At 37.8% G+C, this 243,793-nt stretch overlaps 4 protein-coding genes and 2 long non-coding RNA genes across 29 annotated transcripts; 2 read left to right on the forward strand and 4 right to left on the reverse strand.

Moving 5' to 3' along the window:
• Window positions 1-72,922: 72,922 nt before the first annotated feature.
• On the reverse strand, window positions 72,923-74,251 carry LOC125272503. The gene is made up of 3 exons (XR_007185860.1): window positions 74,197-74,251; window positions 73,282-73,396; window positions 72,923-73,191 (listed from the first exon to the last, which is right to left on the reverse strand). It is a non-coding gene; the product is annotated as an uncharacterized LOC125272503 (long non-coding RNA).
• Window positions 74,252-74,674: 423 nt separating this feature from the next.
• Window positions 74,675-75,347, reverse strand: LOC125272506. Its single transcript, XR_007185861.1, has 2 exons — window positions 75,074-75,347; window positions 74,675-74,800 (listed from the first exon to the last, which is right to left on the reverse strand). It is a non-coding gene; the product is annotated as an uncharacterized LOC125272506 (long non-coding RNA).
• A 28,149-nt stretch (window positions 75,348-103,496) lies between these two features.
• On the forward strand, window positions 103,497-114,235 carry cdc27 (cell division cycle 27). 2 transcript variants are annotated; one of them, XM_048197386.1, is made up of 19 exons: window positions 103,497-103,679; window positions 104,821-104,896; window positions 105,192-105,339; window positions 107,084-107,209; window positions 107,721-107,818; window positions 107,948-108,120; window positions 108,294-108,505; window positions 109,486-109,597; window positions 110,145-110,260; window positions 110,340-110,439; window positions 110,547-110,751; window positions 110,887-111,059; window positions 111,980-112,132; window positions 112,226-112,434; window positions 112,572-112,689; window positions 113,053-113,181; window positions 113,259-113,333; window positions 113,440-113,605; window positions 113,677-114,235. In XM_048197386.1, exons 1-19 carry the CDS (start codon window positions 103,653-103,655, stop codon window positions 113,763-113,765), a joined length of 2,505 nt encoding a protein of 834 aa, XP_048053343.1. In that variant the 5' UTR covers window positions 103,497-103,652; the 3' UTR covers window positions 113,766-114,235. The 2 variants fall into 2 exon arrangements, with proteins under 2 accessions (XP_048053343.1, XP_048053354.1); XM_048197397.1 differs by having other exon boundaries at window positions 113,680-114,235.
• A 2,319-nt stretch (window positions 114,236-116,554) lies between these two features.
• On the forward strand, window positions 116,555-190,190 carry kansl1b (KAT8 regulatory NSL complex subunit 1b). 4 transcript variants are annotated; one of them, XM_048197414.1, is made up of 15 exons: window positions 116,555-116,663; window positions 139,187-140,435; window positions 173,979-174,120; window positions 175,360-175,455; window positions 175,924-176,036; window positions 176,143-176,338; window positions 179,760-179,919; window positions 183,512-183,694; window positions 185,204-185,371; window positions 185,491-185,630; window positions 185,716-185,834; window positions 185,921-185,978; window positions 186,655-186,767; window positions 187,063-187,318; window positions 187,864-190,190. In XM_048197414.1, exons 2-15 carry the CDS (start codon window positions 139,276-139,278, stop codon window positions 188,095-188,097), a joined length of 3,138 nt encoding a protein of 1,045 aa, XP_048053371.1. In that variant the 5' UTR covers window positions 116,555-116,663; window positions 139,187-139,275; the 3' UTR covers window positions 188,098-190,190. The 4 variants fall into 4 exon arrangements, with proteins under 4 accessions (XP_048053371.1, XP_048053380.1, XP_048053387.1 ...); XM_048197423.1 differs by lacking the exon at window positions 116,555-116,663 and adding an exon at window positions 118,380-118,936 and having other exon boundaries at window positions 187,882-190,190; XM_048197409.1 differs by lacking the exon at window positions 116,555-116,663 and adding an exon at window positions 118,381-118,936.
• Window positions 190,191-191,966: 1,776 nt separating this feature from the next.
• On the reverse strand, window positions 191,967-229,924 carry maptb (microtubule-associated protein tau b). Of its 20 annotated transcripts, none has more exons than XM_048197465.1 (14): window positions 229,802-229,924; window positions 229,626-229,701; window positions 228,500-228,597; window positions 213,540-213,716; window positions 212,087-212,200; window positions 206,623-207,888; window positions 204,781-204,815; window positions 204,313-204,483; window positions 203,952-204,015; window positions 203,388-203,438; window positions 202,661-202,893; window positions 200,019-200,100; window positions 199,637-199,743; window positions 191,967-195,004 (listed from the first exon to the last, which is right to left on the reverse strand). In XM_048197465.1, exons 4-14 carry the CDS (start codon window positions 213,697-213,699, stop codon window positions 194,789-194,791), a joined length of 2,499 nt encoding a protein of 832 aa, XP_048053422.1. In that variant the 5' UTR covers window positions 213,700-213,716; window positions 228,500-228,597; window positions 229,626-229,701; window positions 229,802-229,924; the 3' UTR covers window positions 191,967-194,788. The 20 variants fall into 20 exon arrangements, with proteins under 20 accessions (XP_048053422.1, XP_048053482.1, XP_048053414.1 ...); XM_048197525.1 differs by adding an exon at window positions 195,811-195,949 and having other exon boundaries at window positions 229,626-229,914; XM_048197457.1 differs by adding an exon at window positions 228,761-228,834 and having other exon boundaries at window positions 229,626-229,912.
• An 8,131-nt stretch (window positions 229,925-238,055) lies between these two features.
• myl4 (myosin, light chain 4, alkali; atrial, embryonic) lies at window positions 238,056-242,161 on the reverse strand. The gene is made up of 7 exons (XM_048197615.1): window positions 241,943-242,161; window positions 240,925-240,952; window positions 240,690-240,839; window positions 240,429-240,602; window positions 240,168-240,245; window positions 238,638-238,675; window positions 238,056-238,528 (listed from the first exon to the last, which is right to left on the reverse strand). Exons 1-6 carry the CDS (start codon window positions 242,045-242,047, stop codon window positions 238,647-238,649), a joined length of 564 nt encoding a protein of 187 aa, XP_048053572.1. The 5' UTR covers window positions 242,048-242,161; the 3' UTR covers window positions 238,056-238,528; window positions 238,638-238,646.
• Between the last annotated feature and the right edge of the window lie 1,632 nt (window positions 242,162-243,793).

Raw genomic sequence — 243,793 nt, forward strand, 5'->3', positions numbered from 1 at the left:
GCACAATCAGAACTCGTTACGTATTTCTGAAGGAGGGACTTCATAGAACAAGGAAGTCATCAGCCCGTTTTTATGACAGTGGAAACAGCGGTATACAGATAAGTAAATTATGTGAAAAATACTGTGTTTTTTTACACGCGAAACATGAACACATGTTATGTTGCACATTATAAACACAATTAAAGCTTCAAAAAACCACGAAAAACGGGACCTTTAATATAATAAGAAGTTTTAAGTAAGTTTAAAAAACAGCCTATGTTATTGTTTTTTTTTTATTGCATGCTGACAAAAAAAAAAAACATAAAAATAAATAAATAATTAAACTGAATCTTTTATGCCTAATTTTAAATCCCACTAATTATGCTGCAATTATTTATATATATATATATATATATATATATATATATATATATATATATATATATATATATATATATATATATATATATTTATTTATTTTTGTTATTTAAGAAGTTTTTTTTTTTTTAATCAGTACATTCTTATTCCAGGCAGTAACACTAACAGAGGGGGTAAAACAGAGTTCATACATCATTTCTGTATTTTCCTAATTAAAAATAAATAGTGTGAGTAGTTTTAGCTTTCAACTAAAACACAGTTAAGGCACTAAAGCTTTACAACACATTTAATTAAATCATGTCCTTTGGTCATGATTAGGTAAGTGGAGAATGTCTGAATGTCTCACACAGAACGTCGCTAATGCCTGTCATATTATCTCGCTTATTTCCATAGCATCTGTCAGAAGTGTTTTTATAACTTTGCTGACCTCAATATTTCAATAATGTAAAAAGATCTGTAAAGGATCCTTAAAATATGGTTTGGTAACCCTTTTTGATTAAGCAGGCAAAATAGATTGGTGCAGATATGACATCAACATGTACTCCAAAACGCAGAAATGAGTTAGCATTTTAGCACTTCCGGTTCCAAGTCAATGGACCCCGAAATCAATGGGGTTTTTAAATGGGCTTTGGTTGAATGGCTGAAATAAGGTCTGTGGTGAACACAAGCTCAAGACACTTTCATGTTGTATCTGTGTGTACCTGTGTAAGTGCTCTGTGAAGAGATCTTCACAGACGTCTATTTACAACATGTTTTTGAAGCGTTGATCATTGCAGGCAATCACAGACATTTCTGTTGAGCGTGTGAACACACTGGCCAATCAGAGGTGCTTAGGAATCCTCTCAACAGCGCTCAAAATGCTAGGGGGAAATGCTTCTATCGTCACATTTTTAAAATTTCAGTACTGACTTGGTACTGAAGATGGTACTTTTGACAACACTATACAAAACAATACAAACAGCTCACTGCTGAGGCCCAGTATGCAAAAGAAACACCACAAAACTTTCTCATACATGTTCTTGATCTCAGACAGAAAATACTGTTCGCTTGAGTATGGCTAAAAATATGACCCAGTTGAAAAGTTTAAGCATGGAAGTAATACAAATAAAAGAAACAATTCAACAGCCTTCACCTGTTCCTCAGTGTTTTGTGGTTAGTAACAAGGCTCCAGCGATGGTGACGACTCACAAAATTACCAGCCAATAGAATTTCTGGAGTAAAGTGCTGCCAAACCAAACTTGGTGAATAAGTAACACAACATATGAACAACATCAGTATCCATTGCAGCCCCACCATCCTAAACTACAACAGAATGCAGTTCTGCAACAACAGATAACATCACAGCCTTGCAGTCTGTAACCATGTTCAATGCCATTACAACAGCCCCTGCAGTATCCAGTGTCAACACAGTATGCCAATAAGCCATCATGATATGCCCCCACACACCGCCACCACAGTACCCTCAGCAGTTTCAACAGCCACGTGTTTCAAGGACAAGACAGTGCTTCCATTACCAGCAAAGTGGACCAGAGGAACTATGTTATTAACTATGTTATTGTTGTGGTAGCAGTGAGCACTTTTCAGCATGCTGCATAACTACTAGGCACCAAATTCCAAAATAGAACTCCTTTAAATGGGAATAAATTGCCTCCATGGGACAGGTAGTGACCCAAACTGCCAAAATGTCCCACCAACATACAAATCAGTACTTTGAAACTGCAGAGCAATAGTTTGAGTTGCTTCTGCTTGATAGCATCCTAACAGCTCCATGTCAAGTTAACAAATACTCAACCAAGTATCCATTTGATGAACAGTGGAGAAACAAGTACATACCTGAGTTGAAACTGAAGGCAACAGAAGCTCCAGACAGCCTGCAGCTTGTGGCAGCAAATGGGACCAATATTCCCTATGTTGGATGGGTAAAGATAACTTTCAAACTAGCTTCCCCTGTTGACAGTGTAAAAGAGCCGTCATTCCTGTTTTTTTCTTAAAAGATCAAAGGATATCCAAGACAATCATTTTGCTACAATGTGATCGAACAAGTGATGAGGCAGAGAAGTTACTGAAAACAGTGAAGTGTGTATATGGCGTTCCCAGATTGCAATTTTGCGTCACCCATATTCGGCCTACATCTGCCAATGCGTGGAATGATGATCTGGGCCACGTGTGGCATGGAATGATGGCACATGGGCGGACCGCCCTGTTTGCCATATCTGAGCCACAAGTAGGCCATATCAATGTCACATGTCAGCCAAGAACAAAGAAATAAACAAGGGGCCACATTCACAAAACATCTTAAGGCTAAAAGTAGCTCCTAACTTGCTGATTTAGGAGAAACTCTTAAAATGTATGGGCATGTCAGTCCGAATTTTAGGACTCCTAAATTTTTGTTCTAAGAGTATTTCACAAAGCATTTTAGCACAAAAACTAGCTCCTAAATCGGTGAAACCTTAGGAGTAGACAAGAGGACTCCTAAGTCACTAAGACCAAATCACAAACAATCATAATCAACCAAAAGACACTGTACAGTATCAATAGAGCCTTAGGTGCTGAACCTTTTCTTCATAAATGCAATACATATTTGGATTTATAGATTTGAATCTACGATAAGATGGCAAAAATAAATCTTTAATAAATAAATAAATAATGTCCGATTACCTGTGGCGGTTGTTTTCACAAGTTCACACTTACAAATGAAAAAATATAATAAGGGTATTTGGTGTGCTGTCCAAGGGGATCAAAGACTCCAAGCTTGGAATTTAGCCTAAACCCAGAGTTCCGAGAGTGAGGAACAGGGTGGTGGAGGGATGTAGAAAACTGTCGAGGTAACTATAGGTGAGTCGCCTGTCATCTGTGTATATATACCTCAACTCTAACTGATTAGATGGACTGTTTGAATCCGCTTATCCCAAACTTTGTTTATAAAACATAATTTGTCGCTTGAATTCTGCAATCTCTCAAGCAGCTTTGTGAATAGGTTTTAAGAGAAAACTCTTAGCTAAGAACTTTTATTGCTATTTAAGAGAACTTAGTGGTAAGATAAAATGTTTTGTGAATACAGCCCCAGAACTGGACCTTATCTGAGCCACAAAATCGTTATATATTATTTATAGAATCATCTTAGCATTAACAAGCCTCTTAACAAACAGAATCACTGAAGGAAAGACTTTATTTCTGTTATCCATGTACAGAAGTTCAACGCTCATGTTTGTTTCATTTGAAGTCACCATAATGGTGATCAGTGTTTCGATTAGTTGGGCTTATAACTCTTAGAATATGTTTGTTTTCTCTGGCTGCTGTGACAGTGTGTTTGTCAAACACATTTGCAGTATCAAAGAAAGTTTAAATAAGATCAGATGATGATTTTTAGCTATTGATGGTTTTATAATCATCGTGAAATAACAGTAAACTACAATAACAAACGGATATGAGCAATCAGCATATGAATCTCAACAATGGTGAAAACAAAATATTCAGACAATCAGATCAACTCTGGACATCACAAAAAGCTACTAAAAGACAGAACAAAAACCACAGCAAAAAATAAAAACAAATAGTTGGAATTAAAGAAAATAATAGGACAATTTAGCTGAATAATTTATTCATGTTGTGATGCATGCTGGGAGTTTTGTACTATTGTTCCCAGCATGCATTGCAGCATGACACTTTTCGATTTTCACCTTTGTTGAGATTCATGTGCTGTCAGTTCATGTGCTGGCGGTCGGTTTTGTTCGGTTGCGAGATCTCAATCGGTTTTATTTTGCTATGAGATTTCAATGATGATCACTTTTGTTCCTTTAGGAGATCTCAATAGCAGTCAGTTTCTTTCCTTTACAAGATCTCAATGATGGTCGGTTTTGTTCCTTTACGAGATTTTAGTGGCAGTCGGATTTGTTCGGTTACGAGATTTCAATGACTGTCAGTTTTCAATGGCGGCTGGATTTCTTCTGTTATGAGATTTCAAAGACAGTCAGTTTTGTTTCATTACAAGATCTAAATGATAGTCAGTTTTGTTCCTTTATGAGATTTCAATGACAGTCAGTTTTGTTCCTTTTCGAGATTTCAGTGAAGGCCTGTTTTGTTCCATTATGACATTTTATGATGGTCGATTTTCAGTGTCAGTTGGTTTAATTTTGTTACAATATTTCAATGACAGTTCATTTACGGTTCATTTTCATTACGAGATTTAGTTGGTTTTGTTCAGTTACGAGATCTCAATGACAGTCAGTTTGGTTCCGTTATGAGATTTCAATGACGGTTGAATCAAACTGTCAGTTTTGTTTAATTACGAGATTTCAATGGTGATCAGTTCTCAATGACAGTCAGTTTGGTTCCGTTATGAGATTTCAATGACGGTTGAATCAAACTGTCAGTTTTGTTTAATTACGAGATTTCAATGGTGATCAGTTTTGTTCAGTTACGAGATTTCAGCGACGGTTGGATTTGTTCCTTTACGAGATTTCAATGACAGTCAGTTTTCATTGTCAGTCAGTCAAATTTTCATTTGTTCATTTACAAGATCTCAATACGGTATGTTTTGTTCCGTTACGAGACTTCAATGACGGTTGGTTTGGTCCCACTTTATATTAAGTGGCCTTAACTACTATGTACTTAAATCAAAAAATAAGTACAATGTACTTATTGGGTTCATATTGAATTGCAAAACAAATTTGCAGCTATTGAGGTGGAGTATGGGTAAGGTTAGGGAAAGCTTTGGTGGTATGGGTAGGTTTAAGGGTAGGGGTAAGGTGTAAGGGATGGGTCAACAGTGTAATTATAAATGTAAATACAGAAATTAATTACAGATGTAATTACATGCAGGTGTTTTTAAAATATAAGTACAATGTAAAAACATGTATGTACACAATAAGTGCATTGTATCAAATGAGCAATTTAAATGTAAGTACATAGTAGTTAAGGCCACTTAATATAAAGTGGGTCCGTTGGTTTTTGCTACTGTAGGTTAATGAGATTTCAACTTCAGCAACGTTCTGTTTTGTTCTATTATGAGATTTCAATATGATGGTCAGTTTTGTTCCTTTATGAGATTTCAATGACGCTCGGTTTGAAACGGTTCAATGGTTTACATTATGAGATCTCAACAATGGTTGTTTTTTTCTCATTACAAGTTTTTAAAGATGGTCAGTTTTGAGAAAGGATCCTCGTCCACATTGGCGTTTCCACAGCGTTTCAGAAACAATCTCCATCTATACCACACTGGGCATGCGCGTACAAGTGTAAACAGTTGCCTCTTATGTATGTAGGCAGCTGCAGTATTTTTTTTACTAGATTTCAAAGACAGTCGGTTTTGTTTCATTACAAGATTTCAATGATGGTCGGTTTTATTCGGTTACACCATTTAAATGTTGTCTGTTTTATTCGGTTATGAGATTTCAGTGATGGATGGTTTTGTTCAGTTACAAGATATCAATGCGGTATGTTTCTTTTATGAAATTTTAATGACAGTTGGTTTTGTTCCATTAAGAGATTTCAATGATGGTCGGTTTTGTTCTGACCGAGATCCCGTAGAACATCACATCGTTCTGATGTTTTATTCCATTCCATTCCATTCCATTTTATTCCATTGTAATATTTCAATGACAGTCAGTTTTGTTTTGTTACGAGAGTTCAATGATGGTCGGTTTTGTTTCTTTACTAGATCTCAATGACAGTCAGTTTTGTTCCTTTACAAGATCTCAGTTGTTGACAGATAGTTTTGTTCTTTTATGAGATTTTAATGATGGTTGGTTTTATTCCTTTACGAGATTTCATAGACAGTCGTTTTGCTTCCATTACGAAATTTCAATGATGGCCATCTTTTTTTCATTATAAGATTTTAATGACAGGCAATTTTATTTCTTTGTGAGATTTCAAAGACAGTCGGTTATGTTCTGTTGAGAAATTTCAATGAAGATCAGTTTTGAGATTTCATTGACAGTTGGTTTTATTATGTGATAAGATCTCAATAATGGATGTTTTTATCTTTACAAAATCTCAAAATCTCTTTTTTTTTATTACAAGATCTCAATGATGGCCAGTTTTGTTTGGTTACAAGATCTTAATGTGGGTCAGTTATGTTCGATTACGAGATGTTGTCAGTTTTTTTTAGCATGCCCACCTCCCATCCTGGAAATCCACGTTTGAGTCCATTCAGAGCTCGGCGGTTAGGACCGGGTGAGGTTATGGGAGTAAAGTTTAAGGGGGTGAGTGTATTTAAAACCAGCTAGTAGAGAGCTGTATGGGTAAACCTCAGTCCCTGACCTCAAGAGGTACACTAGCAAAGGATGTTAGAGACTGTGGTCTTTAGCCTCCTTGTTAGTGTGCCGGTGACCTGGGTTCAAGTCCCACTCGGAGGGGGTGTGAGTAGAACCCAGAGGGTTTATACTTATTAGCGATGGGTCGTTCGCGAACGAGCCGGCTCTAAGAGCCGGCTCTTTTACATGAACGTCGGGAGCCAGCTCACATATCTGAAGAGCCGACTCTATTTTTAAAAATAAAGCCTATAGAAATTCAATCATTATGTAATGAATGATTTTAATTTTATTTAAAACAATAGACTAATAATTCAAAGAACACAAAAAAAATATATATATTATATAAGCCTAGGCGCACACACTAGTGATGGGCATTCCGGCTCTTTTGTGAGCCGGCTCGTTTGAAGAGCCGGCTCGTTTCGTGAGCCGGCTCTTTAAATAATAAACTATGATTTTGACTATGATAGGTGTGAAAACAGTTCTAATTGAATTATTAAATGAAATCAAACTCGCAATGTCTCACAATTTCACAAATTGTTTTCACACCTATCATAGTCCAAGTCATAGTTAAAACATTTATTATTTAAAGAGCCGGCTCTTTTCAGTGAGCTGAGTCAAATGAGCCGGCTCACAAAAAAGAGCCGGAATGCCCATCACTAATACTTATAACAGAGCAAATGTTAATCTCTCAAAAATATTTCTTAAAAATATTTTTGTAAAATGTGTTGTGAAAATTAAATGTGAATATATATCTCCATGAAATTTTGTTCAGATACCAAATATTTTGACAAACAAATACATATACACTTCTGGTGATGCAAGGATTAGTGTTTTATTATTATTATTAGGGGTCAAGCCCCAAAGAAAGCTCATGTTTATGCTCATAACTTATGACGTGTAAGTCAGTCAATTAGTTCAATTGTTTCAAAGCTTTGAAAAGCTGTGTTTCTCCCATCACAAGTGTAATGTATAAAAAACTTTGTTTTAACCAACATATGTAAGTCCTATCAACAATTCACCCTTTGCTGGGAGTTGGATTGACAAGTGATCTGACCATCATAATGCTCAATGTGGTGTTTTGTCTGACAAATTAACCAAACTGTAGAGTTAGTAGATTGATGTTGGTGGACTTGTAACTAAAACCAGCTAGTGAGAGTGCAGGTAAACTTGAGCTAAAAACTGTGTTCTTTGGTGTTCTTGTTAGTAGGCCTGCCTCCCATGTCAGCAACCCGGGTTCGAGTCCCGCTTAGAGCAGTTCAGTCTGCACAAGTTACAAACATACATTTAAAACATGGTGTGTATTGAAATCTTTCTGTGGTTAGAAATATTTTGTAACAATATACACTTCTGTTCAAAACTTTGGGGTCATTTTTTTCTTTCTTTTTTGAAAGCAAAATTAATCATTTTATTCATTAAGGACGTCTTAAACTGATAACAAGATAACAACAAACTTGTGGAGTGGAAAAAAATAAAGAAAACTTATCTCGTTATTTCGACATAACTTGTTATTTCGAGATATTAAGTCGTTGTTTCAACATAATATCTTGTTATTTTGACATAATAACTCGTTATTTTGACAATATCTCGTTATTTCAACATATTAAGTCATTTTTTTCGGCATAATATCTCGTTATTTCGACATAAGTCGTTATTTCAACATTAACTCGTTATTTCAACATACTAAATAGTTATTTCGACATAACACGTTATTTCAACATAATATCTCATTTTGACATAAGTCATTATTTCGACATATTAAGTCCTAATTTCGACATAACTCTTTATTATATAGTTTAATAAAAGACATATAAAATGTAATGTTTTCAGTGGTGCAGCAGTAATGAGTTAGCTTGCAGTCCTGGTTTTTACCGCAATCACCACGGGTTCGAATCCCCCTTTTGCCATGCTCGCTCTTCTCTATTTTCCCATCACATATCACAACAGAAAGGCATTTATTTTCAATAAAAATGAAAATAATGTTCTAAAAGTGGAAATAAACTGCTGAGTTTTAATAATATTAAAAGTATTTATTTGGTAGGGTTAGGGGAAGGTGTTGGGTGGGTTTTTATTCTCCCAATAAGGCAGCATCCATTTCATAATTTTAGTAAATATAATCATTTACAGTGCAAATAGCTATAGATGCTATTTACACTAAGGGAGAATAGTGATACATTCTATTTACAGTAAGTGACTATAGCAAGCATTTTCTCTTTCGATATTAGCCATTGTAGTTATGCTGACCTGCTGTTACAAGTTGCTGCTCCAAAATCCCAGAGGTTTATCATAGGAATTTGAATTCATGCCAAATATGATCATTTACAGTGCAAATAGCTGTAGATGCTATTTACACTAAATGAAAATAGCAATACATTCTATTTACACTAAGTGACAATAACAGCATTTCCTTAACAATATGCTATTTACACAAGATGCTATACATTGTATTGGCAGATACTATTTGCACCTCAGTATTTTTGTACATTAACAGGATGCAATAATATCATGTGTAAATATGTAAATGATTATATTTATTAAAATAATTAAATGGATGCTGCCTTATTGCGAGAATAAAAACCCACCCAGCACCTTCCCCTAACACTACCCAATAAATACTTCTAATATTATTAAACACTCGTTAGGCAGTTTACTTCCACTTCAAAAACATCATTTTCATTTTATTGAAAATGTATTTGATCGGAAAATAGACAAGAGCGAGCTAGGCAAAAAGCGGATTCGAACCCGCGGTAAAAGCCAGGATTGCGAGCATGCTTGTTACTGCCACTGAAAACATTGAATTCTGTGTGTCTTTTTGTAATCTTAAGTGTTGGCAGAGCTAGTGTAAATAGCATTTGCCAAAAAGGGATGCTATTTGCACTTAGTGTAAATAGACATTCCATTAAAGCAGTGGTCTGAAACTCAATTCCTGGAGGGCCACAGCTCTGCACAGTTTTGCTCCAAACCTAATCAAACACACCTGATCCAGCTAATCAAGGTCTTCAGGATTACTAGAAACTTCCAAACAGGTGTGAGTTGGAGCTGGTTGGAGCTAAACTGTGCAGAGCTGTGGCCCTTCAGGAATTGAGTTTGAGACCACTGCATTAAAGGCTTGTGAAATGTTAACAAATAAACCAAATCTTATCTATAAACTATGAAGCTGACTGAAAGAACAATACTGGCAATTAGCCCAAAACTATATAGCTATGTAATTGCTAAATAAGTTAATTATTTTTAGAACTTTTAGAACATTATTTTATTGAAAATAAATGCCTTTCTGATGTGATATGTGATGGGAAAATAGAGAAGAGCAAGTTTGGCAAAAGGCTGATTTGAACCCGTGGCAATCATGACAAAAGGCAGGATTGCGAGCCAACTCACTACTACTGCACCACTGAAGACATTAAATTTCACAAGTTACGCAGGAGATAAACACATAACACACATTCAAAACAACATCAAGATCGGACAGGGAGTAAAGGGAGTGAGTCCATAATAAAGGGAGTGCTGATGATGAAGACCAGGTGCAGGTGATGTGTGCTGATGGGGAGATGACGAAGGAAGTGAGTGCAGGTGTGGAAACAGGAGGATCATGGGAAATGGAGTTCAGGAGAGGAGGGAACTGTGACAGTAAGTTGTAAGAACTAAATAAAGTACTATATCATTTGTGATGTGAAACTAACTACCTGCATGGTATGTGATGTAATGTACGGATTATTTTTGCCCCAGGTTTACACCCCTTATTTTCTGGGGTTTATTTTAACCCTTTATTCAGTACAGTTTATGATGACTGTATTGGGGTGTTGGGCGGTATGTGATGTGCAGAACTATTTTACACCAGGGTTACACCCCTTATATTCTGGGGTTTATGTTAACCCTTATACAGTACAGCTTATTGCGACTGTACTGGGGCGTTAGGACCCACTCGGGCCACAGGTTGATCAGATCCGCTGGCCTCTCTAACACCTCTTCTCGCAGCTACCCAGTTGATTGTCCTCCATTTGTTTTTCTTCTCAAGTCACGTTTGATCTCGCAGGTCTCCATAAGATCTCATGTCACTGTGAAATTGTTCCTGAATCAACAGGTGTGTGGTCTCGCAGTCCGGTTGAATCATCTAGTGTGTGCGTTCAGAGGATTATAATGCTAAAAATCGGTTGAAACCAAGTGAAAACACTCTGTGTAAGATTAGACCACTAGATTACCTCTTCATCAAGTTGTTAACATCACCTGAAAACATTTTCCCTTGCTATTTTTGCCACAGCTAACACAATTTCAGCAGCAAGAGAACAACTAACACTAAAGGTACGTTTACATGACAGTGATGTTCTAAAAACTAAAAAAATGTTTCTTTGTACTGATGACACTGTTATCAAAACTATCCCCATTCACAAAGATCCGTGCAAATGACTAAAAGTGAAGTTATTAAACGTAATTTCGGGAGGAGTATGCCCATCTAATCTTCCATTTAATACCAATGTATAAAACCAGTGTCTTACCTCTTCCTGTTGTTAGTTCTTTCGGCATCCCTCCTCTTCCCCTTCTCATCCTTTTTATACAATTCTGCCTGTTGTAGAGGGGCAATCGGAGCTCGAGTAGAATATCCTCTCAGAGCCACATCTGTTTACCACTTACGCTTATTATTATATATTACGCAAGATTATATGGGCACACAAACTCGTGAAACACTGTATTACGCATGCCAGACAAGTAGTTTTTTAACAGAGCATTCACCTCCTGCATGCCTATCCACTTTATTTTGTACAGTTTACTGCACTTCCACTCTGAAGTCTTGTACATTCACAGTAAACACCTTATTTTTGCATTGAAAAATAAGATGGATAGACTAAACACATAATACGCATGTACATGCCATCATCATTTTCGCAGATTCACATTTTTGCTGTTTACAAAGAGCCCATTAATCAAGAGTCAAACTGTACAACTAAAGCAAACATTGATCATAATGATGGTAAGTTCAAACTAAACATTTTCAACCAAACATCATCATCTAACTCTGTTAATTCTTACAGGTCTGGAATGGTATGATGGTGAGTAATTAATGTCAGTATTTTCATTTTTGGGTGAACCCTTTAACTAAATATATAAAACATATACAGTGTTGAAATTCACAAAATATAAAAGGTAAAATTACTTATAAATTGCTGTGTACGTACTGCTTATATCAGTGTTCTCATACTCAATTCCTGGAGAGCCACAGCTCTGCACTGTTTTGTTCCAAACCTAATCAAACACACCTGATCCAGCTAATCAAGGTCTTCAGGATTACTAGAAACTTCCAAGCAGGTGTGAGTTGGAGCTGGTTGGAGCTAAACTCTGCAGGGCTGTGGCCCTCCAGGAACTGAGTTTGAGGCTTGCTTGAGGCAAAATTACCATCTAAACCTCTGTTAATTCTCAGTAAGAACTTCTGTAGATATCTGACAGAAATAAAGTCAGTCTTGTTAGTAATTAACGTCTTCTTTTATCTTGAGTTGATTTAATCTAAAGTTGTGGCTCAAGTCAGTTGTAATGTCTTCAATCATTAGTTCCATTAATGGTAAACGTTTGGCACCCTATACTGCCATGGATTTCACAGTTTTTTTCCCTTTTTTGGGGTGGGTGGGGGTGGGTGGGGGGGGGGGGGGGGGGGTTATTCCAACCAAAATTCAACATCTGCTTAAAGTTGGACAATGACATAAAACAAATATTGGGTTAAGATGTCCAATCTTAAATCCAGATGTCTGATCGATGTTGGAGTCTACATCCTGTGCCTGCTGGATAAAGGTGGAGATGGAGTGATGCTGAAAGAATATTCTCACTGGAGTGATGTAAGCAGTTATGATTGACAGGTGATGAACATGCACAACCCAACTTCTGTTTACAGCTAAATTTGTTAAAATGTTGTGATCATGTTTTGATTTACAGTTATTAAAGAAAGCTTTCTGAGAGAATCTCTTTATATTTGTTGTAAGAGTGTCTGTTGTTGAGTGTGTGTAATAGTGTTTGAGCAGCTGCAGTATCTGTCAATGTATCCCAAGATAGCAACTTTATGCTGCTGGCCCATGTGGCGTGGAATGATGGCACTTGGGCCACTCTAGTTTGCCAGATCTGGGCCACAAGCAGGCCATAGCAATGCCACATATCAGCCAAGAGCAAATAAATCAACCAGAACTGGACCTTATCTGAGCCACAAAACCATTATATATTATTTATAGAATCATCTCAGCATTAACAAGCCTGTTAACAAGCAGAATCACTTAAGGAAAGAAGAAAATGGAAAAAGAGACAAACAGAAACACAAGAGCAACAACTGACTTCAGCCACAGCCTTAGATGAAATGAACTTAAGATAAAAGAATACATTAAATCTCTCAAGATCTGATTAAACAACTCCACAAACAGCATTACCAGCTTAACTTATTACTAATCACAGACTTTATTTATGTTAGAAATATACAGAAGTTCTTATTGAGAATGAACAAGGGTTTAAATGTATATTTATTTTGTTTTTTTTGTTTTTGTTGTTTGTTTTTGTTTTTATTTAAAGTCACCATAATGGTGATTAGTGCTTCCATTAGTTGGGGTCTTAACTCTTATTATAAGTTTGTCTTCTCTGCTTTTTGTACCAGTGTGTTTGTCAAATACATTTTCAGTAGCAAAGAAAGACAAAGTAAGATCAGATGATGATAGTTGGCTGAGTGGACTAATCCAACTAATGGAAACACCAATTACCATTATGGTGACTTCAAATGAAACAAACATGAGCATTAAACTTCTGTTAATTCTCAATAAGAACTAGATGAATGACAGAAATAAAGTCAATCTGGTAAGTAATATGTGAAGCTGTAATGCTGATTGTGGAGTTGTTTAATCCTCCTCTGCTGAGATCTGGATAGATTTAATGTCTTTTATTTTTAATCTTATTTTAATATTTGGTTGATTGCACATTCCCAAATTTCTATATATCCCAATTATTGTTAATATGTAATCCATAATTTCCAGGAGCTCATTGCCTCTACCTTCAATTAAACCTGCTAACAGTGACTGTAAATTCAATTGCCTAAATGATTACAATAGCCACGTTTCCACTGCTGGGCCAAAGGCGGCCGTGCTAGTGCGTGCCAGGGCCAGTCGCGTTTCCACTGTCACTTCCGGGGCTTGATCGTGCCTCTTCGGTGCTTCCTCGGTGACAAAGGCACGGGTTTTTCAGCCCGCCGAAAACCTTGGTCCAAAGCGGGCCAGCTGGGGCTTGAGGCGCGGTCGAGGTGAAAGGCGGAGCTAATCGTAGTCAGGTGATGGTCTACACGCTGAAATGGGTTGGGTTGTGTGGAAACGCAATTTGATTTTGGCCTCGGTGCCTAAGGTCTGTGGCCATAGGCTCAGCCCAGCATGCTGTTAGCCCTGGCTCGCACTGGCCCAACAGTGGAAAAGCGGCTATTGTTAGCTAACTGCATGATTATATGTACATTTCTGAAACCACATACACTGGACAGTCACCTCCGATGCCAGATTCTCTAAATTGTAATGTTGACATGCATTCTCTGTAAAGCTGCTTTGAAACGATATCGTGAAAAGCGCTATACAAATAAATGTGAATTGAACTGAAATTGAATTTCATCTAAGGCTGTGGCTGAAGTCAGTTGTAGCTCTTGTGTTTCTGTTTGTCTCTTTTTTCTGTTCTCTTCTTTCCTTCAGTGATTCTGCTTGTTAACAGGCTTGTTAATGCTAAGATGATTCTATAAATAATATAAAGATTTTGCAGCAGAGTTAAGGTTCAGTTCTGATTTATTTATTTGCTCTTTGCTGACATGTGGCATTGCTATGGCCTTCTTGTGGCTCAGATATGGCAAACAGGAGCGGCCCGCCCAAGTGCCACTATTCCACACTACATGTGGCCCAGATCATCATACCACGCATGGCAGATGTGGGCCAGATTTGGGCCAGCACAAAGTTGCTATCTGGGTTTGTACAAGATTAAGTATGCCTTGCAAGAAAAATAAAATACAGACCTTCATTAATCTTGTAATTGCTGAGAATCCGAGTGAATACTTGGTAAAAAATGATGAAAGACCCTGAGAACATACCAAAACGCACAATTATGCAGATACAGTGTCAAGTTAAAGTGCCATATTCGGAGCAGGACAGTGTTCTCCTGTTTGAACCACATGTAAACCCACAGTGTCCAGATGGTCTTAAACCCCTGGAAACCCTACTAACTCTTAAAACTGTGTTTGGAACAATGCAGTGAATAAACTCAACAGTTCCATCTGCAAAATTGGAGAGGTGGACAGAGGGTATGTGTGAGTCCTATGAGATTGCCAGAGAGCATGCGAAAAAGAGTACTGAGAGAAACAAAAGCATTATGAACCAAAAAGTAAGGTGTACTAACTTGACAGAAACTTGACTCCAAGAGTCCAGGGAAATGTCAAAATTACTGGGAGGACGAAGTCCACATTGTCATCCGCCAGGCTGCTGAGGAGGACATTCCAATCTATGAAGTGAAACCAGAGCAGGGCAAAGGCAGAGCAAGAGTGTTGCATCGTAATCATCTTCTCCCCTGTGATCACTTACCTCTGGTTACCACACTGACTCAAAACGCCACACCAAAAACGAAAACACCAACAAAAACACATAGCTTCACCTGCTGAGACATGGGAGGAACATGTGAATGACAGTGAAAGTGATGACAGGTACTTTGTCCAAGTGGAGCCCTACCAGTTTAGGACATAGCAAAATAGTCATTAACAGATAGAAGTGGAAACCACGCCACAACTCTTGTCTCACAACCTACTTGTGAGAAATCGACAGATCGGTCAGAGACTTGAAATGAATGCTTGAGTCAACAGCATAGCCTCACTTTCCTGCTGAAGAACAAGACTTACCTGATCAACAGTTCCCTGTGCAGAGAAATCCTGTAGAGGAACCATCTGGAACTTGACAATAACGACCAACAAATAGGTTCACATATGATAACTTTGGAACTGCATGCTACAGAAATTACAAGAAATGAGTTTAGCCCACACCCTATATACATATAGACACCAAATATAAATTATGGGGTACTAATGACTGATAACTACCCTCAGTCCTCATTTATCTGTTATCCAGCAAGTTAAAGAAACCCAATGAACTTTCACTTGACCAGGTCTCAGATGCATTGCAGGACTGTAATGACACAAACTGCCGTCAGATGTCCGGACGACATTTTATTTTGTGGGGGAGAGTGTGATATACTCAAGGGATGGCCGGGTGCGTATGCGTTGCTTACCTGGGGAACACATGGCACCAGGATGCACTATGGGAAGAAGGCAAGCCAGCGGAGGCAGTGTGATGCTTTGGGCAATGTTCTGCTGGGAAACCTTGGCTCCTGCCATCCATGTGGATGTTACTTTGACACGTACCTCCTACCTAAGCATTGTTGCAGACCATGTACACCCTTCCATGGAAACGTATTTCCTGGTGGCTGTGGCCTCTTTCAGCAGGATAATGTGCCCTGCCACAAAGCAAAAAATGGTTAAGGAATGGTTTGAGGAGCACAACAACGAGTTTGAGGTGTTGACTTGGCCTCCAAATTACCCAGATCTCAATCCAATCGGGCATCTGTGGGATGTGCTGAACAAACAAGTCCGATCCATGGAGGTCCCACCTCGCAACTTTCAGGACTTAAAGGATCTGCTGCTAACATCCTGGTGCCAGATACCACAGCACACCTTCACAATATTAGGAAGGTGGTCATAATGTTATGCCTGATCAATGTAGTATAGTATAGTATAGTATAGTATAGTATAGTAAATGCAGAGGCTCAAGGGAGATTAACAGAATATTTCTAGCAGAAATGCTTCAAAATGTACTTAATGAATTCACTCGGCATTTACAAATAAATCAGTGAAATACTCCTTCACTTATTTGAGTTGTTATACTAAATGCATGTGTTCATTTTTCTGATCCAAGCACAATATGCCCTGAAATAGATAGTCGGTATGAAAATTAGGCCTGTCAGTAGAGTCAAAGCTATCATTATTAATTTAGCATTTAAAGAAATCTAACAGCTTGGCTTTAAAGAGTCTGTCAGAGACTGAAAGCTGAGTTCCCAAATCTGTCAGTGCAAGTTTAGCCACAAAACTGTTTGAGGCTTAAATCCATATTTTCCATCAAAGACCCCGTTGTCACCCAGTTATGATGTCTTTTCCAGAGTCAAAGAATGTTTATGCATGGACAGCAGCCTCACAGAAGAGCAGAATTAGGCAGTTTTCTTGGATGAAAGGAAGTGACTGTGACTAAAAGCCATCTGGATGATGCTGTGTGGCGTGAAAGCTGAGGGGTCCTTTCTGTTTGTGTCTGTGCAATTGGCCACTCACACACAGATGCAGGAATTCTAAGAAGAGAGAAATCTAAACGGCATGCATTGGTGGCTGATAGAGATAATATCTCTATAATATAATAATGCTGCTCCGAAATATTACTATTAAAAATACATTGTGATTTCATGCTTAAAAGAGAATTTGGTCAATAATCACTTTATAAACGATTATATATTCAAATGTTAAATAGCCATAAACCATTAGACATATGCTGTGTTTTAAAGCCTTACATAGTCAAGGCTCTACGTATCAATAGAGGAAATAGGAAAAAAGTGTTAAAAAAGTTATAAAAGAGATGGAATATTGTTCATGCTTTTCTTGTATGGCGCAAGGTAAACACTTGGTTCCTGAGACCATACGGTTTGTATATTCATCAGAGTTTAGGTTTTAAATTGTCAATGTGTGAACTCTTGAAGAAGATTAAAAGTGACTCAGAGGAGATCAAAGTCATTGAAGTGCATTCGCTAATTTACAAACCTCATTGTGCAAGATGTTTGAATGTTTATATATGCACTGTGTCTGTGTTTCAATGAGATTATTGGACTTGACTTTGTGTCAGTACAAAGTCAGATCAAGGCCTCTATCACTACAAATCCAAATGAATGTACCTAATTTACATTCAATTCAATAATGTCATCTCTCATAAACTTGTGGAATCAGATTCATTTAATGACATCAAAATACTGTAGCATAGTATTAATGAAATTAAAATAGTACTGTTTCTTTTCAAAATAAATTTTTTATGAAAGATACAGATTGTCCTAACTACCCTTTAGGTCATTTTTCAAGCACCTTATTACCACCTATATTTACGTTTTAAAGTCATGCGCCCTCTAGCTGGCGTAAAAAATAATGACAGTGCCGTGTTACGTCTGTCGTCATGAAATGACATATGACTGTCGTTACCAATCAAAATGCATGTTCATTTAAATGCAATGTGTGGACTTTTTACACCATTAGTCCTATTTCAAATTAGCAAAACAATTTTTTTTTTACTAACGACTAAACACACCCCACCCCTAAACCTACTCTTAGTGATTTGTAGTGCATATACACTTTATGAGCACATGCGTTCCCTGGGATCGAACCCACGATCGCATGATCACATGATTGCATATTGTTATGTATTGCAATGCTCTGCCAGTTGAGCTATGCTAAGTGTCCTTTTGTCAATAGGGGCGCAACTTTAGTAAACGCTCCTATGAGTCGTATTTTAGGGAAGTGACAAACGACCTATATAGGCGTATTGGTTGGAGGACATGTTGGAAAAATAATTATTGTGATGTCATAGTTTTGGCCAGTAAGTGGCAACTTCATGAGTGAGTCTCTTGAATCATTAATTTAACCAATTTCTTCAAAAACACAGATTCATTCACTAACAAAACAGGTGAATGTCGTCATGAGTGAGTCATTGAAACATTCACACAACTGTTTCATGATATAATAAGTATTTACGTCATTGTCAGCTTGAGCATTTACCTATCCAAATAAAGATCACAAAGAAATGTTCTGATCTCAGAGCCTTACATGCTTTCCCAAATGTTAACCAAGGAATAAATTCTACTTCCTGTAATGGAACAATGCATTGAGCATCAGACTGCTTTTCTGAACTTTTGCCAGCCTCCTTATTCATTCGCAATCCCTTTACTTTTGTGCAGAATTTAAAGGTCCTATGGGGTAATTTTGGGCCAATTTGTCCAGGCCTCGATCTTCTTGCCAAAACTATTTATATTAGTAACTACTCCCCTTAGTACAAAAAAAGAGGAGCACATGTGAAACAAAGAACTATGTAGAGGGAATGGAACAGAGAGAAAAAAAAAAGATTTTAGTATCTCAGTGACCCTCAGCCATTATGAAAAAGAAAGATAAAAGCATTAATTTCCGTCTCAACAGAGAAACTAAACCTATACTATTCATGTAATGGCAAACTGTCCTTTGATCTGGCCGCCAAGGTCATTTCGTGGTTCCTTGCATTATGCTTGTTAATCACAGAGAGCCGTAGGCTATCTGAGCTTCGACTTGCTTCACGTTTTCTTGGAAAGGCAACATTTGAAGCCTGTAGAAATTGGCATATGGATCCACAGAACCACTGCGGTGATAATCACAAGGGTCTTTCTGTCCATTCCTCAACCTGATGATTTTATGGACAAAACTGTCTCAATCAGCCCTTAACTGTAACTTAAAAGGTCCATGAAGACAGCCTTCAGACACTGTAATCATGTTTCACATTGCAAAGATCAATACTTTAACCAGTCAGAGATGTGACTGTTTTAGCACCTGCGGGCAGGTTTGATACCCCAAGCCACTTAAAAATCTGCATTACATTATAACTCACATATAACTGACAAAATTATCACTAGTAGATTAATATCACCTTACCTCAAATCGAATTTACTGTCTTCCAGAAGACAACTGGATTGCCAGAAGAAAAAAAGGCCAGTAGTGCTTCAAAAAAAAAAAACTTTTTTAAACCAAGAATAAATAATTCTAATAACAATGTTCATGTACAGAAATATATCCACCACCTTTAGTCATACACTATTGTATTGTACTTAAACCTACATTCTGAGCCTGCCTGCATGCATAAACAAATATTAATGTCTCTATGTGACTCATTCAGCTCAGCCGACTTTCTTGGTAATTGCCAATATCGTGATATGTGCACATTATTGTGCACATATATTGGCACAGGATTATTCTCCTTATAGTGGACTTCAATGGCCTCCAAACGGTTGAAGGTCAAAATTACAGTTTCAGTGCAACTTCAAAGGGCTTTAAACGATACCAGACGAGGAATAAGGGTCTTATCTAGCGAAACAATTGGTCATTTTCTAAAATTAAATACAACTGTATATGCTTTATAATCACAAATGATCGGCTTGCACGTGCTACCGCTTTCCATATTCTTAAAAAAGCTTACGCTGTATGTCCTACGCCTTCCCTATTCTACTTACGGAAAAAATGGAACTGGCGCCGCGTTCGTTCCGTAAGTTGAATAATAACACATGGAAGTAAAGACACAAGTAGTGTTAAGACTGATTAGCTCGCAGAGTCCATTCTTGAGTGTTGTGACAATCGTGCAGATCAATGGGCTTTCACTGTAAAAGGCAGGATCGTGGTGTGGATTGGAAAGGAAGGTGCGTGAACACAGTGGATTGGGGATGGAAACTGGTGGACAACCGGCTCCTGCCAGTTATGACCTGTAAGACTGCTGCCCCAGAAAACCTCCTGCAGATGATCCACTGTAATTGCACAACTGCCTTCTGAACACAACAGTGCCATTGCAGGGCATATGGACTACCATGCATGCCTGCTTGTGGACCATGTCAAATTGGGAATTGTGAGAATATAACACTATAATCAACCTCTATGGGAGGAAGAGTGTGACGACTAATGGTAAATCTAGTGAAGGTCACAGTGCAAAAAAGATAAAAAAAAAAAAAAACGAAACAACTGAAGAAAATAGAAAAAGATATGTATAAATAAGAAAAGTATTAAAAAATATAAAAAACAAAAGGCATACAAAAAAACACATAATAAAAAATATTTTAAAAATATAAAGAAATAAAACAAAAAAATAAAAGGGGTTAGTGGTACTGAGACTTCACGTGGCAGCCCTGTTTTGACTAATTTTACAGTACCACACAGTTCTAATGAATTTATTCTTTATTGGAATCAAAAGAATGGTTATGAACCACAGAAAGCACCAACACTAGGCAAAACGATATGAGAAAGGAGAAATATGCAATTACTTAAGGGAGATTGTACTTACTTTTTGCATAAATATGCTTGTAACCAATTGCTTTAATATATAATTGTACTTGTAATCACTTATCTATCATGCAAATATGCTAATTAGAATATTACATGGCCAAAACATGTATCAGGCACCAGTATTCCTGGTCTAGGAGGAATACAAAGGAGTAATGGTCATTTTAAAGACCTGACATTCGCCATTTTGAAAATGGGGCCTTTCTTGGAGTCAAACTTTTATTATGTTTTTAAGTACATCTGATACTACTGTAAACCACTGAGAAAACTTTTGTTAGAATTTTTTTTGGGGTCAAGCCATATTTGCAGCTGATTTAGTACTCAAATGTTTCAAGTTAAGAACAATTAAAATGCATGAGTAGTACAAAGTAAAAATCTGCCAGTTCTGCTTACTTAAACTTTGAGTTTCTTAAATTAAAAGTTTTGAGGCAACTGATTGCCTCCATTTTTTGTGTGTTTTGCCAAATTATTCAGGTTTACACTGAGTTTAAGAATTCAGTTTAGAGGACTTGAAATTTGTGTTCCAAATTTCATAATTTCTACTTAGTCATTTTAAGTTTACTTTGCTTTTTTTCTTTTTTGAAATACATTCTGCTTACTCTTTGTTTGTAAATTTTACTTAAACATTGTAGCACTGAATTAAGCTATATGCTTTTTAAGCGTGTGGTTTATTTAGAAACCTTTGAAGTAAACAACACAATAGATAATTTCTTGTTACACTTTGTAAGACAACATGTCTGCAGTATAGGTATAGGTACCCAAATGGACACCAAGACCTTAATACCTGATACACAAAACACATCAACAGTAATCAGTGGATAGTTTTTGAGTAGAAAATAAACTCCAGATGTCGCAAAACAGCAAGTTACTAAACCTAACAAAAAAGCAACAAGAGAACAAGTGAAAAATGCAACCTTAATTATTTGTGCCCCATAGCATGATGGGAACACCAGTATCAGAAAGTTTAGTAGGCTTTACTTCTTTGATACTACACCGAGAAAACAGACTCTCGCACAAAGAGTCATCCAGAGTTTTACATCATCAATCCGTGACACGTTCAGTGACTGTGAGCTACATTACATGTGGGATAGAAATGGAGGCTAGCAAACAAAAACAATCTCTAGCATTACTTTTTATTTCAAAATTCTGACTTTTCTGACTGGAGCAAGTGGTGGTTTGTTGCTGTCGCACTAATTGCATCAGGTTCGGCGCTCCTCATCATAGGAAAAGCCACATACAGGACTCTGCCTCAAAACTTGTCAGAGGTAAAATTAGATTGCAATGGTCATTAATTGGCTGTTGGTCAGTGAATGTCAATCTAGCGATCAAAGTCTTCAGATTTTGGCCTAGGATCAGAGGAATCTTTTAGGATTGACAAAATTTGTCTCAGACGGCCAGATTGTAGCCAAGTGTGCACCCGGCTTTAGATCAAATGTAGGGCGTTTACATGCAACATTTTATAAATGAGACCCCTGAACTCGCTACTGCGAGAAAAAAGTCAGAATTTTGAAATAAAAAGTTGCCTTTTTATTCCATGACAGAAACAAGCTTCCATAAAAAAGTAGTATGTAGACCATTTTAAAACCAAGTTTTATATTTAAAGGTCCCGTTTTTCTTGGTTTTTTGAAGCTTTGATTGTGTTTATAGTGTGCAATATAACATGTGTTCATGTTTCGCGTGTAAAAAAACACAGTATTTTTCACATAATTTACTTATCTGTATACCGCTGTTTCCACTGTCATAAAAACGGGCTGATGACTTCCTTGTTCTATGAAGTCCCTCCTTCAGAAATACGTAACGAGTTCTGATTGTGCCAGCGGTTCCTGTGTTGTGATTCGACAGCATCTTAGCGAACCTTGCCCGGAAAGGTCACGCCTCTTACCATAACGTGGAGATGCACGCGCTCAGTGTTATTGTAAACATGTCTTTAATTTTACCCTATCAATTTGAGCCGGAATCAGACCCGGTGATTGGACTGCGGGATGAAAATAACAGCGTTTCGACGACATGGCGACAAACACACTCTACAAACGCAACTCTTGTGTATTCCTGTGGGCGGAGGTTAGTCAAAAAACTGTTTTAGTGACGTCATTAAAGAAGGAAGTAGAGGGATGTAGTCCAAACTGGCCGTTCGATGTAGGCGACTTCTGTTAAATAAAATATCTCGCTTGGCATTGAACTTTGAGCTTTAACATTTTACAGATTTTATTTATACTCTAACAACAACATTACACACTAACTAAAGTTTGAAACATGGGATCACGAAGAACGGGACCTTTAAATATAATCAGCTCTAATATGATGAGGATCAAAAATCTCATTAAACATTATATAATGATACTTTTCAAGCTTTTAAAATGGCCTTGTGGTTTGGCATCCCAAACAGAACATGAATGTTAAAGCTCTGAAAAATTGTTAAAAGGACTTTCAAAAGCATGACTATGCTTTGTGAACTTGATTTCTTTCATTCTTGCTGTTGTATAATAATTGTCATTTTTCTGCCGGACTCTCCACAGCATTCTACAATCACCTTTGCAGCTGTTGCCTGGAGATATCTTATCTCCAAGAGATCATCACTTTAAAGCATAATCCTCAGTTGGCTGACACCCTCTTGACACTCAGTGCAACCACCCATTGTATCTGAATGACAGCTTCCTGCATGTCGAATCTGATCATTTCTCACACGCCCACACGTGTGTACTCACACACGCTCACACGCTGCTACTGATGGCTTTGTAAGGTCCCAGACCACCGACAATGATTTTTAAAAAAAATACAAAATGGAAAAGGTGAGAAACTTGTTGTTTAGACTATTTCTTTTTTTTTTTTTTTAAAGAAAGGTCAGTCCCTTCATCGTATAGCTTTTTAAGATTTTTCATAGACAGCAATCTCTCTGAGGATGAAAAAGAGACTGTAGAATGAAATGCATTTAGTGAAAACAACCGCCAACATAATTTACATTTGAAAGCCAGCATTTGAGAGAGAGTAAAGGTAATTTACTCCCCCTCCACCCTTTCATCATTGGCCAAACGAGAAAAATATTCTCTGTTAGTACAATAACATAAAAAAAAGCTATGAACTTTGTGTCACACACAATCTGACAGATGGAGGCAGCAGGCAGACAGGCCCTGAAGATCTCCCTCAACAGCATAATCCTGATACATCAAAGCCTGTATGTATGCTGGAATATATATTTGATGCTTTTATTCAGTCTGGCTTTAAGATTAAACCTTGTAATTTTGCTTTTAACATGAAAAACCACAGGTGAATCTGTACAAGCTATGACAAATTGAAAGGGGCAGACAAATGCTGGCGAACTTAAAAGTTTTACAATAGAATTTTGAATAAGTACTACTGTATAGAATATAGAGAAGCTGCTCAGGATGAAATATTTTGCTAAGCAACAGGTATAACCAATGATTAAAATCAGATTAAAACAAAGACATGCTTGGTAGGATTACATAATTGTTCATGACCACCAGATCTGCACTTATCTAATAGGTTATTTACATGGTCATAGGTGTGAAAAGCAGTCTGTTCTATGAATATATTACAATATCATTTTTGAGATCAGCAAAAAGTATTCCTTTAAGTACACTTTAGAGGTTATTCATTTGTTGAAATCAACAAATCAACATTATTTTTTCTGCTTGTTGATATACCTCGAAACATTTAGGTAATTTGATGCTTAACAAAGGAATAATTTAACAATTTTAAACTGTGAAACACAACATGTTGAGGCCCTTTTGGTTGATTAAAGACAAGGACAATGGGTCAAATTGTTCCTAGATTATTTATATATATATATATATATATATATATATATATATATATATATATATATATATATATATATATAATCTAGGAACAATCAGGATGAAAATATTTATATATATATATGTTGTATATAACATATAACATGTTGTGTTGCACAGTTTTGAACAGTTTAAAATTGTTAAATTATTCCTTTGTTAAGCATCAAATTACCTAAATGTTTATATATATATATATATATATATATATATAGGGCTGCACGATTTATCGCGATTAAACCACTCGCTTGTTCAGAGCTGTAGGGGAGAGTGGGGTAAGATGAGCCATTTTTTACTTCTGTGGTCCTCAAGATAAGGAAAAATGAGGCAGAAGTACAATGAAAGTATTTAAAGTAATTTCAGGATGTTTCCTATCATTTTAAATTATCAAAATACATCTATGACAAAGGGTTCTAAAAAAATGGCTTTTTATAAAAAAGTGTTCCTCTGGCTCAATTTACCCCAGGTTAGGGAATCTGAATCAAACCCATCTGAAATTTTAAAGACAATGTACCTATTTTAAAAACTAATTGGTAACACTTTATAATAACTGCACACTATGAAGCATTAGTTAATAGTTATTTCATCACTTATAAAGCATTAATAGACATTAGTAAGTAGTTTATAAATACAGCTATAATTGCTTTATTCTTGATTTATAAGCATATCTATAATGTTTAATAATTGTATTTTCATACTTTATTAATAATCAATTTATCATTTCTAAATTAAGTATTACATTATTTACAAACCAGTTATTTAGGAGTTGTCAGTAGTTCATTTAGTAAGTGTAAGTAAATGATTAATAAACTATTTAAACATTCATTTATACATCTTATTATTTAGACACATAGTAATAGTTACTTAGTGTGTTAGTAAATGTTTTATTAACACATATTCCTACTGCAATTCATGATTTATTCAGGTAGTTATAAAACATTTAGAAGTAGTGAGCTCATCTAAAGTGAGGACTATTTATGCTTTGTAAAGCTTTTATAAATGAGATTTAAAGGTTCAGTGATCTTCTGATCTTCTGCACTGCTGTTCTCTAATGTTTTAAAGTTAGTACCGGATAGTTTTGACACTAGGAATATGTTAATAAAGCATTTATTAACACACTGAGTAACTAATACTATATGTCTAAATAATAAGATGCATAAATGTACATTTAAATATTTTATTAATCATTTACTTACACTTCCTAAATGATCTTATGAACCACTGACAACTCCTAAATTACTGGTTTGTGAATAATGTAATACATAATTTAGAAATGATAAATTGATCATTAATAAAGTATGAAAATACAATTATTAAACTCATTATAGATATGCTTATAAATCAAGAACAAAGCATTTATAGCTGTATTTATAAATGCTTACTAATGTCTATTAATGTTTTATAAATGATGAATTAACTATTTACTAATGCTTAACTAATGCTTCACAGCGTGAGATTCTAAAGTGTTACCAACTAATTTAATAATCAAATTTCCTTTTATTCTTTATAAAAATATTTTACAAATATTAATTTTTTTAAAGCTAAATTAAACAACATAAAACCAACCAAATTAAGTTGAAATTTCAGTATCTTTAATTGTTTGCATTTCTGAAACAATATGTTGAACATCAAAGTTGTAACCTTCCCACAAACAGACTAAACAGAGAGAGTTTGTTGAGTAAAATTAAATAAAAAATAAATAAGAATGAATAAATGTCACTGAAGCTAATAAACATTTTAGTCAATAGGTTCTTGACGTGGTAGTTTTTTTTCATTTGGCTCACTTTGCCCCATAGCTGCCATTTTAGTAAAAGCTAGCTAGCTTACCAATTCAGAATAATATTTAGCTAAATGACTTGCATGGTTTTATACGTTGCTAAATCACAAATATGCATCATAAATAGTTTTAGACCTGGACAAATTTGCTTTGATAAAATAACCATTACATCTGTAATTTTACTTTGACAAGCCAAAAATAGTTTTTAAAGTAAAAAAGCAACTTCAGTCCTCCCATGTGCTTCTCCTTTTCACAGTCTGGCAGAAATGATGGGTGGTTCTAAAATATATGGTGCTTTGCCACAGAAGAACACGCTTGTACCGCTGTAGCTGAATAAACAGAAGATTGAAACGCTTAAACATGACTAATAAACACACAACTGCCTTATTCTGTATTAGAAGCCACACCATCTCACAGAAGGACGCTCAACTGTTGTTATGAAGTGAGTTTGGAGTAAAAACATCTTATTAAATGTTGTCTTTTGTTGGACAACATGTTAATAAATGCTTCTCATGTCTGGAAACGCATGTTGCTTTTTCAAATGTACATTATAAGTGACTCAAACTCGCAGTGCTTTTAGATGGATTAGCATTTGGAGCCATACTTCATTGACAAGCTGCCTTTGCGATTTGAGCACATTCATTCTGAAATTGTAGTGTGTGTGTTAAGCATTACTAGGAAAAATGCTAAATTACTTTTACTTACTGCTTTGGTTCCCATTAACTTCCATTGTTTCCATCAGTTGGGAAAAATTGGAAGTTAGAACTGGAAATCTTTGGTTGCCAACATTCTTTAAAATCTTCTTTTGTGTTCAGCAGAATAAAGAAATTCATACATGTTTGGAAAAACTTTGGGGGTGAGTAAATAATGACAGAATTTTCATTTTTGATTGAACTATCTCTTTACAGAGACCAAAAAAAGACGTGTGAGAATTGAGCTCTGTTTAGCTCACCCTCACTACATTTCTAAGAGGCTATTTGTAAAATTGATTGCACCTTTGCAAGCAATATGGGACTCCATCTGCTCTCACACAGTTTGATCAGCATTCTTTATTGACACTCTTCTCCTGTCTCTTATTTTTTCACTTGGTCTCATCTTGTTCTAGTTGGTGGGAAAACAGCAGTGATATGGTACAAGTTGAGTTCTGAACAAACTGAGCTTGGATCTCTGAACAAATCACCTAATGAAAATTAGAGGAGGATATAGCAAGTAATGAAAAGGATGATTCAAGTTCACTGTCTTCTCCACCGTCTCCAAGACTGTTGGGCTGACACAACAAACATCTATAACCTTGAATGACCTTCATGAAGACTTTAAATGCCTGTTCACACCTAATTCAGTGAGACTAAAGGAGACAAAAATATAATATATACTGTATGTATCCAAATATTGGAGACGCATAATATATTGGCCATTATGTCAATATCGGCCAATTCAATAAAAATTTGATAACCGTTTTTACTGTGCCAAGTTCAAATGTACAAAACTATCTATTCTACTACACTACTGGCACACTAAAGCAAAAGAGATTCATTACTGAATGGAAGTGGTCACTATTAAATAGTATAAATGTTCAGTAACCCATAAGCTTCTAGGCTGAGCTTGTTCTGTTTCTTCCACAAAAGTAGTGGATTTATGGATGCTTTAGAGAGATACTCACAGTACAACAGCGAAGGGAAGTGATGCAGTCATCATTATCCAGCAATGAGCCAACACAGATGACCTTTTAAATATGTGCAGGAGGAGATTAATTCATATGTCAAAGGAAAAAGCAAAGGAGGGTTTCCAAACCCCAGGCTAGATTACATAGACATCTGTGAAGGTGAAAATCTCATGTTGTGTTGAACTTCTTATTCAATGTAAAATGTTTGAATATTAACTTGAAACAAAATCAATTGCTAAAATTTGCTGATAGTGCTACATATTTTCATATCAGTAACAGACTGTACTGTAGTCATGGATTTCCACAAGGGTCATGCACCATTTAGCATTAAAAAAAAAAGAAAAGAAATTCCTCTTAAATTCCACTTCATTTCTGGAAAAAACCCCTGAAAAATACAATGAACCCTCTGTCATCGTTTACTCACCTTGTTCCTTTATATCTTCTGTGCACTGCAAAAAATATTTTATTTTCCCTTAAATTAAGCAGATATTTGTATTATTTTAAGCATTCATTTAATATATATATATATATATATATATATATATATATATATATATATATATATATATATATATATATATATATATATATATATATATATATATTCTCATTATAATTTTTGAAAAGATACATATTGAAATTAGTATTTTGTTACCCTTTATTGAAAAAAAAAATCATTTAATTTTTTAGTAAATTAAGTTTTATTTTATGGACAATGATGGAACACATTTCCACATTTTCAAAACGTAAACAGAAAACAACAGAATTATCTAGCTCATTTTATTAGTTTTGAGTCTAACACAATTACTCTGTTGTGTGACGGTTTTGAATTCATTTCAATTGCAATTCAATAAATCCTTTATGTCTTTTCATTCAGTTTCCAATTTAACATCCTGTGTGACCAATTCAGTTTAAGCTGATGAACTGAAAAGAAGCCAGTTCTTACATTCTGAATTTTACCCAAACCTTACTTTCACAGATCAAACATATAATTTAAAAATTTTCCACATCTGTGCTTTCTGGATAATCGCCACCTCTAAATTTCACATTCTGCGAAGAGACTCTCATACACTGGTCATCAGCTATGGTTTAAACTCTTGGAGCATGAAACCTAAATTCCCTTCAAACAAGCCTTATTCCAACATAAACACACATTATCACACTCACATACACATGTCTTCTCAAAACCACACTGTAATAGTGTTCTGCTCCCTCCATGAATGAAGACCATGTTCTGTTCCATCTGACCCTTTCAGGCTTTCTGTTGTTCCCTCTGAACTGTGCCCTAGGACGTGAAGGAAGACCACCGAACAGCGAGGCAATGACTCAATGGACACAACAGTATATCTTCTACATGACTGAGCATATTGTTTTGTGTTTATATTACCTGTCCATCTCAGTACCTACTGTGTCATTGCTTCTGCTCCTTCTTTTCTGAGATGTTCCTTATTGAAAAGTCAGTCCTTTTGAATTTTCTGGGATTTCTGCACCATTCAAATTGTGCTCTTTTGGTGTAAAAAGTGCTTTCAGTGTGTGAAATGTTTTAAAGGTATTACACATATTTTCAAAACTTTGCCTCTTTTTTTCAAAACTTTACACACAAATCCAATAATTGCACACACAAAATGCAAAATGCCTTACATCTCTTGCAAAATGAAGCACTGCATTCAAAATATCACAAACACATACGATGCAAACACCTTTGCCATAATATGCTATTTTTGGATATATACACACAGTTATTCAAAACCTAAAGCTCTTCTTTCATGAGCTCCTATGTACATTTCTGTACAAGACTGAAAGTAATTGCCAGAGAGATGTTGAAAAATTCACGGTAAACATGAAAGCAAGATTGAAACCAAACTATTTTTATTTTTATTTTTTTTTTACTGTAAGCATTTGTGGTTGTGAATACAATATTACACAGTATGAAAGAAAAGAAATCAACCATGTGTACTTGGACATAAACAATGAAGTGTTTGAAAAAGGAAATCAAGATACTTTCTGTTGGATGGTTTTTTTTATTTTTATTTTTATTTTTTTTTTGTTAAATAGAGAATTGTGCATTGTGTTTTGGAAAAAGTGTTTTATGAAATTGAAAACTGAGTTGAAGGCTGAGAATTAGTGTATGGTTTTGCAGATTTGGTGTGTGGTTCTGCTGTTTGAGTGTCAGGTTTCAGAAATCGTGTGACAAGGATTTTGTGTGTAAGCAGTTGAAAAAAAAACTGTTTAAAAGTAGTCCATATTGTCACGATCACCAGTTGCCCTTGAAAGCCACCAGGGGGCACTCCATCACAGACTATTGTAATTCTCTTACAGACTTCATCTCCCATAGTCCATTGCCTGAGTTCATCTTCTGTGATGGTTTTCAGCTGAGTCTCATTTATCTCATTACCTCTGCCTATATTAAGCCTGGTTACTCAATCACTCATTGCAAAGTCTTGTTTGTGTCTTTACTGCAGTTCTGAGCATTTGTATCCTGGGTTTCCCATGGTTTTGTTTTTCTGCTTGTTTGTTTGGTCTCTCTGTTTGCTTCTGCCTTGAACTCTATTGTTTGGGTGGTTTATTTGTGTATGACCTTCGTCTGTTTTTGGATGTCAATTGTAGATTACCCTTTCAGTAAAAACTGTGTTTAGATCCTCAACTTTCGTGTCTCAGAGCAATACATGACACATATGACTCATGTGTTATATAAAATGCTTTGAAGCCATATGAAAGCTTTGTGTAAGATTAAAATTTAGTCTTAAATTTAAAAGACTTAAAAGCATAGATCACCCAAAAATGAAAATTCTGAAATTTACTCACCCTCAAGATGTTCCAAACCTGTATGAATTTCTTTCTTCTGAAAAAAAAAAGAAGATATTTTGAAGAATGTCAGTAAACAAACAGTAGATGGGTCCCACTTCCATATTATGGAAGTGGAGGGCCCGTGAGTATAAGAGGGTGCCTGCAAGACGCAACATCAACTCGTTTTGTCTGAAGGAGGTGTGTAGGAATACCCGATGCATGGCAACGAGACACAGTATTGTTCCCCTTCTCAGGAATCCAGGGTTACATATGTAACCTGAGACGTCCCCTTTCGAAGTGGTACTTCAACAATGCATCGACAATGACTCTATGGGGAACAAATACATTCTATGCCATGCTGAGGGGATGCCTGCCTCGCTAAGCTGTGAGTATGCACAAACATAGTGGGTATAGCACAGGGATGTCCAAACTCGGACCTGGAGGGCCACTGTCCTGCAGAGTTTAGCTCCAACTTGCCTCAACACACCTGCCTAATATGCCTAGTAGACCTTGATTAGCTGGTTCTGGTGTGTTTAACTGGGGTTGCATCTAAACTCTGCAGGACAGTGGCCCTTCAGAAGCAGGATTGGACACCCCTGGTATAGCATAAATTGACTCTACAGATTATTTAGCCAGAGTCAGAGCACATCAACCCCTAGTGCTCAAATACGACTCATAGACTGCTTAGTGGAGCAACTACATAAGCCCGATATCTCTAATAGCAAGAGAAGGTAACCAGGCTTCTATGCCCTCCAGCCAGGGAAGTCCCGGCCGATACAACCTTCCTCCCTTCCTCGCAGAGCAGACAAGAACCTTAAAGGCCTCAAGAGCAAAAGCTCTGATAAAAGTGCTAGTTTTGTCCATACTTTGGACAAAGCCCTTAGGGAGTAGCTTACCAAAGGTAGCATTTTAACTACAACCTTTGATCTACCACTACTTCCAAGGGGAGAATAAACCCTTCAGCTTATCAGAAGGGATGCAAATACGAGAGGGTAAATGCCAATTCTTGCCAATTTTTGCCAATTCTTACCTTAACTATTGCTGCCCATCCAAGGGGGAGCCTAAATTCTTGCTCCTACTCAGGAAAGGAGGAACAATGAGAGCAGAGTGTCTTCAGTCTTATCATCCAGACTCTCGACCCCAAGGAACCACAGGGGAGCTTAGGTTCTACTTCAAGACCTCAATACAACTGGGGGAGAACAGCTGAACCCTGCCTTGAATAAAACCTATTAAAGCTAGCGCTTCATATGATATTACATGACAGATAACACGATGGGGATGCCCACAGGCAAACTTCCTCTACTTATTAGTACTGTTGAACCATGGTCATAGACTAGTATCCATCCAAAGCAAAGCGATATCCCTGATTCAAGACCCAACAATAGTTGTGATGGGAGGTACTGTAAATGAAACAGAGGGAGTTTAAAAGGATAGTTCGCCCAAAAATGAAAATTCTGTCACCATTTACTAACTCTCAAGTTGTTCCAAACCTGTATGAGTTTTTTTTTCTTCTGTAGAACTAAAAGGAAGATATTTTGAAGAATGTTGGTAACCAGACAGTTGACAGTAGCCATTGACTTCCATAATAATAATAAAAAAATGCTCCATGCAAACTCTAGATTCTATCCTTTGAGAAAGAATCAAGCAAGAAAAAAAGCTCTTACCGTGAATGCATCACAATAGGCGCATTCAGCTCTCGAGAGAGTCGAACGCACTCCAACAGATTCTCGGCTTACACATGCATACAAACAAAGTGGCTTCTGTAGACAAAAAAGTTGATGATGTGTCTTGCAGGCGCCCTCTTATACTCACGGGTACTCCACTTGTGACGTCATGGACTTCCATCAGCCAATAAATTTGCCATGTTTGTTATACATATTCAGGCACTGGTCATGCTGAGGCCGCTTCTCATAGCATCATTGTCGACGCAGTGTTAAAGTTCCACTTTGAAAGGGAATCCTTCATATTAACAGTACATTGGGCCATATTTTACTTTTCTTAGAGTGTAGATGTTTTTGTGTAAGTCAGTCTCTGAATGAAATCAAAAGCTCTGCTTTTTCCTTGTAAGTTGACCTGCACTCAACAGAGGGCTTTGATAGCATAAATCCTTTCACTCATCTCTAAAAAGGAGAAATTTGTATTACAGGCTTGTGACAAAACAAGACAATTTACACTGTTGCCTCCTTTAAGCGATTAAAGCATGCAGCTGTGTCCTTTTTTCGTGTTTCCACCTGGGTCTGTTCACAGAGGGGAGAAAATGTATTTTTAATGACTGACTCACTCCTGTATGTCATACAGGTCAAGGATACTGCAGGTATTCACAGCAGCAGTTGCTTCATGCTACATTGTTGCTTAAGTGAGTTCAACAGTTTTTACTTGAAGACGTTAATCACAAAAATTCTCAACACTGGTTAAAACTCACAAAGTTAACAACAACATGAAAAACAGAAAATGTAACTTCAATTCCAGCTTTATTGTCCCCCTCCAAAAAGCTATTTTCTTGTGTCAGGAGGCCGATAGCTTAGCTGTATGAAACTATGGTCACCGTGATTTTGCCAAGAAAGGCATGTTCCTGGATCAACATATTTTGTTGATCTTGGAACAACATTCCTATCCGAAAATTTAGTCCTGACCTTTTCCCAACCCCTAAACCTAACCCTACCCATAACTTATCCCTAAAATCAGAGGGAAATGATAGTTGAATAACACTGTTGTGGAAGGACCTAACCCAGGTTGTAAGCCTAAACTTGACATAAATGGTAAACTTGTCCCTCAAATCTGATTGATTGGTTGATTGGAATGTTGTTCCAGGATCAACAAAGATGTTGATCCAGGAACATGTTTTACTTGGTGAAATCACGTTCAGCATGAAACTATAACTAATCTATGCTGCAGGATCAAGTTGGCAAGCTTAGTTCCGCAAGCATTACTGTAGATGTGGAATTCAGTTTCATATTTAAACCCCTCAGATTTTGCTTGGCAGCAGTTTTTGCAAGCTTTTTATTAGTATAGACATGTCATTGCCACTTTGTCGAAATTCACCATTATTGCTCATTTGTTCAAGCTATTATTTTAGCAGTACCCTAAATATATAAGCTGAATATATTCTTGCATCTGGGGAAAAAAATTAAACCTTTTGCCTCCTGAATTTACAGTTATCACAATACGCTTATCTCAAATAATTGTGATTAGATCAAATAACCATGATTAGATGATTAATCAATGATCATGACAGAAATAATTACAGGCAGTGTTTATTGAGTTATTAAGTCTTGTGCCAATTCAATCATTAACTGCAATTATTTGTCTGACAATTCATTGTCAGCACTAAATTCAAGATCATGACATGCATAGCTTGAATGCATTTTGAATAACTGTCCTATAACTGGTCCATGTTAGATTATAAAACTACTGTCACAGTTTGTATTTATGTTATCACTGCTTCAGGGTTTAGAGTTATTGGGAGCATTTTTTATTTTCCCAAGTTGTTTTCCATCAAAATCCACATTAGCTACACATTCAACAACACTTGCCTCTAAGACACTGAATATAGATATCTGACAGCTAAAGGTCACTACAGTGTCTGCACTACACCAATATTAAAGCCACAGGATAGGACTAGAATAAAATATTTTGAAATGTTATGAAATATGTCAAACATCAAACACTACAAAGTCATTGTTTGAACTATCTGGGACAATTTTTTTCCCTGAGTTCTGGTTAACGTCACTCCGTAGCATCTTTCCAACTCAGCTTGAGTATTTCACAAAGACTGACAAATATATTATAACATTTCATTCCAGACAGGCAGACACTCTTTTCTGTAGGTTATATCATTACACCAGTAGGTGGCGACAAGAGATTCGCTTTATGAGTGAGTTGCTTCAATCATTCACTCAATCGATTCGTTCAAAAAAACTGTTTATTAAGGAACAAAACAGTTGCTATCACTACTATATTTTTGGGGTGAGTCATTGAATCATTCGCTCAAACTCTTTGTTCAAAACACTGATTCATTTATTCATTTGAATAAAAACAAGTCTATTTACACTTGAGTGAGTCACTGAATTCAGTTAATTCAAAAAGCTCCTACTGTGTGCTACTCGGAGACCTGTCCCATTTGGCACAGGGCCTTAGAGATGCACACTATGGCATGCCAACCATTGAGAGATAAATATTTGTTGCTGCAGATATCTACTGATTTAGTGAATAGGGTCACGATCTTCCTTCTTGACTGAAATAAACATTACATCACTTTGTGCAGTTCTGTCTTTTGCCCTTGATTAAGGTACTTAACACCAGGCTGCTCAAGGGGAAGACTGTCCCTGCAATTAACGTACCATAAGTCACTTTAAATGAAAAGCATCTGCTAAGTGACAAGAACTAACTTCCACTGTTTGTGAGTCCGGTTTAGGGTGGGTGACATTTAGAAAAAGGTTAAATACATTTGAGAATTTATTTTATTATTTTATCTCTGTCCGTGCAACTATCCCAATAAAGCAGCGATTACAGTTGCAGAATCTGCAAAGTGTGTCAGGGTTCTGCCCTGACAGCCCTGTCTGTTTTGTCTTTGTTTAATGTCTCCATGTTTATGTTATGTCTGAGCACATGGCTTTGTCTGTGTTTGTGTCTGCCATGTGCTCCTCTGTTCCCTCCTCCTTGTTTGTCACCACGCCCTCTGTTCTAGTCATTGTTCAGTCCTTGTTTGTTATTAGTGTTTTCACCTGTTCCCTGCTCCCTTTCTTGTTGAGTCCTCGTTTGTCTAAGTGTTGTCACCTGTTCCTCATGTTCTTTGCCTCCTTTATATTGTGCACTCTTTCCCTCATGTCTTTGCCAGTTCGTTAAACTTCGTGCCTGTATTCTAGTCTTTTGTTCACCTAAGCTCATTAGCGTTTTGTGTTGGAGAATTCTCGTATCCCTTCTTTGCCATTGTTGTCTTCCCTGTTCCAGACCATCTAACCACCTGTCTCGTCTAGTCCTCGTAGTGTCTCTGGTCTCCCCCTGTCCTGTCCTACAGACTGAGGATCCCTGTGGCTGCTCCTTCTCCCCGACAAGCAGCAAGACCGGTTCAGTGCCTGATCGTGTCTGATGGTTCTAACTGCTTAAGCTGTTTGATCCTGTCTGGCTCCCACTACATCTTTGGGCCTCATACTGCACACCTGCCAATGCTCACCGGCCTGCTTACTACCTGGGCTGTTCTCAGTGGCCGTTCCCTCAGCGTGCTCGTCTTTGTGTCGCACTCCCTTCCTATTGTATGGACTGTGTTCACCTCCACACCCTCTATATTCCCAGTTTGTCAATAAACCTGTAAAACTCATCCTGCGTTTGAGTCCTCCCTCACAGATCCCTGACAGAACGAACTGGCCAGTATAAGACTCAGCAGGATGAGCATCAGAGTCCGACCACCTGCTAACGCCCGGGAGAGAGTGGCTCGTCATCAAGGTTTGACTCGTCTTCGCCAACAAGGTTGGGAGATAGGATGCTTCGCCCAGACATTCTGGACTATGTCTAGGGGGCTAGATTACAATGACGCGGCTCTCAAAGACATCTTTAACGCCTGCTTAGATGATCCCCTACCTGCGTGGGAGATGGATTCTCTCAGAGTTCTAGATTTCTGGGGTTTCATCAACTATCTTCGTCATCGCAGCCCACGGAGAGTGTCTAGTCGTTTAGTATCTGCCTGCAGCAATTCTCCTGCCCTTCCTCGTCTGTCACGTCAAGTCTTTGATCCTCCTCTGACTTCTACCAAGAAGCTAAGGTTCAGAAAGAGGGTGACTGAGTCCACCACATCCACCTCAGAGACACTTCCAATAACCTCTGAGCCAGTCAAGTCTACCACAGTCTTTCCTCAAGCAATCAAGTCTGTTCCAGTCATTTCTGAGTTAACTAGATCCGATTCTACCATTCCTGAATCAGTCACATCCGCTTCTGTTATTCGTTATTCAGGAGCCAGTCAAGACAAGCACCGTCATCTCTCAATACATCAGCAATCAAGTCTGTTCCAGTTCTGAGTTAACAGTATCTCCCCAATCTCACATCCGCTTCCGTTAGGAGCCAGTCAACCCCTATTCAATACATCAGAGTTCCAACTCCCCAATCTGTAATATTCAAGTGTAATGTCTACTTCTGCTGCCCAAGAGCCAGAGAAGTCTACCACTGCCATCTATCAGTCAAGATTTGTTTCTGTCATTTCTGATCCTGCTGTACCCGCTTTTGTCATTGCTGAGTCTATGGGGTTAACTACTATGCCGTCTGTGTTGGCCGAGTCAGTTACAGATACTACAGAGGCGGTCAAGCACATAACATTGACCCCTCAAGAGCTGAGGAGCGGAGAGGCCATAGTTATTCAGTCTAATACCCTTCCTTCTAAAGCCCCAAACACAGCAGTTTCTGAAGCATCTAGTCCAGTGGAATCAATTTCAAGACCGCTTGGCATTCTTGTCACACCGGAGGTGGGTGTTCTAGCCAGACATGACCTGTCCAGGAACTTCCCTTGTGTGACTCCAGAGCCAGTCAAATCAACTGTCTTTTCTCAGGGTACTAAATCAGCCACTCCTGAATCTGCCGAACTAACCACTGATTTCCCTGTATCTGCCAAGAGTTTTTCTGTTTTTCCTGAGCCTGTCAAATCAAGTGTTGTCCCTCAGTCAATTAAGCCTGCTCTTACTGAGTTTGCTGAGTCAGCTTCATTCACTGCTGAGTCTACAGAGGTCACTGCTGTTTCGCCTGAGGTAGCCAAGTTAACTGCAGATACTACAGAGGCGATCAGGCACACACCATCGACCCGTCGCAAACGGAAGAGAAAGACCCATGCAAGGCAGTCTACTATCCCCCAATCTCAAGCCTCAAGTCCAGTGGTCCGAGAATACCCAAGTCTGAGTGCCCAGAACCGTGAGGTCCTGGAGGACCCTATTATGATGGTCTCAGGATCCGGTGGTCCCTGAGGTATCAGGTCCAGTGACTTTTTCTAAGCCACCTGTCAGTCAATTCATGCCCTCCAAGACCGTTTCTACCAGTGCAGTCATGTTAACAGAGGTCCCTTGTCAGTCAATGTCTGCTATTATGTCCAAGGAAGCCATTCCCAAATTGCCTGTAGTCATTGCTGCAGAGGCCTTTTCTGAATGTCTTACAAGTCTCATGTCCATAGTAAAGATTCCTGTTGTGTCCACAGTAAAGATTCCTGTTGTGTCCACAGTAAAGATTCCTGTTGTGTCCACAGTAAAGATTCCTGTTGTGTCCACAGTAAAGATTCCTGTTGTGTCCACAGTAAAGATTCCTGTTGTGTCCACAGTAAAGATTCCTGTTGTGTCCACAGTAAAGATTCCTGTTGTGTCCACAGTAAAGATTCCTGTTGTGTCCACAGTAAAGATTCCTGTTGTGTCCACAGTAAAGATTCCTGTTGTGTCCACAGTAAAGATTCCTGTTGTGTCCACAGTAAAGATTCCTGTTGTGTCCACAGTAAAGATTCCTGTTGTGTCCACAGTAAAGATTCCTGTTGTGTCCACAGTAAAGATTCCTGTTGTGTCCACAGTAAAGATTCCTGTTGTGTCCACAGTAAAGATTCCTGTTGTGTCCACAGTAAAGATTCCTGTTGTGTCCACAGTAAAGATTCCTGTTGTGTCCACAGTAAAGATTCCTGTTGTGTCCACAGTAAAGATTCCTGTTGTGTCCACAGTAAAGATTCCTGTTGTGTCCACAGTAAAGATTCCTGTTGTGTCCACAGTAAAGATTCCTGTTGTGTCCACAGTAAAGATTCCTGTTGTGTCCACAGTAAAGATTCCTGTTGTGTCCACAGTAAAGATTCCTGTTGTGTCCACAGTAAAGATTCCTGTTGTGTCCACAGTAAAGATTCCTGTTGTGTCCACAGTAAAGATTCCTGTTGTGTCCACAGTAAAGATTCCTGTTGTGTCCACAGTAAAGATTCCTGTTGTGTCCACAGTAAAGATTCCTGTTGTGTCCACAGTAAAGATTCCTGTTGTGTCCACAGTAAAGATTCCTGTTGTGTCCACAGTAAAGATTCCTGTTGTGTCCACAGTAAAGATTCCTGTTGTGTCCAGAAAGATTCCTGTTGTGTCCAGTAAAGATTCCTGTTGTGTCCAGTAAAGATTCCTGTTGTGTCCACAGTAAAGATTCCTGTTGTGTCCAGAGAGGATTCTGTTCCACAAAGGATGAAATTCCAGGAGTAATTCCTGAGTCTGCTCCTGAGAGAGCAGTTCCTGAGCCCGAGCTCCAGAAAGAGAGCCCCAGAGCCCGAGCTCCAGATGAGAGCAGTTCCTGAGCCCGCTCCAGAGAGAGCGTTCACCGAGCCCGCTCCAGAGAGAGCGTTCACCGAGCCCGCTCCAGAGAGAGCGTTCACCGAGCCCGCTCCAGAGAGAGCGTTCACCGAGCCCGCTCCAGAGAGAGCGTTCACCGAGCCCGCTCCAGAGAGAGCGTTCACCGAGCCCGCTCCAGAGAGAGCGTTCACCGAGCCCGCTCCAGAGAGAGCGTTCACCGAGCCCGCTCCAGAGAGAGCGTTCACCGAGCCCGCTCCAGAGAGAGCGTTCACCGAGCCCGCTCCAGAGAGAGCGTTCACCGAGCCCGCTCCAGCTCCAGAGAGAGCGTTCACCGAGCCCGCTCCAGCTCCAGAGAGAGCGATCACCGAGCCCGCTCCAGCTCCAGAGAGAGCGATCACCGAGCCCGCTCCAGCTCCAGAGAGAGCGATCACAGTGCCCGTTACAGCTCCAGAGAGAGCGATCACAGTGCCCGTTACAGCTCCAGAGAGAGCGGTCACAGAGATTTCTCTAGCTCCTGAGCTTGATCCAATTTTGGCTCCTGCCCCTGAGGATAATTTTAAGTCTAGTTCTAAGGGTACCCTAAGGTCTGTTTCCAAACCCATTTCCAAGACGCTCACCTTCCCTGTCACTTCAGCCATTGCCCCTGATCCTGCCAGTGTCTCCAAGCCCAGTTGGAGGTCCAGACCAGTGAGACCAGTCCCTGTTTCCAAGAGTGCTCCCAGTCAAGTTTTCACCCCTCCCTCCCCTCCCTCTGTATTTGCTGGTTGTTATGGCTCTCCTAAGCCAGCACCACCCTGGTCAGCCAAGAACTTTATGCCCAGTTCCGTTCCCACCCGCCCCTTTCCACCCTCTGTGTTCCCTGGCCAGTTAGGATCCTCCAGTTTTGTTCCCCACCCACTCTCCCAGTTGGTACCTCCTTGGACCCCTTCGCCCTGTGTGGACGCCTGGAGGCGTCCATTGGAGGGGGGTACTGTCAGGGTTCTGCCCTGACAGCCCTGTCTGTTTTGTCTTTGTTTAATGTCTCCATGTTTATGTTATGTCTGAGCACATGGCTTTGTCTGTGTTTGTGTCTGCCATGTGCTCCTCTGTTCCCTCCTCCTTGTTTGTCACCACGCCCTCTGTTCTAGTCATTGTTCAGTCCTTGTTTGTTATTCGTGTTTTCACCTGTTCCCTGCTCCCTTTCTTGTTGAGTCCTCGTTTGTCTAAGTGTTGTCACCTGTTCCTCATGTTCTTTGCCTCCTTTATATTGTGCACTCTTTCCCTCATGTCTTTGCCAGTTCGTTAAACTTCGTGCCTGTATTCTAGTCTTTTGTTCACCTAAGCTCATAGTGTTTCGTGTAGAAAATTCTCGTATCCCTTTTTGCCATTGTTGTCTTCCCTGTTCCAGACCATCTAACCACCTGTCTCGTCTAGTCCTCGTAGTGTCTCTGGTCTCCCCCTGTCCTGTCCTACAGACTGAGGATCCCTGTGGCTGCTCCTTCTCCCCGACAAGCAGCAAGACCGGTTCAGTGCCTGATCGTGTCTGATGGTTCTAACTGCTTAAGCTGTTTGATCCTGTCTGGCTCCCACTACATCTTTGGGCCTCATACTGCACACCTGCCAATGCTCACCGGCCTGCTTACTACCTGGGCTGTTCTCAGTGGCCGTTCCCTCAGCGTGCTCGTCTTTGTGTCGCACTCCCTTCCTATTGTATGGACTGTGTTCACCTCCACACCCTCTATATTCCCAGTTTGTCAATAAACCTGTAAAACTCATCCTGCGTTTGAGTCCTCCCTCACAGATCCCTGACAAAGTGTTAATCATTTTAACAAAATAAAATGGATCATAGAAATTGCTTATTTGTTTCAAGTACTGCCCTGAATAAGCTATTTCATATGGAGCCCCGCACATGACATGCACACGATTTACTATTTCGTTCCCTCGTTTTAGTAAATCGAGGGAACGAATTAGTAAAGCGTGCGTATGATTTTTCCTACTATGTTTTTTCCTGCATGTCATGTCCGGGGCTCCATAATTTCACACAACAAAATAATACCTGAATTTATAAAAATTACCCCATTCAAAATTTTACATCCGCTTGATTATTATTAAGTGTGTCGATACCTGGATGATCTACAACTGTTTTTATGTTTTATGATGGTTGTTCCCTTGTTTGTTGTGAGCACTGTTCTTCTGGAAAATCCTCCAGGTTCTGCACATTCTTTGCTTTTCCAGCATTGTTAGCATATTTGAAGCCTTTCCAGCAGTGACCATATGATTTTGAAATCTTTTCACACTGAGGACAATTGAGGAACCGACAACTACAAAAGCTTCACTGATGCTCAACAAGACAACACAATGTATTAGGAGCTGGGGGAGGATATAAAATCATTCTGTTTGCCTACTTATTGTCATCATCATTATTATTATTATTATTATTATAATTAGTAGTAGTAGTAGTAGTAGTATGAAAATGTATAATAATAGTAAAGTCATTCAAATTTTACAGAACACAAATTGGAAGTTTAATCATTTGCTTCTTCAAAGTCATACCTTTTGTGTAGATTTCACCTCGAGACATTCTATTAGCCAAAATGTTGACATTTTGTTTTGATTTAGAAATAGAAAAGAATTTTAGAACTGATCATAGAACTGATTTTGAGACTTTGTCAAACCTTTGGATCAAAAGGTTTTTTTTTTTTTATACACACACACACACACACACATATACGCACTGCAATATATATACAATTTGTTACATTCACCCTTGTAAAAATATCTCATTCCCCATTTCCACCAATAATAAAGGTTGAAATGCAAATACAGGCTAAATTATGGGCAATTATGGCTGGCATATGTTAAATGTGAGTTCTGAGAAATCCAGAGGAGGCGGGGCAGTTTGGGATGCCAGGCTCTGAGGCCGTCAAGGGCGATTATTGGGTGCTGGGAGAAATGCTGTCCGTTCCAATTAAGTGGAGCTGCTGTCAACAGGGGTGAGAGACTACTGGAGAAAATAAGACCCAGGGAGACAGCTGTGAGATGTGGAGGGTGGAAGAAAGATGCCCAATATGTTGAAAAAGGGGCTTTCACGACAGAATGTGATGGGAGCTGAGGTCCAATGTAGAGATCCTGGATAGACTTCTCAGATTTAATTAGTGTCCGTATCAACAACTGATGGGGGCTATGTTACTGTGGCCAGGCTTTCAATCAACAGACCAACCATGAAATCAACTTGTTGTTCACATTTGTGTCTCTAATTTGCTTCTCTGTGACAGTTTCTATGAGTTCCTTCTTTGTGAACTTTTTGTACTGCAACTCACAGGTCACATGTCCAGGTGCAGTATTATTACCACACCGATGATGACAAAATGAGGTATTTGTAGGTCACTTAGGAAACAGTTTGCTTGCTTGTTTGTTTGTTTGTTTGTTTGTTGTTTTGGAATTCATTTATCCAATTACTTAAAAAAAAATGTTTGGCATGGAAGCTTGTTTCTGCCATGGAATAAAAAAATTAAAAAGGTAATTGCAACTTTTTATCTCACAATTCTGAATTTTTTCTTGCAATTTCAAATTTATATCTCATTCTTCTGATGTTATCTCGCAACTGAATTTCCTCAGAATTGTGACTTATAAAGTCTGAATTGTAAGATATAAACTCACAATTCTGACTATTTTTCTCAGGCCCCGTTTACACTAGTGCGTTTTTGTTTTAAAACAGCATTTTAAAATGAAAACGATCCTTGTCTACACTGGCGTTTCCACAGCATTTCAGAAACAATCTCCTACACTACATGGCTGAAAACGCATGTCACATGACTGTTCATGCACACTGGGCATGCGCGTAGAAGTGTAAACAGTTGCCTCTTGCGCATGTAGGCAGCTGCAGTATTAAAAAATGTGGTTTAACCGCACAATGGCTGCAAATGACAACAAAGCCAGCAAAGATTGCAGTTCAGTCTCCATGTTATTGTTTACATAGTTATCAAGGATACACTGTAAACCCAGATAAGTAGAATCTACTTAAAAAAACTGAGGTAACTCGTTGCCTTAAAATTTTTAAGTAATGAAGCATTAGTTGAATAAGTGAAGTGGACTATGTTCAATGTACTTAAGCCCATAATGGAATGGAATAGAACATTTAAGTTGAATTTACTTTAAAAATTTGAGGAAACTGGTTGCCCTAAAAAAATTAAGTAATGTTAACTTAATAATTCGAGTTCATTTAACTTAAAATGTTTTGTAATATTAATTACTTTGTAGTTATTACACCTAGTATATTTAAGTTCAATGTTTAGTAGCTTGTTTTCTAATGTTCAGAGTTGATCTGTTTATCAGATGTTGCTTGTCACCGTTGTTGAGATTCATACGCTGATTCTTGATGTCTGTGTGTGCCTAAAATATTTTTTTTTTGTGATAAGGACAACTTAAAAAAAAAAAAAAAAAAAAAAAATGCATTGTAAAAGTTGATCTTGTGCTGTAGAATCACAGTGCTGCTGTAATCAATAATGTAAATCTAACTCAGAGATTGGGCTCTAAATGAGTTCAGTGATTCAGATCAAATAATGATTATGTGAAAACATAATCAACACCACCTGATCATCTTTTAACTTTGCTTGTCTGGTTGGTTTTAATGCAGTTAAACCTGCCCAAATAAAATCTAATATTAAAAAGTCAAGGGTCAAGAGCTCATCTAAAACAAACCCTGACCTCGATGATGGTAACTTAAAAATTGTGATTTTCTCCTTTAGTGAAAAACTATAAAAAGGTAAATGTTTGGAAAAAATGTCTGTAGAACAGCCAAAACAAATGTTCCAACTACTTATCAACAGCTCCTTGAATTCACACACACCACGACAAAATGGCGTCATTACCTGCCGCAAACCAGTGTGTAGGAGGCATGGTCAGGAGAAAAACTTCATAATTTAAGTGCATTTAACTTACATTTATTAACACATTCAAATACACGCACAAATTAGTAGAATATACTTATATTTTTTAAGTAATGCAACCAAACTTAAATATTTTAAGTATATTGTAATTATATTTTTAAGTAAATATAAAATCCGGGCTAAGAGCGTACGCAGAGCGAACGTAGGCAGCCACGCCATCGTTTTCAAAAGTTTCCGTTTTAATCAGTTTATACTGAAATGCAACCCTGCAGCGCTTTCAAACTAAAACGGGGTCTACAGCGTTTTCGGAAGTCCGCCGTAGTGTACACAACAGGCATAACCGTAGCAAAACTAATGCGTTTTAAAAACGAAAATGCACTAGTGTAAACGGGGCCTCAGAATTGTGATATAAACTCAAAATTTCAAATTGTAAGATAAACTTGCAATTTAATTGACCTTTTATCTCAAAATTCTGACTTTTTTCTCAGAATTGTGAGTTATGAAGTGTGAATTGTGAGACATAAACTTAATTGCAAGAAAAAGTCAAAATTGTGAGTTGTAAACTCAAAATTGCAAGAAAAAAAGTCAAAATTGGGAGATATAAGCTTGCATTTAAAAAAGGTAATTGTGACCTTTATCTCACAATTCTGACTTTTTCTAGCAATTTTGAGTTTGTCCCCTGGTTTCACAGACAAGGCTTAAGCTAGTCCTAGACTAAAATGCATGTTTGAGCTGTTTTAACTGAAAGCAACTTGTACTGTCAGTGCCACTGTTTTGTCTTAAGATACACACCAGCAATGTTTTTTTGTTGTGTCTGTGAAACTGGGTTTTATCAACTTTTATCAACAAAGTTCAATGCAAAGTGCTGCATTCATTTACATGGTTGTAAATGGCTTGATGGCATTAGCTTGTTCTCATATTTTCTGAGAAATGCACATTATGGAAAACATTATGGAAAGTGATTTCTGACATCTCATAACATTAACACTAGTTAGATAAATGCTCAAACATTAAACATCACACACAGCCCTTATATCTAATCTTATCTACATACATACAGTACATTCAGGTAATGTGATACTATATATTATTGCCCAGCCTGCTCTTTATTTAAAGTTAGATATATAAGTATGTCCAACATTACTAACGCCTGGGATACACAGCACGATTTTAGCAATCCTAAAGATCTTTACTTTATGGATCTATTAAACTTGGGCACCGCATGACATGCATGTAGACGGTACGATTATGACACCTGTTGACTCGTAGGCTACGATGCAAGTTTCTATAGAAGAATAAAACTTCATCAGCATGCGCCAGTGCTAAACAAAAAGACCACACTTTGGCAGTTGTAGTTTGTATGTTTGCTGAAAAAAGGAAGCAGTGAAAGAAGAAGGGAAACGAGCTTGACGTAAACAGTTTTATGTTTTAGCGCCATGTCGCGTTGATTTCATGTCGCATTTTCATTGGCTGGTCAGCAGACGTAGGTCGTAGCAGCAAACACACTGTGAGATGATCATGCTGATTATCTGACACTGTCAGAAAATGATCGTAGATTATCTTTGGTCTCAAGACCGGGAAAACGTCCATCTTTGAACCTCTCTCACTGTACGACATAGGACCACCGATTAAGAGCCACGATCACAGAAATCGCCACGATTGTTTCACGATGCAATCTTTCGTCTGGGACAGCTAAAAATCGTGCAGTGTATCCCGGGCTTAAAGTACACATGACATCAAAATTGACCTTATTTATTTTGTTAGCTCAAATTGCTAGTTTTGTGGTGAACAATTCATCAGTGCAAAAAAATTGTTTGGCTTCGTAATATTTAATCTCAATCTGAAAATGCTCCTCCCCTCTGCAACGGTGCCCCTTCCCTAATGACATCAGTTTGACGGCTTGGGTTGAAATCGCTTAAACCATCATGAAGATTGTCATGATCTCTGTTTTACTTTCTGTCTCATGTGCCATAGGTGTAGTATTTCACCTTGGTTTGCTCCTTGATTGGTTCCACAGGTGTTTCATGTTCCCCTTGTTAACCTCATGTGTATTTAGCCCTTGTGTTTCCCCTGTCCTTTAGTCAGTCATTGTTTTGGCCTGTTGCTGTATGGTTTGGATTTCCCTTGTGGTTTTCAGATCTCTGGTTTCTTATTGTTCTCTGACTGTTTGCCCGCCCTTTCATTTTGTTTGTCCATTAAATGGATTTGCATTTGGATTCTCGCCTGTCATCTTTATTCACCCAATGTAACAAAGACAGTATGAACATTAACATCATAATTTTCTGTAAAGCTGCTTTGAATTGTGAAAAGTGCTATACAAATAAATTAGACTTGACCTCAAAAACACATGAAAAGCAACAGGGAAAAAAATAACTGATCATTTTGATTAGAGGAGAAAAGTCATTCTGTCATCAGAAGACAACAATTTGCTGGGAAGAGGGTGATTGGGAGTGAACCACTATTTTGTTTTGTCATTATAGGTGTATTTAAACTATTGAAAAAAGCATTGTATTCATTTAGCCTATATTGCTATTGTTGGTTAAATTGTTTTTTAATTTATAAACATAAAAAATCAGAGTATATCGTAGTAGAAAAGCTGCACTGAGATAAATTACTCATGCTTATAAATCCTTCAAGTTTACTTGCCAAGAATAGCTAATGTAGCCACTGCTAAAGTACTTTTTAAAGATGTAATATTGCTAAAATATGATAGACATGAATGTGGAGTTCCACGAAAACTGTGTAAAGGGAGTTAAGCAAGATGTGAGCATAACTGAGCCCAGCCACATCTTGTCAACTCAGTATGTGTTAAATCAACAAGGGAGGTTTTTCTGCTGTCATTACATTACCAGTCACAATTTAAACTGTCAATCACAGTTAAATTTGCCAAACCGCTGAGATATAGCACAGCCATGCGGTTAAGTTAACAGCGTTATATTGTGAACATTTGAAGTGCTATGTTTCCATGAATCCATCCATTCTCCAAACTGCTTGTCTTATATATTGTAGGTTTGCAATGATGATGGAGCCAATGCCAGCAACACCCTGGATGAATGAATGGTCAGCTGATCTGGTTACATAATTGTTTTTTCTTTTTTTCTCTCTCTCCAGTGGGTGTTTTTTTCTTATAAATTACTCTTATATGATCTTTTTTTTCTGTTATGCCAATAGCAGAGCATAAGATTGGTCCGACTTTAACACTTTGCAGTAAACTTAAGTTAAACATGTTTCTTCAGAACTGTCTTCAGATCCCCATTATTTTATACAAAGTGATCATCAGTCTTTCTTTAAAAAAAATCTATTAAAATAACAATGTATATTGTAACAAAAAAATATTATAAAATTGTTTAACATCACCAAAAAAACAAAAAAAAACTTTTTCCACACTTTGTTCATAGTGAACATTATGAATTACATTTGAAAACATGGGAAACATTAAAAGGAAAAGTAACTAAAACACCAAACAACCCATAACAATAGTGAAATAAAATAAAATATATAAAGCAAAAAAAAAATATTTTTGAAAGAATATTCTTGTTGGCAAGCATATTGCAAGCAACAGATGTTGTATATTAAAATGTTTCTTCATAAAGATCTATGGAAATTACAAAGCCAAATGGCCCACACTCTCTTGAAATATACTGTACGTAATACTATAGACTGCAAGTCACCATTATTGTATTTTTTAAAACATGTAGTTCACCTTGGAGCTGGTTGGATTCATGGCTTAGAACTCTCTATTGAAGAAGTTTTTGAAATCTCTATGGGGAAAATGCATGAAAAGCATATCTCTAAAATCAAGGCCAATGAAAAACTATATGCTTTCACTGTTGTGCTCTACAAGCTGAAAAACCAAAAATACATTGTGCTCCGTACAGTTTGCCTGACTTGGCCTCGACATGTGGGTGTTTTGTATTTTTATATGTGTGTTTGTGTCTTTTGTGCAGTTTACAACAGTGCAGCAAATGCATTGTGCTAACTGTAACTGCACATTCAGCACAGCATCTGTGGAAATGACATTTGTCACAGCATGTGCACCGCACAGTGCTCTCTATTTGTCTAATCTTCAGGCTCCTGCAAAGAAACGTATTACAAATGGAACTTAGGCTCAATTCAGTGCCTATAATGTTTCTATCTGCCAATATGCAATCTGCTCAAATGTCATTTCAGACAGACTTTTAGTCATATTTTCTTGGCTTTCTGCTTAATTTGCTGGACATCTAAAAGCTTAATGCCTCCAAACGCTCATATACAGGTCTACTCCCTGAATGACAAATGTACACGGCCAGCATGGTGTGTCAACCAAGGGACACTTCTGAATAAAGTCGATTCAAGGCTCTTGTGAAAGTGCCAGAAGCTTTCAAATGAAGAACAGCATAAGCTGGATGTGGGGACATAACCAGCAGAGATAAAGAGGCACTCTTACCCATTTTCCACTGAGTAACTGGTGTTTCTGGCGCCGTTCCACACCTCTCCACTGAAGGAAAGATGATTCTGTGCAGGAAAAATTGGCTCAGCAAAAGCCCCTTAAATGACTCATGGCTCTGACACAAGCACCAGTAACATTTTGGAAGAAAACAAATGCTATTTTCTTTCTTTTTTGCCTTTCAATAAATACAAATACATATACAGAGACGATTGCTTAGATTAACAACAGTGAAAAATGTGAAGCATGTACAAACCCGATTCCAAAAAAGTTGGGACACTGTACAAATTGTGAATAAAAAAGGAATGCAATAATTTACAAATCTCATAAACTTATATTTTATTCACAATAGAGTATAGATAACATATCAAATGTTGAAAGTGAGACATTTTGAAATGTCATGCCAAATATTGGCTTATTTTGGATTTCATGAGAGCTACACATTCCAAAAAAGTTGGGACAGGTAGCAATAAGAGGCCGGAAAAGTTAAATGTATAAGGAACAGCTGGAGGACCAATTTGCAACTTATTAGGTCAATTGGCAACATGATTAGGTATAAAAAGAGCCTCTCAGAGTGGCAGTGTCTCTCAGAAGTCAAGATGGGCAGAGGATCACCAATTCCCCCAATGCTCTGGGCCGCATTAATGCACGGGCTTACCTGGGCTTAAGCCCAGGGCCCCGGGCTGAGGGAGGGCCCCGGTGATGCCGGAAAAAATATAACCGCATTTTATAATGTGATGACTGTCCCTTTAACATCGCTTTGATTTGAATACATGTGCTGTTCTGCGCGTGAAGTTCAATACGACGCGCCGCGTCTAGCAGCAAGCAACTAAGTAGGCCCTATCAGTATCTGGACAACGCGGACAGACCCAGTGGCGCTGCTTGTGTGCGTACACAACGCGTTTTTGCTTTGAAAAACGCGAGACGCGGGCAGTGGAATGGGGGAAACCGCAAGGTCTCGAGACGCTTTTTAAAACTTTTTTTTAACTTAGCTGAACTGATTCATGGCTTTAGAACGCCATGTCATGCATCAAGACGCGAGCGCAACGGTTCTGCACGTCCTTCTAGCGCATGTTTACATAGAAAAACAAAGAAAAAGTAGCGCAGAAAAGCGCGTTCTGTGTGAACAGCCCCAAAGAAGACAATGTGTTCGAATTTTAAAGACGTGGTGCGGCGCTATGCTTATCGACCGATGTGCGACCCTTCACTCACTGAACCCTGTCGTTAGTAGTCCAATAAAAATACAAATCATAGCCTACAAAAATACAGTTTCTGAAAACGTTCAATGAGGTAAAATGTTGAAATGTTGAAATTAACAATGAACAATACTTTTATTAACCTTACCATCTGTAATCTGAATCTTATTATAAAGTCTTACCATTTCATATAAATCCATGAAAACATAAATCCATAAAACAGTCATGCTTAAAGATGACCATCTTTAAATATCTACACAAAGGCCACATTGACATTAGACACACATTGTATGTATGAATACATTATTTGCTTCCATTTTAGAACACTGATTATTATTTAAATAAGTTTTATTGTATTACAGTGATGATAAAAGAGAACTGAAATCAAATGCATTTCTGATTTGTTTATATATGTCTGCTGCATGACGATACAGTTTGCTTTCTCATGACACTAGTTTTAATTATGCAACTTTGCTGCATAACTAATCGATAAAAGCAACCAGCTATAAACTAATGCAAATACTAATGGTAGGCTACTAATGGTAACAATCATGACATTAAACATTTGGGTCGAACTTGCGTGTGTTTTTGTCTTGTGTTTTAAAGATTAAAGTGCAGGATAAAAAAGTAATTTTTGCCTTAAAGAATGAATTGATTCTGAACTGCCGAAATGAGTCTTCAGCAATTTCAGTCTCACTTTCTATTACAAACCTACATAACAATGTACAAATTTGCGTAATGGCAGCCGGTTGCTCGCGAACAACATCTATTTTGACCCGCCTTCAAAAAGCTGAGACTGGAAGACTGAGACTTCAAAAAGCTGAGACTGGAAGAGTTTGGTTTGTGTTGTTGACATGTTGACATGACATCTGGTGTAAAAGCAAATCCACTTTGCATGCACTTCCAAAAGACAAGGACTTACGCTGGAATTGAAATGGTAAAACTGGCGCCTTTGTTACTGTTCGAATCTGCGTCTCATTTCAGAGGCTGCGTCCTCCGGAGCTCACATTTGAAGGCTGCATACATCATTAAGGATGTCTTATTTAAGAAAATTAACCATAATAAAATTGATGCTTATTCCTCGTGAGGTGCAAAATGCTGTTTTTTCTTTCTTTCAACGGTTGTTTTTCTTAAATGAGCTGGTGTCAATGACGTATACAGCCTTCAAATGCGACCTCTGGAGGATGCAGCCTTCGAAATGAGTAGCCTGTACAAATAGTTCAGACAATGTGCCAATATGTAGGCTAGTTAATGCAGTGATATTTATATTTTATAACAGACCTAATGCAGTGATATTTATATTTTATAACAGACCTATAGATTCTGATGTTTTGGTAATGGCATTTATTCATGCAAAATAAAAGGCTGATAACGTGCACTTTGTGATTAAGAAGATTGAGTGAATGTAGGCAGGGGTTAAATTGGGATTTGTTATGTGGGGGGGCTCTGTGGTTTCAGGCTTTCGAGGGGTGCATGTGTATGCAAAGACTACAAAATCGTTTCATTTGACAAACTGTAAAATATAACAAGTTGAGAGAGCCCTCTGCTATGAACAATAAAATGCTGATCAAAATCATTCTATAGATGCTGGTATTGTGAAAGCTACATCTGATGACAATACAATTTTTCTGTAGGCCTGTGCCTTCTCCTTTGTGTCAGTATCAAATATAAGAGTGATGCTACCATTAAAGGACAGAATATAAATACAAAATACAGTGCTCGACATTAAGCCTGGTTTTGTGCTTGTCCTTTGGACAATTAAATTGGTCATTTACTTGTCAGAGTAAAAAAGTAGCTTGTCTGGAAAAAAAAATATTTACTATTATTCAAATCTTTTATTTCATATTCTTACATTTGATAAATTAAAATAGTAAGACACTATAGGGCTGTTACCAAATTAAATAATTTACACTGAAAAAGTACAACTGCGTTCATTAATGTTATGAGATTCTTTAAATATTTTTGAATAAACAAATAAATGTTGGTGGGAAATTTATACTTTTAAACATGAAATTAAGCCGCCAGTAGATGGCGGCAAGTGACCGTCTTAATGAGTGAGCCACTGATTCATTTATTCAAATTATTCACATTCAAAAAGAATGAAGCAGTTGTTTATGAATGGGCGATTGAATCTTCACTCAACCGATTCGTTCAAAACGCTGAATCATTCAAAACGGCTGAGCGCAGCTGCGAGATGCGCTGCTTTCTGCTTTGTTTGGAAGGAACTATTTTCGCTGCTACAATAGAACAAAAAACAGCCATATTGCATCTAAAACGTAAGTGATTAATATTAACTACTTGTTTATTGAACTGTTGTATGAAATTAGTGTCAATTCCAATCGAGGTGATATTCAGGAATTCAGCACTTTCGGTCGTGTGATGCTTATCTTTATCATATGTCGTAAATAGCAAGCTAAATTTGAATTGAATTGAATTTTTATTGCAACATGATAACTGAGTGTGAGCAGAGCTCATTTGTTTTGAATTCTCCTCAAGAGGTTACGTGATCCTCAACAGCGCAATATCACCGCCAGTACATCCTATCAGTCGCCACTTAAGCTAGATTAATCATTCTCGCGTTTTGGTTGTTATTGATATTTTAATCAAGCTACTTATCTGGTCAGGCAAGTAAAATTCTCTTTCATTTCAAAAAATCCCGGACAAGCGTATGTCGAGCCCTCGTAAGCCTATGTGCCGGGGCTCAGCCCAATTTAACCCCTGAATATAGGTAATAGTGCTGGTGGATGAAGGGCCCCCTCAAGAGGTAAAGCCCAGGGGCCCCTTGTAGTCTTAATGCGGCCCTGCCAATGCTGTGGCGAAAAATAAGCAATATCAGAAAGGAGTTTCTCAGAGACAAATTGCAAAGAGTTTGAAGTTATCATCATCTACAGTGCATAATATCATCCAAAGATTCAGAGAATCTGGAACAATCTCTGTGCGTAAGGGTCAAGGCCGGAAAACCATACAGGATGCCCGTGATCTTCGGGCCCTTAGACGCCACTGCATCACATACAGGAATGCTACTGTAATGGAAATCACAACATGGGCTCAGGAATACTTCCAGAAAACATAATAATAATTAATAATAATAATTTATAATTTATAATAATTAATAATTCCTTACATTTATATAGCGCTTTTCTGGGCACTCAAAGCGCTTTACATATCGAAGGGGGAATCTCCTCAACCACCACCAATGTGCAGCATCCACCTGGATGATGCGACGGCAGCCATATTGCGCCAGAACGCCCACCACACACCAGCTTATTGGTGGAGAGGAGACAGAGTGATGAAGCCAATCAGTATATATGGGGATGATTAGGAGGCCATGATGGACAGAGGCCAATGGGCAAATTGGGCCAGGATGTCGGGGTTACACCCCTACTCTTTTCGAAGGACATCCTGGGATTTTTAACGACCACAGAGAGTCAGGACCTCGGTTTAACGTCTCATCCGAAGGATTGTCGGTGAACACAATCCACCGTGCCATTCGCCGTTGCCGGCTAAAACTCTATAGGTCAAAAAAGAAGCCATATCTAAATATGATCCAGAAGCGCAGGCGTTTTCTCTGGGCCAAGGCTCATTTAAAATGGACTGTGGCAAAGTGGAAAACTGTTCTGTGGTCAGACGAATCAAAATTTGAAGTTCTTTTTGGAAAACTGGGACGCCATGTCATCCAGACTAAAGAGGACAAGGACAACCCAAGTTGTCTTCAGCGCTCAGTTCAGAAGCCTGCATCTCTGATGGTATGGGGTTGCATGAGTGCGTGTGGCATGGGCAGCTTACACATCTGGAAAGGCACCATCAATGCTGAAAGGTATATCCAAGTTCTAGAACAACATATGCTCCCATCCAGACGTCGTCTCTTTCAGGGAAGACCTTGCATTTTCCAACATGACAATGCCAGACCACATACTACATCAATTACAACATCATGGCTGCGTAGAAGAAGGATCCGGGTACTGAAATGGCCAGCCTGCAGTCCAGATCTTTCACCCATAGAAAACATTTGGCGCATCATAAAGAGGAAGATGCGACAAAGAAGACCGAAGACAGTTGAGCAACTAGAAGCATGTATTAGACAAAAATGGGACAACGTTCCTATTCCTAAACTTGAGCAACTTGTCTCCTCAGTCCCCAGACGTTTGCAGACTGTTATAAAAAGAAGAGGGGAAGCCACACAGTGGTAAACATGGCCTTGTCCCAACTTTTTTGAGATGTGTTGATGCCATGAAATTTAAAATCATCTTATTTTTCCCTTAAAACGATACATTTTCTCAGTTTAAACATTTGATATGTCATCTATGTTGTATTCTGAATAAAATATTGAAATTTGAAACTTCCACATCATTGCATTCTGTTTTTATTCACAATTTGTACAATGTCCCAAATTTTTTGGAATCGGGTTTGTACACTACTGTTCAAAAGTTTAGGGTCAGACTCAGTACGATTTTTTTCAGTAAATTGCTAATATCAGCAATATCAGCTAGGGCACAATAAATTGATCAAATGTGACAGTAAAGACATTTATAATGTTACAACAGATTTCTATTTCAAATATGTGCTGTTCTATTCATCAAAGAATCCTAATATTTCCACAAAAATATCAAGCAGCAGACTGTTTTCAATATTGATATTAATAAGAAATGTTACTTATGCAGCAAAGCATCATATTAGAATGATTTCTGAAGGATCACGTGACACTGAAGATGAGCAATGATGCTGAAAATTCAGCTATTATAAAACAATTATTATAAATTGTAATAATATTTTATAATATTAAAAATACATAAACATGCAGCCTTGGTGAGTATGAGACTTCTTCCAAAATTCAAGTTCACGTTTATTTATAAAGCACATTTAAAAACAACGTGTGTTGTACCAAAGTGCTGTACAATTTTACACAAAAGATAAGATAATAAAACTAATACAAAAGATAAAATATATATATAAAGCATGCAAGATAGACCATAAACCACTCAAAACACCCTATATAAATCAGGCAACATCATAAGCTAAAGAAAATAAATGAGTCTTTAGGCTAGATTTAAAAGTGTCCAATGTGGGGGAAGATCTCACACCAACTGGAAGCGCATTCCACAAACTAGGAGTCACAACTGCAAAAGCTCGGTCACCCTTAGTCTTTAAGCAGGGCAGAGTAACCAAGAGAAGGAATATACTGCATGAGCGGAGAGATCTTGGAGCAGAGTAAGGATGAAGAAGATCGGAAATGTACTGTGGTGCTAACACATGCAAAGCTTTATACACATACAGCAGAACCCTGAAGTCAACTCTGTATCTGACTGGTAACCAATGTAAGGTGGAGAGAACAGGAGTGATGTGTTCTCTCTTCCTAGTTCTCGTCAGAAGTCTAGCTGCCGCATTCTGAACCAATTGCAAACGGTGTGTGGAGGATTGAGGTAGACCTATATATATTGAATTGCAGTAGTCAAGCGGGGATGTAACAAGTGCATGGATCACTACTTCTACTTCTTTCTTTGAGAGGAACTGTTTTAATTTGGCGATGGACCTGAAATGAAAGAAGCTTCCTTTAACAACAGAATTTATCTGCTTATCGAATAATAAGTCAGAATCAAAGATAACGGCAAGGTTCTTAACTCTATTTTGCAATGTTAAAGACAGGGAACCCAACTGGTTTTCCATATTAGCGACACACAAAGGTGATCCAAAAGCAATGGCCTCAGTTTTGTCCCCATTTAACTTTAGGAATTTTTCAGACAACCACATTTTATCTTCCTCCAGACAGGAGATAAAATTTAAAATGGAATTTCCTTTGCTGGACTTGACAGGAAGGTACAATTGTGTATCGTCAGCATGAAACCTAATATTTCTGAAAGATAGAATTCATACATAATTCATTTCTGTGGAATATAAGTCTTTTGTAACATTATAAATGTCTTTACTGTCACTTTGTCCTAACTTAATTTCATTGTGATCAATCCATTTAAATATATCTAATGTTGAAGTGTACTTAATCCGTTTGAGTTGGTATTACATGAATTCATTTTGTTGCATTAACTGAATCTGGGCGGTGCTTGTTAGTTCCCAGCATGCATTGCATATGGCTGGATCAAGAGAGAAAATGTTGAAATTAGATTTTATTTTATGTGTTTTGCAGTAAGATGAAAATGGGGGATGCTTGTTTAATACTGTCCAGTGTTCACTTATATTGGAATTATTAAAATGTTTTAAATTTCACTGGGTTACCATTGAAGAGGAGCATTTGCTAATAGGACAGGCATATATATTAAATTGCTGCTTTTCGCTGAAAGTTAGCATTTAATGTTAGTGCACTATTGTTAGCTAATAGGCTGTTGACTACCTAGTACAGTCTAATGATTCAGTCACATTACACATAAAGTTGATTTGAATAAATGAACATATGGGATTGATGGATGAATGAATGATTTGGATGAATGAATCATGTCAGGGAACCTCACAAAAATTCACTTTGAGACTACTTAATTGGGTCACTTAAAAATGACTTAACATCATCATGTTTAAGTTACATGAACAAATTATATTTGTGTAACTTAATTGATTCATTGGGGACCGATGTACACTATTAAATCATGTGAATTCAACACACTTTTGTTTTCAGTGTTTTTTTGTTTGTTTGTTTGTTTGTTTTTTATGTGTACATTTACGATGTTTTATAATGATTTTTGCTCCTTTTTTTTTTTTTGGAGCTTGACAGCCGCTGCTCTCTATCCACTTACATTATATGAAAGAAAGCAGCTCAAAAATTCTTCCATAGGAAAGAAAGTGACTTCAGTTTGGAATGACACAAGGGTAAAATAATAAAAGAATTTTCCTTTTTGTGTGAATTAATCAAATTGAAGGAGTATCACTCTTTCTCTAAGGATCAGTGCGGTGTTGAAATTCCATTTAAGTGCACCCAACTGGAATGATGAATTCAATTAATTTAATGATGCATTATAATGTGAACTCTAAGATGAGGCTAAAAAGTAATTTTCTTCTCAGAAAATCTCCTGACTTAACTTAAACATGGTAAAAACATTGAGCTAGCACTGCTGCCCCAGCTATTCACCTACCTACCTAACCTACTTCTGTCTCGTGTCCAGTATTTATTATACCCACCTCAACACCCTTGAACTGATAACCTATTTTAAAAGCTAAACACATTTTCAGTTCAGGCCTGAAGGGCGACAGATAACCACGTGTTTGAGGTTTCACCACTTTCACCTCTAACTTGAATATAAAATCGAATGATTCCTGCACGCTCTTTGACCTATTTTTTCCACTAACTGGGCCACTGTTAGGCTCTTTATGACTCCAACCAAAAACAGTATAATGTACATGATTAGTCTTTCACTGAAACTCCCTGTTTCCTTGTGTTAAAAATCAGCCTATAAGTAGACCTGACCTTCTTTGTCATTATTTTACCAACATAATATGTAAAACTGGGTGCTGTTTGACAGGAAAGAGGGTGTATATGTCACTGCATTCTTTGTCATTAACTTTTTATGGTACTTTTTCCAGCAAACTGAGGATCCCATGAGGAATCATTGTCTTGTATCCAAATTTTAACCTTTATCATACCATAAAAATGTCAAAGATGATCTGAAACAAGTAAGAGATTCTCTCGTGTCCTACTTATTCGTGAAGGAGAACAAAAAAGAAGAGACACTTTCACTTTTCTTAAAACTGTCATAGTAACTTCAGCACAATAATGAAATAACATGAGGGAAATTCACTGTTTAGATTGTTTTAGCCACAGATTCAATAAGAGAATTGTGTAAAGCATGTAAAGACACAAAAAATGTGGCCAAAAAATATTTGTAACATTGAATATTTTGAATAAAGTGCATTTTATAATGAGTCTAATTTGGAAACGAGGCTGATGAAAAGAATGACAATGATTTTATTTAAATATGCAGCACTATTTAAAGGGGAGGTTGATTATGATTTCACTTTTTTAACTTTAGTTAGTGTGTAATGTTGCTGTTAGAGCATAAACAACATCTGCAAAGTTAGGATGCTCAAATTTCAAAATAAATTTTCTAGATATTTTCTTTTAAAGAATTCTCTGTTTAAATGGCTGGTAGGGACTACAACAAGCTTCTTCCCGGGTTGGTGACATCACTAACCCTAAAATTTACATAAACCCTATGCCCGAGAACACGCAACAAAAGGGGTGAGGCCATGTTATTGCAATTTGCAATACAGTATGTAACACAAATGCAATAGCATGTCTTAAATGCAAGATGATATCATAAGTTATAACCGAAATTAAACTAAACTATACCTGTTCTGTCTTCATGCAGCATATATTCTCTGGCTCTGTAGGCATCTTATAACAGTTCTCACACAAGCGATTTAAAGATTATCATGATGGATTATGCTAATCAATGACTTTAAGATATCCCACATCAGCTACATAAATTAAGCAACTAACCATTCAGAAGCGTCCTGTTGCATTCTACATGTTGTCACTTCTTCTTGCATCTCTCCATCATTGTCTGACTCCGGTTTGAACATAAAAAGCTGAACATTTTCTGACATTTTCAGCGTGAGGTAATCGGAGCTGCTAAGTGCTAACACAAGCTCTTAAACCCCGCCCTCTTCTTGAGAGCAGCAGCTCTGCATTTAAAGGGACACACACAAAAACTGAGTGTTTTTGCTCACCCTCAAAAAGTGACAAATTTAACATGCTTTATATGACCCCTTTAAACAAAAATGATCAGAAAACTGCACGCAATAGTGCCGCAGTTGTTTAGTCTGTGTATATAGTCTCCAGTTCTGGACCATGAGTCATTTTATTCCACTACAGTGGAAAAAAATATGTATTATATAAGTCTTCACTTGAAATATGAGCAATTTATTCTTTATATGGTTAAGTTATCCCAATTTCCACAAAGATTTTCCTCATTGTATACTCATGCAGTAGATTACAACCAGGCCAAGCATTTCCAATCTTCACTTATTTTTAATGGAAGTTTATATGCTCAATGCTGCCAGTTTTACTACATTTCTGTGGTAAAGAAGGCCAAGATTAGCATCTGCCACCACGGAGACTCATTTACTGGCTTTCATGTGTGCACCAGTGCTAACATGCACTGATGCAATTTCATTTTAACCTAAAAGGAAGATGCCACTTGTGATATAGTAAAGTTGATATTCATTTGAGCTTTAGTAATCGCTCTCTCAAGGTTTGAGATTCAAGCTTCATTTATGTGATAAACGAGGGATTAAATTACCAAACATGTAAACGTTTGACACACACACAAACTTGTATCAGCCAAGGGTTTATATAACTGTAGACTGTAGAATTGATTTTTGTATCAAGTGCTTTGTACATGTTAAATGGAAATAAGTCCCCTATTATGATTTTTCAGATATCACCTTTTATGTAGTGTATTTTTTTATAGCTGCTTGTGAATGTAAAAGCTCTGCAAAGTCAAAGTGTATGACAAAAGGAGTTATTTAAAGAGCTTGTGTTTTTGATCTTGGATGCATGTAAACCAAATATTCAAAAATATCAGACTGCTAGATGTCAGCGATTGACCAATCAGAAAAATTTACTTAAAGGCCTCGAGATATTGAGATGTGTTTACATTATTGCACTACAGAAAGCATCCTGACCAGCAGTTTTACTGTATGAGGGCTAAACCACAGGAGAACAAAAGGACCCACAGAAGGCGGTATATTCAATTTAACATATCACAAGCAGGGGTTTCTTTAGTCGTGGTTTACCACCAGTTTCTGGAACCACTAAAATGGATATTTCCCTCCTTAGAGATTTTGCCCACAAGTGTCAGAGATGTTAAATATTATATGGATTTTTGGTCGCAGTCCCAGTTTATAAGGAAAATAGGAAACAGAGCGCTGCACTCCAAATTTTCAGAATGATGTCTGTTCTTGAGACAATGTTGCATATGGAAAAGATTTCAACAGTAAATGAAAAATAGAATTCCCTTTAATTGACAGCAGGAAGCAGTGCTATTTTCATATACTGACACTGTTTTTCCATGTGGTTACGGTGGTGTGTTCACACAGAAATCTGCATGCTATTTTTCCCCCCTGTGTGGTTCAAGAGCTTTCTTTATGATCTTTAAATGTGAACTCAGATGTTTAAATGTGATTCATGCACTTTATGTTCATTCTGCTGGCTTGACGCCCAAATTGAAGTGACATAAGTGCGTTGTGGGTGTGATGCTCAAGTTAGAGAATGGACTGTTGTAACACTCAGTCCCAGCACTGTAATTGTTTGATGCTTAGTGCTATACAAAACACTTGCAGATTGTAAAATCAATTTTATTATATATATATATATATATATATATATATATATATATATATATATATATATATATATATATATATATATATATATACAGTACAGTCCAAAAGTTTGGAACCACTAAGATTTTTAATGTTTTTAAAAGAAGTTTTGTCTGCTCACCAAGGCTACATTTATTTAATTAAAAATACAGTAAAAAACAGTAATATTGTGAAATATTATTAAATTTAAAATAACTGTGTACTATTTAAATATATTTGACAAAGTAATTTATTCCTGTGATGCAAAGCTGAATTTTCAGCATAATTACTCCAGTCTTCAGTGTCACATGATCCTTCAGAAATCATTCAAATATGATGATTTGCTGGTCAATAAACATTTATGATTATTTTCAATGTTGAAAACAGTTATGTACTTTTTTTTTCAGGATTCCTTGATGAGTAGAAAGTTCAAAAGAACAGCATTTATCTGAAATACAAAGCTTCTGTAGCATTATACACTACCGTTCAAAAGTTTGGGGTCAGTAAGAATTTTTATTTTTATGAGAGAAAATGAAAGAAATTAATACTTTTATTCAGCAAGGATGCATTAAATCAATCAAAAGTGGCAGTAAAGACATTTATAATGTTACAAAATATTAGATTTCAGATAAACACTGTTCTTTTGAACTTTCTATTCATCAAATAATCCTGAAAAAAAATATTGTACACAAATATTTTGTACAATTGTACACATTAAATGTTTCTTGAGCATCAAATCATCATATTAGAATGATTTCTGAAGGATCATGTGACACTGAAGACTGGAGTAATGATGCTGAAAATTCAGCTTTGCATCACAGGAATAAATTACTTTGTCAAATATATTCAAATAGAAAACAGTTATTTTAAATTGTAATAATATTTCACAATATTACTGTTTTTACTGTCTTTTTAATTAAATAAATGTAGCCTTGGTGAGCAGACGAAACTTCTTTTAAAAACATTAAAAATCTTAGTGGTTCCAAACTTTTGGACTGTACTGTATATATATAGTGCAGATAACAAGGTGAATAAGTATGTTGTTTCAATTTTTACTTTTTTACAAATTTTTATGTTACACTGAATGACAATAGAACATTATTTCACCCACATTTTGACATTTTAATCTCCCAAAACTTTTTTGAAACCTTAAAAGTAGAAGTTTTACTTGCATTTAATGTGATTTCTATGTATATAAAATCACTTTCGTAAATTTCTATTGATGCGGACATCTAGATGTCTTTGACCCACAAGTACATTTGCCTAGTTATCATAATGTCATGTATATTATCTATACATTTCTATTAGACTTTTGTAAATGTGTCCTGAATTGATGAATTTTCCAGGTGAATCCTTAATTTCACTAATGTATTCAGGGAAATGTAAAGGATTAGATCAACCAATGACACAACCAGTTCTCTAAAGCAGCTAAAAGATGCATGTCATGAATCTTCAACTGGAAAGCATATATAGACAGAGTACAACACAAGAGTTTCAATTTCTGATAATGGAAGAACAACAAGAAAAAAACAGGGTCAACAGCTGGGAAGAAGAAGAGGAGTAAGGATGTGTGGTAGAAGGGTAGGGAGGCATTTCTGCTGAAATGAGGCCCCACTATTGTGAACTATGTTCTCAATCATGACCTTACAATGGCTTATGCGGGTCTAAAGCTGCGCACACACTTAACGATTGTTAGGCCGATTATGAATGTAAATTGATACGATGACTGATCGTGCTCAAACGCGTCCAGTCAGAGCCAGTTGCGTTCAGTCTGCGATTACAGTCGGTGTTCAAATTCCACGTGTAAGTATATAAATCAGCTCCCGTCGAAGGAAACAATCTGTATGTGTGTTGAGTTCAGTCTTAGAATGTTTCAGCTAATCGTTAGGTGTGTCCCCGGCTTAAAGGAGCAGCCGAACGTTTGGAGAAAAACGTATTCTAATATGGTATGCATGCTATAATCTTAATATTACAGTGGCATTTTTACACATACAGTAGCATATTACACTTGCTTTACACTTTCAGTATAGTAGGCTAAATGAACTTTATACAGATACATACTATATCACACACATACACATGAATACATATATATACAGTGTATGTATATATAGTGTTGTCTTTTTTATTAATCACAAGGACATTTAGTAATTTGTTCACTGTCATAAAAAACAAAGCCATAGTTTATATCTGAAATATTCATCACTGTTATATTGACAACATGGCTAAGCATTTTGACTATCTTGTTCGAGAACAATGACACAAGGACTTCTGACAGCACTGTATGTTCATTGACATAAATATTTGCTTTTGAGAGATGAACTAAGGATTCTGAACAAGTTACAGGCTTTTGCTGGAAATCCAATAGGTTGTGGTTGTAAAAATTATTTCAAGAAATTAACATACAGTTGTGCAAATTTTAAGGATGATATGAGAACTGTGCCAAAACAACTGAGAAAAACTATAAATCTTCAAGAGTGTAATTAGATTACTGTGCTCATTACTCTCTCTAAAAAGTATTGCATTACTTATTACTAGTTACTTTCTTAATCCCATATAAACCTCGGCTAGTTGAAAAACACAAGGATAGACATAAAACTGCCCTTTTAATTCCTTCAAATAATATAAAATTGCATAAATTATTCTTGAACTGACTAAAGTATTTAAAGGGAAAAGGTTACATTAAAAACATACATTTTAACATTATAGCCATTAAATTTTGATGTTAAATCCACAATTTTTTATATAGAAATTGATAGTCTACACAGTATTTAATGCAGTTACATCAGAAGTAACTGTAATTAAAATACAGAAAAATTAAGAGTAATTCCTATACATATACTGATGAATACTAATGAGATCACTTTCATTTTTAATTTGTTCTATATAAATGTACATGTAAATCCACAAAAAAATATGACAGACAGACAGACAGACAGACAGACAGATAGATAGATAGATAGATCAAAGCACTTGATATTGGTCATTAAAGAGCATAATATACTTGGATGCACAGAAGATGCACAGTTCCCTGCACAGATGCAAAGTTTGATATATAAATTAGACTTTGTTTTCATTATTGTTATCAGCTTTTATTGTCAGGGAGGAGTGTATTGATGTGCAAGGTATTATGTTGTGCATGTTAACACAATGCTGGATGAGTGGTGAATTAATAAACCTGCAATTCTGCATTCAGAACTGGGACACGTCATTGTACTAAACCATCCAAGTGTGCAGTATTTGCTCTTTAGATGTTTGTTCGTTGTTCCCGGTGATTTAGTAAAGAAGCGCTCTGCTATCTCATGCTCAACATAATTACCATAATTATGTGGTATCCATGTTTTTAACAGAACAATCCTATTACTTTTAGTCCCCATGGCAACTGCTAAGTGGTTTGCCCAAGACCAGCTTAAGAGCTTCTAGAGTGGCAATTTGGGATTTACTTTAACTGTTACAGTATAAACACAATGCTGGCAGGGGACCAGTATTACATTACAGGCGCCCCAGGTTGCTTATAAGATCAATTTTTTAACGGCAGCTGCTTGGATGCCAAATTGGAAAGGTTTTGAGGAGCAGATTCATGACTTACCTGTACCCCTTTTGAAAGTTTGCCTTGATGAAAGGACAAGACTTATGAATAAATGTTTTTTAAGCTCTTCGAGTGTCTTCAATCATTATTTTGTAAATAACTATAATATTTTTACTGTGATGTTATGTCATATTGATTATGATAGTTTTGTTGAGATATGCTGCCCTAAACCAGTCCGAGGATACAGTATTTGCTTTGTCCATAATTGCTTCCTCTTTTCTATAATTCCTTCCATAGGGAATAGTGAATAAGTTAATGAGTAAGGAATGTCAGACACAGCAGCGTTGTCATAAACAAATCAGCTCCTGCACCACTTTTTATAGCTGCTTTTCCCCACAGCACAGTTTTACATTGGAATTGAAAGTGATAAGATAGCCTAAAAATCATTGTGTACCGTGAAATTAATTTTTTTGGTTCACAAAGAGCGCAAATGAAAACACGTTTAATTTGTTTAAAAGCTTTACATATTAATGCATGTATTATTTTTATTTAAAAGCAAAGTATAATATTAACTGTCAATTAATATAACAATTATATAAATATATGAATTATACACAATTATAATTAATATAATATAAATATAGCCTAATAAAAAGTTAGCAACAAAAGATGAGCAATTATCTCTAAATTTCTTTCGCTCTAAACTGCTGTAATTTGGAGTGAGAGATACAGGGGGAGTGGCTTTATTGCATCAGATATGTGTCACTTTACTCACAGCTGATATTCACAGTTTGGGTTTGCAATCTCTAACCCAGAATAAAACCTGCTCCGGAGCAGGTTAGCCGTGTAGCATAAGTTACCATTGCGATGAACACTGCTAAAAACCAATCCACCTTCTTGAGCCCGAAAAACCAGAGTTTGCTCAAACTAATCTCAAACCTACCTGGGGTGCGTTTCCTGTATAACTCGTTGCTTCACTACCATAGTACCATGCATCATTGAACAAATCAAATAGCTAGTCACGAATGTTTCCCGAAACCTTATTGTCGCAAACCTGTCGCTCAACCACGTTGGTGACTGATCACGTAGGTGGTGGAGTAATAACTTCTTTAAAGTCCCCCTGAAATCAAAATGTAAGTTTTTTAGCTTTTAGTATGAATATGTTAGCCTTAAGTTTATGAATAAGCTGGTGTGTTCCAAAACAATGACAAAATTCGCATTTAGGAGATATAAGCATTCAAAAATCACGGATTTTCATGACATCACATCGCATTCCAGCTTCTCATCAAATCTTCTGTCCAATCAAATGCTCTCTTAGAATCTAAAGTCCCGCCCCCTCCTACACTATCAACAGACACTGAAGCTGCGGCTGAAATTGGTCATTTGCTAGTTTCTACATGGTAAATGGCACGTAGTGCACTATATAGAGAATAGGGAACGATTCAGACAGTGTAAATATGCTTTCCACTGACGTGAATGAAGTCTGTTTTCGCGTTAGTGTCACATGAACCGCCTCAGTGCGAGCAGTCTGCTCTGACTCAGGGACACGAGAGCACAGAGCGGATCGTATGCCCGAGTCGGCTCAGATCACGAAAGGTACCAGACCCATTTAAATTCTGCACAGAATGCTATATTTTAAAGTGATATAGAAGAGATCAGGAGGATAAACGGTTAGATATTAAAAGGAAACAGAGGTTTTACTAAGTTTAATGGCTCTGGCCGAGCTGTGATATAAATAAAACACTATTGGCTATTTTAAAAAAGGGCCGGGGCTGTTCGATATATCGCCCTGTCTTCCTGTTTCAGTTGAAATTACGTCAACATACTGAATAATGCTGACACTTCAGCGGGCCTTTAAATTAATCCGTTTGATATCGAATTAAAGGTGCTACAGAGGATCTTTTCGTCGACTGAGAAACCAAAGACTTACTGAGTTTTTTAAATGAGCGCATGCGTAAGAACAACCCCCTCCTTCACAGCTCATTTCGAGGGGTCGCCTCCCAAAACTCGTGCACAAGTATTGGAACACGAGTGTTTACCACCGGCATTCGCTGTGTCGTGTTAGTGGATTCATTATGTCGGACTCACCGAAGGTAACTCATAATCTGCAGTTCCTGTCTCCTAACAAAAACATTGCATGCGGCGCCTGTGGAGTGTGGAAAGTTACTGGAGCGCGCAGCCGCGCACGTCTCTCACAAGGAACGTAATGGCAGTGATTGACAAGCCAGAGGGCCAATCGTTTACGCGATGATCGTGTAAACGATTGGCTGATGTTTTTAAGGCTCTACCTCGTGCACAGATGATGTATATTAATATTATTCCTTTCAGTGCACCTAATAAATAGTCTTTTATCAGTTAGTAAAGACGGTTTCAAGTAATATGGCAAAAATGTATAAAACAAAACATGTATAAAAACCTTTAATGCTAGATTTTTTGCTGTAAAATACGGACATGGAATCTCAGTTTTTTTGCTTTATTTCCAGATTCAATCATAGGCTCGTTCTTACGTAGCCTATCAGATCACATACGCACATGCGCACTCTTCAAAAACGGTGCTTAAAATCTCTGGACAAACTAAAATATGTAAATTACATTTGTATATATTCTAAATAAAAGTTATAAATTGTGTTTAATGTCAACTTGCTTATTTTGCTCAAGAATCAAGATAAGGGTTTATTAAGTCCACATGTCATAAAAACAAGAAACCATTCTTCTAACCACAGCTCGTTCAAACCACACAAGTTTGCGATGCAGTTTGCGAATGTTCGTCTGAACTATGGTTTCGGGAAACACCAAATCGTTTAACTATGTTAGTAACGACAAAAACAGCAATGTCAGTTGGCTAACGATGCTTTTGGGAAACGCACCCCAGGGTAGCAACTGAAACCGGCTTTGTGCAACAGGCCACAGTAAGTTTGATTTAATCAAAAACATACAGCACCACCAATGTAGTGCAAATCATGAACAACTGACTCTTATGAAGAAGTTATTTTTAGTGAATCAAAAACATACAGCGCCACCAGTGTATTCTCATACATGAACAAGTGACTCTTATATGAAGTGGTTCTTTTTAGTGAATCAAAAACATACAGCAACAATGTAGTCAGAACTATGAGTAAATTCTCTTGAGTTGGTCCTTGTAATGAATTATTCAAAAAGAAATGTTTGGAATCAGTCAGAAAAATCCTTCACTGAAACTCACTGAATCCATCAGAGCAGTTACTGAATAAACATCAACAAATCAGAATTGAATCAAAAGCTCAAAAATCTAACCTCTGAAATGTGTACCCAGGAGAAGTAATAACATGTAGTCTACATGTAGTCTAATATATCCGGCATGGCTTATTACTGTTATACTGCAGTATAACAATCCCTCCCAAGTGAAAAAAAGTACCCTTCCATAATGTACTAATAGTGCGCACTAATTTTGTACTAAAAATAATTCTTTAGTACTTCTTAAGATAATCTTAAGAATATCTAAGTGTCATCATCTGTGCTATTTTGAGACACCATGAATATGAACTAAAATGTGGAAAAGCACTTTAAGTACATTATGGAAGTGTACTTTTTTTTCATCTGGGCTAGGATAATATTAAAGACCATACAAAAATACAGAAAGAGAAAAATTAAGGTGGGCTGGATTTAAAGATAAATTATTAACACTATCTCTAGTAGATTTAGAGCACTGCAGTGATGCTATAGTCCAATTAACTGCACAAAGAACTGAAAAATAACTTTCCTTAAAGAGTAAATGAAAGTAACAACTTGCAAATATCCTTAAACCTTGAGTGAATACTACAGTTTACTGTGCGACAGAAACTCAGCTCTCCATGTCTAATGAAGACCTGGAGCAATGCCAGAGAGGCTAACTTGGTCCAGCGCTGGCTCTCAATACATTATTTCTCACTTCATTTATCCTGCCTGCTTATGTGCTTAAAATGTCAACACATAGGTTCTGGTCAATTTCTCTTCTGTTTCACCACAGTTAGTCTTCTCGTTAAAAATTTCTGTCCATTTCTCAGGATGTACAGTTAGGAGCCCATCTGTGAGGTGTGAATGGAAAAGCTGTCAGCAAGATGTGTTGAACAGCTAAAAGCTGCGAAAATGTTGACGCAGGCCATATTTGTGCCCATGTCCAGAAATAAACCTGCTACCTGTTTTGGAGTGACAACTCAGGTATTTAAGCATTAGGCCACCACAACTCCCTCAGCTGTACAGCTGTTCTTCATCATTGCAACAAGGTCAAATGCTTCTAATTTATGTTCAATGTTTCTAATTCTTAATAATGTTAATATGTTAATATCATGTTAATAATTCAATTATGGTAGGCACAATTTAGCTTATATAAATCTCCTAATAACCGATACTTTTCCTGTCTAGTGGCATTAAATCCTACAGACAACATTATGCCAGTAGGTGGCAACAAATGTCACAGCTTTTACAGCTGATTCATTCATACACATTGATTCATCCAGTACAACTGAATCATTCACTCAACCAATTGCAGACTCAGAACAATTATTTCTGCTTTGCTTTTGTTTGAAATATTTTTGATAGCGAAGCAAAACATGCAAAGTATACTGTATCTAAAATGCTACTCAATATTAACTTCTTGTTCATTGTGTAAAAGCAGTATCCCACTCACCCAATACTATCCCTGCTGAATCAACATGGCTGTTTGTTTGTTTATATACAAAAAATTTGGCCTACACTGAGGATGTATTGACAGCATAAAAACTTAAAAGTATTCACGTATGTACATGAACTTCAAAATCGTTACAAATAGTTTATACAAACCCGATTCTAAAAAAGTTGGGACACTGTACAAATTGTGAATAAAAACAGAATGCAATGATGTGGAAGTTTCAAATTTCAATATTTTATTCAGAATACAACATAGATGACATATCAAATGTTTAAACTGAGAAAATGTATCATTTTAAGGGAAAAATAAGTTGATTTTAAATTTCATGGCATCAACACATCTCAAAAAAGTTGGGACAAGGCCATGTTTTCCACTGTGTGGCATCCCCTCTTCTTTTTATAACAGTCTGCAAACGTCTAGTGACTGAGGAGACAAGTTGCTCAAGTTTAGGAATAGGAATGTTGTCCCATTCTTGTCTAATACAGGCTTCTAGTTGCTCAACTGTCTTAGGTCTTCTTTGTCGCATCTTCCTCTTTATGATGCACCAAATGTTTTCTATGGGTGAAAGATCTGGACTGCAGGCTGGCCATTTCAGTACCCGGATCCTTCTTCTACGCAGCCATGATGTTGTAATTGATGCAGTATGTGGTCTGGCATTGTCATGTTGAAAAATGCAAGGTCTTCCCTGAAAGAGACGACGTCTGGATGGGAGCATATGTTGTTCTAGAACTTGGATATACCTTTCAGCATTGATGGTGCCTTTCCAGATGTGTAAGCTGCCCATGCCACTCGCACTCATGCAACCCCATACCATCAGAGATGCAGGCTTCTGAACTGAGCGCTGATAACAACTTGGGTTGTCCTTGTCCTCTTTAGTCCGGATGACATGGTGTCCCAGTTTTCCAAAAAGAACTTCAAATTTTGATTCGTCTGACCACAGAACAGTTTTCCACTTTGTCATGGTCCATTTTAAATGAGCCTTGGCCAAGAGAAAATGCCTGCGCTTCTGGATCATGTTTAGATATGGCTTCTTTTTTGACCTATAGAGTTTTAGCCGACAACAGCGAATGGCACGGTGGATTGTGTTCACTGACAATGTTTTCTGGAAGTATTCCTGAGTCCATGTTGTGATTTCCATTACAGTAGCATTCCTGTATGTGATGCAGTGGCGTCTAAGGGCCCGAAGATCACGGGCATCCAGTATGGTTTTCCGGCCTTGACCCTTACGCACAGAGATTGTTCCAGATTCTCTGAATCTTTGGATGATATTAAGCACTGTAGATGATGATAACTTCAAACTCTTTGCAATTTTTCTTTCTGATATTGCTCCACTATTTTTGCCGCAGCATTGGGGGAATTGGTGATCCTCTGCCCAACTTGACTTCTGAGAGACACTGCCACTCTGAGAGGCTCTTTTTATACCCAATCATGTTGCCAATTGACCTAATAAGTTGCAAATTGGTCCTCCAGCTGTTCCTTATATGTACATTTAACTTTTCCAGCCTCTTATTGCTACCTGTCCCAACTTTTTTGGAATGTGTAGCTCTCATGAAATCCAAAATGAGCCAATATTTGGCATGACATTTCAAAATGTTTCACTTTCATCATTTGATATGTTATCTATATTCTATTGTGAATAAAATACAAGTTTATGAGATTTGTAAATTATTGCATTCCTTTTTTATTCACAATTTGTACAGTGTCCCAACTTTTTTGGAATCGGGTTTGTACTATGAATATATTTGTAATATATGTTACTATATATTTTTTATATTATTTATATATGTTATTTATTTTCATTTTCACTACAATCAAGGCAAAAATGCAGATATTAACGTGAACAGGAAAATGAACATGACAAAGGAAATGATAAAGTATTTTTATGGGAACACAATAAATAGTGACATTATAAATTAAAATTTAGTTTATATTTCTTATTTTTTCTTTACCATTTTCATTTACAAAGTTAACCTGTATACAAATTCTGTATTGTCTGAATGCAAGCTTTCTGCAAAAGTCTGGTTTCACATGAAAGTCAGTATGGTGCAGTGTACTGTGTTAAAGGGTTAGTTCACCCAGTTTATAATTTCCTTTGTCATGTTCATTTTCCTGTTCACGTTAATATCTGCAGTTTTGCCTTGATTGTAGTGAAAATGAAAATAAATAACATATATAAATAATATAAAAAAATATATAGTAACATATATTACTACAGTGGTTCAACCTTAATATTATGAAGCGATGAGAATACTTTTTGCGTGCAAAAGCAAAACAAAAATAATGACTTTTTTCAACAAATTCATCTGTCCACTGTCATACTGCTACGATATTTTCATTGCAAATCTTCAGTGTTTATGTCAGAACGCAGATTCATTACTGGCCGGCTCCTAATTGGAAGGAACTTTCTGCATTGATTTTTCACTGGTTTTTTATGCATATTTTGAATTACTCATTTATTTGTGATGTGTCTTAGGCTTGAAGCAAATGTCTGTATAAACATGATGGAAAAGGAACTGGTCATTTTCTGCCAGGACATTATCTGTTTGTTTGTTTGTTTGTTTGTTTGTTTGTTTGTTTGTTTGTTTGTTTGTTTGTTTGTTTGTTTGTTTGTTTTGTTTGTTTGTTTTGTTGTTTTCTACAGATTTTGTTCTTTCAGTGACCTATTGAGAGTATACTAGCAGGTTACCACAACCCCCTTATTCCTGTAGATTTTTATATTTAGTGCTTAAACAAGCAGTAGGAAATTGTGAAAGACAAAGACAATTGTGATGGAATACCAATTCCTAGAGAAGAAGCTCCTTATATTGAGAACCAGGTTGTTAACATCCCAACCCCCTTGCTGACTTGTCGTACCTTTATATGCAAGGCCAGTGCCACGTGGCATGCAGCGGTTAAATGTTATTTTTAAGAGGTGTGTATATCACTACCTCTCAGCACATGCATGCAGACAAACAAAAAAATGTCGATGAGAATGGCAAAGTTCAAATCAATACAAATCCATTTTGAAGCAAAAAAAAAAAAAAAAAAAGTAGAGAAACACATCACAGCTGACATAAATAGATTCAGATTGCTGTTTTTTTAAAACATGCAAGTGTGATCAAGTTTGTTCAGTTGAGGATACTTCTCTCCTCTTCTCCACTCAACAAGTATTGAATTCATGAATATGATCCATAGTTTTAAATTATTACTTGGGTTTATGTATAATCATGCTTAGTCACAAAAACATTAAAGCCACCCCATGACTTCACTTTTTCCTTTTAACATTGTGAAGGGCTCACATACTGTCCATTCACAATGACTACTTTTGGCTTCCGTAAACTTAAAAAAAACTAAAATAAAATAAACAAACATAAGAGATGCACTACAACTCTAAACTCATTTGTTTATTTCTACCCAGACAGATGCTGCAACACCCCAAAACCTCATCATCTGCATAGACAGACTTCCACTCAGTTACATCAAAATAATGATATAAAGACATGATTGAAGATTGTGTGCATGTTTTTGTGACATATCAGGACACAAATGTGTATAATGACATGGGTATGATGTAGGTATTACAAAAAGAGGAGACTTGTGAGGACATTCCCCATGTCCCCACTTTTCAAAAGGCTTATAAATCATACAGAATGAGTTTTTTTGAGAAAGTAAAAATGTGCACAGTTTCCTGTGATGGTTAGGTTTAGGGTTAGGGGTAGTGTAGGGGGATAGAAAATATGGTTTGTACAGTATAAAAACCATTACGTATATGGAATGTCCCCACAATTCACAAAAACAAACATATGTGTGTGTGTGTGTGCATTTTTGTGATTTATGAGGACACAAATTTGCATACTGACATGGGTATTGTACTGGTATTATGTTGTATACTGACATGGGTATTACACTGGTATGAAATGCATGCATTTGTCATTTGTCTTTTTTTTTTTCTTTATTCATATTCAATGTAAATTACAGTCAGTTTTAGTACTGTCATTTATATATACACTCTCAGAAAAAAGGTACAGAAAAGACCAAAAAAAGGTACAAATGCTCGTCGCTGGGGCAGTACCCCCAAGGGGAACAAACTTGTACCATATTAATGGGTACAAAGAAGTACCCCTACAGTTTGTGCCTTTTAGGTACAAATGGCTCATCGCTGGGGTGGTACCCCCGAGGTACAGCAATGGTACCCTTTTATATTGTACCTTTTGAGAGACAATTTGGTACCTTAGCAATACATTTGTACCTTAATCCACTGGTACAAAAATGTACCCCATTAGATGGTACCAATTTGTTCTCGTTAGGGGTACCACCCCAGCGACGATGCCATTGTACCTATAAAGTGGCAAAAATGTCCTTGATAAATAGAAAAGAATGAGAGCAAAAGAAAGCAATGTTTTGTTTTCCCACAATCAATGATTTAAAAGAAGTTAAACTGTACAAATTAAAATACTGGAAAGAGAATAATGACCGCACACCACAATCTTCGTTTGCAATAAACTTTAATAAACAAAGTTTTTCACATTTAAACAACTTTAATAGAGAATCACTTTATGAATGCATTACTTACTGCAGTGTAAGAACATAACATAATATAACATAACGCTTTATATTGACTAAAAGCTACTGTGAGTGTTCATTGTATGCTTAAAGGATTAGTTAACCCCAAAAAGAAAATTTCCTAATAATTTACTCACCCAATGCCATCCAAGATATCCATGTCTTTCTTTCCTCAGTGGGAGAGAAATTTTGTTTTTTGAGGAAAACATTTCTGGATTTTTCTTCTAACAATGGAGTTCATTGGTTACCATCGTTTTTAAGTCCAAATCAATGCAGTTTCAAAAGTCTTTGAAGTGTTTAAACGGGCTGTACGCGATCACAGCTGAAGAAGAGGTTGTTTTCTAGCGAAACAATGTCATTTTTAAAAAGAAGAGAATGTGGTGTTTCAATATTAGATGCTCCAGTCTTAGAAAGAAAAGACCAAACTAATCTGTGGTGGACAGGACAAGTTTCACACCTAGAATATATTGTCCACAGCACATCAGGCCCTCATCCACAGGAATGGTTACTCTGTCAATCCTCGTAATGATGTACTGTCATGTTGTGCTCTTCAAACTTCCAATGTAGATCGGCTGTGGTCTGGTCTTTGATGCGGTCTCAAAACTGCTGCAGAGGGATGTAATAGTGGCTCCACGCTAAGAGATAAGGGAAAAAATAAATACATTTTAGGAGTTTATAATGCATCAAGACATCATTACAAAAATAACGGTCCATGTAAAACTTACCGGTACAAAATTAAATTGAAAGAAATGAAATTTCAGATTTAACATTGCATCGACTTCCAGGCAACGGTGGCAGAAGATATGCAAGAACAACCATCATTGTGTAGCACTTTTTAATCTGAAAATTAATGAAAACAGATTAGAGATGCAACAAATGTTTAAGTGTAGGATTAAGAGTAGGGCTGCACGATTAATCGCATGCGATTGTCACGCGCATTTCGTCAGTAAAGCCGGTTCCCTGATTACCGCTAAATCGCCATCACCTGCTTTCAAATGGAGCGGCATTTAATAGACAGAGTCGTAGTTCACTGACAAGCCACACAATATCGCGTTCATTATCGAAGGCGATTCATCTGCGATATGAACACGATATTGCGTGGCTTGTCAGTGATCTACGGTTCTGTCTATTAAATGCCGCTTCATTTGAAAGCAGGTGATGGCGATTTAGCGGTAATCAGGGAACCGGTTTTACTGACGAAATGCGCGTGACAATCGCATGCAATTAATCGTGCAGCCCTAATTAAGAGCAGCCTATGGGCCTAGGGTTGTTGTGATAACCACAATATTACAATACTGACAAGCCAGCCACAGAGGATGGCAACCATGAAGTTTATTTTATTTATTTTTTTAAGACTAAACTGTCCACATTTTACATTCAATGCATGTGTTTTTAAGGTTAAATAAGTTAGTAAGGGTGAAGAGGTTTTTTTTTTTTCATTAAGACTTGAATGTGTACCATTACCATTATTATGTATTTACAGCAGCTCCATAGATTTGCACTAAAGAAACCTAAACAGTCAGAGATCAACATGTGCAATTACCTGCATCTGTCCTCCTTCACGTCAAGTCATATTAATGAATATTTGTTATGATAAATTAAACAAGAGATGTCCGTGTAAGTAAAGACTTCACACTTACATAGTATCTGCTTGGTCTTCCATCCCCTCTAAAAGAGAAAATTACTCCTTTCCAGGCTAGAATCAGCTTTCAACTCCTCAGTCTTTCCATCTGTTATTTATCCAAAAGAGGAAACATTTTCAAAGTATATCAGTATCAGCAAATATATCAACTTTTGCATTGTCTATTAAAATATCTTAAAGGGATATTACACCAAAAAATGAAAATGTTATTGTTACTCCCCCTCATGTTCCAAACCTGCATGAGTTTCTTTCTTCTGCTGAACATAAAAGATATTTTTAAAGAATGCTGGTAACCAGACAGTTGACGGTAGCCTGTGACTTACATAGTTGGGAAAAAAATATATAAAAATACTCAGTCAATGGATAGCATTAAGTGTCCTGTTACCAACATTCTTCAGAACGTCTTCTTGTGTGTTCAACAGAAGAAACTCACACAGGTTTGTAACAGTATGAGGGTGAGTAGAATTATTTTTTTATAACTTTATGTAAAAGAAGAAAATAAGTAAAGACTGAAATGCAATGAGACCTACACACACAGCATATCCGAGCAGCATTAGTACTCAAGCCATTGTGGGAGTCCCCTTAGATGTTCATCTTCACTGCTGTTTAAATCAAAGAACAAAAAATTTAAGAACAAAGTATTGATCTCAACAAAATACATTCATTTCTAATATCTATCAAACAGTCAGATGATGTTGTAAGCTGCATGTTAATAAGTTATATCATGAGAAATTTAGAGGCCAGCAGACAACAACCAAGGCATAAGATAGATTGACAGACAGAACATAGATTGCAAATTATATTGCCTAAAAAAGTCATCTGAAATATCCTAACATTAAAAATACATTTACTATACAAAAAACAAAATACGTTACCTGGATTTGACGGCACTCCTCCTGTGCTTGACGTGAAATCGGTCAAACCTTCATCTCTGTCAACATCAAATCAAATTCTTGACAACGTCCTTGAAGAAAATTCATACCGTAGAAAGTAATGCGATGAGAACAGACAACATTTCACTCGGTCAACCGCAAAACACATCACAGGAGCACTGTGAACGTACCTGATGCAGCAAAGCAAACGCTCCACGTTAAATCCTGCACTTATAATGCACTCTTTTAGTTGTTTATAATGATCTGGTGTCAGGCCCGGTACTAGGCTTGCTGGACTGGGGGGGCAATCACAAATTTTGGTAGGGCAGCATTTTCTAGGCTAATATTCATAGCTAACTTTTTGTTTTTTTGATTCATCAAGAATCGTCTTGTGGCTAACAAATTATAGGCTATAGCCTAATTTGTACTGGCTATGTAGGCCATGTGAATTATTTATGGACATAATAAGGGGCGGAGCCAGACATTGTAAACATTCGGGGCTTAACCGAAATCTATATTTGTCCATTGACATTTTAATTTACTGACATGAAAGGAGCGTTTTTTGTAGTATTTTTGGTTAAAGTTCATAAAATGTACATTATATACCATCATTTAGGGGGGTCCGGGGGCATGCCCCCCCGGTAAGAAAATTTTTGTGTATTTAAAGGTTAAATGCATCAGTCTTGTGCACTTTGGAAGCTCAAAACTGAGAGCTTCAACCCATGTACAGAGTGCAAATGGAACAAAGAAACAGCATTGACTTGTACCTGGTCATGAAAGAGGGCTCAAACATCTTTTTAGTTGTGATATAGAGTCTCAGTCTACATTGTATTTTCGGATGCACACTTCTCTTTAAAACACGCAGCACAGAAACCTCAAGCCTGAAAGATTCAGGGCTTTTGGAAAAACATTTGGGGTTCCAGCCCCCTTAGCCCACCCCTAGCGCCGCCCCTGGATATAATGTTCAAATTATTCATTGTTAACGAAATTACTGAGGAAATGTTCGCTGACAGCTATCTCAGCATGCAGAAAATATGTTGTCTATGAAATATGTAGGCTGATGCAGATGTGATCCTCATTGTGATATTTTTTTTTAGGCTACTTGCTTGAAGATTAGGTGTACACTTGTTTTCGACTTGTTTTCTGATTAATGTTCGTTACTTCCCAGTTCGCATGTTTTTGGATTTTAAGTCCATTTTTGTGAGATTAAATATCATTATAAGCATAATATTCACTTTTTTTTCTGTGATTAAAGTGGCCGATCCTTATTCAATAGATAAGACGTTTTTAATGTTTATGTAGGCTTATTCATTTTTATTGTTGGCTGCACATTTTTGGGGGGGCACAAGGAAATTCTGGGGGGCAATGCCCCCCCTAGCCCCCCCTAGACCCGGCCCTGTCTGGTGTGCTGGACAGCTTGTCGTGCGCTCTGCCTGGCTAACGCTACACTGCTCGACGCACGTCGCCACTCTCCAACTAATTAACAACATATTTGTTAGCTAACTATTTCTATGATCGTTTTTTTTCAGCACTACGCATTTTAACAAGTATTATCTACCGTAACTTACGGAACGGTCCAAAGCATCGCGATTCCCCTCAAACCAGGCCGGAGTGAAAAGAGCGCGATCCGCCGCAGTTTGAAAAGACGAGAGGCGTGACGTGATTGGCCGACAAAAAACAGCCGTTAACATTTCGTGTAATAAATTGAAATATATATAATGTATATTTATTTTTATAAATGATTATTCATTATTTATAGAGCTTTTTATGTGCTACCATATGAAATATATGTATTGTTTTTATTTTCATAAACACAAACTGCCCGTCCAGGAGATAACACATTTATTGTGTCAATCTGTCCAAGGCATACCACATTTACAAATTATGACAAAGGCTCTATAAGTAGCTGCTACCCCAGAGGATTGTGTACCCTGTAACTTGAAAAGTACTTCTTAGTACCCCACAGGAAGTGTACCCTTTGACTTGAATAAGGTACTTTTTTGTACCCTACAGGATGTGTACCCAAAAGGTACTTCTAAGTACCCTATGGGAACACGATAGGACCTTTAATGGTACATTTGTGAATGTTGTACCTTAACTATTACTTTATATGACAATGTACCTTTTCAAAGGGTACATATATGTACCTTTCACCATGCATATTTCATTGTGTACCCCTTTTCTTTGGAAAAGTACTTTTTCTATATCAGCGGCTGGAATGAAACTGCTCTCCTCACAGCTTTTCGCCATGGATTGCGTGAAGCAGTCCAGCAATTGATTGTGGTATATGAAGATTCCCTGGGATTAGAAAGTTTGATCCAAAAAACCATCCGGGTCTCCCAACGACTCGCTGCTTGCAGCCACACTGCTCCCGCTGTAAATCCTCCGCCCGTCTCACCATCTGTCGCGCCTCCAGCACCTGAACCCATGCAAGTTGATACATACCATCTCACCACCTCAGAACGACAACGCCGCATCAACTCAAGGTTGTGCTTGTATTGTGGGGGAGACGGACATCAACTACCCACCTGTCCAGTTCGACCTCCTCGTCCAGCGGTGAGTACCATCCAATTACCTCCTCAAACAGCACGCTTAACTAAAACCTGGGTGAACCTAAGACATTGTCAATCTTCTGTTTCAGTACAAGCCCTCCTCGACTCCGGGTCGGCGGGGAACTTCATCAGCCAACAAACCCTCAATCTCCTGAATGCCAAACGTCAACGCAACCCCGTCGACCTGAAAATAACGACCATACAGGGAAAACCGCTGGGCCGAGGTCATGTCCGTTACTTCTCCCCCACACTCATCCTTCGCGTCGGTCACTTGCATGTGGAGGACATCACATTTATGGTGCTGGAGGAGTCAACCGCTGACATTATCCTGGGACGCCCATGGTTAAACCAACACCAACCTCACATCCATTGGCCAACTGGTGAAATCCTCAAGTGGGGTAAGAACTGCCATGAACATTGCATAACCTTACCTGTAAAAGTTCTTCAATCATCCTCTTCATCCAGAATTTCATCTTTACCGATTCAATCTACCTCAGTTGAAAGTCCAGAAACCCAAGTCCAAGTAACCATTCCTTCAGCTTATCGGGCGTTCCAGGATGTCTTCAGTAAGCGGTTGGCGACTCAACTTCCACCTCATCGGCCATGGGACTGCGCCATCGACCTCCTGCCTGGGGCTACGTTACCTAAGGGAAGAGTATACCCCTTGTCCATCCCGGAACAGAAGGCCATGGAGGAGTACGTCCAAGAAGCTCTTCAGCAGGAGTTCATACGACCATCGACTTCCCCTGCCGCGTCGAGTTTCTTCTTCGTGGCCAAAAAGGACGGAGGCTTGCGGCCGTGTATCGACTATCGCCATCTCAATTCACAGACAGTTAAGTTCAGCTATCCCCTTCCTCTGGTCCCAGCTGCCCTGGAACAACTACGTGGAGCCACCATTTTCTCAAAACTGGATTTGAGGAGCGCATACAACCTGATTCGCATACGGAAGGGGGACGAGTGGAAGACGGCGTTCATCACCCCATCCGGACACTACGAATACCAGGTGATGCCGTATGGGCTGTCCAATAGTCCATCTGTTTTCCAGAATTACATGAATGAAGTTTTCCGGGATTATCTGAACAAGTTCGTCATCGTATACATCGACGACATTCTCATCTATTCTCATCGCTATGAAGACCATGTGAACCATGTCAAACTCGTCCTCCAGAAGCTCCGTGAACACCAACTCTACCTAAAACTGGAAAAATGCGAATTCCACACCTCCTCAGTCCAGTTCCTAGGTTATGTCATCGATTCCAATGGTGTGAAGATGGACCAGGGGAAGGTGGAAGCCATCACTCAATGGAAACAACCCACCACCATCAAGGAGCTTCAAAGATTCCTGGGCTTTGCTAATTTCTACCGCCGTTTCATCAACAACTACAGCATGCTCAGTTCACCACTCACCTCACTTCTCCGTAACCGGCCCAAGTTTCTGTCCTGGAACCCCGCGGCCACGGACGCCTTCCACCAGATGAAACTCGCCTTCAAGTCCGCTCCGATCCTGGTCCATCCCGATCCAAACCGACAGTTCATCGTCGAGGTAGATGCCTCTTCCACCGGGGTCGGAGCGGTACTGTCCCAGCGGCAGGGGAATCCTCCACGACTCCATCCATGCGCCTTCTATTCCAAGAAGCTATCCCCGGCGGAGCAGAATTACGACATTGGCAATCGTGAGCTCCTGGCGATCAAGCTCGCATTGGAGGAGTGGCGACATTGGCTGGAGGGAGCCAAGGAACCCTTTGAAGTCATCACTGACAACCGCAACCTCGAATATCTACGAGACGCAAAAAGGCTCAACCATCGCCAAGCCCGATGGGCTTTATTTTTCACCAGATTCAACTTCAAAGTTACCTACCGTCCAGGAGATCAAAACAACCGTGCTGATGCTCTATCTCGTCTTCACCAAGCCGATCCCGATCCGGAAACCCCAGAACCTATCCTCCCTCCAGCCATGATCGTAAGCCCTATCCAGGGGGCCATCAACCAAAAGATCCAACAAGAGAACCTTCTCCAACCTGCTCCGCCGGGAGGTCCAGAGGGTAGATTGTACGTTCCACCTCATCACCGGATCACCCTCTTGGACTTAGCTCACTCATCTCCGGGCTCTGGACACCCAGGCAGGAGAAGGACCCTCTCGCTCCTTCAACAACGTTATTGGTGGCCATCCATGCCTCAGGACATCTCCCGGTACATCAGGGGCTGCTCAGTCTGTGCCATCGCGGATACCCCTAGGAGATTGCCTGAAGGAAAGCTTGTGCCTCTGCCCATCCCAGAACGACCCTGGACCCACATTGGAATAGACTTTATGACTGATCTTCCTTCCTCTCAAGGATTCACCTGTATACTCGTTGTGGTGGATAGATTCTCGAAATCCTGTAAGCTCATTCCTCTCAAAGGACTACCTACGGCCTTCGAAACGGCAGAGGCACTCTTTCACAACGTCTTCCGCCACTTCGGTCTACCCGAAGACATCGTTTCTGACCGCGGACCACAGTTCATCTCCCGGGTCTGGACCGCATTCTTCCGCCTCCTAGGGGTATCCGTCAGCCTCTCGTCAGGATACCACCCTCAGACCAACGGCCAGACTGAGCAGAAGATCCAGGAAATCGGGAGGTTCCTGAGAGTCTACTGCCACCGTAACCAGGACTGTTGGAGCCAGTATCTGCCCTGGGCCGAATACGCCCAGAATTCCCTCCAGCAGTCCACTACAGGGCTCACCCCGTTCCAGTGTGTCTTAGGATACCAACCTCCCTTGTTTCCATGGTCAGGTGAGCCCTCGGAGATCCCAGCGGTAGATCACTGGTTCCGACAGAGCGAGAGGGTCTGGGACTCAGCTCACGTGCACCTCCAGCAGGCAGTCCGGAGGCACAAGGAGCAAGCTGACGCCCGCCGACGACCCACTCCTCAATATCAACCAGGACAACAAGTTTGGCTCTCCACTCGGGACATCCGCCTCCGGCTGCCTTGCCGTAAGCTGAGTCCCCGGTACATCGGACCATTCACCATCGAGAGGCAGCTGAATGAAGTGACCTACCGTCTCCAACTCCCAGCACAGTACCGCATCTCACCATCCTTCCATGTTTCACTTCTCAAACCCTTCACTGACCCTTTGTCTCCTCCTTCCACAGAGCCTGGTGATGATGCCGTACCTCCTCCTCCTGCCATCGATGAAGACACCAACATCTACCGGGTGAGAGCTATCCTTGACTCGCGGCGACGTGGGTCCCAACTGGAATACCTAGTGGACTGGGAGAACTACGGCCCAGAGGAGCGATGCTGGGTCAACCGCCAGGATATCCTTGACCCCAGTCTACTTACCGAGTTCCACCAGGAACATCCCAACCGTCCCGCTCCTCGAAGCCGTGGTAGACCCCGTCGCCGCCGTCATTCCCAGCTGTCAGGAGCCGCCCGTGGAGGAGGGGGTACTGTCACGGCCACACAACCTGCACCTTCAGACACGGACACTTACGCCACGCCCACTCGTTCACAATCACCGGAATACTGAACACCTGCGCATCATCACCAGAGCCCCATATAAGCACACCAGTTCCACTCACTCATTGTCTGGTCTTGCACCGATCCCTACACGTATCCTAATCTTCTCTTACCTGAACATTGTACCTGCTATTGGCTCCATCATCTTCATCCCCGGTCCTGAGTCCTCCGTCTTCATCTGTGTCTCCGTCGTCATCTGCCAAGGAAAGTTATCATTGTGATTCCCTTTGTCCGTTCTACGTGTCAAGATTCTCTACCTGTGTCATCACCTGTGTCTGAAACCTCTGTTAATAAACACTGTTGCACTTACCTCTTCTGTGTCCTTGTCTGTGTCTGACAGTCTCATTGTTCCTTCAGCATGGCAGCATGAGTATTTTGTTCCCCATAGCGCTGCGTCCCTTAGAGGGCACTATGGGGAACGAAATACTCATGACGCCATGCTGAAGGGATGAGTGCCTTAATGGTTGACGTAAGTCAAAGACTCATAGGAGTCCCCATCCTAAGGTGCACACCAGCCAGCGTTGCCAATTACTTCCAGTTGAAAGTAGCTAAAACTGGTTGATAAATGTCACTAGATGATATCATACTGTAAATATATATCAATGGGCAAGTCACTGAATCTAAATAAGGTTTGTCCTACCGCCTCAGCATGTCAGCTCTTTAAATTGAGAGGAGACTTAAATACATTCCACGCCCAGGACAGCTTCCAAGGAGGTTCACAGATACCCCTTTTCCACCAAGGCAGTTTGAGTGCTGGTTCGGAGCCAGAGCCTAGTTTCAAATCAGTTCTTTGTCTTTCGACATACAAAGCACCAGCTCCGAACCAGGAAAAGTGGTTCGTAAGTAGCACCAAAACATTGCTGGGCTAGAAGTAAGGACAGCTTGCGTCAGGGGCTAGGGGCGGGGTTACCGTGACCAACAAGAAACTTGTGACCGCCATTTTTGAAATAGCAGCCAATCGAGCTAATAGCAGCTCAATTGTAATCTCCGTCTATATACAAATTACAGCGAGCCGTGTTTGGATGCAGATGTAGGTTCGCAAAGCCATGAGCATCAACAGTAGTGAAACATCCGCGATTGTTATTAGAAGGCTTGTTCGAGATGCTTCGGAGCAGCGCGGACCGATTCGGCGGGTGCCGCGGATCCGCGGGAGCGTTTGTACAGCATACGATTCCTTGTGCTTTTGGATCGTTCTCGCGGAGCTTTGATGTCATGCGCCGATCGCTATGCGAGATGCCGATGCATCTCGAACAAGCTTGGTGTGTTTGTGTTTGGCACTGCAGCGCTAGCTTTGATGTAAAATATGAGACGTATACAGTGACGTAAGACCTGGCTCTGTGCTGGCTCTCAAGCCCGTGGAAAGGCAAACCGGTTCTTAGAAGGCTCGTCAGTTGAACCAACTCCGAACTGGCACTAGCACTAGCTCTGAACTAGCACCCGGTTCATGCTGGTGGAAAGAGCCTACAACAGGGAATTGCTATCCTGGCGGAGCTCTGGGGAGTGGAGGCTTCAGCAAGTTAACTCTCTAGCGAGAGGGAACTAGCAACTCTCGCGGTAGCCAAGAAAGCTCTCAGAGAGCCTAACCACTTAGCCTATGGCTGAGCTCATGAGACGAAAGCCTCAGCACCACACTACAGTGAAAAACTTATGTGGGTCCTGTATGAGATAACCCATCAGGGGGCCTGTGTGGGTTTTCTGTGGGCAAACGCACAGTGGGTTGCCCAGAGTAGACCCTCATGGGGGACCAAATGGGCAAAACTGCTATGGGCCCCGCAAAGGCTAACCCACTGGGGGCCCGTGTGGGTTTGCCCTTGCCCACACTGTCCCACAGAAAACCCACACTTACCCGCAGTGGGCCCACACTTGCATGTTTGCTGGGAAGGAGGCTTCTAAAGCCTAACAACTCAGACCAGAGATGGGCACTCGAGTTAGAGACTTAGAGACTTGTATTTTAACAGACTTCAGACTTCGGACTCGGACTCGACCTGAAATGACTTCAGACTTGACTCGACTCTGCACAAAAGACTCGGAATATTTTAAAAATGACTCAAGTCTTTTACCCTGAACTACCGATATAATAAATAAATTGTGTTGTGTTTAAATGGTTTTATAATATCTGCGTCACATATATTTCCTTACGTGTCATGGTAGATTGGACTCTTGCCATAGAATTTGATTACGTATGTCCGTGCGCATAAACTCCGAAATGACATAATAAGAGTCCCATGCAACATGACGGGAGCCACCGTGCCATATGTTATTTCGTTTGGGTTTATTATAACGTCAGAACAGCTAGACGCACAGAATGTGGGAAAACAATTAAAGACACCGGAACAACATCATCAAATTTTATGAGACATCGTATCCACAAAAGTTAGTCACATTAACTCACATATTTAACTATTATACTGTGGTGTAGCTGCATGGCTCATTTGAATTGCCAGCCTGTTAAAATATGAACAAAAAAAATCTAGACTTTAAACCTAGCACTACGTTTTATCAACCTTCGTATTATTTGCAGCTTTTCTATTTCTTAATGTGTGTCCATAAGAGAGAGAGATAGAAAGAGATGTTAATCCATTTATTACTTAAAGTTCATATTTTAACGTATCACAATTAGCATGTGTAGAGTTTTATATTGACATTCTTAAACATTCCGAAGTTTGATATTTTCTGATAATGACTGTCGTCAATAACAACAAAGCTGTATAACAAACAGCTGTATAACAAACCGTGACTCACTGGAGCCATCTTGTGTCCATTTAGCGACTGTATTGAAAATGACTACTCGTGTTGCCAGGACGACTGTTTTGTACATTGTAATGGATTATAAAGCAAAAAAACTGGATGTACATTATACCTTACATCATAGAACCTTAATTTCAAATAAAACAGATTATAGAAAGATCATATAATTTTTCTATATAATACAACTAGGATAAACTAGAATTTGATTATGAGAATTTTTTTTTTTTATGACTCGAGACTCGACTCGGACTCGTGACAAATGACTCCAGACTTGACTCAGACCCCAGTGATAAAGACTTCAGACTTGACTTGGACTCCAGATAAAAGACTTGTGAACATCTCTGACTCAGACCCACTATTCAGGTGGAGCTCTATAGCGAGCAGAGGCCTCAGAAGAATGACTCTTTATAACAAGATGAGGCCTAACAACGCTCCAGTACTGTAAAGGCAGCAGCCAAGGAGGCTCACAGAGAGCCTAGCAACCTGACATCCCTGTTGATAAAAACAGCATATGCTGGTTAGGTATGTTGTGAAGCATGGCAGCTGGTTTATGCTGGTTCTTAGTTGGTCATGGGCTAGTTTAAGCTGGTCCTGAGCTGGATCTAGTTGCTTAGGACCAGCACTTGACCAGCTTAAACAAGCTCATGACCAACTGAGGACCAACTAAGGACCAGCTTGAAACAGCTCATGACCATGAAACAGCTCATGCTTCAAAACATACCTAACCAGCATATGCTGTTTTTTCAACAGAGATACTGCCCAGCTGAGCTCTGAGGATGGAGACCTCAGCATAATGACTCTATAAAGCGAGAAGAGGCCTAACTACATCCTATGCTCAGGACAGCTTACCAAGGAGACTTACAGAAAGCTTAGCATCTCAAGAGAAGTGCATCCATCCATTATAAAAGTAATCCATACAGCTCCAGGGAGTTAATAGACGGGTAAAAGTTTTTCCGGTTACAGTGATAGATAGCCTCGTTCAGAACCAGCTCGGGAATCAAGGTCGTTTTACGAATTAAATGTCATGAAAATGTTTGAACGTTCTTTGAACGTTCAGCCCAAACTAACTCAGCTCTCCGTGCCCACCTCTGTCTGTCAGTGGATCACCAGCTTCCTGACAGACAGGCAGCAGCTAGTGAGGCTGGGAAAATTCTCATCCAGCACCCTCACCATCAGCACCGGTGCCCCTCAGGGCTGTGTCCTCTCCCCACTGCTCTTCTCCCTCTACACCAATGACTGCACCTCCAAAGACCCCTCTGTCAAGCTCCTGAAGTTTGCAGATGACACCACACTGATCGGCCTCATCCGGGATGGTGACGGGTCTGCTTACAGACTGGAGGTTGAACAGCTGGCTGTCTGGTGCAGTCTTAACAACCTGGAGCTCAACACGCTCAAGACAGTGGAGATGACCGTGGACTTCAGGAGAAACCCCCCTGCTCTGGAGCAGTGGAGTCATTCAGGTTCCTGGGCACCACCATCTCCCAGGACCTGAAGTGGGACAACCACATCGAGTCCATTGTGAAAAAGGCCCAGCAGAGGTTGTACTTCCTTCGCCAGCTGAGGAAGTTCAACCTACTACAGGAGCTGCTGAAACAGTTCTACTCTGTCATCATCGAATCCATCCTCTGCACTTCAATTACCGTCTGGTTCAGCTCAGCTACCAAATCTGACCTCAGAAGACTACAGAGGGTAGTCCGGTCTGCTGAGCGAATCATTGGTACAACCCTCCCCACTCTCCAAGAACTGTACTTAGCCAGAGTGAGGAAAAGGGCAAAGAAGATCACTCTGGACCCCTCACATCCAGCACACTCCCTCTTTGAACTGTTGCCATCTGGTCGACGCTACAGAGCCCTGAACACCAGAACGACCAGACACAGGAACAGTTTCTTCCCTCAAGCAATCCATCTCATGAACACTTGACAAACACGGAACACACAACACTATTACACATTATTTACTTAAAACACTTATTTATATCTCAGTTTGCACACATAACTGTACATACAATTGTCTATATTATATATTGTTTTTTGCTTTTTTTGCACTTTGTCTATCTTGTAAATTTGTATATTATTATTTTATTCTTTTTATTATGTGTCTTTTCTTGTCGCTGTCACTCTGTTGCACTGTGGCGCTTCTGTCACTAAAACAAATTCCTAGTATGTGTAAGCAACATACCTGGCAATAAAGCTCTTTCTGATTCTGATTCTGATTCTTGGTGAATTATTGGTGAGACTACAGAGCTCTCATTTAGAGCTAAATTTAATAAATAATTTGAAGTGATGGCGGTTAGACTGGTTATATTCTTCATGTCTGTTTGGCGTGGCTGTGCATTATCACGCTCCATGTGCTGTAAAGACAGTGCCTGCGTCTAAACGTGCACACTATCCATCCTAAATAGTAGTCTATGTGACATTAGTAATATTCAGTACTATTTAGGATGGATATGCACATTGGGATGTAGGCTATAGAGTGTTTTTAGCGACGTGCTGGGGAATTGATCAGCTGGCAGCTCCCTTATCAATCAAGCCTGATCCTCTGATTCATAAAACAAGACCGCTCGCACCCTGATATTTCTGGATATAAACACTTCAGTCATCTCTCATTCACATTTTCCCGTCGTCATCATCTTAAAGTGTGTATTATGCACAGTATTGTGCTGTTGCAACATTAATGCAAAGACTGATAGTTGTGTACAGTGTGGTGTTGGAAATTAATTATGTCTTAGTTTAATCATTTTTATCGATCAGGATTAGTTATAACATGCTTGAATGTGGGATGTAATGCCATATGATATTAACATGCTATATATTTTTAAAACGTATTAAACGACAATAGGCTATCTCACGACTTTATATCCCCCACTGAAGTATATATTGGGAGTTAATTTTTTTTAATGAATAAATTATATAATGATGTTCGTCGTACGTAATACGATCGGGGAAATTGCTAAATGCGTAGCTGCGTAGCCGTAGCCTAAACTGTATGACAGCTGGTAACATAAATCCACCTGCCGGTAAATTCGAGCAACGGCCTGAGTGGCCGTATAAGCTACAAACAAGTAGAAAATAATTTCTTTGTAGATTATACAACAGCAACTTGGAAAACAGAAAAGGTAAGAAGCGATATTTGAGAAAAGAGCATATCAATCTAATATCCGTAGACACATAGCGGAACTAACTTTACCCGGCATCATGTGATTTCCGATTCTTGTGAAAAAGGTCTATAAAGGCCTTCTGAAGCAAAGCGATGCATTTTTATGAGAAAAATATCCATATTTATAACTTTATAAACTGTAATCACTGGCTTCCGGTAATGGCCGTCAGCGCATTCACAAAAGGGTTGACATCCAGTGGAAGGATGACCTCTGACCCGAAGTATGACGAAGGCGTAGCGTAAGCTCAGATAAGAAATGATGAACACAGAAGCACAGAGGATAGAGCAAAACAAAATGATGGCCTATACTGGAAGCTAGTGATTAGAATCTCAGGTACCATTCACTCCCATTATAAAGCTTGGAAGAGCCAGGATATTTTTTAATATAACTCTGATTGTGTTTGGATGAAAGAAGAAAGTCATACAATTAGGATGGCTTGAGGGTGAGTATGGGATCATTTTCATTTCTGGGTGAACTATTCCTTTAAATTGTGTATTATGTGTAATATTTTGTGTATGTGATTGCATTTTTTTATCTTCTTGTATGTTTGTTTATTTAAATGTGATGTGAATCATTGTTTTCAGTGCAAAAGAAAGACAGTTTGCATTTTCGACAGTTTTGAACTGAATAATAGCCTACATCAGTGGTTCCCAAATCTGTCCTGATGGACCCCCAGCACTGCACATTTTGTATGTCGCCCTTATCTGACACACCTACTTCAGGTCTTGCAGTCTCTACTAATGAGCTTATGAGTTGAATCAGGTGTGTTAGATGAGAGAGACATACAAAATGTGCAGTGCTGGGGGTCCTCCAGGACGGGTTTGGGAATCACTGGCCTACATGATATCTGAAAACAGGGAAAGAGGGAAAACAGAAGTCAACATCAACACATCATAAACATATACATTATATTGCCAAAAGTATTGGGACACCCCTCCAAATCATTGAATTCAGGTGTTCCAATCATTTCCATGACCACAGGTGTATAAAATCAAGCTCCTAGGCATGCAGACTGCTTCTACAAATATTTGTGAAAGAATGGGTCGCTCTCAGGAGCTCAGTGAATTCAAGCGTGGTACCATGATAGGTTGCCACCTGTGCAATTCGTGAAATTTTCCTCACTACTAAATATTCCACGGTCAGCTGTTAGTGGTATCATAAAAAGTGTAAGCAATTGGGAACGACAGCAACTCAGCCATGAAGTGGTAGGCCACGTAAAATCACAGAGCGAGGTCAGCACAGTGCGCAGAAGTTGCCAACTATCTGCAGAGTCAATAGCTACAGACCTCCAAACTTCATGTGGCCTTCAGATGAGCTCAAGAACAGTGCGTAGAGAGCTTCATGGAATGGGTTTCCATGGCCGAGCAGCTGCATCCAAGCCTTACATCACCAAGTGCAATGCAAAGCGCCGGATGCAGTGGTGTAAAGCAGGCCGCCACTGGACTCTAGAGCAGTGGAGACGTGTTCTCTGGAGTGACGAATCACGCTTCTTTGTCTGGCAATCTGATGGATGAGTCTGGGTTTGGCGGTTGCCAGGAGAACGGTACTTGCCTGACTGCACTGTGCCAAGTGTAAAGTTTGGTGGAGGGGGATTATGGTGTGGGATTGTTTTTCAGGGGTTGGGCTTGGCCCCTTAGTTCCAGTGAAAGGAGCTCTTAATGCTTCAGCATACCAAGACATTTTGGACAATTTCATGCTCCCAACTTTGTGGGAACAGTTTGGGGATGGCCCCTTCCTGTTCCAAAATGACTACGCACCAGTGCCCAAAGCAAGGTCCATAAATACATGGATGAGCGAGTTTGGTGTGGAGGAACTTGACTGGCCCGCACAGAGTCCTGACCTCAACCCGATAGCACACCTTTGGGATGAATTAGAGCGGAGACTGTGAGCCAGGCCTTCTCACCAACATCACTGCCTGACCTCATAAATGTGCTTCTAGAAGAATGGTCAGAAATTCCTATAAACACACTCCTAAACCTTGTGTAAAGCCTTCCCAGATCAGGTGATGCTGTTATAGCTGCAAAGGGTGGGCCAACTCCATATTAAACCCTACGGATTAAGAATGAGATGTCATTAAAGTTCATGTGCACGTAAAGGCGGGCGTCCCAAAACTTTTGGCAATATAGTGTATTTTTCATCTACTTCAGAAATCATAATTTCAAATCAATATGTAAATGTGAAATGTTTTAGTCGCTTCCTGTCTGTCATTTTAAAGGAGTCCCCTGGGAAGAAAATCACAAATGAGATTTCTTAACTCAGTAGTTTTTCCTAGACAGTCCTGAGATTAAATGGAGATCAAATATAGGTTTCTGCTTAAGTCTTTTTACTCAAAAATAGAACTCAAATATTTCTCATTAAATTCTTCTAAAATCAAATTATCTGAGCTATGCTATTCATTCATTTAATAGTTCTATACTCTTACTGTATGTCAAAAAATTGTCACTAAGTGGACCCACAAAAGGGTCCTCAGACAATTTCCAAAAGGGGGCACTGCTTAGTAAGATTGGTTATATTTTGTTTCTTTCTTTGATTTGGCACAGTCTCGTTCTTTTCTCTTTCCCCCGTTCTTTTGTGAATTATTTTTGCTTGGTTAACGAATGTATATATTTTGTAAATTTATGTCAATAATTATATTCTGGGTTAATTTGTCCTGGTCTAACTGTAACAAACAAACACGTTGCTGACTTCAAAATGGTGTGTGATTGTTTTCCAGTACGAGTTCAGTTTTTTAATGTTGCACCCTTGTTTTCCCTAGATATTTTAAAAAAGGGTTTGTAACAATGACTTAAAGATATTCACATTATTATCATTATTATAAAAATTGTATTTATAAAATAAAATAATTTAATTTAATTTAATAAATAATTAAAATAATAATAATTAAAATAATAATAAAATAATTTAAAAAATTGTGTCAGATGAGACAAAAAGGTTAAAAACCACTGTCCTAAGATGAAATTTATACTTCAATAAAACATAAAACATATCTGAAGTGATATGGCATATCATGTTGTACATCACTATCTGTCAACAAGCAAACAAATGACAATGATATTGGTCAGGATAAAATCAATTCCAGTCCATGAGCATACATCTATATAACCACATCTAAGCAAACAGCATTAGAACAAATACACACACATTGCTGGATGACACAAACAGATACTGACAGACGCAATCAGATGCAGGTATGCTCTCAAATCTGGTGGAATGGGGTGGTATAGTCACTCTGACTATACTCATGTTTCAATGAACTGGGCAAATTGGGTTAGAACCTTCCATTTTAAATATATATATTTGGTTTCCTTGTGAAATTAAAGTTCAGATACAGTATGATGTTGCTTCTTATATGCCCCCAGGGGACAAATAAATAGGCAGAGTGATCACATTCTTCGACCTCTGGGATCGAATTCATCCAGTCTGTGCTAATAGTGCCCATGAGTTTTTGACCTGCTGTCTCCCAGGCAATTGTGTTTCGGGAGTAAAAGGTTGTGACCCCAATCCCATCATGTGGACATAGACATTGTTTGACCTTTGAGAATAAGTTTGCATTCATGGGGAAAAGCCTCAAAGACCTTTTAGAGCAAGAAAACTAAACTGTCCAACTAAATACATCCTCAGTCTCTTCCTCAAGTATTCCAAGCTTCACTCAGAAAAGATATTAAATCATGAATGCGCCCTCAAGCAACTACAACTCAACAGGCTCTACAAATTTGCACCAATCTAACATCACTAGGGCAATGAAACCTTCCAATTAATGTAAGTATTAATTAAGTATTTGACACAATGTTTTAAAATGCTCCCTGTTTGCATGTGATTTCCCTGTGGATATGATCATCATTTTATATAATAATTTCAATCATAATTTTAAATATAAATTCTATAAGAATCCTTCAAGTATCAAAAAAAATGACAAACTGAACTGCAGGAACTGAAATATCAGAATTAATAGAGTATATCCAATAACCACATGTGGAGGTACAGTACATAATTGTATGTGAACATCAAGTGAATTATAGTAACTGTTCCCACATTTATTGTTTTGCATCTGTAAAACAAAAACAAAGATGATTTCTTTCATAATGCTAAGCAAGGAGGTGGAAAACGAAGACGGGATGTTTAAGTGAGATAAAACAGAGAGAAAACAAGATGGCTTGCGTTCTATTTAAAGGGACGTCTCATGCCAATAGCACATTGCCTTAATGAACAACAAGGTGTCAAAACAGCTTATATGCTTCTCAGTGTTTTTCTCTGGATTTGTTGAGCTCCCACCATGAGTTCAACAAAGCCAGCCCCCTCTAACAAAGAAACAGCCTGAAAATTGACCCTGGAGCTTCAATGTCATGCCAAGCAATTTCAGACAGAACATGGTGCTAATGAGTAAACATCACATCACTTTTTAAAAACATAATCATAAGGTCAAAGATCAACACAGTGGAAGCAAGTGTTTGTTAACTACTTTTGTAATTCGATGAATTCGAATGAGTTAAACAAGATATTCAAAGAAAACATGTAGGGTGGGACTTGTTTTTGTCCATTAATAATTTATTGGATTCTTGGATGGTTGTGGTTTGATATTGCTTTGATGTCAGTGACAGGTTGTCTGTACAAGAAGAGAAGTTATTTTGATTAAAGATTAATAATAATAATAATAATAATGTTCACAGATTTCATTATGAATTTAATAACCCTTAAAAAAAAAGAAATTAGGCCAAACATCTAGCTACTATAATATGGTATTTTCCCACACCACTTTTCATCAACAATGCTCCTGTGCTCATGTCCGATTCACAAATAAATCACTTTTATCAGCCGGCTGTTTTCAGTGAATAAAAGACATGCAGCGTGACCAGTGTGGTCTGATTCACAAACAAATTACTGTTATGAGCCAATTCTTTTTAGAGAATCAAAAGCATAGTGTGACTAGAAACTTGACCCAATGACTCTTATAAACTGGTTCTCTTAAGCGGATCAAAAACATGCCGTGACCTCTGCAGCTCGATTCACAAACAAATGACTTTTATGAAATGATTTTATTTGGTAAAAGAAAAACACAGCGTGACCAGTGCACCACAATTCTCAAACAAATCGCTCAATTTTTTATATAGGCTATATATCATTAAAAAAAAAAGAATGAAAAGAAAAGAAACTACCAGTGCCAACTGGCCTTAACACCAGGTTCAAACAATACACTCTTTTTGAATATTTAAATGAACAGAAGGAAAAAGAATAAAAAATATACGAATTATCCTCAGTCTAAGGTCATAATTTTAATGGTCCTCTGACAGCTTAATCAACTACTCTGAATAGTTGGAATCAGAGGACTTGCTAAATGAATAAAACACAAATAGTATTGATAGATAAAGACATAAATTAGTGTTTTGACACCCAAAGGTTTCTAAGCACTATTTGAGCATCTTCACTGCTAGTAACTTACCTGGCAACTTAATAAATTACAATAAATGACAAGATGTTTATTAGATCAATTGCATCTGTTGATTGTTTTCAAACAGAGATGTGCTGACTAGTGGATTCAGAGCAAGCAGATGCCCTAGAACAGATTATTTTATTCTCTGTATTAGAATTTGGCATTGATTTCCCAGTTGTAATCATGAATTGTATAATGGAACAAGTTCTCTTAGGTTGATATGATTCCAAAGTGCCACTGAATAAGAGCCACTCGTGGTCCCACCTCCACACGTCATGGTTGGCTGGCTAAATAAAACTGCTGTTTAAGTTCCCTTGCATAATGAGTAGTCCATATTAATTAAGCCTTAAGTTGTTAAAAGTTTTTCAAATGTTCAACCGTTCTAAAAGAAAAAAGAATATTATAATGTCCATGCATGCTCAATTCTATATTCAGTAAAAAAAAAAAAAAATAAATTTAAAAAAAGGAAATAAGTAATTTAGTGGATGCTTTAATCCTTTGATTATAATCCTATTTATGTTTTATATAAATTTTACTACTGACTTACCCAGGTTGCAAATTTGATCTTTTTCTCTTTTTTTTAAGATATAGATATTTACATGTTTCACTAAGACAAAATAAGTACAATTTACCCCGATCATCCACTTCACAAGGTTTACATCCACTGGCTCTTAAAGGGTTAGTTCACCCAAAAATGAAATTTCTGTCATTTATTACTCACCTTCATGTTGTTCTACACCCGTAAGACCTTCGTTCATCTTCAGAACACAAATTAAGATATTTTTGATGAAATCCGATGGCTCAGTGAGACCTCCATTGACAACAAGTTAATTTACACTTTCAGATGCCCAGAAAGTTACTAAAGACATTTAATTAAATAAAAATGAATTACATCATTAAAATATTTAAAACAGTTCGTGTGACTACAGTGGTTCAACCTTAATATTATAAAGCGACGAGAATACTTTATGTGCACCAAAAAAACAAAAACAAAATAGCGACTTTTCAACAATACCTAGTGATGGCCGATTTCAAAACACTGCTTTGAATCTTTTGTTTCGAATCAGCGGTTCTGATCGCCAAAGTCACATGATTTCTGCAGTTTGGCAGTTTGACACGTGATCCAAACTGCCGATGTTGTTGAAAAGTTGCTATTTTGTTTTTGTTTTTTGGTGCACATAAAGTATTCTTGTCACTTTATAATATTAAGGTTGAACCACTGTAGTCACATGAACTGTTTTAAATACCTTTCTGGGCATTGAAAGTGTAAATTAACTTGTTGGCGATAGAGGCCTCACTGAGCCATCGGATTTTATCAAAAATACAAACCCGATTCTAAAAAAGTTGGGACACTGTACAAATTGTGAATAAAAAAGGAATGCAATCATTTACAAATCTCATAAACTTATATTTTATTCACAATAGAGTACAGATAACATATCAAATGTTGAAAGTGAGACATTTTGAAATGTCATGCCAAATATTGGCTCATTTTGGATTTCATGAGAGCTACACGTTCCAAAAAAGTTGGGACAGGTAGCAATAAGAGGCCGGAAAAGATAAATGGCAGCTGGAGGACCAATTTGCAACTTATTAGGTCAATTGGCAACATGATTGGGTATAAAAAGAGCCTCTCAGAGTGGCAGTGTCTCTCAGAAGTCAAGATGGGCAGAGGATCACCAATTCCCCCAATGCTGCGGCAAAAATAGTGGAGCAATATCAGAAAGGAGTTTTTCAGAGAAAAATTGTAAAGAGTTTGAAGTTATCATCATCTACAGTGCATAATATCATCCAAAGATTCAGAGAATCTGGAACAATCTCTGTGCGTAAGGGTCAAGGCCGGAAAACCATACTGGATGCCCGTGATCTTCGGGCCCTTAGACGCCACTGCATCACATACAGGAATGCTACTGTAATGGAAATCACAACATGGGCTCAGGAATACTTCCAGAAAACATTGTCGGTGAACACAATCCACCGTGCCATTCGCCGTTGTTGGCTAAAACTCTATAGGTCAAAATAGAAGCCATATCTAAACATGATCCAGAAGCGCAGGCGTTTTCTCTGGGCCAAGGCTCATTTAAAATGGACCGTGACAAAGTGGAAAACTGTTCTGTGGTCAGACGAATCAAAATTTGAAGTTCTTTTTGGAAAACTGGGACACCATGTCATCTGGACTAAAGAGGACAAGGACAACCCAAGTTGTCTTCAGCGCTCAGTTCAGAAGCCTGCATCTCTGATGGTATGGGGTTGCATGAGTGCGTGTGGCATGGGCAGCTTACACATCTGGAAAGGCACCATCAATGCTGAAAGGTATATTCAAGTTCTAGAACAACATATGCTCCCATCCATATGTCGTCTCTTTCAGGGAAGACCTTGTATTTTCCAACATGACAATGCCAGACCACATACTGCATCAATTACAACATCATGGCTGCGTAGAAGAAGGATCCGGGTACTGAAATGGCCAGCCTGCAGTCCAGATCTTTCACCCATAGAAAACATTTAGTGCATCATAAAGAGGAAGATGCGACAAAGAAGACCAAAGACAGTTGAGCAACTAGAAGCCTGTATTAGACAAGAATGGGACAACATTCCTATTCCTAAACTTGAGCAACTTGTCTCCTCAGTCCCCAGGCGTTTGCAGACTGTTATAAAAAGAAGAGGGGATGCCACACAGTGGTAAACATGGCCTTGTCCCAACTTTTTTGAGATGTGTTGATGCCATGAAATTTAAAATCAACTTATCTTTCCCTTAAAATGATACATTTTCTCAGTTTAAACATTTGATATGTCATCTATGTTGTATTCTGAATAAAATATTGATATTTGAAACTTCATTGCATTCTGTTTTTATTCACAATTTGTACAGTGTCCCAACGTTTTTGGAAACGGGTTTGTATCTTAATTTGTGTTTTGATGATGATCGAAGGTCTTACGGGTGTGGAACGACATGAGGGTGAGTAATAAATGACATTATTTTCATTTTGGGTGAACTATCCTTTTAAAGCATACTCTTCAGGAGATATGCAAACTTATAAGGATATTTGTATAAGTATAACAAAAACAAACATCATCACATACACAATCTAAAATATCATTAAAACAACTTGTGTTATGCATCTAATTATATTTTGACTCACTATAGGCCAAACATTAGCTATGCATTCTGGAATTAGCAGTTTTTTAAAATTATGTATTCTTTGGCATATGATTAGCTTGAGCAATATTAAAATCCACTCACTTTGTCAACAGAAGCTATTGCAGATATATGTCGCAGGGGGCAGCATGGAGCAAACCTGACAGCTTGGACCTCAATCATACAGGGCAGCTGAACGAGAAAGCCTGGCGTGGGAAGAAATGGACCTGCTGGTTTTATTATGCTCTGAAATAGCCCACACTCAACAGCATATGGATTTGAGATTAGTATCTTTTTCCCATGAATGGATGACAAGCCCAAAGAAAACCAAAGAAAGCAAAAAAAAGTAAAACCACATTTACAGAATTTACCACATAACAACATCTTGTAAATTCGGTGGGGTGTTTTCTGACAGTAATTGAGGTCTGCAGTATCTCAAGATGATTATATCTGATGCCAAATGTGTCTTTTCTTACAGCTGGTTTTGTTAGTTAATTGATTTTCTTTTGTTTGATGTCTTGGAGCATAAACAAATGCCAGTGGGACCAAATTTAGGCCATTATTCTCTACATCTAAAAATGAAAATATCATCTGCAACATCTGATAAAAAAAGGCTTCTCATGGGAAGCGCAAGTCGATGGTAATGCAACATCAAACATCTTTGAACAATAACAATGTTTTTATATGATTCTCTCAGCCCATACACAGGCCCAAACAGAATCTGCAGAGTTTTTTGTACACTAATTTTGGAGCTCTGCAGAATGGATTTAAACCTGGTAAAATGGGTGTAATGGAGCTGAAAGTACTACACACATTTTGGCATCTGAAAGTGTTATCAAATTAGCCAAAATAGCTAATAAATGAATAAAAAAGATAAGAGGGATATAAAGCCTGCCCTTATATAGCCTATATAAGCCCACAAAAAATCAGCAGGTTAAATGGCTTTGTGTCAGCAACTACAAAATTTACCTTCTACAAAAAAATAAATAAATAAATATTGCCACCAATGAACTTTGTTTAGTGCCCTGTTGTTTTTGTGAAATTGACTTGTTGGTTAAGAATCTTATATACCCTCATTGAGCCACTGTCAACCACCATATCATTACAAATTCGGTTAAGAAAATTTAATTAGTTCTAAGAGAAAGCAGATTCACATAAACAAAAACAAAGTGTTCCAATGAACTTATCCCAATCCTTAATGAAAATCAGTGAGCCATTCTCCCTCTCTCCCAAAAGTCCACATGCCCTCAAGGCTATTCTCAAGAACTATGTTTAAGACATAAAGCTGGAATCACTAACATGTTCCATTACACTTACAAGTCCAATTTCAGAATGAATGACTCATCAGACTGAGCAGAACATGGTTCTGCAGTGCCACCAAGTGAAATGTAAAGTAGCATGTAAATGGATCCTGAAGAACTGCCACTGTGCCTAAGACTGGAGGGAGGAAACTAATTCTGGATCATCAGATCAATAATTGCCATTTTATTTATTTTTATCTTATTTTATTATTAAATACTGTGTATATAAGGTAAGCACCATGCAAGTACCAGGTTAGACCCCCTTTTGCCTTCAGAACTGCCTTAATTCTTCTGTGAGTGCTGGAAACTTTCCTCAGAGATTTTGGTCCATATTGACATGAAGCAGCACACGGTTGCTGCAGATTTGTTGGCTACATCCATGATGTGAATCTCTCGTTCCATCACATCCCAAAGGTGCTCTATTGGATTGAGATTGTGGAGGCCATTTGAGTACAGTGAACTCAATGTCATGTTCAAAAAAAACAGTTTGAGATGATTTGAGCTTTGTGACATGGTGCGTTATCCTGCTGGAAGTAGACATCAGAAGATGGGTACACTGTGGTCATAAAGGGATGGAAATGGTCAACAACAATACTCAGGTAGGCAGTGGCGTTTAAACAATGCTCAGTTGGGTGCCAAGAAAATATCATCTGAACCGCTTACGCCATTTTGTTTCATTTTGTTTACGCCAAATTCTGCCCCTGAATGTTGCAGCAGAAATCGAGTTTTTCTGGTCTTCTGTCTAATTTTAGTAAGCCCGTGCAAATATAGCCTCAGTTTCCTGTTCTTAGTTGACGGGAGTGGCACCTGGTGTGGTCTTCTGCTGCTGTTGCTCATCTGCTTCAAGGTTCAACGTGTTTTGAGTCCAGAGATGCTCTTCTGCAGTCCTCAGTTGTAACTAGTGGCTATTTGAGATACTGTTGTGTTCCTATCAGCTCGCACTAGTCTGGCCATTCTCCTCTGACCTCTGGCATCAACAAGGCATTTTCACCCACAGAACTGCTGATACTAAACTGGATATTTTCTCTTTTTTGGACCATTCTCTGTAAACACTACAGATGGTTGTGCATGAAAATCCCAGTAGATCAGCAGTTTCTGAGATACTCAGAACAGCCCGTCTGGTAACAACAGCCATGCCACATTTAAACTTAAATCACCTTTCTTCCTCATTCTGATGCTCAGTTTGAACTTCAGCAGATCGTCTTGACCATGTTTACATTCGTAAGTGCATTGATTTGCTGCCATGTGATTTGCTGATTAGGTGTTTGCATTAACGTGCAGATAAACATAAAGTGGCCAGTGTATATATATTTTTAATATTATATTTACAACTTTTGCAATTGATACAGTCAAGAAAGTCAAGGGTTTCAAAGTTTAGGGGAATAAATACAGATATTTGATGTGTGTGAAGCTAGTTACTTTTTATTCTAAGTTAATTTTATGTTTTTATAGTATGTTTAATAGTTCTCAGGAAAAAAAAACTTTACCATATTCATGAAAAGTGCAGTAAACTGCAATACACTTTGAAGGCCAACTTGATTGTGACTCAGACACGGCACAGAATTGCATCGGTTCTGCCTCATGTTCACAGTGTGAATTAACAGAGCAGACCTGTAGTCTTGTGCTATCTAAATGTTGTAAATGCAGCACCCAGCTGAACATACCACAGCTAAATTACTTATCGACCCAGTGTCACATCATCCCAGCTGAGCATGTCACATCATCAGTGCTGGTGTGCCCCATGTTCGTATCCCAGTATCCTCAGTTGCATGCTGGAGTTCATCCCAACTCCCAATCAATTAAATGTGTCACTTTATCTGAGGATAGTAAATTTAGAGCAGAGAATCTGAGATACTCATTCAACCTACAAGGAACTTTCATTAAGCTTTTATTAGACCCTAGAGGACATGTCCAGCTCTTAAAAAAGCATGGAGTAGCGGAATGCATTAAGCAACATTTTGATGAGATTTGCCAGTATATAGTGCACCCAAAACACTTAAGGTACACGTAAATGTCATTGCATTATGTAATATTAATGTATGAATTTTACTGCATTAAATAATAAACCATGTGTCAGGTATTTTACTAATTTACTACTTGTTTTACTGTGTATTTGTTGGGTTTTATATTATAAATCAATATATTCAAATTAAGACAAATGTTTTTGGACATTTTCAGTTTGTCAGTATTTTGTAGAACATGCTTGTCATGATAATTTGTAATCAAATGCATAACATTTTAACAGTTCATACATACACTATACCAAACTCTAAATGTAAGTGTATTTTGTGCAAAATCATTGTGTGATGTCTGGCCAAAAATTAAATAAATAAATAAAAATAAATAAATACATTGCATAAATAAATAAAATAAAACACCATACCCACATGCACAAGTACAAAATACAAAATGTCTGTAGTTGTCATGTTGTACAAGTCAATATTTCAGCAAAAGTGATATTGCATAGAATTAGCTTTACTACTCATACATTTCAGTACTGTGCAGAAGAGGAGATGCATTACGAATAACACTAGTGCCATCTAATGGAGCAGATCTGCATCCATCCATTTAATATTTGTCTGTTGGATTGTATGTTGGGGAACAACTATAATTTTTACTCTTCCTCAATCGTTGTAATTTTGTGTTTGTTGGGGCTAAGTGAACTAGCCATCTAACTGTTCATATAATATATAATACAGCATAATATTTAGTTTGTTAGATTGCAAATTCAACATTATTTTTTCCATTAATTCACCAAGCATTGATATCAAACCACAGTTAATTGTCAAATTAGAATGAGTTAAAATCAATGCTGTATATAGTCATTGTTTAATCTAGAGGGATCAGACATGTTATAATTCTTCCTCAAAGTCCAATATTATAAATCAGTATGTACAGTGCATTTACTGTATGCACATAAACAACTAGGTTAGGTCAAAAAGAAAAAACTTCATTACATTTCTACTGTCACTATATGAACACTAGCCTATATGTTACTAAGAGACTATGTGAAATAAATGCATTTGCTTTCAAAACCCTCCTTATTGCATGGTAAGATGATATGTCACACATGACTGGTGCAAAATGCAGATTCTGGCCAATAACATATTCACTAAATGTCCCCTTGGGGAAAAGACAACTGAGAAGACACCTGTTTCACATACACTAGAGCTGCGTTCCAGTTCTTTTTTTTTTTTTAAATCCCTTCCCTCGCTAACTTCCCTCAGTCTCGTTGCCTAGGATGTATGTCATTGGTTACGATGCACGAGTGCCCCCTACTGGCGGAACCTTTGCAATAGGCTGAATTGGAACATCCTAAGCCCTTGATCACTTGGAATCCACTATGGAGTTGATTTTTTTCCCCTTAAGAAATTGTTTAATGCAGCATTTTATATGCATATCGGTGTGTTTGGGTTGTTTGAAATATTAAAAAATAATTAATATATCGTAGAGTTTGGTGGGGTAAATTAAACGTGATATGCAGTGACATCACAATCGTGTTGCATTGTGGTATATGGAGCTGCCTGAAGTCTATGAAGTAGACTCGCTCCCTCTGTCAAAATTCGAGGGAGTGAGGGTCTGTCCATATAAACTTCCCTCGTCCACTTCACAGAGTGGAATGCACTTCAAAATGGCGGCAGGGATTCCCCGAGGGGAAGTGCTTAGGTAAGTTTGCGAGTGCATGTCTAAAAGTGGAGTGGAAGCCTATATTGCCAAAAGTATTGGGACACCCCTCCAAATAATTGAATTCAGGTGTTCCAATCACTTCCATGGCCACAGGTGTATGAAATCAAGCTCCAAGGCATGCAGACTGCTTCTACAAACATTTGTGAAAGAATGGGTCGCTCTCAGGAGCTCAGTGAATTCAAGCGTGGTACCGTGATAGGTTGCCACCTGTGCAATAAGTCCATTCGTGAAATTTCCTCACTACTAAATATTCCACGGTCAACTGTTAGTGGTATCATAACAAAGTGGAAGCAATTAGGAACAACAGCAACTCAGCCATGAAGTGGTAGGCCACGTAAAATCACAGAGCGGGGTCAGCGCATGCTGAGGCTCACAGTGTGCAGAAGTCGGCAACTTTCTGCAGAGTCAATAGCTACAGACCTCCAAACTTCATGTGGCCTTCAGATGAGCTCAAGAACAGTGTGTAGAGAGCTTCATGGAATGGGTTTCCATGGCCGAGCAGCTGCATCCAAGCCTTACATCACCAAGTGCAATGCAAAGCGTCGGATGCAGTGGTGTAAAGCACGCCGCCACTGGACTCTAGAGCAGTGGAGACGTGTTCTCTGGAGTGACGAATCACGCTTCTCTGTCTGGCAATCTCTCTATTGACTGTGGGTTTGGCAGTTGCCAGGAGAACAGTTTGCCTGACTGCATTGTGCCAAGTGTAAAGTTTGGTGGAGGGGGATTATGGTGTGGGGTTGTTTTTCAGGGGTTGGGCTTGGCCCCTTAGTTCCAGTGAAAGGAACTCTTAATGCTTCAGCATTCCAAGACATTTTGGACAATTTCATGCTCAACTTTGTGGGAACAGTTTGGGGATGGCCCCTTCCTGTTCCAAAATGACTGCGCACCAGTGCACAAAGAAAGGTCCATAAAGACATGGATGAGCGAATTTGGTGTAGAGGAACTTGACTGGCCCGCACAGAGTCCTGACCTCAACCCGATAGCACACCTTTGGGATGAATTAGAGCGGAGACTGTGAGCCAGGCCTTCTCACCAACATCACTGCCTGACCTCACAAATGTGCTTCTAGAAGAATGGTCAGAAATTCCCATAAACACACTCTTAAACCTTGTGTAAAGCCTTCCCAGAACAGTTGAGGCTGTTATAGCTGCAAAGGGTGGGCCAACTCCATATTAAACCCTACGGATTAAGAATGAGACGTCATTAAAGTTCACATGCACGTAAAGGCGGGCGTCCCAAAACTTTTGGCAATATAGTGTACATGGGAAGATTTTTTTTATTTAGGGGGATTGATTGTGGTGATCTGATTGAATGTCTAAGTCAAACACTCTATTGCCATGATCAGCTTTAGAATAGACTTTCATTCTGTTTATAATGTTTCTTTTTTATGAACTCTCTTGGTCATTAAACCAGGTGCCAATTTCCAAGGTCATGAAATATAGCTGTAAAATGTTTTCACTATTCTGTCACATGAACTTCAGACCAAGCCACATAAAAAGTAACCAAATTGAGTTTTAGTTTTCATAATTGTTACTGAATTACACTCACAACAACTTATAATTAGTAAAAGCAAGCTTTGTTTCCACAAAGTTATGTCTAAAGCCACTTTAGCTCAAATTACACAAAAACTGTATTTTTTTTCAGGCTGGTCCAGCTATACATTCAACAGTAAACAAACAGGTGTATAACACTTTACAAAAAGGTTAATACGTCAACATTAGATAGTTTTAAGTTGTATGAACACTTCTTTTAATTTAGACGAACTTAAGTTAAGTGAAACTGGACTGGGATTTATATTTCCCATCATGCTTTGCCCATGGCACTTGAAAGGGAGAGTAAATGCTAAAATTATTATATAATGTTTTTTGCACAAGTTTAATGGTAAGGGAGATTTAGCAGTAATTAGTGTTTTGTTATGCTAATTTAGAAGAGTTTCTGTTAATGTGGGTTTTTGGAGATTTACCATCATGGTGACAAGCGGTGCTTGGTAAGTTCTTGTTACTTAGAAATGCGTTTAATTGTGTCCAAAAAGTGTCTTCACCTTACTTAAAACATTATGTTGGATCAACTTAAATAGTTGCATTCATGTTAACAATTATTAAGTTCATGTTACTTAGAAATGTGTTTTTATTGTGGCAAAAAAATGTCTTCACCTTACTTAAAACATTATGTTGGATCAACTCAAAATATTGCTTTGAATTAATGTAATTCTCCCAATTGGCTTAAGTTAAAAATTCTAGTGGAAAACGTTAACATTTTTTTTGTTGTTGTTGTTGAACCAGTGTTTTATTTTTTAGAGTGTACAGATGGTCAGATTTTCTTGCTTCGAGCTGAAACGTTTTTTTTACTCAAAATGTTGCACTGATGATATAATTTGTAATAATATAATATTTGTTAGAAAATTGTAAAATTTAATATTTTGCACTAGTGGACCCTCACTATATGTGCACATATAGTGATGGTCCACTAGTGCAAAATATTAAATTTTACAATTTAATTTAATACATTATAATTTATTAACTAACATGAACTAACCATGAGCAATACATTTGTTACTGTATTTGCTAAACTTTGTTAATGTTAGTTAATAAAAAATAAAGGAGTTCATTGTTTGTTCGTGTTAGTTTATATCATTAATTACTTATGTTAACGTTAACAAATACAACTCTTGATTTTAATAATGTATAAGTAGGGCTAAATGTTGAAATTAACATTCACAAAGATTAATAAATGCTATAGAAGTACAGTTCATTATTAGTTCGCGTTAACTAATGTTAACTAATTAAACTTACCGTAAAATGTTACCATATTTACTGCTTTTCGCCCCAGGATTCCGAAAATTGGAGATTTCCTAATCGGCTATTTCCGACAGAATTCGCCCCTTATCGTAAAGTGTGTATTTGAATCGTTTGTGTTCGGGCATTTCCGGATTCACCGATAACGGTTGGAATGTTCAAATCTTCGATGCTAGTTTTGCTACTTCTGGCCTGGAGTGGATATTGAGCTAAGAAAGCGACTGAAGAAGGAGCAAAGAAACCAAAAAAAGGAGGTGAAGAGGAGCCTGGTTACGGAATGACGGTGTTGCAGGAACCTGTCCAGGTATTTGAACTAAATGTTAAAGCGCTCCGTTGTAGTCCCAGTTGCGGGAGAAGACTTTTATCCGGCGCGAGAGACCGGATGATTGAGCGCTGCTACACCGCGGCCTCAGTTAGCGGCTAATGCTAAGGGCCTCTGCCCTTTACCTCACACAAAACCTGCCCTTAAACATACAATATATTGCTTTTATTTTTATTTACAATTGCTATTTTAATAAATGCAGTGCTTGTCAATTCGGGGCAGTTTGTTTGTTAGTAGTTTGCAGGCAAGCTAATGTGTTGTCTTGCAGGTTAGCCAACTGCCTGATTTATTGGGGGTTTTATAATTGGGATAGTGATGTTTCATTTTGACGCTTGTGTGAAAATATCTGCAGGGGTAAGAATAATTGTAAATTCGCATGTTTACAGAGATTGCTGAAGAGAATATATGAAGAGTAACGTTAACAGTGCATTTGATTTTATGATTGATGATTAGCTATTCTGGAGCTGGTTAGTTTTCTGATATATGAGCACATTGGTAATAAAAGCATAACATATTATAGCCTTTTAAATTTGTATTTTTATGTTTAAGTTATGCTCTTTTACTGAGCCAACATAAACGTTAAAAGTTGTGGGTTTAATAAGTCTTTGTCATATACTAGCTAGCCAACGGTTTGTCGAGTATAGCTATTAAACCTGTTTGTGTCTGTCAGGCTTCAATTCAAATGCATGTACAATGTGTACACATTGGCTGTGTCTCAAAGCAGAATGAGCTGTCTACCTAGTCAGTATTTTGGGTCATTGGAGCGCGCCTGTATGCATCACATCTGTCAGTCAACATCAGCTGATTTCCCTCCATCTCTTCCAACCTTTGTATATACTGAAATCGTTCACCATTTCTTAAAACTGTGATTAAGACATGACTTGACATGGCAGCAAGTAACTTCATATACATAAAAATCTCTGCAATCAATCTCATTGTTTGTGTGGGAGTTTATTTAATTTGCAGTTTTGATGATCAGACGTTGTTTACTTGCTGTCAGGTGTTAATAAAATCATTAACCTTAATTCATCAAGTGCTATGGTTTACCATTGTTGTGACGCATCTTTCTTTTTGTTAACTGTAAAGGGGATGAAGGTAACCGCAGCTCTGTTTTTGTCCATAGGCTGCTGTCTGGCATGCTCTGAACCACTACGCCTACCGAGATGCTGTATTCCTGGCAGAGAGGCTCTATGCTGAGGGTAATTGCACAAATCATGCTCCGTACAGACAGACAACATCCTCCATTTCCCCTCATCTTTCAGAGCTGAGCCGAGGCATTGCATTAAAACAAGTTTGTGTGACTCAAAATGGAAGCTGACATTTTTATTGATTTGTTTAAAACACCTTACACTGCTTGCATTATTGTTGTTTTTTAATGTTATTTTATTATGTCCATCATATTACATCCAGAATTTGATTATATAATTTAGGACGAATCCTGTTCCATTCCATCATTCATGTTCTTCTGAATATTCTTTTCTTTTCACCTGTCAGTACATTCAGAAGAGGCACTTTTCCTGCTGGCCACATGCTACTACCGTTCAGGGAAAGCGTACAAGGCCTACCACCTCTTGAAAGGACACAGCTGCACCACGCCACAATGCAAATATCTCCTTGCCAAGTGCTGTGTGGAACTGAGCAAGTATGGATGATTCCCCAACTAATCATAACTCATGACTCATGATCATCATATCCCACTGCCTTCTTTCTTCTATCTTTGATATTCCTTACTAAATACTCAATACCTCACAATCATAGTCAAAGGCAACTGCTATATGCTACTGCACAAAATCCTTTATGTAAATATTAATATAAATACTAATTAAAAATCAAGTATTTCTCAATTAAGTAAATATTATTTTTAGGGATGTACAAATCCAATCTGAGTCACTGAATATTGAGTATCTGCCGATACCGAATCCTGATTCGATATTTTTATTTTCCTAGTGCTTGGTTCAAGTATAGTAAAGTTACTAAAATTAATTCAGTGTATACAGGGAAGTACAGAGAGTTTCTCAGGGGCTCAAATGTAAAAAAGGGTTATCTATCACTATAGAGCAATTCTAATATAACAATTACTATATATAATAATTGTTATATTTGAAAAAGAAAAAATCTTACTGACCCCAAACTTCTGAATAGTAGTTTAAAATGTTACAAAAGCTTTCTATTTCAGATACACGCTGTTCTTTTGAACTTTCTATTCATCAAAGAATCGTAAAAAATTGTACCCAACTGTTTTTGACATTGATGATAATAATAATAATAAATGTTTCTTCAGCAGCAAATCATCATATTAGAATGATTTCTGAAGGAACATGTGACACTCAAGACTGGAGTAATGATGTTGAAAATTCAGCTGTCATCACAGGAATAAACTGCATTTTAAAATATATTCAAAAATAAAAGTTATTTTTGTGTATTTTGGATCAAATAAATGAAGCTTTTGTGAGCAGAAGAGATTCTTTTAAAAACATTAAAAATTTTTACTGTTCTAAAACCTTTGAACGGTAGTGTATATATTTCTAATAAATATATACCTATATAATTCTACCAAATATTCTAATAATAATAAATATAATTATATAATTTTAATAATAAGATTCTCTCGCTCTCTCTCTCTCTCTCTCTCTCTATATATATATATATATATATATATATATATATATATATATATATATATATATATATATATATATATATATACATACTGTGATAATGGTAGATATTGGAAACAGTCTGTGTGGTCACAATTATGAATATGGAACTACTAATATAAAATATCGAACTACTAATATAAACTTCTTGTATTTTGTATGTACAATAAGCAGAATACCTGCTGCAGTGTCAGAATGTCAGTCAAGTCCAAAGCAAAATGCAACCCCCATCAACGCGTTATGGCAATGACGTCTCAGACAGTGTGATGGGAGATTCTCGCTGTCACTCGTGCACATTTGAGCTGCTGCTTTTCTTTTTATCTTGAAGTTGCAAACCACCACCTCCTCCATGACAGCTGATGTAAAATAGAGGATCAGGCTTAGGATAGCCCATACTGATAAGTTAAAATACAGATCCTTGAGAACGGCTCGGGACATCCCTAATTATTTTCCAATGCATTTACTCTCCAATCAGTTTTTGTGTGTCAAACTGTTGCTTAATATTAATTAATTAATAGGCAGCAGGTCTCTTATGGTGCATTTATACTGCTTTTTGTTCCGTTTACTTTCACTTAAGACAAAGTGACTGTTTACAACCAAGCATTTTGGTCAAAGGATGAAAGCTATAGATCTCATTAACCATAAATACTGTGGCCTTAATTTGAGATTGGCAATAATTTTACTACACATTTCTTGCAGTTTTGAGTTATTTGTATTTTTCTCTGTCAGGTTGGCAGAAGGAGAACAGATCCTGACCGGAGGAGTCCTAAACAAACAGAAGAGCCAAGACGACATCATTACTGAGTTTGGAGACTCAGCCTGCTTCACTCTGGCACTGCTGGGGCAAATCTACTGGTATGTAAAGATTGTTTGGCTACTTGCCTTGACCTACTGAAATCAGTGAACCTTAGTGAAAATACAGAGGTTTCCTGGGAAAGAGACACTAGTGAGAGGCTGTGTTGTTTAGCTTGTGGATAAAGCAGGTTAGAACCAAAGCTCTTTAGCTGTAATGGATTTAGAGACAGACAGGACTTGTTTTGAGTATTTTGTTTTGCACTCGTCTACCACCATAGACGTCAACGAGTTTGTTGTGTTGCTCTCGCTTGGATTTCAGAAGCCGTGATTCTCGACAGTTGCAAATGTGACATTTTCTGTAAATTATTTACATTTAATTTCAATAATAAAAAAAAAAAATCCTTGTCCATTTAGATTACTAGTGTATTGTAAAGTTTTGATTTTTGTTGACATTTTCAGCCTGTTGCATATTTTGTCAGAAAACCAGAAATGGCATTTTATGAAACATTTTCCGTGGCTAAGATTTTGGTGATCATGCACAAAACTAATAACACTTTCTTTTTCCCTGCAGCAAAACAGATCGAATAGCAAAAGGAGCTGAATGTTACCAAAAGAGCATGAGCGAGAATCCTTTCTTATGGTCTCCATTTGAGTCTCTATGTCAGATTGGTGAGTTTCTTTTTCGTTATTAATTAGGGTCCTCATCATCCAACCTCATCCAAGCTACGCAGTTACAGGACTCCCTGAGGAGAAGATGCCAGATAATGTGATTTTTAAACTGTGCCCTCTGTGCTACAGGGGAACGACCGGATCCAGAGCAGATCTTCAGATTGACCTCCTTACAGAATTTCAGTGGAGGTAGCGGAGGAGGTGTCCCCCCTCCTCCCATCAGCCCTGCACACACACCTAGTAACAACATGGGACACCGACAAGTCGACACCGTCCTAATGGAGACCCCGCAGGATACTTTGGTATGTCTTTCCTCTGGTCTTCCATGCATTTTATGATTTACGCAGAGATATGTATTATATGTATTAAGCATATGAAGTATTGTTTGGGGACATGGGTTGACTATTATATTGAACGTTGTGAATTCTGATCATATCATCATCATATCTTGCCATTGTCTCTTTCCTCTCTAAAGGAGTTAAACCGGCTCAATCTAGAATCTTCTAACTCAAAGTACTCCCTGAATACCGACTCCTCTGTGTCCTACATCGACTCCTCCGTCATCTCGCCAGACTCCATCCCACTGGGCACCAGTGGCTCACTGTTATCCAAACAGGTGCAAAACAAACCCAAGAGTGGCCGCTGTCTGCTGGGGGGCACGGCCACGCTCAGCCCCCTAACACCAAGGTAATGACCACTTTGAGTGACCCAAATTGAACATTAAATGGATACTTCACTCAAAAATTAAAATTGTCATCATTTACTCTGTCTCAAGTTGTTTCAAACCTGTATAAATTTGTTCTGCTGAACACAAAGGAAGATATTTGGAAGAATGTTTGTAACCAAGCAGATCTCACCCCCATTGACTACCATAGTCAGATGGGTTTTTCATTAACAAAGTGTAGACCCGATGTAAGTTAAAGATTTATTGTGCATTGTGGGCAGCTTCACTGAATATAAAGAAACTTTGTGAGATTGCGATGAACTGACAATATTATATATTTGCGTAAATCATTTTAAGCCAGACTGCTTCACAAACTAGGGTCAGTTCAACACTGGATTTGCACAAAAGATTAACATGACGGCACATGCTAGTCGATGAGTTGAATCTACTCCACAGGAGCAACATAAATTTATTCACTAACCATTCAGAAATGTCCAGTTGCATTCTAAAAGTTGTAAATTCTTCCTGAGTCAGTGTCTTAACTGATTTTAACAGTGTAAGGCTGAACACCGTTACTGACCATCGTCATTTTGGCTGTGTGAGATTCTCCAGCTTTGTTGTTGTTGAGTATCCGAAGTGTGAGCTGTTAAAGCTCCGCCCTCTTCTGGAAAGCGGGCTGGGAGCAGCAGCTTATTAAAGGCACCTTTTTGCTCACACCCAAATAGCGGCAAATTTGACAAGCTATAATAAATGATCTGTTGGGTATTTTGAGCTGAAACTTCACAGACACATTCTGGGGACACCAGAGACTTATATTACATTGTGAAAGGGGGCATAATAGGTCCCCTTTAGGGCTGTTATGCCTCACAATTAAATATGCATAAGACTTTTTTTTAATGTAGTTCCAATTACTTTTTTCTTCATTGATTCCCATTATGATACATTGCCAGAACATTGAAATCTTATGGTTTCCTTCTTGTAATTATTCTTTCTGCTTTGGAAGTTTTGGAATTTTGCCTCTGGAGCCGAGCCCGGGAGACCCAACATACCTGCAGAATTACAGTCACAGTGGAACTGGGATGGAACCACCTCCTCCGCCTGGCCCTCCAAAGAAGGTGAGTCTTCTTTATTCATTGCAGCTTGCTGTTATAGCACTCCCATGTGACTTTTTAAAAGGGCTTTGTTTTACAATTTTGTATGATTGCATTCTTTTTTTAATTTACCTCTTATAACATTAGCCAAGGTTTATTGAACTGGAAGAGAGCATAATTTAGTTTGTAAATGACTATTATTATACCCTATATGTTTTTATTTATTGCTGAGCGGCATGATTTTTCAGCTTATTTTAATAAATGGTCTGCGTGGACAGGAGAGGGAGCTTTTATTGTGAATCTTTGATTGTTTAGATAGGACATTGAACTCTTATTCCAAAAGTGCATGGAAAATCCTTCTTTCTGTGTTCCATTTATAATACAATCTATCATACAATCAAAATAAAATCCTAAAATTGTATTTATGTAAGGCTTTGTAAAAAAAAAAAAAAAAAAAAAAAAAAAATCATTCATGTATTACCAGAGAGAATTAGGCTTTATATAATCAAATTGTAAATGATAAATAACTTCTTTTGAAACAAGAAATTTCAGTCTGTTTTTCCCATTTCAGGCCGTCAGTAGAATCAGCCAAGTGGGGACGAAGTCAGTGTTTGCACAGAGTGGCAACAGCAGAGAGGTCATTCCAAACCCTTTCAATCAAACTCAGACCACTGCCCCACAGACCAGGTATAGGTCACTACACATTTATACAGGTAACTAATAGCTATGATAATGGCTTCTGATGACATCACTTTCTGGTTTGTAGTACTACACCGCAAGTGCTGAGCCCAACCATTGCTGCTCCCCCAAATGTGCAGCCACGGCGGAGCTCAAGACTCTTCACCAGTGCCAGCTCCACTGCCAAGGTACTGTCTTTTACACATGCAAGTTTATGCATATACATTTGCCAAAAAACACTTCAACCACACCTTAGAGGTTTTATAAACACTCTGTTAATGATGGAATTAAACAGGAGAACAGTAAGAAGCTGAAAATGAAGTTCCCCACCAAGATTCCTAATCGAAAGACCAAAACGAAAACGGGTAAGGGAGGAATCACCCCATCTAACCTGAATGAGAGCATTGAAATCCTCAAGCTGGATTCTTCTTTATCGGAGGGCAAAGGCAACATCAGCTCACCACAGTTTCAAGCTTTTAATCTACAAAAGGCTGCTGCAGGTATCTGAGAATATCTTGCCTTTTTAAGATGTTTTTGAAGAACTATAAACAAATGATCTATTTATTGTTTTTATTACCATTACAAATAATTTAATTTCAGAAAAACTGATTAGCAGGTTCCTTTGTTTCATTCAGATGGGCTGATGACATTGATGCGGGATATTGGGAGGGGCTATCTCGCTCTCTGCTCTTATAACTGCAGAGAGGCCATTAACATCTTGAGTCAGCTGCCTTCACACCACTACAACACAGGCTGGGTGCTGGGTCAGGTTGGACGAGCCCACTTTGAACTAGCTGAATACATGCAGGTGAGTCAGGGCTGCTTAAATCAGATGACATCAGTTACGACATCAAGCCTGGTGTCAAGGGGGGCTTGTGGGGCCGGGGGCTGTGGCTTTCAGATCGTTGCGGGGGTGGGGGCTTCAGAATGTCGTGTCCATCCCCTCGGGTCTGATTTGTGCCACCTCAGATTCAATTTGACCCCGTCAGTTTTAACCATTCAATGCGTACGATCACTGGTGTATTCAGAACGTCCACTGCTAAATTCAGATGTGCTTTTGCGCTTATTGTGGTGCTGAGCCAGAGATAGACACGCTCCGTGCATTTCATAGCCTAAATATCACAATGATTCAGTGTTTTCAACCATATAAAATTTATTTTATTTTATTCATTTTATTTATGTTTCAGACATTTAACTTAAGTACTAGAAAAAAGACATTTCTTAAACACACTGATATTTGTCAGTTTGTTAAATATATACTGGTGTCTATGGAAAGCGGCAATAATCCTTTCAGTTAAAATCTGACACATTTTATTCATATAGACGTTGTGTAGGCAACTATAAAGTTCACTCTATTTTTCTCCTAGTTCAACTACGACTTGCTTTTATGTATTTCAGGAGAAATTAGTAAATTTACATGATGTTAATCCAAAGATCCCATTCTCTGAATGAACATTATAAAGTTGTTTTTTTTAAACGACAAACACATTCACTTACACATAACAAATTTGTGAATATTTTGGTGAAAACATGGAAAAATAAAAATGATAGGACATCTGTCATACAGTATTGTGCCTGCATGACACGAATTATAAAAGCCCCACCCGTCGTGTGTCCTGGCGCCGGGACAGGTTATAATTAAAGGCATTCAAAAAATTTTCAGTGGTGAAAATGATTTATTTCTAATTATTGTTACAGAAAAGGTAAGATTTTTCTCTGTTTAACCAGGCAGAGAGGATTTTCTCAGAAGTCCGGCGTATTGAGAGCTATCGTGTGGAAGGTATGGAGATCTATTCCACTACACTCTGGCATTTACAGAAGGATGTGGCGCTTTCCGCCCTCTCTAAAGATCTCACCGACATGGACAAAAACTCACCAGAAGTAAGTTTCTCAGGGCAATTTAACAAATGGGCAGGATTTTCAGTTTCTAATTCCTTTATTTCATGGTTTCTTTTTTCTTCTCTCTGTGTCCAGCCCTGGTGTGTAGCTGGCAACTGTTTCAGCTTACAGCGGGAGCATGACATTGCCATTAAGTTCTTCACACGGGCCATCCAGGTGGACCCCAGCTTTGCTTACGCATATACACTTTTAGGGCACGAACTAGTTCTCACAGAGGAGCTGGAGAAAGCCCTGGGCTGCTTCCGCAATGCTATACGCCTCAATAAACGTCACTACAATGCCTGGTATGGTTCAGACTTTACTCTTTGGCTTTGGAAATGAGACGCTAATTTTAATGATACCTAAAGTGCATAAAATAAAATAAACAGTTGAATCTCAGTAAGTAATTTTACATTGTGTCTGCTTCTGTCTGCTACTTCAGGTACGGTTTGGGAATGATTTACTACAAGCAGGAGAAGTTTAATCTAGCCGAGATTCATTTCAAGAAGGCTTTGAGCATCAATCCTCAGAGCTCTGTGCTGCTCTGTCATATTGGAGTGGTGAGTAAATCTAATGCAGGTAAATTAGTGTTAAAGGGTTAGTTCACCCAAAAATGAAAATTGTGTCATTAAGTACCCTCATGTCTTTCCCCACAAATAAGACCCTTGTTCGTATTCGGAACACAAATTACAGATATTTTTGATGAAATCCAAGAGGTTTTTTTATACTGTAAGTGAGTAATTAATGACAGAAATTTCATTTTGGGTGAACTAACCCTTTAATGTAAAGTGATTCAACCTAAATTTGAATGACAGTGCAAGATTGTTACTTGAATCTGAAAATGCCAGACTAGCTTTATATGTATATGTTTGTTTTGAATGGTTGCATTGCTACATCTTCTTATCTCATGTGCTCCATATCAGGTTCAACATGCTTTGAAGAAATCAGACCATGCACTGGAGACCCTGAACAGAGCCATTAGCATCGACCCCAAGAACCCGCTATGCAAATTTCATAGGGCCTCGATTCTCTTTGCCAATGAAAAGTACAAGGTATGTCTCAACTTCTAACAAGTCGGACAAGATTATATACATTTTAAGATGTTAAATAACTAATTTATTCTTCACAGGCTGCTCTGCAGGAGCTTGAAGAGCTAAAGCAAATAGTGCCCAAAGAGTCCCTTGTTTACTTCTTAATAGGAAAGGTACACCTACAGCTCAGCTGCTTACTTGCATGTATTTTACATCAGCTATATATTGCTATCACCATTTTAAAAATGTCCACTAAACAAATGTGCTTCATCTTTATAGGTCTATAAGAAGCTTGGCCAGACTCATCTGGCACTAATGAACTTCTCTTGGGCCATGGACTTAGATCCCAAAGGGGCTAATAATCAGATCAAAGAGGCCATAGATAAGCGATACCTCCCAGATGATGATGAACCTGTCACTCCTGATGACTATCCCTACTACTCAAGTAAGTCTCCAACCCAGTGAGCCATTTAAGTGGCCCTGTGTGCACTATGTAATGTTGTTGGTTGGTCTCAGCAGCAGAAGTGGAGGAGTCACAGGAGAGCAGTATGACGGACGCTGATGACACACAGCTCCACACCACGGAGAGTGACGAGGTTCTGTAGCCCCCCCCGGACACCACTCTGGACTTTGAAATAATGCCAATTTGGGGGCTGCTCGAAGACTCCAGCTCTGAAAAAGGAGGAAGAAGAAAAAAAGGAAAACAAACTGCTGCTAATAACAGTACCTCCTCATTTCTGTCATGTTATTTTCATCATTCGTTCTTGCCTTTTTCCACCCCCTCGTCATCATGCCTTAGAGGTCTCTCATCGGTCTGATCTTCTGGTCCTGTCTCATCCCTCATCGTCACTGGCAGGCGTCCTTTTATCGCAGACATGATCACTTGAAGAATTCAAGTTCTGTCTGAGCTCAAATTGCCCTTATTTGCCAATGACTCCACTGTCTTCTCAACAAGTTAATTGTCAATTAAACACTCAAAAAAGAGCCACAGACATTCATCAATGTTCCTGTCTTAATGCTTAGGCCTTTTATGTTATTTTATCGGCATTTAATCTGAATAAAGACCTGTGTAAGAGTTGGTAGTCCTTTGATTCCTCTCCCCTCCCTTTTTCTACATGGAACGTAATTGCCGGGAGAAAAAAAAAAGCACTTTCTGCCTAAATAAAAAAAAAAAGTGTTTGGCTTAAGAGATTCAGTGTCAACCGCATATCTTCTATCAGATTGCCATCTGTTTAGAAGAAAAATCGTTCTGAAAGATAACTATAGAAAGTACTAGTTCTGGATGATGCAGTTCCCCCCCTCCAGATTTTAAAACTTGTGAGTGATGCTCAAAAAGCACTTCTTATGTTTTATTTATTTATTTTTATTTTCAGACAAATTTGCCACTCTCACACTCATCCGTTTTACTCTAAAAGTTATCGGCCTTCAAAACATCTGCATCCACATTTTGCCTAGCTGCAAGACCTTGATTAGAGAATTGAGTAAACGATGATAAGTGAATGGGTGTGGTGGTTTCCTTGACACACATTAATCTTACTGTGTGTGTTTCAGAACCCAAACCACAATGCCCAGATTAACAACACTATTGTATGGCACAGTGACCAGTGGTCAGACTTCTTGAGACAATTTTCTGAAATGTTGGTGCTGTTGAGGACAATACTGATGAACATATAGAAAATGTGCACAAAGTATCTTTCATGGATTTTATTTTACCAGAACATGTTTATTATTATGAAATGTTTTTGATCTCTGCTAAATGCTTCTTATTGTACATTTTAAGGAATTAAAAGGTAATAGAATAAACAACTTTGACTGAAAGCCCTGATGTGGTCATTGAGGAAAAATACGAAACTTGGTACACTAATCTACACTGAGGTTTTTCTTTAACACTGTTTAAAAGTGCATAGGTTCGTAAAATTACCTTGGGTTTCACCAAAATGCCATGATTCCACTTGAATGACTACAGTTATTTATACAACTGTGAAAACGCAACTAAAATGCGCTGACCTTCAGTTGACAATGTAAGAAGGTTTCAGCATTTGTAACTTAATTATAAATGTCTAATAATAATGTGTTTCCATATATATGCGCTGACATTTATAAAATCGTTTGCGGGACTGACCACAGCAGACAGACACTGCGATTTTAAGCTTTACAACAGACCTGATATATGTTCAAACGTGACAGTGTGTTTGCATATTTAACACACAACAAACAAAAATCAACTCTTGCAAAGTTACAGTTTTTTACTTTCACTCGTAAACCCATCTCTCTCTCTCTCTCTCTCTAAAAACACATAAACCAGCCAATCAGCGGCTGGCTTTCCAGCCACTGACCAATCACAGGTTGAAATGAGGCGGTACTTCCGGCTCAAGTCTGGTTGATCTGTGCAGGTAAGTGAACGTGAATTCTGTACTCTGTCATGTAAAATATACTTATTTTTGCTATTTTAGTATGGGGAAAATGCTGTTTTCAACGTAAATTGTTGAATAAGATCTACAAAATAACACGGTTTCATTTTCCTCTCATTTATCGAGCGGTAGACATTATGACAAAGTAATTTCATCCCGGAGATTGCAGTCAACAGGCCAAAAATTGTTTGGGTTCAAAAAAATCTCTCGGTCCATCAGAATTAACCTCCAAATAAATTTAAAACAACTATAAAATTGTATTTTTCCTGTAGTTAGAAGCGAGAATGTCCGCTTAAACGGTACCCTTTGAGTTCGTCTTGAAGATGTGAGTGGTGATGAAAGAAAGGCTGTAATACAGCAGAGACTATCAGCTGATGATGTTAGCATGCTAAACCTACTGTGAACGGGCCTGAGTAAACCAAATTAACACTGGACTTTAGTACAAAGCGTATCTAACTAATAGCAATAATTATATCCGTATTCATATCTCTATTTTAACTCTGCAAGTTTTTCGTTATATTGGTATTGATTGTGTGTGGTTGTGTTTCAAAACCTAGTGAGCTGCCTACTGAGTCAACATTCTGAACGCACGTATGTCAGGTAGGCAGCTGACGTGCTTTTGAGACACATTCCGTTACTCCATCATCTTCCTTCTGATGCGCCTTTCTTAGTCTTTTTGTTTACATTTCACTATCTGTTTTCAATTCATCTGTTAAGTTGAACTAACTTACTTTAGTAAATACGTTTTCTCCTGTAATTGTCTCCCAAAGTTCTGACTGTGACAAGTGAAATACTTTTGCAGCTTTTTATTATGTAATGAATGTTTACGTTTAATATATTGAAAGTTTTACAATGTAAATCTTAAAATTGTGCAATTCAGATTAAGTATTTTAAAATAATGTATGTTATTGTAAGGAATATAGGCTATTAAAATGATAAAAATAAATGCTAACTTTCTTTGTTATTGTCTGTTTGTTTTTTAGACTGCAGGTTGGATCGCTGTCTGTGTTTTTGAGATTACAAGTTACATTTGGATTAATAATGGAGGTTCCAGTAAACCATCAGATTAGACTGAAACCAGTCATCTCTAAGGTCTGATTCTCTTTTAAGTCATGTGTGCATTTGCATCTGTTTTAGTACATTCAGTTGTAATAATGTATTATGGGGATGTTCCTGTAGTATCTCTGCAGCATGTATACTGTACGTTGTTAGAGTAAACAGAGAAAATAGGCGTCAGCTAAATAACCAGTGCCACAGAAAGGAAGTTAAAATATATGGGCCTGGTTTCACAGACAGGGCTTAGCCTAAACCAGGATTAGATCTTTAAAGGGCATTTAAGTAACTTTTATAAATGTACACTAAAAAAAAACAAAAAAAAACATTGCATCTTGAGACAAAACAATATGGCACTGATTTATTTATTTTATTTTTAGATACGTCAGTGCAAGTTGGTTTCAGTTAAAATGGCTCAAACATGCATTTTAGTCTAGGACTAGCTTAAGCCTTGTCTGTGAAACCAGGGGATGGAGTATTCCCTTTTTAAACACTAGATGGTGCTGTCTTTTTATTTATTATTTATGAGGGCTTCTGTAAACAGGAAGCTTTAAACCCTCCTCATATTGGTTTCACAATTTCTCATTTCTTTAACCTGATAAAAGCCCATTTGTGACCCTGGACCACAAAACCAGTCATAAGTCGCACAGGTATATTTGTAGCAATAGCCAACAATACATTGTAAGGGTCAAAATGATCAAATTTTCTTTTATGCCAAAAATCATTAGGATATTACGTAAAGATCATGTTCCATGAAGATATTTGTGTATTTCCTACTGTAAATACATCAAAAATGTATTTTTGTGAGAGGATATGCATTGCTAAGGACTTCATTTGGACAACTTTAAAGGCAATTTTCTCAATATTTTGATTTTTTCACACCCTCAGATTCCAGATTTTTAAATAGTTGTATCTCAACCAAAATATTGTCCTATCCTAACAAAATATAAATCAACGGAAAGCTTATTTATTCAGCTTTCAGATGATGTATACATCTCAATTTCAAAAAATTGATCCATATGACTGGTTTTGTGGTCCAGGGTCACATTTTTTGCCACATAGTGTTAAGCATATTTTGATTTATATTCACTTTATGTTGCTAATTTTTGTCTTCCTGTCTACAACTGCTACTACTAATACAAATCTTGCATTTCAGTTCACATGTTGGGTCTTGTATAGACCCTTTTCACAGACTGTGATGATGCATTTTAAGTCATCAATATCGTTTTTTATATTTTCTTTTTTTTTCTTTTTTTTTTTAACATAGGCACATTTATAACACTAAACTTAGTATTACATTACCTCTGCATTACAAAAAACTAGTTATTATGTTTATTTTAATGCACATTAATTCAGCTTAGTGTCATCTGATCTGATTATGTCTACTATTATATTCGGTCATATTCCACTCCTCTTAGTATTATTTTCTTGAGGACTTCCTCCTATCCCTTGGTCACCTTTAGAGGCCCTTGAGTTCCCTCTACTGGTACAGCATTCATTTTATAACTTCTTTCTAGAAACGTGCAGCAGTATGCAGGGCTCTAAGCACTACTTGCTGTGCTGTTTTCATCCATATTTTACAGTATGCCATTTTGTTCAATCTTAAAATTTTAATTATGGTCAAATTTAGATTTTGACTGTGTTTTCGACCAATTATGCGTCTGTTTGACTCGTAATAATGTGGTGATGTAGTAAATGTGGCGCCCCCTAACGTCATGACGCATTAGGACAGGAAGCTTGGCGCCTCTAGCGGCCGGTCAGAGTAGCGCGTCTCTCTCCCGCCACTGCGCCGCTCCGCTTCTTTCTGTTTGTCAGACTCGCAATCCGAGGGAGAGGAGCGAGCCGCCATTTTCAGAGCTCGTCGCTTCCCCCTCGAACGACAACAATAAAAATACCGGACAAAAACGGAGTTTTAACAGCCGAAATCGAGCACGAAGACCTTTCGGAGAAGGAGAGAAGGGATTGCGCTCAAAGAACGACCGGAAAAGGGATACATTTCACTGCTTTTACGTGGCTTTTGTCGGGGGCGATTGAAAAACAGCCGACTGGGCTCCTATAGCTCGACTGCCCCCGTTTCTTTCGCCCATTTCGTGATTCCTAAACGCAGCCCGGAGGAGTGGGAGGAGGAAGAGGAGGGGGGGTTACCGAACACCGGAGCGCGCGAGAGAGGCCGGGGATTTTTCCACCTGAACGTGCAACAGCGGAATCTGCATCTGGATAATTGCTCCTGCCTGTCAGTTATTACTACTATATTTCTTAAGCGTGGGGATTTATTACACACATTTCCCCCGGAATCGGCTCCTCATCACGTGGTAGGTTCCTCCTTTTCTCTTTGTTAGTTTAAAACTCGGTGGCGTAAGGCAACTTCAGACATTTTTAACGCAATTACGCACTAAATCGCCGCGCGGTGAAATAGTGCACGCCGAGGGCGCGTTAACTCTATGAACGCGGCTCAGATCGGACGCTTTTCGCTCTCGGTGGTTATTTTCCACGGTTTGTTCTGGTTAAACTCGTGAAGTAGGCGGCGTTGAAAGTCAGACCATCAAGGTTGCAAAATCAGCCCGACATAATTATACGTGTTAACTTTACGAAAGCACGCAGTTGGTAATCACGCATGAGACAAGTTCGTTCACTCAGGGGCTTTGCATTGAGTAGGTTAAACCCATGCAGTGTGTAATCATGGGTTGGGTGCGCAGTATATGTCTGCTGCATCCAGATCAGTAGGGTTTCGTTCGTGTTGCGCGAATGGTGTGCATTGCATTACTATCCCAGTTATTGGATGCTGTCCCAGGCCTATGCATCACATGGATTTCCAGTAATACAGATTAATTATACAGTCAGTGCGTGCTGGCCCTTTAAGACTCACAAAATTATTATTTTTGTTTTATTCTAATATCATTTTAACGAAAACAAATCACGCGTAAATTTGATTTCCGGTATCTGTTCGGTACTGAATATATGTGCGAAATGATGCAATCGGGCTGTAAACAGTTACAACTTTTGCATTGAGTCTGGACACGGGGAGTTTTCCATAACTAGCTGCATTACATAATATTTTGTTGTTTTTCCCCTCTTTCCCTTTTCGTGTGCCCTCGCCCCGCTCACTGACGTCGCGAGAGATTTTTTTTTCTATGAGAATCTCCTCGCGCTGCTCGGCTGCGTCTCGATGCGTAGCGAAATAATTCACAAAAATCCTGTTTTAGTAGGCAACACGCCAGCTTTCGAAACGCAGCCAGCCATTCTTTACGGCCTTAAGCTCGTCCTAACCCTTATTTTCCGTCTAATTTAGAGGTTTATTTATATTTAGCACAGTATTTTGCCTGGTTGTGGACAGCAGAGGGCTTTATGTGTAATAGAACATTAACCTGCTCAACCTGTGGTTAGTGTAACGCTCGCGCTGTACTTTTCCATTATATAATGCGTTACGTTGCATATTTTTCGCAGCACACCATTGATCTCATGTCTCAAATATAACAGGTTCCGCATGTGTACGTGATGTTTATGGTTTGAAGAGACATTCGTGATGTATTGTCCCTCATTAATGACCTGATTTTATTGTTATGCCTTTTGTAGCTTAGCCCTTCATAAGACGTTCAGATGCATTAAATATTGTCTGTCCCACAAGACGTTGACTGTAATTTATTAAATGGGGGGCCTGTTTGTCTTTCTGAAACCTTGTTCCCAGATGGGGTTAAAACATGGTTGAAACAAAGACTTTCCTAGACCCAAACCTCCCCCCTCGTCTGATAGATGGATAGATACTGTATTGATCCCTAATGGGAAATGCCATGTCTCTCTCTTGTGCTGTTTGTTCTGTTTGCTCTCTTATTTCCTGGTTTTGAGGTCTTTTGTGTTGTGTACTGGAACAGTCTGTTTTGATTGCTCCCCCCCCCCCCCCCCATATTAAACTAGCTCTCTATTACATTGACTGGACAACTAATGTATTGAATTGTAAAAGTCTGTCTGCGGGACATCTTAAGAGTCTCCAGGGGTCGACATATGATTATGAGCTGTTGTGTACTTTCTTTTCATTCCATCCAGATTTATCATTGTCCTACATCCCCTCCTTACAGGAAGAGCTGTTACGTAACACATCAATACCAGTGACTAAGTGCTTCAATTACTTTTTCAAGGCAGTGCAGTCATCATTGACACTTTTTTTGATTTTTCCTTTTGTTTTGTTTTTTTAGTGCATAAATGAGCATTTAATATGCTTTAGGTAAATAATTTCACCTTAAAGTCATTTAGACAGTAGTGTGTGTGTGTGTGTGTGTGTGTGTGTGTGTGTGTGTGTGTGTGTGTGTGTGTGTGTGTGTGTGTGTATATATATATACACACATACACATACACACACATATACACACATACACACACACACATACACAGAGCTGGATTACGTAATCAGATTCTAAAGATCTAATACTTGTAATTAGAGTAAACTACATTTTAAAATACTCGTAATCAGACTACAGTTACTTTTTTATGGATTACATATTATTTACACAATGATAGTAAGTCATTCACAATTAATTGATTCTCCTAATTTTTCTTTTTTTTTTTTTTTTTTTTACATTTATATTTTTTTCATAGTAAACCTGCCGCTTATATACGTTTGTGATTCTTCGAGTTTTTCCGGCAGTGAGGGGGAAATATAGATGAAATATATGAAATATAGTTGAAATATAGTTGAAATATGTATATATGAACTACTCGAATAATAATAATAATATATGAAATATAGATGATATATTTGATGTAGCAGTGATATTGCTGTGAATTTCATGTTTTTAAATATTTTTGTAATGTTGCTGTTTTCTAAATTTTCTTAATTTTAAGTAAATGTTTTAAAATCATAAGATGTGATTTTTTTTTTTTTTTTTTTTTTTTTTTTTTTTTTTATTAATAATTTTATTTCGTGTTACTATCAGCAAACACTAACAGGTACATTAGTGTTAGTATTTTGAGCACTAAAAAGAATCTGTTGAGGCTCTCGTTGGTGACTATAATATATTTTTTGGAATATATTTTTTCTTTGTATCTGTCAAAATAGTACAAGATTATCCTACAATATATGTGACATCAAATAAGGGTTAGCACAAAAGTAATCCAAAAGTTTTGTTTTTGTTTTTTTGTTTTAGGTGTTCAGGAAGATTCTAAAATTTGTCTATTCTCTCTAGACATACTTGATATACCTTTTGTGTGGGCCGCCGCAGATCTCAGCTGTTGAACTGCATAATATTATTTTTGGCTCCCACACTGTTGAAGGGTGTCGAAGTGAATTTACAGAGAATTTAATTATTGTTTTAAGGCATTTAAATCAGTCTTTCTGTAATCCTTTTATGATCCATTTGAGTATTGATACCCTTAACTTGCAGTCAATATCAGTTTGAAGTATAAATCAATGTCACAAAATTAACTGTTTTTGTCTGACTCCGAAACCCAAGGCCTGGCTTTATTTTAAACTTAAAAGGCTTAGCTCCTAAGTTGTATCTGTTAAGTGTAATTTGAACTCTGTTCTCCTTGGCAGGGCATTAGATTGTCAGGACTTTGGGAGGTTAAAAATGAAAAGTGAAAGAAAGTGCAAGCTACTGACAAAACACTGTCTGGAAACATCAAGGTTGTTCTTCTCTCTGGAACGTTCAAGGCCGGGACTGGAGACATCCACCGGGCCATTTGGCTGGGAGCGGAGAGAGGAGTCAGTCAGATTATGAGACAGGACCACCTGTTTAATGTGTTCGGGAAAAATAACCCGACACGGTGGCCTGTAACCAGAGAAAACTTTTGTAGTTTAAGTCTTATTAACATAGATTCTCTGTTACAAGGGCAAGTGTGTCTGTTTTTACAAACAACAACACTTTTTTTGTGGGCAAAGTTAATTCACTTTAAGTCTTTTTAAATGAAATGCTTTCTGATTTCAGCCTTAAAGGGCTTCTGTTAGTAAATTCACCCTGCTGGGAGTACTTGAACCATATGGAAGAAATCAAAGCCTTCCAGACTCCATGTGAATGCAGAGTTGACCTTCTTCCTCTGAAGTTGAAATTTCCTCTTTTTTTTTCTTTTTTGTTGTTTTTTTTTTTGTAGATTGATCTTCTCAAGAGAACGATAAAAATAATTACACTTGTCCACCACTGTTGTGTTTATCAAACTAGCTGTGACAGTTGTTGAAAGTTGTTAGCTAAGGTTAGGCTGAACTGAGTTTAAAGTTCATTTACCTCCCACAAGGGTAGTTGACATGAAAAACAAATGGGGAAGTTGACATGTCCAGTGGTGTGACGTACTGTACTACTGTAATCTAAAACTATTTTAAAAATTTTGCTTATTTATTGTTTTTATTATTAAATGTGTAGCTTTTATGAATTTATGATAATTCATGTTATATAGTATATTTGTACTTTTGCAACTTATATTTAGTGCAATGGTCAAGGCAAAATATGCACTTTCCACTTATATATATCAAAGTTAACCTAAGATCCTCTTATTTTTAAATAGTACAAGGACATGTGATGTGTCAACTTTCCACAAATAAAGGCCTTTTCATAAAGGCTTTCTCTCTCTCACACCTACATTTACACACTCAAAAGATAAGCTCTCATTCACACACTTCCTCCTTGGTCCAGATAGTGTGAGAACCATGATCTAGATGAATTACAACCACTTGAAATCACTTTTGTTTAATTGAATGTATTGATCGAGTAGATGAGTAGAGGTTGTGTTTTAATTAGTAAAATATGACCGTTCGATACCTAAGTTTAAATTGTTTAATGATACATTTTTTTTAAATGTATTTATAGATAGATAGTTATAATAGTTGTCTAGAAAAGTGCAAACTGTTACAGGATTATTTAATAAGTGCCTTATGTTTTCCCCATAAACCAGCACTGTGTGTGGCAAAGGTTACACAAAAACATGACTGTTCTGAGATCTGTTTTGATAGTGCTGTTGTGGCTTTAGGTAAGTGTAATTACACAACTGCATTGTGCTCATGATAAAACAATATCCCCAGGGAAAATAAGAGTTGCTAGCTGGCAATGACATGCTCGACATGTCTAAGAATAGTCTTTGGTCTGTTAATGAGTGTCCAAATGCAAATTTTTGGATTGTTTGAGAGATCGGACCCAGGGAACTACTACTTTCTCTGCACCGCTCAGGAGTCATTGAAATGCATGTTTCTGACCTTCACACATTTCAAGTAGTGTGAGAGAGGGAGGTTATCACAATCCACAAAGCAGGTCATTTGAAAACTTCCCTTGTGATAGATCGTTGTTTGAGGGCCAAGATTGGAGCCACAAAGATTAAAAAGCCAATTTATTAAAATGTTTTTTGCTTTTGTATTAAAAGGGGCTAAATTAAGTAACAATGTTCTATATATGTATCTAAGTTCTATTTTCTGTATTCTTTGACACATCAACCTTCCACAGTGCGAGTAAATCACTCGTCTATGCGACTACATTTTCTTGCTAAGTGACTAAATGTCTGTCATTAGCCTTTGGCTAATAAATTGTTAGATTTTACTCACCAGTGTTTGAGTTAGATGCTAAGTATAAGCAAAGTCCCTTTAAGACGAGTCCTTTCACTCGGCGGCCATCTTTGAAATGCCTCTCAGGCATTCAAGTGCAGCTCCTATCTCTTTTAATGGGGAAACATCAAATTCTCCAAAGCTGTTTGCCAGGATTGAAATCACCAGTGAAATCTGACAACAACTGTCTCATAAATTTTGTTTCTAAATGCTCGAATCATGACAAAAAAGTGTTTTTCGGGATGGGTCAAGCTAATGCACATACAAAATGCGCGTCTCTTATGTCTCATTTCGGAGACGCATGTCTGACTGTTTCTATAGGAACTGGAGCTTCTAATGGCTGCTGCAGTAATGCGATGACTTTACCAAGAGGGCGGGACTTATTCCGTCATATTGCGCACTCCACTTTCTCCCATTCGAAACAATATGAGTGATGTGTCTTGTATTATTCTATAGTCTTTGGTGTAAGTTCAGCACAGATATATTTTCACTCGTCTTGAACACTGACTGAGCGCTTGATCTTTAAAACACACTTTTACAGTTCATCTCAATGGACGCGCAGCGTATTTGACGCACCGTAAACTGTAGTGTGAAGGCGCACAACACGCAAAGAGAGAGAGCGAGAATTGAAATACTGGCAGTGAGCTTTTTTCATGCGCTATTACATTAATTATGCTTGATAGGGTTGGGTACCGTTCACATTTTTTACCTTTTTTCTGTAATTTACTCTTGTGTAATAACAAAAACATTTATTTAAAAAGTCCAAACCTCTCAATCTTTAGTTAGATTAAAAAAAAAAAAAAAAGTTCTAATAATTGTAATATTATTTTTTTCTATAATTAAGTGGTTAATCTGGTTGTAATGTTTATTTTTATCTAATTGTTTTATTTAAATTTGACAAATGCATTCTATAAAGACGTACATTATCCAGTACAAAAGTAATATATTTCTGTTTCAAGCTAAACCAAACAATTTTGATGGGTTGCTGGGTTACCTTGAAGTTTCTGTGTGGATATATGATATGAATTTTGATAGTTTTTCTCAAATTAAATGGTAAAATTCTCATGAAGTGACTCTACAGCAGCTCTGGAGATGAAGTTCATGTGTTCATGTCCTCATATAGTGAGATGGCGGAGGCTGAAAAACACAGCAAGCATCACGTGTGCTTCATTGTGTGTAGTAAACTAAACCGTGCCATTCATTCATACAGAGATGAGAAGAAAATGCAGGATTCATATTTAAACTCTTCTTTTGCAGTTTAATATTCACAGACACTAGTCCATATCACAATTCGATTCAAGTGACTGACCTACTTTTGATTTATTCATCCAAAAATTGACAAATTCCATGACATTCTGCATTATACGGTGAATTCCGTTTCTATGAATGGATTCCGGGATTCCGTCTGCGTTTTCCTCATCGCGGAAACCATAGGGCCCTAGAAATGTAACCACACTTCAGAACGTTTTTGGATAGCCATTGCCCTGTGTGTTGTTTTTTGAACAAGTTGCAGGGGAGACATCACATCAAGGTCTCTCTCTCTTTTTCTCTAACGTACCCCCGCGCCTTGCGTTCTCAGGTACTAAGATTTGGGACCAATTGATTTAATGTGAATTGGTACTCTGTAGTACTGACATAATTTGGTCGGTACCTTTAAAAGTACAGAGTTAGGTACCCAACCCTAATGCTTAAAGGCCCATTGAAGTGCCTTGGAACTTGCAGCTTTATTCACTGTGTTGACGTAATAATTATATCAAGACCCACAAATATTCGCCCATTGCATTATTATACATTACATTCAACATTATATATAGTAGTTTAACGTAGTAATGTCACTGAAACTCCGTAAACATTTATTTTTTTCCTCACGCATTACTCACACTTTCAATGCAGGCATGCGTTGGATCTCTTGCACAGACTCTACCAGTGCTCGCTATGATTTTTCATAGTTATTAGCATTTTATTGTGCATGTAAATATACAGATTGTCTGGGTAACAAGTCATTCTGTTTAGTGTCAGTTCCAGAATTGACCGACAGCCTTGTCATTCCATAGTGCATATATTTTCCCTTTAAAGTCAACAGGTTTGTGTACATCTTATTTGTCATTAAATTGTTTATTGCGTTATGTCCACCGTATTGCGTTTAGTTTTTTGTCGGCATATGCCAATTTCATAAACTGATTTTAATAAACTGTTCAACCACTTTTTTTGTGTGTGTAGCAGTGTTAATTTCGTTATCGAAAACCATGACGAAAAATGTTCGTTGACAACCTTTTTTTCCATGACTAAGACGAGACAATGAGAGACGATGAGAGATGTCATTTAACGATAATGTGACTAAAACTACACGTGTAATATCGTTGACGAAAAAAGACGAGACTGAAATGTGGCTAAAAGACTAAACACTTTATCAAAATCACTTTTTGTTTTTGTCGAATAAAGGAGACAAAACATTACAGACGGTCTTTATGAGCTTTCACGCTTACGGTTGCCAGATTTCCTGAATTTAAACCCCCTATCAGAGCTTTTCTGTTAAAAGAGCACATTTTACTTAATCTTTGCTATCTGGCAACCCCGCACACAAGCCCTCTCTACATTGAGGAAGAAGCGCGGATGATCTAAAAAACACAAGTAAGCTGGAGTTCAGTGCTCTTCATTTGAGATTTTCTACTTAAATTAAAGTGTCTATATTGCGCTGCTCGTTTACTGACTAAATCTGGGACCAGACTGCAGGCTGATATCCAGCAGTGGTTCTCAAACTGACGTACACGAAAAGTGCCATTCATTTTATTCTACTCCACCTTAAAATAACATGAAAACTGAACATTCTAGGAGGTAAAATGTCATATATACACAACATTTAATTAGGTTACCTCATCTTTCGTGGTCAAAACTGACTGCACCCACACATGCCAGCATCACGCTACATTAACTTAGTGCTGTTCTCGACAATATAACGTTACCTTTGTAAAAGTGGGGATTTAGCACTTAAAAGCATGAAGAACAAATATAGACACAGACTGCATGTAGAGGTGCCGTAGAACGTCTTTTTAAAAGATGTAATATAAGTCTAAGGTGTCCCCTGAATGTGTCTGTGAAGTTTCAGCTCAAAATACCCCATGGATTTTTTTTTTTTTTTTTATAAATTTTTTTAACTGCCTATTTTGGGGCATCATTAAATATGAGCCAATTTAGGCTGCGGACCCTTTAAATGCTCACGCTCCCCGCCCACAGAGCTCTTGCTTGCCTTAAACAGCTTAAACAAAGTTCACACAGCTACTATAACCCTCAAAATGGATCTTTACAAAGTGTTTCTCATGCAACATGCCTAATCGCGTAAGTACAGTGTTTATTTGGATGTTTACATTTGATTCTGAATGAGTTTGATAGTGCCCCGTGGCTAAAGCTAACATTACACACTGTTGGAGAGATTTATAAAGAATGAAGTTGTTTATGAATTATACAGACTGCAAGTGTTTAAAAATGAAAATAGCGACGGCTCTTGTCTCCGTGAATACAGTAAGAAACGATGGTAACTTTAACCACATTTAACAGTACATTAGCAACATGCTAACAAAACATTTAGAAAGACAATTCACAAATATCACTAAAAATATCATGTTATCATGGATCATGTCAGTTATTATTGCTCCATCTGCCATTTTTCGCTATTGTCCTTGCTTGCTTACCTAGTCTGATGATTCCGCTGTGCACAGATCCAGACGTTAATACTGGCTGCCCTTATGTAATGCCTTGAACATGGGCTGGCATATGCAAATATTGGGGGCGTACATATTAATGATCCCGACTGTTACATAACAGTCGGTGTTATGTTGAGATTCGCCTGTTCTTTGGAGGTCTAAACAAATGAGATTTTAAGGAGGAGGAAGCAATGGTGTTTTCCATGTACTGAACTCTTGTTATTTAACTATGCCAAGATAAGTTCAATTTTTAATTCTAGGGCACCTTTAAGATTAAAACTCTCTTTGATACAAAAACATACCCTTCTGTGAGTTACTGTTTTAATGTTGATCATATTATACCAGCAAGAATATTGCCTGAATGTAATATATAATATCCAGAATATTGATTTTATACAACAGTTCAACAAAGAAAAGGGTGATATTAAGTGATGTACATTTTAAACAGTATTATCAGTATTTTTGCTCTATTTTGCAACGAAAGCCACAACAGAACTGCAGCACACAAGCTGTTTCGTGAACGCATCTGCAGCTTGGAACGAATCGTCAATGATTCAATCCATTCATAAATACAGCCGCTTGCTTTAATACTGACAGAATGAATGACTCGATGATTCACTCATTAAAACAGTGACTTACCTCCACCTACTGGCGGTTTTAATGTTATATTTAAAAGTATCACTTCGTTTTTATCATCATTGTAATTTATTGATTTTTTTTTTTATTTTTATTTTTTTTTATTTAAGGCATTATTTATTTTACAAAGGTATTTATAAAGGTAAAAAATGCATTTTAAGAAGGCAAATATTGTCCCTTAATGGAAATGTGTAACTGCAGTCTAAGTGGAAAAGAGAGGGTACACAGAAGGATGTACGACACTCTAGAAAGTTTGAGAACCACTTAAAGAGGATATGTACAATTGCACAAGTGCTACTGCTAAGAGTGCAATGTCAATACAGTCTGTTACCTTGATTCAAATTTTTCATAAGCTTAAATGAATTGGTCTATAGAAAAAAAATTATAATGACTATTTTGTCAAAAGACTACATATAAAATAGCTATCAAAATTAATGTTGGTAACTGTAGTTTGGTAACTAAAAGTAATGACTAAGACTTGACAAAAATGTGATGACTTTTCGTCGACTAAAACTAGACTAAAATATGAAAGACTAAAATGACTAAAATGTGACTCAGACTAAGGAGCATTTTCGTCTGAAGATAAAGACCAAGACTAAATCAAAAATGGCTGCCAAAATTAACACTGGTGTGTAGGATATCTCTGTTCTTGTAGGTGTGGTTCCATTGTTTTCATGGGACACTGCTCTTCAGGTTTGTTCTGACTAGTAGGTTCTTAATAGAGATAATGGTTAAAAGAGCTCATTGACAAGACTTGACAAGGCTGTGCGATATGACAATATATATCATTACCACGAAATAAACTGTCTATCATTAGAGATTTTGCTATATCGTATATATCGTAATATGTAAACGTATTGCACTATTGACACTTCAGAGTGATGAAATGCATGAATGAGAATATAAAAAGCGTGACGTGCTTGATGTTAAAAGATTTATAAGCGGAATATATCCTGAAAATGAACTTGGTACAGCACTCGTGCTGACTCTCCTGCCTCTCTCAGAAGGTGATCACGAATTAGAGATGTGCTTGATGTTAAAGTGTATTAAGCACTAGGGCTGGGTAAAAAATATCGATTTCTCGATTTTAATCGATTCTCATTTTTACGAACTGATATCGATTCTTAAATCCCAAGAATCGATTATTCTAGTCTGTTTTCAGTTGATGAATGAGCAGAATATGCAGCACCTTCCATCCAATAAATCGCAATAATCTTTGTGCTTTGTTACTTTTGATATGAAACACAGTCTCAGATTTCAAATGACATCCATCTTATGAGTTTCAAAAAATTTAATGTTTAATGTCGCGCGACAGATCGCTTTAGCGCCTCAGTTAAAGAGAAGCGGCAGTACGGAGTGCATGTGAACATCCTCTCCTCCGCTTTAATACCAGTTACAGTGCAAAATAAACACGACTAAACATCTGAAGGTATGTTAAAATTAGGGCTGACCGATATATCGCATGCGATTGTCACGCACATTTCGTCAGTAAAGCTGGTTCCCTGATTACCGCTAAATCGCCATCACCTGCTTTCAAATGGAGCGGCATTTAATAGACAGAGCCGTAGATCACTGACAAGCTACGAAATATCGCGTTCATTATCAAAGGCGATATTGCGTAGCTTGTCAGTGAACTACGGCTCTGTCTATTAAATGCCGCTCCATTTGAAAGCAGGTGATGGCGATTTAGTGGTAATCAGGGAACCGGCTTTACTGACGAAATGCGCGTGACAATCGCATGCGATATATCGGTCAGCCCTAGTTAAAATATACAGTACAACTTACCGAAATCCCAATACCCATATCATCTCTCGTGTAATTGCTCAATCAGTGTTTCTACCTCGGAAAGACGTCAATAGCTTGTGGGCTAAACAATGTCACGTAACGTCACCATTACCTCACATAAAACATATTCAGTGACCATAAACTCATTAGTCAGCTAGAAAAGTGTACTCTAGAAAGCAGCATTCTGATAAATATATGCACCGTTACATATTCATTATAATTTTTAATGTTCTTCAATATTTAATGCATGTTTAAATATATCAGTTATGACAGCTGCGATTTAAATGTTTATATTTAAAAAAAACAACAACAAAAAACCAATTGGAGTAGAAATATGATTATGTAATTCTAAACTTTATTTATAACAAAAACATCATTGAGTGTAATTTAAGTGTTTGTGTATAAATAAGTTAATTTAACCTTCAGTATTATTATAGTAGTACCAACTGACTTGCATGTGTAGTTTACAGCATTAGCTGAGAGATTTTTTTTTTTTTTTTTTCCTCTAGAAAATTTGCCATGTACTGTAACTAAAATACTACATCCAAAATAATCGAATCGAATTGTGAAAATTGTATCAATACCTAGCCCTATTAAGCACAATAAGTAGGGGTGGGTGATATACTGGTAGACACGATTAGCTGGTAGAAATTTGTCAACTGGTAGAGATTTTAGACGATTGTCTCTGTCGCATGAGGTTGCTATGCTGCGCGGTCACGAAAGCTTATAATTTGCATGAGTTTTTAAGCATTGTGGTTTAAAAACAAGTGGTTTTAAACTGTTTAAGTGCAATAAGCAGCGAAAGACATCTCGTTTCAACATATGCACGCGCTCTCTGAGAGACGCGCGACACGAAGCTGCTGCTCATAGAGCGCGTGAGGATTGAACAGAGTATGTTTTGATGCCTAATTGGGCTTGAACGGTTAAATGCACATACCTATGTGCCAAAGTAAACCGAGCATTTATGTCTTAAGTGAAGGTACAGTTGAGAAAGACGAGGCTCGAGTTAATGGATCGGTGCAGTCAGTCTTAAAGGGACAGCATCCAAATTTTCCTGATATTATTATTAATGCTAATCAAACAACAAAAAAGAGAGACAACTGCTTGCTTTTGTAACTTTAATAAGAATAAATGTGTATTTAATTCATACAGTAAATACTATGTATTGTTTTTTATATCTGTGATTACTTTATACATTTTCTAGTGCTTGAAGTTTTTTTTCATGTAGGTCTATTTCATCTGTCTTTGTTCTATTGTAGTTTGTTTTCTTTGCTCTTTCTTTATCAGTTTATTTGTCTTCAGTAAGCTTGAGACGTTTTTAGGCTAGTATTAATTTTCATCAATTGATGATAATTATGAAATTTCAATGATATGGAAAATTTTGATATCATAATCTTATTTAAAGCAAAAATAACTATATCGTAATATACTGTTATCGTGATATAAGATTTTGGTCATATCGCCCAGCCCTAATTGAAAACTTAGAGAAGCGTTAATCACTCATTGCACTGCTAGAAAAGAACTAATATTAGATATGTTCATAATGTTTTGGCATGAAACATGACTGCTGTCATTGCTAAAGGCGTTTGCTTTAGTTTCCTTTACTCTTCCCATTCGCTTTAAGCACACACACCTCCCTGTGCATTGAATAAGTATTATTCGAGAAGTCTCATTGTTGAAGCTGAATTATTTAAGGTAGAAATTGTCTTTTCAATTGCTCAGTTCCCAACCTAAATCTGCCTCTTATCCATCTCTTTCCACACACTAGAGGTAAACAACATAAAGTTTTTATTATGTGGTTTTCCAAAAATTCTGCACAAGCCAGGCTGTGTGAGTAAATGCATTGTTCCGAAAGCCAAAATTAAGTAAAGTGGAAATATTAGGACTCTGTCATTATTTCTCCTGTCATCTTCATTGTTCAAAATAACCAGGTCCTTGTTTTTACACATCAATTAAACATCCATTATATGTTTCTCTACCTTAGACATTAACCAAACAGGTTAGTAGGAATAGAGTTCATCCAAAAATTATTGTTCTGTCAGCTTTCATCATCAAAGAATTAATTGCTCCATTTAGCTACACCAGTCTGAATAATTCATTCAATCTTTTATGGTTCTTGTGTATCCTTTTTGAAAGCTCAGTTACTTGTAACTGCATGGAAAATACCAACTAGTGTTTCGTTTTAAAATCTGCATGTCATTTTTGGATGATCTATTCAAATTCAAAGTAGCTGTTTTCATTTTGGATGGAGGCAGTTTAGCCGCCTTTTTTCCCATGTAATTTATTGTAATGGCCATCTCATAAGACAAGGTGACATTTCTGCTTTCAGCCCTGTTGCTTTAGTGTGAGTCACCCCTCTCCGTTTTTATATCTTAAGAACCTAAGTCTCTTTGCGAATTAATTTTGTGTCTCTGCTCTCAAAATATTCACCAAATCCGTTAAGGCGTGGTACATCAGCTTGTTAGATTTAATAAGAATGTTTTACACCTGAAGTGTTTTGACAGTGCAGAATGAATTGGTTTATGTTCCAGATTTAGTTATTGGTGCTGTCAACTACTACCTGCATGCAAAGTCACTTCAAACGTCACGGTCTGTTGTCATTGTTTTGAGAATAATGCGAATAAACATTGCCTGAAGTCACAGTCTGAAGGCCTGTGCCCGGTTGCATAAAGCACCTTAAGTGTAAATTTTCCCTTAAGATCGCCCTTATGTTTCCCTTAAACTTAACTGTTATTTTCTGCAATACAGTTAAGTGTTACTTAAGGGTTTCTTTAGGCGAAACGTCATAAACCCTAAGAATTTCCCTTAAGTATGTATTTTTCACTTAAGTAATCCCTTAAAAAACCGTAAGTGTTGCATAAAGCCCCTTAACCGTCATTTCCCTAAGTATAACGTAAGGTTCGTAAAACTTCACCTTAAGTGTTACACGGAGTGAGCAGGTTCAATCCAAGTCTTATAACGTGACACGATCGACCGCTTTATATGATAAACAAATTGTACTTTAGCGGTTTATTCACATAAACATTGATGAAATCACATATGTAGCACATATCTTATATGGACAACGGAAGCGCAAACGTGCGTGCATCACACGCAAAAAACAAACCTCATTGGTTCTTGCGCGCACATTTGAGCTTCCGACACAGCCGTAATCATATGGATGTCTTTCAATAAATGGACATAAATGATGAGAGAATATTAAAAATATCTTTATTTGTTATCCAAAGATGAATGAAAGTCTTATGCGTTTGGAACGACATGAGGGTGTCGGGGTGAGTGAATGATGGCAGAAATCTCAATTTTGAGTAAACAATTTGAGTTTCTCGTCTCTTTCATATTTGGTTTTCTTTTTTGTTTTTCTTATCCATCTTATGTTGTTTTCTGTGAAAATTTACTACGATATGTATTAACAAATAACGTGTCCATGGCAACAGTAGAATTTTTTTTTAACGGCAAAACCTGGGATTCTGTCGTTAAACACTTAACGGTTTCCCTTACCTAAGTGAACAGTTTAAGAGATTATATGCAACACCCTTAAGTCATTCCCTTAGTTAAGGGGAAATCACGCCTTAAGTGTCATACTTAAGGGAAAAACTTAAGGTGCTTTATGCATCCGGGCACTGAGTTTCGCTGTAATTTGTTCTAGAAATATGCTCATATCTCTTTAGTTGGCTTTCATATTAAACTCTCTGTCTTTGTGTCTAGCTCTGTTTGTTTTTTCCTCTTAAGGTTTGACCTACATTGATATTGTCAACCGTTAAGCCGTGGTCCTCAACTAATGGGTCATGAGTCGTAATTGGGTTGTACGTCAAAATGTAGCTTATCATATAATCACACACAGTTAGTAGGGCTGGGCAGTATATTGAGTTTGTACAATATATCAATATATTACGAGCGCATCTAGAAAAATAGCAGAGGACACAGAGCATCCTTGTGTAAACTTGTGCTGTTTAATGCATTTGAGATGTGGTTTACCTCGGTGCTTAGTTTATATTTGACAGGTATATTCTTCATCTGTAAATGTTAGAAGGTCATGTAGGGGTGGGCGATATGGCAAAAATAACATAACGTTTTTTTCTGACAGGATTGCGATCCACAATCTTATTTTTATTTTATTTTTTTCATTTTGGTTTTGACTGTTTTGCAAGTCACTGAGCTATACAGCCAAACTAATTTCTCCATTTAAAAATTAAGCCTTAAAAGGTAACAAAAGAAAAAATGACAGACCATCATAGATGCAAGCTTCTCACCTTTTTGAGATCAAAATAGGTCACCTGTGGGATTTGCATAGATCCAATGAGAAAGGGGGGGTACTTGTGAACATACAAGGGTAAATAAAGAACTGGTTGTATTAGAAATTACTGTACTTCCTTTACTCTTTACTTTAAAAACTATGTCTATAAAGGGTAATATTTGTATGTGAGGTCTGAGATGTGGGAACGGTGAAGAGAGAGGGCAAACAGTTTGCAGTTCAGCTTAGTATTGCCGTCTAATCAGCCAATATTGTCTTAAATAACATTCCCCCGCCACCACGTGATGTTCTCACCTTTTTTTCCCCTTACCTGTTTGCATCCCTGACCATAGGCCAAAGTTGATGTGGGCGATACGACCAAAATCTTATTTTATTGTTTGTTATTAAAAACAACAGATGCAAATTACAAATAATATGAGAAAAATGATATAAGATACAGGGCAATTCCATGCAAAGGTCATCCTTACCATGGGGGGAAAAAAAAAAGTTTTTACCAAAAAAACAAAACCCTTTTTATGTTTCCATTTAGGTCTGTATTATACTGTATTAATGTGCTCTAACAGAAATTAAGAAAATTGCCTTGTTTAATGACAACATATGAGGTAAGCAACAATGCTTAAATTTAGGGATGCATCTTTTTGGGGCCGATAACGATTTTAACAAACAATTATTGGCCGATACCGATACGGATATTTGTCACTTCCTCTCTTATTTGAAATTTTGTCATCAAAATAGAAAGTATTTTGATCATGTTTTAAATAAGCAAAGTTCAAAAACACCTGCATTAAAATATACTAGCAGGTTTATTGCTGCTGCATCAAATAATTTTTAATGATTGGATCCATTTAACATTCAGCAGGCCTACATAAAGACAACAGAACAAAGATACATATGAAATAAACAGTGCATTTTAGGTAGGTTTAATAGTTTTTAGGTACAGAAATAAAGTAAACAAATGTAAAATAACACTGCATATTCTTCACTATATAAATACATATTAATCCTTTATTGTAACAGACTTTGTGATTAATCTTCTAATTTGGTTTTGTATACATTTTAATATTTTTTTTTGTAAGTTTAAATATGTATTAGATCTGCACTATCTCCTTTACTAAGGCGAGACTCTTATTTTGACGGGTTTTCTCGTCTATGGAGCTATACAAGAATAGTGTGCCATCTTTTGTTATTTTATTAACATCAAAGCGCAGACAGCACTGAGTTTATGCAACAGACATTATACAGCTCAGTTCCTTCACACAGTTAATTAATAAACCATTGGTTTGTTATATCGCCCTTTTTCCTGCTACAGCCGATATGCCGATGGTTGTAAATTGAGCAAAAATCGGCCTATAAATATCAGTGGTCGATACATTGGTGCATTCCTACTTAAATTACATTTTTAACCAACCATATTTCATGCTTTCAAAAAGGGATCAAAGACCCCCCTTTTTAAACTTTATTTTAACAGTAAGCATTGTGCAGAGAGATGGAGACATGCCTGAGAAATGAATAAATACACTCATTTTTTCATAACAGCACTGCCTGTTGAATTTATAAGAGCTAAAATAAAGAGGTCATGACGCTTCAGTGCTCTGTCACGTCCGTAACGTTTTAAAGATCAAGTTTGTCATATAACAATTATAAATACAAATAACTTGAAACTTTGTTCAAAGCTAAATTATGTTCATGCTTATTAGGATCAACAATTCATCTCGCTACTTTCCTCTGAACAACCATAATAAGCAGTACAGATGTGACCGTTACGGACGCTTCATATTAAATCATATGCACATGACTTTGCTTCTTTATATTGCTGTGGTCTGTTTTAGGCTCACTGTATATCAGAACATATCCAGTAATCGCAATAATCTTTGTGCTTCGTTAGTTTTAATATGAAAAAAAGTCTCAACTTTCAAATTCAGTCGATTTTATAACAGAATTCAAACAATAGATGTCGCTCTTTAATGCGGCGTGACAGATTACTGCAGCGCCTCTAAATTTAAAGGGCAGAAAAACGGTCAAAAGAGACAAATCGAGCTGTTGTGTGAGGAGAACCAGTGGAGAACAGGACAGAGACCGTGTTAGCTTATAGATATACACGTTAGCAAACGATATGTAACACTGTTCTCAGATCACAATATTGTACAGATTATTATGAATCAGGCAAAAGCAAACCTAATTGTCATCTAGGAGTAACGTTATTGATTACTAATAACAGAAACTTATAAACTTCGTTAATATCCATCCACACTAACGTTAAGTGATATAGCGGTTTCTCATCACGACTGATTTGGTAACGTTAGTTAGCAAATGTAAAAAAAAAAAAAAAAAAAGATAAAAAAAAAACGACTTGCGGTGCACCATTCACATTTCATCTCTCTGACGGATCCGTGATCATGTCTCCCGCAGGCGGACGAACATAAGTAGTGTTACTGTATGTGTTTCTTGTAATGTTTCCTTTATTCATTAATTCTGTGTTATGAGTTTATTCCGTGCCGATCACTGATAGTGTGAGGATGTACACTGCGTTCCAAATTATTATGCAATTGACATATCAATAAGATTTCAGTACAATAAACATTCAGATTTTAGTTTTTCTAAGAAAATGTTTGTTTGTTTTATTTATCCATGTTTTTTTAGATATCTGGTATCAATCTCAGACAAAATAATTTGCCAGATCTATGGAAACCCTACTTAGAGGTTGTTCCACATTATTAAGCAAGTCACAGTTCTCATGCAATATGGGGAGGAAGAAAGATCTTTCTGAAGATGAAAAGCATGAAATGGTGCAATGTTGTGCAAAAGGCATGAAAACAACTAATATTGTGTGAAACTGAATGGAGATTATTGAATTATCATAAGATTTGTGAGTGATTTAGAGCACAGCAGAACTCGGTCAGATAAAGGCTTATTAATGAAAGTTCCTATCAAAAAAATGTATTGTATTAAAAGGGCAGCTATTAAAAAAAAGCCAGTGTTTAGCAGCAAACAGGTATTTGAAGCTGCTGGTGTCTCTGGAGTCTCAAGAAGCTCTCCATGCAGGCTGGCAGTTGTGCGTAAAGATGCATTTCAGCCACTCCAAACCAAACCTCACAAAGAGAAACATTTACAGTGGGTTTAGAAATACATCCGATAGATACACATCCGAATTCCCACCTCGTTCAATTAAGACATAACCGAATGTGTTTATGAGAATACTTGCCGAGAGGAGTATTTTGACTGACATAATGCCTGTATGTGACCATCCAAGTGCATTGAGGATGCGAAAGAGAAATTAATTTGCAGTTCGCAAGCTATCTGAGACCGCCTCCCTCTCTGTGTGTGTACGTGAGCCTTGTATGTATGTGCTTCTGTGCGCACTGATAACAGCGTGGCACACAATACTGAATTAAATCCTCTTTTGCCTCTTCTAGTGCTGGAATGGTTTTATAACAATTTAATGTGTATGAGTATTTGTGTATTAATGTGTAATGTGTATTTAACTAACAAGACACGTGCAAATGATAACCTTTCACTCTTGCGGTTAAACTTGCCATTGATCCGCGAATCACATGCGTGCCGAACTGTGGGGCTTGGTCCGTGCGGATCACGGATAAACAACAATCTGTTTAACCACTACACAGCAGCAAGTATATTAGGCTGCTGTCACTTTAAGACCTAATGCATGGATGCAATATACTGGCATGCTTTCGAACTGTTTATATTCACTTAATATTTAAGTGACTCTTTATGTAAACCGTATGTGTGTTTGACAGTTTAAGTGCAATAAGACACGAAAGAACTTTGTTTACGGCTTTTAGTGTGCGCGTGCTTTGGGTGTACAAGCTCAGAAAGCTTACGTCAGAACAGCGTGCGAATAAAAAGTTGAACTGGCAAGGATTTAAAACGCATACCAATAATATACTTTTGTGATGGCGAAAAACTGCATTGTTATGTGAGTGTAACCCTCCGCTGCGTTGCTAAACGTGATGTGAATAGAAGTCGCGTTGTACAGTATGTTGGGACGGGGCTGCCAGAACTGCAACTGATAGAATATGTACTGTAGCAAAATACTATGATCTTTCTTCAAAGGCAGATCATGGAAATATTTTTATCATTCACAATCTAAAACCATGATATTGCACACCCCTAAGGTCATGCAAATATTTCCATTTTACTGTCAGGAGTGGACAAGCCTTTTGCAAGCGAGTCTCTGCTAAACTTCAAAGACTGGCATTGGCATCATAAATAGGCTTTACATTGTCAAAGCTTTGGTAACATTAAATTACAGACATACACATTTAAACACATGTAATTTTTTTTTTTTTTTTTACATTCATATAGATAAATGAAACTTGGTTTTATTATTACTATTTTTTTTTTTACTGTGATACCACTGCACTATTCAACGCCACTTTTCCTGTGTCATGAATGTGAGATGTAAATTCATTTCTAATTTAGTGGTGTGTTGCACTTGCTGTTTAATTTCACTACTACATTGAAAATACAATTAAACATTCCGTATAACACAAACATGCAATAGTAAGCAAGAATGTTTGTTAGCCTAATGTGTCTTGCATGTTTTCTTCCTTTTGATACTTGAAGTGTGGTTTGTTTTTGTCTGCTTTGCTCAGTCAGTCCATGATAAACCGCTAAATTAACTTGTGATGTTTTTATGTCTTGTTTTTCTCAGGCTGCCCCCTGGAACAGTGGTGGGTGGGTGGTGTGGAGCTGGCCTCGGCACCGGGAGAGGCCCCCTCGCCCGCCCCCTCCCAGCGCTGCATGGCTGCAATGGCGCCCGCTCTAACCGACGCGCCGGCCGAAACTCACCGCATACGCTTCAAACTGGCTCCGCCCTCCTCCACCCTCTCCCCGAGTGGCGTGGAGGAAAGTGGTACCACCAACCATATCCTCGTGTCCAGTAACGGCGCAGTCAAGCGCAAGGCCTCGGAGGAGCGCCCCTCTCGTGGGGCCGGCCCCTGCAAGCCCCTCGTTACCTCATATCACTGTTCAGATGAGTCTCTCAAGCTGCAAGGTGTTCTACTGAAGACGCACAGCATCCTGCCGAGCCTCATACCACGCAAGCACCAGGCTTTAGAGCTCTCTGAAGAGCAGCTAAAGAGCATCATGAGTGCCGGTGGAGGAGGTGGGCCATGTGGGCAGCCCACCGTCCAAGGCGCCACTGTCAATGGTGTGACAAAGAAAGTGACTAAACCAACTGAACGAGACAATGCAGTGACTTTTAATGGTGGCCAACATACTGTCGAGCAGGATTTGTCAAATCAGACTCAAATTTTAATTGCTACCAGGGGATTGACAACTAATGGTCCTCTTCGAGACGGTGCGGAGCAGCACCAGCTGTCAACGGGTGAGTCCCAGAATTGTCCCAGCAATGGAGAACCTCCTGCAACATCCCCAACCTCCATTGCTCCTTTCACAGAGGACAAAATCTCAGAATGTATGCCGCTAAGCAGTGAAGAGCTCTCGCTCACTACCCAACAAGACCCCTTAGGTGACCTTGGGGCAGAGCTAAGCGACCGCACCCAGCACAGTCAGAGCAGACAAGGGGAGATCGAGGCGCGGCTACGGCGACTACGCAAACGGCTGCAGGTGGTGCAGGCCAAGCAGGTGGAGCGCCACGTGCAGCAACAGTTGGGCGGACTACTCAAGAGCACGCTGGGTGCTCTGGATGCCAGACGGCCAAGGGGACGTTATGCCGACGGCGCCCTCACCCCTCAGGAGAGGGATGGACTGGGACGTTTCCTGAAGAGCGGATCCATGCCAGCCGAATTAGAACGACTGTCCCTGAGTTGTACCACCAACCTGCAATCTGCTGAATGTGCTTTCGATTCTGACGCCACGGAAAGCAGCTCTGGAGGAGAAACCGATGTGGAGGAAGATGAATTGGCTCGGGTCGACATCGAGCAACGCCACATTCCTCTGTGAGTACCGACCTTGATACATTCGATAATGTGAATCCAGATGGTTTGAAGATGGAGTAATGTAGGATAAGTGCTGATGCAGGCTGGGTGATGCTGTTTCATAAAACCATTGCATTCTCACACGGTAATGAACCATGATGTGGAGATGTTATTGACTGATTGTAAATTCAGTGAGTGGCTGTTGTACATGTCTGTGCATTTGTAAGTGTAGATTTGTTCTTTCAGTTCAAGATCACATTGATTGCTTTTATTACAGAGGAATTTTCTTGATAATGAAGGTATGTGTTCATCTCTTGAATATCATTACTGTCCTGGTTACACAAGGACACATGCCCCACACTCTCCCTTACACACAGCTAGCCTAGTCAGTCCCTTCCCAAGGGCTGAGCCTTGTTTAATACACTCAGATGGCAAAGGATTTTTCTTGAGAGGCAGTGAGTCACTTCCTTAAATCTGTATGCACATTTTATCATTCCGTTATTGGGCCTGTATTCACCCATCCCAACCTCCGGGTAAGAACGTACTAGACAAATGGAGGGCAAAGATAAGGCGCTGTTTAACTTTTACTTCCTCTTGGTGTTTATTTTAGATTTATTTGTTTTAGGTTGTTGTTTTTTTTTGTTTTGTTTTTTTTTTTGTACCATCTTCCCAGTATTTACTTATTTTCCCAATGCCTTATTCTCAAACCCAGTAAATATTCCAGACATGAGGAAAGTAATCTTCTTTATGAGGCAGATCTAGATCATTGATAAAAGCATTGGCACATAAAAAATGTATAGCTGCGATAATTGCCACTTTCACAACAGTTCTTCAATTGGTTTCTTTTGCTGCATCATTGTAGTTGTATAGGGTCTCAATAGCCCAGTGAGTCAGAAATGTTTTTTTTTGTTGTGTTTTTTTTTGTTTTTTTTTTTTTTTTTACAGACTAAGACTGCTCCATGAGGGGATAACCTACATTCAGTGGAGTCAGTCACATGACTATTGCGCAAGGACAAATAGGCTTACTTGCAGATTATACGACGAGCATAGTGACGAGCACATTGACATAGGACTGTAACTTTTTTTTTATTTTTTTTATTTTTGAACTTCAATGTTTGCCTTCCACGCATCCATAGGTACTTTTTAAAAAAAATAGGGTTATAGTCTTTTGTTGATAATCCAACAGATTCCTTTGTGGGATTGAGTACCACATGACCACATGTTGTAACTGCATGCAAGGTCTTTTTGTTAATAGGTAGTTGATTTGTCTTGCTGCTTAATCAGCCATTAAAGCCAGTGTCTTGATGAGCCAAGGTGTCACTTGAGTGCAATCCAAAGCAAATCTGCAGTACCCTGTGAGTCATTTGTGTTCATTTTTGGTTCATTGGTAGTAAACAGGGTTGATTTCCTCAGAAGTCACTAGAAGGAAAATGCATCCCATTTGATTTTTTCATTATTGTTGTATTGGATTCAGCTAGGTAGAGTTTTTGGGATTTTATGTTGTTGATGCTACCTTTTTGTAGGTATTATTTTTGTACCGTTCTCCTACCTCAGATGGATTAAGAGTGCCCAAACACTGCTAATAATTAACCTGAATTGCCAAAGGTGGTCCATATACAGTGTTTGCATGCATCCATGTTCCTCCTGGAATGAAACTCCATTAAATAATCATGTTTCCATGAAGACCAGCCCCAACATCCATTATGAGCACACAAGTGCAACCACGTTTCTCAGTCTTGCTAGTTTCCTTCTGGTACCATGGGCTAACAATTAGCTTTCATGCACTTGCACGCACCAGCTGGCGGCATTCATTGTTTCTAGGCTGTAATCCTGTTAGCTAGAACCGGTTTGAATGAAAAGGAGCCATTGAACTAGTCGAACATCAGACGTTTGTACCTGTCATGCAGTCTTCTGCTCTAAAGACTCCTCAAGACTGTTACCCACCCTTATCATTCCAAAATTCTGTGGACCACAAAAGGAGCAATTTTGAATACTGCAGTTTTGAAAAGGAATGTAATCATGAATCATTCAGACAGGTTTTGTGAACTACATGAATTTATTAATTGAAAAGATTGTTTTACTGATTGGGCATGAACACACCAAGAGAGCTAGGGTCAATCAAATCAATTACATTTTCTTCTATTCACTTTGGTGATGCTATTTGTCATTTTAGTGTTTAACATCTCTATTTCTTGTTCACTTTAATTATATTGAAATGAACAGCCAGGATTATCTTCAAACATTCTCCTTTGTGTTCCATGGAAGAAGGTCATACATTTTTTTTTTTTTTTAAATGAAATTAGGGTTCATAAATAATGGTTAATATTTTTTTTAAACAAAATCTTTTATAAAGTTCAGATGATTTTTCACATTAGTTTTTCAAATAATTTTTCTAATTTACTAAATATTAAGTAAAATAAATGTACATTTAATTTAAAAATCTTTAAATTAGCGTGATACAGCTGGCTATATATATGCAATCGGGCACCCTTTTCTCAAAGCCATCAGCCTCTGCTATCAAAAAAAAAAAAAAAAACTCAATCAATAACTGTCACTATATTATGTCAAACCAACCATAATATAGTGTTTAACACTTCTTCCCTTTATGTCTTTCCTGGGTTGCGTGTCTGTCCAAGGTAATGTTAAAAACTTACCTGCTCTGTCTAGACTTTGCTTTCTTTTTTAAATGAAAATCAGAAATTAGAGCTATATTCTTCTCTTGATAACTTGACACTCTTTATTCTCTTAATGCCTTCAAACTATCTTGAAAAGCACTTCTTCTTTTACTATTATCAAGGCCTCCCCATCAGCATGGTTTCTGGTTTTACCAGTCAACCTTCGAGGTCACACAGCCGGCTTGACAAGTGTTTTTTGTTTTTTTTGATCCCCTCTCTAATAGTTTTTCAGTTTTCCATATTCACTTCCATGTTTTGTTTGTTTGTTTTTTGTTTTTCATGTAAGTTATCTCGACTTGCTAATTAAAATGTGTTCTTCTGTCAGACTTGAAATTTTGATGTTTACATTCTGATAGTTTCTCTTTAGTTTCAAGTTTTGTGTCTTTCTGTCTTTGCTAGATGACATGACAAAGAACAAGGCCATTATGAATAGATTTGGTGAGTCAGAAAGACGTCTCTTTAATCAGTCTGGTACACCATAATAATGTTCCAGACCCATTGCCCACAGGCTGCAAGTCCTGTGTGAAAGGAGTAAAATAGTTTAGCAGTGGTTTCATTCTGCACAGATGGCTTTTTAATGTACTTGAGGAGAAATATCTGATCTTGTTATTGAACTTTACAGTAACTTGCCTTTAATGCAATTAAATACATTAAGTAAACTTGTATGAATATCTTTCTTCTGTGAAGAAGGACCCCATTGACTTTAATCGTATGGACAAAAGAAAAAAAAAACATTTTGAAAGTGTTTTTGTGTTTTTCAAAAGGAAGTAAATCATACAGGTTTAACATGAATGACTGAATGGGAGTGAATAAATGATGACAGAAGAACTGTACTCTAGATCTCAAGAAGATTTTCATGGAATTGGGTTCAGTTGAACGTCTGTATTCTTCCGCTGATATGGACTGAACAAACTGTACTAAAATACTCAGCCCTCTCTGAGAGCAGCATGTTCATTAAACAGACCTAACAACTTTATATGCTCAGTTTCTGGAACATCTGTCACGAGAATCAATCAATTATGATGAGCAATAAAACTACGCTAGTTGATTTGCATCACAGAAGCAGTTTCTCATGGATCTGCTTTCTTGGCACTTTCTATATCTGTCATTTTTTTTCCTTTTCAACATCCCCAATGAAATCTTCTATGCTTTTTCTGTGTTCTGCTTTTTCTTTTCTTTTTGCCCTCTCTCCATCTGCTCTTTCTTTTTCGCACACATTAAAGTCAGATTAATGCTGCTTGAAATACAAGCACTGCCAGGAAAATATTCTGACTCTGCATCCTGTCCACAGTCATATGGCTGCACCTGTTCTGTGTGTGCTTGTTAATACATGTGTGTGCATGAACAAATGTGAAGTACTGCTGTTGCACAGTCAGGCAGATAGTACTGGGGGAGGCAACTTTCTCCTTCTAAAGAGTATTTTATTGGACACACATATTTCAATATTTGGTGTTATATCAGTATTTTTGCTCTGGTAGAAAAAGAAGAAAATATTATCAGACCTCAAAGCATACGGACATGAACGAAATGTCACAGTATAGTTCTTTTTTTAATATTCTCTTGTTCTATTCCATGGACTTTACAAACTCATGAGTGGCGTAGTTCGATTGATGTTGTCATCTACCATTTTAAGTTTGTGCAGAGCGGCCCACGTTACTGAATACAGGAAATGAGAGATCTTAAATTGTGGCACTGAGGTTTCCGGTACACACACACAGTATGAGAAAACAACAAACTCTCAGACAGCAAAACACAGACAATGTTTCTGGCTTTTCGGATGTGTCGTGGACCTAAAACTGCAGGGCAAATGTGTTTTTGTCCAAAAATATTCACTATAGCCACCAACTGGATGGACCCAAGATATGAGGATCTCATCAGGTCTTGATTGATTTGAGAATGTGTTTGTAGTAGCCTGAAGCCAACAGCAGAGAAAGATTGACTGATTTTTTTTTATTTTTTTTTTTTTTTTTAAGGGCAGACCCAGCTGTGCACTGTTCCCTCTACTCTCAGGGCTGTCACTATGAGGCAGCTCTGTTCAGCTTCAACGTTTTCCTTTATCTACATGAGTAAAATGTAAACCTGTTTTTTATTATTAAATGCAGAGGTCTTGTTTATACACAGACTTGAATCTGTAACAAGATGTTAGAGCTATAATGTAGGATTAGTTCACCCAAAAATTAAAATTCTGTCATCACTTACACACCCTCATGTTGTTCCAAACCTGTATGGTTTTCTTTCTTTGGAACACAAAAGGAGAAATGAATGGGGGCCAGAGCTATCAAGCTTGAAAGAGTATGCTAAAGTATCATGAATGTAGTCCATTTCACTTGTATTAAGGCTGTCTTCCGTGTCTTTTGAAGCAATGATAGCTTTGTTTGATGAACAGGCCATAATATTTACGACTAAGTCATCATGCACTAAATACTTTACTCTCCAATGACTGTCAATTGCTGTGACTGGACTGAACTCCAAGAATCGGATCAGAATCAGATCAGTCCAATCTATGAATGAATTATTCAGGTTTTAAGAACTGTCAAATGATTAATTAAAAGAAATTGACTCAAATGAAAGATTTGTTCACAAATTGGACATTGCTACTTAAGGAAAACCAAGGTGAATGTCAAGATGTTTAGTAAATAATGCCTGTTTCTCATACTAAACTATCATGTTTAATTTTGGAACTTGATGACCACAGGCCTCATTTAGTGTCATTTATATGTGAAGGAATCGCAAGTATGTGCTTTTAAAAATTATTTTTTTTCTGTTAAACAGAGGGAATGTATGGAAGCTTGTTTCCACCATAAAATAAAAATGGAAATTGCGACTTCTCACAATTCAGACTTTTTTCTCAGAATTACGAGAAATAAACTCACAATTGCAAGTTATAAAGTCAGAATTGACTTTGTCCAATTATGAGGGGGAAAAAGACTTATGTTGTTTTTTTCTCAGAATTGTGAGTTTATATCTCTCAATTCTGACTTTATCACGCAATTCTGATTTTATAACTTACAATTTGCAAGTTTAAAGCAGAACTAAGTAACTTTTTTTACCTTCATAAATAGTTTTCTAAGTCCTTACGATGGTTAATTGACTTGTAGTGGTGTGTTTGAGGCGAGCACTAACCCCCTCTGGCATGTCTACGCCAGAATACAGCACTTGCAAGTTGAGCTGCACCGACCCGATACAATCTCGCCTCATGTTCACGTTCACGTGAGAGTGACAAAATGCTTTACGGTATTTCAATATACACATAGCGACCTCACTTTATAAGACAATTTCGAAAATTACCCACCTCCGTCGAGATTTCTTGTACTGTATTTGCAAAACTACTGCACTGGTGCGCGTTGTAGTCATTGTAGTCCAGAGCTGCGTTTGGAGTATTTACGACAGTGTGATTCACTGAAGGAACCTGTAGGGGGAGCTTCGCAAATCTTACTGAGTTCTGCTTTATATCTCGGAATTCTGAGGAAAGAACGTCAGAATTGTGAAATGCAAACTCAATTGTGGGAAAAGTCAGAATTGTGAGATAAAAAGTCACAATTATCTTTTTGTTTTTTTATTTTTTTGTTTATTTAGTTGCAGAAACAAGCTTCCATAGGAATGACATGAGGCTGAGTAAAAAGCTAAAATACCCATTCTCCCTAGTTTCTGCTGCTTTTCTATGGTCTATTGCACTCCATTGCATGTATATTCTGTGATCTCTCCTCCATCCATCCTAACTTCTACCCCAAAGCTAATTGCAAATGATTTAATTTGCTCTTACCCACTGCTCAAGCACTGGTTTTCTCTGCTTGAGTATGCATCTTAACCATTAGTGTAGAAACGGTAAATCAGCTCTCAGATGAATATTTAAGGGCATCCTTTTAAACATCAGCTTTGCTTTGAAACTGCCAGCAGCATTTTCCATCCGCCCTGTTGCCCTTTGGACTGCGGGATACAGCAGCCCACCATCTCTTGTCTCTTCTTGGTGATGGCAGAGTATCTCCGTGGAAACCATGTAAAGGTGTGTGTTTTTGTTTTTTGCTTTTCACCTTTAGATGTCTTCCATTCTCTGGCCGTCTGGCGCTCATTCTGAGCTCATGTCCACAACCTTTCAGAGCTGCCGTTTTTTATGTTGCAGTCGTAAGTGTGTTAGTACTACCCTGCACTTAGTATGAAAGTCTACTGTACTGAAAAATTGATGCTTGGTAGTTTGTGGAGGGGAAGTGTGGTTAAATTGAGCCTGTGCTGCTTTCTGAATCATTTTTAATGATCCCATGAAATCTTTTGACAAATTTCCCACCCTGCATTGACATTTTCTTTTGAAAAGAACTTAGAGGACATGCTGAAGGTCTTGTTTATTATTTTTATTAGGGATGATAACAATTAATCAACGATTGATTGTCGCTAATAATTTAATCGATAAGACTTAGCGATTGTGGCTTAAGCAAGGTCACCATTGGAGTGCATAGTTTTGAGGTGCATGTGGCTCATGCGCTAAACACGTGCAGCAGACACAAGGAAAAATAAAGCATGCACGCCATAGTTACGTATTCTGAGTGTATTAATGTCTTCAAACCATGCAATGGATTAGGTTGGCTAACTGTTTATTTTAAAACACATCCAAGTAGTGTTGTCAAAAGTACCGACTTCAGTACCAATCGGTACTGAAATTTTAAAAACGTGACGCTTTGAGCGCTGTTGAACGGATTCGTAGACATCTCTGATTGGCCATTGTGTTGACGCGCTCATCGGATATGCCTGTGATTGGCTACAATGATCAACGCGTGGGAGCATTTGAAAGCACACGGAAGTGTTTGAATTTGGAAGCGTTTTGAAAGTGGGAGCGCGAGCGATTGAAAGCAGGCGTCTAACTGGACCGATCCGCAATAGACGCCTGCTTTCAAACGCTCCCGTGTGTATCTGTGTAAGCGCTTAGTGAAGAGATTAATTGATGACTATTTACAACGTTTTTACAGCGTTGATCATTGAAGCCTATCACAGACATATCCGATGAGCCGTGAAAACAACGGCCAATCAGAGATGTTTACGAATCCACTCAACAGAGCTCAGTCACATTTTTTTAAAATTTCAGTACCTACTAGGTACCGAAGTCGGTACTTTTGACAACACTACATCCAAGGGTCCAAAAAACCCTCTACTTGTGTAAAAGCCACAATAAAAGTACATAGAATAAACGAGTAATAAGATACTTGTTGAAGAGTGATGATCTTCCAGTGCCGTTTCAGCTTTGCGCTCCTATACTGTGGTGCATGGTAAATCAAGACCTGAGCAATCAAACCAATCTAAGTGCACTGCAGCTGTGAAACAGTTTCTGATTGGTCTCTAAACATCATCCCAACCCACTCATGACCCGTTTGGATCCCAGAAGTTCTATAGCTTTAGCCAAGCAGCATGTCATGTCACTTCGTGATCTACGCATTGTCTTATGTTGTGTTTGGGCTTGTTTGAGACCACCTGCTCTAAATAAAGATGCGTGATCTACTGTGGTTTACTAATATTTCACAAAGTTACAAACAAAAACAAGGTGCAAAGCGTCACGTGCATACTGTTTACATGTGCGTCAGTGGCGCATTGTCATACAAATACTTGGTCTCTACCCGAAAAAAAAAAAAAAAAATGTTTATGTCAACAAATTTATAAACGCTTGTTAAGTGATGATCATATTCCCTACATTCACTGTAGAGCCAACCTTGTAAACTTTAAAACAGCACCATTTTGTGTTGGTTAAGCAAGTGTTTAAGTAACATGGTAACTTGTTTCAGATTTTAAGAGGTTAAGGTTGATGATTAATCAGTTAATCATTAAACAATGATTAATTATGGGAATTTATGTAAATTGACATCTCTAATAATAATAATAATAATAATAATAATAATATGTAGTAGTAGTAGTAGTAGTAGTAGTAGTAGTAGTAGTAGTAGTAGTAGTAGTAGTAGTAGTAAACAATAATGAATAATTGTTACTATCGAAAATAATTTAAATTAATAACAGCATATTTTTTAATTATTATATGAATTAGAGGTCTTCTTAGGTCCTAAGATCTGTAAACAACATGAATCGACCCAAATCATTTCTTACCCACCCAAACCTGACCTGCATAATTTTTGTGTTTTTTTTTATTTTTAATAAAGAAAAACCCACAACAGAGCTGATAATATTAGACCCGAGTCCAAATTGACCCTTTTTCTTTTTTTTTCAAACCCTACTGGAATGTAAAAGAGGAAGCAACATCTGCACATGCTTGCACGCCAATGGTGACTATGACTTTTTCAACCGGGTATGACACAGACCACAAACGGAGATGAGAAATGAGAAAAAGCCAAAGCAGATGTAGATTTTAAAAAATGCCCATCTTCTCACGTTATTTATAGGCTAGATGATCTTCGTAATATTTATGTTGGCTACAAATTATGTAGCTATGTTACCAGATAATGCAGCCTATACTTTGTGTATGTCAAAAATGTGGTAGAATGTTTTCTGTGGAAATGTTTTCCCCGATAGTCCAATATTTATTTTATGAGATCGTTAAGCTTTTTTTTTTTTTTTCTGATAAGGTAGCATTATACCTAGGCGGAGGTTTCTTTCCCTCTTTCTCTCTGTATGGCTTACTATCATCTGTACCTGGCAGCGCCCGCAGTGCCTGGCCCATAATGAAAAGGCTCCTCTGTGAAGGGTGTGTATGTTTGTGTGCCCCTGTAAATGTGTGTGGCACAGTGATTGAATAAAACCGTTCAATGTGTTGCGTCTTTCTTAGGCCTGTTTTTGTTCTGTAATGAAATATGCAAGTCATCATAGCTGTGGTTCAGGTCACATACCCTTTCCCGAGGGTTTGTCTGTATCTTTGTGCTGGTGTGGATCAAGGCTAATGAATGTTATGTTGCACATGCTTGGCAGTTTATTAGTATGAGTCATCACTATTGTGACATCATAGACTGCTTTGTCCATTTCCCCACTCTCCACCAATCGGATAAAGTTTTACTGCACATTGTTTGGCAGTAAAGAGATTATTGCTAAAGCTAAAGTCCTTGTTGCTCTATCACTTATTCCCGGGTGGTCAAATTAACAGTGCCAGAACCTTCTAGAAGCAACAGCACAAATAATGATACTCATTTACGGCTTGTAGGGCCAATATATGTATGGAGCAAATCAAGAAGTTTATAGATGTGGCAGTACATCAGCAATCAGCTTTTTACAATTTGGCCTTGCTTATTTTTCTTCGGAGTCCGAGCCATAAAAAAAATGGTTCTTGTGTTAACGTGTCAGGCAACTGTTGGACTGATACAGTCACTAATGCCCTGAGAGCAAGCAGATCTTTGAATTATAGATATTTAGAAGGGATTAAAAAGAGAAAATAATTGATGATAATATAAAATGAAAATAATATATTTCTTACTGTGGTATTGTACAAACTCTAAATTAAGCCCTTTTTTTTCAGTAAGAACTTTGCCAAGTCAGGGTTCAAAATTTCTTTTCTGCCTCACCTTGGCAGTTGAATGGACATTAATTTTTATTACTGGTCATGGAGTATTTGGCATTATTTTTATTAAAATATATATATTTCTGTGAAAAATTTATTACTTGGCTGTGTTCTCACATTTGTGTGACAAACATGGCAGGTTATTGTCACTCATAGCAGCACATACGACGCAAGCTAGTTGCAGTATCTCAGTGGCACATTGTGATTGCACATTATTTGCTTTGTGGTGACTTAATCAGGGGTTCCAGTCATGAAATGAAATCATTACAGTACTGCCCATTACAGTAGCCGCCATTTTGAAAATTACAGTATTCCCTTTTTTTTTCACTACTCCTTCAAATTTTGTCCAATTTTGTCCAAACTTTGATCACATGATCTTTGGGCCAAGCCGCACATAAATGACTTAACAGATTTTATTTATTCGTCTTTGTTCAAAAGTTATGATGTCGCAAACCCAAAATTGGTTCAGAGGCTGTATCTCGGCCAAACTTTGAGCAGTAGAAACAAAAATTGGTATGCTTTATCAGAACCATGATCTGAGGGTCCATACCAAATTTGGGAACAGCACTGCCTACAGGTCATGAGATCTGAAAAGTGGATTTTTTGGCCATTAACTTTTGAACAGTTTGTCCGAAAATAAAGGTCTTGGTGTCTATGGATTCTCTGTGTCTGCCATTTAGAATTTTGTCATAAATTGCAATATTTTTAAACAATTTAACATATCGGCCCAAAAATTGGTACATATCTTCATCAGAATGTCCTTGAGGTACCTGAGAAGTTTGAACACAGCGCCACCTAGTGTTCCAAAGATATAAGGAACTTTGCAAAAACGCTTAACTTTTGAAAACATTGAACAAAATGTATATGCTATGTCATTTTATTCCCTGGCTAATGGCGATTCTGACGATGTCTCATTTGTCATTTTCCTTAAATGTACCTGTCTGCCATATTAAAGTAAATGAAAAACAGTTTTTTCGCTACTCCTTCTACAAATGTTGTCAAATTTTGTCCAAATTCGACTCAGATGATCTTTGGACTGAGCCGCACAGACATGACTGAACTGATTTTTGATATTCGCTACCGTTACTGAGATATTTATCTCTGAATGTGACCTTGCCTCTGTTTGTTGTCTTATGTTAGTTAGCTTAGCATATTAATTGCTTAGCATGCTAACCAGTTGCCATTCTCTCTAATGTGGCTCTTCAGGTATCAGGTTAACCAGCTTGCATTAGCATTAAGTAAGTTTAGCATGCTAATCTGGTTAACATGCTAAGTAATGTTTTTTTTTTTTGTGTGCTCATTCTCACATTAAAACTTCTCTTCAGCAGCATGATGAACATGCATCCTCAAGTAGCTCAATGTGTAAAGCCAGATGCCTAAAAAGCACCTTACCCAAAGATTGTGGGTTCGTGTTGGGCAACATTATAAAATTGTTTGTAATGTGTCATTTTCAGTTCCTAGTCTATCTTCTTCTGATTAGAGAAAAATCTATTTTTGTTCATTCTGTGTTCATTTTCATCTCAGCTTCTGGTCATTTTTTGTATTTTTATTTATTTATTTATTTATTTTTTATTTTTTGCTCTTCCTGCTCCACATTGCGCTACAACCCAAACATTTTTCTTATTATTTCTTATTCTGTTCATTTTGAGTTCGTTCTCACCTCTACTTCTGAACCAGCTTTTTTTCATGTACATTGAATTCCTGCTGTTTTTGCTCTTCTTGCTCTGCACTGCAACCCACACAGTTTGCTCATTATTTCTCATTTCATTTTTCTCATTATTTCTTATTTTCAATGCCTTTGGTGCTTGGCCCCCAATTGCTGCTTGCAGCTATATTTATTATTATTATTGTCTTGAAGAACTGAAAAAGTCATGTAAATTTATTGGTCAAAATTCCAGATGTGTTGCCACATGACATTTACTATCGGTTAAACAGTTTAAAAGTAGTTTGTCATTTTTAAAGTCATTTTTTCAAGATATTTGAAAACGTTTGATGCATGGTTAAAAAATTGCACTACGCATATAAAATTTAGCTTTTGAGAGGGAGAAAAAAATGGAGAAGTCACCTACAAGTTGCATTTTATTACATTAGTGTAAAATACCGGTAGGCCTAAATTAAGTGTAATGTATACACAAATAAATCCTTTAAATTGAACAGTATTCAGAACAAGAACAAAAAGCAGCTATATAAACATCAAGCTAAAACAAATGAATTTAAAGCAAAACTGAAACAGTAATCCTGTAAGACTTTTCTAAACCTGTAAGACTTTCTTCTGCAGAACATATAAGAAGATATATGGAAGAATGATGTTGTTGTTTTGGATCCGTTTGACTTTAACTTTTATGGTCAAAATCAGACAGAAACACAGAGCAGTTCTTTTGAGCTTTTGACCTTCTGTGCTGAAGTCAAATTTTCAGTAACTCTGCTTGGTCTCTCCTTAGTTAATAATATCTTATGTCAGCAGTTTGTGCTGTGTTGGTCTTGAAGTTGACTTGTAATCCTAAACATGTTTAAAGCACTTAATCCTAAACCTGTGGAAAGACTTTAGTCCCAGGATGAGTTTTGTGTGTGCGTGTTTGATCGGGAAGCAGCACTAAAGCACTGCAGATAATCTTATTGTTTTTGAACATTGTCTAGGGACCACAATACAAATTCCTGAGTTGCTGAACTGTGCTGGTGAGGAAACACTGAGTCTCTGCTCTCGTCCAACTTTGGCTTTTGATCACTATGCTGGCTCTGATGCAGCCCAGAGTTTAGAAGCTGATTGGACCCGACTCCATCAGGAACTGTTTTCAAGAGGAGATCCTCTTGCTGTGACTGAAACACTGGATGAACGTCATACCCCTCTGCTGAAATGTGTCCTTGTGCTTTTTGGGAACGTCACTATGTGTACATATTTGTAGTCTTGAAAAAGGGGGGCACGGAATTTCAGTTTTGCAGTTTTTTCAGTTTTGGAGTTTCACATGCACTCCTCACGCACTTACTAGAGTCTTAGTCTTCAGCACAACATCTTTTTTTCCTCTTCTTTTTTTTTTATCTCACCACAAACATGCGAAGGTGGTTGGACGCAGTATATGCTCATGTTGGCCAGTGTTCCCTAAGCTTTTGGAAGCTCACAGCCACATGTGGTTATGTTTTGCTGGCTGCTTGAGAAACTTAACAGAATAAATGAGTTTGTTTTTCAATCTAATGAAATGTGCGTGTCTATACCAGTTCAGAAGAGTTCAGTGTCTTTCAAACGAGTTAATTGTTTATTGTTCCTTTTGTAAAATACATTCTTTTAGCAAATAATTTAGCCTTTTTTTAAAATCTGATTGACTATATTAGCATTCGGCAACCTTATGGCACGTGAAGGGATAATCACAGAAACGGACACATCCGGTCGTGTGAATGGTTTGTCAGATCTGCGTAGGTGTAGGTTAAAATCTCACTTTTTTTATTAGTATTTATAGCTCCTAACTTGATAAAACAGGATTATGAGGAATGAGTACCTCAAAAAGTATGTCTGTATGCAAGTTCAAGGGACTTTATTTAAATTAATTGTAATATAGTGCATATTTATTGAAAATTGCTCCTTTCTAGAGTCAATTTTCATAGTTAACTATAAAGTTTATGGTCATTGAATGGCTTTCCTGAGGTAAATGTAACGTTGTTACATGACATATTGTTGCTCTGGTTTCTCTGCTTGTGTGTGAGATATATAAAATATTTAAATATTTTATTATAATATTTGATTTATTTTTATAATTGAAATTGATGTATATACAAACACATTTGTCTAGTGGTTCTGCTTGTGCGTTAGTAACTGAAACATTAGTTTTGTGCTAACTCATCGTTGGTGGTTCAAGGTTTCTTTTTCTCATAGGCCGTGAGTGATTGCTTTTCAGATCAGAGCGTGTTTGATGTCACACCAGCAGGTGTTTGGTGCATCACAGACGTACACATTTCTAAATAGAGTGTCTGATTCCTCCTTTAGGGGTTTGATCAAGCTGGTTCATATCTGATCACCAGAGTGTGTCTGGTCTAAATGCTCCCTTGATCAGCACACACATCTGTGGTGTGAAATGAAATCCTCTCTGTCCCCCACATTTATACTAACATCATCTCTGTATTTTTTTACTGATTTGTAACATCCAGGCTCAGATGAAGACCTTGTAACAAGGTGTCTCCTATTGAGGAGTTTGATTATTGTTTTAATAGATGCATACATTGTATATAAGCTAATTAACTGTGGTGTGTTGCCAGATAACCGTGGAGCTTTATTGTAGCGTTTGTTTTATGTACATCATTACTAGGGATGTGCAATACTACAAATGTTCATAATTGACTATTCAGTATTCAAGTAGCTTATATAATTAGGCTGTGTCATGTCTACCAGACCAGGCACATTTCTTGTACGTGTATGCTAAACGCAGTCCTTTATGACATTTTGGTAAAACCTGAATGTTAAATGATGGGCTTGATTCAGGGGTTGGAGAAAAAAAATCAATGGATTGATGCATCGTGATTTTCTCTCCGATTCTGCATCAATTCTGAGAATTTCAGAATCAATTCTGAGCTCAGATTGTAACCACAGACGCTGAGTGTGCTTTAGCACCACCCAATATTCTGCTTGTTTCCAATTACACGCACACACCACTCGAACCTTCCAAAAAATAACCTTTCATAAAGTTCGGACAACTTGAAGTGAATTACAAGGGCAATTGTGCGATTCATTGCACGGGATGCGCTGTGAGAAACGCGCTTTGCTCAATGGTCTCATCTTAGAAATGCTCTACGAATGCATCATTTATGTTGTTTGGAATGCATTGGGCTTGTATATTAAAAATATAAAGCTCATTGATAGAAGGCTGCTTTCAATTTCAAATGCTCACGTGTGCTTCATGAAGAGCATGCGACTGTGTGTGACTCTGTGTACATGGTTAAATGTACACACATCTCAAAATGCTTTTATGACGCCAAAATAATGTAAACACTAGGGCTGCACGATATATCGCTCGATATGAAAAATAACATTGAACTTGAACGCGATTATCGCTTAAACGCGATTCTGAAATTAAGTGTGATTATGAAATCGCAAAGGCTGCGGTTACTTTTTTTATGCGCAGCTTGTCAATAAAGTATGGCTCCAAATGCTAATCCATCTGAAAGCACTGTGAGTTTGAGTCGCTTATAATGTACATTTGAAAAAGCAACACGCGTCAAACTTCTTTTCAGACACGAGAAGCAATTATTAACATCTTTTCCAACAAAAGACAACATTTAATAACATGTTTTTACTCCAAACTCACTTCATAACGACAGTTGAGCATCCTTCTGTGAGATGATGTGGCTTTTTACACAGAAAAAGGCAGTCGTGTGTTGATTAGTCATGTTTAATTAATCAAAGCATTTCAATCTTCTGTTTATTCGGCTACACTGTTATGATGCGTGTGATCTTCTTCTGCTGCAGGGCATATTTTGAGTTTCTGCGCAAGAGCGCCCTCTGGCTTTCAGATGGAGAAGCATTTACTACTGATCACAGGGCCGCAAAGCTCTGACAAGCTGCGCATAAAATAATCGCAGCCTTTGCCATGTTGCATGCGATTTTATCGCGATAAATCGTGCAGCCCTAGTAAACACAGTTATGTCTTAAGGGATTAAACAGACAGGACAAAAACATCTTACATTTCAAAAGAGATCTGTTCATTAGTGTGAATGCAGCCTATTAGAGCTTCTGCTGTCTATGATGTCATCAGTAATAAACAACAGTAAAGCTGAGAAAGAGAAAAATCAAGTTTTTGAATGGACAACATTCAGATACTCTTAAATACTTAAAGCACTCCTTGTTTATTGCTTGTAATGTTTATTTGTTCCTCTTTATTATTTATTAGTTTTTGTTTTGAGGCTATATTAGTTTATATATTTAAAATTCTTAAAATACAATTGTTTAAATTTATTTAATTATTTTAAAAAAAAGTACTTGGCTTCAATGTGTATCCAGTTTGTAAATGTAAAGATAATTTGGGTGTGAAACATTCACAACATCCTACAGTCTACTGATAACTATTAAAATTTAACAGGAACATTACTCACAGCAGGCGTTTTGACGTCTGTTGTCTGAATCTGTGCAAAAGTGCTGCTTTGGCTGTAGTAGCGGTGCTTATTTTCTCTAAGAAGGTTTTACCTCTTTAGCATGCCAAGGTAAGAGGGTGCATCTGAGAGGGTGCATCTTTGTTATTTGAGAACTGCGTCTCGGTTGTTGAACGACTAGTTAACCCTGCTGGCTCACCTGTAATGCCGTTTATGAGTCATAGTCAACAAGATGTACCACATGTTCTTTCCACTTTTCTTTAAACCAATCACACATTATCAGTGTACTGATTAAACTGCACTAGTGCACTTAGTACCTTGAGCTTGAGAACCTGATGTTCTTTAACCCGGTATGTGTAAGCGGTGGTTACTTTAGTAGTGTGCTGATGGTGAGGCCAGGTGAAAGTCTGTATGATAGATCTAAAACAGATGTAACACAGATATAATACAGACTATAGTTATAGTATATTAATAAAATTGCAGCAGTATATACATACATATATAATGCATGTGATTTAATTCAAAATTCTTAACATGTTAAAATTAATTGAACACAAATAAACTAAGCATGAAATTGCTTTTTAACTCATTTAAGACTGTGTTTACGAGTATACTCGAAAACTGGAATTTTGACAATTTTGTGGTTTTGTCCGTTCAAGCGCAAAAGAGAACTCAATGCCGAAGTGGCATTCTGTGTGTGCATTTCAGGCATTTGTTCACAGAGAGCCTCTTCGCAGACAGTGTGCCAGTAGATTTGAGTTCTTATCTTTTCTTATCTCACTTGAATGGTTTAATATAGCACTTGATTGAATCATAGCGTGATCATGTATTGTAGCACAGCCATATGACTGCCAATTGCAATGCATTTTTATTCACAAAAAAAAGTTTTTTTTTTTTTTTTTCCATTTCCAAGATGATGGGAAATCTCTTGCTGAATTCAGCATGCACTGTGATCACATGACACAGTAGCCACTGATTTATGCATTGCGACCACAATGTACTATTGTTTGAAATGTTTAATATAATATAAAATAATACACCTACAGTTTCACTTACTATTTAAAAAAATAGGGCAGGAAGCATAGCCAGAAGTATACAGAGCTTACAGTGCCTGCTGTCAGTTCAGTTATTCAGACACAAAATGTAGTTAAGTGTGTTCTGTTTTGTGTTGTTTAGAAATGTTGAGTTTGACAGACATGTTTATGGCCCATTTCCATTTGGTTTGCTATAATCTAGACTTTCTAGTGACTAGAGGCTGGAGCTTATAATTTTTTGATTAATGGAAGAATCTGATTGAACAACAAAGACAAAACCTTCACTTATTGGTTAAGTATTGCCATTGCTCTGTATATATAATGTACATTGAAATGCATTTAATTTTTATGCTTCAGATGTTGAATTATCATTATTAGTTCTAGGACAGCACAATATATATGGTTTTAGCATCAACATCATAGTTGTTCTGTGATCAGTTTTCATATTGCAGTATATATCACAGAAAAAAAAAAAATCACAATTTCAGTTTTTTTTTTTTTCCCCCAATATCGTGCAGCCTTAATTTGGTTGTTCGCTCTTAACAGACAGTTGTCTCAACTGCTCAGAGATCAGATCCCCCCTTCCCCCCAAACGTTGTTTATAATGGGTGAATGTTTGGCTTCCCACTCGCTGTGTATTTAGTGCTCCGTGTTGCAGTTTGTAATGAGCCCATGCATGTTTTTTGACAAACATTTCATCCTTTTTATGCGTCACTCTAATGAGTATCGTTTTTGATAATTGGTGCAGACATGCTTTTAAGCAAACTTCATAGATAATCAGCTGCTCATGTTTTGGCTAAAATTCACAAACATCAAACTACAGATCTGTTTGCTGCTGTCTGTTTTTAATGTTAATCAGTGTCACTTATGTTGACTTAAGACATGTTTGCTAGGATACTCACCAAGACGGGCATGTTGGCAATTTTTGTGTGAATTTGTCAGTTCAAGCGCAAGACTTGAAAGAGAACTCAATATTTGCACGCTGTCTGAGACGAGGCTTTCCGTGTGCGCGCCTCAGATGAGTGCACACACAAATCTTCTCTCAGTGCATGCTAGGGCTGAAATGGTTAGTCAACATTATCGACAGCGTCGACAATAAAAAATAGTCGACAAATATTTTTGTTGTCGAATAGTCACTTGATCTCATAGGACCTATTTGAAGGGCTTGCAATAACGTGGTTTGACCAGTGGGACGCTGTAGCGAAATAGCCCTCCCAGATTCAATCCAATAAAAGAAGTCAGCGCTTTGGAGTGCATAGTGCAAACGCAGTTGAACCCGTGAAATGTGGGAGATTAACATAGCATAAACATAACAAACATAACGTTTAGCATAACTACAAAAAAATGCTGTCATGCAGGGCCACCAACTCTCATTCAAACTCACTGTTCTCATGCCACATGTCCATTTTCTCACGCAGTGAGAAATATTTTTTCAGAGCAAAGAGGACACAGACAGCGCGCCGACAGATAAGACAAATCGGGTCTCAGCTTTTAAATTCTGTTCATTTTACTACAGGATTGAAACAATGCATGTGGTTTTGACGCTGTTTAACGTGGAGTGACGGATCGCTGTAGCGCACAGGTCAAGCGGCACATGAACCTATTATATTCCTCTCTATTACAGCGTGAAATAAACATGAATGAACATCAAAAAGTATGTTGAAATATACAGTACAATTTACTGAAATGAATCCATCTCTAATGTAAACACTTAATCAGAGTTTTAACCGCAGAAAGAAGTCAATAAAACAGCTTGCAAACATATGTCACAAAATGTAACATTTACCTCAGAAAGCCATTCAATGACCATAAACTCGATAGTTAGTATGTGTGTATATATATGTGTGTATATATATATATATATATATATATATATATATATATATATATATATATATATATATATATATATATATATATATATATATGTGTGTGTATATATATATATATATATATATATATATATATATATATATATATATATATATATATATATATATATATATATATATATATATATATATATATATATATATATACACACACTAACTATCGAGTTTATGGTCACACACACACACACACACACACACACACACACACACACACACACACACACACACACTAACTATCGAGTTTATGGTATATATATATATGTATATGTGTGGATAGATAGATAGATAGATAGATAGATAGATAGATAGATAGATAGATAGATAGATAGATAGATAGATAGATAGATAGATAGATAGATAGATAGATAGATAGATAGATAGATACACACAAAATCTTGAGCAGCATTTTTCAAAAAAAAAACACACTATATTACATATTCATATTTTTACTGTTATTAAAAAGTTATTACAATTCCCAGACTTAAAAACATAGTACCAATCATTGTAACAGTTGGACTCTTGATGACTTCTGAGGAGGAAAGAAAACCTGAAGGAGATTGGTCTATTCAGTTAGCTTGAAAATCACTAAAAATACACTTTCAAAAGCTGAAGTGTTTTCCTTGTTTTATTTACTAGTTAAAGTACGGTATAAGTCAATATTTTAACTAATTGCTAAAGTGGAATAATCAAACAAATCCCGCTGATTAGCCAGTGATCGAGCGCTATCAACACCTGGATGATGGCGGTGTAAATGACTGGTCATATTAAAGCTTAAGGCACTCACATTGAACAAAGTTTAAAGGAAGCCAGGATGTGCATTTATCGACAGAAACATACATTAGCATAACTCTATTTACACGTTATTTTACACAAACCATATTATAGATGCGTCGTCAGATTTGAGATAAACCGCGGTGCAAGTGCTTGCCGAACCGTGGGTAGAGAACGGTATGGTTCTGAATTTTTTTTTTATTTCATTTTTTAACCGAGAACCGTTACACCCTGCTCTGGTGGTGCATTCAGTCAAGAGTTGAAACATGCCGAGCAGCCGCGTCACTTTCCCACCCTGAACTCCAAACATCTGGAGCTGCTTACAGCAGAACTGATGGCCCTGGAAATCTGCACCCACACCCATTGCATAACGGTTCACACTTCTCTCTCTCTGTCTCTCTCTCTCTCTCATGCACTTGCTTGTTCCTACATACTTGCTTTTTTAACCAGTGTGTTTTCTTCTCTCTCTTTCCCTTTTCTCCTCTCAATTCCACATGGCATTCACCTCTCTTTTCATTGGCTCCTCCCTGCCTGGCATATGCTCCTGTTTACATTTCTGTTCCGTTCACCTTCAAACACAGTCATAGCTCAGCCCACATGGAATCTACACACGATTTACTGGAATTCTCAGATACTTTTGAATAGATTTAAATATGGTAAAATGGCTTAACACAGCTGAGAGAATCATATTGACAAAATATATGAATAATGTAACCACATATGAGATGGGATGTGTAGAAATTTTTGAAGGACATTCAAATTCTGCAGTGATCCTGTGGAGCTTTCTTGGGAATCTGCAGACCAGTGGCATGTTCCTAGATTCAGACCAGTGGTTCTCAAGCATTTTGACCTTCACAACAATCACCCACAAAAATATTCCAAGGCCCAACGTTCAGTTTCTGTAAACTAAATTTCAGGATTCCATAAGTTTTAAAAGCTGAATGTTCTTCATTGTTTTCACTCTTTTTAACCAATGAATTTACATGACTTTTCCAGTCATTTGGGATTTACTGGAAAAGGTTACAGATTTTAAAATAATAAATACTCTCTATTTATACCCAATAAAATCTTTTTTCTCATTAAAAATTCCCATGGACTTTCCCAGATTCAGAAATCACACACTAAATTTCGGTTAATTTGGCTTTTTCATATAGTTCAGGGGGTGAATTAAAATAAGAAACCTCTTCTTTCTTTTCTTTTATTTTCTTTTCTTTTCTTTTCTTTTCTATTTTTTTTTTTTTTTTTTTTTTTTTTTGTAAGTCATCCCCTATGTAGGTTTGCTGAACCAGTGATTTAGACTAACATTATCACTTTAGAACAAAGTCATAGCAAAGCTCTGGAGATCTGTTGTAGATGTAACAAAACCATTACATGTTTCTGATTTCTGTTCTTAAGGACAATGTTGCAAGCTTATAAACCAAATAATTCAGCTGTGGTAATCATCTGCAGTTTAAAAAAAAAAAAGACATTCAGCAAACAAAAAAACAACAAAAAAAATTCAGCACTGCATTGACCTCATCACTGTGTACAAATAATTCTTGTTTATATAATTAGTCATAGGCGGCGTGTTTGTTCGAGTGGCTGCATGTTTAACGTCAAACTGTTTATGCAATGCTAATCTCTACATGCGAAAGTTTACGTGTAAGCTCTATCAGTTACTGAAACTCCAGGTGGCTCAGTGTTTTCTCTAAAATTCACTGGAAATATTACATGTTTAGAGTTATATGTTGCAATCATCATGTCTGTACTTGTGAAGAGCATTGATCATCTGATCGTGACATAATCTGACCTGTGGAGATTATATTCATGCAACATGTGAGTATGAAGTGCTTGGACAAAGGACAATTAAATGTTTATTGTTAATCAGGAATGTTCAAACGCTAGTCAGAGACTGTTTTGATGTTCCATATTTACTGAAGTTAAACATCAGCACAGCAAACTGACCTCAGTTCTTTTGTTGGCATCAGGCGCCACATTGACCCTTTTGTGGCGGGAACGACGGTCGTTGTGTGTTGTAGTCAACAAGGAAACATGGTTATTATCAGACCCTCCAGATCCTCCCCTATCAGTACTAACACCCCCCACACATGACTGGTGTTATTTACGAGTTCACAGCGCTATCTAGCAAAGCACTGCCCCCCTCACACACTGAGAGCGGTGGGGGGATATATGGGAGAGGGTTTGGGCATCTGGACAGTACTGTGGAGATTTGCTGACTTATAGTAATGCACTGGGAGCCAGGATGATGGAGGCACAGGCTTCCTGTGTGAGAGACCAGGCCCTGCCACACATTCCCATGTGCAAAGCTGACAGTTTATGGGGTGTGGCTTATTTAGATGATATGACTATGTATGGTCTTATGAATTATGAAATAGGGTAAAACATGTTAACAAGGTGTTGAGAGTACTGCCCTGTTGTTGGTTGCCGAATGCATAGTCAAATTAGCCAAAATTATTAACAAACTAACACAAAAAAAAAAGTATAGATTTGACTAGCAAGTCAGTTTGATTCATTTGCTTCAGTTCATAGATTCATCGTCACACAACATTTTACATAATTTGTTTTATTTATATATTTAATAATGAATTTAATTGTATAGTGTGGCTCTGACTTGTTGGAATCATAAAGTTGAGTATTTTACACATGCTTTGAATCAGTTCAAATAAATCATTTTTAAAAATTACACAAGGATAATTTGTTTGTTGAAATACAGAAATAGGCATGATTAAAGACGTTGCTGGGAAGGCTATTTATGCTGTACTTTGTCTTCATACATTTTTAGTCATTGGGCATAATACCGTGTTAAATGAGTTTATTTCATCCCCATACAACTCCCAAACAATACAATAAAAGCTATTTTAAGCATGCTTAAACACTGTATTCATGCTTTAAACTTGGCATGCCTTTTCTTTCTTTCTCTTTTTCCAATCTCCCTCCCTTTCTTTCCACTTATTTTGCTCCATGCCTGCCTCCTACCAGTCATGTGACCTTGAAGGGGGCGGGACTCACTGTCTCCCTTTTTCTCAACTCTTTGTTCTCCAGACGACGCCCATATCATGTCTGCAGTAGAGCGGTTCTGTTCCCGGCCTTGAAGTCAGCTTTCATTCTCCCCTTCATACACATTCACACTTTCTCACAATGATTATAAATGTAGGCTGTACTAAAAATGCCCATCAGTTTTGCCTGTTCCTTCTTCCTTTCTTCATCTTTCTGAGCCACCTTAACTCTATTCTAAATTATTATGCTGGGATTCTCAAGGTTGTTGGTGTTTGCATGCATGCAGGTGTGTGCATTCAGTCTTCTCGTCTCAGCTGTCTTCATGTTACCCACGTAATGATCACCGCAGGCTTGATTTCCTGTGTTTTCATTTAGTTCCTCCACCTCGTTGTCATTTCCTGAAAAAGCAGGGTGTGCGTGCATACGCACGCTTGTGTGTGTATGTGTCAGAGGCAGGAGTTCATCATGAAGGCAATGATGTAGATACGAATCCAGCCTGAAAATGCACTAGGTTTGTTATGGTAGCAATATTTCAGTAGCAATATCTGTATCAAATGATACAGTTTTTGATACAAATCCATATGCTTTGTATTTTGGTTATAGCTATTGACAAATTAAATGAAAGCAGTGCCATTTAGCCTTCAGTTTTCTCAATTAAGTCTTTTTCCATGTATTCATTAACTAAAGGGGCTATATGTAAGAATTTTCTTGTAGTAATCGTTTTTTGGGTTGCCAATGTATGAACTGCTTGTAAGTAAACTTACGAACGAGACCTTCCCCAACTTGCTAGGTTGTCTATGAAAGACTGCCGACTGATTTTTATTTGAAGGACTTGGAACAGGAAAATCCAAAGGATGTGATGGTTACACATGCTCCCGAGAGCCTCTCTTCAATGACACATGAAATGGATGCTTATACAATGTTCAGGATAATGTCGAAAGATCTATTCTGTACTTTAATGTCAATGTGCCATGCAAAGAAAAGGTATTAATTCAAACTATCTATAGATCAGTCTCAAATATACATTATAATCAAACTGTCATAACAGTGTAATTTTAATTACCTCATCTGTCGACATGATGACAGTGAATTTCAGAGCTTGTGCAAACATATCCGCTATGATCAGATGCTTTCTTAACTGCTGGTTTCTCACTGCTGTCATTTTTGTTGTTTATGTTAGAAATCATACAGCACACATTTACATATATATCTAAATGTCGCTTTCAGCAGTGTGAGTTCATTAATATATCGCTGCAAAGATATTTTCAACTTCTTTTTACTTCAAAGCAAGGATCGAAGAAGAACTTCGCCATAAGTATATCGGGCCTTGAATCATGTTCTTTCTATTGGCGCGTTACATGTGCACCGGTGCAAAGCAAAAATTTGCTGGCTGCAGTTTTAATCAACAGCCACCGGTGTCGCTAAAAGCCAGGCTTTCTGAATTCTACATTAGGGCTGCACGATTAATCGCATGCTTTTGTCATGCGTGTCTCGTCAGTAAAGCCGGTTCTGTGATTAGCGGTAAATGTCCATCACCTGCTTTCAAATGGAGTGGCACTTAATATACAGAGCCGTAGTTCGCGGACAAGCTACGCAATATCGCATTCGTAATCGAAAGCGATTCATCTGCGATTATGAACACGATATTGCGTAGCTTGTCCGCGAACTACGGCTCTGTATATTAAGTGCCGCTCCATTTGAAAGCAGGTGATGGACATTTACCGCTAATCACAGAACCGGCTTTACTGATGAGACACGCATGACAATCTCGTGCAATTAATCGTGCAGCCCTATTCTACATATTGTCCCTTTAAATAATATCTTCAGATATATAATAAAGAGCATAGAGACATTACAAGCAGCATAACAAAAATAACCGAAGAGATAAAATTTAGTCAGCAGATTGCTTTTAATAATAATGACAACAATATTTTTAATAATTAGAAATATATATTTAGTATTGTTTTTGACTAAAATACACTGTGGTGATCACAATCTTTTCACACATCTCTGTCCTGCTTCATTTGATGAAATCCCCAAGGACTCTGTTACAGAGAGATACTCTGTAGTGTTTTCTGACCTTGAGGTGGGACGCCCCTGTCCTTCGACATTCCCGCTTGAGTTGGTCTGTGATTGTGTCTTAGCTGAAGTGCTAATGTTGTCATGGTTTGTTCTGTACAGCGGTCACAGTTTGTAAGAATGATTAGAGAAAGGATCTTGACGTATTTATGTCTCCCTTCATTTCTGTTGATCATCAGCTCTGTCTCGCTATACTTGGGGACATTTTTGAGTGGTGGTTCTCTGCTTGCAAGCTATGATTTTATGCGCTCCACCGGATAATATCATCATGTGATATTCCCATTGATTTAAAGGAGGTTAGTGTGTTTTATTTTCTCTAAGAAACAGAACAGTTTGAATATTGTTTGTGTACTGGTTTCATTGACACAGCTGAAGAATGGGACGGGGGGTATAAATGCTTGCTTTAAGGTTGTTGTCATTTTTAATTTCTTTGCAAAATGTATGACTGTTTTCAAACGGATATTCCTGCCCCAGACTCAAAACATTTGTGTGGGGATGCTCAAAAAGCAATATTTTGAGAGCGTCACAGCGGGGAATTAACCTACAAATGGCTTATTTATAATTGTCTCTGCATGTTAAACTGGGATAGAAAAAAGTGTTTTATTATCAAAAAAAAGAACTCTTCATGTAGAAATTTAGTGATAATTAGAGAGGATTCTTCACAAAATTATGTAATGCATCATAAAACTTATTTTGTAATTTGTTTCATTTAAAGTGTTTTTCAGTTTGGACTAAAAAAATAGGCCCTGAATTTCATTTTGCATGCTAAATATATGTAATACATTTAGAACACTGACTGTAATTATAATAATAGAAAATTATTATTAAACTCTATAATTGGTGCTGTTTTACACCTCTAATTGGAGCTGTTTGGCTGTTTTTGGTCTTTGTTTGTTTTTTTATTTTTTATTGGTATATTGGTTTGAAATACTTTGGCGTGGTCTTGTTCTGTGTTAAGCATTGAAGTGTTTGTTGTTCTTCTTTTGTGCCCAGAGGGCTGTTTCATAAAAGATGCTAAGAAAAGCGAGGATTAAACTCCAAAACCTGACTTGAATGAACCTAACAAATGAGTTGGGGCTAAAGCGGTTTCATAAAAGGTAATTGAAGTTCACGCAGTCCCGCTAATTTGATCCAGGTTTACCTAGTCAAGATAATTGCGCATGCACGCTTTTCTTAAGCAGCCCTAGAGGTCGATCACAAATCGATCCACCATAGGAAACGGCATACATTTTGTGATATTTTATGTATTTGAGACATGGTGTTTTCCTCAGTGCATAACTTATTTTTCACAAGTTTATTCTCCATCTGTAAATGTTAGAAAGTCATGCAAATATTTCCATTTTGCTGCTAAACTTCACAGTGAACGAGCGCTGCTGCACGCATGCGTGCGTGCTAAACAGACGGGACGCAATAGAAGCGCAATAATTCTGACTAAAATATACATTTTGCTTTGTCTGGCTATCATCAGACCAAGCTCAATTTAAAATTGAACATTGGTCTGTATTTTCTACTGCACAAGAGGCGTGATCAACGAGCGTAATTCATGCAATTGGATAGTCCTTCAACCAATCAGATCAACGATCCGGGTGACGTACTTTGCAGAGCGACGTGAAAACTCCAGACAGGTTTAGTTTGTATTGGTTTGTAGCATTGATCAGCGGTTTGCAGAAGCAGCAATGGCATCGAGCGATTTTTGCACTAAAGAAGTCATTTAGCATCATTGAGAGGTTAAAAGGAATTGGACTGACGGTTGTGCTTGCCGTCGCTTCTCTGTCGTCATCGTGTTATACCTGCCAATAGCGAGCAAGGTGGATAAGCCAGTCTGTGATTGGGTCCCGCAAAAGTGTAACAGACGCAGTAGAAATGAACGTACGGGTTTCCAGACTGAGCTGCCGGGCGAAATCAAATCGCCGGCAGATCAGCCTGGGTTTACCCAGTCTACATTTTGCTAAAATATTTGATGTTGGACAATAAATGTGCCTTATGTACAATTTTAAACCTACAAGTAAGTGTATTTTTATGATTGCAGTAACTGTAAATGGACTATTGTAATGGGTTAAATCAATATACTTTAGGCCAACAACTGAGTTTAGATTCATCTTACCAATTAAACTTTAGTCTGTGCATATTTATTTTAATTTTTAATTTTGTGATTTTAATTTCTGCTCTTATAATAATAACCATAAAAGGTACTACAGCTGTCAAACAAAACCAGAGAGAAATGTATTCATATATTTTAAAACAATCAAATTAAAAATTATTCAGACATTTTTGATATATTTTTACAAGTGGGTTCAGGACACTATAGTTCATTTATGTAAGTGAGGATAATAAAATGAGCAAAATAAAGTAAACTGTGACATACATTATTCCCAACCATTCTTTATACAGTGGACTTCCAGTAAAACTGATACAAATTTGGAACCAAAAATTATTCAGACACTTTGCTTAAGCGTTATCTGACATAATAAAGATTAATTTCTGACACAGTTTAACTCTGAGATCTTGTCATATTTTATTACCTTTTTTTTTTTTTTTTTTAAATATTCAACTATAGTGAATAAACTATATTAATTAATGAAATGTTCAAGGTGTCTGAATAAATTGAGACCAGAGTATAGATTCCCAGAGGTCTATATTTGAGTAAATATGGGCCTTGGAAAAGGCTAGCTGACTTTGTGCTTTGACTACAGTGGGTAGTTCACAAACATGCATGTCACTTCTGCAGGCTGTATGTTACCCTGTCACTCTTTTCATAGCTTTTGCTGGCTCTGAAACACTTGCTTGTTATTTCTCCTGCTCTTTGTCTAGCAAAAAAATCACTCATCACTAAATAAAAGCTTAAAAATGAAGGCCTGATTGCTATATTTTCACACTTAAAACAATGATTTGGTATTCCTCTTGTACCACTGTCCTCTTTTGTGCTAAGAAATAAGTCTCCTGACCGTTCTCTCCCAAGTGCTTCCATTTTTGTCAGTATTAAATCTGAGAATGATTCAGTGGGTTGTATAACACTTAATTTTTAAGAAATTACTTCTTTAATTGTTTTGGTTCATCATACTTGCCCTTTAACCGCTTTAAACTTAAACCAGTTTTTTTAGCGCTCTCTCGCTCTCTCTCTCTCTCTCTCTCATTGTGCTCATATATATATATATATATATATATATATAATATAATATAATAAATATATATATATATATATATATATATATATTACAGCTGACTCTCTCACATACAATTATTTGACTTTATAATAGTGGTTAATAAAGTCAAATAATTGTATGTGAGAGAGTCAGCAGTAATATTGTGTTCCTGTTGGTGATTGTTAGAGGAGCTCAGCTTAGCCTCCCCCGGACCAGGTTAGTTTCCCAGCATAAGTTGCCAGAGTAACTGAGTTTGAACTAAATTAAGTTTGCTTTATGAAACATAATTCACTGACAATAAGTCTGACTAACTGAAATAAGCCTGGCTTGTTTTCTAATCTTGTTTTATGAAACAGCCCTCAGTGCCCACTCATGTGAATGTGAATCTTTTCTTATGATGACCCACTTGATGTCCAACTGAAGGTTTCTGGATTTTTTTGGCCTGTAAATGTTTGGCTGTATGTGATTGGCACTTAAGTTTGTGTGTGAGACTTTGTCTCTGTAGAGGGCTTGTCATTTTCCTATTGAAATATTTGTTGTGTGTCAAATCTAGTGTTATTGTTTGTCAAAGTTAGATCAAAACTCAATCTCTAAAGTGGTTTATTTGAGAAATGGGCTGTTTTTAAAGTCTCTCTGCAGTCAATAATTTTATCCCTTAAAACTCATCTTTAATAACCAAAATTAATTGTTTAAACTTTTTTTCCTGTGGGAAAAAAAAATAATCTTAATGCCTTTTAAAATAGCTTGAATGTAACTACACCCTTGCTTCCTTTAATATACACGGATCTATGAATGTGATAATTAGCTCCGCCTCCACTCAATCGCACAAGCTCAGACGACTCGGTCAATTTGCTGATTTAAACTCAGCACAATGGTATTGCTTTTTTACAACGTCGGACACACTTTGACAACTTTATCAATCAGCTAATAATGTGTTGCTAATGTTACACAAACAATGTTCACATTCACGAGTCACACAGCTGTCTTCTAACAATCCGTATCCTTACAATCAGTGGAGAAAGGCGCATATAGTTCATCATAACATCGTAATATGCATCATACACCTGCCATATTGCTAAATCTAAATGATTTTTCATATCAACAGAAAAATATACTGGGACAACCTTCTTTTGAGACTCCCTTGCGCGGTCAGTTAATGATATGCTAAATCCTGCCGGCACATTGACATGATTGGTTACAAGGTAGTTTGTGACGTCAGAAACACCAGCGATTTCAAACCGCGGGATTGAGACCATCTTAGGTTTACTGCAGTTTTAAACAGAAAATACTCAGCAATAGTGTTGATTTATGAATTTGCACATATTTTGTCTTAAAGCATAATAAAAACACCAGATAGACACATAAACAACATTAAAAACTTAATTTTCACCACGGGGGGACTTTAAATGCTAATTGGCTGGATTTTTATCACACACAGAATATTTGATAGTTAAAAAATGCTGTAGTTGTGGGTTTATCAATTTGAATAGTTTATTTTTGTTGTTTAAATTCCCTTGACAAATAGTTTTTTCTTTCTGTGTTGAAAAATGTCCTAGTGCACAGGAGGTTTGGATGGGACAAATCTTGTCCTTGGATATTTGAACATTTAAATAAAGTTGGATTAAATTAATACTTCTTAGTTGTTTTGCTTTTTGCTTCTTCAACATGTCATGGGCCTGCCGTATCACAGTGGACATGTATCTGTCGTTGACACATGACTGACTTGAAGGCTTTGTAGGCCTTTGAGATGTATTGTAGATCATATTGGCCAATGCAAATTTTCCTCACACCCAGCCAAGGGGTGTGTGTTGTAATGACATTACACAGCATGTTTACAGAGTAGCCTCATTCCTGTCTTTGTCTGCCTCTTTGGAATAAATCATAGTTATTGTTAAAATTAATATACACATGTCCTCCAAAATCAGTTGTCTAATTACATTTTAATGCCTCTATGTAGTGTCCTGCCTTTGATCATCACACTCAGTCTCTTCTTGTCTTCATTTTGTGGCCTCTTCCTGTTTGTCTCCTGCTTCCTCTGAGGACAACAGGTTGGGAGTCTCATCTGCGTACATTCAGTCTTTTTGTACAACAAATGCTCACTCAGATCAGGCTTGTCACTCAGAGTTTATTCTCTTACAAACATACAGACTGCATTTCAAAAGCTCTGTTTACTTAGACAGAAAATCTTGTCACATTCCTTTTTACTAGTGAACAAACATGCTCCATAATCATTCATGTTCACAAGCTGCCTCTTGCGGCCAACTGTGTGTATTACAGCATGTGTCAGTCCCTCCCCCACCCTGAAGCCATGTGGAAACATTTTGAATGCCCAAAAATACAAAACACTCATCCGAACTGGCAAGAGTGGAAACCTGGCATTCCAGTGAAGAAAAAGGCTGGTCACAGTGTTTAAGCTTGTTCCAGGGAATCATAACATGTTTACAGAAGCCCCATTCCTGTCTTTGTCTGCCTCTTGTAGTCATTGTTCAAATTAATATGCACATTTCCTGCAAAATCAGTTGTCTGAATACATTTTAATGCCTGTATGCCTGATCAGTTTTATAATATTAATATACTGTTCAGTGCTTCCCACAGGTTTGAAATATACTTGCGGTGGTAGCTGGGCGAAAAATCCTCCTATTACCCACAGCACAAAAATGGTCTACTACATGTGACAGACAAATAATGTGTTATTTTTAACAGTGTTTTTATTTATTGAAATTAATTTTAATTACATAGCATATTACATTTAATTACATACTAATAATATGCATTATTATGCATTGTAAATTATGCAAAATTACAGCATTTAAATGGTTTACCTTTTCCTATGTTCTCCTTGCTGTCATATAGTTTCTCTCTCAGTGAATGGGACACAGATTTTACTAGTAAAATTTATAAAATGAATAATATATGTGTCAAATAATGTTCTTAGTCTTTTCTTCCTGTGGGGGAGACTACAATAATTTACTATGAATTAAATGGAAATCAAATTAAATACAATTTATTGTGTAACCAAAATACCATTAATGCCCAAAAGAAAAAGAAAAATCTTAGCGTGTGACTTTTAATTATAAACAAGCCCGAAATACACCGGACTCTTATTTTGAAATGTATGCACTATTACAGGCTGATCCTTCAGATTCTTACAACCGTATAAAACGTTTTATATAAAGGCCATAAAGTAGACTTTGTAATAATTCATCAACTTGAGTTCATTAGCAATCGCTTGGCATAAATTTGCGCTTTTCATTGATTGAGAATCACTTTGAAGCAGTCTGAAGCGCTGTTGCGTGAGCTTGTAGAACGCGCAACAGCGCCGCCTTGTGACTTTGCAAAACGCACGTGGGAATTGTCAGCGGAAGTAAACAGTTCTGACGGACACATGACGAGCAGGTACGAAACGACTAGTTATTCGATCGCGGATGGTTTCATTATCTTGCTCGGATATAAAAGTATAAGAGGATAAAAATAATAATAAAAGCAAAAATGTGTCTCCAAATATACTTGGGCGGCCGTTATTATACATGGGCGACCCGCCCAAGTAATGTCTATGTGTGGGAAGCACTGCTGTTATTATGAATAAGATCAATAGTTAATATTATAGTTTTTCAATGTTCTTAATATTAACCGAATTGCATACAATGAAAGAATTAACCTAAAATATTTATAGGCCTTTTTAAGTGTCGCAGAGCATGATTTTTTTTTTTGTATGTGTGTGCAGGCTTTAGCACAGACACATTGCCAGATCTTCTCACGATCACAGATTGTGGACTCTTATATGAGCCAGTTATCTTTCCAGCCTCTCATAGATAATTAGGCATGTCAAAAGTACTGATACTTCAAGAACAAGTCATGCAAAATAAAATAAGGTGTTTAGGTGTTGGTAGTGATGACTCAGGTCAGAAACCATGCACTGCCTGACTGACATAAAACAAATATTCAAACGTACACAAACACTTCACATGCATGATATTTGTCGATAAATAATGCCTTGCTGCAGTGTGGTTCTTTGACTACATAAAAAAAAAAAGTCATTAGATTGGTTGTCAATAATGTCACACATGATTGATAAATGACATGCAGTGGCCACAAACAAATGTTTTTGTCCTGCTCAGTGTGTGTGTGTGCATGAAGAGATGTCCGGATTGTCGTGCACGAACTTGACGAGCAGTGATGCTTGCTGCCTTTCTCCCATTGGAAAAGAGCTGCGAACTTGTGATTAGTGTAACGTGACTTTAAAAAGTTGGCCCCGTGTACATCTGAGAGTGAAGTGAAGCCCACAGGATAGAAACACAAAAAATCATAAGGCTAGAAATGAGGTTTGTTTGTTGAGTTCAGTGTTTTGATATTCTGTCATGTGTAAAGGTGAATGAGGCTTCAGACAAGCTTTTGTTGTTGCCAGGCTCATCTGTAGCAGAGCTGAGTGTAACTCCAGCCTGTAAAGTGTTCTCATTGGACTCTTAAAAGAAAACACAAAGAAGTAGTGAGATGTGTGTGTGTTTCTGACTTCAGCACAATTTTTATTTCTTTTCTCGTCGTTCTCCGCTGTGGTTTCAATGATGCTTTTCGTTTTCCTCCACTTTTATCTCTTAAGTCTCTTGCTGTCTCTCTGATTCACGGAAATCTTGAGTCATGTTATTGTGCTTCAGATGAAAAGATGCTGTTTATTTCTCCCCATGTTTTGCAAGATTTTTATTTTCAGTAATGTGCACTGGCTTTACTCTGTATATGTTGCTTCACTGCATGAGCTGGGAGACCAGAGGTTATGCAAGATTGTACTGGGGCTAATGTAAAGAGGTCAAAGGTCAATTCAGTGCATTTTCAAAATGGTGCTTGATGTTATTGTTTGTTTGTTTTAATTAACTACATTACTACATTTATATATTATCAACTATTATTAAATTGAAGTTTAATAGGTACTAGTGGATTTTCAAATGGTCTATGACAAAATTCTCACACACGCAAACAGCTAGAGGAAGTTTTGGATGAAACAGATGTTCTTGGTGAACTTCCTGCCAGATTTTGTTTCTCGGTTTTGTTTTCTCACGTCTATGTCACAATGTGCACTGGAGAGGCGATAACTATCAGACAAAGGTTACTTGATGTTTTTCATCCTACGTCATTGCACATTTTTGTTTTTAAAGTCATTCGATTGATTGTAGAAGAATGAATGGAAATTGTGAGGAGCCCAATCTGCAAATGACTCAAGGCAAATTAACTTATCGCATTTGTAATGTATATGCTTACTGCTTAGCTGGATTTTAGAAGCAAAGTCAATGGGATGCATCTGTGCATTTAGCTAAAACTACAGTGTGAATGCCATTTACTAAGACAGATATTTTCTTAAACCATGAATGAAAAATGTTTGTTAAACTCTCGTCCTAAATTGTAACCAGTATATTTCTGTGTGTTTTCCAGATGTAGGAGAGCAGAAGGCCGCTATGCCGTGGACAGAGCCGCCATCATCAGTCACTGGAACTGGCTACAGGCCCAAGTCTCAGACCTGGAGTACCGTATACGCCAACAGACCGACATTTACAGACACATACGCTCCAGCAAGGTGCGCACAGATATACAAACATGCGCATTCATACACGCTGCTTTTATTTTTAATCATGGAAGTTCATTTCATGCTGTTTATGCCTGAATCACTAGTGTAGTTTAAGTTTGTGGTGGTGTCTCCCTCTGGTAGCTTGGCAATGCGGGTTCTCTCTCATGTTCCCGTGATGAATCGTACTCTTGTGGGATCGTTGTTTCGCGTTTCTTCAGCTTACTGTTTTTGTTTCAAAGCACTATTCCCGCTTGTTGTTCCTGTGTGATTTAAACACAAACAGATCATTTGGAGAATATCATCAGGTCTTTCATCTGGCATGTGAAGTGATGGATGTATTTTAAGATCTTTCCTACTCAACATGAAACTTCAGAAATGTATTGAAAAATAATCGAAAATGGGTTTTTTTCCCCCACAAATTGCAGTTTTTACTGTATTTTTTATCAAATAAATGTGATTGGCCAATGCAGATTTCAAAAAGTTGTTTATTTTAATTAAAACAAGTGCAAGACATTAAAGGGTTAGTTCACACAAAAATGAAAATTCTGTCATTAATTGCTCAGCACATTAATTACTTGGAACACAAATGAAAGGTGTTTTTGATGAAATCTGACGGCATTCTGACCTTCCATTGACTGCCTTTGCAACTTGATGTTTGACGCTTTAAAAAGTTCATAAAGAGATCATAAAACGAATCCATATATATTGAGCAGTTTAGTCCAAATTTTCTGAAGAGACTTGATTGCTTTTTATGATGAACAGATTGAAATTAGACTTATTCACATATAAACCTTGATCAGCAAACATAATCAGAAGCTCAATTGATGCACAAAAACAAACTGCTTCCCGTTTGTTCTTGTGCGTCATTCATGTTCGGTTGAGCATATGAGCTTTATGAACTTTTTGAAGCATCAAATATCAAGTTGCAAAGGCAGTGTATGGAGGGACACAGAATGCTGTCAGATTTCATCAAAAAGATCTTCATTTGATGAAAAGTCTTACTGGTGTGGAATGACATGAGGTTGAGTAATTAGTGACAAAATTTTCATTTTGGGGTGAACACTACCATCAGATTGCTGATCTTCTTTTGTTAGTTACTGCAGATAAATGTTTGATGTGCTGTCTCTGCAGTGAGGAACTGTTTTTTACCAAATCTAAAAGTAAAAGAGTGAGAGGATTTTGACAAGGAAGGAAAAGCAATGTCTCCCAATTTTATTCTATAATTTGTGTGTGTGGTGGTTTATCTAGGGCTTGGTTGTACTTGGGGTGAGCTCAGTGTGTGAGTCAGTACCAGAGGACAGCAGTGACTCAAGGACAGAGACTATTACCTGCCCTGTCGCACGGGTAAGACCAGGAGTGCAGACACATGACCACACTGAAAAACAGGAAATAAACTACCAGCAGAGTCAGTCTAGTCCTGAACTCAATTTAAACCATAATTCAAGACCAATTTATTTATTTACAGATATTGTTAGATAACTGGTAATCAATTATCAATCCCTAAAACAGACTGTCTAAGACCCATTAGTGTGTTTAAATCCCACACAATCAAATAAAATGCCCATGATACGGCCCCACGCATAGCCCAGGAGAATGCTGGGATTGTTGAGTGAGAGGATTGAGAAGAGGGGCTGCAAACACTCGATCTCTTTGTCTGTTGTATGCAAAACGTTGCTGACCTTTGCATCCATTCAGAGTAGTGAAGAAATGCAGCAAGAACCATTCAACTCATCCAAACCAACTCAGGGGGAAAATTGGTGGGATGTCCCTTCCAACATCACATTTGTTTTTTGTTTTTTTGTTTCTTTTTAGGAGCGTGATACTGTTGGAGTGGAAGCGTCTGTATCGTCCAATGGTATCGTCACAGAAACTGGCTTGAAGAAAAGCTGTGGACCTGTGAGACAGGTCAATGGTGTTATCAACAGGTATGAGAGAGATTATTTAAGTGCGCTCCCTCATTAAAAAGTTTACCCCAAAAAGAAATGTCACCGTTATGTTCATGCTTCGTGCTTATTTCCTCTCCTCATTCAGCTTACGGCCCAGTTCCCCCATCACCTCGAATCCAAATGAGCAGAGCTGCTCTGAGTCTCAGCAGAAGCTGGAGCTGGGCCCTCTGGCTTCCTCTGTGCATGACAACACGTGTGTGGCGGCCCGCACACGGCCACTGCTCTCATGCAGGAAACGCAGAGTCCTCCGGCCCGGTTCGCTCACCAGTCTCAATCGTAAGGTAAGGAGAGATGTGTTTCTTTTCAAGATCCAGTGGCTGGTGTAGTTTTGAGCACAAAGGCCTGTCCACACAGAGTCTGATATGAATGCTTAACACATAACTAACATATTTGCAGCGGAAGTATTCACTAATGATGAATTTTTACCCTATTTGAACCCCATTTTAGTCTCTGAATAAAAACAGACAGATCTTTGCAGTAAGATGTGTCATATCCTAAGTGAAGGTCACTTGGTGTGAATGGGCTTTGAAAGCTGTAGCGAGAGATGTGCGAGACAGAACAAACAAGCTCTTTCAGTGTCACCTGCGGATGTGTTTTACTGAAGATGCACTGAGCTCCATAAGGTTCCCCCGGGCTTCTTGCAAAGGTTACAGATTAAATAGTGACGCAGAAACTGCAGTGTTACCGAGATCACAGTGCTGCTCCAGAACTGGCACTTCTGTCATTTATTGTGTTTTAAGTTACTATGAATGACAAATGGTTGACTAAAGCTTGGCTTTTCAAAGTTTTTTTACCCCCAAACATAATTACCTTAAGAGCTATGGTTGGTGTTTAATATACAGGATCAGTATTTTTCTATGTGAAATAAAATCCATGTGGATGTAGTTTGAAAATGTAAAAAATGTAGTTTGGCTGGATAGGACAGAAACTTGTATTTACATGGAAGCCATAACTTTTATCATTCATCACCTCACACCTGATTTAGGACATGGTGTCCAACAGGCTGTCCTCTAAATATCTGCCATATTCATGCTTGCATTGTGCTGCATTCGTATGACAGCTACAAAGTCTCAGCACTGCTTTTATAGATTTATTTGCTTTCTGAACAGCCTTTAAAACTCGATTCCTCCCATAACACAGGCCCACTGTGAGCGAGAATGCGCAGGCATGTGCTAAAACAATAAGCGCAACCCCAGTCGATCTCAGCTCCATTACAAATAACAGCGCTTGGATGTCATTCAGACACGGCGCTCTTGAAATGTTATGAGAAATGCTGCCAGTGTCATCAATGTACTAACAGCCAAATTCACTCACACTGCCAGTTATAAACTACCTGCTAACTGATCTGCAGTCCGATCCTAACGTTATAACAAGCACTCCAGATGAACGCTGACCCAGATAGAGGCAGACACTCAATGGCTTTTAAAATTTCCACCATTATGTTTGAACACCCACAGAGACAGAAACATACTACTAATCTGTTTAGCTTCATCTCATTAAGTGAAATAGGTTTAACATATAAAAACGTAATGTTAGATCATTAGTTGATCTGTTCTGAAATGTTCAAAATGGCTCATGGAACACTTTACACAATGTGAATTTCATTACAACCAAGAAAGTAGATCAGTTCTGTAGTTCCAGGTGTTTTTCTGTGTGATTGCAGAGATGGTCCCTGTACAAACTGTCCTGCGCTAATGTGAAGCACTCTTGTTTGAATAGGCTCGGAAAAACCGGTCACAGTTGCCAATAGCAACCCTTTCTCTCTGGTGCTGTGCTCTGGGTTAATGACACGAGCACATGAGCGATAGAGAATCTGCCACATGCAAAACTGGGTTGAGCAACTCAGGATCCATGTGTGGTCATCTGATGCAGAGATTTGTATGAGAGCATCAAGCTGGAAGGGTTGACTCGAGTAAATGGAAACAAATGGAAAGGCTGATCCCTAGCAGACATAAATTTTGGTTGCTAATGCTGCTGAGATTTCATTAACAAAAGCAAGATCGCAGTGGGAGGCACTTGAAAGACTGGTTTTAAAATTAATAAAAAGCATAATTAACCGTTCACAAAGACCCGCCTCCTTTAGTTACTTTTGCTACGTCCGACAAGCCATGATGATCTCTCGCCACACATCATGTTCTCACGCAGTGAAAAATACTTTGCAGAGCAAAGAGGACACTGACAACGCATCGACAGACAAGACAGAGCAGGTTACTTTTGAAATGAAACAAAGTCAAATTTAAAATGTTGTCATTTTTAAAGAAATTTAAACAATAAATACCGTTTTGTGGCTCTTTAATGTGTCGTGACAGATCGCTGTAGCACCTCAGCTCAAGCGGCTTGTGAACCGATCATCTCTTCCTACTAGTTCATTTATATCATCAAATAAATATGAATGAACATCATAAGGAATGTTGTTTCAATCGCGGAAAGACATCAGTACACACCATTTTTCAAGTTCAAGTCCTCCTACGTTAATCTGCTTACTCCCCTGACTTTGTCGGACAAAATGGCAGATTCAGCGTTATGATTGGTTAGATCGCCTGTCAATCAAACTCCTGGCGAAGGGTCAATTAATGACAATCCATGGATGCTGTCTTTTTTTTTTTTTTTTTTTTTTTTTTTTTTGGTCATGTTTTTTTACAATGCTCCTTCTTTTTGTGTATGTGTTTAGACCCCGTGTTTGCTTATTTTCTCAAAACTTGCAAAATTCACATTTGATGCTACCAAGGTTAGGGCTGGGATTGCTGCCAGACACACACACACACACACACACACACACACACACACACACACAGTGTAGAGCGTGTTCACATCGTTCCGTAATGTCTTAAATCCACCATTCATTATTTAAGGCTGCAAGCAGTTTAGCAAAAAAAAAAGTCTTGCGTTGTTCAGTGATGTCCTAAATTTGTTCCCAAAAATGATCATCACTTTCATCACCCAAAGGTGTTAAATCATTTTACATGAATTGAAAAGTTTTAGTGTAGGTAAACAGTTCTATCTATAATACGCTATGTTGGTAAATTGTTACTCAAGTTACACTACCATTCAATAATTTGTGGTCATATTTTTTTTTAAAAGTCTCTTATGCACACCAAGGCTTCACTTGTTTGTTCAAAATTACAGTAAATACTGTAATATTATGAAATGTTTAAAATAAAATGTTCTATTTGAATACATTTTAAAATGTAATTTATTCCTGTGATGTCAAAGCTGAATTTTCAGCATCATTACTCCAGTCTTCGGTGTCACATGATCCTTCAGAAATCATTCTAATATGATGATTTGCTGCTCAAGAAACATTTCTTAATTTTAATGTTAAAAGCAGTCAAGTTGCTTAATATATTTGTGGAAATTGTGATGAAAAAATGTTCAACATTCTTTGATCCATAGAAAATTTTTTTTGTATTTTTATAAAGATATTTACTGTCACATTTGGTCAATTTAATGCATGCTTGCTGAATACAATTGTTAATTTCTTTAAAAAAAAAAAACATACATTAATTATTACTTGTATGATATTAAGTGAAAAATTCTGAACATCATATATGAATGCAAGGATAATGCTAATGAATGCTAATAATGTTTGTTTGTTTTTTAGTTGGGCTTGTTTTTGTTTTTAACAGCCTATTTCAGACTGGTTGCCATAAATAAAATTCATACACTAACATTTTTTCTCCTTGTTCTCTCTGTCACGCTCAGAGGTCAGTGGCTCCTCGCTGTGGCTGTGAGCTGAACGCTCAGTGTGTGATGTGCAGTGGATGTGCTCTCCCTTCTGCAGACACCCAGCACCAGCTCCCCCTACTGGACAGACTGGCACAGTTCGACCCCTGCGTTCACCCCATCCTCTCCTTTCCAGACGGTAAGGAGGCATATTGGTCCTTTATCGGTTTCTCTCATTTTTCCAGAATGCACACATGTACGTAGACACAGACAAAAACAGTGACGGCATCACACATGACTAGCGCACCTCTATCACCGCTGTTTGTTTCCCATAGTTTGCCTCAAGGATGAGTTTTAATAAGGTTTTTTTTTTTTTTACTGCATAACAATTAGGTGTTAATTTAAGTGTTAATTATTCTGGATCTGGTTATTGCACTTCTTAAAATAACCTGCAGGCTGATCTGTGTTTGGAGCAGGTCATTAGTGCTGAGATCTCAGAACTGTTTTTGCTTTTCATGTCTGTGATAATTCAGTTACATTGGATTTGAGGAGCTGATCTTAGATCAGCAGTCCTTCCCTCTGCTGGTCATATTAGCTGATCATGCATTTGTGTGCCTGACCTTTGCGGTGATAACCGTTTTAAAGAGCAGTGCAATCTGACTCTGGCTAACTGTGCCAGTAGTGGCTAGCTTTATCAGACTAACTGAGACAGACGTATTTTCCCTCATTAATATGAGCCTGTTGTCCTCTCTAATCTGGCGTCCATTGTGCAAATGAATAATGGGCGTAGAAAAGGCAGGTGACACCGATGGTGAAACTCGAGTAGATAGAGGAAAAAGGGAAGAGGAACTTCAATACGATGAATACTACAGTCAAGCTCTGATTCCCCCTTCTGGAGAATTGCACACATGTCTGGTACAATTTGTTTCACTGATTTAGATGTTTGCAAACCATTAGTTCGGTCACTATTCACATTAGTACAGTAGCTTCTGAATGAGCAATGTGTCAAATGGTGTTAGCAACACCAGGGCTTTGATTCCCAGGAATGCACATAATTGTCCTTTTATTTCTCTCATATTTATTTTAATGCATACATTTTTGTTCCTTTTTATATATCTTCATTTTTATTATTTTTTATTTTTTTGTTTGTTTGTTTGTTTGTTTTTTTCAAAATCATTTTTATGTAAAGCAAGTTGCATACCTGCAAACTAGTAACTTTTATGTGAATTGTGTAGATCCAATGAGTTTTTTTTTTTTTTTTCCCGTGTTGGGGGGGTGTGGGGTACATGGTGAAATTGCAAGCACAGTAAACCTCACAAGAATCGAAAATGGGCTACTTTCCCATAGACTGGAGTGAGATCATACACATCACGTCTCTGTCGTGATCTTTCCTGGCGTTCCGTATGTCTCATGTAATCGCTCAATGAGTGTTTCAACCGTGGAAAGGCGTCAATAAAACGGATTGTAAAAAAAATGTCCCATTTACCTCAGAAAAGCCGTTCAGTGGCCAAAAACTCGGTAGTCAGCTACAAAAATGAACTTCAAAAGGAGCATTTTGCTAAATATATGCACTATAGGCTATTGTATATCCCTTGTATTTGTACTTAACATGTGCTTCAATATTGATAGTATAAATCCGTTTTATGACAGCCACCATTTAAATGTTTAAATAGCCTAAAAAATGAGTAGAAACATAATTGTCATTAAAAATGTATTATAATGTTATTATAAAATCTCTATGGGTAATTTATATGCAAGTAGCTTACAAATCAAATCATTTTTACCTTTAATAATATAATGATGTACCAACTGTTGCTCCCTGTATAGTTTACAGCATTAGTTGAGAGATATTTTCTTTGAAGAAATTTGCCATGTACATTACCTTATAGACCCCAGAGTAATCAATATTGAATCGAAGGTAATCAAATCAGTTGTGAAATTGTCAATCAATTGTTTCAATTGTGAAATTTGTCAATGCTCAGCCCTAGTCTCTCTCTCTCTCTCTCTCTCTCTCTCTCTCTCTATCTATCTATCTATATATATATATATATATATATATATATATATATATATATATATATATATATATATATATATATATATATATATATTTTTTTTTTTTTTTTTTTTTTTTTTTACTTGAAGTAAATGTTTTTTCCATTTATTTTCTTGTCAGAGTGCACCAAAACACTTAGTATACATGTTAAAATCACAAAAATTTTCTCATGGGGGAGGATGCCCCCAGACCCCCCCCACAACTATTTATTTCAGGGGTGTCCAAACTACGGCCCACGTGCCAACTGCGGCCCGGGGATGAATTTTAAGTAGCCCGCAGCTTGTCTAAAATATATTATGTGTGGCCCGCCATGCATAATTTACAAATCGTACAGTTTCACAATGTCAACACAAGGCGGCAGTACTAGATTTTAGGCAAGGGAAACATTTACGCACTAAAAGCAGAACGAAACAGCGCTACTTGTGCGCACTGCGTGACTCACAAGCTCACAAATGTGTTTACTTGCTGAGTGTCTCGATCACACGACCACTAAACAGCCAGCGAGAAGTGTTCAAGTTCGGCGTAGAGGTCTCAAGTACAAGCTGCATGTCGCTCTGTGATTTAATTCAGTTTAAAGCCAGTTGAAACAGCGATGACTTAATCAACAACACTAACGGGCAAATCAGGAGAACTGTAACCGTGGTATATTGTCAGAAATGTGGGTTAATATTTTATTTCATTTTTAATGTAGACTTGTATTAAATGCCAATAAGGCCACACTATTTTTGTCATAAACTTGGTTTTGTGCATTCGTATTTATATTAAATGTGTTTATAGACTAAATACCTTAAAGCCATTCTAGATATAAAAACAGTATTTTTACATTTTACCATGTAGTGAAGTGTGTGGTTTTACCGGCGGTGATCTAATTAGAGTACTTTTAAGTTAAATAAGAATAGAGTTCTAACTCGTTATAATATAATATTTTAATTTCACCCTTTAAAAACGAGATTAAGTTTTATAGATATTGTTTGTGTATTAAATTTGCATCTGTGTCCTATCTCAAACTACTCTACTGTCAGCTCAAGCTTTTGTCAAATTTATGTTTTCAAGAAACAAAACATGTAGGAATATATATATATATATATACATATATTTGATATGCAAATTTCCTTTATATATATGTGAAATCTGGGCCCCCTTTTAAAAAAGTTTGGACACCCCTGATTTAGCTCATCACCTTTTTCACCTCTTCTGAGTTTGCAGGTCTGAATTTGAATTACCACTGTTTATGAAATGTGCTTTATAAATAAATTTGCCTTGCCTAATGATAAAATTTATTCCTTAAATGCATTGAAAATCTGGAAAATCCATTTGATGCCAGATGGATAAATGCAAATATATATGTTCTATGTTCATGTAAACAATCAGCACAAGTTTGCATCTGACTCCTAGCCTTTCCTGTTCCCATTCCACCCTCTTTTTTCCAAAATTTCAATTTCCAGCCTATAAAATAGGCATAAATATTAAAAAGAGGCAGCATTAATCTGTCAGAACCCATTTTACCTACACAGTCTGATGTATTTAAAGTGAAACAAGATATTCAACAAGAAAAATGTTGCAAGAATTGAAAATTAGAGGGCTTGATGTCAGCCAGGATTTTCAGAGGTGGTAAAAGTTATTACATTTTAGATGACAAATTAGGAAGAGAAACCGATTACATGAATCTGACAATGCAAGTCCATGTTTTAAATGATCAAATTAATTATTTTCGTTCTCTCTCTCTCTTTCTCAGATGTGATGATGAATCTCCATATGCAGCGTGTGCTGAAGGGACACTGGCAGAATCGTCCTCTGGAGAAGATCAAGCCCATCAAAAAGATCTCGCTCAAGCACAAGTTGTGTTTGGGTAGCCGCATCTCAGACCCTTCCTCCAGAGACAAACACAGGCTCGCCAACTCTCTCCTCTCCACAGTCCGTAAGTGTGAAAACAACAAAAGACACTGAAATATCTCATTTATTAGCCTTAAAAGGCATTTCCTAGAGGAGGATAGAGGAAGTGGAAGTGGCTGCATAAGCACCAAGGCGCTAGGCACCTAGGCCACAACTCTGACAGTCTACTTAATTGTGAAAGAAAATTCCCTGCATCCTCAGTGTTTGAAATGTCAAGAGCCTAGTTTTCTCTAATGGAGGCAAATTCTCACACCTTTAGGAGAGTCTAAATTTAGTCTAAACGTGACGGTCCCTATGGGCAGTTGAAGTGACCTGTGAGCGTCTGGCCGTCATTAGCTACTCTCTGCCAGACGCTCGCAGCAGTGACTCAGCAGTTATTTCTGGCATCATACAAGTCCAGCCACGATTGCTTACTACTTTTTTCTTTCCTTCTTTTTTTCTTCATATTCCACGTATGAATTATTGAACTTTGAAAAGCATCCAGATATAGTGGTCCGTAGTGTAGAGTTGAATGAGTCACATGTAATATAAAGAAATTACTGTTATTGGTTGTGTATTATTTAATGCAATTTACTGTTTGAGATTTTGACATGACAATTATTTATTTACATTAATTACATAAATAATAATAAAGAAAAGGTACCTAATAAAGAAAGAATAACATTAAAGATTAAAAATTAATTTAGAAGTAACAGATGAAAAAATTGTCCAGAGCAACATATAAATTATGTAAAATAGCTGTAAATATTAAAACAGATAACAGTTCAGATTAAAAGAAGTTAAAAATAAAAAAGCAAATCCACACACACACAAAAGATATAACCAAAGAAAAAAATGTAAACAAAATAGACAATATTGTGTGTAAAATAACACAATATTATCTTCTTATTTACTGAACTGTTGTATGAAATCAGTATTACCTTTGCACTCGTTACATAAGGCTATGGGGAAAAAACAGCACTTGTGTAATGTTTCACTTGTTACTCGTGTGATGTAGCTTAACTCATATTATCTAAATATGACAGAAACTCAAACGGGCATTTTTGCCCCATATGTTGATATTTAGGGAATTTCTGACTGCATTCTACAGGCTTCATCATGCAGTGAGTTGTTGCCCTGCATTATATTCGTCATCAGTCAACTGTATTTGAGGTCAGATGAACTACATAGGTCTGGGGTGGGACAAGTGCGTTAAAAATTTTAATGCATTATTTTTTACTGTAATTAATTAACCTAATGTGTTAAATAAACAGCCCTAGTAAAAATATAATTGGGGGGGAGGATAAATATATAAATAATAGTAGTGCAAAACAAAAACGTTGTGTATAATTATGTAAGATAACCCAAATACACAGATAAAGATTCCAAAGTTGTAAAAAATAAAATGTAAACGTAAGGCATTATTTTTATAAGCAAATAATAAAAAAACGAATAAATCAGCAAATAATATAATAAACCCCCATTTCAATCTCTTCCTTTCATATTTGACTGTTTTTCTCTTATTTCCGCTCTTCCTGTTTGCTTCCTCTCTCAGGTTTGTCGCATCACAAGGTGCGTTCAGAGAAAGTGTCCCGGCAGCAGTTAGACATCCCAATGAGTGCCAGTAAACTTGATTCTCGCCAGCATTTCCGGCAGAGCAGTTCTTTTGACAGGAGCCACAGCCGCAAGAGACCTCGTGAACCCTCGCTGGACCGTACAGAAAGTATGTTCTTCATTATTATTTTTTCCCTCTCATTCCTTCTCTTTTATTCACGTCAGTCTCTCTCTTAATCAACATTGAGTTCAGTCCTTTAACACAACGCTGTCTTTGATTGTCTACAGATGCTCCGAAGTTATATATGGATTTGGGGAGTCCATGCCCCTCTCTGTCCGCTCTCAACACACCCACCCACAGCCCCTTGATGAGACAGCCATCGACCTCTGAGACCTCCACACCCCTCCACCTCAACAGCAGCGCCTCTGTAAGATGCTCTTGAAAGCTTTCCATCTCTGGTTGTGGAAACGCATGAGAACCAAGTTACTTATACCTGTGTGTGACTCTTACAGACTATTCGCAGACGGAGAGGAGAAAGCCCCTTTGACATCAATAACATCGTCATCCCCATGTCTGTGGCTGCCACCACCCGAGTGGAGAAACTACAGTACAAAGAGATCCTTACCCCAAGGTCAGTTTCCTGACCTGTGTGTTCATTAGGCACATGCATCTTCAAAGATTTGCTAATTATATTTGCCTTTTGCCTTTTAATTGTAGTTGGCGTGAAGTGGACGTTTTTGCGAAACCAATAGCTGAAGAGGATGATGCAGTGGAGGTACGACCATGCTGTTGGTCACCCAGCAGTTATTTTAGGCTGTCAAGACCGTAAGCCGCCTACCTAGAAATTTTGGGGTACTATAGGATTGTTAAACTAAGCATGCATGGTCCGAATGTGGAGATAATGCCCCAGAATGCTTTCTTGGTAGGCAGCTCAATAGGTTTTGAACTAAAATGGCTGTAGATGTGACTGATGTGCAACACTAATTTAAAATCTAGATGGTCAGGAAAATGTTTTGCATCCATATGCAGTTTCAACAGATATATTCCAACTGGAGTGTGTTTGTTGTGGCCGGCAGGGAAAACTGTCACACGATGTCTTGATTCCTGAAAAATTAACTTTTTTTTAACGACTCAATCAACAATATTCACAGTTAGTGTTTTGAATCAAGCTTACGGAAACACGTTTCTGTTATGTCAGATTCAAGATGTTTTGTTGTAATAAATTTATAATGACAAAGTAAACATTTAAATATTTGCATTCAGTGAACTGAAGTGCTTCTGAACTCCATCTTTATTAAGGCTCATGAATGTTTAATTTTAAGACTCCCTTTATTGATATATATATATATATATATATATATATATATATATATATATATAAATATAGCCTGAAGTCCTCAATACTATATTGCCTGGTGTATGTATTTAACAATCTTCCCTCATTCTCTCAGGTTGAGGATCTCTCTGACGTTACATTCTCTCAGCTACACCTTGCGTATGAGGATCAGGAGCGCTCTCGCTGGAGTTGGACTGCCAGCAACGTCGCAATGAGAAGAGGCAGCAGGTGAGGGAACACAACTTGCACTGCTTTGGGGATAAGTGAGATTTCTCCTGATTTACAACTTTGCAGCTGTCTACATGTAGATGAACGTTGAGTTTGGCACTTCATGGTGACAGATGAGGTGCAAAAAAGAAAGCTGCCACTTTCAAATGCGAGAGATAAGAAATGCAGTGAATAATGACCCCAGGCTGTTCACTTACATCAACAGTATAATGAGATGTTATTGAACATTACACCAATTTCACTACGGTCACACTGTTAGTCACATGATAATCAGCACCAATCTTTTTCTCCACAGGTCGTACAAGTCTGTGGACGGACGGACAACCCCCTTGCTATGCGGCACCAACCCCTCCACGCCACAGCCTTCGTCTCCAGACACGCCGCATTTCCACCAGCTGCACGAGTACAGTTCAGTGGCGTCTCCCTCCAGCCCCGTCAGCCCGGAGATGCTGATGCTGTCCGGCCTGCACACACCTGGCTCCAGAGATTCCCACCGGCTGCTGTCCAACGAGGACACGCGCTGCTCCACCCCAGATACCTGCGAGGAAATGGTAGGCCCCTGATGTAGAAGTGCCAACATGGTTATTAAAATGATCAGTTATTAAATATGTAAATTGAAAATTTAATTTCTATTAAAAATCTTATGCATACTGATTACACTTTACAGAAAACTAGTTATCACTGCTGTGTGATTCCTCTTTTGTAGAGTCATAGAAATGAATATTTTTTTGCTATTGGAGCAAATATGAATGCAAAAAAAAATGCATTTGTTGTAGTTTCCATTCACCACTAAAAAGGTTTACCCAACTATTACAACTTCCACTTCTGAGAACCCCAGAAATGTGAAAAGGGTGCATTTTTGAATTTTCTAGAATTTATGTTTGCTAGTGCTCCAGATACAGCTTTATTGTAAGTTCAGTTGTACACCACTGCACTTCAGTTACTAAAAAACTGTCCTGTTGGAGCAACCGAAGAGTTCAAACTGACAGCCTTCTGATTATCAGCCTGATTTTTTTTTTTTTTTTACCTTTAGTTGCAGTTGTCTTCAATTCTGTGTGCAGATATTTACTTAGTGTGTCTCTGTTTGTCCCTACGGGCTCCTCAACCGGTACAGCCATGGGAACGGCGGACCTTTCCGCTGGACGTGGACCCGCAACAGGAGTGCGAAATCCATCTCAGTCCAGCTGGCGAGAGGCCCTGTAGGACCGTTCGACGCGTGTCCGGCAGCAGGACTTCCAAGTCAGAGTCCGACGCTGGACCTTCGTCACCTCTCGACGATGACTGCGCCAAGCAAAAACAAACCAACCCACCCAAACCTACTCACCGATGAAGCCTAGACTCTGCCCATCCAACAACCCCCCCCCCCCCATCCACCAGCTTTCAGAAACTCCTGAAACAGCAGCAACGTAGACGGAAAGACAACCAACAAAACGAATGAAAGTCCCTGTTGTTTGATATTCAAACATCAGTAAATTCTTTCACAGTTTTTAGTGAATCGTATGCCGATATATATAGAGACCTGTTTTAATTCAGTCTTTCTTTTGGGTCACTGGAGGATAAAAATGTTTAGGACAATAAGACTAAAAATTAAAAGGAAGAAAGAGAGATTAGCTTGAGGGCTAAACCAAAATAAGAAGCTCCGAAACGTATCGTATATTGCAGAAGAGCACTTCCCCCTTAGCATGCTGTCGTACTGAGGGGCTCAGCTTGCATTGTGTGTGATACCCTTCCAGATTTTTCCGAAATCCCACCTAAAATTACTCGTTCAGCCTTGCAGTTTATACTGGAGTGATAAAACGCAAAAATTAAGCCAATGATAATGATTACAAGAGACTTCTCAGAGGCGTCTATGCTTGTCTTTGTTCTCTCTGTGTGAAAGCACTTCTTTTTAAAATTCTTTCCACATTCCCTTTCTTTTATTTTGAACAGACAAACTTCCTTATATTTAATGCCTGGGAATTGCATAAATCCCAATTTCTGGTTTCATTTTTGTCCCATGTTCTCTTGTATACCGTGGACCGTCTGTGTCCCATTTCTGTCAAAGTGACGGGGAGAGCAGGTGCCTTCATCGCAGCCAGGAAATGAAACTGCCATGTTGCTCTCATGCGCTTTTTAAACACCACCAAGTCTGATTAGAGCACTTAATTGGTCTCTCTTGCATGACGATATTTCCAGTTACCTTAGAATCAGCACCCGAATAAACATGCGCAGGCCGCTGATAGTGAAAACTCGATTGCACTCGCTGTATCTGTTGTTTTTAGCATCGTGGATCGGCCCTTCTCGTGTGGGCTTGCGTTAGTGAGTTTTGAAGCACTTGGCGTTACTGTGCATGACCAGGTTAGTCCAAAGAACATGCAGTCACTCCAATATAAACTGAAATTTCCTGCCACTTGTTTCCCTTTTAACGTGGTTCCTTTTTTCCATCTCTCAACCTCGTATAAAAGAGCTCCTGATTGGTCAGGTTTAAACTCTGTATTCGTTTGATAAAACAGTCTGCAATACCTATAGCCATCATCGAATCCCGTAACTTGATTTATGATGAGTAATAACTGAGCTTGACAAGAAAGGCACATTTTCATTCGTTGGCTCCTCGGTTGCTGTCAGTCACAGCCCCGTTTTTTTTTTTTTTCTTCTCATTGTGGAACGACGAGGAACGATTTCTGTTAGTTCCCCAGTCAGTGAGTCAGTGCTTGCAGCTCCTTCCTGTTATTTTAACTAATACGAATGTAATAAAGTCTAATAGCGGACACCAGTTACTTAAGATTTTTATAAGTAGCTTCTCTGTATCTGTTGTCACACGAATCTAGCTATTGTAGCCATTTGTTCTTGTTTAAGGGATGTCATGTAAACCAGAAATCCTTAATATATTCCTTTTTATTGGAGCATAACAGCATTCATAGTGTCAGAGAAATCTCATCTTTTGAGGATGTGTGGCAAATTGTAAGGGGACCATCAACGACTGTCCCATTTCCTGCTGAGAAACCCGCCTCCCCTCTCATTCTTAATATCATTAATTATGGTTTTATGTCTCTCTCTGTGGGGGTCTGTGTACTTATCAGGCAAATGTACCATAAGGTTTGACTAGCTTTCAAAAGCCAATATTGTATTGTGTGAGTTATTTTCATACTTTGAATTTCCAATGTGGTGAATGAGGGTTGGGTGAGTCTGGTATATCCTTTAGCATGTAATAGTTTGTACAAAACAACAAAAAAAAAAGTTTATTTTGTACATACCTTGTTTGATTCTTTACTGTGTTTGATGTTCAGGCTGTAGCTGTCCTGATTGTCTAGGGAGAAGACACGAGAATATTTAACACTTTCTTTATGCAGAGGCAACAAGAAAAAAAAAAGTTTATGGATAATTGGCCGATCGGACAGACAGGCAACGTTTGTGCTTCTCAAATTAAAAGTGAATTATATTGTACTCGAATGTCTTCTGTCTTTCTGTTGTACTAGTGAAATGTTTCTATCAGGTTCATATGAAGCAAGATTACAGGCATCGAGGATTTGGATTGGACTTTGCATTATTCTTTTCAAAAGTATTTATATAATGTTAAATTTGGAAACCCAGATCCCATGACAATTAAAACTAGTGTTCAAGGACAGTGGAGAAAGATTGGATGTGCACTGTAATTATGATGTACTCCACATATAGCAGGATAAAGGGCCACACAGGTAAAAATATCAGAAAGGAAGGAAGCCAAAGACCACTAATAAATGGGGGATAAAATCTTAAAACATTACTGCATAAAGTGTGTGCACTGTAGCTGAGGCAGACTGAGGGGAAAACAATGTTAATTGTGATTTAATCTTAACTTTTTATTGATTTTGCCCCGTTCAAATAGGTAGGTGCGGTACTTGCATGACTTTGAAGGTGCTCGATGGGAAAGGTACAGCTAATTACAGTCATTATACTGACTCCTAGTGGCGATAATGCAGCATCACGCAAATCAGTATTTGGTTACCAAAAGCTTTAAAATTTTTCTATTTGTCTTTAATGTACTCCCCTTGGTGATCTATTAATCTAGTCACGTGAGGCTCCTGACATGTTAATGATTTTAAAGGCACAATATGTATTTTTTCGCCGCTAGGGGTCGCTAAAGTCTTCAAAACAATAACAAAGGCGTAGATTGATGACGCAGTGAATGAGCGTGCAATCATGGAACTTGTCATGCCGATGGATCTAATAATGTTTATGGATTTAACATGACTGTGGTATAAAGCAGGGCGTGGTTGGCCATGAGAGACAGATATCAGTGCCACACGCAAGTCCCAGGGGATATAAAGGAATGAATTTAATTCTTGCAAAGCTAAAATGCTAATACAGGCCAGTTTATTTGACAAATTAAAATTGAGGTAACGCAGCGCTGTTTCACTTGGTCTAAAGTTACACTATCATACTAAACTGCATTTGAGTGTGTTGGAAGTTGTAATGTTATTCTATGTATTAGTTTGTTGGCTGTATGAGGCTAACAGTAAGTTAGATCAACATTAGAATATCAAACTGATGATATTCTAACATCTTATGTAGCCTTACATCTACATTTGCTTACCTTGTCTAATATCGTGCAAGAGCAGCGTCTGTCAAGTCGAAGATTGTTGCAAAGCTCTTGCCATCTCGAAAACACCACGCCAATATTGATCCTCGTTTTATTTCTCCTTTTGTCCCAAAGTTTGCTTGCCATGGTCCATAATGTTTTTGAACGAAACAACAACAGCGTGCTACTAGAAATTATGCAGCTGCCCGCGTCTGTTGCCATAGTTACAGGGATAACGCTGATATTACGTCATTGACAGGTGACAAGGGAGGGACGGGCACCATTTAAAATTGTGAATTTCTCTGAATTTACAAATTCGTGGAAGCATTTAGGATAATGTAAGTACACAGCTGAACAAAATATATAACACTGTGCAAGTGGTGTTTGGATATTTTAATATAAAAATCGTACATATTGTGCCTTTAAACCCGCTGGCCCTGTCATTCTTAATATAATTATGGTTTTATGTCTCTCTGTGTGGGGGTCTGTGTACTTAGGCAAATGTACCATATAGTTTGACTAGCTTTCAAAAGCCAATATTGTATGGTGTGAGTTGGCAAGACAACAAAGACACTGTACCTTTAAACATATTGAGGTAATAGCAAAGAGCAACAATTTTGAGGAGATCAAAACGACCTTATAATTAAAAAAAGACACAGAAAGCAGTTTAATACGGACTTTATTTCCAAATTCACGTTTACAGCAAGGAGTATCAGTGTAAACCAATTAATAAAACACATTACGATAAGGACAATCACAACCGTCAAGCTAGAATGAAGAACTGCGATGAGAAGAAGAGCAGAGGCGGGAAATGAAACGGAGGAGATAGTCCTCAGAACTGGTTAACAGATTACAGAACCGTTTGAAACACATCTAAAGGGTAGAATTACTTAGAAGGCCTTATCCTGTGCCATTTTTAAACATTTTATCTGATAAGTCTGTTCTTCAGCTTAACCCACACGTCTAAATGCTCAGGTTTATGTTAGCAGCATGCTGTAAAGAGGACGCGGTGTTGGGTTTACAGCAATCCGTCTAAAGCTTCTCACGGGGTCATGTAAGATATATGTGGCACTTGGCAAGTCTTTTACTGATATTGTGGATTCTGGATGCGATTCTTACCCCTATTTTACCTATTTGTATATATATATTTTTTTTATGCAAGATATACATCTTAATGAGCAATGTAGTTTGAGGCAGCTCTCATGTCAAATCAGTGCATTCACTTTCAAATGCGCATAAAGCTGCAGTGCACTGCAGATATTAAATAAAAAGCTTAGTGTCAGATCCAAATCAGATCATCTGAACGCATTCGTACATTTTACATCGTCCACACAATACAATTAGAAAAAAAAGAGTGCAACATAAACCTGGACTTTAGCAGGTAGCTTTGTTCCTTTCATATCTTCCACTTTTTTCATTTCTTTTCATTGTTTTAAGATGAGTTCAACGCTCTTAAAGTCTAGTAAAGGTAGTAATCTAAACAGCTGGACAGGGATGTGGTGACTGGCTACTATATTCAAGACCATGGGTGAAGTCTGTCTATTGCATGCTGGGAATGTGCAACGTGTGAGCACTGTGGTTTGGATTGAAGGCTTTAGTACTGAGGGAAGCTTGGCTATGTGTTAAATGTTCTGCATCGTATTTCAGACCAAATGAATTCTCTCTGTGCTGTTGTACATGACTGAATCTGTCTTAGACCAAAGAAAATCTTCACAACATTGACAGTTTTCTGAAATGTAGCTAATGGACACTGGGAGGCACTTTTTTATTGTGAGATTTCCTGTAATGATGTTGTTACAGTTATTTTATTGAGTGCTTTGAAATCCTCTCATGTCTTTTGCATTGGTCCATTCACACTATCTTTGTAACAGCATTTTACACGCAGAGGCTGAAATCCATCAGTACAGAAGCTTTGTTACCATAAAGGGAGGATAAGGTCATGAAAAACTGAAGGGATGCGTCCAGTGATTTCGGTTAGATGGTGCTTGTCCAGGGAAAACTACTTCAGAGCTCAACTATAAGGATGGAAAGGTTATCTGTGGCTGGAATCATTTCAGCAATTGTCACTTTATCTTATATTTGGTGTCATATATCTCTTTTTTTATCCCATCATAATCATTTAATCTTTTTTTTATTACTTTTTGCCTTGAAAACTCAAATATTAAGTGATGTATTGGACATATTGAAATTGTAAGAATAATGCAATGGTAGATAGATAGTATCCAGTAAGGTTTTGCATAATAATACCATTGTTTTCCAGCAAAAGTTGTATGTAAAAAAAAAAAAAATCATAGCTCTTTCAATTTTTATTTTATTTTATTTGTGTTAAATAATTAAATAAAAAGCTAATCTCAAATTAAAAATATTTTTCTAATATGAAATTAAATGTTAAACTTTTTATTTGCATTTAAAAAAAAAAACGTAAAAAGATAAATCACATTTTTTTTTAAATAAAATGTCGCTAAAAAAATTAAATACTTTTTTGTGTAAAATAAATAAAATGGGAAAAGCTGGGGGGAGGGGATCCTTATTGTTGAGCCCTGTACAAAAGCTTTAGTTCAATGTTTTGTATGATTTTGTATGTTGACATTTGCTTTCTTTTCTGTCAAATAAGTCACTAGAGGCCAAGCAAGACAATTTCCTTCAGCGATGCAACTTCCTGTGCATTCATCATGAGGACAGACAGGCCTGGAAAATATGCTGTGGTGAAGGATAGATGTGGATGTGTAGTTCTGAAGAATTTACAGACAAAGTCTGGTACCAAAGTTTCATTTCATGATATTAGAATTAGCCTGATCGGAATAACTGTTTATTCAGTGTCTTATTTTTGCTTTTATAAAAGGAATTTAACAGCTTTTAAGGACTGTAACATGCACTATAGTGCCTGCTGATGGATTTGATTTAAATAATTATATAGCAGGCTTCTATTGTTCTTAAATATGTGTCCTTACAGCCTGATTGCCTCAAGTTTTACCTACGAGCGTTTGAAATGTTCCCTTCCTGTCAAATTCATAGCTAGCATTATTAACTACACATTCCAAATCATGTAGCATGTTTGCCTTCCCTACGGCTGCATGTCAAAACAGGAGTGCATAAGTTATGGAAAAAAAAACATTCACAATAAGGCAACGAAGCAAATACAGCTTTGAAAGCAAATGTCATTGTTGTTTCTTTCCAAAAAGCAGGGCATTAAACGAAACAAGTCAGGCTACTCAGTGCTGTAAATGACCATTTGGATCAATACACCACCAGCTCCTTTTAAATTGTAATTATTTGTTTTCTTTTGATGATACAAAGCCAATAACATCAATACCTGTCCCTCCATGCCAAGAGGCGAAAATTATTTCACAAGCAGACAAGCCGCTGGGACAACCTTTAGTTAGGAGAAATCCGACAAGCACCTTATTTGAAAGGACTGAAGGAGATACATTTTGATTTTTTTTTTTTTTGATTTGTCAATCATTGACACGTTTGGGCGGGCAGCTCACAGGCCTTGTTTAGCGAGGGAGGCTGACACTTCATCAGCTAGCGTGGACAGTTGTGGGGAGTCGGTCATGTTGATGCTGCCGGAGGAAGACACGTTGCTGAGACGGCGGGGCGATCCATCCGTGGAAATGTTGGGGGACTTATACACGATCTCAGCACCGTGGTCGGTGCGCGCTTTGGCTTGCTCTCGGAAATTTAGTTTGTGGCTCTCAATCTGATGGGAGGAAGGGTAGAATTTGGATTTAGTTGGAGGATATGAACAATTATCAGTTGTTGTTGATTGTTTAAGATAATGCATACATAAAATTAAAAAAAATGTCACGTGTTTTGTTTAGGGTCGGTAAGATTTTTTTTTTAAAAATCATTTTGTTTTATTCATTTATTTTATCAAAAATACAGTAAAATCATTACAATTTAAACTTTTCTATTTTAATATATTTTAAAATGTAATATATCCCTGTAATGGCAAAGCTGTTATTACTCCTGTCTTCAGAATCACATTATTTGGTGATCAAAAAAAAAAAAAAAAAGATTATTATCAATGTCAGGATTCTTTGATCGTTAAAAAAAACAGCATTTATGTGAAACATTACAAATGTCCTTGTCACATTTGATCATTTTAATGTTTTCTTCCTCAATTTCTTAAAAAAAAAACTTACTGAGCCTGAACTTTTGAAAGGTAGTGTCTGTTAACAGCTGAAACTGTAAGGCTGCCCTCTAGTGGACCTACTGTACATGGACAACTGGATGCAATAGGGTGGGATGGGTCTTGTATAATTATTATATTTAATATAAACCTGCAGCAACAGTCGTCCTATAGGGATCTGTATATACCTTTTGCATCCATCCCATGAGAGGGTATCAGAAATGTACCAAAGTATGCACCAGTGATTAAGAAATGAATGCACAACTGAACTGAAATAAGACATGCTTATTACAGTGCTCAAGAAATTATAGCACAGAAGAACAAAAAAAACATAATGGTGACAACTCAGTTAAATTGACACTTCATATACTTACTGAGGCCCTCTGATTTAACCAGACTGTTCCCTTCAGTTGAGGAAAGGTCAAAGGTCATGTCCACATCATTACAGTGAACAGCGTCCCCATTAGAGGAAGCATTTGCGGCCTGCGGCTCTGCTTCCTTCCCCTTCTCCCTCTACAGCGTGGATGCCACATAGTTCAGTTATGGGTAAACAAAACAAAACGGGTTGGGATGCAAATTATGAAATAAGGAGGTTATGAAGGGATAAAAACACACACTAAAAAACAGAGAATACTGGGAGAAGGGATGAAGCTGTCTCAATACTTATATATTATTATTTAAATATTTCCAAGTAAGAGTGCCGATCTGTCATCTTCCTTTGGATCAAATAATAATGGCCATCAATAAGTGAAGAGTTAAAACTGTTTGTTGATCAGCAGACTAAAGCTCATTTATTTATTGGTTCTGAATCCATAATTATGATGTATCTAGTGCTAGAGAAAAAAAAAAAAAGTATTACAGTATATGTATCATAAAAAGTATTCGAGTCTCTTCAGAGAATTTGGATGAAACCACTCAATTCACATGGATTAGTTTTACAATCTCTTTATGAACTTTTTAAAGTTGTGTAGCTGTCTATGGAAGGACAGAAATCTCAGATTTCATCAAAAAGATCTTCATTTGCGTTCCAAAGATGAACGAAGGTCTTGCGGGTGTGGAATGAGTAATTAATGACAGAATTTTCATTTTTGGCTGAACTAACCCTTTAACTCTCATTAGAGTATTAATTCGACTGTCTGCTTAATATCTGCTAACACTTTATTTTGCCGCTCACCAACAGACATTGATAGTTTTCACGTGACGTCACGCCCTGAGGGGAACAATGCTTTCCTCCATTGCCTGCCAGTCATTTTTACCAGGTTTGTAATAAGAGCTAATGTAGTAAGACAGTGATATTAAAAGACCAAATTCAATATACACCTTATTGATTATGCATATTTTGTACAGGCAAACAAACGGACACAGAATATTAATGCAACACAAGGTTTCTCGTTAAGCGTTTTTTCCATCGAAAACCATTATATTTTAAATCCCACTGCGTTCGTATTCTGGGCTCGCCTGTATATAGTATGCTTCATCAAAAAGGGTTAAACTGAATTTGATCTTTTAATATCACTGTTTTAGTATATTAAGGCACTTTAAGGGTGGGTTGCTCTTTAGCCTGGCGTCGGTTCACCCTCCGCCTATGCTGCTTGATCAGCCCTTTAATTCTAACGGTCTTTCTGCACAGTTAATCTGTGTTTAAAATGATGTGACAACTCGATTTAAAATAAAAACCAGATCAACAAATCCTTGATTAGTGTTAAACTTTGCTTAAATTCATGTTAGCTTTTTAAAAAATCATCCCGTTGTTTTAGCGATAGAAATCACTGCAGGTGCTGTATATGGATCACAAGTGCCCAAAACTTGCATCTTGTTCACATATTTTTGTTTTTAAGATGGAAAATTGACAGGCTTGTGCTGCAGTTACATGGCTGTTTTGCCCTCCAGGGCTCTGCGGCAGTCACATGACTGAAAACTATGAATAAGTAACTTTGCAACTACATGTCAACTTATTCTACTAACTCAAACCCTAACCTAACAGTCCAGTAATACTCTAATGAGATTTAGTTGACATGTAGTTGCAAAGTTACTTATAGTTAGTAGAATGTCTAAAGTGGACCATCGAAATCAAGTGTAACCATTAACTTTTATCTGCTGGAAATAGTTCTTAGATCAGCACTCCTACTTGATTCCTGAATATTCCTGAATGTGAACACATGAAAGCAGCACTCAGCAGTTTTAGGATATGTGTGATAAAAACAGAGACAGGAGCAGAAAATTACGCCATGGAAAAATAGTTAGCAGCTCTAAAAAGTGCAGTGATCTTAAAAATGGCTGAAAATATGTTCAGTAGAGAGAGAAGATGAAGGAGAGCAAGATGCCCAGTTGCTGTTTTATCACTCATTAGATTTTGTGCTATACTTTTATTTCATTTGTTACATATATAAAATCATCTTGATTCTTTTATTACCTATTTGTAATTCGTTAGCATGTATAGACTTTGTTTTTGTGTTGTGATGACTAAATTAATTCAGATTTAATGAGGTAAGTAAGTTTTCATAAAGCTGCTTTTCATTTAAGAAATAGTTCACCATTTATTCACTGACATGTCTTATGATTTTCTCTCTCAGTGGAACACACAAGAAGTAATTCGGCATGTCTTGGCTGTTTTTGAGACCCAACAGCCCCCATTCAATTTCATTAAAGGTGCCCAAGAATGTTTTTTCACAAGATGTAATCTAAGTCTAAGGTGTCTTCTGAATGTGTCTGTGAAGTTTAAGCTCAAAATACCCCATAGATTTTTTTAAATACATTTTTTTAACTGCCTATTTTGGGGCATCATTAACTATACACTGATTTTTTCAGTCGCCGCCCCTTTAAATCGCGTGCCCCCTGCCACACGAGCTCTCGACTATATTACAGCACATTTACAAAGTTCACACAGCTAATATAACCCTCAAATGGATCTTTACAAGATGTTCGTCATGCATGCTGTGTGCATGCTTCGAATTATGTGAGTAAAGTATTTATTTTGATGTTCACATTTGATTCTCTATGAGTTTGAGGCTATATACTCTGTGGCTAAAGCTAACATTACACACTGTTGGAGAGATTTATAAAGAATGAAGTTGTGTTTATGAATTATACAGACTGCAAGTGTTTAAAAATGAAAATAGCGACGCTCTCTTGTCTCCGTGAATACAGTAATAAACGATGGTAACTTTAACCACATTTAACAGTACATTAGCAACATGCTAACGAAACATTTAGAAAGACAGTTTACAAATATCACTAAAAATATCATGTTATCATGGATCATGTCAGTTATTATTGCTCCATCTGCCATTTTTCGCTGTTGTTCTTGCTTGCTTACCTTGTCTGTGCACAGATCCAGACGTTAATACTGCCTTTCCTTGTCTAATGCTTGAACATGGGCTGGCATATATGCAAATATTGGGGGCGTACACCCCGACTGTTACGTAACAGTCGGTGTTATGTTGAGATCCGCGTGTTTTCCGGAAGTCTTTTAAACAAATGAGATTTACGTAAGAAAGAGGAAGCAATGGGGTTTGAAACTCAATGTATGTCTTTTCCATGTACTGAACTCTTGTTATTCAACTATGCCAAGATAAATTCAATTTTTCATTCGAGGGCACCTTTAAATAGAGTAGAGCAGCCAGAACATTCTGCTGAATGTCTCCTTTTGTGTTCCTCAGAAGACAGAAAGTCACGCAGGTTTGGAAACCATAAGGTAGAATGTTACATTTTGGATGAAATAAACATTTGAATAGATATTTAATGGACCATGGGATAATAACTAACAATTGCTCTAGATTAGGTGCTTTTCCAACCTTGTATTCTGTATTTAAACAAACAGTCCAATTAAAAACAGTAGGGTGAATTTAGGTTGATTGGGACACTTTTTCCCAATCATCCTGAATTCATCCTACATCTAAAAGGCAACTCAAAGAAGTTGGCAAAAATCTGTGCAAAAGAAGTACATTGAAGTCTGCCAAGCAGGAGGAAGCATGCTGACCATAACAAGATCCAACATGAAGGAAATTTTAAAGTGAGTAGTGCAGATAAAAGGATATATTCAAAAGTCAACATGTATCATGAAACACACTGTCTTATGCATTGTAATATTTTTGTGAATTAATTCTACATCCATATTACAAATAATTCAACACAGTATTGCACATTTTGTGACTCCTCAGAGACTTGATGGTGCTGTGCTTAATAAAGTCAAGAACATACCCTCTTCTGTCCACCCCGAGGAACATGTCCAATGTTCTCCAAAGATCCAACCTTTGACTGGGCTTTGAAATCCAACTTCTCAGATTTGATCTCCACATTTCCACCTCCTAAAATACAGATAAAAGTGTAAAACTTCTGTTTAAAACAAACCTGTCCCCTCTGTTTTTAGTTTACTGGAGGTGAAGAAGAAGTTGGGGATGGCACTTCCAAACCAATAAGGTAAATATAATTTTGTATTATTTGTACAATTTGTAAACAATTGAATAATAACACTTAAATGCATAAACATTTTAGAATATTTCTACAGTAATCAATGTTGGTTGTCACATTTGTGATAACATGCATTTTTAATACATTTCTGTATATCTGACTGAAATCTCACCTGGTTTGTGATGAATGTTGTCCTTGGAGCCGCACTTTGCTTGGACGTTGCTTAGGTCAATCTTTTTGTGCACTATCTGAACCTAAAGCATGAGGAACAGATAAAAGGCCAGTCATCAACCAAAGCAGTTTAGGAGGAAATGAACCACATGCTCAGGTACCTGAGGAGCTGATGATCTGGAGTAGGAAAATGGCCATTAATCACAACAACAGGGTTCATGGGACAGAGAAGAAACTTGCTACCACTGACAGGCCACCATAAATTGGATATAAATCCAAATTATTATTTCTGCAGTTCATGCAAATGTAATGGAGTGATGTATTTACATTTGGAAGAAGTAAAGTCTACATATATGTTTTCAGACTCAGTTGACATCACATCTTGTATAAAGGTGATTACTCTCTATACACTGGGTCTTTTCATGATCAGATGTAAAAATGTGTAAATACCTTCTCAAATAAGATTCAAGACATGGAAAATTTCCCCTCTGTCCCAGATGTTGAGTCAGAAAAGAGATTCACTCATTATATGCATCACTCATATACTTACAGAGGGAAGAGATTGTAATGCAAAAAACATGTTATATCTGATTTACTGTCTAAGACAAAATTCAGATATAACTACATTTACATCTGAAGGCAATAGCAGCGCTTGTAAGGAAACAAAACAACATTTTTGGTAAAATTATCCCAATTAGGAGAGGGGGGAAAAAGTAACACAACTAAGGATGAAATTATAGTTTGGATAGAATCTATAAGTCAAAAAGAATTGCAAAAAAAATTGTAAGTAGAAATGAGGGATTTGAAAACAGATTGATGATTTAAATACGCCTTGCAAGCACTGTAATAACGCAACATGCTCAGATTCAAGCAGTCAAGTCAAGATCCATATCCCTTGGAGTTTATTATGCATATCTGACTACCCGAGACTACCCTAACAGTTTTCACACACAGAGGATTTTTTTTCCATTCTCTACAGTGGAAGAAACATCTCTCTCTATGGTAAATGCATGCAAACTCTACAGCAGCACATCTGCAATACAGCAACACCAGTCAGCAATCCAGGTGCATCACCGGAAGGGACCAAGAACAACACCAGGTAAGAGGAGATACTAACACTGGGGATTCAGGCACATTAATTGAACCTAGTTTTGCAAAGGCATCTAGATGGATGTCTTTCGTTAATGCATTGCCTGTGAAGGAATGCCACAGACCCTGAACTAGCCACCTTCATGAAACTCTGGCATCTAATAGCACAGCTCATAGCTAAAGCCATCAGAGTCAGTTCACATTGTAATGGTTTATTTTAGTTGTCACCTTTTACAGACATGATTAAAACTAGGACTTAGGAGACATTAATAAAGTTAATATGAAAAAATGAACGATTATACTATATAAATGTAACATTTATTTTATATAATTTATATTTACTGTGTTAAATATTAAATATGAAACTTTTTGGTCACTATAAGGCATAATATAGCTTATGTTTTAATTGTGGATGTTTAGGCTTAGTAGTAAATTTAAAAATAGTCTTTTGTCTAAATCTCTTTTAATCTAATTTAATCTAACAGTTTAATCTAACTAACAGTCAATTTAATCTAACAGTAAAAATAGAAACAGTCGTTTTGACTGTGTGGGTGTTTGGAAGATAATACTTGACTTGTAGATGGAGAGCTACTTAAAAGCTGTGGATATTTGTCTGGGTTTCATCAGTTACAAGAGGTAACTATTGACATTTAGTGTGCAGAGAGTCTTTGAGAGGTTTACATACTTTAAACTGTTAGAAATATACAGCAGTCATAGTCAAAGTTTGAGGTGTTTAAATCCCCAATTTTAGACCATTTCAAAATAGATTAAAGTAGAATATCTCATGTAACTTAAACATAAATGAAGCGATATCCTGAGGGAACTGGTCCAATTCCAGTTCCAAATCATTTTACAAGATATGTCATATACGTTTTGTCTGTAGGGGGGGGGCATTTTCAATCAGAAACAGCTGAAATATAATGGTATATTTGGTTGTTCGCTTTATCATTTTTTTATCGTGTTAACTGCTTATAACTACGCTATTTTTCTGAGTAAGGAGTTCTAACCCTACCAGTTACTCACATTACCACCTCCAGGAACATGCTTGATATTGTCTTTGGATCCACATCTAGACTGAACATTAGACAAGTCGATCTTCTTATGAACAATAGCCACCTGGAAAAGGACAAGGAGAGTCAAGAGTGTTAACCTTGAGCTTTGAGTTGAACTGCAGATCCCAGGCTCTGCAAAGGGGTTTGCTCTACTGTTAAAGACATAAAATTGCATTTTCTTTTCAATATACTTTCAATTTACAACCAATTTTCCTCAACGTGGATGAGCTTGATTATTGGCTTTTCTGTCAAGTATCTTTCAGAATCCAAATATCCACTAGACATCTCCACTCAAACATCTATGATGATTGGCCTACTTCCATCAGATGGGGTCAAAGTTTTCTCTTAGAGCTTTATTGTTTCAAACTGTAAACATTCCAGTCTGAGTCTTTTAATTCCACACTAAATGAGTCCCAACCAGCTGGTTTTGTTTTCAGACCTTCCAGACGTTTGATTTTGCCAATTGAAAAAACATGTTGCCAAACATGCATGATAGAATTACCTTCCCGCCTCCAGGTTGGTGTTTGAGGTTCTCAGTGGAGCCAATCTTGGACTTGACGTTCTTCAGGTCAGGCATGGGTGCAACAGGAGCGATCGGGGCACGAGATCTCAATGAACCAGGTGATTTGGGAGGGGTGCGCACCACCGCTATTTTCTTCACCTGCTGTCCAGGGGTGGAGGACCGACTGGCCGGGCTGCTGCAACCACTACGGTCTGGGGTTTTAGGTGAGTCAGCTGATGGTGAAAAACAACAGAAGACCAGAATATTTTCTTCTATTTTTGCTCTTCTGATTTTAATTTACTCTGTAGTTAATTATTTCACCTTCCAGCCTTTCTTTCGCATGTAAAAGCTTTCATGGAGTTTTGTGGAGTTTTATTATTTCAGCTGTGCAGATTTTTGGTCAACAGCTGTATTTTACAGTAGAAACTTTGGTAAAACTTTATTTTAGGGCCTTTTAACTAGTTGCTTATTAGCATGCATATTACTAGAATATTGGCTGTTTATTAGTAATTATTAAGCACATATTAATGCATTGTTCTGCATGACCTTATTCTACATTCTTAATCCTACCCAATACTAAACTTAACAACTAGCTTACTAACTATTAATAAGCAGTAAATTAGGAGTTTATTGAGGGAAAAGTCAAAGTTAATAGTGAATACATGTTCCCTATACTAAAGTGTTACCAAAATTTTGACTGGCTCCCACACAAAAGAGGCTTTTTTACCTCTTTCAATGGACCCAGGTCCTGTCTTTCGCTGTTCCATCCGTGAAGCAGCTGTATTTCACAAATCAAAGTGGTACAAATCAGTCGCATTAATTCTCTATAAATAGAGAATCATTCCCTTGGGGTTTCACAACCCATTTCTAGTAGGCAAATATTGTGTACTTCCTGAACACTAGTTAAGTGATGCACAGTGAAATGACAGGAAGGTGTGCTCACTTTTGCAGACTGCCATGCAGTGAATACACTGAACCACAAATACTTCCAGAATATTATGAATTTATAATCAGTGCACTTTTGTTTGCATACAGCGATGAATGTGGATTGTGTACTGAATGTGGAGTGGGCTTATGCCAAGGGAGAATGCGTTAAAAAAGCTAAATTTGTTAAAAAAATGTAAAGACTACATTGCTTAAAAGTGCTTGGCTCACATAATAACATTTAATTTCCCTTTCAAACTGTCAGAAAGAGGAATTAAATGTTGAGTCACCAAGTATCCTTCCTTTTCTTGGTACTAAATAAAGATTCATGTGGAACCTTGAAAAGATGCATTTAAAAATCACTTACCAGTGATTTTGGTGCCAACTCCTTGAGGTTTGGCACCACCTGTCTTCGTCTTGGCATCTCCAGCCTAAATATGGACAATTAAAGCAAGAATCAGTTAATAGTAAATCTCTAATTTTTAAAATTATATCACCATTTAAATGCAATAATAAACCAAAATATCACATAAATACATTCATTAACTTCTCTTTCTGCTATGGTAATAAGGATGTTGATGTTGTGAAGTGTCTCAGGTGCTGTAAATTCAATTGCCTTGTACGGACCCTATTAATGTGGGACTGTTCATAAACAAACCCACTGACAGGCTTTTTCTTACAGAACAAAAGCTCTTGGCCGATGGTTAGGGATGGGTGGCAGTACTCACCGTGGCCCTGAACTTGGGCGTTTTTACAGAGTTTGCGGAGCCTGGACTGCTAAAGCGACATGGTGGAGTTGAGGAGCCTGAGGGCTTTTTGCTGGGGATGCCTGAGACTGAAGACCCTCTTTGGGGGGCAGAAGTGGGTCTAGCTTTTGCATGCAAGGTTGTTGTGGGTATCTTATGTGTTTGAGAGTGTGATAGAGACAAAAGTGTAAAACAATGGTGAAAAAGCAATCAGTAAATTAACTTAAAAATAAAAGATATGCTAAAATCAATTAAAAATAAAACAGAAATACCAAATAAAATGATAAACTAAAATTGAAGATTTTAGAAATGTAAAGAAAATTAAGTGTAAACACAAATTAATTTATGAAGCAAAGACTCCTCTCAGTAGTGGTGTATTTGAACTAATCTGGCTACAGACTTGTAGCTGTTTTTCCCCGCGAAGCATAATATCACTTGTGATAACTGTACCTTTTTTTCAGGAGTTGCCCCTACTCCAGCCTTGGCTGTAAGAAAGAAAGGAACAGTAAGTGCAAGCTCATATACTGATGGTTTTAGTTGCCCGAAATCAAGACTTACATTTATCAAGATGTCGATCTACTTGATTCAAAGAAGGAAAGTGCTCAATGTGATTTATCAGATGTGATGTTGAGAGTCCTGTTCCCAGAAGCACAGATTCCAGTGTTTCAGTTTCTTTATGTTTGTTTATGATAAACATTCAGAAACAAACATTTATTCCGAAATGAAAATTCTGTCATTGTGTTGCTCACCCTCATGTTGTTCCCAACCTGAAAAAAAGCTTCTTTCTTCTGTGAAACACAGAAGTATATTCCAAGTTTTCTGAAGGCATTCTAGAGCTTTATAGGAACAGACCAAAATATAATTCAAATTCACTGAAAATTCTTGCTGGTTTCACTATGAGAGTTCACGAGAGTATTTGTTTAGAAGTGATCTCTGATTTATATTTTAAATAAACTGAGGGTATTCAGTTCACACAACAAATTTGAATGATTCGTTCAAAACACAAACTGGTCTGGTTTTTGATTTCAGCTCTCATAATTATCTGGTTGCAATGGTAAATAGTCCATTGGAGATTTGAAGATATTCCTTGAACTCAGTCACATGGGTTTGGTACTATAACAGGAGGGTGAGGAAAATGATGACACATTTTTTGGGTGAACTATTCTTTTACCAAGGACCTTTTTTTGGCATTAATTGATTTGTGCAGGACCTTGTTTTATTATTGCATTAAGGATGTTTTAACTGTGTACAGGGAAACAACAGTAATTTTATTTTCCTGAAGTAAATAGCTGTGCTTGCAAGGCAGCAAAAGAGTAGTGTTAAAGTTTTAGCTTTAGGGTTTAGGCTTTGGAACTGTGTAAATAAAATTGTCATTGTCATGACAATTTGCACAAGAATCAACACATAACTTGACACCTTCTCCACAGTTGCTGGGGCTGATTAAATAGACATAGGTAAGAACACCAATTACAATTCAGTATTATACAAGTTCATGCAAATATGCATTTTATTTATTTATTGGTTTATTTCTAAGCTTACAAAGTTAAGATAATGGTAGATGGCTAAAATAAAGAAACTAATTGTGGAGAAGAAAGAAGTGCAGAATGATTCAGGAATATCAATGCAGTGTTGCCTTGCATGCACCAAACTTGCTAAATGCTAAAAGCCAAATGAGTGTCTAGAGATGGTTTGCAAAATGAATGTTTCACATTATTGAGTGAGCTTGTCTGATCTTTTTGCAGAAGATGTCTGCACAGCTGTGGGAGACATTCAGGATGTTTGTCTTGAACCCAGCAGCAAATGCTGACCTTCTCCTTTCAGTGTGTGTTATAGTCAGCCCCATCAGCATGGGCATCTGGGTCCATTTGGTTGTTTAATAAAATGTACATCTTGGAAAGGGGTAGACCCACAAAGGTAATACACAGTTCTGTGAGTGATACATTCAATACACATCATGCACAGGAGACATGCAATACACAGGGGCAGGTGAAAATAGTGCCAGCAATAACAGTCAATCAATGCAGTTAGTCACAGACAAAAGCGGAATAACACTGACCACACACAGAGAGGAAAGGAGAAGAGATAGACACACGGGGCACAAAGGATCAAGAGAGAGAGAGAGATTTTGTGGCTACAAGCAGCCCGTTTCTTCAACCGAACACATTTACTTCGTAGTGTGCGCTTATCAGAAAGGGTGCTGCGTAGTTCTACTAATCTACTTTAAAAAAAGAAAAGAGAAGGAGAAATAAAAAGATTTGTGTGGGGTTTGGAGGAACAGAAAGGAAAACAGACCTTTGGATGGGACACTTGCTTTTCTGGCCGGAGCAGCATCTTTAGAGGGGGTTTTCTGAAGTTTAGGAGCAGATTCGGGGGAAGGAGTGGCAACGACTGTAGCGACGAGTTTCTTCGTTTTTTTGGCAGGAGCTTCTTTGACAGGAGCTGCTTTGCTTGGTGCTTTTGTGGGCATTACTTGGGCGCTGGGCTTAACGGCATCTTTAGCTGTGGCGACATCAGGTTCAGGTTTGGCAACAGGTTCTGGTGTGGCAACAGGCTGGACCTTATCGATGCGATCATTGTCACTTGTCTCCAAGTATTTCTCCTGCTTGATTTCTTTTGCTTCTTTAGGTTCTATATGTTCCTCTGCCTTGGGCTCCATCTTGGGTGCAGCATCTTCTTGGGTAAAAGGGGGAACAGTGGGCTCATCTTCTACTTGTTCTGGTTCTGGTAACTCTACTTCTTCTTCTTCTTCTTCTTCCCGAGCATCTGTTTGGAAGTCTGTAAGAGATGATTCCTCTTGGATAGGGTCGGCGGCAGCACTGGGGGAAATAGGTGACCCTGGATCCGCCCTGCACGAGTCGGGGCTCTTGCTTTCTGGCGGCGTTTTGTCAGAGCTGCACTCCCAGCCCACAGGACCACTTTGATGACTGGGATCCTGAGGTTCTGTGTAGTCAAACGATAGGCCACGTTTTTTAGCTTCCTCTGGGGTCATGGGAAGATGAGAAGGGGTTTCATGTTCATCATCAATGTTGTCGTCTTTCTGGGTTCTCAAGTCTGGGGTCACAGAACTTTGCACCAAGGAAACTCCTATTTCTTCCTCCTCTTTGTCACTAACTTCTTCTTTGTCCTCTTCTTTATCCTCTTTCATGTTGATAGCTCTTCTAGGTGCTTCTTCCACAGAATCAGAAAATCTTCTTTCAGACTTCTCCATTTCATTCTCTTCTTTCTCCTCCTCCTCAGATCCACTGGGACTATGATGGTCGGACATCTTATCTGAAGGACTTCTCTTCAGCTGACTGTCGAAGCCTGTGATCCCGGAATCCAAACCATCAGCAAGGGTTGTCGTCAGCGGATGTGGAGACATTGGTGATTCCCGTGGGCTGACAGAGCTCTCTCTTTCCCCATTCTCCTGATTTCCCTCCCCATCCATTGATGCCGCACTGCTCCGGCCACTCTCTGGCGGACTTCCAGGTGTTAACTCTTCTGATGACGTGGAAGGCAGAATGATAGGAACAGCCACAGACAACACTGCAGAATTAGCAACACTCAACCGCCCTCTCTCTACAGTCAACATTAGAAGCAGAGAAAGAAAAGGAATCAAGGAACTAAAAGCACAGAACCACGTAAGGAGCCCGAACACAACACAAATGACAAGTTTCTGTTTTCATCACAAAAGTTAAACAGTCCAAAAATCTGATTTTACACACTAAACTTTGAGTTAAAGGCACTTTTACACAATGCTTGTTAATCTAAATTAGCAAGCAGTAGGTTGCAACATGGATTGTACCAAAAAAATGGGTAACTATAGTGTCAAAATGAAGGATCAAGAGTAGGCTCAAGGGGTTATGGGATCAGTACTTATAAAAGTGCCTCTTCACTCATTCAGTCACAACAAAAACAATCAAAACCAAGCATAAATATCAACTGGCCATTCAGACCACAATATCCACAATGACCCACAACATCTCTGTGAGCTTCAGTGTGTAAAGCATTGATGACTGGTAGCAAAATGGCCAATGAAGCAATGAATTGGTGCATTGTCGATTTGCAAGTTTCATTTAATACACTGATGGAAACTTTTGCATCTGATCTGAGCAGTAAAAAGCATTGTGCTGTGAATGCATTTGAATCACTTTTAATGCATTCAATTATAGCTGTAATTTTCAGAATTCAATTATAGCATGTATTTTCAGACTTTTCATTTTCTCAGATACAGTGATGCAATATAGAGCAAACATAAACAGATTTATTTAGAAAGAATATAGAAGTGGTTCCCATTGAGATCTCATATTTGATTGTTGCATGTATGCGCAAGCAATGAAAGAATGAAACTGTGGTGGTCATGAACCCATTGTGTTTGTAAATCCATTGAACTTTTACACTACAGGTGGATAAGGGGGTGGTGAGCCCACCATACCTTCTCCAGCTTCTGCTGTCCTTCCTGACCGGTCAAAAATGTGTAATCACATGGAAGCAAGTTAAAAGAACAGATGGGATACAAAGAACATTAACAGCAGCACTAGGATTCTTTTGCCCCGATTGGTAGGTTTCCTATTGCAAGAAATTTGGCAAATATATTGTCTTCTAAACATGCTGAATAGGTTGTTTGCAATCACGTGGTTCTGGTGACGCGCGAAATACCGGTGGAGGGCAAGCAGTGAAAATTAGAACGGAAGAGATGGAGAAAAGTCCTTTCTGTGCTGGTTTAGAAAGGTATACACAGAAAATCACAACATATGTTGGACGTGATCTTTATGTTATAAAGATGAGCAACTTTTCCACTGAATTGAAAGACTTTCTGCCATCGAGGAGGTAGATATAGAGAATGTGAAGCTGCCGTCACGCTGCGTTCAGCTCTAGTTTGGTTTGTTTATATCGCGCTGCCTTTCTGCTAGTGAAGTTAGAGCAGTATTTTTGATTTTCTGCCGCGATCGTGAAAAATGTCGCCATTGTAGGTCATTTATGCTGAATCGAGAATTACGATAATTGATTATTAAAAACAGGAGCTCACATCATCGTTCAAAGAAAAAACTGGACGGCGTAATACAATTGTTGCCTTTTATACGTGTTAAAACACACTAAGGGAAGGTTGAGGAGGTGACGGGAAGACGCCGTATATCAAATCTAATAATTTAACCCACTCCCTCTCACTCAATAAAATAATCACATAGCTGAATGTTTTTGAAAGCGTTGTCTTTGTTGTTGAATCGACATCTGTCAGCTTGTTAAACATGTATTTATTTGGACATTTTCTACCATATGATGGCTGAAGCAGCAGCGCGTGACACTGTTCTCATGGTAACCAGATCAACATTGTGAACGGAATACTACAAAACTGAAGTGAAAACATTAAATGGGATAAAATAGCTTCTCTTCCCTGCAAACGATGCCATGAAGAATGTGGATATTTAACCAAGTCAAAAACAAATAAGGTAAGCAGGTATCCATATTCATTTCAGTATCAGCAGACGCAAAACGCTATTAAAGGCGACAACCTTTAAAGATAAAAAACGATATAAGTTATAAAAATGGTATAAGTTATGTAAACGATATAAACACCTTCTGGGTTCTCGATTTTATCGATTTGAGCAACCATAAATGACGCAAAACATACGAATTTTGAGTTTTTGATAGGATTCCTATATAGAAAAACCAGTCCCTGCCCTCCAGACTCATTCGCGCTGCTGCTGTGACGTCATGTGCAAACAACCTATTGTGAATTGAAGTGGCTGGCAGAAAACATAATGCTTATCAATCTATACATTACAGGAAACAGCAAAATGTTTTCATTAATTTAATTCATTCCCCAATATCTTTTAAGTAAAATGGGTCTATCATATGAAATAAATGTGGAAATAAGTCTACATTATGTATGACTTGATAGACATTTGATCTCTCTGCCAGTTCATAACAAGCATGTTAAGTGAACTTTGTAGCAATTAAAGATGCAGACCCATTTCAGCTGTAATGCAAACATCAGCAACATGTTCTCTAACATTAAATATTCAGCTGATGGCTAATGGTAGTCTAATCCATTTACATCACTCCCAACTTCATAGAACCATAGCATACAACATACGTAACGCTATCTTAATGCCTTTGTCTCAACTAGACGCCAATTTCTCTGACAAGATCGATGAGTTTGTGGCCTTGGGGGGTAAATGATAAATGAAGTCCATTCCCTCAGACCTTGAACTATTGTGAGGTAATTATGTCCTATGTAATGGCAGAAGAAGGCCTTATTGTTTTTGTTGTGAATATTTGACCAAATGGCTTTTTTTTTTAACATGTGAACACATCTGTAACATGAAGTACAGTGCTCTGATTTCACTTTTATATATATATATATATATATATTCACACAATTGTAAATATTTTTGGCTGTTACAAGTTAGGTGCCTTAAAACAGCAAATGACGGTGAAGTTTTTATGACACAAATATATTAGCACTGCATATATTGTATAATGTTAACAACAATAATTAAACCTATTTTAATTATTACTATTATTATTATTCCATCTTATGTCATGCCTAGGTCACGCCTCAGACAGGTACATCCATCTAAGCCATTAGCAATCTGAGCGCTTATCTCATTTACTCATTTAACAAATGGATGTTCTGGGCACTACTATTTAGTCTAGTACTTGCCCTGTCCAGACCTGACATTATTCACTTATGCAAAAAGGAAAGGTAAAGTAGACCTGCCTAATTACTCTTTGACAAATATCCTGGGCTTTTACTGGCATTGAATCTTTTAAAGAGTTAGTTGTGTTTCTTGGGAACACTGCTTCCTGTTGCAGCTGCATTTTACAGCCTTGGCTTGAAGGTATGCAATTAGCTTTTAGTGAATTTTTTCAGTGCTGATTTACATCAGCATCAACTCAACTAAGTTTCCAAAAGCTTCTAAGAACATGGCAAGGTCGTTCCCTAGAGGATCCAGATTTATGGCTGGTCCAAAAAAATGGAATTGTCACTGTTCTGTTGAGAATGGTTATAAGCACTGCTTTTTGGAAACTTGTCTTATGTTCTTATGTTCTAAATTCTTATGTTAGTGTCAAGGTTCCCACTATTTTTCCATGACTTTTTCTGCCTGAGATTTGAATTGCCTGAGATTTAAATGTGGCTCAATTGAGGATTTGGCTTGCTGAGCCTCCATACATAGCATAACAGATATTTACTTTCACTACAGTTATATAATTTCTATGACATTTAAAGTTTTATTAGTTTCCATGCCATTTTCAAACACAGAAATCAATTTCAAATTCTCAAATTTTTCCAAGTTTTCCATGACTGATGGAACCCTATGGCCTGCAATTGGGAGAATTTTAAGAGAAAAAAAAAACTTCCATGTTAATAAGCATTAAAAATAGGAACTGCATAACCACCTGGAAGGGCCCTCCATTAGAAACCAAAGCATAGTGAATGGAGAAAAGCAGCAGGTGTGGATGATAGCCGCTAAATTTGTATCTAGCACTCTCATTTGTCCACTGTTGAAGGGGAAATATGAGAGGCTGGCTTTTATCACAAAAATATATATTTATTAAATTAATAATTTCAATGACAATTACACAGAAAATTTTATTTGATTAGTACAATATAGTATTATTTCATCCTTGGGAAAAATTCAAAAAGTTTGAATCAGTAGTGTAATAGAGAGTTATGAGATCAAGGGAACTGGCCTTATGAAGCTGAGCAACAGGCAGTATAGTAAAGCGAAAGTAGAGCGGCACAATTGTAGTTTAAATTGGAGAATCATACCCAATGGCACATCTTTATCAAACAAGGACTTGGGTTCGGAGTCATCTAAAACAAGGTTTTGGGCTCTCACTTCAGGCGTTGGTTCTTGTGTCTCCTCTATGAGAGAGCGGTGAACTTTTAGATTGGACAACAGAGGAGGTTGAGATGGTAAACAAGGCAAAAATTATATTTAAAGCAGTCAATCTCCTTACTCTCTTCTAGTCTTCTTCTAGGTAAAGGATGAAGTACAACAGGACCTTGATGCATCTGTTAGTACACTCTTGAGATGAGAGCTATAACTGCTTAAACATCATTTCTTAATGGGCAAACTCTCTAAAAGTCAGTGTCATGTTTTTTTCCAAACTTTATTTTACCAAATTTGCCATTTTAGAGACATTCTGCTTCACTGACTTCTGCAAGCACAATTGAGCTAGACTTTCAGGTTGCTGGTTGATAAGATGGTTTCGTCTGTGTTCTGTGAGGGAGCCTGGGGCTTGCTGAAAGCTTGTCAGTTGTGCCAGAACAATCCAAAGCAGACAGATTACCCTTTTTTTGTAAACTATGACCTATTTCCTCAAATCTGAGCCTCATCCAAATATACATCATAGGAAACATACAAAGAAGTAATCTATGATCAATGTTATATGCACAAATTTATTTTTGTAAAACTATTGTGAACAGACAATGCAGGCAGGACACATGTCGTATAGAAGCTATTTGTAACTGAACTTTGTTTTCCAACATTTAAAGACATCCAATCATTTATCCATATGCCTTCCATGGCTATCTGAAGGTGGCATGGTTTTCACAACTTTTTAACAAATACATTTCCAGGACTTTTTCAGTCATTCATGATTACAGGATTTTTAAAAATATAGCTTTTTAATCATAGCAAATGCACACAGAGCATTTTTTTTGCTAACAAAATACTTGAGAGTAGCTAAAATATATAGATATTCCCACTATTTTTCCATGAATTTAAGAGATGTTATTAATATCTCTGACTTTTCCCAGGTCTAGATATCACATCTTTTTTCAGGTTTCCATTGATAGTATGAACTTTCTGGTGGGGATTTCTTAAAATTGCAATGTTGATGTACCACACTGCCATGAGACTCACAATCACTGTGTGAACTCTCTCTAAAGGTTTGAATTGTTATTGTGATCTCCATCACCATTCAACAAATGGAAAATAAAGTTCAACAAATAAATTCTATATGACATTTTGCAGTTGACCTGAATGAATGAGTATCTTCACAGACATTTGAAACCAACACATTGCTGAGTGTTGTCACTGTAAGCATATGTGTCGGGTTTCTCAGTATGAGACGAGACATAAGTGAGAAACGCACTGCCATGAGTATCACTCAGCTCTTCTGCGCTTTGTGGGGACAAGGGGATTTTCAGACTTTCATTTTTTTTTTCCTTCTATTTAATACAATAACTACAGTATTTTTTCCCTCTTTATACAGACCTTTCACTAGACTGTCACCTGCTCCCATATGTGCTGCTGTCCCATTCTTCATGTCTTGTTGATGGCCGTCATTGATGGTCATGTTGGCTACACCAGATGCTAAGTTGTTCCCAGGAGAGTCACCCACCTGTCCAGAATTCATGTGGTCCTGATGGTCCATTTTGAGAAGATTTCAGTCTGTGGAGTTAAAACAGAAAAATAAGCATCAGGGGGTTCATGTGCCAAAGTGGAAAACATGTGCTGCATTGCCTTTTAACCACAAAATATTATTAGTAGTATTATCAAAGAGCCACATAGACTTACACAGACATACTGTATATACAGGGGTTGGGCAATGAAACTGAAAAACTGCCCAATATAGTGTTATAGGTTTCTCGCCCATGTATGCACAGCCTGGTGGCCAATATTCACTGATTTTACATTACATCAGTAAGAGCAGAATGTGAAGGTTGAATTAGCAGTGCAATAGGACAGAACTGTTGCGTGCCCAGAGTAAAGCACGGAGGTGGATCAGTGATAGTTTGGGCTGCAATATCATAGCATTCCCTACTGTACTTGATGGGCGCATCACTGCCAAGGACTACCAAACCATTCTGGAGAACCATGTGCACCTAATGGTTCAAACATTGTACCCTGAAGGAGGTGCTGTGTATCAGAATGATAATGCACCAATACACACAGCAAGACTTGTGACAGAATGGTTTGCCAAACATGAAAGTAAAGTTGAATATCTCCCATGGCCTGCACTGTCACCAGATCTAAATATTTTTTGAGCCACTTATTTTGGATTTTGGAGGAGCAAGTCAGAAAATGTTTACCTCCACCAGCATCACATAATGACCTGGCCACTGTTCTGAAAGAGAAATGGCTCAAAATCCCTCTGGCCACTGTGAAGGACTTTTTGTGCTGTGCTGTTTGGACAAAAAAGGAGGCCCTACATCATACCAACAAACTATAGTGGTCTAAAACCAGGTGTTTCAGTTTCATTGTCCAACAGCTGTAGTTGTTAGTTAGTTAGTTGTTAGTAAACTTTATTTAACTACAATAAACTGTTTTACAGTAGTTAGTTGCTCAGGTAGTATGTGATACAAAAGCATACATAGATTTACTGTACGAGTTAGCTGGTGGTTTGGTTTGTTGTTAGTAACATTTATTTAACTATGATATAACTATATTAGTTAGTTAGGCGGGGACATTTTCACAGACTTGAAAGGTGGTGGTGTAAATGAATAAGGGATTGATGGCACAGGGATTTCCTTTTCACACCCAGAGGAAACCGTATCCTGTTATTTTACTTATGGTTACTGATGTGTTGTGTCATGTGTGTGCTTCCTGTTACAACTAAGAATGTGGTTTTCCTTTTAGCTGTTCTGCTTTATACTTTGTACAAAGAAGAATAAGCCAAACTTTTGTAGTCCCAGCAGGGCTATTAGTAAATCCACACTTGGGACAGTAGAGTGAACACTCCCATCCATCACCTTCACACAGGATGCCCATAAGCATGAATTCCATTATTGTCAAAATGGAATAGATGGCTCACATTCAACATTGTCAAATCCCATAATTCCTTTTTGTCAATGACCCACGTGTATGAAATCGGACACCAGAATGCTTCGCTTGTGCTCCGAGATCGCACAGCAAGGTCATCTGGATGTGGGGGTCATAATGAAAAACCAAGTTGTTTTAGGCAAGAACTGCTGTGGAGCTGAAAATAGTGCCAAAGCTGCAGGGGTGGGTTTACATTTGTCAATTACATCATCTTCAAAGTCAGCAGTGACCAGCAGAGAGGAACAACATAAGAAGCCAAAATGGCTTTTTAAAGAGACAGTTCATCCAAAAATCTGTTTTCATTTGTAAACCAATATGACTAAGTACGAGTGGGGCAATATATGGTTCTTTTGTAGCTTTTTTACACTTGGAAGCTTTGGTTCCCATTTATTGTAAATGCATGGCAAAGAACATGGAAAACAGTTGTCAAATTTTCACCTTTGGTGTTGCACAGAGTCATATGGGTTTGAAACAACATTCATATTTTAACTGAACTATTAAGGTGTTTTGTCCCTAGTAGGAATGTGACCAAAGCCTAAATCGAAAAGGCACTGAATATGAATAAAGCATTCTACGAAGCCCATAAAGAGACATGGTTAGGTTTGCTGTGGAAGTCAGTTAGATTACAGTACATCAGATTTCACTTTTCATGTGAGGATAGTAAGGAGAGATGACTGACAGGACTATGTCGAAGGATTTGGAGTGCAACAGATGGCAAATTGGAAAGCAAAAGTAAAATGCAATTGCATTCAAAAGTGCTTTCAATACCCTGCATATTGATAGCGCCTCCCTGATGCCCGCAAATTAAAAACAATACAATTAGCCAACTATACAGTATAATTGACCGTTCGCAAAGACCCGCCCCCTTTAGTTACTGTTACTACGTCCGCAAAGCTGCTTTCACGCCACACATCATCATGACACTGACAATGCGTCGACTGACAACGTGTTGACAGACGAGACAAAGCAGGTTACTTTTGATATGAAACAAATTCTCAAATTTCAAACTTTGTAATTTTTAAAGAAATCTAAACAGCTCTTTAATGTGTCGTGACAGATCGCTGTAGCACCTCAGTTCAAGCGGCTCGTGAACCGATCATCTCTTCCTACTAGTTCATTTATAGCATCAAATAAACATGAATGAACATTAGAAGGAATGTCGTTTCATCCACGGAAAAATGTCAGAACACACAATTTTTCAAGTTAAAGTCCACCAACATTAATCCACTAACTCCCCTGACTGCTTTGTCGGACAAAATGGCGGATTCGGCGTTATGATTGGTTAGATCGCCTGTCAATCAAACTCCTGGCGAAGGGTCAATTGCGAGAAAACGCAAAAACATTGAAATATGTTTTTTCCTTCCATCTCATATTTTTTCCATCACCATGTCCTTCTAGGGGGCGCTGTAGAATGCGCAATTTCTTTTCCGAACACAGTATTCGGCTTCGGGCACATCCCTAGTCCCCAGTAACATTACTGCACAAGTGTGTTGGGAAGCAGCTTTCTCAAAATTCCCCAGGGGAAATCTGCCACCTTCATAATAAACTAACACAAGCTGGGTTTCCCTGAGGCAGCAGTGGTGCAAATTCAAGCCTGACTCCCGCAGGCTCCTCATGCATTATTCAGAGTGGGCTGTGATATCAGTAAATAGAGCTTATAAACCATCTGCAACCACAGTCAGTCCACAAATAAGCAGTGGAAACCATCACTACATCAATAGGGGCTGATTTATTTTACCAAAAATGTTAGTTGCAAAACACAAACTGGAGATAAACAGCTGAAATGCTCAAAAATGGAAAAAAATAAAGGATAGCCCAGCAGCTGGTCTTCAGCAGATGGTGCATTTAGAATGATGGTAAGCTGGTGTCCCCATCAGATGTCTATTTTGGCCTGTGCATAACTTGATTTCAATTTTTTATGGAATATTGAAGTGTTTATTATAAATTGTTGTTTTAAATGTATGTGCCTTGGTAATCTTTAAACAAAAATATTATTGTCCCCTCCCCCTCGCAGTAATATCTCTTCAATGATGACGGATTCTCCCTCCCTTCCAGTAACCTGTCACTCACATGATAGCAGCAGTTAGCAAACAAAATCGATCCAATCAGTTCCCCATAGACAAAATCAAGTCCTGCCCTACATTTTTTTCTCATTCTAAAAGCTGTTTCACAAGTATATGTCACAATAGGGGAGATGATTGTTTCAGGCTGACGTTATAAGTTCATTGTGGTTAGATGACATCACGATCGCCAAATGCCATGTTCTCAATATTTTCTATGAATAAAGACTTAAATTTTGTCTGTTCCCCATACACACCTGAAATATAGCACACTTGGGGCTATATGAATTATTTAATTTCATTGTACTTTTAAGAGCAGTGTAAACATTTTTTCAATTGTCTGCTTTTGTGTTTCACAGAAGAAAAGTTTGAAATGACACAAGGGTGAGTAAAACCTTACAAAAAATGCCTATTTTATGGTAAACTTTGCTTTAACTACCTTGATTCAGTCAATCAGCTTCACTTGTCAACCAAGTTTTGCAGGCATCAACTGGGATAAAATAGCCTGAGGAAGCACATGCTGGTCTGGGCAGCAGGAAAATGTGTTTACTTGATTTTTGATTCAGTGTTTGCTAGATGCCTATGAACCCATGGTTATGAAAAGCATGTCAATTTCCATCAAGTCAACACTTGATCTTATCCATAGGGAATCAACTTTGGAAAGCGGGCACCAGATGGGGCTGAAGAACAAGAGGGATTGATGACGTCAACGAAAAAGTCAAGTCATTCTGTTGGTGGAGCAAGGTATTACATCTTGATAAATGATTGCAAAGACAAACATTTTCTTTCTGTGGAATTATGTGGACAATGAATAACATTAAGACCAGGAATGTGTATTAAGAAATTGGAGATTCCATGTTGTTTTCTCTTCTTAGAAGCATGAGTTTTGAGCTCATGCAGTTTGGTCTCCTCTGGCTGGAATTCAGATTTGCAACAGTTGCTGTTCACGGTGCTCAGCAGCGTGCTGGTGCACTTGACCTGAATGATTATGATCCCTCCTGGGCAGTGCAGGCAGAATGTCAATGCCCCTTTAAGACGCGTACATCTTTCTGCCTAACGACGAATGTCTCTCTCTCTTTTTGTGGTTAAGGGGTTGGCACAGAGCAGAAAGGGCAACGCTGAAATGAGATAGATGATAAAGGTGGATTTATGAAGGGTCGACTTGGGAATGCGGAGGGCTCTTAAAAGACAACACAGGGCTGGTTACATGTGGCTGATCTGAGTAAGGGGTGGCCCTTACTGAAGTGGGCAGGGATGAGGCGGAGAATTGTAATATGAGTTGGCCAGCGGCCAGGGACGGGCAACTCTTACCTCATCAATATTCAGGACACATTACTGCAGAAAGCACAAGAGAATGAGAGAGCGGTGAAAGGGAAACAGAGACTGAGAGAAAGAGTTGGGGGGGGGGCGGTATGGGCCAGTACTTATTGCAAGTTTAATGTAAATTATTATTATTAAATATTATTATTTATATAAACTTAAATTGTTATAAAATATATTAAAATTAAAATATATTATTTTCATTTGTTTTATTACATTATTTATTTTTTGTCAAAATAATGAAAATATTTTCTGGCACATATTTTATACACATTTTTACACTATTTCACACCACATTTAATATGCTAAATAAAGTGCATAATCGACCAGCCGAAAAGAAAAAAACCTTATTGCTGAGCCTTGCTCTACCCTTTCAACCCAACAGTTAACAGTGAGCTGTGGAGAGTGAGTGATGAGGAGGACAAAACTGAGAGAGACAGAGAGGGAATGTGTGAGGGTTTCTGAAAGGACAAGAGCGAGTAGGCGGAAAGGAGAGAGAAACAAAGACGAAACAAGCAGGAGGAAAGAATTCAGTGAGCGAGAAAAAGAGAGGGAGAAGGACAGAGAAAGAGAGCACTTCGGGGATGAAAGGATAAAGGAACTGCAGGCGAGAGAAAAGAAAGAGTGACAGACACGCACAGACAGAGCCTGCAACTGTATGATACAGCAGATTTCTAGAGGGACTTTCACTGATTTTGCCGCAACAGTGCAATGGGCTACCATTACATCTAGAGGACTAGGGCATCGTGGGTATTTTCACTGCACTCAGCCCTGTCTTCTCTCATCAGATCACGTTATTTTGCCTGAGCTCACTGTGCTAAATGATCCTGCAGCACTGCAGATCTGAAAGGTTTCTTGAGGTCGTGTTCATCCACATGTATCCATGTAGTAGTTGGGTACTAGTCTGAGACGGCACACCTACAGTCCATTCACTGACCATCTGATGACCTTCTCAGTTTGGTTTTCTCTAATATGATACAGGCACATGGCAATGGTTAAAAAAAATTAGTTAAGAAAAAAATTATTTCAATGCTTTAGCATTCTCTCACAAAACGTTTGTGTTTCCCAAAAAACCTTTGTGTTCGCGCACAAAACTTTTGTGATGGAAATAGTATTTGGTTGGAGGGCAAACTATATTTCAGTGCTTTTGTGAGAGAATGCAACGTTTCTCAAGGGAACGCAATGCGAGAGACCAAATCAAATGGGTTTTTTATCAATCCAGAACATCCTAAAGTCTAAACCAGGTTGATACAAGAGGCGAGTTTTTGGTCAAGTCAATGTTATTCAAATAATATAATGTGATAAAATATATAATTAATTTACATAATCTACAGTAAATTCCCATCCTAAACAGCATTTAAAACAAAACAAACTGTGTTTGGTCACATGGCTGTCATTCTGTCTCGTCCTGTCTAAGATGGTTGTTCTTTAACAGAATAAGCTGCAATGTGGATGAAACCTTTTGGCAGGGCCTTTTGTTTGAGCCCTTTCAAATCAAACAGTTATTTACTTTTATAGCCGTACATACTGTAGTTGGACAAGTTTAATGCTGTCCTCTTATGATTGGATGCTAATATCAGGTATAAACGTGGTTAACGTCATCATATATTTAAGAACCGGTGACCAGTTTTCAATAAGGCATGACATTAATTCAGTGATGCGTGTTAAACGTGACGCTATGTAACCTGTCAGTGGTCCTGGTGTGGTGAGGATTGTCCGTTTTTCTGCTAAACTGACTCGACTTTTGCTCATTCAATTGGAAAAATGGCCATCTGTCAAACCCCACACACCAGATACCAAGGGTTAGGGGTGTGTGTGTGCCAAAACTTGAAGACATGGTGATCCATAACCTTGTGTAACCTCATATATGTCTGTTTCTGTAATTAGGCCTTGTCGGTAAATGTACAGCCCTTAGCAAGGGCAGAAAATGAGGCAAACATCCTGCTGGCCTAGAGAATGTGAAGAAAGTGCAGACGTTTACAGATCCCAGCTGATACAATTAAAGGAGAAATCAATGGAGCGGCCAACTTCAATAAATATAGGCCAAACAACAAACAGAAGAAAACCTGGTGAGTAAAGATATGAACAACCATAATGCTCTCAAAAACATTTCTTGCTTCCATGGCAACCAGTCCAGCAAGTCAATATGGTGAATTACCACACAGAAAAACACAATAAATTCACCATCATTTCACTAGGTTGGTCCCTCAGAAGGTTTATAATCCACGAACTAGCTTTTCTAGCACAAAGAATCTCTTTGCTGCATAATAAAGGTTAATATCTTGTTAGCCCCTTGTGGCTTTAAAATTCATTATTTGTAATCCATCCGTTTGCAGTCTTCCATTGCCTGTCTATGTACTGTGGCTTGTCTACCTTCCAAGCCACTAATACACTGAGGTTTTCATTAAGGTCAACATGAAATCAAAGTTAACCCTCTATCACTTCTTTCTTAATAAACATTCCTGGTTTTATTGTGAACAATTAATCTGGTTATGTCATTCCAAAGGAAAAAAATGTCCTTGTAATCTTTTAAAATGTAATAACTTGCCTGCCCTGAAGACTTTATGGGCTGACATCTCAAAGCTCTCTTATTTTTCATCTCCTCCCCTCCAATAACCTGTCATAGAGATCACTCATCACTATCCAATCAATAAAATCAAGTCTTGCCCAACATTTTTTTTTGTAGGAATGCACAATATATGTAATTAATTTAACTACTTTACCACCATCTAACAGTAAAGGGATACTCAACACAAAAATCTGCCGGGTCTACATCATAATAGTTGTTACATTTAGGTTAACAGAAGTCCACTCACTATGCTGGTTTACTCTGAACGCAGTTCTAATATCTGGGTGGTCATTGTCCTCCTGTAACTAAAATATAACTTAAATACTTATTTATCATCGATCCCCTTTAACAGCCCAGAGAGACTCTCAGGGTTAAATTAACCAGACTGTCCTCTCCAGCTCAGCGTTTCTGTTCACTAAATTTATGAGTCTGTCTCAGTTTTTCAGGCAGACCAATTACATAAGTGCCCTGTGCGGCGTGTAATTGAAGTGTCCGGGAGATGGTTCTGGAATGCCTCGGAACAATGCAGCAGCAAAAACGAACACCGAAGTTAAGTCCACTCAAATGAAACTACTTCCTGAGAGCACTAAATTGTTGATTATTTTTACAATTTGTAGAGAAGTAAATATTGTGTTTGCACTTTGGTTGTTGTCGAAGGGCAGCAACTCTGCTAGATTCCCTGTCCGTACACAGTTGGGTGCCTCTCTGCCTCTGACCTAGTTTTGTCCATCACATCTAGCAGCTCAGATTGCAGCATCACTTCAAAAGTGTGCAGCCATCTCTCCATCTCATGTCTCCACCCTTTAGTCAGTCTCTTTCTTTCTGTCTGTTCCCGCAGAGCTCCAGCACTGGGCAGCAGAATCAGTGAGGGTGATGGCTACATGTCTCCACATGCCAAGTCCAGCCTAATCAAGAAAATGTTCAGTATTGCCTCAAGTAATGTAGCATGATTGCACCAGCCAGTAAGCTCAACTGGTAAACAATAATTCCAGTGGTTAAGAGCTTATCCTTTCACTGTCCCACCCAAAAATCATGCTAATGCGTTTAAAGGGTTAGTTCACCCAAAAATTTAATTTCTGTCATTAATTACTCACCCTCATGTCGTTCCAAACCCGATCTTCGGAACACAACATTCAAGGTCCAGAGAAGTAGTTAATTCTAGGTTAAAATAGTCATTGTGACTACGGTGGTTCAACCTTAATTTTATTAAGCGACGAGAATACTTTTTGTGAGCAAAAACAATACAAAAATAACGACTTTATTGACAAATAACAATTATTCCTCATTACTGTCTTTCCAGCATACGTAGTGTGATGCTGACGCGAACACTGCGCCAACTGCATAACAGACTGACAGGAAAGAGGAAAAATTGTTGAATAAAGCCATTATTTTTGTTTTGTTTTGCACACAAAAAGTATTCTCATCGCTTCATAACATTAAGGTTGAACCACTGCAGTCATGTTGACTATTTTAACGATGTCTTTACTACTTTTCTGGACCTTGAATGTGGTAATTTCGTTGCTTTCTGTGGGAGAATGACATGAGGGTGAGTACATAATGACAGAATTTTCATAATGGGGTGAACTAACCCTTTAATGTAATTTCAAACCTGTATGAGTTTGTTTATTCTGTGAAACACAGCAAGTTGATATTTAAAAAATATGCTGGCCATTCTTTTCAATGTAAATAAAAGTAAATGGGGACTGAAGCCTCCGAACTCCAGAATTACACAAAAAGCACCATAAACGTAACAAAAAAGTGGTCCACACAACTGTTGTACTATATTCCATGTCTTCTTAAATCAAATGATAGCTTTGTGTGAGGAAGAGACTGAATTTAAGTGGATATTCACTATTAATCTTCTCTAAAGTGAAGTGATATCCAGTGCGATTGAATCTCATTGAGTTAGTGAGGACTAGATCTGTCCAATTCATGAACAAATCAATAGATTCACTGAATTTAAAACAATGATTTGTTCACAAAATTGTACATCACTGTCTAAAGAACGCATATGCCTATATGGCATATTGAATAATAAATAATTAAAAGTTGGTATGTTCCTCTGAAAAAAAAAATGGTAAAGGAATTACTTTGAAATAATTTTTACTCAGATTTTGCTAGTCACAAACTGCAAGTAACACTGAATTAATGTGAAATTTTGAAGAATAAAGACTTAAATAGTATTATATAGATCCAACAATCTTTGTTTTATTTACAACAAAATCATTTTTTACAGTACAGAGTGCAGTGTATGACCTGAGAAGATCTGGAATATAGTGTGCATGAGCCATGATGCTTTTTTTGGACATTTTGGATCTTGATAGCTTCATTCACTTTATGTAAGAAAGTGGCCAATATATTCTTCAAAGATTTACCTTTTGAGTTCCACAGAAGGCAGAAAGTCTAAAAGGTTTTAAATGACAAAAATGATGGGTATTTTCATTTTTGTGTTAACTGCCCCTTTAAGAGAAGCCTCATCCAAGATTTAGCAAATTCTATGTAATCTTACAGAAACAAAGTGCTCAGAACAATATTATTAGAACTAATAATGTCAGGAACATTCTTAAAGAGAATGTAAATAATATGTATTACTATGAGAATGCATTAAACCTCATTTATGCATAAACAGAGCTGCTGTGATTTGCCCGTGTCACACCCGCTCAAACCGCAGAGATGTCCTTTATCTAACCGAGAGACAGAACCTTCCCATCTGCCATGTGGTTTCTGGACCTGCAGCCCAGACTCTCCACAAGAGTTCAGATCACACCTCACTGAACTGAATCTGGACATTAAATTAACCGACTGGCAGAGGAGTCAGTGTGTGTTTGACTGTTTGTGTGCACAGATTCTGGCCGACTTGAAATAATGGTCATGCTGCCAGACGAAATTGCTTCTGATAACAGCATGATCCACTTAGCATATGAAAATATTCAGTCCCCGAAAAGGACGGTTGGCATTTACGTGAACATGTGTCATACAGATGCTGGCAAGAAGAGTAAAATGTCAGTCTGGTGATATACATCCAGCGACAAAATGTGTGCGAATGCAGATAGCTGTGAGGCACAGACATTCTGAACTATTCAACTGGCTTCATTGTAGAGAATATAAGATGCATGAAATCAGCTTGTGTGTGTGTGTGCAAGACAGATTTTTGTAATCTTTAGCCGCTGCACACAGGAAGTTAGTCATCTGTTGCCATGGTGCATCAAGGGAGTTCAGGACTGCAGTGCACACTGCATGGGATCTGGCAGACCAGAGAGGCACTTATCTAACTGTCTTCAAGCAGCAAAAACATGTTGAATCTGGTTTGTTGTATGTTGTAGTCAAAAATGAGCAGTTCCGGTAACTCCAGATGCGTACTATATCCCCGGAAGTTCCCAAGATCTGATTGGGCGATAATAGCTCTTCTAATCAAATTAAAGTGGTCCCTAATGCTCTCATCCCCCTTGTGGAGACCCTCTAACAAAATATAGTATGAAACGTAGTCTATCACTACATACTCTAATGTAATTCATGTTTTTCAAAGTCAAAATCTATTGACAATGTTGATTAAATGACTTATTATTCTGACTTTTAATGAACTATGGTAAATTATGATGCAGTCATTATGAGAGGCGATGTTCTGAAAGATGATTCACTATGATAAGCCTGTTATAAGTGTTCATATTTTAGACCAATCGGGATGCTTTTCGCCCGAAATTGCGTACTTACAGTACGTCACTTGTCCGTGCGTGTCTCGAGAAAAGTTGCTGCGGCTACTTTGACGCATATGGGAGTGGCATAGGTTTGAAATGTTGTAAAAGCGATGCGGAGATGCCAGTTTTATTACTCGATGGGTGAGTAAGGTATTTTATTGAACAGATAAATTGTCGTAGAGTTCATTGTAAAGCATTATCTATTGTGAAGGGTCATTTCATTATGGTTGTTGTAGTAGCGCTGTGATGGAATTTATTTTCAAGGAAGTAAAGTGTCTGTTAAATGGTTGTACCTACAATAGCATCTTCAGCTATTCAGCTTAAGATCCTTTCCATCTAAACTGGTTTTATCTCTTTAGCCTAGTAGTGAATGTTTTATGAGCATTAGGATAGATATTCATCCGCACAGTCACGCAGAGCCAAAGCACAACCAAAACAATGTTCTTCCTCAAAATGCATGCAGTTTTTTTAACCACTAGAGGGCCACAAGTTACATAGTGTACCTTTAAATTAAAAGAGAAATGCAGTTTGAACTGAAACTGAAGGGAGTAACAGGCGGTTGTCCGACAGGAGAAACACACGCTTCATTGCATGGTCTGTAAGCTGAATCAGATTTACCAAATGTTCCATGTGTTTGTAGTTGTAGTCTTCATTAGGGCAAATTCTGCATCTGTATTTTATGTATGCAAAAGCAACCCCCTATATCCACCTGATTCCTCTACTGCATTTCGAATTATGTGTTTTCAAACTTCCGGTTTGGGGAACTTCCATTTAAAAAGACTGAAACTAATCATTTCAAATAATAAGGTTGCCCTACAAATAAAGCTTATCCGTCCGTTTGACTGAATGAGCTGTCAATTTTTCTTTCATGTTTTATTTTTGGACATCATGAGAATAACATAACTTGGTATTTTAATGTAACATGTTATAACAAGAATATCTATGGCAAGAGCTCTTTTCAGTCACTGCTTTCTATTCTCGTGATTATTTTCTTTTGTCCCTTTGCATACCGCTGCAAAATTATGAAAAAGGACAACATATACTGCACATTTTTACACTTTTAATGTTCGTTGGTTGAAGGGTGAGTAGAATTTGTCATCTCATTGTACCCAGCTTAACGGAAGTTGCACCCATAATTTGCGCAAAGCGTCATGGGGCGTAGGAATAAGGTGGATACAAATATACAAATGTATTGTATAGCACTATGTGAAGCGAACTTGAGCTATGGAAAGGCGCTATATAATTAAAACTTCTTCTTTTTCTTCTCCATCTAGACATTTATAGCATTAGTCCACTTTCAAATATAATTTTCCTGATAATTTACTCACCCCCATGTCATCCAAGATGTCCATGTCCTTCTTTCTTCAGTCAAAAAGAAATGAAGGTTTTTGATGAAAACATTCCAGGATTATTCTCCTTAAAATAAACTTAAAATAAACAGATGATCACCTTGCAAGTGCTTCCGCTTTCCGTATTCTTCAAAAAGCTTACGCTGTATGTCCTACGCCTTCCCTATTCTACTTATGGAAAAATGTAACTGGCGCCGCGTTCATTCCGTAAGTTGAATAGGGATGGTGTAGGTCAGGACATACAGTGTAAGCTTTTTGAAGAATACGGAAAGCAGAAGCACATACAAGGTAATCATTTGTGTTTATAAAGCATATACAGTTGTATTATTTTAGAAAATGACTGATCGTTTCGCTAGATAAGACCCTTATTCCTCATCTGGTATCGTTTAAAGCCCTTTGAAGCTGCACTGAAACTGTAATTTTGACCTTCAACCGTCTGGAGGCCATTTAAGTCCACTATAAGGAGAATAATCCTGGAATGTTCTCATCAAAAACCTTAATTTCTTATCTTGGATGACATGGGGGTGAGTAAATTATCAGGAAATTTTCATTCAGAAGTGAACTAATCCTTTAAATATTAACTTTTTTGCTTTTATTCTATAGATTGCAGACTGCAAATGGCATCCTGAATATAGAGCCTGAGGATTAACTTCATTTCTCCAAAAAAGTGAAGAAGAAAGATATATTTTTTTTTCTAAAATCTAAAGGCATTTCCTAAAAATAACATGTCTAGTAACTAGGTTTAGCTAATCTAGACCTATCACGTGTTATGATATGTAAAGACAGGTATACATCCAACTGACCGTTATATATCGATGAACTTCTCCAAAAAGAGCCACAATGTTCTCTTAAGCCATGGTGAAATACCATCAGCAAATGTAATTTCGTAATCTTTAAATAGTAGGCTATAAAAAATGAAATCCTACAAAATGAAGGCGACAGTGTCGTTGGGCTAAAGGCAGGCGGCATGTTCAGCAGAGATGGGCGTGGGGGAGGAAGTGGTGAAGATGATGCAGACGTGAATTTCGACCGTTACGTTCAAAACGCTACAGTACAGATTTTCAAATTTATAATGTTTATTTTCAAAAAGAGACAGTACTTACGAAGCGAACAATGGGCGCGGATGATGAGAGTGTGGCAGAGCAACAGCCGTGATGTGATAGAGAGAGAAAGGGCGCGGAAGAGAGAGCGCGAGCGAGAGAGGGAGAGAGACGGGGAGGGCGGGGGAGCAAGGTGTGTCCGCTGCCTTGAAAATGCAGAATCAAGTCTATCCATCCACATACAAATAATAAAAATGAAAAAAAAAGTGTTTTTATGTTTAATGATCAATTACGTGTTAACTGAAGCAATACAAAACAGAATAGAGAAAATGTATTAAATGTTACGATCCAGGCTTGTTGCCTCTATTTTTTATTAGCATAGTAAAAGTCCTTTTGTGTAATGTAACTCTATAAAATATTTTTATTAATACTATTACTATTTGAAAGACTTGTATTTAAAGAAATCGCCCAGACAAAAGCACCATGTGGTGTTAGAAAGGTCAGCATCTTCAATAAGCGGTGTTCCCGTAGGAATAAAGAAAAGGGGGGTTCTTTCATAAAGCTTACGCTTTAAATCAGTTTAAATTTACAGATAAGGGAGAGCCTTGCAGATTCTATAGTAACCATGACAAACCGTCCACATGCAACATCAGCACCATTTTCAACAGAGAGCAAACTGCGAAAATCCCTTTACACCGGAGGATCAGAGACATGTCGAGTCCGTTTATCGCTTTCAGACGGATCAGGTCCTCGCGCAAAAGCCGCAAAAATCCCGATTATCGATTTGTCATTCGTTATGACCACAAAAGACCTCTAGAAAAACCTGGTACTTTTCATCCAGACAGACTTGGCACACCGGCGTGAGCCACATTATGCTCCATCAGTCTCATACTTCTAGGTTTTTCCACACCGGCAAACCGCGTGCGCGTGAAGCATTGCATGCGTCTATCGCCACACTGCCTCGAGATTTCTACGATACAATGCATATCATGCAAAAAAAAAAAAAAAAAAGAATTTAATATTCTTTGAATGAAAATAAATGATTATTGTCTATATTGTGCATCCATGAAAATAAGTAGCTACCGGTAGATACAAATGCATAAAGAAAGCAATCAAATTAATTTGCACTTCCTTATCGATGCAATCTCAGTGAAATGACATGCATGGTGTTTTTTTTAAAAATCAGTGCATGAAGAAAAGAAGGCCCATGATGTCTCAGTCACACACCCAACAGTCGGATTCACTAACATCCTATGACTAATACACTGGTTAGAAGGAATAAAAACTGTGGTAAGGTTTATGAACATTGTTCATTACATAATAAAAGATGCATCGCTATTAAATACAAGTGTTTGAGTTTGTAAACCGGGTTGACTTACCTCTGTGGCACACTGAGTTATTGTCTGTCCAACTGCAGCAGTCAGCCAGTGAGAAAACCTTGACAAATCCTTCAGCGTCCTGCAAAGGGAGGATGGCGCTAGAGAGCAAGAGCGAAAATGATGTCAGGATCATTTCTATCATATTTGCACACAACTAACCGAATGCTTGTCTGTTGTATTATAACTTATTTGATAATGTATGTACTTTAATAAATATTAGAAAAGATATATCATTTTATTTATGGTCAGATGCTTTCTTACCGTATGATGACAAAAACACCTTCAACTTTTTGATGCCTTAAACGTAAATCCTTATACAGCGACCTTTATATATACTGTGTGAAGGGAAAAATGCTTTTTTAGAAAAAAATATATATTTTATAGGCCTCGTTAGGAGCTTCCTGGAAGTTCTTCCCAGACCTCAGTTTTCTATCATGATTCATAATTAAGATTTTGTCCAAAACTTAGTTAAGTTAAAGCTAGCTGATGTGATTAAACTTAAATGTGTTCATAAAGGTCAAAGGTGGCCATTCCGAAGCTCATATTTGAAAATGTGCACTGAGTGATCAATATTTGTCTGTTTGTACTCTTGGTGCTTTCTTTCCATAGTTCCCTAAAGGATATAAGATAGCTTAAAGAATAAAAGTGCCTTTGCTAAACCTCAAATTCAATCTCAAGATCAATATAAGATCAATATAATTGAAAAGAAATTTACAATCACAGAGTAAATCAAGTTGTAGGCTATAAGTGTGACTGATTAGACAAAAAAGAGACTATTTTATTTATTTATTTTTACCACTTTTTATTTTTTACTTTGTCCTGGAATTTGTATAAGCATATTTCTCCAGTTATTGTTAGATGTTTGGGTCAGTTTGACTGTGCCCGCACTTTCAATGAACTCTAGATTCTTGCTGATTCATTGAACAATGCAGCACACTGTAATATTATTTCAGCACCATTTCTGTTTATAAACAGTATGCTTTATATGATCAAGCCCCATATATTTTCACAGTCTAATCTTAAACAAACATGATAATCACACACACACACACACACACACACACACACACACACACACTGCACCATCCACCCCCCAAATTCATCCATATTCCCCAGATTTACATACCAAGCCAAGTCCTTCACCTGGACACCTTCGCATAAACAGTAGAGTCCTTGTGTCTTTAAGGGTTCCTCTGCACAATCTGCTGGTGTTTTCCCACCAAAAGACAGAGAAACTGTGAGATCAAATGTACTGTAAATTCTCCTCCTTCCTATTGCTAAGCAGCAATCTTGATCTCTTACATGCAAAAACAATACTATAGATTTTTCTAGAATATGAAAACAAGCAAAGCTATATTGCTGTTGTCTGTGTCCCTGTGTTCTTCAGATGTGTGAGATGCTTGTATGAAAGCCAGTAGAGTGCTTAAGGTTGGGCTTGGGAGGGAGTTGCTCAGCAACCAACCCACTTGTGAATGAGTTGGCATTTTTCTTACATTTTAAGGTTTGTCTATGAGAGAGACAGCTAATGGCCTGATAATGTTTGTTGAATTGACTTGTCTTCCTGTGTTGGATTTTTAAACCTCTCTTTATTCAATATGCTTTGATACATCAACATTTCCTGCTTCAAATGATGGTTCTTTCCTACAGAAGATGAAGTCTGGCTGTCACAAACACTTTTTGCCATTAGATGGCGTCTCTGCCCTGTCAATGTGACTGGATGTAAGAACTTCCTCTGAAAGGTTTGTAACTGATTTTTGTACTTCATACATCAATAACATTACTTGATTTGATATACAACTGGCTTAATGAGAAATAAAATACAGGGAGTGCAGAATTATTAGGCAAGTTGATTTTTTGATCATATTTTTTTTCCAAGTACATTTTACCAATTCCAATCCACATCAATCATAATAACTACTATTAATATTGTTTTTAATCATTTATAAGTGATACATAATTGTTCATGAAGGCTGGAAATGAAAAATGCCTTATATTCAGGTGTGCAGAATTATTAGGCAGGTTTTCTTTTACAGGCCAAATGAGCCAAAAAAGAGATTTAACTCAGACTGAAAAGTCAAAAATGATTAAATACTCATGAGAAGGACGCAATACCAATGCAATACTAGAAATTGCAAAGTTAAAGCATGACCAATGGACAGCAAAATGCTCATTGGGTCAGCGGGGTCATACAAAAACAGGTGGAAAAGAAAAGACGCATGTTAACTGCAAAAGAATTAAGAATTAAGGTGAAGAATTAAGTGTGAAACCATCAGGAACCCTTTAGTCTCCAGCGCCACCATTTTCCAGAACTGCAACCTACCTGGAGTCTCCAGAAGTGTGAGGTATCAGGATCTCAGAGACTTAGGCTAGCTAAAGAATCCTAAAAAATGACCTGCTCTTAATAAAAATCACAAGCTGAAGTGTTAGAAAATACATTAAGACTGGGTTTTTATAGGCCTTATAGACAGACAGATTGAGAGTGACTCTTGAAGGACCAGCACCACATCCTCTTGTACCACCGTTTGAAGAATTTATCTTCCAGAATCTGGCAGTAAGATGTGGGAGTTCACTTTTAGTCCATCTCTTATCCTGAAATGTCCGTCTTGCAGATATGGACTAAAAATGATCTTCTAAAACTTACTGTCAGATTTTGGAAGATGAATTCTTCAAACGGTGGTACAAGAGGATGTGGTGCTGGTCCTTCAAGAGTCACTCTCAAGCCGTCTGTCTATAAGGCCTATAAAACCCAGTCTTCATGTATTTTCTAACACTTCAGCTTGTGATTTTTATTAAGAGCGGGTCATTTTTTAGGATTCTTTAGCTAGCCTAAGTCTCTGAGATCCTGACACCTCACACTTCTGGAGACTCCAGGTAGGTTGCAGTTCTGGAAAATGGTGGCGCTGGAGACTAAAGGGTTCCTGATGGTTTCACACTTAATTCTTCACCTTAATTCTTAATTCTTTTGCAGTTAACATGCGTCTTTTCTTTTCCACCTGTTTTTGTATGACCCCGCTGACCCAATGAGCGTTTTGCTGTCCATTGGTCATGCTTTAACTTTGCAATTTCTAGTATTGCATTAGTATTGCGTCCTTCTCATGAGTATTTAATCATTTTTGACTTTTCAGTCTGAGTTAAATCTCTTTTTTGGCTCATTTGGCCTGTAAAAGAAAACCTGCCTAATAATTCTGCACACCTGAATAATAGGCGTTTTTCATTTCCAGCCTTCATGAACTATTATGTATCACTTATAAATGATTAAAAACAATATTAATGGTAGTTATTAAGATTGATGTGGATTGGAATTGGTAAAATGTACTTGGAAAAAAAAATATGATCAGAAAATCAACTTGCCTAATAATTCTGCACTCCCTGTACATATTAACATTTTTCTAGCAATGCCTTTGTTAGTTTCACTTACAGTAGTTCAAAACTCTTAAATTAAAACTGTAATAAAATAAAGTATTGTAATATCATATTTTTGTAGTATAAGTAGGTTGTCACATCTGTCTTAAATATTGTAATTTTATGTAATTTATAAATTACAACTTTTTGTGCTCGTTGCGTTTTTACATCTTTGTTGTTACATAATCATTTTGTGTTCATCATTACTGTTCAAATTTAGCTGAAAAGGTTGTAATGCCACAATATTAGGTCAGTGTGTGATCTTTTTCCAGGGCAATATGTTTAGAAATTGTCAATAGTTTTTGTGTGTGTGTGTGTGTGTGTGTGTGTGTGTGTGTGTGTGTGTGTGTGTGTGTGTCTGATTTAAGGTATGTGTCTATACTGTATAGACAGTGAAGCCTTTTCAATCACGCAGTGAAACTGCACGGCCATTGGTTCGTGGATTTCAAGTAAACAAACCAATGACAGGGCGAGCCAATGGTGAGTGAGCCCGCTCGAGCCCGCCAAAATTGGTGGGGTATCGGGCTATATAAGCAGCCGTCTCACCTTGGCAAACTAATTTAATTCGACTGAAGTGACGACATGAGGCGTCCTACGAATAGCACGGCAAAGTTTGTTCCATATCTAAGGGAACCGAGGTTACGTTAGTAACCGAGTACGTTCCCTTTTGATACTACACGTGTACTGCATCGTCTGCCTTTAGGCAAGATGCAACGGGGATAATACAATCACACCGTGCTATGAAGGGGGACGATAGCGCATTCAAGCGGAGCACTAAGAAGGGCTTGCAGCGGATGCACATAGTATAATGTACCCCGGAAAAAGCCAGGGACAGTGTAGTCATTATCCCATTCCCATACAAGCCTAGGAACGCCATGGGGCCCAGATTTCCACGATGGACACGCCAGTGGACTATGCCTCTTGTGGAGTGAAGTGCGGAGAAAATGACCATCTGCACCCTAAAAGGGGTGGATAGGACCTTCGGGACATACCCATGTCTTGGTTTTAGGACAACTTTGGAGTCATTAAGCTTGAATTCAAGACAGGAGGGGCTCACAGAGAGCGCCTGCAAATCCCCCACTCACTTAACCGATGCTGGAGTGGTTCAAAAGGAGGGCCCTTGAGACCTCTAAGAACCAAAGACAGGTCCCAGGTAGAAATCGTGTGGGGGCGAGGAGGGTTCAGCCTCCTAGAACCCTTTAGGAAGCGAACAACAAGGTTGTTTCTCCCTACTGACTGCCCTGCTATGGGAGCATGGGAGACTGCTATAGCAGCGACATAGACTAGAGGGAGTACGGCCCCTATAAATTAAGTCTTGAAGGAAGGACAATATCAGGGATATGTCACAAGTAAATGGGTCTTCGTTCCAGGTTGTACACCAGGCAGCAAAGACTGACCATTTTAGGGAGTAGAGCCGTCTCATTGACGGAGCTCTAGCTTGAGAGATCGTGTTCAGGACGTTCTCAGGGAGGTTTGAAGGCTCTCTTGGACAAACCACACATGGAGATCCCACAGCTCCGGTCTGGGGTGCCATATTGTCCCTCCTGCTTGAGAGAGGAGGTCTCGTCTCAGAGGAATCGGCCATGGTTCCATGGACATAGAGGAGCCACCAGGAGGACTTTGTGGGCACCCTTCCTTATTCGTTTGATAACCTGGGGAATCAGAGCGATCGGGGTAAAAGCATACAGGAGGAGGCTGGGCCAGTCGTGGGCCAGCGCATCTCTGGTCTTTTGAAAAATAAATTGAGCAATGATAGTTGTCTTCTGAGGCAAAGAGGTCGACCTCTGCCCTTCCGAAGGCATCCCAAATTTTCTGAACTACGAGGGGGTGGAGCGACCATTCCTCCAAGGGAAGGTTGTTCTGGGACAACATGTCCACCCCCTTGTTCAGTATGTCCTGAATATGCACTGCTCTCAGTGGAAGCAGGTTGAGTTGGGCCCACTCTAGGACAGTTTTCACTAGAGTGAAGAGGGGCTTGGATGAGAGCCCGCCCTGGTGATTTATGAAGGACACCACTGTCATGTTGTTTGATCTGACCAGGACATGATGTCCCGCCAGGAGAGGAAGGAAAGACTGGAGAGCTTGATATACCGCCATCATTTCCAGGCAGTTGAAATGAAGCTCGCTTTCCTGGCCGCTCCAAGCGCCAAAGGCTGAGTGGCCATCACACAGAGCTCCCCAGCCCATCTTGGAGGCATCAGTGAAAACGACTTTCCTCTTGCACATAGTCCCTACAGCCATTCCCTGTTTGAACCAGCAGGGGTTCATCCAAGGAGCCAGGGTTGCAACGCATGCCTGGTTCACTTTGAGCAAGTAACAACGTGCTGCCAGGCTTGGGGTGGGACCCGCGGTTTCAGCCAGAACTGCAGTGGCCGCATACGGAGCAAACCCAACTGCAGGGCTGGTGATGCTGAGCTCATGAGACCTAGTATCTTCTGAAATGCTCTGAGCGGCAGAGAGGTTCGAGGTAGTAGAGTATGCGTACGCCCATCTGTCTCAGAGAAGAGAGAGCCGCATCCAGGCACTTCGTAAAAGTGTGGTGAGCCAGAGATACCCCGAACAGAAGGACCTGTTCGTCTTCAGATCCCCCGAACGAGACCAGGTCACTCGCAATGGCAGAGGGGCACTGGTCAGGGTGGGAGAAACAGATGGGGGAAACCTCTCTTTGTGGAGAGAATGAGGCGCACGGGACCTGAGCCGGTGTGAGCTCACTCTCATCCAAGTTCTGAGATCCTCTGCCCCGCTGTTTTTTCCTCCCAGGTTCCTGGGAGGAAACAAATGGGAGGGCGTGAGAGGCGGAGTCGCATTCTGAAAAGAACACTATCTGTGAGCACAAGGAGGCCAGACTCATACTCTCACAATGAGAGCAGGTCGTTTCAGTGAGTGCGGTTTCTGTGTGGGATTTCCCCAGACATCGCACACACTCACTGTGCCCTTCATCACCGTGCAGAGGGGCTCTGCACGAGCCACAGCCATGGCGCGACATTTAAAACAACGCCGCAGGAAATTTGCTCTAAGAAATAAGCTCTTTTAGAATCCAGCTGCAGCCGGAGAAGGAAAAAACACCATGAGCACGGGCTCGGTGCTAGGGGCGGTGACCAGGCTGCTTGAGAGTGACTGATGAACTGATCCGGCTGCTGACGGAGTGGCGCGCTGATCAGAGCTGCACGAGAGCGGTGAACTGAGCAGCGAGCTGGCAAAGCGATGAGCTTGAAAGGAAAAGCTGCTCGTGAGCGGCAGGCTGCTGGAGAGCAGTGAGTTGAGAGAGGCAAGCTGATCTTGCTGCTGCAGAGCGGCAAGCTAATCAGCGGCAAATTCCAGCTGCTTGCAGTTAGAAGGTGGCTTCAAGTCTCAGGATCAACAAAGAGGTGTGCGCGGCTCTGCCACGCCGTTATTGGTTCGTTTACTTGAACTCCACAAAACCAATGGCCATACAGTTTCACTGCGTGATTGAAAAAGGCTTCAGAAATTGGTGAAAATAGGAGTTTTCCCTGTTGTGTCTTGCCTAAAGACAGACGACACAGTACGAGTGTAGTATCAAAAGGGAACACTAGTTAATTTGTCAGTAGTTATCCTCTTTTTTTGGTACTTGTCGTTTTAATGAGTATCAAAGATATTCTGAACTTTTACTCTCTACTTGACTATATTTTTGAATAAGTAGGCCTATGTAGTCTTTACTCCAATACATTTCTGATGAGTAATGCAATTACTGTTAAAAACCGTTGAAGAACGCGACACACACGTCACCCAGACATCCTCTAGAATTCAACCAACCAGATGACGACTTCGAAACTCCTGAAGTGTTTCCAGTTAAGTGTGCCATATGCATCAGATGTTCAGCCAACGGTCTGTGGGCGTGACATCTGAGGCTGAGACTACATTTTGCATGACACCTAACTTTTTCTGCAGCAGTTCATTTCTGCAGAAGATGTGATATCGCAATCCACAGGGCATTGAAGGTACATCAAGGTGTTTTGCCCTTACCCAATCTTGTCAACAAAGAATGCTAGGTCATTAGCAGGTAGTTGCTGAATTGTAGGTGTTTCATATCTGAGATGAGGTCATGACTGCAGCCAGTAATGAGGCTGAAACCAGCACATTCAGTGCAAGAAGACTTTGACTAGTTAATTTTGTGTAACATTATTTTATTCGTTATATTGAAGAGACCTTTTTTGAAGAATATTGGTTTACTTATGGCCTTTTTGAGCACTTGAGCTTAACTGTGACTTGATGTTTGCAGACGTTTAAGAGGCTGTTGTGTCAACCTTGATTTAATGCAATTTTGAGGTGTTCAGTTTTATTTTGATTTTACAAAATAAACGTGATTTCTCTCCTTACAAATCAACTGTTTCTTATTTTCACTGGCATGTCTCTTAGGTGTTGAGGACTAGCCTAACTTAAAATACATTGTAAAATAATTAGATACTCTAAGACTTTTACTCAAGTCGTATTGGAATTAGTGACTTGTACCATGTAATAGAGTCATTTTTGCTGTAAGGTATCTGCAGGAAAACCTCAAGTATGATTTTCAGGTACTCTTTACACCTCTGCTGCAGAGTCAAATGGGTGGAGCTTGACCTAGTACAGGATCTAAGTGGTGGAATTTAACTTAAAAGGTTCGGGGTTAAAGTCGGCATGAAACAGATGTTGCAATAGTATTTTCTTCCATATGTTGATGTATATCCGAGTGAAACAGCTTCACAAACAAGAAAAAAAAAAAAAAGTGTGACTTTGCATGACTTTGTCTTGAGAATTGATTAAATCATTGCAAGGGATGGTTGTGGTTTGCTATTGCTGTGATGTCATGTGAGTGACAGGTTGTCCCACCCTCACCACACTAATTAGAGAAGAGATGTTGCTGCAAATAGGAAATTATTTTGATGAAAGATATGAACATGAATTTAAAAAGTGTGCACAAATAAATCATTTATAATAAATACTTAAATATAAAAGGTTGGACCTTTTAGCTCCACCGATTAGGTCCAGAAAATTAGCTCCACCCACTGGCTCTGCAGTGAGTGTCTTGTTTTGGTGTTGTTGAAAATCTGTTTTATGAGAATAATACACTATGTGATAGTGTAGAGTGCCCCAGTCAGACAAAATTAATTTAACATTGTTATTCCAACTGTGATTATAAAGGTTTCCTGGTAACATAACAGGAAGTAGCAGTTTATTTCAGGCTGTAGATATATTTAGCATGAAAATAATCACAGTGATACAGAGAAGAATCCCTTTTTGTACTTCTGCTTATAGACTGTGTTTTGTGTGTCTTCCCTCTCCATGTGTCGGTAACACAATAGCCTGCTCTGCCTCACTGTTTCTCAATCCTACAGGACACAGCTGAAGCTAATATGCTATTTATTCATCATTGTGTTGAAAAATCAAAGGAGATGCTTGCGTTCCAGTCGAGCCCAACAATAAGGGAAACAAATGACAGCATCTCCGTTGCCATGAGCCTCAAGGACACACAAAGAAAATACAATAGCCTTTAGAGAGCTGTTCTCTCGTCTGTAAGTTAACACTTGTCAGCTGTGGACCCATACATGTCCATCACTAATCCGTGAGGATGAGCTGTCTGTAACATAACCAAGTGTGTTTACAGACAAAAATCTAACCACTCTTGAAGTGGCTACTGGATTCTGATTGGTCAATCGAGGCATCCGGTGGTCAGATATTTCACTACTTTCATGTCTCTCGTATCACACATCGGACACGATCACTTTTATACTTTTATACAAACAGATATTTGTTCATAATTTTGAGAGAAACTTTTTTTTAAAATGTTAACCCAAATTTTAATAATGTTCCTGTGAGCTGGGTGAGCATCTGTATAAAAGTATGATCATTCTGGTAAAATCAAATAACAAATACAGTAATCACATGAAGCTTGCTAGCAATGATGGCAAAGATACATTTTCAGCATCATTACTCCAGTCTTCAGTGTCACATGATCCTTCAGAAATTATAATGTCCTGATTTAAAACATTCATGTATTCTTAAGAATCATTTATTATTATCAAATTTATTATTATCAAAGTTGAAAACAGTTGTTCTGCTTAATATTTTTGTGGAAACCGTGATACATTTTTTTAAGGATTCGAAGGAATCAAAAGTTCAAAAGAACAGCCTTTTTTTAATGGAATTTTTGCTAACAATGTTAAAGTCTTTACTGTCACTTTTGATCAATACATCTTTGCTGAAAAAAAAAAAATTCTTTTAGAACGGGAGTGAACAGGAGGGTATATATATTCATTCTAGCATTCTGTTCTGTTTTAAATCAGACTGTTTTAAATAAAGTACTGTGATAAGGTTACATATTTGATTGAGTTATAACATTTATTTGAATAAATTAGCTTATTGATCAAGAGAGAGTGTGTGTGAATTGCCTCCATCTGTGCAGCATTGCTAGTCAATGAAGCTGTGAGTTTAATTACTTCAAAACTACTTCATTTACCAGATGATCAAGAATCAAATCAGGAGTATCTAAAATGTGCTTTTCCAGACCAGAAACCATGCAACATAAGTAAAAAAAAAAAAATGCAAAGACTAAATTAGTCAAGGGCATTAGAGAGCGGAGAGCTGGGCTGAAGGACTGCTGATAACTGCAGAGGACAGTCACATTTGTGCCTAGGGGGAAAATGTGAGAAGACATTCAGATTCTTTCTCATTTCCTTTTGAAACAGTAAACATGGATGAGCAAATATCATTGAATTTACAATTCATAACCACCACTGACCTTATTTGTTTACCCAGCCATGATGTGTTTGACAAATGCTGTGGGAGAAAAGGAAAAAACACAAGCTTATCAATACTGAGCAAAGGAAAGACAGATCAGAGGCAAATATGGGTAAGATTTTTTTTTTATGTTTGTGAAAAAAAGTCTCTTATGTTCATTGTTCATCAAGGCGTCTTTTATTTTTAAATCATTAAAATAGTAATATTGTGCAATATTATTACAATTTAAAATTACTGTTTTCTATTTGAATATACACTACTGTTCAAAAGTTTGGGATCGGTAAGATTTTTAATGTCTTTAAAAGAAGTTTTGTCTGCTCACCAAGGCTGCATTTATTTAATTAAAAATACAGTAAAATCAGTAATATTGTGAAATATTATTACAATTTAAAATAACTGTTTTCTATTTGAAAATATTTGAAAATGTAATTTATTCTTGTGATGTCAAAGCTGAATTTTCAGCATCATTACTCCAGTCTTCAGTGTCACATGATCCTTCAGAAATCATTCTAATATGATGGTCTGCTGCTCAATAAACATTTATTGTGTACAGATGTACAAAATATTTGTGTACAATATTTTTTTCAGGATTCTTTGATGAATAGAAAGTTCAAAAGAACAGCATTTATTTGAAATATAATCTTTTGTTACATTTTAAATGTCTTTACTGTCACTTTTGATCGATTTAATGCATCCTTGCTGAAAAAAATATTAATTTCTTTAAATTCTTTAAAAAAAAAAAAAATAAATAAAAATTCTTACTGACCCCAAACTTTTGAATGGTAGTGTATAATGTTACAAAAGCTTTGTATTTCAGATAAATGTGGTTCTTTTGAACTTTCTATTCATCAAGGAATCCTGAAAAAAAGTATACAACTGTTTTAAACATTGATAATAATAATAAATGTTTCTTGAGCAGCAAATCATCATATTAGAATGATTTCTGAGGGATCATGTGACACTGAAGACTGGAGAAATGATGCTGAAAATTCAGCTTTTCCAACACAGAAATAAATTACATTTTATATTATATTCCAATAGAAAACAGTTATTTTAAATTGTAATAATATTTCACAATATTGCTGTTTTACTGTATTTTTAATTAAATAAATGCAATCTTGGTGAGCAGACAAAACTTCTTTTAAAAATATTAAAAATGTTACCGATCCCAAACTTTTGAACGGTAGTGTATTTTAAAATGTAATTTATTCCTGTGATGGTAAATCTGAATTTTCAACATCATTACTCCAGTCTTCAGTGTCACATGATCCTTCAGAAATCAATCTGATATAAAAACATATATGTATTCACAAGAATCATTTATTATTATCAATGTTGAAAGCAGCTGTGCTGCTTAATATTTTTGTGAAAACCGTGATACATTTATTAGGATTCTAAGGAATGAAAAATTCAAAAGAAAAGCATTTATTTGAAATGGAATTTTTGTTAACAATGTAAAAGTCTTTACTGTCACTTTTGATCAATACATCCTGGCTGAATAAACGTGTTTCTTAAAAAAAACTTCATAGACCTTCATAGTTGACACAGCCGTTTGCATCTTCCTGTCCTGCCATCAGATGTTCTACCTCTGATTCCGTCATCTTCTCACCTGCAGGCAAGACATGTGATACTCCATGGGCGCTTGTTTCTGGTGGTGTTAATCTCAAGGTAAATGTAAAAACCAGCCAAACACCTAACAAACTGCTTATGTTCCAATAAACCTCTTCCTAATTCAACAAAGCGCTCATTGGGTTAATTAGTAATGGAGCTGTTTTGTATGTTTTGTATTTACCCAACGTTGCAAGTACATGGCGAAGTTCGGCACCCATTACAGTGCCATTTCCTTCCTTGTCAAAGACTCGTAGACCCTCTACAAAGTCCTCAAACGTGCCCTGATCTTTGGACCTGGACACATGTTGGAACATAGGCAGGAAAGTCTCGAAGTCAATCAGTTTGGTGTTCATTTCTAGAGAAAATGAGTATAGCAAACAAACATGAATAAAAAATTATTCATTTTAATTGTGCAATGTTTAGCAAAGTTTATTCCTCTCACCCTCAGGTTTGGGTTTGCCAAGTACTTTGATGACCTCAGCATTTGTAGGATTCTGACCCAGCGCCCTCATGACATCCCCACACTGGGCGTAAGTGATCTTCATTTCACCAGTAGGTGTTCTGTCGAATAGCATGAAGGCCTCTTTAAATTCTGTGTGGATAGGATATTACAATATTGTATGAGGAAGAGAGATGAAAAAATCAATGTAGGTCTAGTTCATTTTGCATATGTTTACCTTCAATCTGGTCAGCTGTAAATTCAACCTGGGGAGAAAAAAAAAAGATTTTAGGGAACTTTTATAAGGTAGTTGATTGATTAGCGTTATTGTAATTAATGTAAGTAATGGTAAAGTGGATTTTTTTTCCCAACAGTATTATAATAACCACGTAATGTGGTTAACAATGGCAAACCTCAATGGAAATACAGATGTTCGTAATTCTCTAACAAAGCATTCTGGGGTCATTCAACAAATGTCAGCTGTTCCCCTACTCATAGACTAAGAATAACAAGCGTCTGTTCTAGGACCAGAGGGAATTACAGTGATACCCCATCCGTTTTGTCTACAAGAGGACAGGAACCGCTCAGACAAGAGGACAGGAATGCTAATCTGTAATATGGGATACATCCGCATGGAAGGCTGTATGACCACATGGAGGCTCTTTCATACTGACCTCAGATAAGCTTCCACTCTCCAGACCCCATTTCTGACCATCAGATTAGTTAAAGTTGCATATGTGGTCTCAGATCAGCGTATAACGTCTTGAAATAAGGCACTCAGCTGAGAAGGGACTGAAGTTTGTGTGAAACATTTTAACCTTATTCATTTTGATATCAAACCAAGTGCAGTAATGACTAAGAATCTACATTGTAAAAAAAAATCAAAAGTTGAGAAAACTTAAAAGTTTAAGGCAACAAACTTCACCAGATTTTTGAGTTTTCTCAACTTGTTGTATTCAGTTTATACAACAAAAAGCTGAGAAAACTCAAAAATCTCCTACAAAAACAAGTTGAGAAAGCTAAAACAAAAATCTGCTGAAGTTTGTTGCCTTAAACTTTTAAGTTTTCTCAACTTTTGATGTTTTACAGTGTATGAAACACTTTCTAAGATCAATTAAAGTTCTGCTGATGAACAACACAAAATCAAAAACTGGCACCTGGCAAAAACTAAATGTGATTTTCACATTTCAATTGGTTGATGATCCAACACTGAGCTCTTAGTAAAATTTGGGTCAGAAAAACATAAGTGTGCATACCTTGATGCTTTTTGGGTCAAACTGAGGCTCCTTGGGTTTCTCTGGTTCAGGAGGGGGTGCTGGCTTTGTTGCCTCCTTCTTTGGTTCAGCTTTTTTAGGAGCCATTCTTCCACCAAGATGACGAGCAGCAGGGTGTGAGAGGGAAAACAGGGATGAGGATTTATACCCTCCTCAACGCACCCCAACTGCATCAAGAGGGTTGGTCCATCCCATCATCATCCTCCAAACAAGGACAGAAGGCTTAAGTGTTCACAACCCAAACCACTGAGACAGATACATGATGGTAATCGCATGTAAATATTGATGAGAACCAGTATAGTTCATAATTATGCTCTCAAACTTTTCAGCAAGATATTTAAAGGTGCCGTAGAACGTCTTTTTAAAAGATGTAATATAAGTCTAAGGTGTCCCCTGAATGTGTCTGTGAAGTTTCAGCTCAAAATACCCCATAGATTTTTTTTTATTCATTTTTTTTAACTGCCTATTTTGGGGCATAATTAAATATGCGCCGATTCAGGCTGCTTCCCCTTTAAATTCTCATTTAAATTCTCGATTTATAAAGAATGAAGTTGTGTTTATGAATTATACAGACTGCAAGTGTTTAAAAAATGAAAATAACAACAGTCTTGTCTCCGTGAATACAGTAAGAAATGATGGTAACTTTAACCACATTTAACAGTACATTAGCAACATGCTAACGAAACATTTAGAAAGACAATTTACAAATATCACTAAAAATATCATGATATCATGGATCATGTCAGTTATTATTGCTCCATCTGCCATTTTTCGCTGTTGTTCTTGCTGGCTTACCTAGTCTGATGATTCAGCTGTGCACATCCAGACGTCCTGCCCTTGTGTAATGCCTTGAACATGGGCTGGCATATGCAAATATTGGGGGCGTACATATTAATGATCCTGACTGTTACGTAACAGTCGGTGTTATGTTGAGATTCGCCTGTTCTTCAGAGGTCTTTTAAACAAATGAGATTTACATAAGGAGGAGGAAACAATGGTGTTTGAGACTCACTGTATGTAATTTCCATGAACTGAACTCTTGATATTCAACCATGCCAAGGTAAATTCAATTTTTAATTCTAGGGCACCTTTAACTAGAACAGGTTTGGCACTCTATGTTTCAATAAAGAACCTTTAACATCCATAGAATCTTTCCATTGCACGAAAGGTTCTTTATAGTGGAAAACGGTTCTTCAGATGTTTACTTATGATTACTTCAATGTTGTTTACCCAAAAAGTTGGCATGAAACAGAAGCTGCAATAGTATTTTCTTCCTTATTGTGACATATATCCAAATGAAACTGCTTCTTGAACAAGAAAAAATGTAGGGCGGGACCTGATTTTGTTCATTGGGAATTGATTGGATGGTTGGATCATTGTGGTTTGCTATTGCTGTGATGTCACGTGAGTGACAGGTTAAATAAGTAAAGTGTGCAATTGGCAAAAACAGGCTTTTTTTTAAAACAAAAAACAAAAAACAAAAAAACAAAGTCTTCTCCAACATTCCCCCTGTCTACCACAGGTCAGTCAAACAGATTGTCCTGTCCTAAATTCATGCCATGTTGCTGGTCTGAATGCTCAAATAAACACACCAATGTTTCAAAAGCCACAATTTTAAACTTTTCAGAGGAATCAACTTAAAAATGCCTTACTCAGTTGTCTCTGCATATTAATCTGCGATGGGAGAATTTAAAACATTACACACTTTACTTTGTTAATAACTACAATGATCAAGGAAACAACTGAAATAATTTGTATCCATTTTCTTGTTTATATATTTGTTGTGTTTCATTGGAGAGTCATCTGTCTTTATGAGTATGAGTTTCAAGAGAT

This window comes from Megalobrama amblycephala, linkage group LG1 (assembly GCF_018812025.1).
Source record: "Megalobrama amblycephala isolate DHTTF-2021 linkage group LG1, ASM1881202v1, whole genome shotgun sequence".
NCBI lineage: Eukaryota > Metazoa > Chordata > Actinopteri > Cypriniformes > Xenocyprididae > Megalobrama > Megalobrama amblycephala.

Bases quoted from the DNA above. Each gene is read 5' to 3' on its own strand.
- myl4 (XM_048197615.1), bottom strand. From the start codon at position 242,047: ATGGCTCCTAAAAAAGCTGAACCAAAGAAGGAGGCAACAAAGCCAGCA. The intron at 240,603-240,689 runs GTGAGAGGAATA...CATTTTCTCTAG, and splicing joins TGGCAAACCCAAACCTGAGG to AAATGAACACCAAACTGATT. The intron at 240,246-240,428 runs GTAAATACAAAA...TCTTGCCTGCAG, and splicing joins CCATGTACTTGCAACGTTGG to GTGAGAAGATGACGGAATCA.
- maptb (XM_048197465.1), bottom strand. From the start codon at position 213,699: ATGGACCATCAGGACCACATGAATTCTGGACAGGTGGGTGACTCTCCT. The intron at 202,894-203,387 runs GTAAAAAAGCCT...TTTCACCATCAG, and splicing joins ACCTGGGTCCATTGAAAGAG to CTGACTCACCTAAAACCCCA. The intron at 195,005-199,636 runs GTATGTTCTTGA...TCCTCCCATCAG, and splicing joins CTCGGGGTGGACAGAAGAGG to ATTGAGAGCCACAAACTAAA.
- cdc27 (XM_048197386.1), top strand. From the start codon at position 103,653: ATGACGGTGTTGCAGGAACCTGTCCAG. The intron at 104,897-105,191 runs GTAATTGCACAA...TTCACCTGTCAG, and splicing joins AGAGAGGCTCTATGCTGAGG to TACATTCAGAAGAGGCACTT. The intron at 108,506-109,485 runs GTAATGACCACT...CTGCTTTGGAAG, and splicing joins CTCAGCCCCCTAACACCAAG to TTTTGGAATTTTGCCTCTGG.
- kansl1b (XM_048197414.1), top strand. From the start codon at position 139,276: ATGGCTGCAATGGCGCCCGCTCTAACCGACGCGCCGGCCGAAACTCAC. The intron at 176,037-176,142 runs GTATGAGAGAGA...CTCCTCATTCAG, and splicing joins GTCAATGGTGTTATCAACAG to CTTACGGCCCAGTTCCCCCA. The intron at 185,631-185,715 runs GTAAGATGCTCT...TGACTCTTACAG, and splicing joins ACCTCAACAGCAGCGCCTCT to ACTATTCGCAGACGGAGAGG.